This window comes from Barbatula barbatula, assembly GCF_947034865.1.
Source record: "Barbatula barbatula genome assembly, chromosome: 19".
Classification (NCBI taxonomy): Eukaryota; Metazoa; Chordata; class Actinopteri; order Cypriniformes; family Nemacheilidae; genus Barbatula; species Barbatula barbatula.
This window is the reverse complement of record NC_136782.1, coordinates 18,709,655-18,973,701: the sequence shown is the minus strand read 5'-3', so window position 1 is coordinate 18,973,701 and position 264,047 is coordinate 18,709,655. Positions and strand designations below refer to the sequence as shown.

General features: G+C 39.6%; 16 protein-coding genes, 1 long non-coding RNA gene and 1 pseudogene across 38 annotated transcripts; 10 read left to right on the top strand and 8 right to left on the bottom strand.

The window, feature by feature from the left end:
- Nucleotides 1-1,252: 1,252 nt before the first annotated feature.
- Nucleotides 1,253-2,056, top strand: LOC306908092 (C3a anaphylatoxin chemotactic receptor-like; the record flags this gene model as incomplete). The annotated part of the gene is made up of 1 exon (XM_079480680.1): nt 1,253-2,056. The coding sequence occupies one exon, from the start codon at nt 1,253-1,255 to the stop codon at nt 2,054-2,056; it is 804 nt and encodes a 267-aa protein (XP_079336806.1).
- A 3,709-nt stretch (nt 2,057-5,765) lies between these two features.
- LOC306909014 (C3a anaphylatoxin chemotactic receptor-like) lies at nt 5,766-7,709 on the top strand. The gene is made up of 3 exons (XM_079482351.1): nt 5,766-5,814; nt 6,197-6,265; nt 6,405-7,709. Exons 1-3 carry the CDS (start codon nt 5,805-5,807, stop codon nt 7,349-7,351), a joined length of 1,026 nt encoding a protein of 341 aa, XP_079338477.1. The 5' UTR covers nt 5,766-5,804; the 3' UTR covers nt 7,352-7,709.
- Nucleotides 7,710-13,128: 5,419 nt separating this feature from the next.
- On the top strand, nt 13,129-14,001 carry LOC306908091 (C3a anaphylatoxin chemotactic receptor-like; the record flags this gene model as incomplete). The annotated part of the gene is made up of 1 exon (XM_079480679.1): nt 13,129-14,001. The coding sequence occupies one exon, from the start codon at nt 13,129-13,131 to the stop codon at nt 13,999-14,001; it is 873 nt and encodes a 290-aa protein (XP_079336805.1).
- Nucleotides 14,002-26,541: 12,540 nt separating this feature from the next.
- Nucleotides 26,542-27,525, top strand: LOC306908090 (C3a anaphylatoxin chemotactic receptor-like; the record flags this gene model as incomplete). Its single annotated transcript, XM_079480678.1, has 1 exon — nt 26,542-27,525. The coding sequence occupies one exon, from the start codon at nt 26,542-26,544 to the stop codon at nt 27,523-27,525; it is 984 nt and encodes a 327-aa protein (XP_079336804.1).
- Nucleotides 27,526-42,277: 14,752 nt separating this feature from the next.
- LOC306909012 (C3a anaphylatoxin chemotactic receptor-like) lies at nt 42,278-46,384 on the top strand. Its single transcript, XM_079482349.1, has 2 exons — nt 42,278-42,338; nt 44,985-46,384. The coding sequence occupies exons 1-2, from the start codon at nt 42,335-42,337 to the stop codon at nt 46,049-46,051; spliced, it is 1,071 nt and encodes a 356-aa protein (XP_079338475.1). The 5' UTR covers nt 42,278-42,334; the 3' UTR covers nt 46,052-46,384.
- LOC306908089 (chemerin-like receptor 1) lies at nt 46,052-48,151 on the top strand (annotated as a pseudogene). The gene is made up of 2 exons: nt 46,052-46,097; nt 47,485-48,151. The product of its transcript is annotated as a chemerin-like receptor 1 (transcript).
- A 4,175-nt stretch (nt 48,152-52,326) lies between these two features.
- Nucleotides 52,327-56,581, bottom strand: lin37 (lin-37 DREAM MuvB core complex component). The gene is made up of 10 exons (XM_079482185.1): nt 56,489-56,581; nt 55,899-55,984; nt 55,713-55,779; nt 55,388-55,438; nt 55,258-55,287; nt 55,002-55,087; nt 54,039-54,196; nt 53,738-53,860; nt 53,127-53,200; nt 52,327-53,033 (listed from the first exon to the last, which is right to left on the bottom strand). The coding sequence occupies exons 2-10, from the start codon at nt 55,930-55,932 to the stop codon at nt 52,955-52,957; spliced, it is 702 nt and encodes a 233-aa protein (XP_079338311.1). The 5' UTR covers nt 55,933-55,984; nt 56,489-56,581; the 3' UTR covers nt 52,327-52,954.
- Nucleotides 56,582-56,673: 92 nt separating this feature from the next.
- Nucleotides 56,674-63,447, top strand: proser3 (proline and serine rich 3; the record flags this gene model as incomplete). 6 transcript variants are annotated; one of them, XM_079481154.1, is made up of 15 exons in its annotated part: nt 56,703-56,744; nt 57,206-57,292; nt 57,366-57,477; nt 58,316-58,417; nt 58,501-58,596; nt 59,017-59,168; nt 59,369-59,454; nt 60,057-60,142; nt 60,590-60,723; nt 61,028-61,236; nt 61,493-61,956; nt 62,169-62,349; nt 62,455-62,629; nt 63,095-63,176; nt 63,285-63,447. In XM_079481154.1, exons 4-15 carry the CDS (start codon nt 58,401-58,403, stop codon nt 63,340-63,342), a joined length of 1,740 nt encoding a protein of 579 aa, XP_079337280.1. In that variant the 5' UTR covers nt 56,703-56,744; nt 57,206-57,292; nt 57,366-57,477; nt 58,316-58,400. The 6 variants fall into 6 exon arrangements, with proteins under 6 accessions (XP_079337278.1, XP_079337277.1, XP_079337281.1 ...); XM_079481152.1 differs by having other exon boundaries at nt 56,674-56,744; nt 58,316-58,596; XM_079481155.1 differs by lacking the exon at nt 58,316-58,417 and having other exon boundaries at nt 56,694-56,744; nt 58,437-58,596.
- On the bottom strand, nt 63,179-65,695 carry hspb6 (heat shock protein, alpha-crystallin-related, b6). Of its 2 annotated transcripts, none has more exons than XM_079481157.1 (3): nt 65,154-65,695; nt 64,222-64,344; nt 63,179-64,135 (listed from the first exon to the last, which is right to left on the bottom strand). In XM_079481157.1, exons 1-3 carry the CDS (start codon nt 65,295-65,297, stop codon nt 63,968-63,970), a joined length of 435 nt encoding a protein of 144 aa, XP_079337283.1. In that variant the 5' UTR covers nt 65,298-65,695; the 3' UTR covers nt 63,179-63,967. The 2 variants fall into 2 exon arrangements, with proteins under 2 accessions (XP_079337283.1, XP_079337284.1); XM_079481158.1 differs by having other exon boundaries at nt 63,428-64,135; nt 64,222-64,311; nt 65,154-65,346.
- Nucleotides 65,696-66,845: 1,150 nt separating this feature from the next.
- On the bottom strand, nt 66,846-69,378 carry psenen (presenilin enhancer, gamma-secretase subunit). Its single transcript, XM_079482284.1, has 4 exons — nt 69,270-69,378; nt 68,792-68,886; nt 68,115-68,219; nt 66,846-67,580 (listed from the first exon to the last, which is right to left on the bottom strand). The coding sequence occupies exons 2-4, from the start codon at nt 68,850-68,852 to the stop codon at nt 67,441-67,443; spliced, it is 306 nt and encodes a 101-aa protein (XP_079338410.1). The 5' UTR covers nt 68,853-68,886; nt 69,270-69,378; the 3' UTR covers nt 66,846-67,440.
- A 793-nt stretch (nt 69,379-70,171) lies between these two features.
- kmt2bb (lysine (K)-specific methyltransferase 2Bb) lies at nt 70,172-103,964 on the top strand. Its single transcript, XM_079482282.1, has 37 exons — nt 70,172-70,582; nt 72,454-72,532; nt 72,779-75,895; nt 76,000-76,199; nt 76,839-76,943; nt 77,101-77,257; nt 77,544-77,754; nt 78,040-78,104; nt 78,175-78,429; nt 79,002-79,108; nt 79,209-79,319; nt 79,875-79,988; nt 82,602-82,748; nt 82,882-82,974; nt 83,302-83,419; nt 84,099-84,212; nt 85,201-85,403; nt 85,633-85,722; nt 86,347-86,457; nt 86,661-86,737; nt 86,865-87,076; nt 87,177-87,280; nt 87,458-87,595; nt 88,539-88,697; nt 88,786-88,903; nt 88,992-89,070; nt 89,628-89,788; nt 89,883-90,038; nt 90,121-93,043; nt 93,119-93,211; nt 93,448-93,557; nt 93,957-94,094; nt 94,825-95,077; nt 99,350-99,457; nt 99,823-99,906; nt 101,137-101,266; nt 101,357-103,964. Exons 1-37 carry the CDS (start codon nt 70,274-70,276, stop codon nt 101,630-101,632), a joined length of 11,025 nt encoding a protein of 3,674 aa, XP_079338408.1. The 5' UTR covers nt 70,172-70,273; the 3' UTR covers nt 101,633-103,964.
- A 232-nt stretch (nt 103,965-104,196) lies between these two features.
- igflr1 (IGF-like family receptor 1) lies at nt 104,197-107,251 on the bottom strand. The gene is made up of 7 exons (XM_079482283.1): nt 107,029-107,251; nt 106,764-106,950; nt 106,306-106,375; nt 105,936-106,035; nt 105,701-105,790; nt 105,090-105,218; nt 104,197-104,957 (listed from the first exon to the last, which is right to left on the bottom strand). The coding sequence occupies exons 1-7, from the start codon at nt 107,117-107,119 to the stop codon at nt 104,635-104,637; spliced, it is 990 nt and encodes a 329-aa protein (XP_079338409.1). The 5' UTR covers nt 107,120-107,251; the 3' UTR covers nt 104,197-104,634.
- A 2,654-nt stretch (nt 107,252-109,905) lies between these two features.
- On the bottom strand, nt 109,906-122,670 carry zbtb32 (zinc finger and BTB domain containing 32). Of its 6 annotated transcripts, none has more exons than XM_079481693.1 (5): nt 122,559-122,670; nt 117,622-118,597; nt 114,394-114,494; nt 111,181-111,354; nt 109,906-110,420 (listed from the first exon to the last, which is right to left on the bottom strand). In XM_079481693.1, the coding sequence occupies exons 2-5, from the start codon at nt 118,506-118,508 to the stop codon at nt 110,191-110,193; spliced, it is 1,392 nt and encodes a 463-aa protein (XP_079337819.1). In that variant the 5' UTR covers nt 118,509-118,597; nt 122,559-122,670; the 3' UTR covers nt 109,906-110,190. The 6 variants fall into 6 exon arrangements, with proteins under 6 accessions (XP_079337819.1, XP_079337821.1, XP_079337823.1 ...); XM_079481695.1 differs by having other exon boundaries at nt 122,539-122,666; XM_079481697.1 differs by having other exon boundaries at nt 111,181-111,351; nt 122,559-122,653.
- A 13,837-nt stretch (nt 122,671-136,507) lies between these two features.
- On the bottom strand, nt 136,508-148,224 carry LOC306908475 (uncharacterized protein). Of its 4 annotated transcripts, none has more exons than XM_079481367.1 (15): nt 148,114-148,224; nt 144,546-144,617; nt 144,318-144,407; nt 143,673-143,813; nt 143,442-143,570; nt 143,274-143,321; nt 141,257-141,337; nt 141,112-141,179; nt 140,958-140,987; nt 139,353-139,368; nt 137,824-137,871; nt 137,215-137,247; nt 137,095-137,130; nt 136,966-137,007; nt 136,720-136,893 (listed from the first exon to the last, which is right to left on the bottom strand). In XM_079481367.1, exons 2-15 carry the CDS (start codon nt 144,604-144,606, stop codon nt 136,856-136,858), a joined length of 861 nt encoding a protein of 286 aa, XP_079337493.1. In that variant the 5' UTR covers nt 144,607-144,617; nt 148,114-148,224; the 3' UTR covers nt 136,720-136,855. The 4 variants fall into 4 exon arrangements, with proteins under 4 accessions (XP_079337494.1, XP_079337493.1, XP_079337492.1 ...); XM_079481366.1 differs by lacking the exon at nt 148,114-148,224 and adding an exon at nt 147,674-147,714; XM_079481368.1 differs by lacking the exons at nt 137,824-137,871; nt 139,353-139,368; nt 148,114-148,224 and adding an exon at nt 147,674-147,749 and having other exon boundaries at nt 136,508-136,893; nt 137,215-137,266.
- On the top strand, nt 145,772-148,510 carry LOC306908476. 2 transcript variants are annotated; one of them, XR_013788010.1, is made up of 3 exons: nt 145,772-145,863; nt 146,098-146,448; nt 146,547-148,510. It is a non-coding gene; the product is annotated as an uncharacterized lncRNA (long non-coding RNA). The 2 variants fall into 2 exon arrangements; XR_013788011.1 differs by having other exon boundaries at nt 145,792-145,863; nt 146,081-146,448; nt 146,547-147,956.
- A 619-nt stretch (nt 148,511-149,129) lies between these two features.
- aplp1 (amyloid beta (A4) precursor-like protein 1) lies at nt 149,130-189,483 on the bottom strand. Of its 6 annotated transcripts, XR_013788033.1 has the most exons (18): nt 189,260-189,450; nt 161,479-161,664; nt 158,649-158,778; nt 157,389-157,501; nt 156,818-157,011; nt 156,424-156,731; nt 156,123-156,253; nt 155,932-156,006; nt 154,776-154,934; nt 154,346-154,474; nt 154,039-154,138; nt 153,791-153,958; nt 153,659-153,682; nt 153,479-153,546; nt 153,214-153,279; nt 152,913-153,056; nt 149,784-151,990; nt 149,131-149,703 (listed from the first exon to the last, which is right to left on the bottom strand). XR_013788033.1 is itself a non-coding variant. In XM_079481750.1 (17 exons), exons 1-17 carry the CDS (start codon nt 189,320-189,322, stop codon nt 151,892-151,894), a joined length of 2,157 nt encoding a protein of 718 aa, XP_079337876.1. In that variant the 5' UTR covers nt 189,323-189,483; the 3' UTR covers nt 149,130-151,891. The 6 variants fall into 6 exon arrangements, 5 of the variants coding, with proteins under 5 accessions (XP_079337876.1, XP_079337879.1, XP_079337875.1 ...); XM_079481750.1 differs by having other exon boundaries at nt 149,130-151,993; nt 156,123-156,250; nt 189,260-189,483; XM_079481753.1 differs by having other exon boundaries at nt 149,130-151,993; nt 156,123-156,250; nt 158,649-159,479; nt 189,260-189,467.
- Nucleotides 189,484-190,061: 578 nt separating this feature from the next.
- st14 (ST14 transmembrane serine protease matriptase) lies at nt 190,062-220,019 on the top strand. The gene is made up of 19 exons (XM_079481350.1): nt 190,062-190,464; nt 203,401-203,566; nt 203,650-203,813; nt 204,755-204,825; nt 205,008-205,186; nt 205,586-205,621; nt 205,934-206,162; nt 207,939-208,075; nt 208,239-208,342; nt 208,901-209,010; nt 209,217-209,347; nt 209,440-209,544; nt 210,315-210,422; nt 210,681-210,794; nt 212,088-212,207; nt 214,371-214,554; nt 215,206-215,480; nt 215,738-215,874; nt 218,472-220,019. The coding sequence occupies exons 1-19, from the start codon at nt 190,438-190,440 to the stop codon at nt 218,631-218,633; spliced, it is 2,559 nt and encodes an 852-aa protein (XP_079337476.1). The 5' UTR covers nt 190,062-190,437; the 3' UTR covers nt 218,634-220,019.
- A 3,828-nt stretch (nt 220,020-223,847) lies between these two features.
- On the bottom strand, nt 223,848-261,165 carry kirrel3l (kirre like nephrin family adhesion molecule 3, like). The gene is made up of 15 exons (XM_079480865.1): nt 260,620-261,165; nt 237,710-237,862; nt 236,863-237,012; nt 234,960-235,117; nt 233,234-233,384; nt 232,642-232,747; nt 232,287-232,435; nt 231,680-231,807; nt 230,439-230,565; nt 229,833-229,933; nt 228,433-228,631; nt 226,697-226,804; nt 226,393-226,502; nt 226,154-226,243; nt 223,848-225,989 (listed from the first exon to the last, which is right to left on the bottom strand). The coding sequence occupies exons 1-15, from the start codon at nt 260,657-260,659 to the stop codon at nt 225,498-225,500; spliced, it is 2,262 nt and encodes a 753-aa protein (XP_079336991.1). The 5' UTR covers nt 260,660-261,165; the 3' UTR covers nt 223,848-225,497.
- Nucleotides 261,166-264,047: the final 2,882 nt, after the last annotated feature.

Sequence of the window (264,047 nt, the reverse complement as noted above, 5' to 3'; positions counted from 1 at the left end):
GTGAATTTGGTGAACAGAAATAGTTTGATAACATTTTAGACAATATGGGATGGCATCTGGGCAATGGATCTGTAGTTCACAAAATGCATTTTTATGTAAAGAAAAAAAAACATGCGTTAGTGTTTCATATTGATCTAGATGTATGTCAGAGTGGAGATTAAGAGATGTTTGTTTTATATTACCTTGGGCTTTTATGGCTACTATGAAAACTGGTGCTTGTGGTTAGGTTGTGAGCTGATGTCAATGAGTAATATCCGAGGTGATGAGATGAGTTTCTTGCTCTTTGTGTGTGTGTGTGTGTGTGTGTGCGTGCGTGCGTGCGTGTGTGTGTGTGCGTGCATGCGTGTGTGCGCGCTTGTTGTACAGACCTATCCAACGGGTGGAAATGTTCTCCTTCATTTTATTTAATCCATTCACTCTTAAAAAGGAAGTTAAACAATGACAATTTTTGGCTGAAACATTTTTTAACAAATATTTCTTATAAGAACCTTTAAGTAAATTGTTATTTGGGGTACTAACGAGGGGTTTAATATATGAACACTTCTGCGATGATATGGGATATTTTTACTTCAGACACCGTGTGGTTTGTGGAAGGAAATGCTATGTTAAAACAACATAAATATACATTTCTTATGCATCGATGACTCATTGGTGATTTCAATGACCACAACATATTGCATATATAGGACAGATATAACCTGAGTGATTACCCCACCCATTCGCCTCTCATATAAGTAAAGGAAAAACCAGCTATTGTAAACAGTAAAAATGGTGAAGATTTGGTGGCTTTGACAACACAAACCTAAAGAAATGCAGAAAATGGGTAAGAGATGAATATGAACAATGTGGTTATGACTTAATACGCTGCTTTTACACACCTCTAGAAATATCCCAAAGGAAAAACTGTATAATAATCAGAAATATAGTAATCCAAAGTAAAAATAAATTTCTAATGTTTAAAGAATCTTGTCATTGTTATTGAGATAACAAATATGAGTTAATTCTTTGCTAATATAAAATGAAACAACTGACCAGTTAAATATGATGTTTTTTTGTGGTTGTTGTTGTTGTTTTCAGAATGCATTGTAATTTTTATACTAAACTAAACAGCTAAGCTGGAAGAGAAAAGTACCAACTTTCACGGCCATTTTCTCTTTTCTTTGTGTAGTGGATTCCAGATTGGGACCACAAAATCTGACAGACAGAAAGCCTGTCGAGTGGTCAGATCATCATTATTTGTGTTTACCTAGCCATGTTTTTGGTGGGTGTCATTGGAAATGGTCTTGTCATATTTGTGACCGGCTTCAAAATGAAGTCAACAGTCAACTCCATTTGGTTTCTCAACCTGGCGATCGCAGACGTCTTTTTCTCCTTGGCTCCAATTATGCGGATTCTCCTTATTTTTGGAAAGTTGTTTGATCACGTTTTGTTTCAGCTTCTCTCATTCATAACAGAGCTAAATATGTTCGCGAGTGTTTTTTTCCTGACAGTTATCAGTCTGGATCGATGTCTGTGCACATGGGCGGTCGTGTTGGCTCAGAATAAACGGACTCTAGTCAAAGCCAGAATCATCTGTGTGTTGGTGTGGCTTTCATCCATCTGCTGCAGCATCTCGTTTGTCATCAACTTCTCTAACAAGAATCGAGACTTGAAGTCTCTGTTCACATACAGGTTCTCGATAGGCTTTCTCCTCCCCTTCCTGATCATTGCGTCTTCATATATGGCTATCGCATTGCGAGTCAAACGTCTCAAAAAGGGGAAGCTATTCAGATCTTTCCGTCTCATTGTAGCTCTTGTTCTAGTGTTTTTCATATGCTGGTTGCCTTACCATATTCACAAATTATTAAATGCAATGAAGAACAAGCAGAATGCAAGTGTCCAAGAGATCATATCTAAAACAAGACATTTTTTCATCTGCATGACTTATGTACACAGCTGTGTGAACCCCATTCTCTATGTGTTCATGTGTGAGAAGTACAAACAAAAGCTTAAACAGTCCCTGCTCCTGGTGATAGAGACGGCTTTCGCCGAGGAACATCTTGAGGCTAAGAGATAAGACAAAAGGCACAATTCTCCTCTCCTCCAGCTGACAAGACAAGAAAACAACCATGTGCAAAATCCCTCTCAAAGTGATCTATTTTTAGGTCACTGTGTGGTGTCTGACACCTTCAAACATCCCTTATAAGAGAATCTGCAAATGTCAAAGCTATCTTTGCCTAAAGGCGTGTGTTTTAAATGTGCCTCATCTGAAGGATGTCAAGGGTTGAGTCCATTAGTCATGACAAACCAAGATCAGGGTAAAGGAGAGTGAACTTTCAGATATGCTACAAATCACAAATGCTTCTTTTTATTGATGTTAAAATACATTTTCAAAAATAAATTTGCAACACGTGTTTGTGAGACAATGTAGGAACAAAAACATCAATAACATTTCGTCTTAGTATTTTTCTAATATTTTTTTTCATAGCATACCATTATATTATATGTTGCAATGTAAAGACAAATTCTCTTCTTGCATGACCCCTTAAACCAATTAAATGCTTTTTCAGATGTGAAGGGGAACATGTGGCAAATGTTGGATGACTTTCTGTTGGCTAAATAAAAAACATGTTTAGAAAAGCTTTGTAAATTGGCCAAACAAATAATTTGCTGCATTTCATTTTTATCTTTTTTACACTTTTTACATCTTTTTTTACAATTTCTATTTGCTCAGAAATTAATAAAGTTATCTTTATTTATCTAACTGCTTGTTTTGCAACAACTACATGTACATTAAATCAACTTAACACGTGTAGTCAAATATCAATATGTCTTAACTTAGTCAACAAATATTTTTTACTGCATGATGATGAGGACTATTGAAGGCCAAAATAACATTCATTTGTCTGACATTTAGTATACAGTATATGGTTTTGCACATCACCCTGCCTATTTCCTTTTTTATATTAATTGAAACAGACATTAGTTGCTAATGCAGAGACATTTTTGAGCCACAACAACAAATATCATCAAACACAGTTATTGGTGTGCGGGTGAAACGATTGAAAGGAGGAATCGCTTCTGTCTTTTCTGGTCACTATATCTGTGATTCTGGCCTTATTTATATATATATATATATATATATATTTATTATTATTTATATAGCACAATAAATGCCCATGGTGCTTGTCACGGAACAGGTGGTGAGAAGAACCCAAGTGCAGGCAGCAATACGGGGTAAAACAGGATTTAATAAATAAAAACCGCAAATTACAAATAATACACCCACAATGGGGGGAAAACTGAACTGAGGCACAATACAAAAACAGAACGTAAAGACTTCAAAAAATACAAGGGAACACGAGCCAAGGTACAGGTAAGGAACCATGTACAGAGCGGGAAACATATACAACCAACGAGCAACAAGACAATAAACAAATGGGTATATATATAGGGAAACTAACAAAGGAGATAACGATGGGCAGGTATGGGTAATAAGACACAGGAGGAAAGCTATACTAGAAACGAGAGGGGCGGGGCCAAATGACGAGACAGGAGAGAACGTATATTATGTTCTGATTGACAATAATATGTTTCTCTCCACATAAAACACGTGGGTCTGTCATGACTCTGCCCCTAGACCAGAAAATCAAGACAAGAGAAGGCAGAATCATGACAGTGCTTCACAGACAGTAGGATAAAACACAAAAAAATGTACATACAAACAAACAAACAATGCAATGTCAGCAAACATAAGACAGGAGACAGCTACATACTTTATCACTTTAAGTGGCCAAGACCACTTCAGACTGACCCCCATGCTACATCTAATAAGTGGGTTTTTAACATCGACTTAAACACAGCCAACGACTTTCCTGATCTGACGGAGTGCTGGTTTCTATACCAGTTGTGTTACCTAAATGCGTTGTCGTTGCAATTTGCTCTCGGAGTCAAGAGGTACCAAGCAGGCAGACAGATGACATCACCATCTCCTGCTTCTTTTGGCCAGGAGAACGGAACAAGATTGTCTCTGGATAGATGGAGACATGAACTTTTGATTTAAGTAGAAAAGGTTCTCCATCCAATCGATTAGACAAACTTGTAAATGTTTTCTTATTGTTTTGTTATACACCACATTTGTATTGTAATGACATGTGCAAATGTTATATCTTTGTTGATGGTATAATATTAAGAAAACATTTTTGTGTGCATATACCACTAGCGGTTAAAAATGTATATTTGTAGTTGTTTTATACAATACTGAGATCATTAAATAGGATAACTGTATTTAGAACAAAGCGTACACAACGTATAAGAAGCATAATTATAAATGAAAAAGCGCTTTAAAAAAGGAATCACATTTGTGTATTTTCTGAGGACACCTCTGTCTCTTTCCTCAAAGTATTGTTCACAGACAGTTTGAAACGCTCTCCTGGCATCTGTAAGAACCCCGATCACACCCCCAGATCATCGTCCCCTGCATGCTGTTTTCAAACGATCTTCATCTCCAGACTTTTAAAGGACTTCAACTCCCAACATGCAGTGCACACTCACCCGCCAGCTTGGATTGTTCATGCTTGTCTGTTTGATACACACTAGTTTTGTTGAGCGTTGTTGTCATCAGTTTCGTTTTGTACTGGACTATGGATTATATGGATGTAAAAGCCTTGGATTATTATACTTGAAATCTTGTTTTTGGATTACCTACCTGTTAGATGGGACATCTTAATGCTGAGATACCCTTTAACGAAAAACTTCATCGACATCACAGACTTCTTTTAATTGTGGTGAATCATTTTCTTAAAATGCCTTAAATTTGATAATCTTATAGAGCTGCAGATCCCCTTAGAACAGTTGCTAGTCACACCTGTCTTGGCCTAAAGTCCCTATTTTCACCTGATGCTAACATGTGTTTTATCCTGTCTCATCCTCTGGATTTTAAAAAAGGCCAAGTAGAAAAATTGCAGACTGTTCTCTACTTATACAAAGGATGAATGCATTATTATGTTGCTATGAATGGCATAACAGGGTATATTTTCCATATGAAAATTTGATTGACCAGACAAGGAAATACTGCAATACATACAGTACTATATGTATTATGTTCACCGTCTTTCCATTGTATTTGTATTTTGGTAATGAATTCAAACAATTATAGGAAAACGCATCCATTATTTGTAATTTTTGAATAATGCACCATTTTATAAAGTACATGTGTTTTAAGTGATGCTGAAATCTCAGTTTAATTGAAAATAAAACAAAGGCCCAAAATGAAGTAATGTTTTAAAAATAATATGATTATGCTTTGATAAACAATTTCTATTTATAAATATGCAAAATATATTTTCTAAAGGCATATTTGCCTTCTTACGTTAACATCAACACACCTAATTTCCCTTTCAAATGGGAAACCAATGTTTATGCTGAGACCTATTTGCGAGTGATAGTTTTGATGTGTTTTCATGGCTTATGTAATCATGAGATACAGAAAGGTTGTGTTTGATTTCTTCGCTCATGATCGCAAAAAAGAGCGCTTCACAAAAAACACAGACATAAAAACAGGCTTGATGTTTCAAGTCATAATTTGGTTTATAAAAACGGAGTATTATAATATATTTATATATTTTCCCAAATGGTTTGGTGAAATGAAACGTTTCTGTTCTATTTTAGAAATGCAAAATCATTTTCTATCATAGAATATTTTCCTTCTTACAGCGCATCATCACCACACCCCTAACCATAGACAGGGAAACTTCTTTAAAACAAAGATCTGTTGTGCCATTCGAAAACATCTACCTGAAAAGAGAAGAGAGGAAGAACACAGGATGGAAACGGGTAAGAATCTAAGCAACAGACTTTGCTTTTTATGTAGCAGATTCATTGCTGTGAAAAAAGCTTTTTTTCAAAACAAGATTTATTTATGTTCTCATTTCTTTTTTAAAGACAGTCAGTGTGATTCTTGCTTCGATTCAGATTATTGAACATTCTCCTAATCCTTTATTATATATTGTATTTCCTTTAAAAAAATCTACAAGGCACTCGATACCCCTTCATATTTATCAGACCATCTCTTACACCCCTACACACATCCAAACGATGTTCAAACTCTAGTACTGTGCCACGTTTGATATACTTCTTGGTATTGGTGGCACAGGGCACTAGACAAGAGCTTGGAAATCTTGTCGATGTTTGCTAATCCAGTTTTCTTTTCTGACAGATGTTGGTGATTTCCCTTGGGCCCCTCCTGTGTGGACCCATTCAGAAAATTTGGAATTCGACCTTGAAGGTATAGTATTGCACTGTACAAAAATAAACACTTTTCTGCTTTCTTTTCTGAGTGCAAAGTACAGTACATCATCAAATAATTTGTATTTAAAATAATTGCTGAAGCAGCTATATTATATCAGAATTGTTTCTTTGTGCAGAGGACAGTCTTTTGGAAAGTCCACTTCTGAACAACAACGCAGGGCTTGACAAAATCTTTTCAATCATTGAAATCATTGGCTTGTGCGTATATTTCATCATCCTAGTCACGGGTGTGATCGGAAACGGTCTTGTCATCTTTGTGACCGGCTACAAAATGAAGACGACAGTCAACTCCATCTGGTTTCTCAACTTGGCGATAACAGGCTTTATTTCCATTTTGTTCATGATTTGCGACACCGCTGTTGTCTTTAAAAAGATGGTTTGGCGCTTAGACGACATCATGTATAAATGTGTGGTTTTTGTAACGGTGCTAAACATGTTTGCGAGTGTTTTCTTTCTGACAGTTATCAGTCTGGATCGATGTCTGTGCACATGGGCGGTCGCGTGGGCTCAGAATAAACGGACTCTAGTCAAAGCCAGAATCATCTGTGTGTTTGTGTGGCTCTTGTCCATCTGCTGCAGCATCCCTTATATCATTGTTCTCTACGTACAGAAACCCAAAGATGAATGTGAAGACTTTAAAAGCTATGTCAACAGCTGCATGTCTTTGTACGTGTACATGTTTACGGTGGGCTTTCTAATTCCCTTCTTGATCAGTGCATCTTCATACATAGCTATTGGTGTGCGGGTGAAACTCCTAAAAAGAAAAAAGCAGCGTCGGCCTTTCCTGGTCATTATAGCAGTGATTCTTGCCTTTTTCATATGCTGGTTTCCTTACCATGTTATACAGTTGTGTTACATTAGTGCAGTTAAGAATAACTGGAGTAAAAGCGTTGTCATGAACCTTTATGCCGCACAACGTTTTGTAATCTGCCTGGTTTATCTGAATAGCTGTCTGAACCCCATTCTCTATGTGTTCATGTGTGACGAGTATAAGACGAAACTTAAAATGTCTCTTCTGCTGGTGCTCGAGATGGCTTTTGCTGAGGAGAATCTGGATTTGTAGACAACTCCATCTGATCACACCTCTTAAAGTCACCAGGAACCAAACAGACATACAAATGACACAACCATGTCCTCCTTATTGCTATTAATTCGAGTTATGTCATGTTGGTTGGTTGAGTATCCAAACAAAATATAAATAAGAAGGAAGAGAAGAATCATTACTGTAACATATTCACTGTATGTTTTCCTTGTTGTTTTGTTGAACACAATCTTTTTATTAAAATCCTGTATCTTTGTTGTCTTCATCCTAATTGAGGAAATTGTTAATTTTGTGTTTAAAACATTTTGCATGTGACTTATATTACAGCAAAGGAGAATCAAGTCCTTACCTTACTGTATGGACAAATAAAACGCATGACAATAATCCTTTGTTTATAAATTGGGCTAAAGAATATGAAACTTTCTGAAACTAATAAAATTAGGGGAAAATAAATTTAACCGCTGTAAAAGTTACATGGGATACCTCACATTTCTTGGTATTTCATAAAGCCACATTTCTACAGAGAGATCATCTATTTTCCATAATGTGTTGCAGGTAATAAATTTGTAAAATGTTTCAAGTAAAAAGAAGTAATAAGAAAGGACGCAGCCTTACGAAACGAGGCACAGCAATGTCGCGGACAAATGTGGAAGTAGTGTCATAGCGTCTAGCAAGCCAACAGCTTATTTCGTGCAGTCCCTTATTTACATTTCTAAAATTGAATTACTTTACTTCATCCGCTAACATAATTTCTCGTTCCGGTCTGATTGATGGCCATCAGCGGAGTTGAAGAAAACAGATCCCATCATTCCATGCTCCTTCACGGCGTCATCAAGCTACGCCATTGTTGTATTTTTGATCTCGCTCCCTCTAGCGGCGGTTTTTACAAACTGTAGCTTTAATTTTAAGTAATAAACGATCAACTGAGTCAGATTCAGCCGGAAGCTTTGTACTAACTATGTTTGATATAGTCTCCAAGCAGTGTCAGTTTTTGTAAGTGATAATGAAACCATTATTGTGTCTCATGAAAATAATAGCAGTCCTATTTTGTGTCCGGTTTATTTAGTAGTGTCACATTCAGCTGTTGGGCTTTCAACAACCTGGAAAGATATCTGTAATCTCAGAAGGTTTCTGAGAAAGACTTGCTGATACAGCTCTTCTAAACCGGCATCTTCCTCAGAAGCAGGGATCTGATGACTGTTTGATGACATGCTGTGCTTTCTGTAATGTTTGTAAAAACCAAAGTGGCTTTATTCAAGTTAATATTCGTAAAAGCTTATTCAAATAACTTTTTGTGTCTGATATTTAATAAATTAAGTACACATGATAAATTCAAAAGGGATTTTTCCTGCTGGATCCTCATCCATTATATAAATCATCTGTATGTTTGTGTGGCTTTTATCCATCTGCTGCAGCATCCCTTATGTCATTGTTCACGCTGTACGGGAGTTAAAACGTGGATCTGAATTCTGTGTCTACATAACTTCTATAGTGTCCTGATGTCTCTGTACAGATACAGGTTTATTGATGTTTTTTTGCTTCCCTTCTTGATCTTTGCATCTTCAAACAGCTATCGCCAAACGCCTTCAAAGAACAAAGCATCTTAGGCCTTTACGGGGTCATTATTTGTGTACAACAGTTCAACAGTTGTGTTACATAAGTGCAGTTAAGAATCATTGGCGTGCCAGTGTCACGAGGAAACTGTGTGCGGCAGGACATTTTGTAACTGGCAAAGTAGTTCTACAGAAGCATATTTCCATATATACATCATCACACCCAGTTCTAATCTTCCATTCATATAGGGAAAGAAGCACATTGTGCAGAGACATTGTTGTTGGCTTTGTCAGTATCTACCTGAAGAGTCTTACCCATTTCCTTTGTCTTTACTCTTTCACATTCTTTCACGGTCCGGTCAAACACATCTCTCACAACCTTCAAAAAACGACTTAAAATTCATCTCTTCTGTGAATACTTGACAGACAGACAAATAAAAAAATAAAAGACATAAATAAATCAATAAATCAATAAAAAATAACCCTCTCTAGGTGGCGTCATTGTTCAGCTAACATCCGTCGTGGATGGTGTTCTGCTGCCTGGTGTTGAGGGCTGGTGCCTATTATATTGGCTGCATTGAAAACCGCTCGATTTCGCCGCAGTAAAACTCCTTTACCTCTTGTTACATTACCGCATGTGTGGCTGCTGTCTTCCTGGCTGCGTTGGGGTGCTGTTCTGACGATTGGACGAGGCGTCCTCTGCATAGGGTTTTCAGATGTAGAGCAAGGCGTTAGTACACTTTGTAGTGTGTTGTTGATGCATGTCGTGACGCTCCAACGCTGCTGTTTTGTCGTGCTTTGTTTTGTTTTGTTTTGTTTTGTTTTGTTTTGTTTTGTTTTGCTTTGCTTTGCTTTGCTTTGCTTTGCTTTGCTTTGCTTTGCTTTGCTTTGCTTTGCTTTGCTTTGCTTTGCTTTGCTTTGCTTTGCTTTGCTTTGCTTTGCTTTGCTTTGCTTTGCTTTGCTTTGCTTTGCTTTGCTTTGCTTTGCTTTGCTTTGCTTTGCTTTGCTTTGTTTTGCTTTCTTTGATTTATATTTTGGTTACGTTGCTAGAAGTCCAATCATTTTGTCTTAATTTGTTTTCGTTTGTTGCTAGACCACGGTGTCGCTTAGGTTGCAAGTTTGCTCTGCTTGGCTAGCTGCTTGCTCACTTCTGAGCGCATGTAAACCTGTGGTGTCGGGTTTCCCATTCTTATTTTCACGTTTGTTGGAAAGATTAATTATATTTCCTGTGTGCATACCCTTTTGGACTTGTTATTTTCTTTGTTTGTTTAGTATATTTGTTTATTTTGGATTATCTGTGTATATTTGTGTTGCCCACGCTTTGGGTAATCACAACTGGTTTTGTTGCTTTAGAAATAAGAATTGTATTATCCTTTTCTCTTGTCGATTTTGTTATAAGTAATTATTCTTTATGTTTTGTTTGTTTCTAGGAGTTTGGGAGGACCGGGGGGGGGTTTGCAGGCTGGTGCGGCCATATACCAGAGTTCCTTAATTGCTTGTGTGGTTTTCCTGTTCTTTTGTGGTTTAGGTTTTGTCCTTGCTGTGAATTTCACATTTGAATTTGATTTAATTGTAGCACGTGTAGCTCCTTTGGGAAGCTGGACACCTAGCCTGCCTCCCTGCTGGCGATCCCCAGACTCTGGTCGGCAGATCTAATCAAACTCTGCGATTTTAATGTTTTCTAACCCATGCTGTTATTTGCATTACCGATTTTAAAAGAGTGCATGGGGTTTTTCCCAAATCATTGATTAAAATAAATTATATTTTGATATTCCCGTCTCATTGTCTTCAGTCAATTAGAAATCTAACCTGTGTGTCTGAGTTTATATATTTCCCAGATGTGCTGGGTGGCTTAGTCGGTTATATCAATTCCCTTTCTTGGTTTATTGTACCTTCCTTCCCCTCCCCTGAGCTTTGGTCACAGTAGCAAATTCTTAATGTTTTAAAAATGAAAAGATTAAAACATGGATTACTTTCACTGAATTCACAGAAATATGTACAGTTAGTAAAAAAATTCAGCTGCATTCATTGTTTAGAAATCCTTTACTAACATTTCCATTGGCAGATTTTATTCCAACAGTTTAAATTAAAAATATGTAAATACGTCTGCCATTTTTTACTGAATTTACATAATGAAATAAATGACTAAATTAAACCGATTGAATAACAGTACAATAGAGTAAAGTGTTGTGCTCAGTTAAATAACCATTTAAGTGATAAACTATGCTAGACTCCAGCATGTCTAACAACATCTTAACACACTTTACAGAAACAATCATTGTAATCATAATTTGAACAGGTTTGGAGAGGTCTGTGTGTTTGTGTGGCTTTTATCCATCTGCTGCAGCATCCCTTATGTCATCGTTCACGCTGTACCGGAGTTTAAACATGGATCTGAATTCTGTGTCTACGCAAGATCTATCAGTGTCCTGATGTCTAAGTACAGATACAGGTTTATTGATGGCTTTTTAAATCCCTTCTTGATTTGTTTAATATAACCTCAATAATTGAAATGTACACAAAAGTCCAACATAATGTATCCCTTGTTTTTTGCTGTGAACACTCAGTATCTTCAATGTAGATAACACAAATAAAACACGGTTACACCAGGAAGATTTACACTGTGTCACACAAGTGCAAGTGCAGAATAACTGGATTGACAGTGTTCAAGAAAAAATGAAGAACCTCTTTAGTTTAAACTGGAAGCATCGGCATCAGCCACAACCGCCTCTCGCTCTCTCGCTGCCTTAAAGGGGCTGATGCACAAAATAACACAAACTAAACTCTGCACAAGGCACATGAAAAACATATGAAAGAAGAGAATTCAACATCCATTTCTTTTCTCTTTTTAAATAAACTAGTAAAGAAATAAAATATAATAGTGAATTAACAAAATGAAGGTTATAATACTATGGGTAGTAGTAATGCCAAGTTTTAACAGTAATATGTGCATTTTGCTGTCATAAACCAAACATCTTTTCTAATTATAATATTGCCACACTTGATATATATAGATACAGGAGATGACCGGTATTGATAAGTAATGTTGTTTCTGTTGTGACCAGCCATGGAAAACTTGTCCTTGCATTTAACATTCAAAGTAGTTTTACAGAAGCATATTTCCATGATCATCATCACCCCACCTCCATCTTCTATTCATATAGGGAAACAATCACACATTCTTCTTGCAGAGACATTGTTGTTGGCTTTGTCAAAATCCACTTGATAACAGGAGAGAAAGAAAATGAGTAAGTATTCACATTTATGCTTTAACATTATGTTTGCCTCTTGAAATTTTGTAATTTCTTTAATGTTTTCTAAATGAAAAGATTAGTAACATGGATTACTGTTGCTGCGGGTAAATTGTTTTATTCATTTTTAAATGCAAGATTCATTATTTGTCTGCATCTTTGCTTTGGTCAAGACTGTGTGCTCGACCACTTCAGTTGAAAGTTATCTGATCTCATAGAAGTCTGAAATGAACAGTTAGTACAAGAGTCAGCTACAAAGAACTCATAAACATATTTTTCAACAATTACTATTTTCGTCCTTATTTGATCTTCACATCTTCAATTTATTCTCAATGCAACATGCTTTATTAAAGTTTATTTATTTTTGAATACCATGAAATACTATTCGGATTGTGTTGTTCATCTTTTTTTATTTTTGAGATAAATGTTGTCATTTCATGTCATGTTAGTTCATAGAATGAGACAAAAATTATAATTTTACTAAAACATGTACCCATAAAATTGTAAATTGTTTTGGGTTGGCCTCAATGTTTTCTGTGCCAATGAATAGCTCCTACCCCTTATTACATCTTAACACGTATAATAAAAGACTAAGAAGCACATAATGTTGATTTATTGTCACAGTATTTAAATTGGCTTCAGAAGCTCTAAAGAGTGACATTCATGTTTATGCATTGGACACTTTGATCCAAAGAACTGATAATGACAGAAAATACACCTTTCATTGTTTACCAACATGTGCACTTTCTGATAATTGAACCCATAAACATGTTGCTAATGATTAAAATATTTAATCTATATATAAAATATAAATCAAGTCATAAACTGAGTGCATGTTCAGTGAATAATATGATGTTGATCAAAAAGTCAGGCTTGTGTTTCACTGTAATATTGAAGTGTTCTTGTCTCTCTGACAGATGGCACCACTTTGGAACCACAAAATCTTACTACAGTCCAAATAATGGCCCCCACAGAGCGGATGGGCTTATCAATCATGGAAATCGTCACAGTATGTGTATTGATTGTCATTTTTCTCACGGGTGTGATTGGAAACGGTCTTGTCATCTTTGTGACCGGCTACAAAATGAAGACGACGGTCAAATCCATTTGGTTTCTCAACTTGGCGATAACAGACTTCTTTTTTATTCCAATTTCGGTTTACTTTATTGTTGTTATCTGTGACATTAGAGTTAGTGAAAACATTATCCTCTATAAATGTGGTTATTTTATTTTTGTGCTAAACATGTTTGCGAGTGCTTTCTTTCTGACAGTTATCAGTCTGGATCGATGTCTGTGCACATGGGTGGTCGCGTGGGCTCAGAATAAACGGACTCTAGTCAAAGCCAGAATCATCTGTGTGTTTGTGTGGCTCTTGTCAATCTGCTGCAGCATCCCGTTTGCCATTTTTATCTCTAAACCTTACAGGCAATTTAAATCCTTTGAACACTATATCAATTCACGCATGTCTCTGTACATATACTTAACAGTGGTGGGCTTTCTAACTCCCTTCTTGATCATCACATCTTCATATATAGCTATTGGTGTACGAGTAAGACGCCTTCCAGGAGGAAATCAGATTCGGCTATCCCGGGTAATATTTGTGATTTTGGCCTTTTTTATCTGCTGGTGTCCTTACCATGTTCTATGGTTGTGTTTAATAAGTGCAAGTAAGAATCACTGGAGTGATATTGTTGTAGAGGATCTTTATAAAGCACAGCATTTTTTAATCTTCCTGGTTTTTCTGAACAGTTGTCTGAACCCCATTCTCTATGTGTTCATGTGTGACGAGTACAAGACAAAACTAAAAACATCTCTGCTGCTGGTGTTCGAGGGGGCTTTTACTGAGGAGAATCTGTATTTAAGTTAAATCTCAAACCTCTTAAAGTACAGTCAACATGTACCAAGCAGACAGACAGACAACAAAACTGTCTGCACTTCCTCATCAAGTCAATGCAGGTGAAGCTATTTATGAGGTGATAGATCAATCTACAAATATCTTACTTGGGTTCTAGTTAGATTTGTAATCGTGACCTACTCACAAATTGTTATTCTAATGTTCTTATACACAAGCTTTATATTGTAATGCTGTGAGTGCAAATGTTATTTTTGTTATTGTCTTTTTAATCGTCCTTATGTGTAATAGATTGTACTCTGTTAAACAGTTGTCTATAACTTCTAAATATAAAGACCATATTATACCAAATCATGTTGTTGATATTACAAATCTTTTATACATCTTAAATACATTTATTCATTTGTTTGGACTTAAAATTGAGGAAATGTGACTAGTCTACGAAGGCGATAATAATGAATTGTTCCAGTAATAGAAAGTTTCAGATACAGTGTTAATATGGTATATACCAGCATACAGAGAAAATCAGAATAGGATAGAAAGAGAGCTAATAGATATTTGCTAAAAGGGGTCATTCGACACGGCTAAAACATATTGTCATGAACGTGGATGAGGGGAACGTGGTGGAAGAACCCAAGTGCAGGCAGACACAGGGATGAAGGGATTAACAAAGACTTTAATATAAAACACGGCAAAAAAAACATCCACGATGGGAAAACACTAACTAAACTTAATACCAAAACTGAAAACAAATACTTCCCACAGGGGGGGCAAAAATAAACAACCAGGAATAAAAACAAGGAACTAGGAAACATACAAACAATCCAACAGGAACTAGGAAACATACAAACAATCCAACAGGAACCAGGGAACTAGGGAACTAGGGAACAGGCAAGACAAGACTTAGGTACAGGTACAGCATACAAGTATAACAAACGAGCACAAGACAATAGACAAGAGGGCATTTTATAGGGAGACTAACAAAGGAGATAACAATGGGCAGGTGTGGGTACTGAAACACTCAGGGAAGGTTAACGAGACAGAAGGGCGGGAAACACTGACGAGACACGAGAAAGCACATGGCAAGTCAGAATCAAAACAAAGCCATGTCTTTCTCACACAAAACCTAAGGCTATGCCATGACTCCGCTGCAAGACCAAGAATAAACATGACATGATGGCGTAATCATGACACATATATTTTGTTTGCTTTATATGTAATACAATGTGTATACACGATTGAAGGTAAAAAATCGCTGGATTGTCCACATATCGTGCATGTTTGTATCTCCTCTTTGCCAGCGTGACTCGAGCAGGGTGTAAAGGATTGGTTAAGAGTATTTGACTATAAACAAACAACCATATACATTTACATTTATGCATTTGGCAGACGCTTTTATCCAAAGCGACTTACATAGCATTATCTTATACATTTATACATGGGAATGTGCAATCCCCTGGGATCCAACCCACAACCTTGCGTTGTTAACACAATGCTCTTAGCACTCAGCTGGTAGCATCTTTGTGACCGGCTGCAAAATGAAGGCAACAGTCAACTCCATTTGGTTTCTCAACTTGGCGATTGCAGACCTAATTTTTATTTTGTTCTTGGTTCGTAGCATAGTTTTTTCCTTTGACAAGATAACATGGGCTTCAGGTGACTAAATGGTCCAAATATTTGTTCTTTCTGACAACGCAAAAAATGCTTGCGAGCATTTTCTTTCTCATCAGTCTGGATCGATGTCTGTGCATATGGGTGGTCGTGTGGGCTCAGAATAAACGGACTCTAGTCAAAGACAGAATCATCCTTTTTTTTTTGGTTTCTATCCATCTGCTGCAGCATCCCGTTTGTCATTGTTCTACATAACTTCTATCAGTGTCATGATGTCTCTGTACAGATATAGGTTAACTGCTGGCTTTTTGCTTTCCTTCTTGATCTTTGTATATGCAAACATAGCTATCGCCGTGCTGGCCAAGTTTTACGCCTTTAAAGAACAAAGCATCTTGGGCCTTTACGGGGTCATTATTTGTGTACAACAGTTCAACAGTTGTGTTACATAAGTGCAGTTAAGAATCATTGGCGTGCCAGTGTAACGAGGAAACTGTGTGCGGCAGGACATTTTGTAACTGGCAAAGTAGTTCTACAGAAGCATATTTCCATCTATACATCATCACACCCGCCTCTAATCTTCCATTCATATAGGGAAAGAAGCACATTGTGCAGAGACATTGTTCCTTTGTCTTTATTCTTTCACATTCTTTCACGGTCCGGTCAACCACATCTCTCACAACCTTCAAAAAACGACTTAAAATTAATCTCTTCTGTTAATACTTGACAGACAAATAAAAAAAAGACATAAATAAATCAATAAAAACTAACCCTCTCTCTTCTCTCAACAGGTAGTGGTCTAGTTTTTGTTGAGACTAGTAACTTTGTATTAGCATCTATTGTACGATTGCTCTTTTATGACATATCGCTTTTTGCTCCCTGAACTCTTTGTAAGTCGCTTTAGATAAAAGCATCTGCTAAATGACTAAATGTAAATGCTATAATATTATGTCGTCCTCATGTAATGTAGCAAATTCTTAATGTTTTAAAAATGAAAAGATTAAAACATGGATTACTTTCACTGAATTCACAGACATATGGACAGTTAGTACAAAAGTCAGCTGCATTCATTGTTTAGAAATCCTTTAGTAAAATTTCCATTGGCAGATTTTATTCCAACAGTTTAAATGAAAAATATGTAAAGACGTCTGCCATTTTTTACTGAATTTATATAATGAAATAAATGACTAAATTAAACCGATTGAATAACAGTACAATAGAGTAAAGTGTTGTGCTCAGTTAAATAACCATTTAAGTGATAAACTATGCTAGACTTCAGCATGTCTAACAACATCTTAACACACTTTACGGAAACAATCATTGTAATCATAATTGGAACAGGTTTGGAGAGGTCTGTGTGTTTGTGTGGCTTTTATCCATCTGCTGCAGCATCCCTTATGTCATCATTCACGCTGTACCGGAGTTTAAACATGGATCTGAATTCTGTGTCTACGCAAGATCTATCAGTGTCCTGATGTCTAAGTACAGATACAGGTTTATTGATGGCTTTTTAAATCCCTTCTTGATTTGTTTAATATAACCTCAATAATTGAAATGTACACAAAAGTCCAACATACTGTATCCCTTCTTTTCTGCTGTGAACACTCAGTATCTTCAATGTAGATAATACAAATAAAACACGGTTACACCAGGAAGATTTACACTTCTTTAGTTTAAACTGGAAGCATCGGCATCAGCCACAACCGCCTCTCGCTCTCTCGCTGCCTTAAAGGGGCTGATGCACAAAATAACACAAACTAAACTCTGCACAAGGCACATGAAAAACATATGAAAGAAGAGAATTCAACATCCCTTTATTTTCTCTTTTTAAATAAACTAGTAAAGAAATAAAATATAATAGTGAATTAACAAAATTAAGGTTATAATACTATGGGTAGTAGTAATACGTTTAACAGCAATATGTGCATTTTGCTATAATAAACCAAACATCTTTTCTTATTATAATAATGCCACACTTTAGATATATATAGATTCAGAATATGACGGGTATTGATAAATAATGTTGTTTACAGTTCTGTTGTGACAAGCCATGGAAAACTTGCATTTAACATTCAAAGTAGTTCTACAGAAGCATATTTCCATGATCCTCATCACCTCCACCTCCATCTTCTATTCATATAGGGAAACAATCACACATTCTTCTTGCAGAGACATTGTTGCTGGCTTTGTCAAAATCCAACTGATAACAGGAGAGAAAGAAAATGAGTAGGTATTCACATTTATGCTTTAATATTATGTTCGCCTCTTGTCATGCAGTCATTATTTAATGTTTTCAAAATATTTTTGCTGCGGGTAAATTGTTTTATTCATTTTTAAATGCAAGATTCATTATTTGTCTGCATCTTTGCTTTGGTCAAGACTGTGTGCTCGACCACTTCAGTTGAAAGTTATCTGATCTCATAGAAGTCTGAAATGAACAGTTAGTACAAGAGTCAGCTACAAAGAACTCATAAACATATTTTTCAACAATTACAATTTTCGTCCTTATTTTATCTTTACTTCTTCAATTTATTCTCAATGCAAAATGCTTTATTTAAGTTTATTTATTTTTAAGTACCATGAAATACCATCTTTTTTTTTTTGAGAGAGAAATGTTGTCATTTGTTCATAGAATGAAACAAAAATTATAATTTTACTAAAACATGTACCTATAAAATTGTAAATCGTTTTGGATTGGCCTCAATGTTTTCTGTGCCAATAGCTTTATAACTCCTACACCTTATTACATCTTAACACGTATAATAAAAGACTAAGAAGGACATAATGTTGATTTATTGTCACGGTATTTAAATTGGCTACAGAAGATCTAAAGAGTGACAATCAAATTTCATTGTTTACCAACATGTGCACTTTTTAATAATTGAACTCATAAACATGTTGCTAATGATTAAAATATTTAAAGTGTTTTGATGAGTTTTTAGAAAACTGTTACAGAAAATATAAATCAAGTCATAAACTGAGTGCATGTTTAGTGAATTTTAAACCTAATATGATTACAAAAAGTCTGGCTTGTGTTTCACTTTATTATTGAAGTGTTCTTGTCTCTCTGACAGATGGCACCACTTTGGAACCACACAATCGTACTGAAGTCCTAATAATGGACCACACAAGGACAGACAGGATCATTGGAATCGTCCGTGTATGTGTAATGATTGTCATTTCTCTCACGGGTTTGATTGGAAACGGTCTTGTCATCTTTGCGACCGGCTACAAAATGAAGACGACGGTCAAATCCATTTGGTTTCTCAACTTGGCGATAACAGACTTCTTTTTTATTTCAATTTTGGTTTACAATATTGTCGAAGTCTTTCTTAATCTTTCTTATTATCAAAGCAGTCAATATGCCTATATATGTAATGGTATATGTTATTTTATTTTTATGATAAACATGTTTGCAAGTGCTTTCTTTCTGACAGTCATCAGCGTGGATCGATGTCTGTGCACATGGGCGGTCGTGTGGGCTCAGAATAAACGGACTCTAGTCAAAGCCAGAATCATCTGTGTGTTTGTGTGGCTTTTAGCCATCTGCTGCTTTATAATCCCGTTTTTCATCGTTATGTGTAAACAATATCAATCCTTTGAACACCATATCAATTCAGTCATATATCTGTACATATACTTTACAGTGGTGGGCTTTCTAACTCCCTTCTTGATCATCACATCTTCATATATAGCTATTGGTGTACGAGTAAGACGCCTTCCAGGAGGAAATCAGATTCGGCTATTCCGGGTAATATTTGTGATTTTGGCCTTTTTTATCTGCTGGTGTCCTTACCATGTTATATTGTTGTGTTTCATAAGTGCAAGTAAGAATCACTGGAGTGATAATTTTGTAAAGGATCTTTATAAAGCACAGCAATTGTTATTCTGCCTGGTTTTTCTAAACAGTTGTCTGAACCCCTTTCTCTATGTGTTCATGTGTGACGAGTACAAGACAAAACTAAAAACATCTCTGCTGCTGGTGTTCGAGGGGGCTTTTACTGAGGAGAATCTGTATTTAAGTTAAATCTCAAACCTCTTAAAGTACAGTCAACATGTACCAAGCAGACAGACAGACAACAAAACTGTCTGCACTTCCTCATCAAGTCAATGTCAGGTGAAGCTATTTATGAGGTGATAGATCAATCTACAAATATCTTACTTGGGTTCTAGTTAGATTTGTCATCGTTACCTACTCACAAATTGTTATTCTAATGTTCTTATACACAAGCTTTATATTGTAATGCTGTGAGTGCAAATGTTATTTTTGTTATTGTCTTTTTAATCGTCCTCATGTGTAATAGATTGTACTCTGTTAAACAGTTGTCTATGGCTTCTAAATATAAAGACCATATTATACCAAATATTTTTGTTGATATTACAATTCTTTTATACATCTTAAATTACATTTATTCATTTGGTTGGACTTAAAATTGAGGAAAAGTGACTCGCATGGGAAGGCGATAATAATGAGTTGTTCCAGTAATACAAAGTTTCAGATACAGTGTTAATATGGTATAAACCAGCATACAGAGAAAATCAGAATAGGATAGAAATAGAGCTAATAGATATTTGCTTAAAGGGGTCATTCGACACGGCTAAAACATATATTTTGTTTGCTTTAGATGTAATACAATGTGTTTACACGATTGAAGGTTAAAAATCGCTGTTCCCTTTCTGTCGGTCTCTCGACGTTGTGTCGAACCGACAGATGGGGTTCGCCCTTGAGAACCAATCATCTTCTGACTATTTTGAAAAGGCCAATGAAATTGGCGAAAGAAATATGCATGCCGGGCTCCGCCCCCGGATATCCGGGTATAAAAGGGGAGCCGGCATGCTCATTCATTCACCTTTTGTTCTTCGGAGCCTTCGCATCGAATGACTAATGAAGCTGATATCTTGACGTGGTGCAGCGGTTTGTCCCTTGCAGTGATCATCCCCCCCGGCGTTTCAGCAGTTCCAGAGGTGTTCGAGAAAGAGATAATTTCTAAAAGAGCAAATTTCTTCAGCGTGGCATGTCCCGCTGCTCTCGTGGTTGCGACTCCCTCATCAAGGAGGAGGACGGACACGATGTCGTGTCATAAATGAGCAATCGTACATTCATTCATTCATTTTCGGCATCAGCCACAACCGCCTCTCGCTGCCTTAAAGGGGCTGATGCACAAAATAACACAAACTAAACTCTGCACAAGGCACATGAAAAACATATGAAAGAAGAGAATTCAACATCCCTTTATTTTCTCTTTTTAAATAAAGTAGTAAAGAAATAAAATATAATAGTGAATTAACAAAATTAAGGTTATAATACTATGGGTAGTAGTTATGCCTAATAAGTTTAACAGTAATATGTGCATTTTGCTATAATAAACCAAACATCTTTTCTTATTATAATAATGCCACACTTTAGATATATGTGACCGTGCGAATGGGCCTATATGATGAAGAGTGTCAAACGCAACAGCCAGCTTCTTAAAAGATTCTTTATTTGTGACCACGCCACACAAAAGTAACGCAGCATTAAAGTCTGTGGAGTTTCCCTTTTCGTGAAAGAGGATGAACAATATTTAAAGAAAACAATGAAAACCCAAAAGTAGTTCACAAAAATATCACTTCACAAATAAAATAACATTAAATTTCTCTTGGAAAATAAAGTAAAGAAATAACCCCAAATAAACAACGGTAGTGACTTGTATACCTTTAAATAAAACAAAACACAAAAATGTTCAAATAAAAGAATAAGCCACTCACATTTCTTATATCAACCATAAACAGTTACGTTATGTTCATCTTTTTGAACAGACTTAAAACAACATCACTGCTCAAACACACTTTACACAGAGTAAATGTTTCTTAATTTAATAATTTCTAAAAGAGCAAATTTCTTCAGCGTGGCATGTCCCGCTGCTCTCGTGGTTGCGACTCCCTCATCAAGGAGGGGGACGGACACGATGTCTGCGTCAGGTGTTTGGGCATCCAACACGCTGAGGCAGATTTCGTGGAGGCATCCTGCCCGCACTGCGGGCGGATGACTATACAGACGTTGCGGTCACGGGTGGCTGCGCTCTCTCGAGAGCCAGCCACCACCTCGTCTGCTTCCCGCTTTGCGACCGCAGTGGCCACGGCCCTGCCGTCAGTGGTGGCGAGCAGCTTGGGTGGCATGGGGATTACCGTGAGCGTCAATCCGTCAGCCGATGGCTCAAGGACCATTCACGCCACGTCTTGCTCGTCTGTCCGTTCCCGGGAAGGCGGTACCACACCGTCTTACTCCTCCGTCACGCAATCGGACACGATGCGTGCCGACGATGAGATGTCCCTCGCAGCATCGGTGGGCTACCTATTGGCGATTCCTTCAAGCCGTCTCCTCCGCGAGATAGAGTTCAGGAAAAGGCAGACGTCGAGATGTCAGCCATGCTCTCTCGGGCCGCCGCGGCTGGATAATTGGTACATCGGGTCTGAGCGCAACTCCAAGCCGTGCACGGCCCCTGTTCCATTTTTTCCCGAGGTCCATGAGGAGATCAGCAAGACCTGGGGCGCCCCCTTTTCGGCTCGCTCCCGTCAAGCTGACTCTGTCGCCCTGTCTTCCCTCGATGGCGGGGCAGCTAGAGGCGATGTCGATGTCCCTCAGGTGGAATGTGCAGTCGCGGTGCACCTGTGCCCGCAGACGGCGGCCACCTGGAGGTCTCGACCTAGACTCCCGTCTAAGCCGTGTAGGGTTTCGGCATCACTGGTGTCGAAATCCTACAACGCCGCTGGACAAGCTGCCTCAGCTCTTCATGCCATGGCCATCCTGCAGGTCCATCAGGCCAAGGCACTGAAAGAGCTCCACGAGGGTAAGACTGACCCAAAGATTATGCAGGTGCTACGCACTACCACTGACCTCGCCCTCCGGGCGACTAAGGTGATGGCGCGGGCTTTGGGTCGGACAATGTCCACACTAGTGGTCCACGAGAGGCACCTCTGGCTGAACCTTGCGCAGATGCGGGAAGCCGAGAAGGTTCGCTTTCTTGATGCTCCCATCTCGCAAGGAGGGCTGTTCGGTGACGCTGTCGAGGACTTCTCTCTGCAGTTTTCGGCAGTGCAGAAGCAGACGGAGGCCATCAAGCACATCCTGCCCCGCCGTGACCCGGCCGCCAGAGGGTGAGGCACCTGCAAGCATTCCGTGTCCACCGATTGCCAAAATTCAGGCCCGGTGACTCTCACGTGATCCTAAGACCCCGGCCGACTTACGTTCCCAAAGTTCCGCCACGCCTTGGGGAACTAGGTGGTGAACTTGCAGGCGCTCCCACACCGGGAGAAAGACCCAACCTGTACGTGGGGTGTCCAGTAAGCGCATTGCGCCTCTACTCGAACCACACGGAGGGTTTCAAGGCCCTGAGCAGCTCTTGTCTGTTATGGAGGTCAGCAACGGGAGTGCTGTCTCCGAGGAGAGTTGTCGCGCTGGATCGCACACGCCGTCACTACGTGCCCATTTGAGTGACGGTACACTCCGCTCGGGGTGTGGCCTCCTCGTGGGCATCGGCTCAGTGCGCCTCTCTGGCAGACATCTGTAGAGTTGCGGGTTGTGCTACGGTATACCTCGCAGAGGCTTGCAACCTCCGTGGGGAGTCGGCAGCTTGGGGAGTCGGTGAGACCAGCAGTCGTGGGGCGTACGCCTGCGCATAGCGCCATTCCCCTTCTTAGGTGGATCAGTGCGGTATGGGCTGCCTCCCTTCTTTCCCCAAGGGTGAAGAATAGGCAGTCCGTCCATCCATCAATAAGCACTTAGGGCGGCGGGCTCGGCGGAGCAGCCCTGCCGCCTATGGCCGGGTATCAAGCTGAGTTATTACATATAGCTCTAACCGGACCTAGTGCCCCACACGTAGTAACCCCCCACTAGGGTGGTTCCGTCTGAGATGTCGTCATGAGATGGTTCCCCGCATGGCAACCCATGACCTCCCCCAGGTGGACATCCACCTTGCAGCATTCCGCACATACCTCCCATGAGTTCTCCCCTATTTGGTCAGACCATGTTGGTGTCTCCACTGTATTCCCCCTATGGTGGGAAGTGGTCTCCGTAGCGCACGTCTACATTGAGGGAACAGCGCTTACCCAATAGCCCTACGGTACCGGACGGCTTCTCGTTTAGAGAACAAGGCCTCCGTCTGTGGTGGCCGAGGGCAGGGGCTACTCATCTTTGCCAAAAGCTCTGGCAGCTCCTGCCTGCCCACTGGAAGGTTACAATTTCGCGAGAGCGCTTACGTCTGACTCGCCTAGGCCGGTCAACGTCGCTTCGCTGGAGATTGTGACGCGGCTAGTGCCGTGGAGTTTTCAATAGGAACCCCATCTGTCGGCTTCGACACAACATCGAGAGACCGACAGAAAGGGAACGTCTCGGTCATGTATGTAACCTCTGTTCCCTGATGGAGGGAACAAGACGTTGTGTCCTTCATGCCACGACAATAGCCGTCCGCTGCAGCAGTCACGAGATGTTCTCAGGCTCCTCAGCACAAAAGGTGAATGAACGAGCACGCCGGCTCCCCTTTTACACCCGGATATCCGGGGGCGGAGCCCGGCATGCAAATTTCATTCGCCAATTTCATTGGCCTTTTCAAAATAGTCAGAGATGATTGGTTCTCAAGGGCGAACCCCATCTGTCAGCTTCGACACAATGTCTTGTTCCCTCCATCAGGGAACAGAGGTTACATACGTAACCGAGACGATTTTCTTTGTATGGAACATTATTACTGATTATTTGGACTTATTTTCTCTATTTACATCTTCTGGAAGGTGACAAAGAGGCTTTCTTTTCGCAATGAAACACAGCGTCTCCATGACATGGATGCGGCAGCGACGATACTTGCGTAAAGATTTGGGCGGTCTAAGTCAAATTATACCACGAAATGACATACATTCGTGGGGGTGTGGTTACACAAGACATTTCAGTTAGGTCTGGTGGGCATTAGCTTTTAGATAGAATGCATCATTTGTTCCAACACTTTCATTTTTGCAATTTTCTGTGTCAGTGTTCACTTCTTTATTGACCTGTTACCTCATGAACATCACATATTTAGATGTGTGTGACGAGCATGGTGGGATAATCGGCGAGAGGGAACGGGAACGGCCGATTAAGATTTTAACAACGTGATTGTTTGATCGTGCTCATCACGTCCCAGAAACGTTATTTACATCGCTGCGACGAATATGGTCAATCCAGGTATGTCTTCAGGAGGGTATCACCATGTCCCAACAACGTCGAATATTTATGCCTTCTGGACGAATATGTCTCAGAACTTCACTTTAATGTGTTGTTTAAATGTACTGTAAGAACGTAAATTTAAAAAAATCATTTAGTCTGGTAACACATGCAACGCAAAAGGTTTTACTTTTACATGACGTGGCTCCCTCTCATGTTTTGATAAACAATGTTGATTATGGGTTTGCTGTTCAATTGTTTCACTAGTCGTGATACATTTTTTCATTGGAAGTTTTCATTCAAAATGTTTGAATAGTTTTTACAGGAGCATATTACCTTGCTTACATCATCACCCCACCCATAATCTCTCAGATATACCAGACTGCCAATAATTGTTCGTGCAAAGACGTTGTTGTGGGCTGTGACAACATCTACCTGAAGACAGAGGCGAGACCTAGAAAATGGGTAAGAATTATCGTTACATATGTGGCATAGTCTGATGTTTGCCTCTTATAATGTACATTCATTTTTGTCATTAAGATATTAAGTGTGAGAAGAGATGTTGTTTCAATATTGGGACGAGTAAATATCAGCATAGCGAGGCTTTTATTATGAGAGGTGAAGACGTCTTGCCTCATCATCCCCTATATATTACCTGTTAAAAGTGTTCTGGTATACATTACTCAAGAATTGAATAGTTTATCTATTGTTTATAGTTTAAAGGATTTATTTGCTAAACAAATAAACCAAACTGTTTCGGGGCAGCTTTGTTTACATGTCAGCTGGGTAAAGTTGTCAGACGATTTTTATAGGCAGGTTTATTTTCTTCCTCTACTCTTCTTTTTCATTATCTTGGCCCTTTGCATCTTTGCATTGATCAAGATTACGCAGCATGACCATGACCACTTCAATTCAAAGTATGCACACTCATAGAAATCACAAAATGATCCCATCCGTCTGTGCTGCTGTCACTCGTAAAGACTTTGGACTCTTGTTGACACATTTATGACCAGTTTTACTAGTGATCTTGATCCCACATGAAATGTGTACGGCACCAAGATACATTAATGTAAGAAGAATGTAAAATAACCAACTGTACTATCTTATAATACTGCATTGTTAAGATGTGTATTTGTTGTTCTGCCTGAATGCTAAATCAGCTGTAAACAGTTCTGCACGTTCAGATCAGATAAACAGGAAGAGTCTTCATGACTCACACTGATGTCTGTCTAAGGCAGGGCATCGTGTGGCTTGTGGTTTAAGGTTTATGTGGACATTTTATGTAAAACGTTTCATGTTCTAATGTCTTTACTCTCATTCTGTTTTTGTTTTAAACCAGCTCACTTGTGTATGGGTTTTATAAAGCTCACAGCTAAAATGAATCATTGCTATGAAACCGTTTTTCGTTTGGCATAACTGATTTAATTTTCTCAATGACCCCAAAACTGTTTGGTTTATTTGTGTTCTTAATAGCAAATAAATCCTTTAAACTACAATAGATAAACTATTAAATTCTTGATTAAAGTATACCAGAACATTTTTAACAGGTGATATATAGGGGATGATGAGGCAAGATGCCCCCTGATGTTCACTTCTACACTTCTTCACCTCTCATAATAAAAGCTTCGCTATGCTGATATTTACTCGTCCCAATATTGAAACGAAATCATTTTTATTCATGTAATTGCTTCATGACAATACAATAATACTTTTCATTGTGCATGAATTTATAATCACAAAGCATTTCCCTTTTTTTTGGTCCAGCGAACACCACTATGGGACCTCAAAATCTGACCAATGTCGAAGGAAATCACTCCACAGAGCTGAAGAGCTTATCAAACACAGAAATCTTCAGCATATGCATATATTTTTTCATCTTAGTCACAGGGTTGATCGGAAATGGGCTTGTCATCTTTGTGATAGGCTACAAAATGAAGACGACGGTCAAATCCATTTGGTTTCTCAACTTGGCGTTTGCAGATTTTATTTTAATTTTGTTCTTGATTATTTACATCATTGTTACTTTTTACAAGGGGGTCTGGCCCTTTGGCGACGTCATGTGCAAAATCACATCCTTGGTCTCGGTCCTAAATATGTTCGCGAGCATTTTTTTGCTGACAGCCATCAGTCTGGATCGATGTCTGTGCACATGGGTGATCGTGTGGGCTCAGAATGAACGGACTCTCTTCAAAGCCAGAATCATCTGTGTGTTTGTGTGGCTTTTTTCCATCTGCTGCAGCATCCCTTTCGTCATCAATCGTTCTGTACCGAAACGTGATGGATCTATTGAAACATACTGCGTTTATTCAAGCCCCATCGATGTCATTATGTCTCTGTTCATATACAGGTTTACAGTGGGCTTTGTAGTTCCCTTCTTTATCATTGCATCTTCATACATAGCTATTGGTGTGCGGGCCAAACGCCTCAATGGAGTTAAGCTTCGGCCTTTGCGGGTCATTATACCTGTGATTTTGGCCTTTTTCATATGCTGGCTTCCTTTTCATGTTCAACAGTTGTGTCACATAAGTGCATATAAGAATAATTGGAGTGACAGTGTTCGAGAAGGAATTGAGGCTGCAGGACCTTTCGCAACCTGTCTGGCTTATCTGAACAGCTGTCTGAACCCCGTTCTCTATGTGTTCATGTGTGACGAGTTCAAGAAGAAAATGAAAAAGTCTCTGCTGGAGGTGCTCCAGGGGGCTTTTGCTGAGGAACACGCTTTTCACGCCTCTCAGAGTCACAACAAGGAAGTATTGTGAAACTTGTCTCACATAGTGGAATGACTTGTCGCACCTTGTGGAATAACTTGTCTCACGTTGTGGAATAACTTGTCTCACGTTGTGGAATAACTTGTCTCACATTGTGGAATGACTTGTCGGACCTTGTGGAATGACTTGTCTCACGTTGTGGAATAACTTGTCTCACGTTGTGGAATAACTTGTCTCACCTTGTGGAATGACTTGTCGGACCTTGTGGAATGACTTGTCTCACCATGTGGAATAACTTGTCTCACCATGTAGAATAACTTGTCGCATCTTGTGGAATGACTTGCGCACTTTGTGGAATGACTTGTCGCACCTTGTGGAATAACTTGTCTCACATTGTGGAATAACTTGTCTCACATTGTGGAATAACTTGTCTCACATTGTGGAATAACTTAGCGCATCTTGTGGAATGACTTGTCGCACCTTGTGGAATGACTTGTGGAATGACTTGTCGCATCTTGTGGAAAAACTTGTCTCACCATTTTCATTGGTCCAGTTTGTATTTTGGACTTTTATTATTTTATTCTCGTACCCTGTTTGTTTTGTCCCCCTTGTGGGAAGTTTTTGTTTGTGTTGTTTCAGTTCTTGTGCTTCCCCATTGTGGGTTTTTTATTGTCTTTTATTATTTAACCCTTCATTTGCCAGCTACTGGGTTCTACCTGACAACTCTTGATAGAGGAGCTTTTACAAAAACATCCTGTGTATCAAGTATTACTGTAATGTCTCCTCCACTGAATACATTGAATTGTTTCATAAAAGAGATCGCTTGCTAAGAGATTAATTTCACAAAACAGTTGATTTCTCTTTCCTCTTGCTTCAAATTATTCCTTTGTAGCTGTTTTGTATTTTTTTCCATTTTGCCTAATTTTTTTGTCTTGGAAACCCGTTTAAGCTTTAATTAGTTTTAATATTTAAATAAAACTAATCAAATTTGTCCTTTTTAGCTGTCAAATTTAGACTGATTCCTTAAAGGTATGTAAAAAATATTTAAACATTTTAAATACTGGACATATTTTTCAAACATAGAATGTTTTTTTTATTTCACTTAGAGATTTTGTTTTCTAAGATCGTGATTAATCTTTTGTTGATCTTAATTTTTGGTGTTTAAACAAATAGAATGAGTAAGAAAATGGACAGCGATTTTGAAACGGCCTGTAACAATGCCTCCATATTGCTTCATCCAATACATCACCTTCAACCACCAATGCACCTGTCCAATTGAATCTCCTACTGAACATCACAATATTCCTTCACCTCGTGTGCTTGGTGTTGTTGGAAACGCAGTGGTCATTAACGTAACGGGCCTGAGAATGAAGAAAACCATCAACACCATTTGGTATCTAAACCTGGCTGTAGCAGATTTTCTCTTTACGTTCTTTTTAATCTTCAACATAATCCCAGAATACCGTCATTTCGACTGCCTTTCTTGATTTCATGTGTATATTGGACAGCTGATGACGGTACTTAATATGTTCGCCAGCACCTTCCTTTAAGCAGTTATTAGTGTGAACCAGTGTCTTCAACATGGGTTGTGGTTTGGGCCCGGATCAAACAAACACTTTTCAAAACTGATCTGCTTGCTTATATGGTTGGCATCCATCGCTTGCAGCCTTCCTTTGGTAATCTTCCGAAAAACAAAATGTATTGCTTCCAAACATTTTAAATACTGGACAACTAAGTATATGCATTGTTGATGTTCCAAATGGTCTAGCAACATACACTCACCTAAAGGATTATTAGGAACACCATACTAATACTGTGTTTGACCCCCTTTTGCCTTCAGAACTGCCTTAATTCTACGTGGCATTGATTCAACAAGGTGCTGAAAGCATTCTTTAGAAATCTTGGCCCGTATTGATAGGATAGCATCTTGCAGTTGATGGAGATTTGTGGGATGCACATCCAGGGCACGAAACTCCCGTTCCACCAAATCCCAAAGATGCTCTATTAAGTTGAGATCTGGTGACTGTGGGGGTCATTTTAGTACAGTGAACTCATTGCCATGTTCTATAAACCAATTTGAAATGATTCAAGCTTTGTGACATGGTGCGTTATCCTGCTGGAAGTAGCCATCAGAGGTTGGGTACATGGTGGTCATAAAGGGATGGACATGGTCAGAAACAATGCTCAGGTAAACCGTGGCATTTAAACGATGCCCAATTGGCACTAAGTGATGCTGGACCCTGAGTCCGTCTGCCCAAGGGGGAGGAGCAGGGGCAGGAGAGCCGGGAGGGGCCACCACCTGCCAGAGGCTGGAGCCTGCGTCCATCTGCCCAAGGGGGAGGACCAAGAGACAGGGAGGCCAGCTGCAGTCTCCCCACATGAGGAGTTTGTTTCATTGTTTGTTTTTGTTATATTAAAAGTTTTTTATGTTCCCGCCTCCTTCCTTCCTTTTATTGAACGTTGTTACAATATAAAAGGCCAGTAGTGTATCGATTTGTGTTGGGGTTTCTCCTACCCTTCATCATCATCTTCGCATCTTACCTGGAAATTGGAGAGAGTTTGACAGCTTCGTAAAAACAATAAACTTAAGTATTATTCTGGCTGCAATTTTGGCCATTTTATTCAGCTGGATTCCCCTCTATACACATCAGCTAGTTGACGTTTGGATACATGAAATTAGTTCGTTTGGATACATGAAATTAATTAATTAATGAGGGTCAGTTGTGGCCTGGGGGTTAGAGCATTGGGCTTGTGATCAGAAGGTTGCTGGTTCAAATCTCAGTACCAGCAGGTCATGACTGAAGGGCCCTTGAGCAAGGCAACTTACCCCTGATTGCTCTGCAGTAATGTGCCACTGTATATAAACTACTTGTAAGTCGCTTTGGATAAAAGCGTCTGCCAAATGAATAAATGTAAATGTAAATGTAAATTCAACAAACCCATCAGCCAAGCTCAACAGTTTTAAGGATGTTTTAGATGTTATAGGGATCATGTTAGTCAATTTAGCCTATCTGAACAGATGCCTGAATCCGTTCTCGTACGTGTTCTTGTGTGATAAATTCAAGAAGAAACTAAAGCGGTCTTTGGTGATGGTTTGAGAGTGCATTTGCAGAGGAACACCTGGCTCTCCTGCAAAATTCCCAATCCCAACATTAGTCCCAATCCAAGGGTGGGACAGGAACATATGAGACCAGGTCTTTCGTATTTGAGCGTTAACTTTTTAGCATGCACTGAATAATTTATAATGAGATTAGGGTTTTTAGAAGACTTTTCGAATCATGCTGCATCCCATAGCAAAACAAATCACAGATCTCACTAAATGATTTATTGACATCAATGAGACTAAATAAAGACCAAATAGAATTAATTGCATCTCAGATGTTTTTCCAATGTTTCCATTAGAGTTTCAGAAGAGATTCTCAACAAATTTACCCAAATCGAGATTATTTTACCCCCACAGACTACATACATTTTGAGTTGATACTTAGATTAAACACAAATATATCAAATCTCCACAGGGCGTATTACAGAAGCTTTCTTATTTTAGGTCTTAACTTGATATGATACGTTAAATTAGGAATTTTCACAAATTGGAACTACAGAAGTAAATCTTAACCCTCCTACACCGATTTCTATCCTATCTAACACATTTTTTTATCTTTTCTCTAGTTAGGAAATCCTAAATTGCACCATCAAGCTCGGCAATCCTCTTTCAGGTCTGTTACCAAGCTACCAACAATGCGCGAGCTGCTGATGAGGTTAAACAAAATGAAAAACAAAACCGGCAAGCTTTTAATTTTAGTGCCGGTAGAAAAGGTGCTAACTGTAATATCATATTGCACATTCTGTTATTACTTAGTTATAAGTGTTTTGTCATCACACATGTAACACATCGTCAGGATCCTCCAAGAGTCTTTCTTCCATTAAACATTCTTCATTTTCAATTATTAAATCTTATGCCATTGTTGACATTTTTCTGTTAAGTTTTTTTAATTATTTTGAAGATAGGGGTGGTCCTAAAGTTAAGACCATTTATATGAATATTTGTCAAGTTAAGACACATCTGTAATACCCCTTTCCTATCTGTTTTACGGCTCCGGACAGCGCCTCGCTACTAGAGGCGAATGGCACTGTCCGTGATGACCGACAGTACAGGCTTCTAAGTATGACCACTCCTGATTCCACTGGAAGATTACTTCTCGCAGTAGCCCTCACTTGTGACTCGCAAGTTTAGTCAGTGTTGCTCCACTTGAGGTTGTGATACGGCTCAGCACCGTGGCGTGTAGAGATGGGACGTGACAACGTCGAGAGACCGACTAAAGGGGAATGTCCTCATGCCACAACGCTCATTTATATTTATAGAAAAAAGCGAAAGAAAAAATCATGTATTTCTCCTCTTCCTACAGACAAATTCTAAATACACACAAAAAAACGAAAAGAGCATCCATAAAAACACTGTATGGTAAAAAAAGGGGCGGGATATTAAGTTGAAAAAAACATCTGCATAAATTTTAACAACTTGACATTTTTTGTTGTCTATAAGCAATAGAGATTTATTTTAATTTTCTAATTCTCACAAAAATAAATTGCAGTTAAGAGCAGATTTGACATGGTGTTAATACGCCTGTCGCATTAGTAATAACTGAGTAATTCCAAATCTTCATAAGATATTAAGAAATAGATCAAAACACATTATTGCACTAAATGCACCAACCTCTCACTGTCACTCCTTTCAACCAGACCTTGCAACACTGCATCGAGGCGGTTTCGAGCCCCAGGCAGTGGCGGTTCTACACGGAGGCCTAGGGAGGCCCGTGCCTCTGTAAACATGTCCCTGGCCACCCCTGTGGCTCCCCCGTGCTGACCAAAAAAAATATATATATTAATTTTGATTTTACACGCGAGCGCCAAAAGCGGAACTAATACGACTCGTTCTACACAGGTGAATTAAAGCGCCGCACCCAAACACTGTAGCCGCCTGCGGTCGGTCAGAATAGTCATCAGAATCCAGAAGATGAGGCAGACAGAGCAATATTTTTTAGACAGCGTTTTAATAATATTAAAAGTAAAGTTCTTCAGGCTAAAATATAAATCCACAACGTCAAAAGTAAATCCAAGAGAAAAAAGGTAATCCTCCTAGTCAAAAAGTAAATCCCCAAGGTAGTAGGTACAACAGATAAAGCCTCAAAAGATAATCAAAAAAAATAAATAAACGAGAACAAAAACAGAGTACCGCAAGAGAGTCCAACTGGAGCAACAAACGTTTACAGCTTCACTGAGGCTGGGTGCCAACATTCAAATACAGAGCAAATAACTGAGGAAAACTAAGGGTTTAAATACATTCAAGGGAAACAAGGCACAGGTGCAACTAATAACTGGAAACAAGTGGAAACAAAAGGGTCAAAAGGCACAATGGGGGCCTCTAGTGGCCAAAAACCAGAACAACCCTGGCCAAATCCTGACACATAGTTTACATTTTTCTGTTACATTTTTTAAATTATTTTGAAGTTTAGGGTTGTCCTAAAGTTAAGACTATTTAAATGATTTTTTGTCAAGTTAAGACGCATTTGTAATACCCCTTTCCTATCTGTAATTCAAATAAGATTATGTACTTAGGAAGTGGTGTTCTTTAATAGCGTTTGTCCTAAATGAAATTACCATGGTTACCGTACAGATAGGATACGATTTTCAAGTTACAATTTTTCTACAAAGCATAACAACATCTGCTTTATAAATTGAAACAGTTCCCTTTCAGTCGGTCTCTCGACGTTGTGTTGAGAGACAGACTGGGGTTTGATCTTGAGAACCTTTCATCTCCAAGAGGAATTTAAAAACGGCAATGGGCTTGGCAAATGGTACACGCATGCCAGTCTCCGCCCCGTACGTACTGGTATAAAAGGAAGAGGCCGGTGGTCATTCATTCATCCTTTGTTCTTCAGAACCTGCGTGGCACATGTTGTCAAGCGTTATCGTTTAGGGACTTCTTTCCTGCTGGACTTACGATGCAGAGCAGCGGACTTCCCCCGTCTGAGGGGACTTTCCCTGAGCGTTTCGGCAGTGAGCTACAGACCTAAAAGAGCTCATTTCTTGCAGCTACGAGCATTTCTCGTAGCTGTGTCCGTGGGTCAGACGACCATTATACCTGCATCACTTGCTTGGGGCTCAAGCATGCTAAGGCGGGTTTCATTGATCCGGCATGGTTGTCTGCGAGAACATGGCAATCAAGGTGTTGCGGTCACAGCTGGCTTCGTTCTTTGTGAATGTAGGCGCCACCCCGTCTGCTTCCCAGGCGAGTTCGACTGACGCTTCGGCGAGGTCGATCGCCTCGGCGAGCGGCGGGGGTGGGTCCCCAGAGATGGGTCCCCAGTCTTTCTCTCAACACAATGTCGAGAGACCGACTGAAGGGGAACATCTTCATGCCACAACACATAGCCGGCCCACTGCAGCGACCAGGAGTTGCCTCTCAGCCCAAAGGGTGAATGAATGATCGCCGCCATCTTCCTTTTACATGTACGGAGCGGAGACTGGGGTGCGTGTGCCATTCGCCAAGCCCATTGCCGTTTTTAAATTCCTCTCGGAAATGATAGGTTCTCAAGATCAAACCCAGTCTGTCTCTCAACACAACGTTTTCCACTGGGCTTAGAATTTACCACTGGGATGTTAAAATATGTAAACAATTGATCCAGCAACAAATAGTTTTGACTAGCTGAATGTAAGATTTATTGTGTGCAATTTTATTTTGATGAAGCATTAACAAATATTATTCTAAACTATCATATTTTATTAGTGTATTAGTGCTTTTATGATTTCAATATGTCTGTACTGAAGGATCTTTCAGTTCTCGAAGAAACTTGCTCTTAGTTCATGTTTGAGAAGATTCCCGACTACATAAATCAAATATTTAAGATTCTTTGTAACAGTGTTTATTGGTTGTTTACATGGTTCCGCCACACAACTGAAGAATGATGCAATTATTTTATGACTATTGTATTATATACTTTAACCTCTTCATCGAAACGTTTGAATATTTTAAATAAATATAATTTTCACTCTAATGTAAGGAGCTTCTAGACCTTCCTCAATCAATGTGTCCATCTGAAATTAATATTAAATATTTGGAAAAACATTCCCTGATGGCACGGGCAAATTCCAATATGACAATGCCAGGATTCATCGGCCTCAAATTGTGAAAGAGTGGTTCAGGGAGCATGAGACATCATTTTCATACATTGGCCAATACAGAGTCCAGACCTTTACCCCATTGAGAATCTTTGGGTTGTGCTGGAGAAGACTTTGCGTAGCAGTCCGACTCTCCCATCATCGATACAAGATCTTGGCGAAAAATGATGGGAACCAATTGACATTCTGGACATTGCAGAAGAAAGGATGACAGGTCGAATGCTTGTCGTTATCAAACCTAAAGGAGGTCCAACTCAGGGATGTGCACAGGGGGGTTGCTCAGGTTGCCCGGGCAACTGCCCATATGCCCTTCTCGACTCAGGTTGCCATTGCGAGGTGGAAAATAAATAAATAAATCATACAATGGATGCAGAATTTCCAGTCTTGTATAAAGTACTTGAAAGCGATACTTGAGTAAAAGTACAAGTATCTTACCAGAAAATTACTTTGGTAGAAGTTAAAGTCACCCTTCAAAATTTTACTTGAGTAAAAGTCTTAAAGTATCCGACATTTATTGTACTTAAGTATTAAAAGTAAAAGTATTTAAAAAAAGTGAACGGTTGGAATCAACAATAACAGTCACATGAGCATTTTTTTTATATTATATTTTCCTAACTGCAAGACCAACACTATTAGCTTGGATTCATTGCCGTTGTTGGTGTTGTGTAGCCTGTACTGTATTGTGTTAACTGGTCGTTTGTCTCCTGTCTATAGCTGACCTATGTTATGTGGCAATAAAAGCACTTTGACTTTGATCAATATGTAAGCCTACATTCACAATATATAACATTAGCCGATAACAAGGGGCCATATGAAGTTGCCTAATGTGATCTTAAAAAAATCCCTCCACCGGTGTAACGCTAATTTACCCAGAAACCGCTATTAACCCTTTCAGTATTATGGGCATCTCTTCAAGAGTTTCGTGTAGAATTATTTCGCAGGAAAATCGTTTGTGTTGTTAAATATCTGCACATTGGCTAATCAGAAAAGTTAACTAGCACACATTAGCCTGGCCATCACGTTAGCCAGATATCAGAACAGGCTTATATGATAACTAATTCATGTAAAATAGCGTTGACATTACGGCTTCATTGAATGAAAATGTATTTAACCTACCTAATGTGACCAGGTGAAGTGTTGTCAGGATTTTGATGCCTATTTAGGCTACCTATACCTACTCCCTTCCTATAGAGGGAGTCGTTTGCAGACTAACCGCCTTTGCTTAGTTCCACTAGGAAGTGGATAAAAGCATGTGCACGTGTAGGGTGAATGAATTGTTTGTTTGGCCCGGGCAGCATGTGTTAAGGTCGAGTTGGTGGAAGTGATCTACAACAGAAGGTTTTGCAGTTTTTCATTCACATGGGAGACGTCCAACTGGTTGTAGTAGGAACGGTAAGCAGCTGTTACGTGCAACTTGGAAAGTAACCAAGGCCGTATTTTAATTAAGCTATTCTCCTGGCTCTCAGTTTTCTGGGATTAAATGGGGAGCCAAGTAGCCGAGCGGAGCACCGGAAATCGACACAACTAGGTGCTAGGATATAAGTGCAAGGTAGTGATTCATTGTTGCAAGCTGTAATGATTTTAAGCATTAATGTGGAATGTATGGTGCCATTTGTTTGTCCCTTCCCTGCTTAAAGGGGTTGCGTTATTGCTGTGATTAGAAACAGATTTTTATACATTTCTTCGGTATGATAGGTTGAAGGGGGATGTTATATTTGGTGAAACACTATTGTGGTAACCCACCCAGCTGACAATTCAACGTTGATTCACCGTTGAATCAACGTCAAGGACCAAGGTTGAATCAACGTTGAATTACGTTTCGGTTTTGCAAATTGAATCAACGTTGAAATAGCAACGTTGTTTCACCGTCTTACCTTTCAACGTAGTTGAATTGCGGTCAGAAATCGACGTTGTATAATAATTGCTTTATTGTTTTTATCCCCATAGTAAAGCATTGAAATTGCTACAGTTTCAATGGTTTTTCAATATTAAATGAATAATTAACGTGTAGTGTGATTTTCTGTGGAGATACTTCTTGTTGAAAGTAATTCTAACAATTTTACATTGGCCTAAAAAATTATGTTTTATCTCTCTGATAACTGTAGAATATTTTTAATTAATTACTTTGGATGCTCAGGTTTGAGAGTCCACTTGTATACATACAGATAAGACAGAATAAAAATAAACAGTAATATTTTTACACCCACTTTATTTTTTCTCATTCAACAAAATTAAAATCACACGCGCATGCGCACACACTCAGGCACACAAAACAAATTCATTTTCATCAAATTATTTTTAACTGGAGTGGGTCATCAGTGAAGTGTCTTTTTACAGCCACCACCGCCTATCCTCTCTGGAGCATATCTTAAGTCTGTAATATTTTTTGTCCGTCTTGTGTTGTGTGTGTAGATGACAGCATCTAAAGAGAAAAACAAAACATAGTTTCATGTATATTTCAGCATTAAAAAACCCTGTTGTTGACAAAAATGTACCGAAATCGATCAATTGGGATCACATATAGGTTGCCCTGTGTCTTAAGAAATATGTGCAAACATTTGACTTGTGAAGCCAAAACACTACTTTGTTGTTTTAACTTGAAACATTTCCTAAATTGTCATTTGGATAAGCACTCATTAGCATAAGCACACAGTATATTTTATGCATGCAATTTCATTTATTTTTACCTACCACTGGCATTTATCTGGCATAGCAGAGACTCTGAAAATGGCAGCTTCCCGCATTTTCCCCTTTAAATTCATCTGTGAAATCACAACATTGGAAAGAGTTCTGAAAAACAAACATGAATGTACAAAACTTTTAGAAAGTGTTAAACAATAAAGAAAGTTAAGACAGTTAATTAAAGCAGCACACAAAACATGCATATTGACATTGACATTTATTCATTAAGCAGATGCTTTTTTTTTGACACATAATACAATGTATGGCACAAAAAATTTCTTATCAAGATTTGTAAATTTAAATAAAGGCCTAGCATTGTTAAAATTAATCAGTGTGATTGATAATATAGTGAAATTGTGTATTTAATAATTAAGTCAAGTCAAGTCAGCTTTATTTATATAGCGCTTTTTACAATTTTCATTGTTACAAAGCAGCTGTACAAGAAAACAAAATGACTATAAGTAAAACATAAAAGGTTGTGGAATTCAAAACACAGGTCAAATATCAGACACACAATAAATTCCTATATGCTGAGTTAATTTAAATGAGACTATCAAATTCTAGCAGAATTAACATATGGACCAATAAACAACATTTCACCGCTTCACATTTACCGTAGGCTATTCACATTTTCACCCCAAATGGCGGTCGCACTTTACACTTATCAAAAAAGCATTTTTTGGAGTGGATTTACAAACATTCCTTTAGCTATTTTCCTATATCTTATGTTGCATTTTGTCGGGTTCCGTCTTATCTAGTTCACATTTTCACTTTAAAATGGCGGCCGCGCTGCTGTTAGTTAATGTGTTGGTCGAAATATTTCTGTGAGCTGTTTTAGGCTTGTGTACAACGCTACATCTCATGGAACAACCTCACTGGGTGTCAGAAATAAACGTTCATATAACGTATAATTGTTATAAGTTACATACTTTTCTCTCAAAACATCACCAGAACAAACGTAAAGCAAGTGGCAAAAGCCTCAGTGACGTAGATCCAAACATTTTCTAACCCGTCATGTTAACCTTAAACGGTGGCTTTAAAATTCTCCATAAATTGACATAATGGGTAGTCTTAAATTATTTTTGTTATAATATCGACTTACTTCAGTAAATTGTAGTCGTCGTCCTCGTCACGTCACTCCGCGCTTTCCCGCCTCACTGACTGACGTGACGTGAACCGTAACCTCGTGCAATCTCGCGACACTACTAAGGTAAAAGAAAAAACACACGAAACAGCTAAATAAGCTTTTATTGCTTATTTATATATATGTGTGTGTTGTGTGTATATATATTAAATACAATAAGACGAGACTTACCGAAAGTTGTGATTGTTGAAGATGCATGGAAGACATGATGTTGATATAAAGTTTAGATCTTGATCTAATTTCAACGTTGATTTATGAGCGTTTCTGTTCACGTTTTTCAACGTTAAGCATTTAATCTTGTTTCAACGTTGTTTCAACGTTGAAATAACAACTGACATTATTTCAACCATATTTCAACGTTGAAGGTCGGTCATATGCCGGCTGGGCAGGGAAGGATAATACAAATGGAAGGAAACTGGTGCAGTTTGTTTTATGCTATGTGTGCTTATGGTATGTTTGATTTATTGCAGAAACCGAGTGCTTCGGGGTGTAATTGCCGCTTTCCCCTTATTATATTTTAGATAATTGTACTGTACCTCCAAGTTGTATTGTAGTTTGTTTGTTTGATTTGTTTTCTTTTCTGTGGTTTTATGAATGGTTCGGCAAATGGTATCGTAACATTGTGCTCAATTACCCATAGCTTACCTTTAGCATAGAGTTGGAGTGGTTCCACATGTACTATTCAGTTTGAGCTTGCTGTGCACAGGGTTGTTATATTGGGAATGCTGTGTTAATTAATTGAGATTGCGGTATTTGATACACTGTGATTTGTGAGGTGCTGCTATTGGCCATGAGTGTGCCTATGTCCAGTATTGCTTGCCGAGCCGCAACATTTGAACCATACCATTTGTAATAATAAAATAAGGTTAATGTTTTGTATACCAGCCTCTTGCTTCTTCCTTTGAATCCTTCAAGATACCTGTTGGGGAAAAGTTATAATATTACACTAATTTAAACTGCGATGTGCTTCATGTTGAACGGGGAGTTTTTGAATGCCAATATTTCAGCTCTCGGTGCGAATAACAGGCACTGAATCCGGTAGAAAGAATTCTCTCTCGAATGTACGAAAATATTTCTTGCAAATACGGCCACAGGTGTGTCACGTTATCTTCGTCACCACCACCAAGTTCACAAAGTTCACGACTGTAGTCGAGATGCCCGTCAGTGGTAACATGACTTGACTTCGAACAGGCATTACGTCACGTCACCAACACAAATTTCTTCTAATTTGAAGTAACGAGTAACGAAGATGGTTAGGAGAAATGTATCGGAGTAAAAGTACACGATTTATTTCGGAACTGTAGTGGAGTAAAAGTGAAAGATGTCAGAAAAATAAATAACGAAGTAGGCCTACAGATATGTGAAAATTCTACTTAAGTACAGTAACGAAGTATTTGTACTTCGTTACATTATAACAGAGAATTTCACATAGGTCTAGATAAAAAAACGCAAAGCCTCATTCACTTCCATATTCGGACAACGAAAGTCAGAAGGGGAAGGGCAACTCTGTTTACATGGGTTCAGCGCTGCACGCGAGCGGCACCTGCGCTGAGTCTGCATGAGCGGCCCTAGGAGGAGATTGTCACGGTTGTCGGGAGAGACGGCTCAACGTTGTTGTCAGAAAAGGTGAGTTTGTGATGTATAGCGTATCTTTGTAAACTGAAACGTTTAACACATTTTAAAATGTTTATACTGGCACATTGAACACATTGAATTTTTTTTTATACTGGCACATTTCTAAATTTAGCAGCCACTTATTTGCACCTGGAACATCTTAGTGTTAACCAGTTAAAATAAAATAAAATAAAAAAGTGATGCTACTTGCATTAAATCTAAGCACATTAACGCTCTTTTACAAATATGCATGAAGCATATTTCATTTTACACGCAAACTCAAGTTTGTTCACGTTTCCCTCGTTTGCGAACACTATGCAATTTTCAGCTCCTTTATTAATATGTCCGCACTCTTTGCAAATGAAAGCAATACTGTGGTGATGGCTTAAATGGAAAAAACGATAGAAAATGTAAATATACCAAGACCATCCAATTATTCAGACAGCTGACAAATGATGGATGTGACACCGAGTATTAGTTAAATAGGAAACATGCACATGCCTTAATGGTTGATCTCTATCAAGCACATCAACAAGTGTCTATACAAACTGTTAAACTTTTGTAGACCTGCTGTTATGTTTGTGTACCTTCCGTAGTTTCATTGTAGAATTTATGCTGGGAACCTATGATGTGCTTTTTGTCCAACACATAACCTGTTACATTGATCACTAATGTCGACTAAATACTAACTGACCACAAAAACAGATGCCTAAATCATTTACATGAGACTATGAATTGGCATTAGTCAGAGGCGGATTAACCAAATGGGCAATTGGGCGAGTGACCATATAAATGAGCAATACAAAATAAAAAATATATAAATGTACATAGGCACCTTTTTTAAGACTTAGTCACGCATCTGCGCTAAATAGGCATGTGTGCGGGGATACCCCCCACTTTCAGATAAAAACTTTTGCGTCACACCTCCGCCAACATTTTTATTAATAGAAATCTTTGAAAATAACAATATTATACAGATCAGACAAAAGACCGTACAAAGAGGAAGAGAAAGAAGAAGAAAAAGCGAAAGGACAAAAACATGTATTTCTCCTCTTACTATAGACGAATTCTAAATACACCAAAAAACCTAAAAGAGCATCCATAAAAACACTGTATGGTAAAAAAAAGGGGATATTATGTTGAAAAAACCGTCTGCATACATTTGAACAACTTGACATTTTGTTGTTGTTTAAAAGCAATTGAGATTTATTTTAATTCTCTAATTCTCACAAAAATAAATTGCAGTTAAGTGCAAATTTGACATGGTCTTAATACGCCTGTGGCATTAGTAATAACTGGTGTGTGCATATAAAATAAGGTGTTGACTCTCACCTGTTTTCTCGGTCTTGATCTTGCAGGGAAGCATTGTAACGTATATGAAATTATTACAGAATTCATTGTGTGATTTAATGTAAAGTCTGTTATTTTATATCACTTTCTTTCATGGCCCACAAAAGGAAATCTTAGGAAGACTACCTTATTATTTATAAATCGTATTGTTGCTATAAATACAACGATCATGATATTTATAATAATTTATCTCTATTTTAATATTTTGTCATCTAACACCTCACCAGTGTTAAAATGACACATTTAAAAACAAGACATTCACCTTGTAAACATTTACACTGTAGTGGGCTAAATAAACGTGGTTTATCTCAGAACTTCACTTTGATGTGTTGCTTAAAGGAATGTAAGTGTAACAACATAATTTAGGAAATCTTTACATTTATTTCCCTTCACGTAAAACCATTAGACATGCAGAAACTGAAAAGGAGTGCGGAGGTCGTCTATCCTACTTAGTGCTCATCATATAACCACATTTAATAAAACACTTTTAATAAAATACAGTTTTTAAAAGACATTTCCATAGAGTGACAGACCTACAAGATGTGCACGCAAAAGGTTTTACTTTTATATTACCACTAGGAGGCGCCCACTCAGTGGCAATCAAACACTCATTGAGGGAAAATACACAACGGTAACGAAATGTGACGTTTTGATAAAAAATGTTGGTTATGGGTTTGCTGTTCAATTGTTTCACTAGTCATGATAAACTTTTTCAATGCAAGATTTCTTTTAAAATGTTTGCATAGTTTTTACAGTAGCGTATTCCCTTGCTTACATCATCACCCCACCCATAATCTCTCAGATATACCAGACTGCCAATAATTGTTCGTGCAAAGACGTTGTTGTGGGCTGTGACAACATCTACCTGAAGACAGAGGCGAGACCTAGAAAATGGGTAAGAATTATCGTTACATATGTGGCATAGTCTGATGTTTGCCTCTTATAATGTACATTCATTTTTGTCATTAAGATATTAAGTGTGAGAAGAGATGTTGTTTCAATATTGGGACGAGTAAATATCAGCATAGCGAGGCTTTTATAATGAGAGGTGAAGAAGTCTTGCCTCATCATCCCCTAAATATTACCTGTTAAAAGTGTTCTGGTATACATTACTCAAGATTTGAATAGTTTATCTATTGTTTATAGTTTAAAGGATTTATTTGCTAAACAAATAAACCAAACCGTTTCGGGGCAGCTTTGTTTGCATGTCAGCTGGGTAAAGTTGTCAGACGATTTTTATAGGCAGATTTATTTTCTTCCTCTACTCTTCTTTTTCATTATCTTGGCCCTTTGCATCTTTGCATTGATCAAGATTACGCAGCATGACCATGACCACTTCAATTCAAAGTATGCACACTCATAGAAATCACAAAATGATCCCATCCGTCTGTGCTGCTGTCACTCGTAAAGACTCTTGTCTTGTTGACACATTTATGACCAGTTTTACTAGTGATCTTGATCACACATGAAATGTGTACGGTACCAAGATAAATGAATAAACTGTGTTAATAAAGAATGTAAGAAGAATGTAAAATATCCAACTGTACTATCTTATAATACTTTGCATTGTTAAGATGTGTTATTGTTGTTCTGCCTGAATGCTAAATCAGCTGTAAACAGTTCTGCACGTTCAGATCAGATTAACAGGAAGAGTCTTCATGACTCACACTGATGTCTGTCTAAGGCAGGGCATCGTGTGGCTTGTGGTTTATGTGGACATGTTATGTAAAACGTTTCATGTTCTAATACATTTACTCTCATTCTGTTTTTGTTATAAATCAGCTCATTGTATATGGGTTTTTATAAAGCTGACATTGCTATGAAACAATTTAAACTAAAATACCTTTAAACTATAAACAATAGATTAACTATTCAATTCTTGAGTCACGTTTAACAGAACATTTTTAACAGGTAATATATAGGGGATGATGAGGCAAGATGCCCCCTGATGTTCACTTCTACACTTCTTCACCTCTCATAATAAAAGCTTCGCTATGCTGATATTTTCTCGTCCCAATTTTGAAACTAACACATTTTTATTCACGTAATTGCTTCTTGACAATACAATTGTCATGAACAGGGTTGGTGAAACACGGACAGAGGACCCAGGTGCAGACAGCATGTAAGGGGTTAACAGACTTTAAATAATAAATTACAAAACAAATACCCACAAGGGGGTAACATAACAAAACAAGGGTGTAAACATTACATAGAAAAATATTTACTAACTAAACTAGACAAGACTAAGACAACACTTAAATTAAATACAAATAACTGGACTAGACTACACTACACTGAACAGGAACTCACCACATGAACCAAAATGAACCAGCACAAGACAGAAGACACAAGGGCATTAAATAAGGGACTGTAACGAGATCCATAAAAGGGAAGGAAGGAGGCGGGAACCGGCGAACAATTAACAAACTTTAACAAAAAATAAACAAATAATAAACACGGAAGTAAAAACATAAACACAAACTTAACACATGTCCGGGCCCGGTCCTCTCGCATCAACAGTCCTGCCGCTCGTCCTTTTAAGCTCCCGATCTCCTCCGCAAGATATGCAGGACAGGTGCGCACACAGCTGATTGCTACTATCACTCACGCCACCGGCCCCGCCTCATGGCTCTCGTCCCGCCTTCCTCACCACAGGGACCAAATCAAAAGGGGAACAGGTGTAGGGCATGAATCAATAACGAGGAGACGAGAGGGCGGGAACACAGACGAGGGCCATAAATTCCTCTCTCCACACAAAATATGATTCTGTCATGATCCCGCCACTAAACCAAGAGTAACATGACATGATGCGGCAGAATCATGACAGAAGCCCCTCCTTAAGAAATGGCAACCTGATGATCCTCAAGGCACAAACAGGACAAGACAGATTGCGACCAAATGAGACAGGACACGGACTGGATTGCCATCAGGACACAGACTGGATAGTCGGGGCGGGAATGGCTGGCTGTACTGGGCGGGAATGGCCGGCTGTCCTGGCTGGGGATCTGTTGCGGAAACAGAATTCCGGTGGCTTCGACCCTGGAGGGGAGCCCGATGGTCTCGAACCTGGAACGGAGCCCGGTGGCATTGGCCATGGACGGGAAACCGGCGGCCTCGACACTGGAAGGGAACCCGGCGGCTTCGACCGCTGCCGCAACGATCCCTCTGTCTGGGTCCTAAAATGGCTGGTTAATTCTGATTGTGTGGTGAGTTCTTGTCTTAGTTAGTGTAGTCCAGTTATTTCTATTTACGTTCCTGCTATCTTTAGTCTTGTTTAGTTAATCCATCTTCCTGATTCTATGTTATGTTTTATACCGTTGTTTTGTTATGTTACACTCTAGTGGGTTTTTGTTTTGTCATTTATTATTTAATATCTGTTAACCCCTTCTACCGCTGTCTGCACCTGGATACTCTGTCCATGTCCCACCAAAGTGATCGTGACAAAATGACCCAGCCCGCGATCGTGACAACAATAATACAAGGATGCTTTTCATTGTGCATGAATTTATAATCACAAAGCATTGATCTTTTTTTTGTCCAGCGTACACCACTCTGGGACCTCAAAATCTGACCAACGTCGAAGGAAATAACTCCACAGAGCTGAAGAGCTTATCAAACACAGAAATCTTCAGCATATGCATATATTTTTTCATCTTAGTCACAGGGTTGATCGGAAATGGTCTTGTCATCTTTGTGACCGGCTACAAAATGAAGTCGACGGTCAACTCCATTTGGTTTCTCAACTTGGCGATTGCAGATTTTATTTTCATTTTGTTCTTGATTATCTACATCATTGTTACTTTTTACAAGGGGGTCTGGCACTTTGGCAAAGTCATGTGCAAAATCACATCCTTGGTCTCGGTCCTAAATATGTTCGCAAGCATTTTTTTGCTGACAGCCATCAGTCTGGATCGATGTCTGTGCACATGGGTGATCGTGTGGGCTCAGAATAAACGGACTCTAGTCAAAGCCATAATCATCTGTGTGTTTGTGTGGCTTTCATCCATCTGCTGCAGCATCCCTTTCGTCATCAATCGTTCTGTACCGAAACGTAATGGATCATACTGCGTTTATTCAAGCCCCATCGATGTCATTATGTCTCTGTTCATATACAGGTTTACGGTGGGCTTTGTGGTTCCCTTCTTTATCATTGCATCTTCATACATAGCTATTGGTGTGCGGGCCAAACGCCTCAAAAGAGGAAAGCAGCTTCGGCCTTTCCGGGTCATTATACCTGTGATTTTGGCCTTTTTCATATGCTGGCTTCCTTTTCATGTTCAACAGTTGTGTCTCATAAGTGCACATAAGAATAATTGGAGTGACAGTGTTCGAGAAGGAATTGAGGATGCAGGACCTTTCGTAACCTGTCTTGGTTATCTGAACAGCTGTCTGAACCCCATTCTCTATGTGTTCATGTGTGACGAGTTCAAGAAGAAACTTAAAAGGTCTCTGCTGCTGGTGTTCGAGGGGGCTTTTGCGGAGGAACACGTGAGTTTCAGATCAACACGCTTTTCACGCATCTCAGAGTCACAACAAGGTAGTAAGCAGACACACGACACAGCCATCTGCTCTTCTGGTAGTGGACAGGAGAACAACGCATGTGTCTAGATGACTGGAGATAAAAACTTTGGGATAAAAGTTTCCCAAACACTGGGTCAGACGAACAGATAGTCCCGCCCCAAACTTCTGTCATTGGTTGAAGTCAAGGAATCTAAACAAACAGAGCAAAAATCACCAAACTCTGAATGATTTTCTCATTGCTTTGATAAACACAACATTTATATTACAATGCTGTTCGTGCAAATGTTTTCTTTCTTTCTGTCTTTAAAGTCACAGTTCTATTTTCTGTTTAAAAATGTTTTGTTAATTTTATATTTTTTGTTATATTTGTTTTGTTACATGTTTCTGTTACTTTTCTGAATACAAAAGCCTTTTATACTGAATGATCTCTTTTTCTCATTGTAGATGAAGCAAAGGCACTGCCTCAGCCTTCACTATGGCAAAAATAGATGATGCATATAAATCAGGTTATAAGCATGCAAGCATGCAGGTTGCATGAATGAAGTTTATTTACTTTTGTGGCTAGCAATACTTGTTAATTTATTTAATGCAGAAGTTTAATGAAAATCTCCCTTAAAGGTATAAAGACAAATACACATGAAAATATTACAACAGATGTAAATAGTAATATATGAAACATGCTGAGTAATACAACACAAAAGGACTAATAAATAAGTACCATATATTTTATTATACAGTCTTATATCAAGAGGAATAAGAAATCAAGCTGTTTTCCATTCTGTGTATCAAGTATTACTGTGTAATGTGTCCTCCACTGAATACATTGAATTGTTTCATAACAGAGATCGAGTGTTAAGAGATCACATTCATTTCACAAAACAGTTGATTTCTCTTTCCTCTTGCTTCAAATTATTCCTCATCTCTCTTATCTTCTATAAAAGAGGGTGTGCTGCATTTGACAGTAAAATAACATCAGCATTTATTTGTGAACTCTGAGATAGAAGAACATCCTAAAACTGGTAAGGTTATTGACCATTTAATATTGAAGACTCTTCAAAGTTTATGTAGCTGTTTTGTATTTTTTTGCCATTTTACCAGATTTGTTCTGTCTTGAAAACCCGTTTAAGCTTTAATTAGTTGTAATATTTTAATAAAACTGATTAAAATTGTCCTTTTAGCTTTCAGCTGTCGGATTCGGACTGATTCCTTAAAGGTAAAAATATTTAAACGTTTTAAATGCTGTTACATACTGGACATATTTTTCAAACATTGAATGTTTTTTATATTCCACATAGAGATTTTGTCTTTATGATTAATCTTTTGTGTTTTTCATGTTTGGTTAATACATTTTTCCAGTGTTTTAAACCAATAGAATAAGTAAGTATGACGTAAAAACAGGCAGCAATTTTGAAACAGCCTGTAAAAATGCTTTATTGCTCCGTATGGCTGAATCTACATAAACAATGAGCACGCAAACTGTAATTTCTGAACATATATTAACTTTCTTTTTTGTACTTTAGACCAAACCGAAGCTTCATCCAATACATCACCTTCAACCACCAATGCACCTGTCCAATTGAATCTCCTACTGAACATCACAATATTCCTTCACCTCGTGACTTGTGTGCTTGGTGTTGTTGGAAACGGAGTGGTCATTAACGTAACGGGCCTGAGAATGAAGAAAACCATCAACACCATTTGGTATCTTAACCTGGCTGTAGCAGATTTTCTCTTTACGTTCTTTAAAATCTTCACCATAATCTACGAATCCCGTCATTTCGACTGCCTTTCTGTGATTTCATGTGTATATTGGACAGCTGGTGACGGTACTAAATATGTTCACCTGCACCTTTCTGTAAGCAGTCATTAGCATGGACAGAGCCAAACTGAGCTGCTTGCTTATCTTGTTGGCATTCATTGCTTGAAGCCTTCCTTTGGTAATCTTCCAAACAACAAACTATATGTGCAGCTGATTTTCCAAATGGTGTAGCAACATATAAAAGGCTAGTAGTGTATCGGTTTGTGTTGGGGTTTCTCCTACCCTTCATCATCATCTTCACATCGCACCTGGCAATTGGAGAAAGTGTTTGACGGCTTCGTAAAAACAATAAACTAAAGCCCTATCGTATTATTCTGGCTGCAATTCTGGCCTTTGTCTTCAGCTGGATTCCCTTCTATACACATTAGTTAGTTGACGTATGGACACGTGAAATCAATTTAACAAACCCATATTTATTGACATCAGTGAGACTAAATAAAGACCAAATAGAATTGTTTGCATCTCAGATATTTTTCCAATGTTTCCATTAGAGTTTCAGAAGAGATTCTCAACAAATGTACCCAATTCCAGATTATTTTACCCCCACAGACTACATACATTTTGCACCTTCATACTCTTGATTTATTTTATCAATTGTCTCATCTGTTCATTTTTATTTCTCCTAATGAATTCATATTGAGTTGATGCTTAGGTGATGAAACACAAATATATAAGGGTGCGTATTACAGAAAGTTTCTTATTTTAGCTCTTAATTTAAGATATGACACATTAGATTAGGAATTTTCCCAAATTGGAACTACAGAAGCAAATCTTAACTTTCCTGCACCGATTTCTATCCTATTTTACAAAAAATGTGTCTTTTCTCTAGTTAGGAAATCCTAAATTGCACCATCAAGCTCTACAATCCTCTTTCAGGTCTGTTACCAAGCAACCAATACTGAGCAAGCTGCTGATGAGGTTAAACTAAATTAAAAACAAAACCGGCGAGCTTTTAATTTTAGTGCCGTGGAAATAGAAACTTTAATAAGTTTGGTAGAAAAGGTGCTATCTGTAATATCATATTGCACATTCTGTTATTACTTAGTTATAAGTGTTTTGTCATCACACATGTTACACATCTCCAGGGTCCTCCAAGAGTCTTTCTTCCATTAAACATTCTTCATTTTCAATTATTAATAAATCTTATGCCATTGTTGACATTTTTCTGTGAAGTGTTTTTTATAATTTTGAAGTTGGGGTGGTCCTAAAGTTAAGACCATTTATTTGATTATTGTCAAGTTAAGACGCATCTGTAATACTCCTTTCCGATCTGTAGGTGTCACGAAATGGTTTTGGACAGAACCCAGATGCAGGCAGACGAAGGTATAACAAAAAATGTTTATTAAATAAAACACCCGCAAGGGGGTAAACATGAACAAAAACACTAGAAAAAACAAACACCTCCAACGAGGGGGACAAAAGGAAACAAAGTCCTTAATAATAAAATAATAAGTCCACAAACTATTTGCCTGGAGTCGTGTAATCCCCAGTCACAGCTCAACATAGACATCCACATTAGACAACCAATATAAGACAAAGACATATGATAAAGACAAAGACAATGCACCAACACTGAACAGAGAGAAACTGAGACCATATAAAGGGAAACACTAACGAGGAGTGATTACATGGGGAGAGTGGTGACAGCTGATGGGAATGAAACCCTAACGAGGTGAATTACAAAACAGACGATGGGAATGAAACTACAGGAGATAGGAGGGTGGGGCTGAGACATAACAGGAAGACACGTGGCATTAAGTAACAACATAAAGCCACCTGTCTCCACACATAACACAACAGAAACCCGAAAGACGTGGCAATGTCATGACTCTGCCCAGGGAGCTAGAAAGCTCGAGACAGGAAGGACAGAGTCCTAACATTACCCCCGCCCCCAGAAACGCCCCATGGCGTCTCAAGGGAGAAACCTCAGCGGGCCAAAACACCAAAGCACAAAGACAAACACCACAAGCACAACACAGAACAAACTAAGGGGAACATAAGGGAGGCTATGAAGGGGTTCGGGTGGGTCAACAAAAACAACAAACATGGGAGGGGGGGTGGGGGAATGGGAGGCCAAACCTTGGGGACACCAGAAAAGGGTGGGACAGGTTGAGGAGACTTGAAACAACCGGACGAGACCGGCGGGGACTTGAAACAACCGGACGAGACCGGCGGGGACTTGAAACAACCGGACGAGACCGGCGGGGACTTGAAACAACCGGACGAGACCGGCGGGGACTTGAAACAACCGGACGAGACCGGCGGGGACTTGAAACAACCGGACGAGACCGGCGGGGACTTGAAACAACCGGACGAGACCGGCGGGGACTTGAAACAACCGGACGAGACCGGCGGGGACTTGAAACAACCGGACGAGACCGGCGGGGACTTGAAACAACCGGACAAGACCGGCGGGGACTTGAAACAACCGGACAAGACCGGCGGGGACTTGAAAAGGCTAGGGAGAGGTGTGTGTCCAAGGGGGAAAAAAGTTTGAGGTGATGCCGGCCGGGGAACTGGCTGAGGCACCGGCTGGAAGTCCGGCTGAGGCACCGGCTGGAAGTCCGCCTGCGGAAGGACAGGCCTGGACGCCTGCGGATGGGCAGGTCTGGACGCCTGCTGATGGGCAGGTCTGGACGCCTGCTGATGGGCAGGTCCTGAAGCCTGCGGAAGGGCAGGTCCTGATGCCTGCGGAAAGGCAGGTCCTGATGCCTGCGGAAAGGCAGGTCCTGATGCCTGCGGAAAGGCAGGTCCTGATGCCTGCGGAAAGGCAGGTCCTGATGCCTGCGGAAAGGCAGGTCCTGATGCCTGCGGAAAGGCAGGTCCTGATGCCTGCGGAAGGGCAGGTCTGGCCGCCTGCGGAGAGGCAGGTCCTGACGCCTGCGGAGAGGCAGGTCTGGACGCCTGCTGGATCGCTGGCTGTGAACCCGGCTGGAGAACCGACAGGAGCGCCGGCTGGGCTGGGTTACGTGCCCCCCTCCGTTGCCTCTTCCTCTTCTGCCGAGCCAATCTCCTGGTAGTCGGCTGGAGGAAGGAGGTGAAGGACGGGGCTGGCTCCGCATTGGAGGCCTCCGAAGAGGACCCCCAGGACTCTCTCCTTCCACGCTTGCCCTGAAGACTGGTAGGTGGTGAAGAGGTTGCAGGGTCCGAGGCTGATGGTGCGGTGGTGGTCACCACCCCAAGCTCCAGGGTGTGATCCTCGGGGATGGGGCCCAACGGAGAAGACAACCTCGGACAGACGGAGACACTGGGCTCCGGTCGGCTCATGGCGAACTGGAGCACACCCTCGAAGCCAAGCGGTCTCAGCCTCATCATCTCCGCAGGCGATAGGGGGACCCTCAGTCCGCTGTTGAATGCCGCCGTAACCTCTTCCTCCCCGAAGAGCTCCTCCACTGCGGCTTCCAGGAACCTGTCCAGGTACTCGTCCCGGTCCAAGTTCCCCTGGCGAATGCTGGAGAGGGGACCAGGCTGGCGAGGCCTTGCAGGGAAAATCGCCGCCTGCTGGGTTCTTATGGGTTGGTGCATTCTGTCACGAAATGGTTTTGGACAGAACCCAGATGCAGGCAGACGAAGGTATAACAAAAAATGTTTATTAAATAAAACACCCGCAAGGGGGTAAACATGAACAAAAACACTAGAAAAAACAAACACCTCCAACGAGGGGGACAAAAGGAAACAAAGTCCTTAATAATAAAATAATAAGTCCACAAACTATTTGCCTGGAGTCGTGTAATCCCCAGTCACAGCTCAACATAGACATCCACATTAGACAACCAATATAAGACAAAGACATATGATAAAGACAAAGACAATGCACCAACACTGAACAGAGAGAAACTGAGACCATATAAAGGGAGACACTAACGAGGAGTGATTACATGGGGAGAGTGGTGACAGCTGATGGGAATGAAACCCTAACGAGGTGAATTACAAAACAGACGATGGGAATGAAACTACAGGAGATAGGAGGGTGGGGCTGAGACATAACAGGAAGACACGTGGCATTAAGTAACAACATAAAGCCACCTGTCTCCACACATAACACAACAGAAACCCGAAAGACGTGGCAATGTCATGACTCTGCCCAGGGAGCTAGAAAGCTCGAGACAGGAAGGACAGAGTCCTAACAGTAGGGAAGTGGTGTTCTGTAATAGCCTTTGTCCTAAATGAAATTACCATGGTTACTGTACAGATAGGATACAATTTTCTGTAAGAAGCCCCCAGAAACATAACAACATCTTCTTTATAAATTAAAACAGTTTTCCACTGGGCTTAGAATATTCCACTGGGATGTAAAAATATGTAAACAACTTTCTTCAGCGACAAATAGTTTTGACTAGCTGAATGTAAGATTTCTTGTGTGCAATTTTATCTTGATGAAGCATAAAAAAAATTATATTATTGTAAACTATCATATTATATTAGTGTTTATATGATTTCATTATGTCTTTACTGGAGGATCTTTCAGTTCTCGAAGAAACTTGCTCTTAGTTCCTGTCTGAGAAGATTCCCGACTACATAAATAAAATATTTAAGATTCTTTGTAAGTGTTTATTGGTTGTTTACATGATTCTGCCACACAACTGAAGAATGATGCAATTATTTTATGACTATTGTATTATATACTTTAACCTCTTCATCGAAACGTTTGAATATTTTAAATAAAATATAATTTTCACTCTAATGTAAGCTTATAGACCTTTCTCAATCAATATGTGTCCATCTGAAATTAATCATAAGGAAATATATTTTCATTCCCTGATGGCATGGGCATATTCCAAGATGACAATGCCAGGATACATGTTAGTCCACACCTTAACCCCATTGAGAATCTTTGGGGTCTGCTGGAGAAGACTTTGCGCAGCGGTCCGACTCTCCCATCCTCAATACAAGATAAACAAAAAGATCTTTGCGAAAAATTCTTAAGGAGGTCCAATGTAATATTATTCCATGTGTGACTTCTTTGGACGGGGAGTGAATGTAATACATGCAAAACCTGTTTTTCAGTTCAGTAAAGTATTTATTTCAAGAGAAAAACAAAGAGTACAAAAGCTGAGTTGTTTACATGTATTTAGTTTGTTCTCAATTTACAAGCCTAGTATTAATATCCAACTGTCATTTAAGGCTTTTGTCTCACTACCAAATATTCTTCAGATGCCGTTTTGCATGATCTAGCGCTCATACATTTCCTTTAGAATTTTTATGCTTTCACTGTATCTTAGTTGGTTCTTATTGGAGGCTTCCTTCCACCTAAAACACATAAGAATCAAAGGATAAATATATAACAACAAATACACCAACATATATAAACAATGTTAATATTACATAATGAACATTTTATACTTCTGTCTAATTTTCTTCCATCGTTTGATGTGACTGAAGATTAGAGGCGAGGCACCAGCTTCAGTATCTATGGACTGACAAAAAAAAGAATACATTAGAAAATAAAAAGGCATTGATATGCAAATACATGTGCAATGGAAGACCAATCATAATTCAATATGCAAACTGTTTATTACATTCTGAATGTTATCATTCTATCGGTTCAAGTTAGGGATTGCTGAAACCAAGTTTCTAAAAAAAGTATTCTGTTTATGTGTGTTCTCCCCTTGACATTTTACTCCTGGTTTTTAGTTAGACCTGTTTCTAGTCAAAGTCAGACTGAGAACTGAAACGCAATTCTGATTATTTGATTTACACCAATTTTAATCTATCATCACTTAGTCGCCTGCCTCCATCTTTATGTGCTGTTTGCTTGACTCACAACAGATATGAATATCTTTTGAGGATCAGACAAAGTTATTTTTCTGACAGAGAAAGATCTAGCGAGACAAAGTGCAAGAATCACAGTGCTTTATATAAATCTGGGTTCATTCCCTCTTGATCTAACAAGTCGAACTATTCTTTGAAATTTCCTGCAAAGTAAGAGGTTTACGCTAAAAACTGAAGCTTACCTGGCTCTCTGCAGCCTTTTCAACAGGTGGAATTCTGAGATTTACAGGTTCACCAGATTTTGGACATACAGGTGGAGGAAGCCTGTAAACGTTCTGACTTTTGCCGTTTAGCATGTCATTCATCTTATAAAATGGGAATAAAAAGACACATGAGAATTGTTTGCTTGGTTTTGGTTCTGAAAATCAAAGAAAGCCATTAGGGGCTTGAAAGACATGATAAAAAGTACAGTACAGTACAGATGCGCACAGCGGTGTGCAGATGAACATTGTTTTATATTTCCAGGTCAATGCTAGTGATTACCTCTTCTTCCCCAGAGCTGTGAGGGGGGCTGGGGGCAGTTCTCTCTCGCATGGCGGGGTTGTTTCTCATCCATGCACGACAGATGGGGTAGAGTGGTGTGGAATTACTAAACTGTGCCAGGTCCACACTGCGGTCAAATAACTTGATAATATAAGCATCTGACGGTAAAAAACAGACACGCAAAAATGTGTTAAAAAATATTGAGCATCTATGATCGACACCTTTCCATGTGCACTAGGGTTGGGAATCACAGGGTGCCTCACGATACGATACAGATCTCGATACTAGGATAATCAATGCATTGTTTGGCATTCAATAACGATACATCACGAAATCTGCTATGAAAACAAAATGCCCATGAAATGGTTAAGTGCAACATTATTAAATCTTTATTAAAGTCCACAAAAAATTTCAGTAGGTAAATATATTAAGTAACATCTCAAGTAAATTAAACATTTTATAGTTAAATTAAAAGCGTATCTTTGTAAACTGACACATTTAAAACATTTAACACATTTTAAAATGTTTATACTGGCACATTTTCACATTTAACAGCCACTTATTTAAACCTGGGAAAATCTTAAGTGTTAACCAGCTAAAATAAAATAAACCTAAAAAAACATTTGAGCAACTTGCATTAAATCTGAGCACATTAACGCTCATTTACAAATATGCATGAAACATATTTGATTTCAAACTCAAGTTTGTTCACGTTTCCTCGTTTGCGTATTAAGCGCCACCAGTGGAGCCATGGTGTAATAACGGTTGGAAATATATTTAGAAGCGTCTTATTTTATTAATGATTAAAAAGATCGATATTTGGCACAGCGTATCGATTCTCGTATCGCACGGAGAAGGACGAAGAAACATCGCCGTATCGACATAATGTCACACCCCTTTTGTGCACTGATGAATTCAACCAGCATTTGCATGTTCCACCAAACAGATGTTTTATTATCTTACTCTGTTTATGCTGGTTGGTTTCAGCCAGACCATCGTCCATTTCCTTACGCTTTTTCCTTCTGTGTTGTGGGAATCTTGATGATGGCCTGCGAAAAGCAAAAGTGCTTTTAAAGCTTCTGACACATCGTGTAACAATTCAACGACTTTTCTTGACTGAAAAAGAATGTACCTATCATATACACTAAATACCAAACTTATGTTAAGTGCAACTCAAGCGTTTAAATGTATGACAAAGGTCAGTAAAGACTTTGTATACCTTTTCCCAGTGGAGGTAGGTGATAAATCCCTGTCAAAAAGAAAACATAGCATTACACATGATTGTTTAATTCAAGTTATGTTACATTTGTAATACATTTAATTTCTTTAAAAACTTAACAAACGCATACTTGCTCAAAGGGTCTGCCACCATTTTCCCAGAATCCTCCTCATTCTGCTCTCTGTGGAACAACCAGATAAAAAGGCTGGGGGTTTTACACATGTCATGTTCTCTAAAACAACAGCTTCCTAATTCGAGAAAGCCGTCATTTACCAATAGTTACTTCAACATCATGCAATTTTAATTTCCTTAATCAATATTTCCGCACACTTTGTGTGAACAGATGCCCAAATCATTTACATGAGACTATGTATTGGCATTAGTAATAACTGAGTAATTCCAAATTTTCATAAGATATTGAGATCAAAACACATTATTGCACTAAATGCACCGACCTCTCACTGTCACTCCTTTCAACCAGACCTTGCAACACTACATCGAGACGGTTTCGAGCCCCAGGATCTGCAGAAGAACACGCTTTAACATGTATACTCACATATACAGACACACATTGACATCGATAATACAATCACATCTCAAAAACACTGTGTGTGCATATAAAATAAGGTGTTGACTCTCACCTGTTTTCTCTGTCTTGATCTTACAGGGAAGCATTGTAACGTCAAACGAATCTTCTGGATTCTTCTAAAGGATTTTCTTCATTCACCTGAGGATTTAGTCATATGAAGTTATTACAGAATTCATTGTGTGATTTAATGTAAAGTCTGTTATCTTATATCACTTTCTTTCATGGCAAACAAATCTTTGGAAGACTATCTTATATTATATATAAATTGTATTGTTGTTATAAATACAACGAGTCTGATATTTATAATAATGTATCTCTATTTTACTGTTGCCGTTTTAACACCTCACCAGTGTTAAAATGACACATTTAAAAACAAGACATACACCTTGTAAACATTTACACTGTCATTCAGCTGAAACAACACAATAAACACACAATTTTAAATATGATAAACAAATGCTCAAAACGACTATTATTTTGCTAATCAGCTTCAACGGCAAAAACAGCTGACGTTAGCTAGCTAGAAAACCACTAAACCCCTAATTAAACGACATTACAACGCGGCTCGACCTCACTCAATAAACTTATAATAAAATAGTAAAATGTTGGTAGTTTATATTATTAAAATGACACTAGCTTTACCCTAAAGACTTTGCCTCATAAACTGACGAGCCGATTCTGTCTTTCTCTTCGACATTCCTCTTCCGCGCGCAAGGACGTTCCTGGCTCGTCATTGGACACGACCGATACGAGCGTATCGCTTTCATTGGTTCAAAGCGCCGTCGATCACAAAATTACCGACGCCTATTGGTTGTTGAACGGGGTTCGAATGCATCGTAAACAAAATGGGGTTCGGACTACATTTCCAAGAGTTCAACGCGGGCGCACGATTTGAAAAGTAAGCAGACTTTCCTTATCTATATGAACAATATACATCAAATGTGTGTCGCAATTGTATATGTTTTCGGATATGTTTGCATTCATTTGTTTAAGTAGCACGTGGTACATTAAACGGTGCTTTAATATGAGTCCAACGACTGTTTAAAACCTTAGTAACGTAAACACGCGATAGTTCAGATGCAGTTTAAGTTAACATTTCTGTAACATTCAAATGTGATATGTCATCATCATTATACATGTGCCTCACACAGGCTTGGTTTAAAGATGTAGCTCTCTAAATCACGGAACAAGTTATGCCATTATTATTATTATCATTATATGAGCTCTTCGAAACAAACAGAATTGTCATGATTTACTGTTATCCCTTTACATTAGAAAGTAATATAATGTAATTTATGACAACAATACTGTCCTTCAGATCATATTATAGTTTTCTTTATATTTTGTGCTTTTTTGAAGGACTCGTTGATCGTGCGTTATGGTCAAGCTGCACTGACATTCTGTGGTTTGAACAGAACAGCTTTGTATGGTCAGCATGAGATCAAGGTGGGTCGCACTGCAAATCCTGTCTCAAATCGATCTGTTTGATGTAAAGTTAATCGCTTTTTTCTTTTTAAAGTGGTGCATCTGTTTTCACAAGACAGAATCCTTTTCCTCGTGACCCCCCTTTGCCCAAGAGCCACTACAGCCCAACCAGATCCAGAAAAATCCCAAAGCAGCATAAAAGGCTGGTAAGAGACTTTGCATTAAACTTGATGTATTTCTTCAATACGACTTACGTATACACTGCCCCCCCCAAAAAAAAAGTCACCACCTGGATTTAACTAAGCAAATAGGTAAGAGACTCCCATTGGATTGGAGGTCTAGGTTCGGCAACGTTATGTGCCCAAAGAATGAGGTCAGCTGGCTACCTGAATCTGAATGAGCAGGTTATTCCGTCATCTTCCCTGATGGCACGGGCATATTCCAAGATGACAATGCCAGGATTCATCGGGGTCAAATTGTGTGGTACAGGGAGCACGAGACATCCTTTTCACACATGGATTGGCCACTACAGAGTCCACACCTTAACCCCATTGAGAATCTTTGGGATGTTCTGGAGAAGACTGAGCAGCGGACACTTTCCCATCATCAAGATCTTGGCGAAAAAGGAATGCAACTCTGGATGGAAAAAATGGACATTCTGGACATTGCAGAAACCTATTGAAACGATGCCACGTGTCGTAATCAAAGCTAAAGGCGGTCCAACGAAATATTAGAGTGTGTGACTTTTTTTGGGTCGGGCGGTGTATGTAAGTGAATTATTTAGTAGGTATGCTACATAAGTTCAAGATATGCAAATAAAACTGGATGAGCTGCTTCAATTGATTAGTAATATTTACATGTCACATGATAATCCCTGTCCAGTATGTGTTATACAGTATACAGTGATGTGTTCATTTTGTAAGTGGTGTTCAACAAGGGATCTGTATCTCAAATGATCAGCTAGAATGTGAGACTAACATAGTGCTTAAGCCCAAAAATGTAAATTGTGAAATCAGATGTTAGTTTGTTATCTGCACTTTACAGGCATTGAGTCCTGTCCGGTTTACTCAGAAACCCATTTCTCCAGAACGTCATACGTTTCCTCTGAAAAAAGAGGATCCGGCCTTCCATGAAGGATCACACAGTGTACTCCTTTATCCTCCAGCATCTAGTGAATGCTTCTCAGAGTCTTGGCCTTCTACTGACCTGAGTCATTCTACATCCAACAGTACATCTTCTCCCTGCTCAGAGGCACAGATGTATACCTCGAAAAGCATGGTAGCTAGAGAAGCAACTGTGGCGAAAGAGCCCTCTGTGCTTGCAAAGTAAGAACATTTCATGATTTTAGTGGTACAATTAACTTTTGGATCTTCTGTGACCGTTTATAAACTGCTTGAAACTATTCTGCAACTTTTGATACACATCAAATAGCACACCATACAATCTATTTACTCTCTTATAGATAGAAAATTGTAAATGAGATAAGACTTTTAACAGTATTGCAAATAATGTAATATAATCGGACGAAATGAAACATTTATTTCGGTTTAAAATACTTTACATACAAAACAAGATTTTTGATTTTACAGTCTATTAAAGTTGTTTAATAGCAGTAAGTCATCCTTATAAACTAGAATTTTAAGTGTTATGTTGCCACAGAGTATAATTCTTAAAACAGTGAGTCAGGATTTTCTCATTTTTTGTTACGTGGCATTCTTCATGAACAAAAGTCTTTCTCTGTGTAGGTACATTGAGCGTTTCCGTTACGGAAAGCCACAGAGTCGAGAGGATCGTCTGCGTGAGGCTGCAGAGGAAGAAGATGGCGGATTTCGGTGGATCTCCTCATCCCCTCCGTCCAGTTCAACACCGACCCAAGCACCCGATAAACATGGCCGAGGTTTTCTAACCTGGTTATTAAATACAAGCTCTGTCTGTCTGTCACATTTAAAAGGCACCGGAAACGCCAAATTTAAGCACTACATCCTAATAATATATGTTTCGCACGTGCGCTCGTGTCATTATTCTTTCAAATAAAAGCCAGCTGTTTCTATATGATGTTTTCGAAAGCAATGTATATTTTTTGTGTTTGTGTTGCAGAGTCCACTGGCCTCACAGGTGCTCTGAGCACCCACAGACCCATCTCAAAATGTCATGTCAGAGACATGGATGACCTCAGCATGCTGGTGAGTTACGTGTAACGTGAAAGATTTTGATTCAAAGGTTGTACAGGTCATTTAATGTTAAGGTCTCCTTTAGGTGTCACAGAATATGTTCTGTTACTAAAGGTCTTCAAGAAAACAAGACTTTTATTGCTGATACAGAATGTTCCAGACGACTGTTGCCGTTTACCGGCGTCTCATCATTTTTTACAGTGTTGCCATGTTACACACATTATGCAAATGTTTGGTTCAACATCCTGTTTTCCATGTTCGGCTCTGTTATCGAATGCCACCGCAGCACGGCTCGCGAATTCCTTAACGTGAAAGGAAGAAGAACTCATGCCCACATAAGACTGAGAGGTCTGCTAAGTGTCAAACTTCATGTATTTATAAATTCGGGGGTTATGCAACCCTTGGCCCAGTTTCTCAATTTTGACGTGCTGGACGTTATGATTGAACGCACATGAGAGAGAGTCCGGTGGAAACTATCCTCAGACGAGAGGACGTCCTTAAATGTCATTACTAGGTCGTAAAGCTCTGCGGTATTTGACATTTATGGTAACAGGTATTACCAGTGACAGGGTTGTTGTAGTTGATAATCTTGTGGATCACAAAATGTTTTTCAGACGTTGTCAGAGTTGTCCCAATGTGACCCAGAAGAACCTGAGATCTTGCAGCTACAGGAGCGGGCCAAGCGTTTGCTTCAGAAGAGGTGAGACCAAACGCTTTATTTCGGACCGGTGGGGAGGAAATGTCATTTCACAATGATAAACGACGGTGTCAGTACTGAATGTTCGGGGTGGGCGCCAAGCTTGCGCTGGAGCTCCAGAGTTACGCCACAGTACAGAGTGTTTTTAGTAACAGGGTGGTCTTTCTTGTTGCATGTAGGTGTAGCTTAACATTTGATTAGTAATGTATGAGCTTAAAGGAATACAGTAGTTCTCCGAAAAATTATTTTCCCACTTTGGTTTCAATGCATAGATGACTTTTGTTTTCTGGAAAACAGATTATACGTTTTTGTTTTAAGAATGTTTGTAACTAAACAACATTGACCCCATTGACATCCATTGTATGGACACAAAACATTTCTCAAAATATAACACTTATCTTTTTAAGATACTGATCGCTGTTTTAAGTAGTTATATTTTTGTGTTTTCAGTGAACATTCCCTCGGCAGTGGTTCAGTGCCTATAAGCTCTGAAGGTTTGGGTTGCTCTGATTTCTCTTCCCCTGTCAGTATAGATGAGCCAATCCGAAAACCAGCTGCGCCCACTTTAATGGCCTCAACAAACTGTGAGTAACAGTGTAAGACCTCGACACATGTAGCATACCATTTTATACTTGCTGCAAAATTGATATCAGTGCATCTTTTTGTTGCAAATTGCAAAAGCGCTTGCCTCTTAAATCTCTAACCACAGTTCTTGATAAAATTCTGAATAAGCTATTTTGAAATAGACGCTTCCTTTTGAACTTAGATTAAACATAAACATGATCAAAAGAACCTTCTTAATTTGCAAAGCATTTGGCATGCTATATATTCATATTAATACAATAAAATCATATTAGGGCCTCACACTGTTTCTGTTTTGTTTGTAAGTGATTTTAGACCCCAGTTTTTCCGAAGGACCGTCTTTTCACACACTTGCTGTTGGTTCTGTGGGGTCTGGGGTCCGACGTGAAGATGACATTCTGTTTCAGTGGCGTCTGAGGAGGAAGATGGAACAGGCCAGGCAATCATGTCACGAGGCCTCTTCCCACAGTTCTCTTCTCTGTGTTCATATGGCAAAAACTGTGGGAGCAAACCAGGTGAGTAAAAACAGATATGCAAATCAGGGTTGGACTGTAAACAAAGGTTAATGTGTACTATTGTGATGGTTTGCTGGACCTGTTTTCTATAAAGCATACACCAAAAACGATGTCACTGTATACTATGTGTCATCTGTAAAATATTTTTTGTTTCAACGTGAGTTACATCGTATCAAATTATAAGACAAATATGATTGCCCGAACCACTTTATTCACATCAAAGTTGAACATATTCAAATTAATGATCTATTTCTAGGCACATCACAGCCATTTGAGCAACATGCCTCTTCAGAAATCACATCTTGCATTTACGCCAGTTACCCTCGCCAGCCTCGATCCTCCAACCCCGGAGCCAGAGCTACCTATTTCAAGCCCAAGTGTCTCCAGAATCCAACCCGATACCACCATCCAGGAGCAACCTAACCCCAAAATCAAACCTGATACCCTTCACCATAGCTTAAGGGAGAAAAATAAGAGAGCAGCCACTTCTGTCCCACCAAGACATCACAGACAAATCGGAATACAGCTCAACATCGCAGAGACTAAAGAGGAGCACTACAGAGGGCAAAAATCCTCATCCCCATCTCCACAGACTTCTGAGAGCACAGAGGGGCCGGGGCCAGATATTCAAGGGAAGAAAGCCTCGACAGTCAAGGGGAAGACTGACAGTGCGAGGCGTGAGAAGACTGCACCGCCAAGTCGGAAGAAAAAATCTGAACGGTATTTTCTGATGTGACTTTCTGATGTGAATTCAGGCGCGAGTAAATTGTCACATTTATTTAAAAAAATGTCTCGCTTTTATTGCATCACACTTGGTTGTGTGCATTTCTGTTGTGATATCTTTTTTACTAAAAGTATTTATATTATAGGTAATATTTTTTGTGGTATTATTGTATCTGTTCAAACTTGTCTGAATGTCTTTGTATACATAGTGTTGAGCGGAGCGGCAATCCAGTTAGGGCCTGTCGGGCTAAAGGTCATGAAGGGGCTAGTCGCGACGCTATGGTGTTGAGCGGAAAAAGCAGCTGTCAGGAAGAGGGTCAAAGGTTGAGACAAAGAGGACGATCTGGAGATCTGGAGCCATCCTCACCAATACACAATGCTCTGGGACAGGTTTGTGCCACTTTAAAGTACGTAGACGTTTCTATTTAGAATACATTTTTTGTATAAAATCGCTGATTCCAACTTTTTTCTACACTGCATTCTTGACATTGACAGGTTGTCTCTGAGGTGCTTTTTTTTGGCGTTGATTCCCCGACCCAGTGCAAGAGTCCAAGTTCATCAGTTTCCTCAGCATTTACCCCGCCTCAACCCCAACAATCCCCTGTCACCCCTCCAACTGACGTGCTGCGACCATTTGAGGTCATAGATCAACTTATGCAGGATGCAGAAGGTAGGAAAGGTCTCAGCAGTGGCGTTTCTGCACGTGTTTGTAACTAGCTATAAAACTGTTTGATGACATAGATTTAACGTGACATTGATTTCACGTTAGGCTTTGTTCAGATTCGACATCTTTTTTGAAGCTGCTAGCATCTGGTTAACATAATGATCCTATGGAGTAGGTGTTCACAAAAAAGTCCTAAGCGCTTTTTTTCTGTAACTCAGAGCATCTCTGATAAAAAACAGCCCTTTTGTCAAGTACCTTTTTCACAGCTTACCAATAAAAAGCGAGTAGCGAGACCTGTCATTCCATAACAACATGCAAGGAAGTTGATTGGTCGAGCAGGTTCAAGCTACAAAAAAGGGCGTTTTTATATTTCTTTATTAACCTAAAACAATCATATTTGCTTGTCAATCATTACATTTTAATTACTGATTTAGGAACGTTTCACATTGATATCACATTTTTTGTACACAGACTCGGATGGAACGGAGTTTGAAGATGATCCCTTACTGCAAGTCCTCAGACAGCAAAGGAAATGGGTGAAGGAACAACTCTGGTGGGAATATCAACATTTTATTAACTCTGCATATTCTACACTACACAAGCCATTTTACCCAAAACTGATGTACAGTTGTACTAAATGTATTCTTTATCCTGTTTTCAGTGAGGTTGACATGATGCTTGAGCGGTTTCGTCCACTGACTTCTCCAACAGGCACATGATTTATATATGAAAGCAGTGTTTCAAATATGTTATCATGTTACTATTTATTTGTGTTTTTAATTGGATTCAAATGTATTTATAAATAAAGACCTTTTTAAATAAGCAAGAGTATCACATATTTATTTGTATTCAAGCTGTACATCACATAAAGATTAAAACAAAATGAACACTTGCTTATCATTTTCATAATTTAAGAATATTTACAATCCCAACGTAGCTTTGGAAGAATTGCTTAGTTGAAGAGTCTGTGCCATTTTTAGAAACAGCTAAATATATTGAAGCTGTCTCTGGTCATGGGTTTACATGCGAATAAAATGTACACTTTGAACGCCAAATGCATAAATGTGCAATGCAAATTCAATCTAGGGACTCATGTGTTTATTTGCCCGTGTATAAGCGTTTTGAATCAGAAGAACTGGTTGACATGAGAACGAATTTGTCTTGCTCATGGGATGTGAGCTAAGCCATTATAAGTGCAAAGAAACTGGTGTTTGGCTTGGAATTGAGTTTGTTCAGAATTGGTTGTCGGGAAGAGGGAGGAAACGGACATTGCTTTGGGTCTCTTGTATTTTGTGTGTATAAGAGAGAAGATATGAGCTTTAGGGCCGTGGATAAATGTGCGCATTATGGTCCACAGTGATTCAACAGTCTGGAGTTTTCTTCCCGTTGGAGAGGTGCTGAGATGATAAGCATTCCTTCAGGTGACATTGCTGATTCCAGTGCCATGATGTCCACACCAGTCGGGATCCGATATCGCCGGTTAAACTGACGCGTCACCAGTCCCGAACCATCCTAGAAACAATTCGAAACAAATCTAGGTAATATAATTACTACAAACATGATCTGAGTTAACATTATTAAAAGTAAGAAGACAACACCTTTCTTTGTTCATGTTTTCCCTCAACCACAACATAATCTCCAACAACTTTGACTAAGAGCTCCTCGGGAGTGAAGTGTTTCACATCAACCTGTACAGTAAATCCATTATGATCACAGGAAACCTGAAAAGAAGGCGAATTGAATAATGTATAATAACTAATTTTCCCCCAAAATGTTGTATTACTAAGTAACTTCAATATAAACATTTTCAGTTAAGGAACTGACATGCCTTAAGCGATAGTTCACCCAAAAATGGAAAGTCTGTCTTTATATACTCATGATGAACACAGATACAGATATTTTGATATGCTTATAATCAAACAGTTCTTGGACCCCATTGACTACCATTTTCTTTTTAATTTCTTTGTTCTGTTAAACACAAAAGAAGATATTTCTAAGAATGTAGGACAGTTCTGGGGTCCTTTCTACTATTGTCATTTTTCCTACTATGGTAGTCAATGGGGTTCAAGAAGTGTTTGGTTACAAGCATACCTTTTTCTGTAATTCGTCACAGAATTTTCACTTTCAATTTCTTTAAGTGGCAAGTCTCATAAACTTATATTACAGGCAGTAGTATTCATATTATTCCCCGCTAATATTAAATATTAAATCACATAAATTGGAATAAATCTAAGAAGGATTTGTTGATTTTAATATACATTGTATTGGTTATGAAGTGGTTTCTATTGGTGGGATGTTTTTTACCAAAAAAAGAAGTTGTATAAACTATGGTTATACACCCATACTTAACCATCTGTTTAAAACTATATACTTATACAAATTTCAATGAATCTACCCCATAATAAAACTGATTTTGCCCAATTGTTTGAATGAAATCACGTATTTTGTGTTGGCTTATACCTGATCTACAAGGGTTATTCCTTTAACTATAGCTACTGTGGTTATTTTTGTTAGAGAAACATTATTTCACCTGTGCTGCTCCGGTGTGCTCTGAAACGGGAATTAAAAGTTCGGTCGGGGTCCAGGCGTACGGTCCAATCGTCCCGTTCATCCGGGGAAACAAAACTCTGTCCCACGGGATCCCGCTCACCGAAGGAGGCGAATCAAAATCCATGGTTATCCTGGGGTGGTCCGGCCCGTTGCGCAACTACGGGATAAATAACGCAGGGAATGTGTTGCTCTCTAGTTTAAATAGCTTGTGGAAACACCGCCCATCAAACCCTTCCTCAAAACAAACGCAATATAACTCAGTGGCTGGCAGAGACAGAGATCTTTCTAGCACAGTCTTGGATCATGGTGCCAGACGCGCTATTAAAGCTGCATTTGTTGTTATGGAATGTCAATTACGGGTGGATTTGCTCGTCTCCTTATCCATGATGAAAGCCGTGTTTATTCATGATATTATATCATAACAGGAACACTGGGAATTTGGGTTAGGAACTTTTGCTGTTTTGTGCTAGAGAGACCACTTGGATGCGCGTCTATCCAATGTCGAAGGGTCGTGTTTATGATGTTACGGTGAGGTCGTCCAGCTATAAATAAGTTTGAATGACTGCTAACCGCCATGGACCTGTTTTCACATGACACAGCACGTCGTACATCGTCATTCGACCTTTTACACTTTCAGAATGTTTAAAATGTGTTTTTATTACATTGGTGGCTAACACGCATTGAGCGCCTCTGCCCGCTGCTGTGATAGTCCGCCATATTGGGCCGGGAAAGACTGCAACGTAAACGTATGCAATTCAGTGAAGTATTATTAGTAAGCAAGAAAAATTAGCCAAATATATACTTGCGAGTGTTCACCATCCCTACTAACAAAAAGAGTCAAAATCTGACTTTTGAGCTTCTATTTAAAATGTAGATCGTAGACCATTGAAATCAGTAGAGAAAAGTAAACATTATTGCGGCTTTTATCGTTAGGATACAACAATGGTTCTATTTGTATTATATATTAATCTTACATAATTCGAAACCTAAAATGTAAAGTGTTTTCCAGTATGAATGGTCACACCCTTTGCCAGTCACTGGCATTTTCTGTCTTGGTGCTAATGAAAAATGTAGTTGGCAGGCATTGGTATAAATTGCGTAATGCCATATTGTAATTGATCTGTTTGTCAAGTACACCGCTTAATGTTGTTGTGTATTAGAGATGCAATTCCTAAACATGTCTCATAAAAAACTAAAGCTAATTTAAAGGGATTTACAGTAAAAACATAGAAAAGTTAAATTCCATCAAGGCTGTAAACTCATCTACATGTATATGAAATAAGGAATGGATGGAATTAGAATGACTATATTATGTTCAATTAAACACATTGTCCTATCGCTGATATCCAACAACAGGACAAAGCTTCATCATCTGTCAAATTTGACCTATGATTCCAGAAGATAAAGCCTTTCTGGATGCCCTTTGGATGTAAACAGACCAATGGCCAATGTGTTGGCAAGCTATTGAAGCTGGGGATAACATATCCTTCTGCTGTCAGCATGGGCTGGAAACAGAAACAGAACTGTCTGTCCATGGCGTTGACTACAGGTGACTAAAAACAGCAACCAAGATCAACGACTCGCTTAGTGTTTGCCCCAAAGGGGGGTCGAGTTTCATAATAGGCGCCTATATGGGGGTACAAACAAAACAGAGGCTTCATGCGTTCATATTACAGAGTCTGCTATGCAAATCGGTTTAATATTTTTGTAAGCCGTGTTGATTAATAGGCAACAGTACAGAGAAGCTCGTCCCTCACATGGATTAGGTGGCGATCTCAAGGAATTTGCTTAGCTTATGTGATGCTTTTCCATGATCTAAAAAGAGCAAATCGGTAGTTGACAGATTGGCATGGACAAATGGTGCACAAACTGTATTTCTTGAAAATCTTTGCTTTTTATACAATACAGTTTAAAGACTTTATTTTGTACAGACCTGCCTGGTCTTAAAGTTTTATTATACATTATAATGCTTTCACAGAAATCTTAAAGTACTTGCTGCGTTACTTAAATGTAATGTGATAAACATAGCGGTTAAAACTTGACAACATATGGAATAGAGTATTAAGCAGCATAATGCGTTTGTGTCCATATTATCTAACCCAACCAACAGATGATTCCATCCGTTCACAAAATACCACAGCTCCCAGACAGATCCAGTATATCTTGCATGTGACGACAGTGGTAAAATTAGCCAGGGTGCATCTTGTCAATGGGAGTAGAAAAATTTTAAGTATTAAAAAGAGGTATGGTGAAGCAAAGCCTTTATATCAGGCTGTGCCGAGCGGAATGGTAAAAGAGAGGTAATCTCCAACCTCCCCCCACCGAGCTCTGAAATGTTGGAATATTGTGATCCACGTTGTCAACACCGCCACCCACACTAAAAGCCCCAGCGCTGATTTCTTCAAATCTGTTGAGGGTTGAAGAAAAAGTTTAGATTACATTCAAAACATCATACACTGCACCAAATATATCAAACATGCTAAAGTACGATCTATAATGTGAAACAACGGTTTACTTCGCTACTGTGTATAACACCCCTTGGACTCAAAGCATTCTCTTAATGCATCATGTGTCTTGCATATAAACAGCACAGTTTATACAAACGCGACTCAGGAATTCCAGCCTGCATCACCCACTTTGTCTCTGCAATGTGAATATCCCATAAGGACTTGTGCACATTATGTGCAACTGTACACTGCCTACTATTTTTTAATAATAATGGCTATTAATATAGTAAGTGGCAGCAGAAAGTGAAGTAAACATCATAAACAGTAGTATTCCTTTAAATAACTTGCATTTTGTGATATCCATTTTTAAACCTTTTTTCCCCTCAATAAAATACAAACTATTTGTTGTCAAGGTAAAGTGACACAAGACCGAACTTATCAGGTTCCTTGCAATATTCTTAAATATGATAATGCTTGCGCTGTCATAAACTCACAGGATTTGATCTGTGGTTGTTCTGTGTAGGCAGGTTTTAAAAATGCCTCTTTGAAAAACCACACCACATTAACCAGCCAGAGGAAAGGAAGGAATGCAAAACCACCTGTGGAAAATATTTAAACAGACAGCATTGTTAAAACATGTAGGCTATATGAAAATGTATAAATAGAGTAATGTGCAAATTAGGCACGTCTGATGCGTCACTAAAATTTTATATATATATATATATATATATATACGCATGAATATTAATAAAAACAGAAATCCAATTTTGCTATTGGGATTACATAAAGATGTCATTTCAAACCTGTACGACTCTTCTGTGGTGTACAAAAGAAGATATTTTGAGAAATGTGATTTTGTGTCGATGCAAGGGAAGCTAATGGGGACTGCTATTGTTTGGTTAGAAAAAACATCTTAAAAATATCTTCTATTGTGTTCTGCAGAAGAAAGAAAGTCATACAGGTTTGGAATGACAAAAGAGTGAGTAAATGATGACATAATTTTCATTTTTGGTGTAAAATCCCTTTAAATCCATAAAAACATCCTGCCAAAATGATTGTAACAGTATGCAGATTTTGGAAATCTATACATAAAGACATTACAAATGCTCTTGGGGATGCATCTAACATGGCTTTGGTTTAGTGACTTACAAATCTTTTTAAAAATACATACCTAGATAGTATCTTCTGCAAAGGCTTACTTTCTCTTCATTGGGAATTCGTTCAAGATTCATAGTGGATTTAGTTTATGTCGTTGTGATGGTCTTCCTGTGAACAAAAGAGAACTTGATAAAAATACAGACACTTATATCATTCATCTGAAACGATCAATTTGTTGAAGCATTGCTGCCATCTGGCTACACAAAACCGTATTGCCAAAATATCGTGCTTTACATGAACGTTACAGGGAAATTGGGATGCTTGTACAAAATCGTACATTATAAAGCTTCGCAAATATATCAAATCAGTAAATCAAGAACAACACCGAGATAATGTTTGGAAAATTCACAGCGAAGAACAACAACATCCGCCTAATCTGTAGCACAGTCATGACAACACTACGACGAAGATCGAGGGGTTATTAATCGCATACCTCGCGCATCATTTTAAACCTTTAACTAATGCATCGTTTAATATAAAGAGATGGATACCTTAAATAGCGAGCACAGATCAGAAAACGGGTGGTTTAACACAACAAAGGCGAGGGTGAAACAACTTTTATGGTTCCGCTTCCTGATGAAACCTGTGATGTTACGTCGCTTTGGCGCATTGGATGATGGGTAGTGTGGTTTTTGAGGATCGGGAGTGGGAAAGTATTATTAAATACATCGCATTTTGTTGCATATTTTTTGCATTTAAGTTATGGGTGAAAATGCTAATTGTATTAGTCCTAAAACAGGCTATTATTAAATTATTTTATATTATTATTTTTAATACATATATACATATATTTAATTGAAAATAAGTTCAACATTAGATTGACATATGAGCAGACCAGGTTACTATAAATAAAAATAAATGAATGGTTAATGCGAATAATAAAAAGGCTTTATAAAATGTTGTGCTATTGTTTTGTACATTTATATGCGTTACATTATTAAAATATTAACAGCCATATTTAAAATAGTGACGTTTTAAATGTTACACCAAAGTAAAATATATAATATTTTACATTATTTATTGTAAAATTGCATAAATATTTTACAATGCTTATAATCGGCATTACTTTCTATTGTCTTTTACTATATATCATACAATAATAATATAAATATATATCACATATATTTAATTGAAAAGAAAACGAGTGCAAAGAAATACACAAATCTGCCCGGAACAGCAAAACAAGAAACCATTAAGACCATGTTTAACTAAATGAACAAAAGGTTACCCTTTGTATTTAGTAATACAAATTAAAAAATGTAACAAACCTTAAAAAAATAAACACACAAAAATAAACCCTGACCTATGACCTGAAATGAATGCTTAAGTGTTAGAATTATAATGAAAGCTTTCGCAGTCTTATTACCGAGGTGCATTGTCATTCTTAGCCTACATCTCCCACAATGCACCGTACGTCGGCCCCCCCCCTCCCTATCTGGCGCTTTCCCTCTTCTCTCACCCTGAGTTTCTATCTATCGGTGTTGTTGTTGAAGCTATGATGGCGGCAGCGGGATGCGGATCAGCAACCGCGGCTGCCGTTGTGGGCGCAGGCGGCGTGGGCGCGGCGCGGGGTCGCTTTCCCGGTCGCCCGTGGTCGTCGCGGAGCCGTTTGCGTTCGGAGAAGCGGTGGCAGCTCGGCCGCACCGGGACAGACCAAGACGAGATCTCCTCCAGCGGAGGCCCGAGGCCCACTTGCATGGTGTTTGCGCTGAACGAGGACCAGTCCCACTTGCGCCTGCTCGGGATCGAGGCGAGCTACGAGGTCCTGGGAGAGGCTGGATACAGCTCCAGTGGAAGCGACGAGGTGGGTGCATGCGTCGAGTTGCGGTTGTCGTAACGTTGCACGGCACGATCGTGGCCTTGTTTTGCGGGGCCGTGTTGCATAGGAAGAAACAGTCATGTAAGTTTAGTGCATCTGCAGTCGCCAGCTGCGTTCAACAAAATGGACATGCGAGCACAGCGCACCGGCCCGTGTTCAATGGGTATCGGGGGTATTTAAAGGGGTGCACGGGAGGCGCCGTGACCGCGGTGGTGCTGTTTAATATCCCGGTTGTGTTCATTCATACGTGCCGTTTTAAACGCATTATTTCCGCATTATATGTATGCATTAAAGCGTTGCATTATAATGCGGAGGGGGAGGGGGTAATTACTGTAGCATTGTAGCTTACGGTGGCATCAGGGTCATGGAGTTTGCATTACGCTTTCTTAAGTCACCCGACTGTAGGTGGTACATTATTTAGGTCATTGGTGCGGGTTTTGTTTTGAATATGGATGTTTTCCTCATTTTTGAACATGCATGCTATTTGCTGGATTTGATTCTCGTGACAGATTGCTTTTGAGACCATGCAGTGTGCTTGGGTCACCTGCAGTATGATGTTAGTTAGCTATGAATGAAAATCAGGGGTCATGGCAAGACTCAAACACGGTTTTATGTGGTCTCGTCCTGAGGGGTTGGTGTTTTTAAAAGGTTGCATGCGTTTTTCTCAGTGTGCATGCCGGTGAACCTGTTGTGGATCAAACGAAGTTGTGCTTTAAGTCTTGACGAGTCAAGGCAATGGACATTTTCTAAAAAGTTAAGGAAATTGGGCACAAAATATTCACTTTGGATAGAAATCGCTTTTTGTCGGTCCGCTCTATATGCAATGTTTTGCAATAAATGTATTTTATGAGAAGCACACGGGAATTCATTGGACACATTTGTGGGAACGCTTTTATTTTGCATGTATGCTGCCAAGCGTCAGATATCACTGAGGTGGAAATGCGCTATGGCAACTTTGTGTGGCTTTCTGTGTGCAGAAGCATGCGACTTAAATGGAAAAAAATGAATACTTCGAACATCAAGGTCAAAGCTTTGTGGACTTTGAAAGCTTGAGGACAAAGTCAGACGTTTTTCTTGTTCTTTTGAATAAAATTGGGGTCATCAGCTGTTTGAAGTTTACTGGTTTCCTCTACATGTCTATAAAGTGTTTGCAGTTTTACATTTGTAAGGTTTAACGGTTTCGGCGTTGATACAGTGTGATATTTATTGTGTTCGTATTTTAATGCGTGAACTTTGTTTTTAACATGTATTTTCTTAGTGGTGAACTCTTTACATTTAGTCATTTAGCAGACGCTTTTATCCAAAGCGACTTACACAGAGTTCGGGGAGCCATAGTACACAACTCTTACACCATTAATGTTGGAACAAGAATGACGGCGTCTTGATCTCCCTTCAAATCTCTGTCATTACTGCATTCTGTTTACATGTGTTATGTTGTTAACAAGAGATTTCTCAAAAGATGCTTACCTGACGTCACCTTCAGCGATGTGTCTTTATGCTGAATTCTTCTAGGCATAAACTTAAAATGCATTCTTGTGTAATGTTTCATTGCGTGGTCCTCTTTCTAAAGAATCAGCCTTAAAGAGAGCACATTTTTATCTCTAATATTCTGTCGCTCCCTTTTTTTTAAAAACTTAAAACAGAACAAGAAAATCCATTTAAGATAACAAAAAAAACTATATTTACGGTAATTCTATATTTTTGTCTGCGTAATGCTATTTAAATTCTGTAAAAGAGCGTGCCACATTGTTTATGCCTACATTCATTTATGTTTACTCATTGTGCTTCATCTAAAGAATAACACTAGATAAACATTTACTTAAAATGTGTTTAAGCTCACTTCTTTTGATTTACAGGGAGCTGAATTCAAAGGCTTTAAAGTTGAAAAGGAAGACTTCAGCGCCCCAGTTTGCCCTGGACGAAATCCATGGAAACGTAAGTGTGGCTTTAGATGCACTTAAGATACTCTTCATTAGTTTCATTTAATTGCGTTTGCTTAGTATATTTTGATCCTACATGTGATTTAAGCTATGTGTTTTAGAACTTTTTTAGTATTTCTGTATTTCATGTATAGAATTTATGTATACCCTAATTTAGTTTAGACTAGTTGATAATTCACGTGCATTGTCTTAAATGATCATTTAAATCTAATGTAAGTCATTTATTTTTATTTGCATCCAGGTGATTGTGCTCCAGGGAAGTCAAAGAGGATACGTCAAAGGCCACCTCCTGCAACGGCTGCATTAAAAAACACAGGTCCACACGATTCTCCAAATGATTCTGCTGAGCAACTACACAGTCAAGAGCCTCTAAAGGACCCTGTGGTAGATGATGGTGTCGGAGGTGCTGAAGGATCCAAAAAATCCTCCAAAACCAGAAGAAAAAGAGGGTCGGCGAAACAAGAACCTCAGTCAACTCCGAGGATCACCATCAAGCTGGTGACTAAAAAGACTACAGTCCCCTCCTCACAACAGAAATCTGGTAAAAAACGGAAGGGAATCAAATTCAAATCTGAAGTCACAGAGGATCAATGTGCGCAAATCTCAAGTGCTCATGTGAAATTAAAGGCCGCCGTACCAGCCATTGAAAACAGTGCAGGTGAGCCAAAAAAGGAGACTTGTACGAGAAGACGAGGAAGATCCGCAGACAAGAAACCAGAATGTGCTCCACAAACAGATCCCGAGGCAGAAGACCAAAGACCGAAGTTGAGAAAATCAACGAGAAAGCCTCAGAACTTACTGGGAGATGAAAGTACAGAGCCAATCACTGAGGAACAACCAGCACAAGACAGCGCTGAAGTAAATAAGCTTGTGATTCGGAGACAACACAAAAGGTCATCCACTTCTGTACAGGAGTCTATGAACCCGAGTTTGGCCGAATCATTGTTGGAAGTCTCAACTGTTGAAGAATCCAGGTCACCCTCGAAAAAGAAAAAGAAGAAGAAGAAGAAAAAAAAGAAGAACCACAAGGAGTCTGAAAGTAATCAGGAATCAGCCGTGGTTCCTGCTGATGAGAAGCTCTTTTTCAACAGTGAATTCGTCGGAATTCCAGGTTTGAAGCTGACCAGGATACGACATCCTAGATCTCGCAAGAAACGCTGCAAGATTGTTTGGACTCTAACACTGGTTAAAAGCAAAAGCAAAGACACTCAAGACAATCCATGTAAAACGCAAGAAAGCCCCATCAAAGAAGCAGAACCTCCTGCTGAACCTGTTGAGGGCGAAAACATTTCTACAGAAGCAGAATCCACACTTTCCAAGACGTCGGAGACGGACACACAGGTGCAGCAAATCTCGGAGGAAACTCCGAACACCACAATTTCTGAAAACCCAGAGAGTTTAACAACATTTGAGGAAGTTGAGAAAACATCAAATGAGGAAAACGTGGTGGTCCTTGAAAGGTCTGAAACAACTACACAAGCACATCCAGAAGAATCCACTCAGACAGACCCCGACGATATGACGAGTAGGGACATTGTTCCTCCGCTTCAAATAAAGGTTGTGTCCTCGCCCGGCAAAAACAACAGTTTGAAGCAATCCTTCTTGATTCAACAAGTCACAACGTCACCTGAAATAATGGAACTCCCTGCAAAAGTTGAAGAGAATCCAGAGATGGTGGAGAACGTGTTGAAAATCAGAGCCGCCCCTGCCCACAAAAGAAGGAACAGGCTACGCCAAAACACTGGCCGGAAGAAGCGTGGAAAACACAAACACTGGACCATTTACAGACGGAGGTGTAAAACAAATCTGTCGAATGACAACAACGCTTCTGAAATCGCAGCTGAAGTTGAGACTCAGGTGGACGAAACGCTAGTATTGCCCACGGAAGTGCCAGGGCCTGTAGAACCAAAAATCCAGTCGCGTGAAGTTGAGCATAAAAGAGGAGGAAGACGTTCGACTCCATTAAGAACAGAATCACAGATACCCGAAGCAGCTGAGCCACAGACAACTGAACAAACTGTTGAAGCAACACCAACCAATCTTTCACTCGAAGTGACTGAAAGCCAGCGCGAGATTAAAGTGGAGGAGACATCAGCCCCAACTGAGATGGTTTTAGGGCCTTCGGAAAGAGATCAGCCGCAGGTTCCTCGTCCTTTGAGACGGCGGATTAAACATGTCAGACGTAAACGGAGGGCTTTGATCGGCCGTAGGTTAAAAAATCCTAGAATGAGACTTGAGAAGGAGTCAGTTAGTGCAGTAACTGAAGATTGTCCTCCGACGGTTGGCACAGATGTCGGTGAGCCCAAACTACTATTTTCAACAAAGTTCAAGAGGAAACGAATTCGTTCCATCGGAGTTAAAAGAAAAAGAGTCAAGCTCATTTCAAAGCAACTGGAGAACGCCAGCGAAGAGCAGATTTCCGAGCAGGCAGACAAGGTGGATTCTGTGAATGAAAAAGCAGAAGACCAAGACGTTCAGCCTAGCAAAATGAAGTTTGTGAAAAACATCAGACATTTCATCATGCCAGTTGTGAGTGCCCGATCTTCGCGGGTCATCAAGACGCCGAAGAGGTTCATGGATGATGTTGGTATGTCGGAACTGCCCCGCAGGAACTCTCAAAAGAAGCTGGGACTACAACCGAGAACAAAGCGGCATGATTCTAGTGAAAGAGGTGACCCTGAATCCCTTCTGTCTCAGGATGAAGAGGATGATCTGGGTGAAAGTCCCAGCGATCTCGATTTGTCTTCAACTGTGGAATCGGATCCTAAACTGGCCGACGCTGAGAATTTCAGTCTGGAAACGGCATCTGGTAAAAGGCGCTCGCTTCTCAGAGATCCTGGTTTCAAATGGGGCGTTTTGGAGCCTGCCGTCGAGGATGTGTTCAATTTCAATGAAGACCTCGACAAAGAGCTGGAGACCTTGTTATCTGCCAAAGATTTTCCAATGGACGCATTTCTCGATCCGCTCCAAAAGAAGAAAAAATCCACAAAGTTTAAAGCGCAATCATCAAAATTAAAGTTATACAAGAAGCTAAAACTCAAACAGAGTCTTACGAATCGTAAAAAGACACCGGCAACAGAAACGAAGAAGGTTGTTTCATCGCCTGCCAAGGCACAGAAGATCGCGTTGGAAGAGGGTGCCAGTTTAATTCAATCTCTCAAAAATATGAAGAAAGAAAAAGCTAAACTTAAAATCGAGGATCTCAACACCCCTGGGGTTGTTCGCAAAGTCTCCATCTGTGTCCGAGCTCTTAGTTCCAAGTTGCTAGCGCAACACAGGGCAAGTCACATCCAAGAGGATGAACTGCCGGATGAATTCTCCATTCATACAGACATCTCGCTTCCCAATAAATGTAAAGGTAGGTTAACATCATATTTATACATTAGAGGACAAAATTAAATTGATTGACGTTGTCGTCAATGGTGTTATGCCCTTAACCCTACTTTCTTTTTTGTATCTCAGATTTTGATAAAATGCATCTCACAGAATCAAAGAGTCTGCGGGAAGAGGAAGGTTCTGAAAATGTTGTTGATGCTGAAGAGAAAGTCGCCTCTCATCGGCCTCGCCTTACAGGAGCTAACAAGAGGATGTTCAACCTTCTTAAGAAAGCAAAGGTCCAGCTCATCAAAATAGATCAACAGAAACAGCTGAAATCATCTGGGGTAAATCCATTTAACTACAGATCATACAAATGCAATTTTTTAAGACAGGTATTTTTCCTTTATGATGTTGGTTTTTTTATTGGATAAAAGCACATTTATGTAAATTAGAAATCATGACTATCTTTTTTGATATCGCATAAATTTTTATTATATATCAAATATGAATTTTTGAGGCGAATATTAACTGAATTATATGAATTATTGGTTTGTTTTATCAGCCTCTTTCTTGCTATAGCTGAAATGCTGATGATTTAAAATCATTATAGTTGTGTATTAAATGCCAATAGCCCAAGGTTTTATTTTTACAAAAACCATACGCGGAGACATTCGCTTCAACCAATTTTGCTCAGTCTAGCAAATTTTTGGTCAGATTTAATAAGTGCCATTAAAAGGGAGGTTAAAAAAATATAAATCACATTTACACACTGCCTCCGATATTTTCGTCCGTCATAAAAAAAGTTGGACCGGGTTCGATTGACTGCGCTTTTCGCATCCTTAGCAAGCATTTTGAGAGGCGTTTTGACGATTCAGAGACAGCGTTCAAACGAGAGCCAAATAATAAAAAGCGCAGACGAAAATTTCAGATTGTATGTGCAAAGACCTCTACTGTTATGTGTAATCACACCTTGTTTTGTTTAGCTCCTTCCGGAAGGTAGAATCACAGCAACAAAGAGGCAGAGACGAAAACCAAAGGAGCGTCGTGAGAATGCCTGTCCCAATAAGACCGACGTGTCTCCGGAGCAGGTGCGTCACGTCCTTTTAAAACAGAACAAACTGTTGTTTTTTCACAATAGATGTTTCAGCTATTTCATTGTAATGCGTACAGCATTACCTCATATGTTTGCATCATGAATGAGCCATTCTCACGAGTTTTTGTTTCAAACTGAATTCTTTCGCGAAGGAGCCTGCCAGAGGAGGACCCCGCATCAAACATGTTTGCAGGGCAGCGGCTGTGGTTTTAGGGCAGCCTCGTGCCATGGTCCCTGATGACATCCCGCGACTGAGCGCTCTACCCCTGCACGAGAGATCAGACATATCTCCTTCACCTGCAGAGAAAGGTACAGACACATACTCTGCAAAAGTGCTAAAAGGGATACTATTCAAAGGTATCCCTTTAAACAGAAGTTAAACAGATAATACAAACCCTTGAGTACTAGTATAATACGTTACTGTGACTTGCATACCTTTGAGATTACACAAACGCTTATTGTCGTTGTTACAGGAAAGACCTATGTTGTTCAATGTTCAGTTCCTTTGGTCAGGAATTGGAAGAGAGCTAATGTGGCGACGTTATCTAGATCTTTTTAAGTCGCGCATTGAGGTTGCGATGTTTTTTTATGGCAGGTGTGGAGTCTCACTCTGATCCAGAAAGCCCCGTCATACAAGAGCACAGAACACCAAAGTCCCGCAAAAGTAGAGCTCATTTGTTAGCCAACCGAAACCGAAGGTGTGGCGACTGTAAGGGATGCCTCCACGAGGAGGACTGCGGCAAGTGCATGAACTGCCTTGACAAACCCAAGTTTGGCGGCCCCAACACGAAGCGCCAGTGTTGCGTGTAAGTATTTGTTGTTTATTACGTGGCTCTGAAATGCTTGATTCTGATTGGTCAGATCTTGCAAAGCAGAGGTGTGTTATTCTTCCAAAAGAACCACTAAAACTGATAACACACCACTCATCCGTGTACTATGAATCATTGAGTGCTAATACTTGTATGTTTAAAGTATCACTATGCTGTTTCTTCTCATGCCAGGTTTGAATTTCTTACAGATAAGCTCTGTAATGTACATTGATCAATGCTCCTAAAAGCCTTCTGAAAATGTAATAACTCTTTTTATTGAAGATACAAGCGATGCGATGCAGTTGAAGAACGGAAGGCCAAGAGACTCAGTGGGAAGCTTCAAAAAGGTAAGAGAATTAAAATTTCTGGACATTGTTATGACGAGCGAGTTGTTGATGAGCGCCTCACTGTTCATAGGGAATGTGAAGAGGCGGCGTTCATCAATCAGTGCGGGTCACTCAAGTAATGAAGACGGCGAGGGCGCAGATGGAATCGGACGAATGTTCCCTACTCCACCGGGTGACAGTCCATCTGTGCGGAAGCAGCCACGGCGGCACGTTAAACCACGTTTCTACTGTGACCTGCTGGATTATGACTCCGACTTGGAATGGATTGGTGGTTCGAACTCCACCTCTCCCGGACGCAGGAGAACTCCTGGTCTTCGCAACGCAGGTTAAACATTAACTGTCAATGAAGAATGGGTGTACTGTTGGAGCAGGGTTTGGTTGGCCTCTATTTCTAGTAAATTCTAATAAAAATACAAACTCTTAAACCTTTGATTTGTTTGTTCACAATCTTTTTTCCACTAAAGAGTGTTTTTCCTTGGTTTTTCCCCATTTACCACCAGGGGGCGCTACACGTTTAGATTTTAAGATGATGGTTTTATTTAAAGTACATTTTAACTTTAAATAATAGTAAAGTTGTATCATTATTTATATTATTCATTATTCAAATTGTTTTGCTATATCAAATTGTATATGCAAAAGTAGATCATAAATGTATGTTAAGTAATATAAAAATGATTATTTATAATAATATTATTTTCGTAGAAACATTAATGCTATCATATAGGTTGATGGGGGGCTTCTTCAAACATCACCTTAAAAGTAAACAACTTGTAATGGGGGTCTTCATTTTGTTATTTAACTTTCCATGTTTTCTATATACCTTTTCTCCATTTATTTAATCTATCCATTTATGTTTCTATCCAAGCTTTAACTCTATTTGTTTGTAATGCACCACAGACTTTGTGTCATTGGACGACTTTATCGGCGATGCCTTTGGCGAAGGAGTGCGACATCGCAGACCTGGCTTCAACAAGGTTCCCCCCATCAGACGTAAAGCTGAGAAGGTATTCAGATTGTACAAGCCTCAGGTGGAATCAAAGCCATCCTCATTCAACCAACATCTCACAGAAATAGTGAAAACAACTGTTGTTTCTACTTTCATAGAGTCCTCTGGAACAGACACCGCCCAGCGTTTTGGCAGCCCTCGCAAACGGATTTGCAGAAAGAGAGACGGAGCCAGAGGAACCCACGCACAAGATCTGTGTAGATTTCAAGGTAATGTTCTCGACGCTATCGCACACATCTTCAAGGTGTTTTTTTAGTTTGGATTAGTGAGACGTGTTTGAGGAAAGCAAATCAAGGGCTTTTTTGCCACATGATGGCAACACAAACTTCGAATGGACAAATCACTGTAAAGGTTTAAATCGACCAATAATAAAACTACTGCACTGATGTCCTTTCTTTTTAATGACCGGGAAAACACTTCAGTCTTGCATGTGCAAAATACAACCATATCGAAGACATCCAAAAACAGCCCACAATGCATCAGACAAAGATTTAGCTTTCTTTTTATTTGACATCTGGTTACAAGTCATGTGTTGCTATCAAGATGTTGCTATCCTCCCTGTCTGTCCATAAAAGAAGTCATTGTTTTTCACTTGTTTTGTGGGAGTCTTGTTGCTCTCTTCAGTGTGCAACAGTTCTGATGTGAAGTACTTTCTAATACTATGAAGCCATTGATGTTTATATCATCAAACTCGATCTTCTTTTGAAAGCACATCGGCTGGACAGATGCAGTCATGTTCCTCATTTCTCTTTCGTTCTTAATAGGAGGACTGTAGTCTTCAAAGCGTTTGGGTGACAGGAGGTCTAAGCGTCCTCACCTCTGTTCCTCTCGTGCCCCAGTACGTCTGCCTGCTGTGTGCCAGTAAAGGCCAACATGAGGTTTGTCATCTGCCTTTCATTACACCAACAACTTCTCTTTCAACACATCAAAAATGAATCACGATTAGTCTACTAAAAAAGTTTGGGTGTGTATATTATGTGTGATGTGTATGTTTATACATTTATGTGTGTGCATTCATATATGAGCCATTCTACAGAATTGGTGCAAAATCTTAAAAAAAATTAGTTTTTTCGCAGAATTTCTTGTATGTAAGCAAATAGTATAATATCAAAGGTACACATTTCTAGTTATTGTGCAGTTAATTTTCGTATTGTAATTTAAGAAAGATTGCAATCTTCCTCTCCCCCAATGTTTTCACTACCGACACGCAATAATATATAAATGAATAAGAAGGATTATATTTACTTATTAAGATTTAGTTTGAATCTACTTTTTAAATATGTTTTTGCAAAAAAAAAAAATCCACATGTAAATCAATATCGGTTACATTTTTAACAATATTTCAAGTGCAATTCGTTTCTTTGTAAAAGGCATAAGATTGATCATACCAGTTTTAAAGGAATGGATTCATTCGTTTTTATATACAGTGAACCAAACACTATCATAACATCATAATTGAATATATGTAATGTTTGACCAAACATCCCAGGTTTCGGTTTTAACACACTCACATTTTTAGAAGTGATGGTAATGTTTTGGTGATCCCAGTATTTAATTTGCACAGCTGAATCAGACTTTCAACCTTTTGATAAAAATGACTAACTATGTTGCAACATTTACAAAGTAAATATTTAATACAGTGGTTACCAACCTTTTCATGGTCGCACCCCACTGTAAACCCATTTAAAGAACTGTAGTGCCACCATACTGTACATTGACGATAGATTAGATAATGTGTAAAATATGTTAGATATAGTTTATATATATATATATATATATATATATATATATATATATATATATATATATATAAACTATTTATAAAGAAGCAAAATAACACCTGTATATGACAGATTGAAAACAAGAGATCAGATTATAAATGCAACAACCCCAAAAGAAACCATCACAGAAATAATGGTTTCCATTAAAATGCCATTGTGAACCATTCGATTTTTGCAGTTAGACCATTACAAATGTTGTAGTAGTGTATTGGGCATTTATCCAAAAGGATTAATCTGCCAGATCACTTGAACGGTGCGCGTTTCATCGATTTTAACAGGATTTTATTTGCAGTTTATTATACAGATCCGCTGTGGCGTCGTTTGCTTGTCAAAAATATAACTTTACTTTATTTACACGCCACTCCCTTTACGCGCACTAAACTCATCGGGAGAAAGAGACTTGCGCTTATTCTTAAACTACAGTGGGATACTTTATATGATCTACCTGTTTCTTAAGATGATGTAGTGGAAATTGCTGCAGCTTCCTGAGCGGGCGTTTTCCTACTAGATATTTACATTTTCATTTATTCATTTGGCAGACAATTTTATCCAAAGCGACTTACAAGTAGGATGAAAGATAGAAAACTTTTGTACGCAGGACGCTCACACGCGCAGCTTCAGGCAGAAGCCTCTCCTCTCCGTCAATTTGCAATCGCATTCCTCCCTGCATTCGTTATCGAGTTCAAAAGTTTGGGGTTTCCGGCAACCGTCACACCCTGTGATCTAATAGAAAACCTACAGCGCACATATTTTATCACTACTAAAATACTTTTGATTTGCATAACTGGACTGACTTTTGTTGATTTTCCCAAATAAAAGATTAAATGTCCCCTTTTTCTCACTACCGAAACACATTTTGTCACTACCGAAACTATGAGACCAAGTGAAATGCATCGGTCGTGACTGTTTTGGTAGTGACAATTTTTTTTATACTTTGAAGCCTAGCTCAAATAAACGCATAAACCATCACAGAAACAAATAAATACCCATACAAACTAAATTTGATGGAATAGCGCCCAAAACAGTTTGCTTAATTGCAGAAAAAATATGTTTGGTAGTGATGTTTCTTAGTTACACACAGATTTTCAGACTTTTGACCGATCTTATATATTAGAGAGAAGGACACAGTAATGATTCTTGATCAAAAATGTAGGGGTGTGGCTAAAATCAGTCTCGGCCAATAGTTTGTTTCGGTAGAGACATGAAAATCCAGAACACATTCTTTACATAAAACCTTTGCAAATAAAATATATATTATATTATCAAATATTAAAACTAAATGGTTTACTTAACTTTTTTTTAAAACATCAAAACGATTTGAACATTTAGAAAGTAACTTTTGTATACATCAAGCTTACTGATCTTATAATTATTATTGTGGGTTTCGAAAGATGAAAGAAGGATCTTATAAAACAAATTAGATTTGAATACTCGAATGCCTTATAAATGTGTTTTTTGATGTGGGACAGCAGTTTGCTTGAATGGCCCATACACACTTTTTTAATCTCAACACAGAATTTTATTTTCGAACCGATTAATTGCGATTATTCGATTAACTGCTATTAACCGATTAACTGCTATTAATTGATGTGCCATACCTAAATCCAGGAAAAACTGTCAAATGCAATTCGAAAAAAGGGCCAAATCTGTTTCTGTGACGTTCTACTGGTTCAAATTGATACTAAGTGAATTTGCGTTGCTGTTGTGCAGATGCTGCACTGTCAAGTATGCTGTGAACCATTTCACCGGTTCTGCTTGGAACCTTCTGAGCGTCCCTTGGAGGAGAACAAGGAGAACTGGTGTTGCCGTCGCTGCAAGTTCTGCAGGGTCTGCGGACGCAAGAACAAAGAGTCCAAGGTAGTTTGCAAGTGTCTCAGTAATCTTGCATTTTGATCTATAGAGTAGTTTTGGTATGGAAATACGTTTTCAGAATTGTTCTGCCTCAGCATTGATGTCAGTAATCAGTTTTCTATTCTTAATTTCAATACAGCCTCTACTGGAGTGTGAAAAGTGTCAGAATTGTTACCACCCCGCATGTCTCGGCCCTAACTACCCCAAACCCAACAAACGTAAGAAGCCGTGGGTAAGTTGAGCCGCATGGGTACTTTCCTTGGCACACAGGAAGCTGACTACATTTATGGCATGTCAAGGGTAGCTGACATTTGAACCCTCTGCAACTTGTGGAGGAAATGCCATGTCATTTATAGCCAGTTGGAAAATAATAATATTCCCAAAAACATTACGAATATAAAATGATGCCCACAAACTTTCCAAACGTCTTTGCGTCTACATGTTTTGGAAGTTATGAAAAGACGTCCGGAGATTTGTTTTTGAACACTTTCTTAGCTAAAATAAGTATCATAAGTCACATTTTTAATACTAATTTAAAGGTACCGTTTGTTGTTTTCAGGTGTGTATGACCTGTATCAGGTGTAAAAGTTGTGGAGTGACTCCAGGGAAAAGCTGGGACACGGAGTGGAATCACGACAAGGGTCTGTGTCCCGACTGCACGCGGTTATTCGATCAAGGTGATGCTTCTTACTGATCTAATGGCAAAATTCTTGTATAAAGCTGTTATTGATTTAATTCTTTCACAAGCCGCATCAGGACCTTATGATGTCCTATACAGTCAGAGTAGCTCAGGACTTCTAGCACATATCCAAGTTATGATGCAACGATTCCAAACAAAGGTTATGCTATGGCTGGTTAATTAAAGCCTTCACCTTTGACTTTTATCTTGAAGTTGTTGGTCTATGTTGGTGAAAAGATAAGCTTGATAGAAGTAATGACAGATGGCACAAACTAAACTCGAAATATAGGAGACGACAAAGGATGCATGCTTCATTGAGTCAGCATAATGAAACTTGGTCTTCTGAGTGCTTGTAGGATATAAATATACTTTTTGCAAATAAATATACCTTCAAAGGAGGCATTATAATAAAAGCACCAACTATTAGACATATTTAGTTTTTTTTGTTTAGCTTGCCGATTGCCAAAAGCAAGACAGAAGTTAACTTTGGCTCATTAAATTGTACCACAAAAACCATTTTGTCACACAATGAAATTGAGCCGTAGCACATTATTTTGTAGTGGTTTCAAAATGTCCCCAAACCTAGACAGAAGTGTCGTCGTCTCATTTCTGCCTGTCGCTGACCTTTAGGTGTTAAAAACGTCAAAACATGTCTTTGATCGATGTATGTTTTATAGGAAACTACTGCACCATGTGCTTCAAGTGTTATGAAGATAATGACTATGACAGTCAGATGATGCAGTGTTCCACATGTAACCACTGGGTCCACGCTAAATGTGAATGTCTGACAGGTGAGTGAACAAACCAGGAAACATCCGTCTTTATACAGATGGAGAGATGGTGTGATCAGTTTGGCCACCCGAATCTTGTCACTTTTGTTCACCAACATATGTATGCAGTATATTTAGGGGTAGCGCTTTACAAAAAGATTGTATTTGTTAATGATTGTTAATGCATTGGATAACATGAACTAAGAATGAACAAGCCTTCTGTTTTTATTATCTGAGAATGAGCTATTTCTATCTACATACACCGCGGGTGCCCCAATAGATTTAGTACTAAAGTATGTACTTTTACTCCTATTCATAGATACATGTTTTGAAAAACAAAATCAAAAGTTTAAGATTACTTGAAAAAAATTCTCATGATCTTAAAAAATGTATTAATCTGAATGTGTGCGTTTCAATGTTTTAAATAAATATTGTTGACGAAAATATAATTGTGGCAACATATTTATCAGAATATATTTCATATCTAGATTATAAATATAGATTTTACTAGAAATAAATAATCTTAATCATATATTTACAATGGATTATTTGGACCACTTAATCAATAAAAAGCAATCAATAAGTACTGAAATTCCTTCAGTTTTGCACAAAAAGCGTCCCAGGTCGAGACCTCAAGAAGCTGGATGATAAAATGAAAGTGAACGATTCTAGTCAAAGTATGGCCACTTTAAAAATGCTCAAATTGAAGACTTCATTTATGTTGGATGCCTTTTATTCGCAAAAATTCCCACAGCTACATTTGTGTTATTTCATGGTTTCGATGGGTTTAAAACTATTCTATCCAAACCGTGGAAAATATGAACAAAGAGTGATTCTAAACGTTTTGCCGGTAGCGTATTTCTTACACGCCTCATGTTTTTTTTATTTAGGGAGTTCATGTGCGGTCACATAGATCTGATGAAGAAGTTGTGAAATGTGATTTTTAGTCACCATTAGGAAACATTTCTTATATCTGCTGACTAATGTCTAATGCTGAATTTTCACACAGATGACTTGTATGAAATCTTGTCCAGTCTGCCCGAGAGTGTGGTGTACTGCTGTCAGCCGTGCTTACAAGCCCAGCCCGACGGAGAGGTCGGCGAAGCCGGCTGGAAGGAGGTGCTCCACCAGGAGCTCAGGGCCGGTTTGGAGAAATTGCTGTCTTGCCTAATGAGCTCCAGCCTCACCAAACACCTGGTCACCTGCAAGGGGGTCCGTGTCTTTTGTAGAAAACTCTTATTTAGTTTTTAGTCTGAAAATATCACTTCAAATCATGTTTATATATACTAGTGACTACTTAGTGTTAACCGAAAGTGCACAGCAAATCTGTTGTGCTTTTTGAATTATTGACACACTTAATGAATTGATGTGAAGCATGAAACTGTATACAGAACCTTATATATACAGAACCTTATTAACCTTTGATTATTTTGTCTCGTAGTGTGCTGCAATGGGTTCTCCAGACACTGAGGCTGTGTGTGACTTTAATGCCGTTGGAATGAAGTTTGAGGAAGGCTTGTACACATCCCTGGTTAGCATCTTAAGTAGACAATTCAGTAAATTTGGACGACATTTTGGAAAATGTGGGACAACAAACAGTTCTGATGCACGTTTGAATACCAGTGTGTGTTTTTTCCTACGATGTTGGTCAATGGTTATCAGGAACTGTTTGGTCATAAGCATTCTTCCAATTATCTTTGTGAATAAATTATGACGGCAAGTATTCCTTTAAGTGAATATAGAGGAAACACAATTGTGAGTCACTTTTGGATCGAATGCTGTAATTTGGGCTATAATTCATCTCACAGATAGTCTGTCCGCATTTCGCGGTTCAGTTTTGGCTTTTCAAACAGCTTATTTTAGAGAAGTTAACCATGGCTTGGAAAGGAACTGTAATAGGTCATTTAGATTTGTGATATGAGAGACTTAAAAACAAAGTCAGTAACAGAAATGCACGTTCTTCACGCTCACTTGATGCCAATAGCGGCACATGTGCCGAGGTCGCCAGCTCCTTACATTAGCAGTTTTACTTCTTAATTTTAGGTTGAGAGATGCATACGTTGATTTAGGATTTAATATTTAACTGACTCATTTTGTGATCCAGAAGAGTATACGTTTTTTAATGGAATTTTGTTTTTATGGTTTTGCTGAGCAGAAGTCTTTCCATGAAGATGTGGTAAAAGTAATCTGCCGTAACCTCGAGGAAGAGAAAGGCCTGCCAGAGGACCAAAGACCCACTGCCCTGGCCCGCTCCTACTATCTGACGGTCAGAATCTTGCATATATTATTGCGTATTGTTATTGAGTCATTGTTAGGAAATGATTATGGATTAAGTTGGTATTTGACAATGGGGTGCAGATGTTGCAACAGCTGTCTCCTGTTCCTCACTGTTTGGGGGTAGATATGATCTGAGCTTTACTTATTTTTATGACGCAGTGGTTTTAAAATGTACTTTTCAATCCTTTTTAGCTGTTAGAGGAAGTTTATAGTTGGTTCAACAGTCAAGACCCTAAAGTGTGGGATCCACGCTATACACATCTGCCAGCGTAAGCGTGCCTCCTTTTATGTGATTTTCGTGTTTGTGCTCCTTGGAAAATAAAAATGTATGCTCCTGTAAATGAACCATCGTCTTTGATCATCACTTAAGCTCCGTTGTCGTCGCCTTTGTTTTAGTGGTATGCTTTCACACGCCGTGATGCCTCCAAACTACGAACACGTTTATGCACAATGGCGTGAGAAAGACACTGAGGATGACGCACCGCAGCTGACCGAAAGCCACGTTGAGATGAAAATGGGAGAAGAAGCTGATCTTTCCACACCTTTGGCCCACAACACCAGCAGGAGTTGCTATATGGACATGAGGGAGATACGACTGAGGCTGAAAGGTAATTCAACATTAGAAGTGTATATATAGATTGTCAATAGTCATAGGTATGAGCCGGACACATGTCACATTAAATCGCCATTGTGGTGTTTTTTTCCCAGGGAAGAAAGGTCGACCCATGAAAGCAGACCCGGACACTGGCTGGTCGAAAGACGACGAAAGGCAGTGCGCTCTGTGCCAAAAATATGGTGATGCAAAGGCCAGTGTAAGAACATTAAGAGCTCATTCATTTGAACGTCACATTAATAAGACATTCTCTTCATTGGGGTGTTTTTTAAGAATGTATTACCTAATGGTTACATACTAGGATCATGTATTGCATTGCACTGAAATGACAGCATGCGTGACTCATGTCTGATGGGATGTGTTTTTCTCTTCCCAGGATGCAGGGAGATTGCTTTATCTGGGGCAGAACGAGTGGGCTCATGTGAACTGTGCCATGTGGTCTGCGGAGGTGTTTGAGGAAGATAACGGCTCGCTTCTGCATGCCCACAGTGCTGTAGCGCGAGGTCGTCTAATGGTTTGTTTTCAGTCTCGTGATTACTCTGATTTCATTTCTAATTAGGAAAGAGTGGAACTACACACTCTGCACACGCTTTGATACACGCGATACTTCGTTCACGATTATAATTGTTTATAAAGTATGATATTCAGAAACAAGTGATTTATTTCCGAAACATGAAAAAATGTGGGTAGAATTTGAGGTTGAAGTGAATCTTCTGGATGTGAATTTATAAAAAATGTATCGGTTTGAAAAGAATACTGAACTTTAACATAATTGACAAAATAATAAGGGTTAGACAACAATAACCCCTAAGAAATGACTCTTTGAAGCAGTAAAAACACAAATAAGCCAAAGACATGTTGACACGAATGGGCGTCTTCAACAAATCAGAGTTGACAGTAGCTCTGTGATACGTATTTTAAAGGTTTGGTATCGATATGTTATTCCTCGAAATATCATTGCCACCCCTATTAATAATATCTACAAACTTTACATATTTAGTTTAAAGAACATGGGTTAATGGACTTTCAAAAAACGTATGACATTATGATATAGAAGTATTTTAATGTGTGTAAACTAGAGATGCACTGATTCCAAATGTCGTAACTTATACCGATATCCGATTGTTCTGCGTAATATCTGCCGATACCAATTCTGTAGATTCGATGTATATTTCTTAACGTTATTAATTCATATATTGACTATTAATATTGAACATCAAACTGGTGATCTTAACATTTTCCATATACAGAGATCAAATTCATTGCATTTTCCTGTCCTCATTTGATTGAAAGGATATAATGGCCATTTTTATTGTCTGTTTTTAAACTAACGAAATTGCTTTTACCGACCGATGCCGAATAGTTGCCAATAAATATTTCTTTGTATCTGTAGTATAAACCTCTGATTCCGTGACTTATGTTTGATTTAGCGAAATTTCCATCTTTTCCTGTTGTAGCGTTGTGAGCGGTGTAACCGAACTGGGGCGACGGTGGGTTGTTGTCTAGGTTCATGCCAGAGCAACTACCACTTCATGTGTGCCCGCTACCGCAACTGCGTCTTCCAGGATGATAAGAGAGTGTTCTGTCACAAGCACCGTGAACTCATAAGTGGAAAAGTATGTGCTATTTTGTCAAGAAACACTCTGTTTATCTGCACATTGTATGATTGTTTTAAAGAACACTTTGTGTTTCTTCTTACCCAAGATCATCAGTGGTCAAGGGTTTGAAGTGCCCCGGAGAGTTTATGTGGATTTTGAAGGGATAAGTCTTCGCAGGAAGTTTTTGACTGGATTAGAACCGGAATCGATCAATTTAATGATAGGTTGGTTTTTTAAGTTATATAGAAAGAATCTTGCCTAATAATTGCATACAATTATATTTACAATTAAAATTATTCTGTTTTTTTGCAGGTTCTTTGTTAGTCGAAAAGCTGGGAAAGCTTAGCGAATTATCGGCTTGTCATGGCAAACTTTTCCCTGTGGGTTACCAGTAAGTAACTTTTGATATCATGAGACGTTTGTAAACTGTTTAAAAACATCTCCGGGTTCGTGATAAAATGCCAAGGGAACATCCCTACATTCAGCACGACTAAGATGTAAATGACCCTAAACTTTCGAACACATGAATGCTGTGGTTCACTGAAGTTTAATGCGTGACTGTTTTACCTCATCGTCATGGCAAAAGTTTATTATCAGGGCAGATTATATCAGAACTGGTTACAAAAGCGTTGAATGAGTTCACTCTGTGAAACCAAACAAGTTTGTTGGGAGTACTGTGTGGCAGAAATGAACTGTAGCATTTATCTTTGTTTTGTTTTTCTTATTCACACAGCCTGGTCAGCATTAAAATACCTCCTTTTGATTTCTGATTTGAGTCAGAAATACATGATTTAAAAGTAAAAGTCTCTGGATGCTCTGTACCATATTTAATATCCCTTGTTTAAAGAAATAATAGCATGATAATATGCCCTGTCATATGTAATGGATGTAATGCACTTTCAGTTTTGGCTACTTCACATTACTAAAGACTTAGGTTTTTTTTCTTAGATGCTCTCGCTGGTATTGGAGTACTGTAAACCCCCTTCGCCGCTGCAAATATACATTTCGTGTTAGGGATGTCCAACCACCAGTTCAGGAAAAGCCAGTGGAAGATCTGCCCGATCAGGGAGAAAATTGTACAATTGCCCACAGTCCATGTCCCCAGTCAGGTGCGTACATTATAATAATATTGTTATAGAGTGAAGGATTGAAAATATCTGGAAATTATATTCAAATTATTTTTCCATTTTATATTTCCATTAGACTCTGAAGCACGGGTTATGGAATTGACCCTGACAAATTCCACTGAAACAAATGCCATCTTTGCCAAACCGGACCTTGGCGCTCGCCCCAAAATCCCTTCGTACGCTCAGAACAGGAGACCCGCTGGAGGACTTTCCAGACCACTGCCTTCTCCAGGTAATACAGATAAACAACAGTGATAGACCATGACAGCGTCATTTATAATTTGAAGCATCAAATAATATTTTTCTTTTACCAGGAGCTGCCCCATCCAAGCCTCACCACATCTTGACAATTAGTGATCTGGATGACACTCGAAGGCCACGACGGCACAGCCCACACTCCCAGAACAGCGGTACCCGCAGTCACATGACCTCCCCTACTCTCGGATCCCCAGCAGGCCCAATGACATCTAGAGCAGGTGGATCCCACCACCCAAAAACCTCCCAACCTACCTCCCCAATTTTCCCTCTTGGTGCTACTGAAAACCTGCTGACCTCTTCATCAGCTCGTCCTGTTGGTCGAAGTGCTTCCTCAGTCTGGGGTTCTGGAATAATGATGCCTCATTCTACCTCAGGACTGTTTTCTCAGTCCACACGGCAAGGTGGCATTGGAGGCACCCCTTGCACCAACCGAGTACTCAGTTCTCCCACACATCTCAACACAAGACCACGGCCTTTTGAGTTTAATCCTTTGGACTCTGTAGAACTTCCACACAATTTCATAGCCTCACCACAAGAGCATCCAGCAGAAAATGGTGCCTTACCTTTAGGAGACTCTTTGGGTACACCAAAAGCTAATCATCTTATAAGAGATGAGGATTTCCCTTATTCTTCGTTCCACTTAGAGGCAGATCTGACCGTGGCACCTGAGCTAAAAACAGAGCTTGAAATTGAAGAAACAGTGCTGAGTGATGGAGTAGCTATGAACTGCAGTGCTCAAATTGTAGTTGGTGAAGAAAGCCAAGAGGACTTTTGGGACCCGGGGGAGAAGAAATCCATAATGTCCACTCCAAGATTGTCTTGTAGTGTTGACCCTTGTAGGCAAGACTGGGATAATAGTTCTTCCGATGAGGATATGGAGAACTACTTTGATTTCTCTCGCACTGTAGTCACATGCAAGCCGCCAAGAGATGCCTCCCAAACGCCTACATCTCCATCTTTGAGGCAGATTTCCCAACTTGATGGTATAGACGATGGGACAGAGAGTGATACAAGCATAGCTAATAGTGATAGCCAGAGCTTGAAGAAATCGAATCAGGCCCAAAAGCCACACAAATCATTCAATTCTCAACCACATGAACAGGCAGCTAGCAAGGGTTTCTTTACAAGTACGGTCTCTAACATTTCTTCAAACTCTGTTGACTCTCCCTGCTTAGAGGCGGTTGTTGATTTAAACTATTTTGGTGTACCACAAGCATTGCAGTCAAATTCTTTGCTAGTTTTTCCTCCACAAGACACTTTGAATAATTTTCTCGACCCAAAATCTACAAATGCAGCATTTTCTGAATACAGTAAAGATTACCAAGAATCTAGTTTAGTTTTTGAGCCAGAGACACCCTTGATCCTTGAGAGATGCGATCCACCCTCACCCAGTGCATGTTTCACAGAACTGGTCCCAGTTCAGGAAGATTCTTCAATTGACACACAAGGGGCAAAGGAAATAATCTTGGATCCTAGTAGTGGGCACTTTGTGTCTTCTATGGATGTGTCTACAGTTTATCCAAACCACTTGCAAGAAGGTACTCCTGGTATTCTTACTTTCTGCCCAGTTAATGGAATTCAGCAACAAACTACAGTGTTAGCCAAATCTACCACATCTGTTGAACCTCTGTCCTCCTTGTACCCTGTCCAAGCTCCTGGGGGTAAGATGCTCTTACCTCCCATGGAGACTTTTAGAACCAAACTACATCCATCTACAGTCTCAAGGCAACCAGCCCCTTCAGTTCCTGGAGGGGCAATGCCTTGTGTTCCCACAGATTCGCCACAGAATCCAGAGTCAATGCTCTCTGTGCCATCAGCCACTGGTGTGCCCCTAGGGACCCAAGGGCCAGTGTCAGGTACAGTGTCTGTCCCATTTTACCCCACTTACTCTGAGCCCATCGGCTCTACAACAGTTGGCGTAGTTTCCTCGTGCCCTTCTCTAACCTCCCAACCATCAGATCAGTGTAAACCCATGCCTTCTGCCACTCAACCAGCCTCTGCTCCAGGCGTCATTAATGGGTACAACACTATGCCTACGCAAGGAGAAACTGGCTTGGGAAGGACCATTTCCATAAATTTTTCCACCCCCAGATCAGCAATTGAACCCCAACAACAGTTAGTGACCCAAGCGTTACCAGGCCACGCTATTCTCACTGTAAAGGAAGTGGGTGGACCCAACGTTGATCCCACCCCACATGTGTTACTTGTTAACCGACTTGGTCAGATTTTTGTTAAGAACCCTCAAAGCAACACCTTCCAGCTGCCAACACCAAATTCGTCTTCTTTCAATTGTGTCACCCAGATTGCCAGTCTCTTGCAAAGCAATGCTTTGTCAGCAACGCTTGCTGCGGCTGGCAACTTGCAGGCGTCTGCAGGGAGCGCCATTCAAAACCAACTCCCCCAAATTGTGACCCCGTTGGCACAGACCTCTAACACCATTACCCAGCTACTCACTACTAATAGCAACGAAACTGCATCATTACCAGCAGATGCGAAGAAGCCACGAAGGAATGCCAAAGCTCCTGCAGATGGATCCACAGCAGGGCCGAAGAAACCAAGGAATAAGAAGGAGTCTTCCACACCTAGGAGGACCAAATCTGGCCCCTCAAGCAAGCAGTCTGCAGGTCAGGTGACAAAGTCCTCGGATGCATATCAGGCAGAGAGTGCCCAAGCTATCATCAATCAAGCTATGGCTGGTTATTACGACCCCAACAAGACCGTTTCCCATGTACTCAGCCCTGTGTTACCCGAACCCATCAGTTCAGTCGTTTTACCTCAAGATCTACTTGTTGAACCAGAAACCGTGGCTGCTCCACTATCTCCACCAGAAGCAACACCTCGACTAAAGCAGGTTCGAATGAAAAGAGTGTCCTCACTTTGCGACCGCTTTGCCGTCAAGAAATCAAAAGCAGACTTTTTAGAATCTGATCTCCCTAGTGGATTGGAAGAAGTTCGCAAGGCAGGCTCGGTATTGGCAAGGTAAAAATATAGCAATTTCTATCTTTTGTTACTCGTTAAGTGTGTATGTCTTATGTTATGTCTTAATGGATGCAGATATGGAGTTCGCATCAAAACGCCAACCGTTAAGGGAATTCTTGACCTGGACAAGATAAATGAAGAGCCAAATAGTGACTATGAGAGTGCAAGGTGAGTCTACAAATGGACAGGGAAATTTTTGGGAAATCTTTTGTATTGGTATTAGTTTTGCCTTCAGACAGTTTTGGAATTTAGAAATGTATCCCACTACTGCTAAAATCATCGTAATGTTATAATTTTTTTATCTTGTTGATTTTATACAATTATTCATGCTTAAGAGTTTTCAAATGAATAATTTTCTATTTTAAAGTTTTTGTATATCTTTAAAATGTTACATTTCTCTTTAGACCTGGTCCATGGGATCGTCTTTCATTGCCACGAGTTGGAGACAGCAACAAGCCAGCAACTTACGATTCTGCTAACCGCAGCTCACTAACCGACTGGAACAAATACTCAGGCATGCTCTTTTATCCCCCCTTTGAGAATTTTTATTCAGTTGACAGTCTTTTGATGGATCAAACACAGAAATGTTATATTAAGATTGTAATAAAGTTTGTTATAAGGGAAGGAAGGAGGCGGGAACCGGCGAACATTCAAACTTTAAAACTTTAATTAAATAAACAATAAACACGGAAGTAACGGACCGACAGCCACCTCACGGTCGACTGCCGGCCATAAAACATACTTAAACTAAACATATATCCGGGCCCGGTCCTCTCTCGTCAACAGTCCTGCCGAACATCCTTTTAAGCTCCCAATCTCCTCCGTGATAAGATGCGGGACCGGTGCGCGCACAGCTGCGTCACGGTTCTCGTCCCGCCTTCCTCACCACAAAGATATTCATCTTTTCTTTTAGGGATGCTGTCTTGCTCGGACGATGAGATGCCTCCCTCAGACTGTGAAGAAGAGAGTCCTCACAGCCGAGACCACCCTCACTTACGCTTTGAGATCACAAGCGATGATGGCTTCAGTGTGGAGGCAGAAAGCATTGAAGGTATGAGCTCAAGACAGTGTTATACATCCCAGAAAAGTTGTGGCTGTAAAAAAACTAAAATAGTTTTCTTTTCATCCTGAATGAGTCAAACTGTAAAAGGAACAACAGACCAAACCCAACTTTTTCTGGCAATGAAGAGAGAATGATTCAAACTGTTTTTCGAGATAACAATTGAAATGGAGTCACGTCTGAGCCGATAACTCAGTGGACAGTGTTTAATCATGTGTAATGCAGAAGCGCATCTGCCAAGACGCATACTTTTTTGTTATCGTTTATTTAACGCAGTTTGTTTTTAAATATAATCGTTGAAATAAATGTGATAACTTTGGTCTTCCGAATCAGCTTAATGCTGCAATCCGAAACACTTTTTGGTTAAAAATTGACCAAAGATCATGTATTGATTAGGTACTTAATTTTTAACAAAAAAATGTTGTCTACTTACCCCAATTAACGAGATTATAATAGGGATTTATAATTTAAGTGTTTTTTTTGCGCCAGTCAGATTTTGTGGGACATTTTGTGATTTTGTCAGGTTGATTCACCTTTGTGTGGTTGCCAAGTCTACGGCCATTGAACTGCTGCTGTTGCGCAGATTTGGCAACCCAGATTCATCCACACATGTTGAGCAGTGCCAAATCACAACCAATGTGAAGAAAGCTCTGCAAATAATATGCAGGGATGGTGGCAACAGTTAAATTGTAGTTAACTAACTGAACTTTTTTTGTCACAGTGGCTTGGACGGCTGTTCTCGACAGGGTCCAGGAGACCCGTGCCATTGCAGGTCTGAGGCAGCTTTCTTTCTCTGGGATAACCGGAGCTCGTATGATGGGTGTGCTGCATGATGCTGTAGTCTATCTGGTGGAACAGCTCGAAGGAGCAAAACACTGTCAGGGCCACGCCTTCCGCTTTCATAAACAAGCCAGTCAGGAGGACGATCTGCCTGTTAACCCAAGCGGCTGTGCTCGCTCCGAAATCCACCTGAGGTCAGTTCACTTGCTTATTGTTTTTTGGACTGTTCGTAATTAGACGTCTATTTATAATACTTTAAACGAATAACAGTTTTGTTAAATGAAATGGCGAAGTAAAAATGTACACTTTAGCGTAAAAAAGATCGATTCAAATGCAAACTGCTTGGTATGCTTTCCAATCGCTCTTGAATACTTGAATGTGATATTTGAATATGATAAGCCCGCATTAAGTCTAGCGTGTCTATTCCTGAAGCCTTGGAATAGCTTGGTCTCGTGTGTTTTATCGGGGAAAAATGGCATCGAATGGAACATAACTTGCGCTCCTTGTGAACTGGAATCACGGCAGAATAACCAGTGATGTCCACTTCGCAGGGCATTTACAAACTTATTAAGCAAACTTCTTAAGGTGGATAAGAGAAATGTAGAAAATGTGTAGATCCGGAGGTCGTGAGGACCATGAGTAAGAACCGCTGCTATCGGTGTGTACCCTATAAAACAAGATGTGCAGCTCAAGAAAGCGTAGAAGCATGCTTGCGTTCTTTCACACAAGTGAAATCGTGTTGCTCATGCACAGGGAATCAAAATTCCTCTGTGATAAAGGTCGGTTGATGAGATGCAACATGATCTGGAAATGAAACGCCGCAGTCATAATAATTCCTAATAAAATGTAGAGATAAACTGCTTTGTTATTAACCAAACCAAACCATATCTAAGGGACAAGGTGTAATTGTTATAAGCGCGAGCAGTGCATCAAATGACCATAGAAACCATTAATAACAAGGTGTGTGTTGAATCGCACCGCATCCAGGGACAGAATTTCGGTTTATAATCCCAACCCGAAATTCATCCTCGTCATTACTTCACCTCTGATTCAAGGCCACGTTTATTAGTTTTAGGGATGCTCCGATCCACCTTTTTTGCTTCCGATACCGATTCCGATACCTGAGATTCAGTATTGGCCGATACCGAGTACCGATCCGATACTAAGGTAAACATTTTAAAGTGCAAAATTACTTGATAAACTGTGTGCATTGCTGTGCAAGACATCAGGCTCGACTTAACATAAATTTCCTGACCCGTAAAACAAAATAACAAACTAATGATTCACAAATTTAGTAAATAGTTTACTAAACCAGCACCGGTGCAAAACAAATGAAAAATAGAATAAAAATGTTCACTATCTTTGGACAAAAGACATTCAAAATTATAGTGCAAATTAAGCAGCTGAATAAAACAACAGCTTCACTAGCTTGATAAACGGGTATAAATAAATGGAAACAAAATATCTTAATAATTTTTAAGAAAGTGCAAAAATAATTTAAAAATCAATTTGCAATAAAGCAGCTGAAATTGAGCAAAAAAGTTCTAGCTTTACTGCTTTAGATATTCAAAATAACATGAATCAGATCTTTTTAATGCTTTAGTCACTAAAGCAAAGTCCACTTAACTAAACTAAAGTTTAGTGAAAATAAAATTTAACATCCAACACAGAAACAGATGAATAAAACACTAGCTTCCCTAGCTTAGTAAAACTGCACATGTTTGTTGCATTTAACGTGGCATTTTGTGGCACAAAATTCTCATCCAACCAGTGTGCGGTTAAACTTAAAAGCGACACAGGGGACACGTCGCAGCTCCAGATATCTGTTGTAAAACTCACCGCATTGACATCTTTAATTTTTTCGGATATGTGTTTGCTGACTTTTCGGTACAGTTCAAGGTAGAGATAAATATCAGATAAATATTTACGCTTCGGCATGTCTTACTGCGGCTCCAGGTGGTTTATAAGGAGTCTGAAGCCATTATTCGCAACGACGGACAGCGGTTGCCCATCCATAACAATGAAAGCGGTGGAACGTAGTGGCTTAGCTGTTGTAAAATAACAGATATTTTGTCTCGCTCCATGCTGTTCGCTGCTATATGTTCACGTGCACTACGTACAGAGCACGTTGCTAGCGTATGATGTCGCACGTTGCTAGCGTATGATGTCGCACGTTGCTAGCGTATGATGTCGCACGTTGCTAGCGTATGATGTCGCACGTTGCTAGCGTATGATGTCGCACGTTGCTAGCGTATGATGTCGCACGTTGCTAGCGTATGATGTCGCACGTTGCGCAAAGCACAGCCACGAGAGAGTATAAGCGCCGTTGTCTCCATGAACTTTTACATCGTCTAGCACAAATTTTATGTCAGATCGGGTATCGGTGACAAATTGCACCGATACCCGATCTAGAATTGTATTCCATATCGACGCCGATACCCGATACAATTATCGGATCATCCCTAATTAGTTTTGACGTCCATAAAAACAGATTACAACATATAGGGCTGTGACGGTAACCGCATTGGTAAGGAGATGACGACCGCAATGTCATCACCTTCATCATTGCATGCTTTCTGTATTGCGCGCACAGAAATGGTTACGTAATGTTGATTTTGTGCACTGGGTGTTTTTTTCCTGCGACTCGAAGTAGAAGTTTGGATCATGGGAAAAGGATGAGCAGTTTTAGTTCAGACGGGTGCGATTTACATTGCTCTGGGTTCCCAGTAACCTAAAGGGAGTCAAAAAATACTTTTGTCTGATGTATTGCATTTTATTGATTTATTTGCTGGTTAAAGTAACCGGAGTGCATACGGTGTGTGATATAAACTGTCTTCATAAATTACTGTCTTCCGTTCAAGGGCTTCTGGGGAAAAAACTCCTTCCTGTGCAAGCAAGAGGGGCAAACCATTAAACATATATTTTGATTTTATTTAAACGAAATGCTAGGTTCCAGTACTTGTGATGTCTACAGATAATGTTCAATAAAACACACAAACATGGGCATAAAAGACTAATGTAAACAGTTGGAGTTCGATTTTAATTGCAAGTGCTTATAGCGATGCTTCTCTTTTGTGGTTTAGGCTATTATTTACAGTTTTACAGTTGAAAAATTAGCAACTTTGGACAAAAGAAAATATTGAATAATAGAAATAAAATGTATGCTTTGGGTATGGAAAGATTTACCAGTCTTATGCTAAGGCCAAATTTATTAACATTAGTTGCAGTGTGTGCTGGAGTTTGTGTGTGAGATTGATGATGGAAGAATCATTTAGATTTTTGACTACATGATTGTTCACATATGCAGTATCCAAATGAACTTCTGCCAGGTTATGTTTTGAATGAAATTGAATTGAAATGTAGTCGTGGCGTAGTTAAGGTACAATTTTACTTTTTTAAAGGCGGTAGGTCTTTCTTGCTGGCCAATTCAATTCTGCCTTACATTTACCATGTACATGTTGGAGAAGGGATGTATCCTAAAACTGAGCCAAATGCTGATTGGTGGCCCCCACGTGTGTACTGTCCAATGGCATCTTTTAACTCGATTGACAAATGGATAAAGAGAAGCAATTGGCAAACGTTTTTTAAAAAGCTATTTAAAATTTGCATTTTAAATGATTTATTATTGAATGTTTTATTGCTTCATTTTTAATGTTTTAAAGCATCAATTTTAGTAAACTATTTTAAATGTATCTATTTAATTAACGTTGTATTGTTTAATTAAGCGCCATTTTAAAACGCAAATTAAACAAACCATTTTAAATAAGTCTATTCATTTCTCGATTTAAAACGTGTTTTAATGATTGAATTGATCAATTGATTCTCTATTTTATTTCCATAAAAACAGCCGATGATCAGGGCCAATGTATCTTGTGCTCTGTACATTGAAAAAGTTTAGAAACATCACCGGTTTGATGTTCAATATTAATAGTCATAGGAATTTAACATTCAGAAAGTTACGAAATATTAATGTAATATTCAGAATCGGTATCAGTATCGGCAGATATCACTCTGAATTATCGGTATAAGTGGAGAAATATTAAGGTTTCTAGACATGAGGGTGAATTTCTGTTTTGTGTGTAGTCAAGTCAACTTTATTTAAATAGCGCTTTTTCAATTTTCATTGTTACAAAGCAGCTGTACAAGAAAACATATTTACTATAAGCAAAACATATAAGGTTATTCAAGTCAAAACAAAAAAAAACAGAAGACAGACACAGAGCAGGTTGCTTTGAGGAAGGGCCCTACATTAAATAAAGGAGAAAACCATCTGCTAGATGTCTATCCAACTATTTATTGGCAGCAAAATAAGTTGTTATTGCAAAACTGTACTTTAATACAGCACGCAACACACAGGGAGGTTTGGGTGTGCTTTATTTTAGATGAGCCACAGATGTTATCTAGCAGCAGAAATTCTGACTATAGGAGAACCGCCTCACCCCTCTCCCCTACTCTTTGTTTCACAGGAAGTCAACCTTTGATATATTCAACTTCCTGGCGTCACAACACAGGCAGCTTCCAGAGACTGACCTGTACGATGAAGAGGAAGACGAGGTTCTTCTTAAATCTACCAGGTCGAAAAACTTTGGATTTTCTTAAGCAGATCAAATAGTTTTTCTCTGTGCCTCAGCATCAGGTTGCTAGCAACTCAAAGGTCGTCCGTAGTCATTAAATGCATTTGCAAAATGCACACATCCCCATTTTAACAATGTATTCATCATTTTAAAATGCGAACTGATGTTTTTTGTGTATGTGTAAGCGTGACGTATGCAACACTTCATATTATTAGTGTCTTTTTGTGAATGTCCTCTTCCTTTTTTTTAAAGGATGCTTTGGACAGCCTTGTTCCTTTTTCACAGCATCTCCTGTTCTGTCAATTGATAGATCAGAGACCTCTGAAACGAATCACATGATAAAGAAAGTCATTTGTGTTTTACAGACGCGCTACGAGTTTGGAGCTGCCAATGGCGATGCGTTTCAGACATCTCGAAAGAACTTCCAAGGAAGCCGTCGGTGTTTACAGGTGGGTTAATCTGAACCATCAAATGAGGAACTGAGTCACCATTTTATTTTTAACCTTTAACTCCCACATTTTATGTCGGTGGAAATCAGCTCATCAGTTGTCTGGTGAACAATTTCTATTAGCAGACATGAGGTTGACATCACCGAAAAGAAACATTCAACCTTAAAAGTCCATCCCAACAAACCCATCCATGCTTCCTCAGCAATGTTTCGCTTCTGTTTTTCTAAATAAATGTTGAGATCGGAAGAACAAGTATGTTTGGTTTAAGGTCTGAAAATCTCTCATTTAGATCCGACTCTTAATTTAGCAAAACCAGCAATGGCTAGGCCTTCAAAATGTTTTGCTTTTTATATTCGTGTATTATCTCCAAGTTAAGAAGACAGTTCACCCAAAAATAAGGAATTCTGGAGTTGTTCCGAATCTGTATACATTTCTTGACACCCAGAAAGATATTTTTAAGAGCGCTTGTTGCCAAACAGTTCTTGGACACAATTTACTCCCATAATATGATAAACTTACAATGGTGGTCAAAAGTGCACCCGAACTGTTTGCTTTCCTACATTCTGCCAAATATCTTGCTCCGTGTTCATCAGAACAATGACATTTCTATAGATTGGGTTAGTAAATGAAGACAGAATTTCCATTTTTAGGCATAATTGTTCCTTTAAGGTTATATTCTCACGCCCCATTGAGTTCAGTGAGACACGTGATAAACATTTGCTTGGAACCAAGACGTGTGCACTTGAACTCAGCCGGCTCTGGGAAAACTGAGCACATTTAGTCCTTGAATATCATGAATGATATGTGACTCAAATAAGACATTCTTTTTCTGCTTTCCATCTTTAAAATATAAAGTCATGCCTTCACATGTGTGGAAACGTTGCCCTGTATCTTTTTTATTCCTGTTAATGAAAAAGTGGCCACCCAGCACAGATTATTTGTAATCCTTTTAGATGCAATAAATAATGTCACAAGAACATCCTTTTCCCAGAACAAAATATTAATCTTTTAAATCTTTCTAATAAATCTCGTTTAAGAACTGTGTCTGAGTCTTGTGGTCTTAGACATCCAGTCCAGTGTTGGGAATGTTGGCTTTAGATAATTTTTTCTGATACCTTTGGGAGAAATCAGATGTGAATGGCTTTTGTGTACTCGAGTTGAATTTACATTTTGTACAGGAAATAGCTTTTCAAGTCACACTTATTCTTGGAATCGTTTCTGAATTCTTAGGTCGGCGATTCACGGAAGAGGGCTCTTCTGTAAGCGGAATATCGAGGCGGGAGAGATGGTCATTGAGTACTCTGGAATCGTCATTCGCTCCGCTCTTACGGACAAGCGAGAGAAATATTACGACGGAAAAGTAAGCAGAAGAGTACAGCCGCTCCTCTTTCACCAAGCATCTTATAAATGTTTTTGCCTGTCTTGATTGTTTGCTTATTCGTCTTGCCAGGGCATTGGGTGTTATATGTTCCGCATTGACGACTTTGAGGTGGTGGATGCCACGATGCACGGGAACGCAGCTCGTTTCATCAACCACTCCTGCGAGCCCAACTGCTACTCTCGTGTCATCAACGTCGAGGGTCAGAAGCACATAGTCATTTTCGCCCTGCGGAAGATCTACCGCGGCGAGGAGCTAACCTACGACTACAAGTTCCCTATAGAAGACGCCAGCAACAAACTTAACTGCAATTGTGGTGCCAAGCGATGCCGGCGCTTCTTAAACTGAGGAGCTCGGGATACGACAACAGAGCAGACAGGTTACAGAAACGAACAGAGCCTTAATGGGTGTTAAGAGGTCGAGGCAGAAGGTTTTTATGGGAGGAAAAAAAAGTTTTGAAGGTTTTGTTGGGAAGACGTTTTTTAAGCAGAAGCGGGACGTCGCTATTCTTACAGAAGTAAATGATGCACAGGATGGTGCAAACGTAGTCGGGCCTTCTAAGATCTTGCATTGAGCTGCATCCTTTGTGGTTATTTAAAGTTTTATCGGAAGAGCCACAGCCACGTGAAGTCATGGTGTTTCCTTAACAGAACTTGATCAAGGACCAGATAACTAAACCTAACATACTTTTGCAAGGTGGGCCTGGAAACCATTACTTGAGAACCCTTTTTGCAGATGTTTGTTTAGGGGCTTAGGGGGAAAATAAATAGTCGTCTGTTGTCAAGGGTTCCGCTGTGCTTCTGTTTTCCCCAACAAAGACTTATGAATGGTAAACAACACGACACCCTCCCAACCCTAAAAAACCGCGGTTGTGGAATATTTTCATGTGAGGACCACATAGCCTGCAGACGCCTAGATATGGTGACGATACTCTGTAAAAACATGCATATTACTAATGACTGATGTAAACGTATAATTGGCATCTGTAGTTTTCGCGCTAGATCACACAAAACGTTTGTGTTTAGCTGAGAAAGACGACTCAGGACGACACTGTAAACCCCTCAGTACCCCCTTTGGTTCACTCTTTGCGCATGGCAGTCATTGCATTACATTAACATGTCCGTGATAGTTTTTGCTCGGAAAAACTCTTCGTTTAACCTTTTTAAATATTTATGTTTACTAGTTTTACAGGAAGTTGACGTCTAGCAGCGAAACCTTCGTTCTTTATTTTCGTTTTGTTTTTATTGGCTTGTGATGTGGTGTAATACTGTATGGACGGGTTTTGAACTCCTAGTCCACTTGAAGGCATTTAATGGTGCTATGATTCACATGAGCTCTGAAACGAGGGAAAGCCCTATAGTTCCTTTTTGTGTTCGAGAAACATGTTGCAGTTCCTTTCGCATAATCATAGCAAGCAGCACTAACATGCTTTCAGATTGCGCTCGTGTGCGTTCGTAGCGTCGCCAAACAAAGGCGCCATTCCAGGCGTACAAAACGCATGTCTACCGTACTTCTGAAGATTTCAAAGAGCCTTGTGTCAATAAAATCATGCCTGAAGAGTATATATATATATAATTTTGTTTTGTCGTGTAGTAGAGGACACTACTTAAGCTCATCGTGACATCTAAACGCATCCGCATGGTGTCGCAGAGTTTGCGGCAACGTTGCGGATCGTCCTGCAATAAAATCATTTTTGCCACAATTGCACATTCAATTGGAGCTGTACGTTTAGCTTGTGATTCACAAACTGCTTGGCGTCCTACAGCTTATAGGACCTCAAATGTCATGATTGCAATTATACTGTGCAGGAGAAATATATCTATATATATTTATAGAAGAGTTATTGAAACAGTTTTTCAGCAGATGGTGACCTCAGCACCTAAGAGTTGGTTGTCGACATGCTGATGCCATCGTTTATCCTATAGAGTATAAAAGATCTTTCATAGGCGTGTTCTATTTATTCCTGTTTGTCTGTGCTTTTGTACGTGACCAAGGTCTTATCGGAAGTTTCTTCAGGGGTTTTTTGGGTTCTTTTTAACCTTTTCCTTTCTTTAACTTGAACGTTGAGGGCGAGTTCTTGCAATGTGGCCTTTTAAAGAAGTGATGTTTCGTGCCAGCTGTATTTTTAAACATGATCTTAGTTGTGGGTTTTATTTGAAAACACATTGCGGTTATCGAAGTGCATCACCACCCCCCCAATCACAATGTCGTCTCCTGCTTTGTTCCCCAAACCCCCCCCTACCAGGGGTAGTGATCTGCAAAAACAAGCTGAAATTGATCTCGTATTTTAATGGAACCAACCCAGACTTGCAAGGATTCTACCTCAAGCTGTTCAGATAACGTCAAGTAATACTAATGCAACATTAGATGAGAATAGATGAGTCTGTGCTGTCATGCAGTGATGACTGTGTGCAATGGAGGAAGCCAAGCACTCGGCAGGGCTTCCTGTGATTATGCGTCTCCCAGAGCTTCATGGGAAACATCGGTTCCTGTGTAGGTCGTTTTAAAAAAAACGTTGTGTTCAAAGACTTAAAAATGAATAAATGTGCGTCTTTGCTACCTTGTACAAATGAACCCTAAGTTTGTAAATAGTTGTATACATATTTCTAAACCTGTTTAATTTTTCTATGCACTTTTTTATTTATAATGTTTTTTGCTTAATAAAGATGTACAATGTTTGAACAAAGGTCAAGATCTTTATTTTTGTGCGCAACACACACAAGTCATTGTTTGGATATGTTTCTTATATGCAGTTAATAGAAATAAAGGTTTAGAAAAAAGCAGACCATTTCTGAATCTCACGTTAATATGTATGTGTTTAGGCAATATTATGATTTTTAATCGAAATTTAAAATAAAAATATAGTTTCTACCTGCATTTATTTGCAGAAAATGAAACAGGATTCAGGTATGTGTAGTGTAAAGCAATATTTATAGCACACAAAACATTTCCTAGATACAAATAAAAATTAAGTGTAATAGACAATGATCGCAAAACCAGTGGTGCTATATGTGGCTCTAGACAATCTGACTGCCAATGTGCTTCTCATTAACTTGGATTTTGGAAAGTGTGCATTTTTGGAATCAACTTCCAGTCCTTCATATCCTGTTTTGGAACAACTGTAATACTGGTGTACATTATAGAAAAAAGACTTACCCTTGAATGGGTAGTTTGCCTTAATATTCTTTCATTTTATTCACTTAAGCAAAAAACAAAAGATAATTGGACCAGACAACGTTTTGCTCAAAACGTCATCTTTGGTGTTCCACAGAAAAAGAGTGTCGCAAACAGGTTTCACATCCCTGAATGAATGACTAAAAGTTGTCTGTCCCTTTAAAGAACAGCCTCCGTTATTCTTTTTCACTAGCGTGAAGCTTTGCCAGAATCTCAACCGCATCATTGCGACCGATACCACTTAACAGTCCAGCAAGGTGGCCAACAGTCCAGTCCGGGTTCTTGGCGACGACTCCCTCCAGGACAGCGACGAGTGGGCTCTTGTGCTCCTTCTTGGAGTAAGCGTAATTGATCCATGCGAAAGAAAGCGAACACTGGGCCGCAAGGTGACGTGTGTTCTTAGCACTAGAGATGTCTGGGTCTAACAACAGAATGAGTTCCTCGAGAACGTCAAGGTTGTTTAGCACTGTATTGAGAGGGGCAGCCTGGACCTCAGGAGCTAGACCAATTGAATAATAAGGAATCGTATTATCGTCGAGGATACATCAATGAAACGCATGAATAAAGCTGCTCTGGAAAATGATAGACAAGAGTTTTATTGGCTTGATTTAATTTGCTTGTGTTGACCCACCTAACAGTTTATAGGAAGTGTCAGTCACACCATGATGTTTTCCGTTGTCGTTGTTTATGCTGAATACAGCGGTTGAATAAATGCTTTTACTCTCCAGGATCTCTTTCATTTCCCCATTGCAGCCCTTTTCTGGTGAAGACAGAAACATCCTGTTATTTTACTGGAGTACATGCCATACAAAAGTAAGAACATTTAAATTCCATTTTAGTATGCAAGTATACAGGTGCTGGTCATATTAGTATTGAGAGCTGTACATGCTCATACGTTTCCGTTGGCCAAGATTTCTAAAAATCCTTTCTTTGTATTGGTCTTAAGTAATTTGGTAAGTTATCAGTTATAATCATCAAAACTAAAAGAAATAAACATTTGAAATATATCAGTCTGTGTGTAATAGATGAATATAATATACAAGTTTCACTTTTTGAATCGACTTAGTGAAACAAACCAACTTTTTGATGATATTCTAATAATACGTCCAGCACCTGCAAGAAAAGTTCAAATATACTGTAATATATTGTACTTTTTGTAAGAGTCGTATACTTATAAGTGTGCTATAAAGTACACTTTCTTGTTTTTTGTTAAAAAGAAGTCTAATGGCACACTTGACCAACCTTGTTTGCTGTGTTTTTTCCGCCGCTTCAGGATACACAAAACACAAAGCATAGTAAGGAGAGAGAAAATCCCTACACTTAAAAAGATGGCTGCAAACATACAAGAAAACAAACATCACATCAAACGTCCTTATTCAAAATATTCCTTCTCCCTGTGTGATCCAATATGCTTGATGTTCATACGGAAATGAATTGAAATAGGTCAAATTGAATAACACTTCACGCAAAACAATACCCGTGGCATGTGCAGGCACGTGTCTTATGGCGGGACTTGTGTTGATGGAAGTGGTGGAATCAGTGGTCTGGACAGACGAGGAATCAATTCTGCTCTCAGTCTATGAAAACAGACGTTAAAGCAATTTACATCTACATTTACATTTATTCATTTGGCAGACGCTTTTATGCAAAGCGACTTACAAGTAGTTTTTATACAGTGGCACATTACTGCAGAGCAATCAGGGATAAGTGTCTATGACTCATGAGATCATTTGTTTTTTATTTCTGGCTAAAAGAATGAACACTGGTCGGTGAAAGGAAGAGCACTAACCAAAACGCGGAGTCAGTATTTAACATTCAAAAAGTTTATCTTTAAAAGGTTGTTTTACTGTTGTGAGGGTGGTCTTCACTGTGGTCTTCACTGGACGGTCAATGCAACGTCCATCTCTAACGTGCTCCCTTTAAAGAAATAGATATGTTTTTTATATAAATAGATATATTATTGGACAACAATGATAATAAAGTATCTGCCTTAATCACACAAAATGGTTTGTAGATTGCAAAACTAAACAGTTGTATTGCCACTTTAAACCATCAGCTGTTCATAATCGAAAACGTCACAAAACTGCGTTTCTATGCAAGATCTGTTGTTCTGATGGTTCCTGCCCCAAGTAACCTCATACGACGCACAGAGACCATTGCATTAAATAAACAAAACAAATACAACTGCCATTGTAACCATTCTTTTTTATAGATATTGCATGACCTGCTCACACTTTTTTCACTCAAGATTACTCAAGATCATTTTGCGGTGTTAGAATGATGCTCAAATAAAACGAAAACTCACACTTTCGTGCAGCAGACGACATCGGATGCGGCACTGCACGGAGATGCTGTCCCCGATGGGCAAGAGCCACATTTTTTGCATTTAACGAGCGATCCGTCGTTAAACGTTCCGTCTGCGCATCTTCGGTAAGCTGCGTAAAGTTGGTTTCCGTTGTCGTCCCTCCCGCAATTCGGGTTAAACTCGAAACCTACAGTACAGCAGAACTTAAAACACAACCGATTTCTACTTTATATTATACAAACGGCAATATAAAGAAGAAAAGTACCCTTCTTGATAGGAAATGTCGTCTCGCATCTTTCACAGGTATACTGCCTGGGAATCCTAAATTCTTCGTCTATGCATATTTCTGATGGCATTATACCGCTTGACTCGCACTTGTCCTGGGATGAACTGATCTGAACTCGGTTCGTGTCGGACGGTTTTCATTAGGGGAGGATCGAGCCGCCGATTATATACTTCACAGCTGAAGATAAAGAGAGGAGGACATTGTTTTTCCTTTATGCTTTAAGCTTTGCTTCTTTAAAAAAATAGACCAGGGACTGTTTTACTGTGCTTTTCTCATGGGGTTTATTTTAGGGAGGTTTAGTGTTTTATCGATAAACGTTACACTTGGCTTTGTAAAAAGTTTTCAGTAAACTGTCGTAACTGTAGCAAAACCATTGATAATATTTGGTTGCTATAGTTTTATGTATGTATAGGCCTATATATATATATATATATATATATATATATATATATATATATATATATAATAGCCTATATATATATAGTTATACATAGTTATAGAGTTTTATATATATATATATATATATATATATATATATATATATATATATATATATATATATATATAGTAGCCTATATATAGTTATACATATATATATATATATATGTATATAGTGGTATTGTTATTTTTGTAATTGGTAGTAATACCAGCAGCGCCAGGGCAAGCTTGTTGGGGGTTAAGTGGAGCGTGGCGCCAGCTTGTGGTCATAAAAGCAATAGGCTACATATAATAACATTATCAGCTTTAATGTAATGCATTCTAGGATCATCTGATGACTTTTTTTTTGGTAAGGAATTGTGTGCCAGGCAAAAACAACAATAACACGCAGACCGATCGGCGTTCAACATGGATAAGATAAACCTGAGGTAAGGCCTATAGGCTGTGCAGAGTTGCGTGAGGTCGAGCCATTGAACTACATAATTCACTGGATTGCGCATTGAAGTCTTAACCAAGGTCAGGAGGTGAAGCCAATGGCAGCGATCGCACCGCCATCTTGGTATGCCCGACTGACAGTATGCACCATTGACTTACAGTAAAATAACCAGTTTTTCAGTTTATTAGGCGCACACATTTACATGTAGTCATTTAGCAGACGCTTTTATCCAAAGCAACTTACGAAGAGTTCAGGGAGCAATAAGCGATATGTCATACAAGAGCAATAGTACGGACACAAAGTTGCTAGTTTCAACTAAAGCTAGAACACTACCTGTTGAGAGAAGAGAGAGGGTTTATTTTATTTGTCTGTCTAGAGTTATAAGAAGATTTGGTTTTTAAGTAGCGTGATACGTTTTTTCACATGTGTGTTTAAATGAATTGTTACTTCTGATGTTTCTTTCTAATGTTTATGTTTATTTTGGACAGAACAGCGACGTATAGACATCTGTGTGTGTGTGTGTTGCATGCTGTTGTATGTTTAGAAATTGTAAAATTTCAGGTTCCTTTCGAACACTAAATTTCAACACTTTTTGCGTTTTGGATCACAATTAACATCTCAAATCATAAATAGGTTGGATGTTGTGAGAGAATTCTCCTGCAGATCTGGGAGTACAAAAACAAGACACAGAGAGGCATCAAGCCTTTGAACTCATTTATTTTAGAAGCTACACGTCTTTATATACGGTACCAAAAAGACATCTGGAAGGTTTCATAGGTCCAGAGATTCACATGATGACCAAATGTACAGCATTGCAAGACAAAGAATGTTTAGCTTAGAGGGAATCCCCTCCTCCCCAAAAATAGCCAAAAGGGAATCCATTCATCCAACTATTTAGCCATATTCATGTCGTATTTATCTGTATTTAGATTCCAGAAATGCCCAACTTTAAATAATTATCCATTTACATGATAAAGACATTTGCGTTTTGAGAATGTACTGTGAGTTACTGTGTTATCATTAATATGTGATAAATCCCTGTTCATTTAATAGACAGATTGGGTATACCAACATGGCGGCGCGGTAGCTTCAGAATAATGACGTCATGAGCAGTGCGTCGAACACGCCTATTTGAGGGCGGTCTTTGCAGATAGAGACCTATCAGATAGTCTCCCAATCGTATGACCCAATCAGAAGGCATAAGCAGGCAAAAAGGCTTGTACTTTTTATTTTAAGTAAAAACTATGTGCTTTTAAAATTGTATAACTTAATAGTTCTGGAATTGATTGAGATGTCATTATTTGTAAGTGTCTGCAAAAGTGTCTGCTAAATAACTTAATGTAAATGTTGTAAATTATATCAATACCAATGCTTATTTTATTGCATTTAATATCCTATGCTATATTATGTAATGCTATATTATGTAAAGCAAACGGGACGGATGAGAGCAAAACAGTCTATATTGGATTAAACAATAATATAAAAAAATGAAGTCAGTTCATAAGCTTTGTAAATATTTTGTTACTTTGATATAGGACAGAGAATTGTGAAAAGGTCGCCACCTGCTGACTTTTTTTGACCAGCTTTAAAAAAATGTACATCCTGATTTTTAAGTATATTAAGATAAAGTTACTGTAGTAAAAAATAATGTTTACGATTGTCAAGTTAGATTTTCAAGCAATGGCAAATGTTTATCTGTACATTTAGTATCAGCTTTCTTGAAATAATCGTTTTACGGTATTCTGTGATTTCAAAGGAATGTGCTTTACGTGTCATTGATCTTTATAAAGACTTTGTTGAAAGTGCTTGTCATTCTTGCACCCCTTTAAACATTTGTATGTCTGCTTGACTTCACCTGTACTCACTAAGTGCACAGAACATTGCTTCTGCCATAAGAGAAACTTTCTCCTGAGACCCGATCTCCCCATGTGCAGACCTTCAAAGAAACCTGCTTCACTTAAATCACTAAGAAACCTGTTGTTTCCATAATAGTATAATGCTTTTATTAAAACATTGTGTACACTATCAAAATTATAGACAGGGTGAGTGCTCAGATAAATGGCACACATTTCATCAGCTCAATAAATTAACATCAATTTGTTTTTGCTATTGGAACATTAAAACAAGCAGGTAACCCATCACTGGTGTCCACAGGCATGTAATATATACGATATATTTAAATATTTGTCTAATGGCTCTGTTTGTTTTACCAACAAATATATGCATAATCTCAAAGTTGCAATCACTATTTAACATTATAAAGATGCTCAGATGTGACAGTTATATAGATATGTGCTGTTCAGATTCCAGTCTGGAGGGAAATCCTGGGTGGCATGGTTCTTCAGATGTTTCTGCATGGCTGCTAAGCTGCTACAGTACTCCAGACACATGGTGCACTGGTATGGCGTGGCACCGCCGTGCGTTCGCAGGTGTTTTATCATAGCAGAGTAGTCGCGTGAACGCTGGCCACATAGCCGACACTCGAATGGCTTCTCGCCTGTAAGACACGTGCAAAAAAATGACCTGGGTGTATAGGTCTACTATAAGTCACAGGAGATGCAAACTAGACAGTATGTAATATGTTTCATGGGAAAACAGTGATTTGTACACTTCAGATGTGATTTTCGCCTGCAAAATGACCATCGAGCAGCACTTATTCTGAAAAATAAAGGCTACCAAGAGGTTCTTTGTTAGCCTGTGTGGTTTCATAATGGACTGAAAAAATCTCTAAAAGTTAAAGTGAATCAAAAGGTTCTGTTGCACAAAAAGTTGATTGTAGTAGATACATTTCTTTGGACTATATTTAAATTTAAGAAAAAATTGTCTTTTAAAGTTGTTTTGGGGAACAAACATTTTTGTTTTGTGGAATCGCTCCTAATAACCCTTCAGGCATCAAAAAACGTGCACTTTCTATAAAACGGATCTTGAATTTGCATAGGTCTTTTTTAATAACTTGACTGGTTTCATGATTTTTGGGCCGATATTCCTGCTAAAATAAACATAGAAACCACCATGAAACGGTTTCCATTAGAATACACGTACAACCCAATAGCTTCTTTCAATTAAACCATTCCAAAATCCCTTTTGTAGTGTGTTTTGGGAATCTTTCCAGTAGGATTTTACATCCCACCAATATAATCCATCGCATATCAGTCGACACCATTACAGTTTCCATTAAAACGAAGACAAATCCCATTAAAAACATTGGATCCTTCATGGTTTGTTTGGCTGATATGGCTTACAACTGTGAGCTGTACCTGTATGTACCCTGTGATGTGTGTCCAGCTGGTGCTTCAGACTGAACCGTTTGCTACAATGTTTACATGGGTATGGCTTCTCTCCTCCGAGACCCTTGTGTGGCCGCAGAGATCGCTTATCCCGTCCTCCTCGACCGCAAAACTTACACCGGAAAGTCAGCTCACCCGAACCTGCTGCAACACAGGAAGAGAGAGTACCTCTTTACCTCTTTACCGCTGTACTCAAGGTAAGGTAAAACAGAAGCTTAACTATATTTAAAGGTGTTAAATATAAGGTGAAACACACACAGAATTGTATTTTGGTCTCAACACCAAGGTCTTATAGGTTTAGGTAGCAACACTTCTTATAAACGTGTGACAAAAATAATGATCAAAGAGCTCCATGTCATAGGTATCTAATGTGGATTTATCATCTATGCAGTGGTCACATCTCTGGCCCCTCATGGCTGAAATGTGTGTTGTTAAATGCGTTGATGGAGGTGATAATGACTGTTCCACCCTGCGTAAATGCCACATAACCACAACTCTTCTTTTTCACTTGGGGCCAGTTTAAGTGCAAATGAGAACATGCATTTAGAGAAATAAAATAAAAATGCACTTAATGTAAATACACACAATTCAAATTTGAAGTGCGAAGTCGTGCGCTTTTAAAAGAAAAATGACCAGTCAGCATCCAGTTCCAATATTTCGGACTGGAGGTTGAGGGATGTTAAAAGGTCTGATATCATGTCAATAGGAACAGAAAAGAAGATATTCTGAGAAATGTCAGAGTGGTTTTGTGTCCATACAATGGAAGTCAGTCGGGGGGGTTGAAATGACACGAGGATGAATAGATGACGGGGTGAACTACCCCATTAAAGACTTTGCAGGGGGCATAGTTTGGCAGTGGGAAGCCGGGGGGCCCCAATTTTAGATAAACACATCCTGTGGCAACTCTCTCTTGGTGTGTGGCCTAGTTTAAACCTCTCCCTGTCCATATACATACGCACCACATCCTCCTACAGCTCAAAATGTGAAAAACGCTTGGTTAACAAATTTTTGTGCCTGTATATGCAAAAACAAATTATTTGTGACAATCGCTTGGACACGTGAAAGCTTGTATAACCTTACACTTGTGAGCACGCTGTAGAAAAGACGCAAACCTGACCACATACAAGCATGACAGACAGTGAGCGAACCTATTTCTATAAATGTACACCCACACATTCCCACATGCCACACACACACACACAAACACACAGACAGACAAACACACACACACACACAGACAGACACACACACATTAAGCCAGGATGCAGCACAGTTATGTTTTTCTGCAGAAACTTGCGCTTGACTTTAACATTGAACAATGCGATGCCAAATGCATTTGTTTTATATATTTGAAAAGAGGCTTAAAGATTTTATTGCAACTGGTATGAAATGTTAAGCAGTGTTCTTGCATCATTTATAAACTCTTTTAACAACATTTGTTTAACTCAAAAGCGAGACACTACGTGAAACATTGGTGCATTTCACTATCGAACTGCTGAAGGTGATTCACCACTCTTGAAATGGTTAATACTTAAAGCACAAACACGTTCCTTCACATTATCTTTCAACTTCTCAAAAATATATAATAAATCAAATATGTTACTTATTCACACAGAGATAACAACTATCACTCTCGACCCAAAAAGTCACGCACGCAACACACAGATAAAAGCGACTCTAACCCCAATCTAGACGAAAAAGTCAACACTTCTCTTCGGGTACTGTATTCAAACGCCCATGAAGCACAGAGGCGCTCGACCACAGGACTGTTCTCTGAAGCCACAGTTTTCTCTTCTTAACTTTTTAAGTTTAACAGTTTAAGGGTTGAATTATTTCTGCTGTCGTTCATTTTACACCTCTATGGGTTCACTGCATTTAAAAAATATATTTTCTAAAAGGACACAAGCTAAATATCACATCAAAAATACAAGCTAAACCTGTGGTTCCTCTGCTATGACATCTCTGTGAAACGGGGAACCACTGACATCATAGGTGGTAAATCATATCATCTTGAGACGTTAAAGTCAATTGTAAAACTGTCTGAATTGAATTCTTAATAAAGGTTTGTTTGCAGATGCCACTTGATATTTTGTATGTTATGCAATGAAACACAAAAAGTATTTTAAAGTGAGATTGGTCTATATAAATACACATAAAGCCACTGTAGATAATGTGGTACACGATGAGCTAACTATTAAACAAAAATGTCTTGAGTAAAAAATGTAATCTTTAGTTTTCCTGTAGCTCAGTGAGCATTGCGTTAACAATGCAAGGTTGTGGGTTGGATCCCAGGGGATTGCAGATACCCATGTAAAATGTGTATGATAATGCAATGTAAGTCGCTTTGGATAAAAGCGTCTGCCAAATGCCTAAATGTAAATGGGAAGGTCTGATGTACATTCGCATTCATTCATCAGCAGATGCTGTCCAGACGAGGGAGCATTCAACGTTTGCCTTTAAGGGATAGTTCACACCAAAATGGAAATTCTGTTATCGTGTCATTTCAGACCTGTATGATTTTCTTTCTTTCTCAACACAAAAGAAGATATCTTGAAGAATGTTGTTAACCGAACAACGGCAGTACCCATTGACTTACATTGGTTCTGTGTCCATACAATAGAAGTGAATGGGTTAATCTTATCTTGAGTTTTGCAGAAGAAAGAAAGTCATACATGTTTGAAATGGGTGAGGAGCGGGTGAATGGACGAGACAAGACGGTGAGTTAATGATAACAGATTGTTCATTTTGGGGATGAATGTTCCCTTGAAAAGCCAACAATAAACATTTAGTGACTTTCATATATCTGTCAATCTATAAATCTTTAGCCTATATTATGCGCCGGGTTGCTTATGATGTGCTTTTGAAAGATTCATAAATCTGCCTTTAAAAAGAAATTCTCTTGACAATCCTTTCTTTTCAGCTGCAGCGGACAACATCTATCGTAACTTGCTGCAGCAATACCATACATACAGTACACCACATTTACATCCTGTTGTGGGCATCCATACCTCTGATCATGAGGATAGGCCCATATGTTACGACTGTATGCTAAAAACATAAGATGCATCCAAATCAACGTCAAAGTCGTGCGTTCTTGTTGCATGTATGTTCGTGTCAAAGGACTGCACACATGTATGATTGCGATTAACGATTGCACACGTGTGCATGCAGTCGTGATGTTACCTGAGGCTGTCGAACCACTCATCGACCTCCAGGGGTTTTCCAGGGCCGTCTTACCGCAGTATCTGCAGCATATCTCCCTCTCCTCTTGTACCTTCGGCTTCCTGTGGAAAATGTTGTCATGTTTATTCTTATTAGAAGATGTCCATATTTTCCACGCATCACTGATATAAGCTATTACGTGTAACTTGAAACGAGTCATCGAGCATTTGACAGGTGTTTTTAAATCCAGCTGTTTGATCTGGTCACACAAATCACACCTTCAGTTTGGTCGCACCTCAAGTGCTGCATTTATACACATTCTGGTGATCGCTTAAAACCACAGATCATTTTGAACAACAGTTTATGGGCAGTCAGAATCACACTTTGTAAGACACACATGAAAAAATAAAACGTATTTAAAAATAAACAGCGTTAAGTTTCTTCTAGGTGCTGCTTTTTAATGATATTTTCCTTAAAGGGTAAGTTCATCCCCAAATCTGATTTGGGTGAAAGGCCTCCTCGCACTTTTTTGCCCAACCGAATGCGCATTTGTCGTAGTGCTCAAGTGAACGCGCACCATAGACTGACAAGACACAGAAGAATATATCGAATAAAAACGTTTTTTGGTTTGTTTTCGCATATGAGGTATTGTCTTCGCTTAAAAAAAATTTTTATCGAGCCACTATGAGCGAATGGACCAATTAAATGATGTCTTTAGTACTTTCTGGACCTTGACAGCAACTGTAACCATGATGTCTATGAGGAGACCCGGAAATCTCTCGGATGTCACCGAAATATGTTTATTTGTGCTGCGAAGTCGCCATTCGACAAAAGAGCACAATGCGCATTCTAAAAACACGTTTCACGTCATCGCACAAATTAGATTTTGGGATGAACTTATTTCTTCACCCCTATTTAGTCATTGCAAACCTGCATGACTTTCTTTTTTCTGCAGAACAAAAAAGAAGATGAAAAACAAAAAACTTATTTTGTGTTACATCGCATGAAGACTCATTTACATGAGGGTAACCAAATTCCTTTAAGGCATCATGCAACAAGTCCAAAATGTTGAATATCATATGTGGTTACTTTGCTAAATGGATTTGCATTGAAAATCCCCTCGGGTCTAGTTGATGAAGTAAAAATGTCTTTTAAGAAAGCGCTTATAAACCCATGAACACATACACATACACTTTATACACACATTCTGTATTCACACAGGCAAACTGCACCATTGCATTTCGGCTGACATCACCTCCTTCTCACTAAAACTGCAGGAGCAAATGTTTTGTGCTCAAACAGCAGGAAACTAAGCTCGCAGACACTGGTTTCCTCTGCCAGAGGAGAGCAATCTGCAATGCAGTGCGAAGGAAAAAAGATCTGATCGTGTGCTATTCAAAGGTTTATCTCCGAGAAGATAAATCAACAGCAACCCGCACAATGCACGTACCCACAGGGCATTCATAGATCTCACATCAATTCAAATATTACGTGTACATTACTGTATTATCCGTGAAACGTGTTATCGAATCTTATCTCTGTGTGGGTGTTTGGTACTGTTTTTCTGTGCGTGCCTGCCAAACAGTGTAATGGATACGTCGGTTGTTTCATTTCGCCACTTATTGAGCAAAAGCAGAAAACAGATTTCTGTTTGAACAGAGCACCTGTTTGTGTGTGAGGTTTGGAGTGGAACAGCTTTGCCTAAGAATGAACCAGAAATAGAATATCCTGCTATGAGGGTGGATGACTGACTTTCAGATTTGCTGTTCGTGAAGTCGGGGACAATTCGGGGGCTTCCCTTCGTTTCGGTCCAGATAGTAAAATGCTGTTTTCCAAAACACTCCTGTATGCGCTGCACACCGTGCGATGTCTTCTATGGAGGCTCAAATGCCTTTTAGAGACATTCGAGTGGTTTTAATGCTACAATTCATTATTGTATTTGTTATCTGTGCACGAATGACGAATCACAATGTTTGATGGTGTTGCATCTCAAACAGAGGAGATTTTGAGGTACCCTCATTTTAATAGGAACCCGAAAGACTATTCATGTACTGTAGGTGGACCAAGGGGGCTGCCTGGAGAAAATGTGTCTGTTGGAAAGTACAGAAAGACAAGAAAAATCACCTCACACACACCAACAAACACATATGCGTAAGGACACACAAGTCCTAATGTGCGCAGTTACACGAATGCTATACTTTAGATAAAAGCATTTTACCTACAGTATAGCATTAGAGTTTATATCTCCTAAACTAAAAATGCTTTTTTTACCTGTTTTACTTTCTCCCTTTTCATTTTTACTTTTAGTGAATATATATATATAAAATGTAATTCTCTTTTAATACATTAAAAATATTGTTTGATATAATAGTTGCAACTTCTGTATGAACGTCAAAGGAGAGCCTATTTATCTATAAAAATGTAAATCATAAAGTTAAATATGAACTCATTTACATAGTGGTCACTTTTCTGTTGCACTTGCTTTAGAAATATTTGTGATCTGCCCAAATTTTTAAACGGATGCAAAAATACAGTTACAAAATAACAGTAAAGAAATCTAGCGTGTCTAGTTTTCAGGTTGTGCGCTTTTGGTTATGACTGTAAATGAATAAGTAGTTTACCGGGTTAATGGGGTTTGCTGACTACAATGTGGCTTCCTGTTAAAATAATGTTAATATCATAAGATTAGTTTAACGGATGGCCCGGTTAGCTTAGTTGAGTTTTTGGGACAGCTAACGTTAAATGTTACCGATGCTGGAATATTAGTACAGTTACATTTGTTGGTCATGTACATGTGTTTTTATACCATGTTTTTCAGAGAGAACCACAGAACCGAGAACAGCTGTATAGTGCTGTGTTTATAGAAATTCTGTCAACATTTATTCATGTCTTTCCAAATCTGTATGACTTTCTTCTGTCGAACACAACATATATTTTGAGAAACGTTGGTAACCAAACGACTCCTTTGACTTCCAATGTATGGACACAAAACCACTAAGACATTTCTCAAAATATCTTATTTTGTGTTCCAGAAGATTCCATATCAAGTTTTTGAACAACACGAGGGTGAATAAATGATAACAGAATTTTCATTTTTGGATAAACTGTCCCTTTAACTATATGGTTCCACATTTGTCATAATTTTCTTATAACACAGTTCCATCTATCATATCGCATACGGCAAATAAAAATTGTATCTCCGAATAAAAATAAATCATATTTAATTTCAACTAAATGCAAAAATCCTACCTCTCCTGATCCTCAGGCATGGATCCTGTTAAAACGGCATTAATAGAGGCGTTCTTTCCCCGCAGGCCTTGAATAAATTGGCTGTCTTGAGAGGAAGGAGAGTGTATGAGATTATGATAGGGGTGAAGCAGCCCTGTGAAACCCATGACTGAAGAAGGGACCTGGGAATGAAGCGAGTGATGGAGAAAGGGGTAGACTGGGGTGGGGTACGGATACGTGAACATGTGCTGGGAGGTGTGGAGAGAGTGAAAGGTCATTAATTCTCTGTAGTTGAACACCATGCCTCGAGATGGGTTAACCGAAGGCCAACACAGACGCGGGGAGGGAGACGGAGCTGGGGTGGCAACGGCGGTCTCTCTGGAGGATGTGAGAAGCTGAGGAGAACAACTCTCATGTTCTTTATTTGAACTTTCTTCTTCAAGGTGGTCTTCATCCAACGAATACCTTTTTTTTGACAAGTGACCGCCTTCGTACAGTTTGTCATCTCGGTGTGAACTTTTTTTCTGTTTGATAGGAGACTCTGGTCTCCTAAGCTGTGCTTGACACTGCTCAACCAAAGATTCGACCTCCAGGTACTGAGCGCCCTTCAGAAGCTCCTCTAGATCATCTTTGGGGACCTCCACCGATTCGCTGTACACGTAGTCCAGGATCTGCTTGAAGGTGCGGGGAGAGACGTTTTCTATAGCGTAGCGGTACCCCGGCGTTGAGTTGTGCTGCTTTGTTAACAGACGCTGAAGTCTTTTGCTGGCCAAAGCCAGAATCAGAGCGTGAGCTTTGAACGAACGGCCGTCCACGGTGAGAAGCGTGTCGCAGAGGGTCCCCGCCTCACGGAGCTGGTCTGTCTGATGGAGAAAAGGCACGTGGTGAGGGTTACGAATGCGGATCATCTTCGCTCAGATGGGAAAAGATAAAGAGAATGGTCGGGATGGAGTGGCGTGATCGGGTTTGCCGTCGAGCTGAGAAATCTCATTTCAACCTATGGATGAATAGAAAATAAAGGTTAAGTATGTTAGGAGAACAGTGAATGAATCTGAAAAGTAATTTATCACTTGAACTCAGGCATAAAGACATGAAAGATTGGGAAGTAGGCCTGATGTCTTAAGAAGTCTTGTTGAAGGAAAATGCTTTGTAATTAAATAAAATTACAAACGAGAAAACACAAATGAACACTGTATATATGGCCAAATTGAATGAAAATGCTAACTCTATTACATCAACACCACAAATTTCATAACCATTATGTTTCCGTATTTTCATCATATTTCCATATTTCATATTTTAATCATTGGAAATATATCATGCATATTTGCAAAATGTTATTTAAAATAACATATCAAGAGTTCATTTGCAGATAACTATTTTTCTATTGTGAATTCCAAGTTTTATCAATCAAACTGCTGTTTTGAAAGTGATAAATAACTTAGAATAAGAAAGAATTAATAACTAAAAAGAAATAGAGTCATATAACAAAATAATACACAATAAAACATGATTTATTTAAAACATTTTTAAAACGACGTTTAAACTTTTATCACAAATAAATGTAACTAATGTATATTTTATATTATATTTCAATTGCCCATGTCCGTAAACATCAACTACATTCTTATTTTTATCATTTACCATGATCAACTTTTATCCGTTAGTTTTATGTGAAGTGCTACTTGGATTTTTAACATAAACTGACCTTTAGCATTTTAAAATGAACAGCTTTCTCAAAGCCATTCTTACATCACATTAGGAGAACAATAAAGCAAACAGAAGATGCTGAGCTGTAGATTATCTAAAATAAGCGGATCCTACACTTTAGTCTTAACCTCTATCATAGTTTAAGAATCTTCAAATGTGAAAAAGGCACGAGTATCTTTCAAATGACCTTGAAAAAAAGCTAAACACGCAATGTGTACACACTATGAAATATAGGTCATTCCACTAAAATTCAGACACATATTCGCATGAACAGAGAGGGTATTTCTGAACTCATCGATGTCTCAACACCTCTAACCTACTTTCAGCCATCAGACATGTAATTCACAAAATGAAAGTCTGGCAACCTTTAATCATTTCTATCTAAGAACACATCCAACCATAAACTAGAATGTCATTGTCTGAGAAGAGCAGAGAGCGGAGGTGCAGCCGCGTCTGGCCACGTCAAGAGCCGAGGGCCTTTCGCATTTTGCGTCAGCTCTGAAATTCTGCTGTGGAACCTTGAGATGAAGCCACAGACCTCCTTAGAATGTGAAACTGTGACTAATGCCGGTACGCTGAGGCTCGTAAGAGTTCAAGTTTGTTTGATCAACAACAACAGTATCAAAGCCATACAGTAGGTTGGTTTAGATATGCATCTACTGTAGTAGCATTGTGTTGTGGTGTCTAGTGAAATGCTTTGTTACGATGCAGAAGATCGCAGGATTAATAGGATTAATTCCACACAATTGCACAGAAGTAAAACTTCTTTAAACGTTGACGGTCTTGACAAAGAAACCACCCGTCGCAATATTTCATGAGAATGGTCAAACGAAACGCAGAACAACTCGAATGCAAATACCTCAAATGACTGTAAGCGATTGACATCTTAACGTATTCAACACCAACCTGTTGTTTGCTTTCCCTATCGATAAACAAAAAAAAACGTACCGTATCGAACGCAGACAAAAACAAATTGCTGATACAATCACTCCTCCTCAGCTCAGACGCAATGGTGACGGTTTGTGTGGAAAATACTGTACAGAGATGACGATGTTCGATCTTCTTATTACTAGAATTGATGCTTAACCGACTTAAAGTGAGAGACAAACATGCATCACACACACACACACACACATAATGCAAATTATTCCAATACAACAAAAAAATGTGCATATCACATCCTTTGCATAACCGTCCTAGTTTTAACTATTAGGAGTTGTCACAAACATAAGGTGTACAGTAGTTCACAATAAACGTTTAACAGAATTAACGTAAACAAGTAACAGAATTGGCTCCAAACCAAAATACAGACTTCTTGGTACGTTCGTTCATTAGCATTAGCTTGCATGTTAACACAAACAATGAGTAATGTTTCAATAAAAAAAGTCTAATAAGTCATAATACTGTGTTGGTTGTTAGTCATATGCTTTGAACAGTCATTGTCCCTTTTAAGCATAAGTAAGGTTACCCCTACCATGCATGTACATAAGTTAATCGTAGGAAAGAAATAAGATGCATGCGGTTTGACTGAATGGTTCTTTGTGGAACCAAAATTGGTTCATTGATGGCATCGCTGTGAAGACCCTCTGAAGCACCTCGGCAATTCCATGAAAATGTCAAGTTTACCGTTCTATAAAGAGGCACCCCCTTCTCCATTCATTGGGTATTATTGCTTCAGGATTGTGCATTTTATTTCACATCAATCCCACATAGTTTGTCGTATCCCAACAAATGCCTCCTTTTTTGTCACATCCATAACGCTTGTTTATTTCCCTTTTTAAGGGTCACAGACTGACAATTTTTTATGTTTAGACTCTACCAACAAGGGTCAAGAAAAATATAAACATATGGTTCAATATTCGTAACAAATCTCTGAGCATTGTTATGTCACGTCCATAACGCAAAATGTCACGTCTATAACGTTGGAATTGCCCACCTTTATTTTGAAGAGTGTATATATATGGAAAGAAAAATACATGAGCAAAAATACAGAGAATAAATCGATTTATAGAATAAAAAGAAACAGAAACGGGTATAGAGCATGTTAATGTCAATTCAGTCATTTCTGCATGAAAAGACCATTTAATGTGAGCGAGCAAAAAAACAAGTTTCCAAACTGAGGCGATGCCGAAAGCCTCCAACATATACGCACTTGCTTTAAGTGATTGCACAGTGAAAGCTTCGAAATTGAATGTACGTGAAGATTTATCAACTACAAAAAGAAGGACATTTAAAAACTAAATACATTTAAAAAACTTTCCAAATGATCAAATAAAATATGAATATGCATAGTATGTGCAGAATGAGAAACAGGAACAACTTGAACGCAGTTACTCTGGCAACTAGAAAAATAGATATAGCGAATAGTTAATATTTGAACGGTTCTTTATTTGAACAGACTTGATAGACTTAAAAGCCGAGATGGCTTTTTCGAGACTCTTTGGATATAACCTTGAGTGACTTGGTTGAAAACCTTACTTTCTAAAACAATTTCTGAGAAGTATTCTTATGTGACGTTTTGCATCGGATAGGAAGACGCATCGTCAGTTCGTATACTTTCATCGCCCACTTCTTTTAAACGCCAAGTGCAGCTGAATTCTCAGTTTACCATAAGATTCAGTAAAATGAAACTGACAAATCTGACTAATATATACAATAACAATTTTGAGTTTGTTGAATGCGGTCACAGAAAACAAACGGCTTACCTGTCCTGCAGGCCCTGGAATGTTTATGGTGACCGCGTTCAATTTGACGCACAAGTCACATACCGTCCCAACGCCGAATCGATCATTTCTTCCATCCTACCTCATTTCTACAATGCAACGTTAATAAAATGTCAAAATGGCTTTCCTAACAGGCATGAGCTCTGGTCACAACGGTCTACGCTCTATCGGCCAACCTGTAAAGCAGGCACGTATATAGTTCAAAAGCAGGTGAAAAACTGCAAAAGTGCATCGGTCAGGCCCACGAAACAGAGACAAAGGCTCAGCAAGACAAATACGCCCATGAGTAACAGGGGAAAACCTGTCTGCCGTGACACATCCTCTCCAGGCCTGCGAAGTGAAGACCTCAACACTCTGAAGCTTGCACGAATGCTCTTGTAACCAAAAGATGTCTTTCCTGATACACAGTAGAACAAAATGCACTTCTTGATGGAGGAAGAGAACAGAGACACAGAGAGAATGAGAGAGCGACAAGATGAGGAAAAGAAAGATCGACATGACTCACAGAAAGTTTCAAAGACGTACCCATGCGCTCAAGGTGAAGGCTGCGATCTAGATTGAGCGAGTGCACGGAGAAGCACTTACGCGCACTGCAACCTCAACCAGTGATGCCATCGACCAACAGAAACCTACATGTGGGTGAGATACATCAAGTCCACCTCTATACTTTAGCCAGCCCCTCCCCTTACACCTCTGTCATTTGTCATTGGTCTTTTTTTCCTTTGTTGTCTTTCTTTCACTATGTTTTTCTGCTTTAGAAATCAAGTGCATCTGTTGACTGATCAGCCCATCTAACACTTCACTCAAAGCTGCAGATGAGTCTGGGATCAGTCTACAATGCTTTAAAAATGTTGGGTGGTTTCAGTCGGATATGGACAAAACCCAACTGTTGGGTTTAAATGAACATTCGATGCGTTTTAACTCAATGCTGGGTCAAAAGTAGAATTTAAAACCAACAGGCTTGCCTATAATTTACCCAACCATGGGTTGAAAGAACCCACCAGGTTATTTATCGTGGGGTAAAAGCATCTGCTCAATGACAAAATGTAAATGTTTTAGACTGTAGCCATACAAGATTAGGAAATGTTAGACACAAACTATACGTAATTCCTCTTATTTCAGTATTCCTGTCAAAATATGGTTTATATTGGAGTATGATGGTGTACAGCTATCTGTTTGAGTTTGGGGACTGAAAAAGGATAGTTCACCCCGAAATAAAAAATAAATTTATCAACACCATAATAATGTTGTAATGTTGTTCATATCTTCTTTTGTGTCTCACAGAAAAAGCCATACAGCCTTGGAAAGAGAGGACGGTGAATAAACAGCATGATGAAAGATTTATTTATATTCGGCAGAACTATCCCTTTAAGATTATTGGTATTAGCTCAACATAATAACATTTCGGGAAAATCAACTGGAACAGGATTGAAATGATCAAAATAGGATTAACAATTATGTTTATGTTTATCAGACATGATTTAAAAATAACAGGGTTTTAAAATGAGACAGATACAGTTAAAAAAGACATTATACATAAATATTGACAGTTTGGGCATGACCTGCTTTAAGCTCAAACTCTGCAGGACAAGATCGTACATATTTTGTACATCTTCTAAAAACTATAGAAAATACGTAAGGGAAGTGAATGATTTATTATTGTATTATTTATTGTAATATTATTATTCTTTCTATTTCAATCTTCGACAAAGTAATTCAATATAATTCCTCGGTCTATAACAGTCCTCGGTCAGCACATCTGTTAACTCCTCCCCTACTAGTGTCAGCTCTATCTAAATGAAATGCCTGCTTTTTTGAGATCAAATCAAGTTTGCAGTGGTAAGGCCACAGCCGAATTTATTTCTCATTCGATATTCTCTTTCATTCGGAAATATGTAAAATCACATCGAGAATCAAAATCACTACGGAAATTCAATTTTGGCCAGAGTTTCCCAATTCTTAAAACAATTAATCATGTATGTAAAACAATACTATTCATAATAAAAACAATTACGTTTAACATAATTTTTTGTTAAAATAAGCATTTATTTTAGTCTTAGGGTCACAGTCTTAATTTAGCATCTATTTTAAATACATTAAAGTCATATACTGTATATATAAAAACGCGAACAAGCGATAACTAATAATATTAACAGAAGATAAAAATGGAAAACTTTAACAAACAAATTCAAGCCCAAATGTGGAGGTTATCACACTCTTTACACCCAAATGCCCGGCAATTTTCCAGTGCTGATGTGACTCTCTACTTCACGTTTGTCATCTGCCCACTCTCGCCCATGTTCCATGGTCACGAAATATCAAGTTGTGGAAAACAGCCAGTTAAGGACTAAATGTGATGAAGAGATATCTGTTTCTCTGGCCACAAGTGAAACTGTTGAAGAATCACCTTTCATGTCATCACCTTACCTCTCCGAAACATCCTTCCTCTAAACACGTACACATTCACACATGGCTCTTCTGGCAGACACCTCTGTGGGACCACAGCCATGATATAATCACATTTTGCAAAAGTGAATGCATCAAAGCCTCATGGGCAACTCCATATGTCAGATAAGAAGCATTCTGTGAAAATGAAAGTAAGGTGTGGAAACTGCTATCTTATCATTCATCCGTGCGAAGGCTGGAAATCTTTATCAGCTAATGGTGTTCAATCATGGAAACACAGGTTGAGAAGATTTACACTTACCTCATTGTGAAGAAATGCTTGTTTTTGTATGCACACGTTATTTAGATGGTGTTAGGGTACCATCATAAACTATCAGTTGTTTCAATGCGGACTAAATGTGAAAAGAATACAAATTAAATCGCATTTATTGCTACTTTCTTCAGTTGTTTTCATTGCACACCTTTGGTTACTTTGATATGAACCGCTTGTAATAATGGCAAAGTTCACTGTAAAAATGGTTTGTTGCATTCACTTAAAGAATGAAGTTACCCAGAAAAATTTCAACTTAAACATTTCGTACAATTTTGCATCAAATTTAAAACGAATATTTTTAGGTTGAACTGAAAATTCTATGGCTTCACTAACTTGATCTGTCAACAAATCAATTTAGCAAAAAAGGTAAAAGGTCATTTCCTCAGAGATGCTTTTTTATTTCCCGTTATTTAATGCAACACAAGCATAAGTACCTGAACATTTCTTTTCTGAGAATAAATCACAAAATGTATTTTGTTATATACGATTTGTTCATGGAATTAAGAAACTTTGAGAAACTGTTCAAACTTCATCATCATTTTTAGTCTGTAACTGTATATCAACTGGAAACTTAGAGAAACCACAACTACGAAAATCCAGAGACACGCGTATAACTGTTTGTCTCCTCAAGCATAAGATCCTTTCAGGGCACGTTCAGGTTGAGTTTTCTGTAGTGAGACTAACATTGCTGGTTGCTGGTTTGTAGTTGCTTCTTTAATGGTCCAGTAATTTCCAGACTCACCCCACTGTGTGAAAGAAATGTCAAGTTTTGCATACTGTACCCAACGGTTCTTACAGCCACATGAATCTGGTGATGCACAGTGAAACTGTACTACAACAAGTGAAACCCCTCAAAAAAGCTAAATCACCTTGAAGAGACACTCCAATCCTCACATCTCCCCCTCTGATGTGTTTTTATAAGAGGCTTTCCCCACCACTAAACCTATTCACTGTAGATGTGCTCACTCTGAAATGAAATTCTTTATTTTCATCTACAGTATGCCTTCATACAGGTATGTCCTTTATTCCTTTTTATTCAAAGTGGTCACTACCAAGGTCAGCTATACAAAAAGCGCTTTATGCATGGGGTTTGATGGCATAGTCAACACGGGACACTAGTGTATCATCGTATACTCAAGTGGACATCTGAAAATACGTTTTAAAAACATTAAAAAAAATTCAAATCTTGTTTTTCATGCACTGTAGAGCTATGAAACGTAGGAAACTTATCCTAAACAACTTTGTCAGGCATTAAAGGGTTAGTGAATTTCTTTCATAGGCCTACTACATGTCATTCTAAATACACATTAAAACATTTCAAGCTTAAAGGGATAGTTGAAGGGAAACTCAAATCTGCTGTTTATTCGGATTTATTCGGGCTCCGGATTTACCAAACAATCTTCTTTGTGTTTTTACTCAAGAAAAAAATGTCACCTACATCTCGGATGGCCTGGGGGTGAGTAAATATACAGCAAATTTGAGTTTTTGGATGAACTATCCCTTTAAATCAGTATCTTGTCTCATGGAATTGAATCCGTATGAACAAAAACGACCACAGTTATCCGCTAAAGGATATTTTATTGACATTAGGAGTGCCTTAGCATCCAGTATATAAGCTAACACAAAACTAAGATTTTCATTTCATGGTTTCTTTAAATGTGTCGGGTTAAAGTGTATTTATAAAATAATTTCATGGAAGATTTGGTGAATGAGGTCAGTAATGTCATTCACCAAATCTAAAACACCCACCAAGATGATGCAATTGAAAGTTTAACCAATACATATGCTACTTTGCGAAAATTTGATACATACAGTATATGTTAACAAGAAACATGTGCATCAACGTGAATACATTAAAAAATAAGTTAAGATACATGACAGATAAAGCGTTTGGAATTGTATCTGTAATCTGTAGCTTTGGTCTCTCTATCACCATCTCTGTTTGAAACATACAATTGCAGATTGTACGTGATGCATTTATGTTTACGTCGGTTGAACACAAATGAAATCAAACCGACAATTCCAGAGAAATCAGATCCGACTCATCACTATGAGATCACAATTGCTGGGTAAAACTGGGTAAGAAGACTGTTTACAGTTTTTCATAAACTTACTTTATAACAGAGTTTTGTTTATTTTATAAAAAAGTGACAGATTAAAAAAAATCAGAGGTTGTTGCTCACTGTTTCAAGCCCAAAATCTGATTCCGGTCTCTACACCTCCATCCTCAAAAAGCCACAGAACTAATCATTCATATTCATATCATAAATAGTACAAGATTTCCAATGAAATCTATCAATTGTTTAAATCCTTAACACATTGACGGTTTCAACCCAGTATGTTCACTTAAAAACAAACTGAATTAAAAAGTGAAAATATAAAAAGTATTTATAAAGTAGCAAAAAATATTTTGCATCCCTTAATCAGTATATACATTATATTACAATGTATTCATCTTGAACCCTGCATACTGATGCTATTAGTTAGAAAAGGTAGAAATATAGACATCATATCGTGATCCCGCCTTCCTAGCAGCTCTATCTCTTGTTATGGCCGATGGGATCATGACAGCCCCATTTCTTGTTTTTGTTTTGGAGGCACATGGCCATTACTTGGGCCTCCATCTTAGCCCCGCCCCCTTGTTTCCTTACTCACTATTATGGACGTGTCGTCACTTTACTATGTGAACACCACTTGAGCACGCCAGAGCAAAATATTCAGCAAAATGACATACAATATCAGGAAACGCAATTCCGTGCCAAATTTCAATGTCCAGAAACACCCAATTCCTTTGTAACATTTAGGTATTTGGCAGACGCTTTTATCCAAAGCGACTTACATAGCATTATACAATACATTTTACATAGGTATCTGCAATACCCTGGGATCCAACCCACAACATTGCGTTAACGCAATGCTCTTGACATTACCAAAGTGCAAAATGGTTTTACTATTACTCCGATAATTATTAGTATTATTCATAATTATGAGTATCCTGCAATGCAAAGAGAAAATAATGCATTTCAGGCACCAAATCCAGGGGCATCTAATCAAAGTCCTATATGCACACATATCCCCTTGAAATAACAGGCTTTCAAATGAATGAAATATGACAAGCAAAGAAAATTATAGCACAATCACAAATGCATTTCTTCATATTCCATTTTAAAACTGTTGAGCTCCACAATAGTGTAAAATTCTTAAAATGAAGACAATTGGAAGATCCACTAGACACATTGACATAAACCAGGATAGAAGATGTAAGGTATATAACAAATCAAAACACAAATTAAGTAATGTAAGTAAAATAAGAATGTCCAAACGATATTAAAAAACCCCAAACAAACCATAATAGTTTAAAAGCAGCAACAAATAATTCCAGAAGATGGGCTTTGTGTCCTTGTTAAAACTGGTCTTTATTTTACACCACTAACCCAAAATTTAGTTGGAAGGAATGGCGAATAGCACACACACAAACCAAATTTTCAGGCCAAGAAAACCCGAACACTCCAAACAACATTGAACCGAAACCAAAAAATAGGAATTCCCAGCCAGTAAATGGGCAAAAACAATGCAAAGCAAAAAATGATGTTACATCACAAGGTTCAGGCAAACACCACCTTAATGAACAAAAACTGAAAAGAAACAAATATAGAATATTACAAAAAACATCATCTGCCCCAAATTAGTTAAACACCTCCACAACAGTCAAACAAGGCAAAGCTACCAGCGTTAAAGGCAGCCGAAGGATATTCACATTCGTATAAGAGGACTAGAATTATAGTTGGTCATTCATAAGAGCGTACGGCGACCATCCAGTACCTCTACAGTGAACCCTATAACATAACAGTGAATAACCAATAACATTTCAAACAACAGCAAAGCAGCAGCTGGCAACTTCTGCAAAACAAGTCACGCTTGACTTCTTACTCGTTGAACTTGAAGTCTACTTCTGTAAGTCAAGGACAAAATATACATGCTGGCATTCACATACCCATGACAGATTTGGAGGCCAATCACTACTAACAACATAATTAATTAATTTATATTAATCATCTTAATACACATTCAATCACAAAAGAAATCTATGCAAATAAAATTAATTTAAATAAGGAAAATCTCAAACCCTAAACCTACCTGGGGAGCAAGGAGATACCTACACTACACCACATCACACCACACCAACCCAAATCACATCCGAATGATGCCAAGAGGAAGCTTAGCATCTCACCTGCGCTCAAATAGATACCCAATCACTAGCCACCACCCACACCCTTAAAGGGACATACTACCACATATATAGTCTTGCACTTAGAAAACATAGCGAAACTATGGCTATTAGGTGAGTGTACAGATGCAAATAGCGAATTAACATTAGCCCAAATGATGCAAAGAAACTACTTGAGCACTAGTTAAAACCCACATTATGCAAAATAACTAACTGAGATTAAATCATTTGCTGACAAGTGCCCCCCCCCCCAGTAATAAAATCCCATCTGCGCCCCTGAATGTAAATATGTACTTTATGCATTGAGCTTGAAGCATGAAATCATTTCAAAAATAGCAACACATATTCAGGAAGAACAGACTGTTTTCAGACTAGCCTTACACAAACCACAGGCACACGTATAGCTCAGATAATGGCTGTAGCGTGCACAATGCATTTAAATGTCATTGTACATGCAGCCTGAGAGCAGAGGCCACCGGTAAAGTGAGTAAAGGGTCTTGACATTAATATCAAAGGCCATAGTTTGGATATTAGTCAAGGACGGCACTTGCACAGTCGCGATTTTGACCGACACCCCGCATAGCTGAGTCACTCTGAAATAACCTGCATCATTTGCAAACACATACGTGTGATATGCATGGTGCGGTATGTGTGCAAGTAAAATTGAGGAGAGAACGTAACACTCTGCTTCTGAGAAAAGCATTTGGCAGAGTTCTGCAATGTAACTATTTGTTTTGTTGCATTTGTATGCTGAAGTTGGATCCAGCTGTGCAACTGCTAGTCTACTGACCATGGAAAGATAACACACAAGATAAACAAGATTACCCACGTAAACAGGGGGTTGTCGTGGTCTAGGTTGTGATATACACAATGTTTTCATTATTAATGTACTATGAAACAGAGGTGGACAGAAAATATTTTTACTCAAACATTTTACCGCAGTAAAAGTAAGAACCTCTACTAGATTTCTTGCGTGCTTAAGTATTAGATGTCAACAAAGTGTAAAAGAACCTATTTATTAAATGTTGTTGAGTTAAAAGTACGGTATATGCTTTAAAATGTAGTAAAAAGAAGTAAATACACTGATAAGGAACAAAACTGTACTCGAGAGTAAATACTCAAGTATAAGACACCTCTGATAAGAATTTGGGATAAAAATCGGTCGATTATTGCAGATGCGTAAGACAAGCTGACAGGAAGAAAAGGTTGTCCTGACGTCATACAGGGTTTGGCAGGGTTTATCAGTTGCTATGCGACTCACACATGTAAACATTTGTATTAACAGCACACTTCTTTTTCGATATTAGAGGCTTTGACCCATAGTGCATTTGAGGTATACCATTGAATCCATGACTATGATGTTGGTAGGGCCATGCTTTAACTATGGAACACAGCTAAATGCAACCTTTTTTTGCAGGACCTTGTGTTTCCTGTCTGCCACATTCTTGTACATGTGAATGAATCTAATTAAAAGTTTAGTGTGACCGCAGAATAACTGGAAAAGCAACATAGTGTTGGACCAGACCAGATGTGGGCCGGATCTGGGCCAACACTATGTTGGTTTCTGGGATGGTAAGCAATCCATATAGCAACATGCACACCTTTAGAAACCAACACCCTGCCAGTTACCCACAATACTCCTGCATCATGAAACTATGCACAGTAACGTTTTCTTCAGAAAATGTAGCTAGTTTTACATTCAAACCATGTTTAAGCAAAAGTAAAGTCGCTTTGAAGTGTTATTAAGGAAAGTTTCCGCGCTAAGTCTTGCTCTTTCACTTGGGACCAAGTCTCATCTACCGGGGAATGACAGATATCTCTACCATACATCAAATTAATATCCGTAAAATTTGGTACAGTACATAGGTACATGGAAAGTACATCCAATAAAACATCCTGAATCGTTGGGCAAAAATATAAAGCGCTCAGGTACGGCCTCTGTACGTTTTCATTTTTGTGAGGAGCTGAAGGACACAGTTATACAGCAAATATTTATTGAACCTGCACAAATCCGCTATATTTACAGCTACCACATTAGCAGGTCAACTGTGAACTGGTTACAAAAACCTCAAAGCTTTAATGAAATGGGCCACTGTTTAAAATTCTAGGAAGCCGTAGCGTGTGAGTCAACACCATCAACATGTCTCAAAGTTGGGTGTACTCATAATGCAGAACGGAGCCTGAGGAGACCCCAGATGAAAAACATGCTAACCGTGCTAACCACCCCAAAGGAGCCAAAATATATTTGTTTTGCAAAACTGTCTCCAAGGCCCTATTAGATTAGATGCTTTCAGATTTTAAGTATTATGTGCGTAACACGTATATTATGCCATTGTATCCTTATCGAGAAAATCAACGTGTCTGGGACCAAACTCTACAATAGTTAAGTTTCAAAAGCAACGCCTTTCCAAATGACTAACACTTACACAAAATGCATGAATGACAAGCAGTTCCTGGCTGCCACAGCATTCACCAGAGACCAGAGCAATAAACACAAGCCAGTCAAAAAAGCAACGAATGTCGAGAGTTGTGGTTAAGAGAAACGTAGAGTGAGAACGAGAGAAGCTGAAGAAGGAGAAAACACGAAACACATAGTGAGCACTGAATGTGTCATGAATGAATGGTGTACGGGGAAGTCTCCTGCCACGGTTCATCATAAAATTCGCTGTAATTTTGGGTTTTTGATGCAGCGAGATGAAGAGAACAATGGAGACCAGCTTGGTTACTTGTTAGCAATACCATTGTACGGGAAGTGTGACGATGAATGCGATTTTCCATTGCATGCAGCAATAAATGCTTTTTGATACGTAATGTATTCTGAGGTTACCTGCGTGTGGCCTCATCTCCAGGTCAAAGGATGTCATGAGAAGTGCATGTATTTCCTGTTGAGTTAAGTTAAATGTCATGCAAATTAAATCCATACAGTACATCAGCTTGTTGTGGGTTTGATACCCAGTTAACACATTCTGAAAAAACTATAGATCGAATGCATGTACAGTATGTTGCTTTGGATAAATGTTTTTTTTTATAGTTTTTTATTGCTGACTTTATAGTTTATACATTGGGTTGGGGGTTAAATGTAAGAATCGGAAGGAAAGCAGGAAAAGCTGTCAAATTATTATTCTTGGTAAGGGAAACCGAAGCAGCCCTGATCCACCCAGTGCACCACATGTTTCATACAGTAATGTTTACGCCAAAATCAAAAGCAAAAAAGAAACTTGAAGGGAGAGTCATTCTTTACTCATCCCCATGTTAATCCAGACCCGAATAACTTTCTTTCTTTTGCAAAACACAAAATACATTTTGAAGAACATTGGTGAGAGCATTGGCCCACATTGACATCCATAGACACAAAGTCACTGAGACATTTCTCAAAATATGTGTTGCAGTTTTTCAATGTCATGAGTGTGAAAACACATCCATGCTTTTTAAGATTTTTTTCACGCACAACTGAAGCATAAGTGTTTTCAGATGTTACAGTCTGGATTCACATCTTTTGGAAATCCCCTAAAATCCAGCAGGAATGGAGTGATTCCAAAAGGAAATGTTGTTTTCAAATAATGTCCCAATATAACCAAAAATGCCAGAAAATACTGTATATTCATTATAAAAATACAATATAAATAAAAATGTATAAAAAGAAAATATCATAAAGTTAGTAAGTTGTCTAGCCAGTAATATTTTGGGATACCAGGAGAACAACTATTGCATTTAATCTTAAACCCATTCAACAAACTGTTTCTGTAATAAAATATACATAAAACAAAATATTAATATAAAATAGTATTATTATAAATAATGACATTATTAGCCACTAGCCAGACCACACATGCATCATATCTGTGTCTAACCTTCAGGGGAAAAGAAGCAACATGTAAGTCCATGAAGTTAAATTAAGGGTTGAGGTTGTGGAGTTTTCTAGAGTAAATAGTTCCTTCTCTTTTTGCGTGAAACACCTCCAGCCCACCCACTCCAAGAAATAGTTAGGTTTCTTGTTCCTAAGAAACGCCAGCGCTCACCACACCCTGACCTGCATCAGAAGAGAAGCTTACTGAAGAACATACAGTAGGGTCTCCCAGAGTTGCGGTCTGACTGGAGGTATTTCCCTGCACGTTCACCCATGTCCATCATGCATTCTCACAGAGTTAAAACACCACAGTTGTTTTATATATATATGTATATACAGTAAAATCCTGAAATCTAATAAAATTAACACCCAAAGTGTTGTATACTCCAGCTTCTCAAAGTGTGGATTAAATATACACTGTGAGAGTTAATTTGACGTTTTTAACACTGCAGTGTATGGAAATATGAACACGTGTGGACAGGAACACACAACTAAAGTCTGCTCTTACATACTGTACTAGCTTATAAAACTAATCACTTTTCTTGTATCTTATTATCTTATTAGCTTAACATAAATACATGAAATATGAATGTGTTTAACTACCAAACTTTACCTATTTGATGTAATGTGTGAATGTCTTCGGCAGGTTAACTAGCTAGTTTTATAAGATCTTGTTTTCCGCCTGAAACACACTACAAGTAAATGCTCCAGCGTTGTTGTGGACTGCAGCTACTACTTTCACCCGCATCCATCTTTAAAAATGAACTCTTCACCAAATGATTGCCTTAAAATAAAAGTATCAATAAATATCAGCTTTTCAGTGAATATATACTCACGATTGTCATTACACAATAACACCAAAAAGTGCACACATATACATTTATAGATAGTGGCCGGTGTTGGATTGTTCTACATTATCAGAGTTTCCTACAGCAGCGCAAAATTTAATGAAATCTAAATTAAACCATCTGTTTATATTGTACTAAACCCTTGTCTAAACATAAAAAATGTCAGTCTATGACCCTTAAAAAGGGAAATAAACAAGCGTTATGGATGTGACAAAAAGGAAGCATTTTTGGGAGACAACAAACTTTGTGGGATTAATGTGAAATAAAATGCACAAACCTGAAGCAATTATACCCAATGAATGAAGAAGGGGATTCCTCTTTATAGAACATAAATAATAAGAAATGTTTATGTGTCCATTTAATGTGTGGCGTTATGGATGTGACAATCCTGAAAATGGCACTTGCCCGACTATGAAAAATCACGCACTAAAAATAAATCAAATCTTTTACAAATTTGAAGAGAGATCTCACATGGGTATTTGAACCACCAAATCTTAATATCTGTGATGTTATCATAGTAAAAAGCGTAATTTTTTCATGGTAAGGTTGACATTTTCACGGAATTGCCCCGCAGATTATTGTCAGCGTATCGCAGGCATTTGACGCAGAGCGAGAACGGTTTTAATATTCATTATCATCTTAACTTTCACTTTCTATAACTGTGAATGCGCAGCTAAGGGAAAGAACGTAAAAATAGTGGAGGGGGGCCCTTGTAGGTAACTGGCCCCGGGGCCCTTTGAAGTCATAATCCGTCCCTTCCTGAAACACAGAATGGGCAAGACATGTTAAAGGGGTGATGAACGCAATTTCATATTTTGGTTTTTGAATTAGGTAACACTTCAGTATAGGGGCCGCCATGTCACAGTGGAAATGCATACATACGACCAAATAAAACATACTCTGTAAATTGTCCTTCTGGTCGATCCGTTGGCTTCATTTGGCCGATGCTGGTTTTACTCTTTATGCACTTATACACTGTATTTATGCTATGTATAATAACTGGTCCGACGCGAATCCATTCCAAGGGGGTGGCGAGGCGAACTGACGAACATTTCCGCCACACGCTTGAGGTATTCAGCCAATCACAAGGCTTTGCTGAACTGGCCAATCTGAGCACACTGTGCTTTCCAGAGCGATGTGTTTTGTAAAAATGTTTATTGTAGAGGAGCTACAATAATGTACGGTATGTGAAAAATTATGAGTTTTTCCTCCTTAAAACCTATTTAAACATTATAGTGCACCAAAAACACAAGTTAATGATGTTTTTAATCATGTCATACTCCTTTAACACACACTCGAAGCAGACCAATCACAAAAGACTAACGCAAGCGACCATTCACAGCGTTTCAGAAGGAGGGATTTTATAAAACCAGGAATTCAACAGCCTCTTTTCGGAAAATCAAGTGCTGTGTCAGAAATCTCATACTGTGACAGTACGTACTGAATTTGAAGAGGCCGTTAAAACAGCATGTTCTATAGTATGAGTGAGAGTCATATTAATACATTTCGGAGAGACTGCATCCTCCATGTTTTATGGTCATGTGACCCGTATGCTCTTTGACCTATTAACAACAACCTACACATGCGCGTTGATAAAAACATAATTTAGGCACGAGATATTCATTTATCAGGACTAACTTAAAAACTGACGTCCGCTATATTTATTTGATTTACTTTCTAAATCGACCGTTGCTCAGCTCCCGTGGCATCATGGGATGGAGACTCACGCATCTCGGCGGAAGCTGTAGACCTCCCGGGATTTTCTCGCCTACTGTTTTTAGGCAATTTCAGACACAGCGAAGGTGATCGTTTAAAACACAGGTGAAATAAGTAATACCGGTATATAAAGGCCAATTGTTTAGCACATCACAAATATAATATAGACTTTAAAAAATAGGCAAAATAGGACCCCTTTAAAACTAGTTTTGCTTTGTGTAGTTTTAATAAAAAAACATTGTGTAAAAAAATTTATGAATATCAACTTTTCCTCATGGAATACTTTGTGAGCCTAAGGTGAAACCAACTTATTTTTTCGCACACACAGGTTCATTCAACTCAAGATATTCTCTGAAAAGAATATTACTGACCTCTAGTGGTTAAAATCACGTATTTCAGTGTACAATACGCCCAGTAATGCTAAAATGTTATTGTTTGAAGATTTATAGAATAGTTTATTATAGACATAAACAAAAGATTATGAGAATTCTCAATATTTTTAAATGTTTTTCAAATTTTTTAACTTCTTAATGCGCGCACCACTCTAGGAACCCATATTACGTCACCATAAGCACTACATGGATAGCCAAGATGTGACAATTAATTTAATCACACTCTTGTTTACAATATTGTTAAGCAAAGAAACGTGATTTATCTTAAGATTTAACACCTAAACTTACGCAATTAAATAAATTAACAAAATGAGAGAAGAAACTGTTGTTTTGGGCTCAGAGTGGCTAGAACAGCAGTACAATAAATTAGTCAAGATATAGAAAATAGCCTTGTTATAGAAAAACATTATAGATCAGTATTAACCGATATGTTCTTTATAAAACACGGTAAAACTTTGCTGTAGTTTTGCAACAGGTTTGCAAGTAACTTGCTGTAGATGAATTTACAATTTTTCTTTAAGCATAAACTTGTATTACAAGACAAAAATGTTTAGGAAGAATGTACTTTACTGCTAGTAATGCCAGTAATGAGACCAGTCTCTTCTTACATTGCATTGTACTGTACATGTGTTTTTTTTCTTGTATATGCAAAGATCGAACCCATGACCTTGGTGTTGCTAACACCATGCTCTAATCACTGAGACATTTATTGCACATGACAGTTCCCGTTGTATGTTTTATTTTTTTGCAGGAGAGTTGATTGACAGCACAATGCAATTTTTTCCTCACACCTACACAGTACCGGCATATTTGGTCTTTGTTGTTTGATGAGAAAAATATGTCTTCAAGATCAATTTAGGCTCCATTGCTGCTTAAACGGACCCCACGATTGCATAGTGCTTGAAAAAATGTAGTTTTATACACATTCACATTTTTAAATGTTGATATGTGCTGAGTGTTGACATTGATGATTTATCTCATCCCACCACGACCCACCCACAATTATCACTCATAGTTACACTAAATATTGACACTGCAATTGTATTGACCTTTATTTTAATTGATGTCTTTCTTAATGTTCGTTTTGTTCACTGTTCTCCTCTTCAGCACCTAAAATGAAACATCAGTTACATATTGTTTTTAATAGTATAAATGACACACTTGAACTTAAGTTATTCTTACGTAGTGCATGTTCTTGTTGTCCAGGGTTGGCCTCTTCATCACCTGAAATGAAACATCAGTTACATTTTCTATTCTTGTTGTTAGAATTTATGGTAATAATATAAATTAAAACCCTTTGGTATTTCTTACATTGTGGATCTTCTTGTTGTCCAGGGTTGAGATGATCTGAAATTATCCAACATTTACACTTCTCATTGTTTTGATAGTTTGCGTTTACTTGGGATAATAAATACAATAAGTCTTTCTTACCGAGTTCATGTTGTTCAGGGTTTTCCAGTGGACCTGAAATTAAACATTTATACTAGACAGTTAAACAATTACACTAGCTTGTTGTTGCTTGATGTAAGTGAAATTCAAGTAATTTACGGACATCCTCAATTGCTTGAAGTTCAGTTGGTTAAAATAGGTTGGGGGATAAAAAAAGAGCGTAAAATTACTAACTTGAATTAATGTTATTCATTGTGATTTTGACATTTGGCATGTAATTGTCCATGAGACATTTTATTACTGGCACTTCTTATAAAACCTGTGTAAACATTTTAGTCTTTTTTTGTTGAGCCTCAATTTGGGACACAATCTGTGTTATTTTCCAAATGTTCCCCAGCGGAAGAAGCCAGTTTTTCCACAAAGCAAACCCTTTTCATCACTAAGTTTCTCAATTCTCAACTGTAAATATATGAATATGACAGAATGTTGTCTGTAAATATTACAGTTCTCAGCTGCCACACTGACATAACATTATGAAGAACCCAAGTACCCGTTACATTTTTAACAGTTAAAAAGTTAAATAAAATGAAAAATGAAACAAAATCACACTTCCTTTTCTTGTTGTTATATGGGTAGTATTGTCAATTATACTTTTACGTTGTGGAGGGTGTTGTTGTTCAGGGTTGGGCCTTCCAGTACCTGAAATTAAACAACATTTACATCTCTAATTTTTGTTATAACTAGTGTTAATGTTGTGCTAAATGCAATGCTTAATTTAAACTAAAGAGGCCGCCATTTTCTTTTTCGATGACGTAAAATGGTTGCGCAAAGGCAAACTAAAAATTGCAGACACACTACTCAGTTCTTCTGTTAATATAAGTTGCTGTAAGATAATAAAAAATGTAAAAAATTATAAAGAAAGAAGAGAAAGAGAGATGCTTTTTGTAAAATTTTCATAAATGTACGGAAACAATACAAACATAGCCCTACATATTAATAACCATAATAATAATCATTATACATGAATATACAAGAAACGTTTTGCCACCATAAAATGCATTTAATCCAAATTTTTACGTTGATACTGTCTCTCTCTCTCTGTCATTAGCTGACAGCAGCAGTTTAATTTTTAATATGTGACATCCGTTTGTTCTAATACAGAACCACAAGCATCTTACTGTGTTTATCAGTATATTCTCATAATGTACAGTACAATCGCCATGGATGGAAATCTCTAAGTCTTAACTGTCTTAAAGATGGCAGTTTAATTCTATGACTTGAGGCATATGTCTACCTTGAACAGAGGCTCACTAATCACGTTCTTTAAAATGGAGGTAACATTTCATGCATTCTGAATCCTGTATGTGCAAACGTAACATGGTAACATGGTTCAAATGAGTAGAACGTATGACATAGATTTTCTGTCTTCGATTCACTCTGCCAGAGTTCGTTCATTTTTTCGAACATGGTTTCCTCTTTGAGTAAAAAGGGTTCTTAGTCCCTTATTGGACAATTCTCCCGGAAAAGCACACCCACGCGTCACTTAGTGAGCAAAATAAAGATCTTGATCCCAGCACTAAGAGATGCCAGACATGAACTGCATGCGGTAAGTCAAACTAAGTCATTTGTCTGTGTTTTGTTGGCAATTGGCGTGTACGTGCAAGTGTAAGTGAATCAGCAGTTATGCAGTGAGAATGTGAGGATGTATTGTTTGCTCATGGTGTAGTTCTACCCCCCCTGCACACCTCCAGGGGCTCAAGTTTTTCCGGAAATAATCGTACAACTGTATCTGTCTTTTATAAATTTGATCAAACTAAATTCTAAGTTCTCGATGTCATGACAGTCCCACGTGTTTCGTGTGGAAACGCATGGTCATTGTTTGTTTATGATGGCCATGCGCTCTCCTGTCTCGTCTCTTGATCCTGTGTTACCTTATCTTTAATGGCAGGCAGGCTTGTGCCAAGAGGAAATACCGCCACCAAGTATCCCTGTGTATTTATAAATCTGTTATGATGTGTTTGTAAAACGTGTGTGCCTTGCTGTAGTGTTAAGAAAATGGGTTTGGATTACATTTACAAACTTTTGACATCAAGCATTTGCAAGCAGTTACATTAATTCATCAGATATTAATGACACAGGATTCATTTTAATGCATCAGATTTAAAATAAAATGTTCTTACCTTTTTTACAGATATTCTAAAATGTAAGAAAACAAAGAATGAAATTTAGTGTCAGTGGCATTTTAATGTAGTTAAATTAATAAATCCAAATTGTCTTGCTTTTCTTGATTTATTGGCAGAATCTGTGTTAATTATCCTTTGTTAGTTTCCCCTACCCGTTTCAGATTGCTCCCTACCCTGTTCAGATTGCTCCCTACCCTGTTCAGATTGCTCCCTACCCTGTTCAGATTGCTCCCTACCCGGTTCAGATTGCTCCCTACCCGGTTCAGATTGCTCCCTACCCGGTTCAGATTGCTCCCTACCCGGTTCAGATTGCTCCCTACCCGGTTCAGATTGCTCCCTACCCGGTTCAGATTGCTCCCTACCCGGTTCAGATTGCTTCCTACCCGGTTCAGATTGCTCCCTACCCGGTTCAGATTGCTCCCTACCCGGTTCAGATTGCTCCCTACCCGGTTCAGATTGCTCCCTACCCGGTTCAGATTGCTCCCTACCCGGTTCAGATTGCTCCCTACCCGGTTCAGATTGCTCCCTACCCGGTTCAGATTGCTCCCTACCCTGTTCAGATTGCTCCCTACCCTGTTCAGATTGCTCCCTACCCTGTTCAGATTGCTCCCTACCCGGTTCAGATTGCTCCCTACCCTGTTCAGATTGCTCCCTACCCTGTTCAGATTGCTCCCTACCCGGTTCAGATTGCTCCCTACCCTGTTCAGATTGCTCCCTACCCTGTTCAGATTGCTCCCTACCCTGTTCAGATTGCTCCCTACCCGGTTCAGATTGCTCCCTACCCTGTTCAGATTGCTCCCTACCCTGTTCAGATTGCTCCCTACCCTGTTCAGATTGCTCCCTACCCTGTTCAGATTGCTCCCTACCCTGTTCAGATTGCTCCCTACCCGGTTCAGATTGCTCCCTACCCTGTTCAGATTGCTCCCTACCCTGTTCAGATTGCTCCCTACCCTGTTCAGATTGCTCCCTACCCTGTTCAGATTGCTCCCTACCCGGTTCAGATTGCTCCCTACCCTGTTCAGATTGCTCCCTACCCGGTTCAGATTGCTCCCTACCCTGTTCAGATTGCTCCCTACCCGGTTCAGATTGCTCCCTACCCTGCATGTCTTGAGATCCCTGCCTGGTTTTAGTTATCTTCAAGTGTTTATGATGTTGTGCCATGTTTGTTGTTTTGGTTCTTGTTATATCGTAAGTCTTATCTATTTAGTACCCATGTTTGATCCCCCTCGTGGGAAGTGTTTATTTTGCAGCTTTGTATTTTAGTCTTGTCAGTGTTTATCCCCTACATGGGTGTTTATTTTATCCCACTGTAATAAAGTCTTGTCTTCCATATCACCACTGCCTTGCAATTGGGTTCTTCCTCTCTCTGTCCCCCCCCGGTCATGACAGACCCTGACACACGGCATGAGAACTGAACACATGCCTGTAGCAGTTTATAGTTAATAGACATACAGAAAGCAATCATATTAATTTATCTTATATAAAGGGTCTTTTTGTTTTTTGTTGTCTTTTTTTGTTAAAAAAAATCCCAATAAAGTGATATTTAAAATATATATATTTATGAGTAATTTGATCTATTCACATTAAATATTTTTAACCTACCAGTATCTTCCATCCATTTTGTTTACCAATCTGTAAAACAAAAAAATTAAACTTTTAAAATGAACATGCCTACATGACAGATTTTTTTGTGTAATTTAAAATTGACGGTTCCAATTTTTTTGTGTACTTAAAATTTACTAAATGAACAGCTTACACATATTATATAGAAAATGAATGATAAACAAAGACATCCCAAGACTCCTGTCGCTATAAAAAAGGAATCTGTGAAAGAAAATGTAGTTTTAAAAACAATTCTAACAACTTATTGGAAATGTGATATGATTATTATTAAAACTTGCGGCAAGGAAGATTTTCATCAGGCTGTGGCGTGCATTCTGTTGGTGGGCTGTCAGCTCTTCTTTTATTAATGCCTGTTGTCACTTAAAATAAAAAACCAGACAATCTACATAAAACACACAATTTAATGCATATAAACACCTGAAGCTTACTTTTTCATATATTTTAAAAATGATAAAAAAAGTCAATGAATAAGGTACAACAACCCAATATATACTTTGTATGCACTTTATATAAACTATAAAAATAATAATGTATTTATGGTGTAAACACCTTACAAGGAAGTTGTATTTGTTAACATAGATGTCATGATTCATATGAAACAGAACCTAAGCACAGGCAGTGTGTGCAAAAATCTCTAATACAAAGAAAAACCGATAGAAAAGTCCCTCGAGGGGGAAAAACAGAAGCAAAACGTAACAGAAGCAAAACATACAAACCATAAAAATAATTTTTGCAGCTGAACCTTACAAAAGCAGAACTGCTTGTAATTCAGGCGGACCCAAAGATTCATCAGAACCTCTCAATTCAACTGGGCTCATCAACCATCACACTTTCCAGAACGGCCAGAAACCTGAGTGGTGATCGACGACCAGCTAAACTTCACTGATCATGTTGCCAGCACCACGTTACGCAAGTCCTTGTCCAGGCTCTTGTCCTGCAGAGTGGACTATTGCAATGCGCTACTGGCTGAACTCCCCGCACAAACAAACCTCTACAGATGATCCAGAATGCAGTGTCAAGAGTGGTCACTCCCTTCTTCATTGAATTAGATGGACTCCCTAAAGTCCCTCGCATCAAATACAAAGCTCTGCTCTTGGCCTACAAGACCACCACTGGTTCGGCTTCCCCATATCTTCACTAACTAATATAGATTTATGTGCCTGCCAGATCCCTTCGCTCTGCAAACAAACTACGACGTTGGATGTAGTGCCATTCCAAAAAGGGAAAAATCTCTCTCATGTTCCCCAGATTCTGTTGCCATCTTTAAAGAAACGGCTGAAAACTCTCTTCTGTCATCACCTGACCGACTAGTACTGACTACTATTTCTCTTCTGCTTTTTCTATCCTTTTAAAAACTCAGCTTAGTATACTGTGTATATGAGACAGGTTCTATTGCACTTATGCTTTTTGTTGTCCTTATGTTGTTCCAATTGCTTCTCTTGTTTACCCGCTGAACAAACAACTAACTACAGCGCCCCTAAGGGGAAATTACTATTATTTTCTACCATAGATCACGATGATCCATCTAAAATCATAAGATCATCTAAATCAATAACATGCAAGCTAGACCCTATACCTACAAATCTACTGAAAGAGATGCTCCCATAAATTATAGATCCTCTTCTTAGCATTATTAACTCATCTCTGACATTAGGACATGTGCCTAAAGGTGGCTGTTATAAGGCCCCTTGTCAGACAACAACAATTCGACCCTAGAGAACTAGTTAACTAGAGACCTATATCGAATCTACCTTTCTTATTTAAGTTATGGAAAAAGTGATTTCAACTCAATCATGTTCCTTACACAGAGTACAGAGACCACTTTGATCAGGGTGACAAATGATCTGCTTTTGGTGTCTGACCGAGGTTGTATCTCGCTATTGGTGCTATTAGACAATTGACACCATTGACCACAGCACAATCCCACAGACAGAAATAGGTTAGAAATGGTATAATCTTCTTTAACCAACCGTTTTCAATAGGTAGCAATAAACAATGAGGTGTCACGCAAACCAACATAAACTAACAATGAAATATACTTGCATATATTCATCTTCATGTTCGTTTCAGCATTTGCTAAAACATTTTTACAAATATAAAAAGTTGTATCTGGTAGATAAATAGCATTAACTAATAAATAAATGAATAATGAAACATGCTGAGTATAATATATCGTTCAATGGTAGTTCATATTTACTATGTTAACAAATACAACCTTTTTGTAAGATACAGACACCATGAATACACAGTTAGGTATCTCTTTATGTATATGATTCTGTGGTGAAACACACATACTTGGACTTTTACAGTTCACGCCTCCCCTTGTTTGGATACATCTGCCAACTGAATAAAAATGGCATTGCTGTTAGTAAGCTAATAAATATAAAATATTGATGGCAATAAACAAATCATTATAAAATATATAATCTTAACAACAAATAAAATGTTCTGTTTAATTCTCACCATTGTGTTTGAATCGGCATCGCTGCGTGTTGTCTCCAGTGTTCAGTATGTGGTCCATTTCACATTCTTCATTTTTACAAAGGTATATTGTTTGATTGCATAATATAGAAAGTTCACATTTCGTCGATTCTAAAATAAAGTTGAAAGATCATTTTGATGAGTTTAAACTAAATTTGAACATTCTACAAAACCAATAAACATAAACAGCATGTTTAAACATATTTGACTTACTTTCTTCATGCTCGCATGAGATGTTACCAATTAGGTTTTCTAAAAACTTGAGTGGTTTTGTCAGATTACACTGCTCAAATGAGTTACAAATCTTCCTTGGTTTATTTTTTCCAATTTTTTCCCGACATTGTATTTCTAGAGCTGCAAAATGTTATCAAAAAACTAAGTTACAATAAAGTATCTGAAAGGGTTTCATGAAGAACATTACAACAAATTTCTTCACTAAATCACTACACCAACAAGACTATATACACAAACACACAAACAGGTCGCTAATGTGTCAAGTACATCTGGAACATTTATCAACAAGCTAGAAGTGTTCAGATGTAGTAGTCCAACCCTGAATGAAAAGTGTGTAATAAATGGGACGTCCATTTTTAAGCAAAATATATATATTTGAAAGCACACAACAGCATTGAAATAAGATTTTAGGTATGTGTGATTTATGTCGTAGCATAAAACCCTATTCTAAAAATATTTGTCATAGAAGGATGCTACTACTTTGTGAGTCTTTGGGCAGAAAGCGCTCCAGTTAAACGTTTAATAGCTATAAATAATAGCTATAAATAGGAAATCTCACGATGAGATAATCTTTACATGTTTCTATTAGATTTACAAGCTAAAAACTGAAGCTACAACACCTACTTGGACAATCTGATAGGCTGCTATTCCACACGCATGAATCGTTGCATTGTGTTTCTTCATGCTGACATGTGAAGATAAACTTGTCAGTTCCTTAAAAAAGTGAATTGATAGTTTATATTAATGTCCAGTAAATGTTTTGTTGATTACGTACATTAATGTAATGTGTTTAAGCATATATATAGGAAAGGAAAATGTAGTCACATTATAACAGTAGTTCACCATACTTACCTGAAAGGCAGACAGACAATAGGCAAAGGGAGGCGAGTAGATACAGAACTTTCATTTTCATACCTATGAAAACTAACGAAATACAAATGTAAATATTAAAACTCAAAAAGAGTATATAGTTTATGAATAAATCGTACATGTGCCATATAGTGTGACATAGCAACATTTAGAAAACAAACTGCTAGTATTACATTGTTTTTATATTATTTACATTTTTATTTATCATATAAAATCACATTGCCAGCACATCGCTGAAATATGTTTTTCTGAAACGATTTTACAATAAAGTCTGCAGTGTAAGTTCTATCTGTAAAGTCAGTACCTTTTATTGACCTTGCACTTATATATTTAACCACTAGATGGCTAGTAGTCTTACAGAACTTATTTTATGTGCTCTAATGAAACGGATAGTTCACCCAAAATTGAAAATGAATCAGACTACACTGGCTCCCATTGACTCCCCACTGTTATCAGTTTTCTTTCGGTTTCAAGCAGGCATAGCTTGTTAAAATAAGGTAAAGTCAAATTTTCTTAAAACAACTTTGTACAAATAATTAAGTAAATCTTACGAGTTGTTTTTTTTCCAATTATATTATCATTGTCAGTGTAGTGAGAGTTGGAACATGCATAATATTTTATAAAATAAATTTTTAACAAAAATGAGACATTAAATATTACGACTCATTTGTGTGATTCAGAGTCGACTTCCTTTTCTCAAGCCAATAACTTTGTTATTCATACACATTCGGCTTTCAAACTTGGCAGACTCTTTACATCCACACACAACAACATTACAAACTGCATGAAATCTCATTTACATGATCTTGTAATGTACTCTTTAAAAGTATAAGGCTCTACACCACTTTCTGATCCAAATTCCCCATTTCACTGCTTTGTATTGTTGTGATTTTCTGTATTCCAATTTCTTTACATACATCCACCCGGATATTTTGTGCTTGCATTCTGGGGTTTAATTCCAAGAAACGCCTTTATAGTTAAATTTTCCCGTGCTTACAGGCACACAAATAATAAAATGGCATTTCACTGATTCAATGTTTTTAAAAGCTCCATCATTTTGTGGTTTAACCACAAAAAGCTACAGAGACATTTCTGAATGTCAATGATTTAGTAGCAGTTCGTTTTACAGGCCGCTTCGTTTTTAAGGGTGAAGATCACATGCTTTGTAAGGGAAGTAGGCTACTGCGGTTTTGTGTTTATTGTGTTGTGCTCTTTTGAAGATGTTCAAGAGGACTAAGCGACGTGATGATGGAGAAACAAACAACGCCTTTAAGAGCACGGCTAGTTGTGTGTTTTTCTGGTAAGAGCACTTGTTTGTTTTTAAATGTAGTCCTTTATCGAAGTATATCTGGTAAAGTTAAAGTATTGTATTGATGTAGGAGCAATGATGTTTGGTTTACCTTTATTCAAACGTAAAACAATTCTGTTAGTGTTATGTAGAAAGCAAATAACCAGCCGGCTTTGTTTAATAATATGGCTTTGGTCTTTGTGAAATATGTTACATTTCTTATGTGTAGTCCTGCTTGACTTTAAGCTCTTGGATTGACGGAAGTAATCGTAAAGCAATACTGTTTGCAAGAGAAACATGAAGAAGGTGCTTCAGCAATGCTCTACTGCAACATCACTAGCGATACTGAAGTCTTGAAAAGCTGCGAAATGGAGTAGGAGATTTGGAATGAACTGACAGACCGTAGCAAGGAGATCTCAAAAATAGCAAAATATCACAACAGAGTCAGTGTCGTGCCCCATGGTACCCTCAGCAGCTCATTGACCATACAAGATCTGAAGGTCACTGACACAGAGGAGATACTTTGCACAGCAACATGTTTTGTTAATGGGAACCTCGATATCATCAGCAGTGATGGGATGTTTCTAAAGATAACCGGTTTGTGCAACCATATTCAAATTAAATTATTATTATTAGTATTGAATGAGTTTCCACACATCGATGTCGGTCATTTGATGATATTTCATTTTTTTCAGAAAAAAGCGACAAGGAACAAGTTCAAAAGACAGAAACAGAATTACTGTGGCTGAAGTATCTCATTTTCTCCATTAATTGTCTTATTTTTACAGTTTCACTGGTAATCTTCATCTTGTTTATTCGTAAAAAGAGAAGACAAAAATGTAGCCAAAGTCCGTGAAGCTTTGAAAAAATGCTCTCGAGGGTTAAAACTTGCATGCTTCCTGGTTTACTGTATATTTTGCATAAAATAATTAAAGCAAACATAAGGGTGATTTAGCTTCAAAGAATTAACAACTATAGCTTAATTCTTAAATCAACTGTACAGCACAGCATAATGTAAAAGAATACCAAACAATAAAAGTCTCTTTGACATTAAACCCTGATGTACTATAACAAACATGTGCATTATAACTAGGGATCCACCGATACCAAACTCATGTACTCGTAAAAATTCCCGATACCCAAGACCGATACCTCACGTGACGTAACTGACAGAACGTTCCAGTGCACACAGAGACACCAGCCGCAGCAGACACAATGTCAGTGTGTTTACACCAAGCGCGAATGAAGCGTTAAGCGCGAGTGATTTACATGTTAAGTCAATGCAAAGACGCGATAGACCTACTTGCGGTTTGAGCTTGAACATTTTGAACACGAATTGAGCGTTCGTGTTATTCGCACGAGTTGAAAAATCTGAACTTTGGCGAAAATTACAACCAGGAGCTTGCTTTAGTAGGGACGTGATTATGACATAGCGAGCGGAGGCAGAAATCTGAAACAACAATGAAGGACTGCGCCTCCGAAGGATCTGATGGACCCAGACAAGGCGCCGAACGAGTCTATGTCTATCTTCAGCCTTCCACAGCACATAAAAAATTTGTGATAAGCACATAAGAATGATTCATTTTTTCATAATATGAGTTGAAGTTGTTAAAAATAAAGATGCTGATATGTTCATTAGTCTCATTGTGTTGTTCTTAGAAAATTGCTGTAAGAAAAAAAACTGTACAACAATCATCGGTATCGGCGAGTACCAGGGAAAAAATATCGGTACTTGTACTCAATCCTTAAAAAGTGCTATCGGTGCATCCCTAATTATATCTATAAAACTTTCAACAAAATATCTTGTATAAGAGAAACTTACCAATGTCTTGTTTCGAGAGTTTCAAAGTTCACGACAGAAATGAAAGTGAAATAGTTGTAGCTTGCTTACGTAAAGCAAAGGAAGGAATGATCAGGTTACATATTTGGGTAGTAGACACAATCAGAGTGAATAACCAGTTTTGGTTCCACAAAGAACCATCTCTTTCTTACCTTTTGATAATCCGAAGAACCTTTTTTAGTCACAAAGAACCTTTTTTTTGGGAACAGAGGCCCCTTTATTTTTTACGAATGTAATAAATTAAAAATAAATTCTATAAAACATCTAAACCAGGTCTTTATTTAACATAGCACTTATTGTCAATCACCAATCAACCACCAATTTAGTAAACAAAGTCTATTTTTGCACTTCATTAGGCCGGGTATGCAACAATCATTTGTATATGTTGACTCATGTTTTACCGTAGGAACAGTTAAACTTACCACTTCTTGTTCTCACGTGGCTCAAAATACAATAACATTCTCTCAGTTGGTTAGATCAACATCATGACATCTCTTGTTGTTTTATGATGAATGCTTGTTCTTGAGAAAATATATACAGCACGAACACAGTGATTCATGTGAAAGATTTTCTACCAACATCCTGTGCTTACTGATGCGAATGGCATGGGTGTCAGTCAACCACAGCACGCCGTGCTTTTATCCGATTTTTTTTAAAGCATCTATACAAAACAAGTGCAGCAGACTCAGAAGTTACGCCTGCTATCATTTAAATTCTGGCAGATGTATTTGTGCTTTCTCCATCCCTAAAGGGCACGGTAGTCTACAGCCAATGTCATGTACCGTAGCAGATGTTTCTGAATAAATCGCCCAAGTGACCAGACAAAAGTACGGTTTTCTTTTCAGTGCAAACACAGGCAAAGACCTTCGAAATGACCTCAAAGCATTTTGTCATTTTATGTCTTTACATAAGATAAACCATTCCTGTCACAAACACATCTCTGATTCTTGCGTTTAACCATGTGTACCCACAGTGAAAAAGTCATCCCATGAATTTATAGTTGTATCACACTTGCCTTTTTCTCATTTGATGGTAAAGATACACCTTAGGGTCTCTCCGTCATATGGGATTTCTTGTTATTCACTGAAAGTGTTCTTGTGTCTACTGGATCTGCTGTTCCTTGGCTTTGATGTTTGGATTATGGTTTCAATCCCGCCTGCTTGCTTGAACGCTTTACTGGATTATTCTATTATTGTAGATTATTGTTATTTTATCATAGTTCACGTTACATTCATTTGAAGCAAACGGTTTAGGGATTAGTCACCCCAAAATGATCTTTTTTTCATTATTTATTCACCCTTGCGTCGTTCCAAACCTGTATAATTTCTTCGGCAGATCACAAAAGAAGTTATTTTGATTAATGTTTGCTTTCAAAGAGTTCAAAGACAAACAACTTGAAATACATTGTAATTAAAAAGGTAAAAGTCCATAATCATATTCTGTGGGTCATTTATCGTTTTATTATCATTTTAATGCAAGTACAACAAGCCAGATCAGATCACACGTTACTTGCTCCTACAATAGGTAAATTATTTCATTAAAAACAGGACACGTTATTCCTCCTTCCAATCACATCCAGAACATTTCTTTGGTGATGGTCAGCTTATGAAATCAGCTTATTTCTCTGTGATGGTTGCAGTAGCTTGATATCTGAAGTCCTGACAAATTCTGGGAAATGCCAGTTTAACAAATGACGTGATCAACATCTAACCGCTTATTTTACATTGTTAAGCTGTATCATCAAGATTTTACCATGTCCGTCATTTGAGAGATAAAACTGGGATCAGATCTTGGCTAAATGTGTTTCCATATTAGACTTCATTGACTATTCAGTAATGGATTCAGCAAGACAGAAAAACCTTAAAGTCAATAAACAAGAATGAGTCAGCCTGGATGCAGTTGTGCTTGGCTATACACATCAATTATTTAGTCTGTTGAGTTGATCAGACCCATTCAATGTTTACAGTCCAATGTGGCGTTTTTCAAATGACCCAAATTCCAATGAATGTTGACTAAAATAAAATATACATATAATTACATCCAAAACACAGCATTGAAAAAGGCAATAATGCAGCAGTTAAAACATCCATACCTTTTGTTAACATCTCTATTGGTTCAGGACAGGAGAGGGAGGGGTCATTCCTCGGGGTCAGAGGGTCTTCTCATTCAACAGAATATACATACAAACATAAATTCAATACCTACAGAATACACTGTCCTATATCTGCCTGATGCTGGTAAGAAATCATGGTAACACTTTACATAAAGAGTCATAAATTTTAGCGTGAATAGTTGATAGAATGATCGGCACAGCAGGTCATATAAAATCGTACCACTGTAGCTTAGCTAGCATGAACAACTATTGATCCAGTCTAATCTGGAGACGAAATACAGATTTAGGAATCATTATGTTTCTAAAGATCTCATGTACCTAGTGAACGCGTAGCATTGAGTTTCTGCCTATAAATGTTACATAATGTGATGAAATTGGGGATATATGAAGTGTATTCTGTGGTACGACATTACTTTTAGTCATATTGTACATTATGTACCGCGGGCAGTCCAATGGTCCAGTGTGATCCAATGGTCCAAAACAAATACAGAAGACAAAAAATAATAGCGTAACGTTTCTGAAATAAATATTTGCTAAGATTTCATAACAGAGTGGCAAGCTATTGTTTTGTTAATACAAATCATTAAGAATGTACAGGGCCCACATTTTGGTTTTGCTAATACGTCATGTTTCTTAACAGAAGACCGTTCACTCTTCCAAAAAACACATTCGTCGTAAAATAAAAATGATTGAAAGACGTGTCCTCTCTACAACAGGCCAACAGTAAATTGTTGTGTTTTTTATCGAAACATCTGTTTCACAGCGACACACCGAACATGTTTGTTTAAGATTTCTATCCTGTACTAATACTGGAAATTCATTAGACGGACGGCTTTCTATCCCTTTAAAAACAAACTGACATATGATTCCAGACGTTTAAGTACAGCAATTTTCCAACCCCAACTTTTCATTCGAATTTGTGCCTAGTCCAGATAGAACGTAACACAAACAGGTAAATCAACTAACGTGTGAACTAACCTACACGCTAACCTTATTCTAGGAAACGCCGTGATGTGTTAAGAGAGGGTGAATGGAGCCTATATCTACCAAATATACATTCAGTCAAGAGTTACTGTGTCGATTTCTTGTGCTGGTTTATACAACAGTCCGTTTTCATTCAGCCATGTTAAGAAATGTTTCTCTTTCCGAGCAGCACATCTTGATGTCCACACATTGCATCGAGACAAATTAATGATAGAAACGTCTATTTTACGCACGCCTTTAGTTATGTACACGTCGTGATATTTTCATTTGATCAAAAAGCAAGAAACAGGACCAACACAATTACGTTATAGCATCATACACCAAATTTCGCATGCTTTATCGTTACGTTTATGGACTTTAGATTACTTAGAATTTACTTTTAAAGAAGCAATATCAGAAAAATATTTTCAACTTTGGGTAGTATTGTTGGATGGACGTTTGTGGTCATTGCAAACACCGAAATTTTTACACTTTATCGTGTGATCGAGACTAATAAGCTACCAGTATGTCAGATGGGCGATGAATACAAACCTTGCTCCTTAAATCACCATTGTGAACAATTATTAAAAGAAGAGATTATCCTAAAATGACTTTCATGAATATGTTGGTTGTCTAAGAGGGTCTAAACTCATTGGCCGTCACAGGTTTCGTGGTGAACTCAAAAATATATCATTCGATTCATATGACAGTTTCACCATGAATTAAAACTCGCTTTGAAAATAAAATCGACAAAACAAACCCCATTATCATCTGTGAAACACGATTTATCTGCAAAAGCATGTGTGACGAATATTCCAAGATTTTAAACTCGCATACGAGGCCGCCGAAGTTGATCGGCGTGGCCACGCCCTCACGAACAAAAGCAAAAACCGGTGATGAAAGGGCTTTCATGTTCTGCCAAATTTCTTATTGGTTCTCTCTCCCTGGTGAAAGAGCGGTATGCAGACGGTTTCACTACGAACTCCTTATTTACGTGCCAGGTACGGTTTTAACATCGGCCATATACATACATACAGTACAAGGGAGAGGGGGGTCGCCATGGAAACCCCAATCGGAAACAGGAGGCAGGGGGGAGGGCATGGCCTTGAGACTGAAGGCTCTCTTCAGTTCATCTGCTCGAAGAATTTGTAAGTGGGGTTTTCATAGCCGTGATTCTGCATCTTATTGAGCTGCCTCTCCTCGGGGGTCAGCATGGGGTCGACCTGCTGGGAGAGAGATGGGGAAAGAATGGTTCAAAATGGGAAAAATGTGTACATTTTATTGTCACGTAAAACAGAAGCATTTTTACATGTTAGTCTCAAACGAATTGAGCAGAAGATTAATGAATCATGATGTATAAATGTATATGAATAATTTTACTTTCAATTAAATGCCTTATAGAAATCTGTATTTTTACATTTCATTATGAAAATATGCCGAGAAATATGCCAATTTCAAAGTATGAAGACGATATGTATGAGATAAGGGCCCACAATTTTATTCGGCAATCACTATTTGCCATTTTTTGCAATTTAACGAACAGGTTGTACTGCAAATGATATTATTCTCATAACGATTTAAGTGAAACATTGAAAGATGATTAAAGTTTCAGATTTTCTCCGAATTTGTTGTGTACTTCGCATGCTCTTGAGCTGACTTGACCTTAACATGCAAAACCGGGTGATCTTGCTATTCCAGCATGCTTTAATGCAAAAAGGAAATCTGATGCAAACAATATATCGTCGATGCCTTACATTTGCCTAGATTTGCTTATTTAAGATCTGTAAATCATTTCTTTGGACCACATTGCATGACAAATGATTTAGAAATCAACCTCTGGCATCGTTTTCTTGGCCTTAAATACAAATATCAGAATGCAAAACAGCTGCTGAAAGTTGCCTCTGGTGGTTGAGTGTCATTTCCTCTTGTGCATTTTGAAGCAACAACAGCCCAAAGTCAAAAGTGAAAATGTCCCTCTTTTTTCTTCAAAAGATTGGGTTTGATGACCAGTGAACACAGAAGTTCTTTATACACACTGAAGAAATGAATAGCTTTGGATCAAAACGTCTGCCAAAATTAATAAAAGTAAATGAAATAGGGCTAACAAACACATTTCAGTACTCCACCTTTCAAGGGAATTCTTACCTCTACTATGCCGTGGCTGATGGTTCCATACGGCTTACGGCGGACGAGCAACAAGCTGATGACCATCACCATAGCGATGGCCACGGCAACCACCAGCAGGCCCACCATCGCCCCACGGTTGAACGTCTCCAAAACATCCGGCTGCTGTCGTACACAGAAACGAGAAAACGTTTGTAAGATAAAAATAGTACCGCTGGCAATTGAGCTAATTCTGATTAAAATGGAAATAAACAAGAAAGCAAGTGCTGCAAAACAACCCTAAGAACATAACAATAATACTAAAAAAACTTTAGATACAAACCAGCTCATCTCTCTGAATTCCTGGAGATTTGTAGACCACCTGCTTCAGTTCTACAGATGTGTTAATCTGAGAAACAAACAACAACAAAGAATCATCTAAACATGACTGTGTTTCCAAAGTGAAGCAGTAGGTCGTTTGAGAAGTATGAATACAGAAATAAAGTCTGTCAAGCTGGTTCCCTCTAGTGGCGAAACGGCTATAGCGCAAGATTTAATAGCTTACTGACAAAATTATGTATAGTAGTAAGAGCTGATTCGTTTCTTACTTTTTCTTCATATTCATAAGTTGGTCCTCTTTCAGATGTGGTGTAATCATATTCATCCACCGAGGATGCTGTGGAAAAGCCACAGAGCGATGCTGCAGTTATTCAGACTTATGCTTAAGAACATGAAACAAATACCATTAAATGATCAATAATATGGCAGGAAATGTCAACCGGACTAACCTTTCTTTTCACTCGGCTGGGGATCTTCATTGACAAAACAAATAAAAGGAAAAAATAGTATTAGTACATTATGTGTAAGGTTTCATGAATCTAAAGGATAATCTAAATGTCCCAGATAAATGTGTGTTGTACCGATGCGTGGTGGGTAGGGTCTGTTCTTGAAAGCTCTTTCCTCCTCCTCTTCATCATCTCTCTCTTCCTCACTCTCAGCGGGAAGAAGTTCCTCAGTGGTCCGTGTCTCGGAGAAGGAAGTGGTCATAAGTTCACTGATGTCACCCCTCTCTGTTCTAACTAACTCCTCTACAGAGAAAGATAAAAACAACACTTTAGATTATATCTATTTGATACATACGATCTTTAAATGAAATAAATCATCTTACGGATTTCATCGTGAAGTTTCTCGGCCAGGCCGGGGACCTTATAGAGCAGAGCCAGACTCTGGTTCATCCTCTCCTCGATCACATGCAGGTGCGTGTACACCTTCAAAGAAACAAATTCAATTTGTATTGATTTTCCTCGTCGTGATCTCATTTATATTGCAGCAGCCTTTGCCGGCTGGATGGCAGCACATACATTTAATCTTACTCGTCTGATAAACAAAAACTAGAAACACGTAACGTCCGGAGTAATGAATAATGCAATCTGATAAAAACTGGATAACTAGATACAAGTGTGAATGTGTCAAACCTGGAATTTCATCTGTTCAGCTTTTTGGGGGTCGGCAGACTCAATGTGCTGGTAATGACGCAGCGTGTGTCTCCGGTCCTTCTGCTCTGCTGCCATGTAACGCTTCAAGGCCTGAAGCACTCGCTCTGGCTAAAGAAACCGAAATATAATATAAAGATATTATAATTTGGATCAACACACTTAAACGTACTATCAGCTATGAGAGGATTAACATTATTAGCATTGCAAGGACAGTATTTAGTAATAAAGCAGACTTTTTAAATCCACGCCCTTATAAAATACACATTAATCTCGTCTCCTTCTAATATATGTGTGACAGTTCTCCAAAGATGTCACTTTTTCTCTTTGCTAATATTTCCAAGCCAATATTTTCTTTCTCTGCTAATGTGAACCTGACACTGTGCTAATATTTTATGAGCAGATATCAGACCTGAGGTGGGTCGCTCTGCACGGCGCTCAGATAGCTTTCCAGAGCAAGTCTTCGGTTGTTATTCAGAGTGGCCACCACACGGGCCAAATGTGTCTCAACCAACCTCTGTCTCTCACCGGCTACCTGCTCCTCAAGAGTCTGAAGAACAGACTGGAAATGCTGAGAGAGAGAGAGAGAGAGAGAGAGAGAGAGAGAGAGAGAGAGAGAGAGAGAGAGAGAGAGGGAAAGAGAGTTAATGTGTCATAATTTGGTGTCACAAATTATAACAAATGTGATATTAAAAATCATAATTATCAATATCGTTAATACTTTGAGATAATATTGTAAATATTATAGCAACAATCGGTTGTAAGCTCTCTCTCCGCATCCTTACACTTGAATTCCACATGTTTCTTCTTCAAATCTATTTGTATTTACTTTTTATTCTAAAAAAATGATTACAATCAGATTACTGACAAAAGATTTAAGAAACTGACAACTAGTAACTAGCTGCAGGCCATAACTTTTAAATATCCGTTTAAAACACAATTGATGATTATTTTACAATTTATCTTTACATTGATTTAAAGGGACACTTCACCCAAAAATGAAGTATCCCTCATGATTTACTCACTTTCGAGTTGTTCCAAATCTGTATAAATGTCTTTGTTTTAATAAACACAGAAAGATATTTGGACGAATGCTTCTAACTAGACAGATTTTGCCCCCATTGACTGCCATAGTAGGACAAAAAAACTTTTTGCTGTCCTACATTCTTCAAAACGTCTTCTTTTGTGTTCAACAAAATGATAAAATAATTCTTCCTACTATGGCAGTCAATGGGGACAAGATCTGTTTGGAGATAAACATTCTTCCAAATATCTCTCTCCGTGTTCATCATAGCAAAGAAATATATACAGATTTGGACTCGGTAGTGAGTAAATGATGACAGAAGTTTCATTTTTGGGTGAAGTGTCCCTTTAATTCTTAAAAAACAAATGTTAGATAAGTTTGGAACACTGATTTTTTATGTACTTAATAACCCCAAAATTGAAGGGCAGATTAAAATAAATATTTGTATTTGTGAATGTTTACTTCTCAGTTGACCACAGACAGAAAAAATGTATTAGGGAGGCGAAGCCAGACATTCCATTTTTTTTCCAAGTGATTGGATTACCTCATTCAGTGCCTGGCGGTCTGACTTCGGCAGGTTTTTTGATTGGTTGTCGGCCTCTGCCCACTCCTTCATGATCTGTACACACAAAGTCACAATTTCCTCCTAAATTCACGCTTCTCACCATTACAAACCTTTGCATTACATGCGCATATTTTGAAAGCTTCTCACGTGTCAAGTCCCGCCTCTCTCACCTCATTGATGCGTTTCATGCGTCGTTCCTCCAGGTCCATCTTAGCACGCAGGAAGTTGGCATGCTCGCTGTCGTCGCCCGGCACCTCGAAATACACATCAACACCATCTGTAGGACGAGGAGTGGGCACTGCTGACAGAAGAGAGAGAGAGTAAATTAAACGCAGATTCGCAAATCAATTAATCTATCAGAGAAAGAAAAGTGAGCGACACAGATCACTACAGTGCTAAAGCAAAATCAATACAGACAGTCTTTAAATCTGTTCTCGGATTACAATAGAGATCAAACTTGTGTAAACTCACCGTTGTCCACCCGTGTTTGTGGTTGAGTGGACGCTTTGGCAGTCTTATCGTAATAGAAGTTATCCATGTAGTCTTGACCCTGGAAATGAGAATCGATTGGATACTCGTATTCCTCCTGATCTTTCGCAGTTGTGGCAGCTTCCTCCTCTTCTGGTTCCTCTTCTACCTCAGCCGCTTCATCATCGTTTCCTTCTTCATCGTCTTCATCTGCCTCATCCTCCACTACTTCCTCCTCTTCCTCCTCCATGTCATCTTCCTCGATGTCAGTCTCGGGAGAGGGACTTGGTGTGGGTGGAATCGCTTTTACACTGATTTCAAACACACACGTCGACACATTAATATGAAAATCATTTAAGAAACATTTTGAACAATTTATTGTTATAATATTTTGTACCTGGTGGCAACTTTTTGTCCAGCTATGGACACGACAGGTGTTGCTTCTTGAACTGCGTCCGTAGTCTCAGTCTCTCCACGGCCACTCGCTCCCACCCTGCCGGGACAACACACGTACTCCACCCCACGGAAACGGTCGGCGCATGGCAACAGCATCCCGTAACTATGCAACTCCAGACTGTCAGCTGTGCAGGCCTAGAGAGAGAGAGTTCAAAAAACACAATGGGTTTTAGTTTTGCCAAGAGAGATGAATTATCCTGCAGTAATGCTTTAAAGAGTTTTCAGTACATTATTTATTTTTCCCTTTTATAATTGAATGCAGGTGCCAGGGACAAAATGACCTACAAAATTCAGATGGAAAAACCTCGAGTTTTTAATGACAGATGTAGGATGATGGATGAGATTGGATGTGAGAGTAAGAGGATCATAGATCACAGCCGAGGACTTCTGCAATCTACTGTTACTCCCACTAACCATTAAAGATGTAAAGCTATTAAACGTGTATTGCGGTTCTCATTTTTCTCCAGCTTTTATATTTGCCCGCATTGATTTGCAAACTTTCATTTATTCACCTCTTTGGCAATGTTGTGCCAGAACACGTAACTCTCACAGGAGTCCATCTGCTCCTGGTGCAAGAAACGGCAGCGGTCTGGAACCAGCAGAGCTTCACTTACATATTCACCAACTGAGACAGAGAGAGATGAAGACAAGACACGATAAGACACCATTTAAGCTCTTTAATAAACAAGGTCTAATTCAATTGAATATTTAAATGAATCCAGAGGAAAAAAGTGATGATGATGTAGATAACCGCGAACGAAAGGGAAGATAAAACTAAAAACAGGTGTGTTGGCGTTTTTAAAAATGCCCACTTGGGCTGATGTGGCAAATTTCATTCGGGGGATTTCATTCATCTTTGCAGTATGTGAGCAGAAACCAAGGACAGAGCCGATCCATATTCATCTACATCAGTACTGAGCCAACAGATTTACAGCTGCTTTTTATGTATGTCGCAGCACATTTGTGAGGAATTGCAGAGTATAGTTATGTACTATAAAATGCAGATTTGAAGTTAAATAACATAATGAACATGGGTATATTTCATTCTTGGGGAAATCAACCAAACACGGCCCTTATGAAAACACAAAAGAATGAATGGATAAAATGGGAATTGCATCAGTTTTAATGAAAACTTTATTGGTTTCATCTGGTATGTGATGGATTCTATTGGTAGGATACTATAGGAATAATATACTACTCCAGTCCAAAAATGATTTTTTTTTGTGGTTTTAATGGAAAAGCCAATGGTTCATAATTGTATTTTAATTGAAACCATTTGAATTCCAGTGATGATTTCTATTGGGTTTTGTACGGATTCATGTTTCAAACTTTCTATTATTCTTGAAACATAACAGGAACATTTTGATCATGTTTAAGACACACAAAATAAACAATAAAGTAATTGTAATAAACAAGCTCCAAAAAGAATAATAAAACACTTGTTTTGTATTAATGTAATTGCTAGCAGCGCGTTAACAGTGTAAATGTTATTAAACATACGAATTTGCTGTTAATATTCTCATCTGTCATACATTAGCACTTTGCTTCCCATGTGGGGTTTCAACATAAAAAAAACATAAAATAACAATGTTTTGAAGCAACACGAGGGTTAGTAAATGATGACAACATTTTCTTAACTGTTTCTTTCAATATCCACCAAATATCCACCGGCTACAGAAAAGAAACAAACATATGACTGTTCGCAGTACAATGCACTTCACTTAATAACGCTGGACATCAAAATACATGAAACATCTAAAACTATAACTTACCCAGACATCTGTAGGGCACAACAATGAAGGAGCGGGTTTGACAGTGACCCCAGCCCTTCTTACACCAGCCCTGGATGGTCGCTGGAGATGAAGACTCTTCCACGTGAGAGATCTGTAGTCCCGGATACATCTGATACACATACACAGAGAACGACAGACGACCAGACGCGACACACACGAGGAGAGAGCGAGGGACATGAATCAGGATCACGACAATTGGATGAAGGCAAGCAGATATTTCAGTCATTTAACATGCGGAAAAGAAAGTATAGAAATCAGGGGATGAGAAGGAACAGGAAACACAGGGGCACTCGAGACAAGGATTTCAGGATTTCGACGCCACATTGTTAAATATTGTTTTCCTTTCTTCCAACAGCTACAATGTGACATAAGATTGATGGTTAAGAAGTATAAAGCACACATGCAACTGATGACGAACTATAAAAACAGATAAGTGTTTGTTTTTATTAAGTCTTCTTGGCTCATATCACCAGCAGAGGGAGTTCCTGAATCACGTGCACTAGATAAGACTGCAGCCCTATTCCTGGTTTGGCCGATAGGTTGTGTTAAAGCGTTCATTGCGTATGCAATGCATAATGACAACATTTACAAAGCAACTAAACGTTAACCTTGAGAAGATGTTTAGGGGTTACTGTCTCGTTCAGCCATCTGTGCATATTCAGGGTTGTATTTATGATTCATAATAAAATCATAAATGACTGCGTGTCATTGTTCAGGGTGGGAGAGAGTTGCTATGGGAAATTGCATTGAAGGATACACGTATTTTGAGGAATAAACATGAACGTATCGCACATGAGGTTAGTTATTTTACTATATATATAACATTTCACATATATAGATCGGATTTGACAAGACAAGGCCCATGCACATATTGTAGATGTTATGTATGAATAATCATTTGCTTGGAGGTTTTCTGTAAATATAGACGGTTTCAGGGTCAACATCATGTGGTCCAAACTTTACTTCTGGTAGACCTCCGCAAAGAAGTAATAATTGCTAGTTTTAATGTAATTTAATACAATTCATATACAATAAAAAAGTCATATACATTCATATCAATATCACTTCAATATTCAATTAATTGATTTATAATAACAAAATTGTTATAAAAAAACTTCAGGCCAGCATCTGAGGAAACCGTCTATAAACTTATTCCTGCATTCCAACTGCGCTAAAATACACAGTTTAGCTACGGCTAACATGTAGGTATTGTCAATATGCATCAGCTATAAAGAACAAGTGCCATATTAACAATAGTTTATGTCAGAAGTAGAAGAATAAAATCTAATACATTTAATAAAATTGTAACAAAAGGGATTCATTTTTTTCATTCAAGTAACTATTTAAAAAAAAGACAAAAACAAACACTATTACAAAAAAAACATGAATGTTCTGGGCACAGGGATGCATGAAATCCATTGACACTGGTCTGATGGTGAGGGTGAATGCTTAAGAGGCATATGGTCAGGGATTATTATGTTCTAAACAAGCCCCGGGAATGAGGCTGCGAGCCACTGGAAGACCGCCTGCCAGCGTAAACCTCATTCACGCCAGGAGAATGACATATTCTTTGGACTCATCATTTCATTGAGTGTTTCGATGTCACTCGTGCCAGCCAGCGTACTTACATGCCACCTCGTGCCAGGCTAGAATGTGGGCACAATAATGCTTTTAAAAGCAATTACGCAGAGTGACCGGTTGACTGGTTTTGTACAGATTAGCACACAAAGGGGTGATTTTATATTGCGGTGCTATGGGCATCGCTCTGATTCAGACCAGGTTTGGTCAATTCTGCCTGCATTTTTATCGTAGAGAAACAACAATGTGATTTTTAGAAAGACATATCAATTTTCAGAAATGCATTCACAGCATTGAATAAAGGCTTTGAGTGTTATGCAATGATTTTAAACCACAAGCGATTGGGGAGATGTACGGTATTGTCATGTTTGGCAATAGAGATATCATTAATCCAGAAGGATTTCTCGATCTTGTTATCCAACAGGGATGCAATGTAAACTGGTATTTTACAATTATATTACAAATCTAAAGGGATGCAGGGGGACACCGTTTTGTAATGTCACTATTGCACAGGGAAAACCGAGAGCGTCGTATTTCGAAAGCAGTCTGATGAACTATTGAAAAATTGGAGAAAGCAACCGGATAACATTCCTCATCTCTAATTCCTCTAGATGAGACAACGGGGAACACAAAAAACGTGCAATCCTCTTAGCAGAGAAAACCCTCACATTAGCAGCACAATATGCTTCAGCCCACGGCTCTCGGAGCTCATAAATCTTCACCACTGATTGATAGTGAAGAATATTCCCATTATCCTGCACATTTAATAAACAGAGTTTTAATACACGAGTGATGTGATGTACATGGACTGCGCAGTTTAACAATGCTAATATTAGATGAAACTGCCCTCTGTCTTCACCTTGAGAATGTGCACGAGTGGAGATTGGCCCGAGGATGCTTGTCCACATAGTAATTAAACCGGTCAGCATGCATGCAAAACCAGCTGCAATGATGTTCACGGTTTGGGTTTCGCTGAGATTAATTACATGAAAGTCCAATAACAAAAGACACCATAAAAATTGAAGAACATAATGCCAACCTGAACAGAACACGGAAAGATCATAACGTATCAGAATGTACGATACTAATAATAATCCCAAACAAAACAAGACAAAAAACTAATAAAAAAGAAAGAAAAAGAACGACAAAACAATATAGTAGAATACAAAAACATCTATAGAATACAAGTGATAAATAAAACAACAACAATAAAATGGTATAGAATAAGCACCTCTTGGCAGTATGACAGGATCTTGCTGGGTTGGGTGAAACATCCCTGTCGTCCCCGAGGATCTGGTTCCCACTGTCCGGTCTCGGTGTTCATGTGTAGAAGCTGACGACCACAAAACATCGCAATCTGAGGTTCTGCCACATGCTGACCACCTACTGGTCCATTCACCTCAGTCATGGCCAGAGCCTAAAAAGACAGAAAGAGATTTTGTTATTTGTACAGATAAGCCAAACAAACTTGCATTCCCAGACCCGTATGCTAAAAATAATTTCATACACATATATTATAAAACAATATAACACATTCTTGGCAGGTGCCTTTACTCAGGAAGCGTTCAAACGTCAGGCTTACAATCTTTACACACGAGGAACTACATTCATATCAGGGTTAGAGAGAAAGACAACACATATTGTCCGGCACCACCTTTGCTTCAAAGTAATAAAAGTGACGCCTGCATGGCTGCCTGTTATTACCGCAAGACACGGTGATAAGAACACCGAGGCCAAAGAAATTCAGAGCGATAGAGAAATGCAACGTACAGGGCGAGCGGGGACACAAAGACGAGCGAGAAAGGAGAGATCAGCTGTTCTCACTGCTCTGACAGCATGAAAGAAATATAACATGGAGAGTCATAATTGAATTTTAAATTGAGGCAGAAAGCCAGACTTACTGATAACCCTAAATGTACCTTATATATCTTCCATCAAACTACTGTGTGAGAGAGAGAGAGAGAGAGAGAGAGATTGAATTTCTAAATGATATTTAGAAAAACACAACGCTGGACGCCATTGACTTCCATTGTATGGACACAAAACCATACATTCCTGAAAATATAGTACGGCATGACCGTGCGCCATTTCGAACACACCCACCATCCCAAAATCCTTCGTGTCTGTTTCTCTTCCACGTTTCATTCATTTCCTCCATTCCCTTCCCCCTCTCCTTTCTTTCTCCTCCCACCCTTTCTCTCCCTGCCAAAGGATGCTGGTATCGATCTGAAATCCTGCAGAAAGGCCCGGGGGACGATCACGCTAGCGGAGCAAACAGCAACCCAGCGCTAAAGTCAGGTGTTAATACAAGCTCATTGACCATCAGGTCATTTGAGTACGTCAACACAGAAGAGACAACAAGAGATCGGGCCAGAAGACAAAAGTCTAATCAGGGGAGGAGCTTCATTTCATCTGGTTATCGCTCTATTTAAAGCTCAATAGCTCCAGGCAGCACACTTACATCGTCTCTGCACTGGGTTACATGCACTTTCCGTGTTGTGTATTACGTGCATGTCATTTGTTCTGGTCTACGGAGAGCATTTATACTCATTTAGCGCGTGCTTTATTCACACAGAAAATGAAATGAGAGACAAATACGTAACTATTTTACAATGTGGCTCGTTTTTGCTAAAATGTATGAATTCGTACGATATCCTTTGTACATTTTCGTACGATTTGCTTTCGAGCCAGTGACGTTTCAGAATAGCTTTTTTTTGTAATCGCACGTTTTTGTAGTTCATAAATCACCTCATAAAATCTTTACGAATTGATCACGGACATACAACTGAGGTCATTTTAATTTCGAAAGGTCACAGTTGCATGAAAACAAAGATCATTTCCTGTCAAATCAATAGCATTTAATAGAGAAGATTGGAAAATTGTATCATATATTTATAATTTTGCACATTTCAAAGCTGCGATAAACTTTTTTTTTTACTGAGCAATAACTGAATTTTCTGTATATTAAATCAAAACCAGTGTTCAAAACTGCCATCTTTGGTCATAATTTATGATTTTAGTTTTTGTTCGAATAGTGACGTACAAGTTGACGTTTTAAACAGAGATAACAACAAAGAGGCATATGATAAGCATTGGCACTTTAAAGATGAAAATTCTGCCATGAATAACTCTAGTTGTTCCAAACCTGTATACATTTATTTGTTCGGTTAAACACAAGAAAGATATTTTTCCAAATATCATTATATAATTCATGACAGAATTTCCATTTTTGTGTGGAGTGTCCCTCCTAAAGTGAAATATTTGAAAGGCAATTGCATTAAATCAATAGAGCAATAAATATACACAACATTCACCACTGACAGATGACGCAGAGCTGCTTTCAAAATAGAAAATGCCTGCGTCTTATAGACATTTAGGATGAAATATTTTAATGCAGACAAACCCTAAGTGGAGTACATATCCAGGGGTGCATAGTCTGCCTTAGGCAGAATGAGCACTATACATGGAGAATGCTTAATAGACACCGACTATCTGCTGTCATATTTTAATGCAAGAAAAAACGCAAGAATTGTGATTTCATATGAACCTGTACAATGTGAATTGTACAAAAAGATACAAATACTAGAAACAGAAAGCGTATCTACTTCTAACTGAGGCGAAAGCAAATTGATTGTTGATTCCTTGTGTGTTGTTAGAAATGTTTACATGTACATTATACATTTACATGAATCACTTCTGCACAGTTCACAGTAATTCCCGTTTTCTATTCTATCCTCAAGCAACAAGAACGTCATATTCACTGTATTTATAATTCTGTTCTGCTTGTTTCTGTGGCCGGGTGAATTATTATGACTAATAAAAACAATGTTATGTGATTATAACACCAGATACTCTGTGCGTCAATTTCGAGTATGATTTAGTATGCGTGGATTTTGAGTGGGAGTGCGGTGAGGTCGTACAGCTCCTCGCTTGTGGGTGGAAAGACGCAATCAAAGCAAAAAAACAGCTCTTGGAAGCACTGCACTGGTGTTTCAAACACCAAAGTTTACCGCCTTTCAATGTCATCCCGGTGCGGCCACCAATCTGGCAACCCAAAAACACTAACTTTAATCTTTAATGACAGATGGAGTGATTGACAGGAGAGACACAGCGCTCAGGCAACCAATTAGAACAGAGATGCCCAGGGGGAAGATGAGAAAAAGAAGGGGTGCGATCAAAGGGAAACCTTGCCTATGCTGGCCAATGCGAAAACGTTTGAAGTCCTAATTAAAATTTATGAGGAAATAAATATATAAATCTGAGCCGTAAATATACAATAAATATAGCGGGCCTGGAGGAGAGAGCTGGTTTAGTGTGGAGATGAGAATATAAGGCAATGCCATTAGGAGGCTGTTGGATTAAAAATGTTGGAAAAAATCTCATCAGCCCATGACGAATGAGTTATTATAGCTTCTGCAGTGCTTATGTACAGAAGTTTCGAAGAACCGGGTTCATGACCTTGTGCTTAGTCAATATATATAAATTATTTGTACTATTGGTCACTAAATGCATAGAAAACTAATTTGAGTATCGGATATAACTTATTGATACATACATAATTTCACTATAGCAAAATTGGTTGTATTGCGCTGTAAAAAACAAGATCAATAAATTGCTTAATTATTATTTCTTTAATAATTAAAAAATATTTTCCTGATTTATTCATTTAAGTCTGCGTAACACTAATTTAATAAGTAATCATACATTAATAATTCAATAAATGATTAGGGCTCTCAAACGATTAATCACACACACACACACACACACACACATTTAGAAAATAATTACATGTATTTAAATAATTACATGTATTTATTTAAAGTGACCATTTCTTTATAAATGTTTATTTATTTTTGTATTATATATTTTTCTTAAATATACGCATGTATGTCTATGTTTTTATAAATTCTAAAGTAGTATGTACAGTGCACAGAAATGTTATTTAGACACAAACTTCAATTCTGGATGCGATTAATCGTTTGAGAGCCCTACACATTAAAGTAAATAAATTAATGTAAACAATTCAAATGAATTATATCTAATCATTTAAATTCAAGCCAGTTGAAATGACTCTTTGCTGAAATTTTCTAAAGTTTGGTAGCTGAAAGCCATTATAATTCAGAAAACCAAATAAACATGCACATGAATCAGTTGAAGTTCATAACTTGATAGTCAAATCCACAAAGCATCTTGTAAATCTGTGGGCGCAGGTTGTCTGTGCGAGCCTGTTTGTAACAAATCCACGTTCATTGACACTTTCCACTTTGAAATACAACACAGGTAATGCGCTGTATTCCTCCCACGCCGAATTACAGCGATGCCTTGAAGTTTTCATGGAGGCATTAGACCGATTAGGATCAGACAGTTTTCAGACCTCTGATGTGGTTTTAGACAGCATGATCCAGGGGCTCTATGGGCTTTTCTGCTCTGATAATGTAATGAGATAATTTTTTTTACTCGAGGAAGGTCATAGCCACACGGGAGGCTTCCGGACATTCGAGACGATAACCTGCGCGTTCTTCACCGCCCCCATCTAGAGCTCTTAGTTCCATATGCACACATGGCGCAAACACACACTTGGAAACACACGCCGGAGATCAATATCCTGAACTGCTCCACGGTCCTTGGATCGATATCAGTGCATCAGGAGCCCTGAGGTCTGATCTAAAACACAGGAGGCTTGATATATACAGTATTTGGGCTTAGCATGACTTCATTCTGTGCATTGTGTGATTCATTCTTGAAGTGTGGTTACAAAATGACCACAGATCCAACAAAAATAAATAATAATAAAATTACATAAAAACAAAAGGCATATATAGGGTATGAAAGAAATGACTGTTCGCCCTGATTTACAGCAAACTATCTGAGTCTGTTAGATCTCATGCTGATGGCAGATGTCATCTTACACAAAAAGGCAGCGGCAAGCTGAAACTAAAGAATATTCGATTCTTTTGCTTAAGAAGTCCGTGCTGGAGGTGATACTGAAATAAACTGCAGAAAGCTGAAAGGTGCATGTAAACAACCAACAGCAAGTTCTCCTGCAGGTAACAACAACATCACTGCTTTATTGGATACGAAAAGAAAGCTGGGATCTGATTAAATTTTTCCTCTGTGGCACGAGGTGAAGTTAGCACGACACCCATGGGAAAGCATTGATTTTCACTTGTTTCTCCTTGACAGCACAGAGACTAAGCTGAGATCAAATGGAGACTTCTTCCAAGGTTTCTCCTGATGTGATTCTCTTCAAGAATCTTTACCAAAAAAAGAGATGCATTAGGAATTCAAAACCTTAATAGCTCTGCTATGCTAATTCTTTTATACTCGTACACATTCAAAAAAGGTCCTTCGAGAAAAACCTTTTGGTTCCATCATGAACCTTTAACATCAGAAGAAGTTAAAAAAAATATATTTTTCTTTAAAGAACCTTTGACTGAAAACCTTTAAGAGTGTACTGCATGTCAATTATTGTCTCATTTCTTTAGTTTTTCTAATACGAAAAGAAGACCACTGAGCGATGAAAGATTCCCCTGTGAAGGAAATAATAGAAAAATGCATTATTTTATTCAAGCTGAAAAAGAACGCTAATGACCCGCATTTGCGCACAGCTCTCAATGAAACGTATTCCATTTTATACCACGAAAATCCCATCAATGGATATTAAATCAATGTTTTATTTTAACAGACCGCACCATCTAGCAAATGTAATAAGGTTACGTTCTGATTCATTCCATTACGTTTCCTTCAAATCAGTCCAAAGGATTTATCATCCATTAGCTTTAAAAACAGACGATTATACTGTATATTTGACTCATAATGCGAGTCACAAGCTTTGCATGCTTTTGAACAAACATTTAACATCCACAGATTAAATGCTGTTAAACGACCCCTGCATTCACAAATAAAACCAGATTTGATTGTTCTGTTTTTAATGAGCATGCCGACACAGAAAAACTAAACGTGCAGTTCAGAAACAGAATGCTGAGTGTCGGGATGCTGTGATTGATTTTCTCATTTTCAATGGCTCATCAGAGCGAGCGTTTGTCTGCAGCCCGAGACCGACTCCTTCATTTGAGAGTCAGGACAGGGGACCAGACGCGATACAAGCTGCTACCAAGACATAGCTAAACCTAAATATTATGATCGACATTACTATTATTATTATTAAAGTATGGGAGCCGATATATGTTCATCAAAAAAATGAAAGAATTTGCAAGCAAAACTTGGGGTCTCTCACTTCTATCAATACAGATCAACAATTTTGATGACATCATTCTGCACTTCACCTTCTCATCAGATTCCAGCCTATGAATCAAAACTAAACGCTACTGGCCGTTTTAAAAGTAGGAGGAGTTACTCAATATGTCCCACTTTCCATTTCAGTAGAAATGACGTAACCACATCAAACAAAGCTGTGCATTTCAAGGCGCTTCAATGGATCTTTAAATGTTGATAGACTAGCCATCTCCAGCGACCCCACAGAGGACAAAAACGGATTTGGAGACAAAAAGAGTTGGCAGCACTCATTTCATCTTTATAACAAAATGCACCGCATAAACATTCATAAACTGCATAAAGATAAAAAAAGAGTATGTGCATGTATTAGGAATATAAATAGGGTATTTTGATATACATTTCATGAAGTGGGTGCTCGACCAAATCATCACGATAAAATATATAGTGGGCACACTGAAGCTCCAAAAATACAGAAAAATTATAATAGACTTCCATAGTGTGATGTTTCAAGCATGCAGGCTCTTCATCAAACCTTAGTCTATTACATTTTTTGGGAGCTTTGGTGTGCTGACTTTGTTTTAAAAATAAAATGTAAATGAAATGTACATACCCACAGATATGCTTATACGTTCAGACAAAGCTTATTTTTAGACCAAATGTTAGATTTCTCATTTGTAAGTCGCTTTGGAGTAAACCCTCTGCTATGAAAATGTACATAACTAAACCATTGTTCCTTGAGCTCATGTGCTCGTGTCTGTATAACACACAGGACAGTTGTTTAGTGTTTCACTCTCTGATTATATTCTACACCCGTCACAGTCCCTGGTTGTGGATGCAGAATGACATCATACCCATGATGCAATGGGGAAGAGCTGCTCGGTAGGACGCCAGTCTATCATGTGTCACCTTTTAACAAGTCAACCTTCTTTTCCATCCATCAGACCTCCCTGCAGTAAATACAAGTGGACTGTGTGTGTGTGTGTGCTCGCCTGAATCCTCTATTCATTAGAAATGCAGTCATCTCTGTCCGTGCACGTACACCATGCTTCATTTTAGATACGAGACTGTCAGTCGAGATTAGATTGTCAGAAAATATGGACTGTGGTTGTGCCTTTACAGTCTGTAGGTTATATGGCCCCAACAAACAGGAAAATTCAGAGATAGGTATTGGACTTAGAATGAGGAAACATTTTAGTGTTTGTTGGGAGAATCTGAATTAACCTTAAAGGGATAGTTCATGCAAAAAAATGACATCATTTCAAACATGCATTGCTTTATTTCGTCTGCAGAACACAATTTTCTTTAAAGAACTGAACAACAGCGGTACCCCATTGACTTGAATTTGTTTTTGTGTCCGTACGATAGAATTGAATGGGGACCACCGGTTTTTGGTTACCGACAACAGGGTTAGTAAATGATGACATGATTTTCAATTTTTGAACTATCAATTTAAATATTTAGATTTGGATCAAAATACGATTCACTGCCACACCACAATGATGTCACGCTGTAAATGATGGTATTATATAAATACACACAAAAATCAAACTGCCGATGCTCTCAGGAGCTCTTCGTCCCAGGACATCCGCCAACTCTCGTCAGTATAACACGACAAGTTCTGGCAAGCCAGGAAGTGTCCCTGGAACCCTTCTTCCTTTGGCCCAGCGGTACCGGGTGCTTTTGCCGCAGTTTTGGGGCAAAAATAGCAACAACCCTGCGCAAAGCGCACACACGCTCGCACTCAAGTTCTCGTGATTTGAAGGACAGATGGCCCTGTTAGCGGGTGGTTGCCCGGCTCTCCAGCTCCAGCTCCACTCTGCCCATGCGCTCACTCGCTCACACGCTTTCGGCTGATGTCAACCCTCCACAATCTGTCCGCCACACCCTCGCTCTCCATGTCTTTCTTCCCCTACCCATCACCCCCCTTCCCAACTTAATGCGGCTCTTACATGATTCTGGTGCATTCATCATTGTAATCATGCAGATAAATTATTCAGCACTCGGCCTCATTTGCCTGCCAGCTCTTGATTATAAGAGCTAGGAGTCAGATGGGTCCATCCGCTCTTGGAGGTGCTGAAGGAGCCCGAACGGTTTTGGTTCAGTCTGAGCAACAAGCGCTGATGCTAATTGTACGCCCCATGATAATTGCATGTGTAATTAATGTTAGTGAAAGGCAACGAGCTGTGCAGCCATCAATTCTCACAATTGGCTGGTGTTAGGGGTGGACAACGCAGCGGAAAATTTGATGTCAAGGGGGCGAGGAGTTGAATATCCTCTGCATGATTTTCCCGGAGCATTTATGCTGGTTTGGGGCTGAAAACATACAGTGAAGCTGTACAGCCGTAATGGTTTTTCTGGGGAAGCTGGTTGACCAAATAAATCTCGCTGGTAAATGCTCTTACGAAAAAACATGGTTGCTGTATTGGTTCCCACAATTTAATCATGGTTATAAAAACTGTGGTTTTTAAAATCCATAGTTAAACGATGGTTAATGTATTAAGAAATTATCAAATATGACCGCTTCAGCTAAGTCCCGCCTACCAGTAAAAAGATCCAATCATCAATCAATAAAGACTGACGATTCTCTGGGGGGGGGGGCTCTTGTGTGGCGCTTGGCTGCCTGAATGTGCGCATGCGCAGTAGCTAAAGTGACCTCGGAAAAGGTTTTATGGTAAAGGTTTAATCATTGATCTAAAATATGTTATTTATTTTGTGATTTTTGCCGGCGATTGTAGAAATATTTGCCTTCTATTTTTTAAAGAGATAGGACTGTTGACTTGCTATGACGTAAATAACAGCCCAGAGTTATTGCCCATAACTACAACTACTTCTGAACTTGATCAACTTCACTCTCAGCAGATAAAGTAAATGCATTTGAAACAAAACTCTTTAAAATACAGACCAAAAGTAATAAATAATATGGCTAAATAAGGCAATGCTAACAGTGGATCTCCTTTTGACCTTCCAACAATATCCAAAGGTCACAATTTCAACACAATATACCTAAATATTATACAGCTTTGCATAAATACAAATATGTATATATTTGCAAAAAACAAAGAAATGTACTAATCTATGATGTTTATTTTAAGGCATCTTTCGTCATATATTTTACTTTTTTATAAGACTTAAAATACTACATTAAATATTATTTTAAATAATTTCGTATTTATATTAAAATAATAATTCATATGTTAAAATAATATTTAAATTATGTGTGACCCAATAAGTGAAGACATTTTTTGTGATGTGTCATGATCCTGCCTCTCCTTGTCTTGGTTTTAGAGTCTTGTGGCAGGATCATGTCAGTCCCATGTGTTTTGTGTGGAGAAAGAGCATTGTTTTGGTTTGAGAAGCCATGCTCTCTCTCCGGTGTCACGTCCTTTAGCCCCGCCCCCTTGTTTCCCTGTTAGCAGTCCGTTAGTGTTAGTCTTGTCTCCAGCCCTGATCCATCCTTCCCTTAGTGTTTCAGTCCCCTCACCTGCCTCGTGCAATCCTCCTGTTAGCTTTCCCTTAGTGTTTCATCCTTGTCACCTGTGGCCACTCTCCCTGTGTCATCAGTCCTTGTTAGTGTTTTCCCTTTATCAAGCCCCAGTTTTCCCTCTGTCCCTTGTCGGTTCATTGTCATTTTGTCATCATCGTACCTCCTCACGTCACCTTGTTGGATTATTCCTGTCTATGGATTATCGTGTTTGTTCCTGTTCCTAGTTTGTGGACTTCTAGTTTATTTCTTATTCTTATTACCCTGTTGTTTTGTTCCCCTTGTGGAAAGTTTTAGTTTACATTTTTGTCTTGTTTTAGATCTTGTTCTCCCCATCGAGGGTCTTTTGTTTAAATAAAGTTTTTGTTATTTAACTCTGCTGCCTGCGTTTGGGTTCTGTCCACACACCGTGACAGAATGAACCGACCAACTTCGAACCCAGCAGGCAAGATGGAGGCAAGACGAGCGACCCAGGCTCGTCGCCTCCTCCGTTTACGCCAGGGGCACTGTGATGTATTGGAGTTCGCGGACCACTTCTTTGAGGTGGCAGGGGAGATGGTCCACAGTGAGCAGGAACAGATGGTCCTGTTCAATGGCGGCCTCAACCAACCACTAGCGGGGTGGGAGATGCAGATGCTGAGACCGCTGGGCTTCACAGACCTGATCAGGTATGCCATGAATCGGCCGGAGCCCAGTGTCTCAGTCCAGCCCAGTTTTTCCACCCCGCTGGCCGCCATCCCCGAGGGCCATACCCTGCAAATCGGGGCCGTGGGCCTCTCATCACCCTCTGCTCCACCACCAGCTAGCCTCCGTGGTAGGCGTGGACGGCGGGAGTCGTGGGACTCCCCGTCCGACTCATCCAGCACAGAGATAGTGGGGTCCCCCACCGCTACTCTGCAGCCGGCCACACGTCCTGTGAGCCGGTCAAAGAGGAAGAAGCAGAGGAGAGCTGCACCATCCTGTCCAGCCCAGCAGCCGGTATCCAGCCCTGCCCAGGCGTCCAGTCCGGTGGTCCCGTCCAGTCCGGTGGTCCCGTCCAGTCCGGTGGTCCCGTCCAGTCCGGTGGTCCCGTCCAGTCCGGTGGTCCCGTCCAGTCCGGTGGTCCCGTCCAGTCCGGTGGTCCCGTCCAGTCCGGTGGTCCCGTCCAGTCCGGTGGTCCCGTCCAGTCCGGTGGTCCCGTCCAGTCCGGTGGTCCCGTCCAGTCCGGTGGTCCCGTCCAGTCCGGTGGTCCCGTCCAGTCCGGTGGTCCCAAGTCCGGTGGTCCCAAGTCCGGTGGTCCCAAGTCCGGTGGTCCCAAGTCCGGTGGTCCCAAGTCCGGTGGTCCCAAGTCCGGTGGTCCCAAGTCCGGTGGTCCCAAGTCCGGTGGTCCCAAGTCCGGTGGTCCCAAGTCCGGTGGTCCCAAGTCCGGTGGTCCCAAGTCCGGTGGTCCCAAGTCCGGTGGTCCCAAGTCCGGTGGTCCTTCCTGCACCCAGTCCGTCTCAGCCGGCCCTCCAACCTACAACCCAGTCAGCCTTGCCCCAGCCGTTCCCTACTACGGCCGTCCTGTCATGCCCTACCCCTTCTAGTTCCTCCCACTCCGTGAAAGGTATCCCTACCATGCCCAGGCCTTCCTATCCCATCCCTCCGCCCAGCTCTAGGAAGCAGTGTCCTGTCCCTCCTAAGTCCCCACCCAGTTATGTTCCCAAGTTTTTCCCACCAATTCCGCCTCCCCCCTTCCCATTGATGTTTATTTTATTGTCCAACCCCAATCCCTTTCTAGTCATGTCAGCCCTGCCCCTAGTGTGTTCTGTTCTGTGTTTATGGTGTCTGTCCTCCTGTCTGTCAGTCTTGTCATGTTTAGTGTGATCTTGAAGAACTCCTGGAGGAGTTCTTTAAGGCGGGCGCTCTGTCATGATCCTGCCTCTCCTTGTCTTGGTTTTAGAGTCTTGTGGCAGGATCATGTCAGTCCCATGTGTTTTGTGTGGAGAAAGAGCATTGTTTTGGTTTGAGAAGCCATGCTCTCTCTCCGGTGTCACGTCCTTTAGCCCCGCCCCCTTGTTTCCCTGTTAGCAGTCCGTTAGTGTTAGTCTTGTCTCCAGCCCTGATCCATCCTTCCCTTAGTGTTTCAGTCCCCTCACCTGCCTCGTGCAATCCTCCTGTTAGCTTTCCCTTAGTGTTTCATCCTTGTCACCTGTGGCCACTCTCCCTGTGTCATCAGTCCTTGTTAGTGTTTTCCCTTTATCAAGCCCCAGTTTTCCCTCTGTCCCTTGTCGGTTCATTGTCATTTTGTCATCATCGTACCTCCTCACGTCACCTTGTTGGATTATTCCTGTCTATGGATTATCGTGTTTGTTCCTGTTCCTAGTTTGTGGACTTCTAGTTTATTTCTTATTCTTATTACCCTGTTGTTTTGTTCCCCTTGTGGAAAGTTTTAGTTTACATTTTTGTCTTGTTTTAGATCTTGTTCTCCCCATCGAGGGTCTTTTGTTTAAATAAAGTTTTTGTTATTTAACTCTGCTGCCTGCGTTTGGGTTCTGTCCACACACCGTGACAGTGATGAACTGTTTTATACGTGAAATAATTCTACAAAATGTAAAGAACATTCTGTGAAAATATACAGTAACATATCTTTCATATTAACGGAGTAAGGTCATGCCAGAAATAGAAATCGTAGTGAAATGAATTGTCGAAATCAAACTTTGATGGTTGATAAAAAAAATTCGGGGTTGCATATTTAAAAACAAATTGAGTCAACTTGAGCTCCCGGTTAGGAATAAGCTGAATTGCTAAGAAGAATTTCTCTAGAACATGTCCCCCTTCAAACCACCTGCCTTTGACCAGCAAAAGCAAGTAGCAAATCACGTAAATGGCCAACGTGACAAAAGGTTATTTGCTTTTTAGAGAAAAGTATCCTTCAAAATGTTCTGCCCCTCAACCAGTAAGTGCATTAATACATTAATGAAAACTGCACTCTTAAAAACCAGCCTAATGGGGCCCAGCATCTTAAACACAAAAACATATTCACTGACCACTTTTACGTTCGGGGTAAACTTATTTTTCTAATTCCAAATTCGATTGTTTTCAGGCCTGTTTGTTTTGCCCTTGACAGTGGGCTACAAGGCAGCAGGGTCTGCAAGGACAGGGCAGCTGGCCGCTCATCACTCACGGTCTCATCAGTCCAGATTAGCTGAGCTGAAGCTCCAGCTGCCTGGATGGAGAGCAGATGGCAGATAATGTGTGACCCCTGCAGGGTCTCTTCTGGGCCGGGGTTTACACACTAGAGATGATGAACCTTTGCTCTTCTGGGCGTGGAACGGTGCACTCTCATTTAATCGTTCATTAAGAATTCATCAAGATATCCAGTTTTAAAGCAATAGTTCACATGAACATGATGGTTCTAACATTGTTTACACCACTGGCCTTACCGCGGCATCTTCACGAATGAGATTTGAAAGCAGAGAGGTACATTTTCTAGGAATAATAAATGTAACCCTTTATAAAAATTAACAATAGAATAACTATATTAAACATAGTTTTTGTTTCATCTGTAATAAACTTACTATGGTCAACCAGTTTTAAAATGACTGATTACCGATTGTACAGTATGAATATGTATTTACTATAAATACCACGGTTACATTATGATTATTGTAAGAAAATGTTAAATTTGGATCTCCGTGGTTTACATAAAGTAACAATGCTTTTTCATTTTTATTCTTATTGTGTGTTCACACCAAATGTGAATGAAGCGTGAAGCGCGAGTGATTTACATGTTAAGTCAATGCAAAGACGCGATGACCTAGTTGAAAAATCTGAACTTTACCGCGTAAACCAATCAGGAGCTTGCGCTAGTAGTGCCGTGAGCGAGCGGCATAAGCCCCTCCCATGACGCAAATTTGCGTCTGTAATGTAGCGAATTGCAGTTTCTGCGTGTAATGACAAAATGTTTATTTTCGAGTGACCTATCCGTTTAAGACAGGTGGTATAGTTATGGTAATTTCAAACAACCATTTGAAAATTAAAACGACGAATAAATGATGAACATAAATTAGTTGCACAGTCCAGATTCTACACTGAATTACTGTGTGTTTGTGGGCCACAAAGTCGTGACTGAAGTCCTTTACTGCATGAGAGTTTTACTGCAAACAGTGTGAAGAAAAACCCACGGTGTGTAGTCGGCGATCTCCCACATAGCTAAACCACGAGAATAGTCCTACAGGACTGAGAGGCTTCTACACCTACGTTTGTCCAGATGGGTACCAGCAGTGAGAGCTGAGTCACAGTCCAACCACACGGCAGACCTTGAAAAACAGACCCTGGTTATAATATACAAACAGTCTACAGGACCAGAAGGAACATGTTATTTTGCATTCGGCTGATCCACTGCCGCATATTCACGACTTGATAAATCAATCTCTGTGATGTATGACTCACTATTTCTCTCCTGTCAAACTCGATTCTTTCCCCAGTTGTCACCCATCTTTCAGTTGCTTACAGGCATTAAAGCTTTTGTCTATTCCACTCGAAAGTGGGCTGCTTCTTTTTATAGCTTAATTGCAAGAACATCAAGCACAGCATCCGCGGCCTTTTTTTGACAGACAAAGAGGCTTTTTCATTTTCTAAATTCAATTACTTCTACTCAGATAGAGGCACGGTTCACAGACAAGTGCTCTTGATGAGACTCGTCGTCTGTTTTTGGAGTCTTTTGGATGAACACACAACGTCCGGCTGGCTTTTTTGGCCACTTAGAACATATCACTATTGTCAGTACAGTGGTTAATGCGTTGGTTAGTTACCATTTGGAAGTTGCGTTTGATGGTCTCACACGGTCATAAACAGATACATAAACATTTTGTTCCCTCCCACTCGCCTGTAATTCAGAGCAATGAATCACCGGACTTCGCCACATGAAGGTGGGAGAAAAAACCCTGCTGTTATTTACTTAAACATAGAAAGCAGTCTCTGACGTTTATATTTCATCACGGGGTGGCAAAAAGCACGTCACTGATACTGAAGAGAAACAATTACCAGCTCATTAATATAACACATTCGCGGCGAAGACTATTATCAACACCACAGACGTCAATCAGAGCATGTAGCTGTGCTTTTAAGATATTTTTATAGCTTTTAAAAAACATGACATTTAGCAGCATCTATTGGTGAGTTTGCGAATTGCGACCAACGGTTCACTCCACCCCTCCCTTTCGAAAGCACTTCGGTGGCTGAGACAGGACAAAGATGTTGTGTTTCTTTGCCGAAAGAGTATGATTTATGAAACACATTCTGTACAGCAGATTGTCTGTTTAGGGCTACTGTAGAAACAACACGGCGAATTCCATGCAATGTGACCCGCGGTGTATAGACGCAGTAAAAATAGCTCACTCTTCATAACGCTTTATTTTGTAAAGTCTTTATATACCTCTGAAAAATGACTCATTGGACCTTTACACTCATTTGGTTTAAAATCAAAGACATTAAACCTGTAGCCTAGTGGTTAAAGCTTATACTTTCACACCGAGCAGCTGTTTGAATTGTAGTTTCTTTATTTCTTCTACTCCTTCCCCTAAAGTAATAATAATAAAAAATAAAAAATACATTAACATTTAGAAATCTGAGACTGGCACACGGCCATGCAAAACCCACCAACGCAATGCTAAAGCTGTTCTGGGTGAACGCCAAGGGGTCGCTATGTGGTTGATAAAAGAATACATGTGGTTCTGCATGGTTGCTAAGGTGTTGCTAAATCGCCGCTCAATTGCCCACGTCTAAAAGAGCACACCAGCGTGGATGTGACATGGGGTCCTCCCTCGATATAAGTCAGTGGGGTGTTTTCCATCTGTTCAAAAAAGAAAATAGCAAACCTATACGCAAATGCCGCAAACACTAATCGTACTGTAAGAAGAACAATAACAGCGTCAATGCTTACACATAATATTTAAGATAAAAGGACTATAATCAGCATTCATGATGTTCTGATGCCACCTGCACTAGAGAGAAATACACCTGCTGACTTGAATAATCTGCCAGCCATTCAAACTCGGAAACAACCCCGCTGTGAACACAATGCTTATCTGTAAGTCTTCGGTTTTTCAAGCCAATCTATGACATATCTCCCCAGACAATGTTTGAAAAGGATTTGCAGAACTTTGAGGTCACAGAAACCTTTTCCAAGCATAGTAACCCTTGCTTGGAAGTCAAAAATAACCATTTGCGTAAATAAATATATTACATTGATGTCAGAGGCAACAGCTGCACATGCATGTTTCAATTTAGTCCTTTTATACATTTCAATTGTTCGGTTTCTGCCAAAGCAAATCAGTGTATCTGCCATCTGGAATCTTGCCACTGAGATGTGACTCTATATCCAGTGTGAAGTCACTAATCCTGCTTTGGAATCAGTTTCTTGTCCGGGTTATTGCAAGATAAGATTGATTTACAAAGAAAATGTGAGATTTTCCATGCATTTAAGAAAAGATGCGCGTGTCAAGGGTATGTGTGCATTTCAAACAATTTCATCAAACCGTATGTGGTTTAGTCTCGTTTGAACTAACTTCCTTTCTTTGGGGAACACAACAGCGCATTAGTAAACCCAGTGGGTGTTCAGTGAAGGTTTTTAGTGCCAATAATTCATAGTTAGGTAAACATTATGATTACATCGATCAACAAACCTTCCAACTAAAGTTTCACTGGTAAACCTCACAACTATGCTTATCCTCCAGCTTCACCACAACTAAACCAACACTTTCCAACTTCCAATGTGTAATCTGTTTGAGGTTCTATTAACAGAAATGCAATATAATACATAACTTTATCTTCGGAGGTGTATTCAGACCTTACATAATGAAGCGTTATATTTTTATTACCATAGAATGAGTGATTTCAATACACCGCGGGTCCCCTTGCATGGAATTCGCCATGTTGTTTCTACGGTAGCCCTAAACGAAAAACTGCTCAGAGCGCTTCGTAAATAAGTTATTTCCCTCAGCAAAGAAGAAAAAAAGTGACGATATCTTAGTTTTGTGTCAGCCACAGTAGTGCTTCGATAGGGAGGTGTGGAGTGAGCCATTGGTTGCAATTCGCAACCTCACTGGTAGATGCCGCTATATACACTAGACCGTTAAAGTCACAGAATAAACATTGAGTAACAAACAGGTCCTCCCGAACCCTTCACGTTCACATAGAAGAGATGTAAAAGTGCTCTATGGACTTTAAACAGAATCACCTGTAAAGAGGGTGCAAATATCCACACATCAACAAAAGCGGACATGACTTCGGTTTTTCCGCCCCGAGCCAACGTGCATTCCACATGGGAGCTTGTCACGATTCAAGTTATTTTTCCACAAACGCCGTTTCTATGTAGCACGAGTGTAAAATCAATACGTCCCTGCAACAATTTAACCCGTCCTCACTGTTCCATCAACAGCGGTCGCCTCTGATGTTTCCGTCTCATCAGCTAATATGAAAGTCATCTTTTATCCTTGAGAGCTTTTGCTTCCTCTTAAAGCACATTTGCATGTCACAGTCTTCTGTTTTACCCTCTCGTCTTTCCCCTACGCTCTCGCCCTCTGTTCTCCACACGTCTCCACATCTGTTCTTTGTATGAGGCAGGTTGCTGGCTGTCCCCGTGGATCGACTTTGCATAAGTACGTGTGCGTGTTATAGATCAGATGTTGACAAGGCTGCAGTGGGTCTAGGCTTGTGTTTAGCTTCAGGCCAGTGACGGTGTACGGAGAGAAATCCACAGAGAGAATTTTTCATTCTTTTTAAAGATATAACCTGGCTCTTCACCTTCCACCTCGGCTCACAGAGGTGTATACAGCTCAAGGGAAGATTAAGCAGCTAACTACAGCCAGGTGATTTTGAAATGTAGGCATCCAACATAATATTATCATAATAGTATAACATCCAACCAATAGAACCCTTAACGTACTAGTAGGCACCATTATAGTTGGCAAATGTTCACGGTGACCTGCATGCATACATTTAAATAAAAACCACGTAACAATTTTAACAGCAATTCCCTATTTGATTTTGATAATGAACAGGCTGTCAAGTTTGAGAAGCTGGAATATTGTGTGTGCGCGTAAGGTGCCGGCGCAATCGCGTGAGCTGTTAAAAACTCTGTGGTGAAATATGGTCAAACAGATAAGGCTACGAGTACGTCATCAGATATGGCAAAGTTAGCTACTTTTAGTCGTGTACACACTTGTACTAAAAACAGAACATTGTGCTTTTGCAAAATAGAGAAAACCAACTTAAACTCTTATATTGTCACCGTTTTCCCTTACGTTTTGTTAATATACCGCATATGTAGTATTTATTCACGTCGCATGTTTTGCATTATATATTGAAGGGAACTTGTCGTGATGGACACTTCGGAGATAAATATTTGTGTTGTTGGACAAATGCTGCGAAGAGACGCAGATGAGGAACTTCTGATTTCTGCACAAATGTTGAGGGCGGTGTTGTATTTGTTTACATGCACAAATTCACAACATCATAATTATGACAATAAACTGTTTCCAGTTTTTATGCGCATTTTCAAAATAACTAAATAGTTAGATAGAAATCCCCTCACAGATTGCATATTCCGTTACCTCTTCACACCCCACTACCTTGCCGGTTCTGTCACGTCCCTTATTCCGGTGTCGTATCAAAAGCGGACTCCCCGTAAGATTATGATTTTCACCTATGAAGATTAGGGTAAGGTGTGGGGGTGGCCTTTGGAGATAGGATGTTGCTTTGTGATTGGTCCCTAAGTAAATCAACCAATCAGAGGTAGGGGAGTCCAAATTCGGTACAACACCGGCGCCTCAGAATTTTCGAATTTTGCATTATGTCCTATCATTTATGAGGGTACAGACGTCAATTTGTTCACCATTTCACCTACAGTAACTGTCTAGTTTGCTAAAGATCTCACATTTTCTTTCGTATATAACTGGATGAAAAAATCCCAAAGAGATTCTAAAATTGTTCTGCGGAAATCTGATCTGCAGGTATCACGATGACAGATTTAGCTGACTAACACACTGCTGTGAAATAAAAATACTACAGTATACGAATTAATTTACAAATCCACTGGCGATCCATCAAATCCACCATCCTCTCGATGCCGTGGTGTTGATGTCTGAAGGTTCAAAGCTGGCGACAGAACGTTGAGATTATAAGAATTTCTCAAAGTGGGATGCTCTGATGATTCTGTTTTCTCCCCGAGGGGAACCCAATGATGGGTTTTCCCTTCCTCGATCTACACCTTCACCTTTGTTTGCCTGAAGTGGAAAATTCTGCGAGGCCCAATTAAGCGCATGCATTATGGCATGTGCGCTAACACATTTAATCTTTTTATATCAACGCTTTCATCTGATCTGGTAACTAGCCCATCTCTCCCCCCAATGTAAGCTATCTTGATTAAATCAAACACTTCTGCGTATATTTTTTGCCACTCCTTCCCCCATTTCTTTACCTCTTGCTCTCTCTTTCAGGCAGCATCACTTGGCCGCTGAGGCTGGTTGCTGTGGCAACATCTCCCAACGGAGCTGGCTACCTTCCCTGTTACCGTAGCAACTGGTTCCCTGTAGGATTCCAAATGAGCCTCCCTCTCTCTCTCTCTCTCTCTCTCTCTCTCTCGCTCTCTCTCTCTCTGTCCCCTTACTATAATTGAACAGAAATACGTTTCCCTGGCTGCTTTATATTCAGTAGGTCAAACACATCGCCCAAAGAAAAGCTAATTTAGCACAGCGGATTAGAACCATTGACATTGTTTGTGTGAATGACATTTCTTCTGTATGATGGTTAGACACACATTTACACATGACTGACGTCACGCCAACGCAACAGCTCGTGACAATTACGTACACACAGGCCCAGTCAGATAACGTCAAACAATCTCAATTTCCTAAATTGATTTAATGGCTTTTACACTAAAGCTCTGCATCTGTAAATGTTACGAACTGTCGGATGCTTTCGACAAAACGCATGTTTCACTTTAGGTGCTTGGTAAATGCTTTCAAAGTTAATTTACTAAATTACACAGATTGCTCCAATCGGCATCTCTATTTATCTGCTATCCTCTCTGATGTGCTAAAGAGAATGTCTTTATATGTGAAATATATCCAGCCGGACTCATTAATATTCATACATATATTCATCACAGACCATTAGCGAGTCATATTACCCATGTCTTTAAACTCATGTCCTAAAGATCCTCTAAATTGAAAAGTGTAATTGAGGAGTGCTTTTAGTATTTGCATCTAAGGCAGGCGATATATCGAAAGCTCACGTCACAAACTACAAACCATATTACATCACAAAGTACATTTCAATGATGATTTAGCTGCTGATGACAAAATATAAATGGACATCAAATTATAGCTTAGTTTTATTGTCATTGTGCAAATAACAGAACTTATAATGTGATATAATATAATACACATTGAAATATTGACCTTACCTTTTAAACATTTGACTTGTTTGGTTTCATGAGATGTGGAATAAAGAGGTTTTTTTTTCTAAACCTTATTAATGTACAGTACTGGCCAAAAGTGATGTCAAAATTGACGTTTTTTATTCAAATCATATTAAGAACGTTTAAAAATGTATCCTAGTATTTATTAATTTAGTACACTTTCATAAGTATACTTGAAGTATGCCTACTATTTATATGTAACATTGTATTGAACGAAAAAAATATAACTTGAAAAATGAATAAATAAAGATAAATTATTAATTGGATGAGGTACTGCTTGATACCCTTTTTTCCCCAGTGTATTTTCATACATTAAGTTTGTACTTATTACACAAAAATATAGTTTTTAATACTTCTAAACATAGGGTCTAAAAATACTACAGTTACACATCATCCCATCTTAAATGTACTTAAAATGTGCTCTTTCTTTGCATCCTAATTTGTACTTGATACAAAAAACTGTCTTTAGTACATTTTAAGTGTATTTTAATGCACTTTTTTGGGATGTTAAAAAGTAGTAAGCTCAGCTTTAAATAAAGCTTGGCAAAAAAGTACACACATTGGATTTACAAAGCTAATGGCTCATGAGAAAGATTATTAAATATTACTAAATAAGGATCAACAAAATATTAATAGTAGACACTATAAAACTGTTGTCAATTTTTGCAATGTTTCCTGAAAACTTAAAAAAAATGTTTATTTGAATAACAGGCCTAATATGCTGTAGTTTATTTTAAAGGTTTAATGTTTTTTCATTTGGTACCATACAGCACATATTTTGATGGTTTAACCTGACACGAGGGTGCATTAAAAGCAAATATATTGTAAAAATATTACCTCTGGACATCACTTTTGGACACTACTGTATGTTGTCACCTAATATATTTATTTAATCAATTCATTTGGAAAAAGACTTACCAATACCACATAAATCTGACACTATTCAATTTCCAAATTACACAAAGGTAATTTCAAATGGATGGTCCCAAAGTAAATCATGTCAAATTGCCAGGACAAACTGACAGTACAATGTACTACATCTATTTTTCAGACCCAGAGCTTTAATAGGTTCCTATTTTTGAAATGGAAGAAACTATTTTATAAACTGTGTTGAATGGTGAACGAAGGTTCAACAATTCATTCAATTATCTGTGCTTGAGAAAGGCTCTGATTGCTACAGAACTCATCTCGTCTCACAGTGGTAAGTGTTTACAAATGGCATTTTCTTGCTGTGTCCTTGAGATTCCCCGCTGGTGTGAAATATGCTGCCGGCGAAAGATTCGTGGAAAAAAACACAATGTATGAAAGATCACGCTGCACGCATAAAGCACGGCGAAAAAATGAACGGCTGCTGCGAAAAGCAAACATTTTAGAAACGATGAACTAGACAAAATGCTCCATACTGCCGCTGTGCAACGGTTCGAGGAGAGAGGCTGTGAAGAACATCGTGTTCTATTGGGTAGAGGAGACCGCTTAGATTGACACAACTAGAGGGAGAGACAGACAGAAAATAAGTGAAGTGGGCACAGACTATAAATATTTTATAGGAAAACAAACGGAGAGAACGGAAATAAGTGGGGAAAAGCTGCGACGGGCCATCTGGGGATGAACGAGAGAGGAGGAGGAGGGAGGATGATGGAGAAACGGAGAGCGTGACAGAAGTACCCAAGCAGATCCGACAAGCAAGAGTCTGGACCTTTTCAAGACCCTACATAATTGATGGAACTGCAGCAGGCAGCCATCTTTCTTTTTTAAGGTGTAACACATTATGCACAACCACGAATGAAACCGGTCATCTGAGTTTTGGGGGTTTCAGTCTATAATGGTCACATGAATGTACTGTAACGATTCCACCGTTGCGGATGGAAAGAGTTGTTCTAGGTGAGATCTGAATAACAAGTCTTCTGTAGTAATGTCAATCTGTAGTGAAGACAGGACTCCTGTGTGACTTAAAGGGACAGTACACGCAAAAACAAAAAATTGTCTACGGATGAAAGTCAACGGAGGTCAATTGTTACCAACATTCTTCAAAATCGTGTTTCCTGTTCTGCAGAAAAAAAATAAGGCAAACAGGTCTGGAATGACCTTTTCTTACCATCACTGTTTTTACTGTACGTTGATGGTGGGAAAAAGGTGTGGCAATCATTACATTCCTCTCATGAGGTCTGACACGTTTTGTCTAGGCGATACTCAAACAATAGGCAAAACACTTTCCTGACATCATTATTTTGCATGACACGTTTTGCATTTTCATCTTCTCAGCCAATGTGAGGAAATATGCTTTCCATAAATTACATAAATCGAGCTGTCATCTCGACAAGATATGTTTGATGACGCCGCTGAATGAATCTACATGATTCCGGGGGATTTATATCATGTGGAATCGCTGGGTGGAAACCAACATTTCTCATAAGGCACTAGATTTTTTCCTCCAAGGTTGCCCTAAATCTGTCTTCGGTCTTTAAAATCCATCTCATCGTGCCTGCAGCTATTTGCCTGCACTGTTTGCTATAAATCTGTTATCGCTTCTCACGTAGCCCAGTTTGTACTTAACCGCATCTCTAACCACTGGTCTATACTTGCCCATGCACAAATCACTGACATTTACAATAGAAATACTGTGACGGTTGCTGTAACATCTAGTTTAAAACATAAGACTTGATTTTCAAGTTCTGAACGCAGTCATAATTCAACGTCTGCCAAAGCAATTCATTATCTCAAGCACTGAAATCGGTTCTCGTGGTCTGACATAGTTTTATTTAATATGTTCTCAGAAGATTGCAGCCCGTCCACAGCTCTCGTGACATCTCTCCGCTGACCGACGTCTCCCTCAGGCCGCATGCGAGTGCAGATCACTGACATAGATGAACAGGATTAGGCGAGCAAACCAATGCGAGCAGGGTTAGGATTCCTCCCAAAGCTATCTCTCACTTTCTCACAGCCTCTTCTCCAGTATCATTACCCTTCTATGTAAACTTCTTTTTTGCTGCCTCTCTTTCTCCGTTTCCCTCAAGTATACAAGAGAAGAACAGCGTTATCAATTTATAACAGAATCCTCACAGGCTGTCTGACTGAAGTCTCCCGCTGGGAAGTCAAACCTTCGGCAGGAATTCCTTTTCAGCCCTGCAATGTTTCAAACATCAAACAGAAGAAAGTGTCAATTAGGGTTTACACCGAGACGAAGACCTGCCCTGGGTTCTGACTTCATCAAAAAGATGCGCAACAGCTTCTTCTGTCTTTACAGGTGCTCGATATAGTGTTTCCATTCACAAAATCCTGAAATGCAGAATTGCATTAAAAACGGTCTTGGATTTTATAATAAAAACTTAAGAGTGACACTGGTTGCCAAATTAGCCACGCTGCTAAAATGGGTATAATCACATTGGTGAGAGTTATTGGATTTCAGTGTCGTAAATCTAGTAAATGAGGCTTCTTTCATATTTATGCAATGAGTCTCGTTTCCAGACTGACAGTGAACACAAAAACTGCGGGAAGGAAGAAAAATGATGCGTTCAAATGGTGCATATCATGCCCTATAGCAAAGGGCACATTGGAAAACATTAGTGAAACCAGATTATCTCCCATCATGTAAATTAATTAGACGGGAGAGGGGCGATCTGGTGGGGCTTGTAGTATGTTCCTATCTGTTTCAACAAATCCCCTGCCCTGCAGCAGAGCGGCTGTTCTTCTGTACTGACAGGGCCATGCAGGGCAACTGAACCAAATTATACAATTTTCCCATGCCACCCATCCCCTTCCTTGCAACCTGGCAACATGTGGAGTCTTGACAGTTAAAGTATATATCCAGATCCAAAACCAACAGACCAATAAAACATTAAAAACTAATACACCACAGTGATAAATGAACCATCCAGGAAGGCCTGAGGCAAAACTACGATCATCGACATGTAATGTACATTGTTCCTGAGAAACTCAGGCCAGATGTTCTGCTTAATTGCGCATGATTTTCCAATCTTTTGGAAACATTTCATGCTATTTTCCCTTGGGGGCAACGCAGCACAGCTTCATTTGGTCTCGGGTTCCATAATGTGAGTCTTTCCTCCGCTTCCAGAAATCTAATATCAAAATGTTCTCCGAGGGATATCGCACCCCCAACAAGCTACACAACAGGCCACAGATCAGCTGTTTTCTGTGTGCACAAACACACTGTGCAGTACGACAGAAAAACCTCAAGAGAGCAAATAATAATCTCTCTTTTCTTACATCAACACACAAACCCCCCACAACAATCCAAGCATTGCTTTCATGGGGGAACACTCACCCAAAAACAATGCGCGAGGTACATCTAAAGATACGGTGAAGAAAACAATAATTTTTTTAAAACCACACGTACACAGGGACATTTTAAGAAGTGGTTTAAAATACGAGAAAACGGGGAATCCAACATGCTGTATCGTGACTGCAAAACCCATGCGAAGCCAGTGTAACGGGTGCAAGCTAGTGAAGAGCTGTGCAGTGTGTAAGCCTCACTCCCCGACCAACAGAGACGCTCTAGCGACAGACGCTAGAGCAGTGGTTCTTAACCTGGGTTCGATCGAACCCTAGGGGTTCGGTGAGTCAGTCTCAGGGGTTCGGTGGAGGTCAAGACACACACCTGACTCATATGATTCGTGATGACACACCCCGATTGGCCATCATTGGCTGCAGGTGATCACGTAACATCGCTTGGCCTATCTGTGCTGCAGGGAATTTGGTGCGCCCAGTAGTCGACTTGTGACTGTCGTGATGGTATGTCGTGTGATTTATTTCTTAATATTTTAATCCTTTCATACTAACTATGTCGAGCAAAAAAAGAATTTGGTCGGACGAATATGTACAATATGGATTCACGTGTATAACGGAACGTGATGGGAGTCAGCGTCCTAACTGCATGATTTGCAATGCCAAATTGAGCAATTGTAGTCAAGCACCGGCAAAACTAAGAGAACACTTCCTTAAGCTGCATGGAGATGGACATTTTTTTAATGGTTTTGTTCTTTAAAACACAGTGATGTTGATGCACGGTTCATTGTGTGCACCAGTAAAATATATACCTATGTTTTGAATTTGAAAAAAATCATATTTTATTTTTCCAATTAAGAAGGGTTCGGTGAATGCGCATATGAAACTTGTGGGGTTCAGTACCTCCAACAAGGTTAAGAACCACTGCGCTAGAGACTGCGGTCTTTAGCCTCCTCTTTAGAGCGCCCGTCTCCCATTCGGACCGACGTCGGTTCAAAGCCCGTGGAGAGCGGGGCGAATGGGACCGGCTACACCAAGACTACCTTCACACCAGAACAGAGTTAATCCCAGTAATGCTCTTACCAGTCAAGAATAATTGAACAATGAAAGATGGGTTTACGGCTAATAAATGTAAGCAATCTGCACCGGTGGTTAATAAATAAAGAAACATAATAATCCTCTTTAAATCTGACTGTCAACTTGCACGCTCCTACTTTCAACTGACAAAAACGGGATTTGAACCTCAGCCAGATTATTGCTAAAAGGAATTATGCTCACTGTTTCCCACAGCAAGGTGACCTTATAGACATTCATCCCTTCAGCTTTGATCTGTCGTACAGGTTGATTTGGATGGCGTACATTTGTAATCTTGTCGTGAGTGTAAACAGATATAAAGCGCTACTGATGCCTTGGAAATGTAATATAGTATTTTATTCCTGCCACTGATTCTCAACCTGAAACCCAAGCAGAATGAAATTTCTCTGCCAGTTATGACAACAACGGTGTTTGCACGTCAACCTATTTCCTGTCTGTCCGATATTTTATTATAAGTCTACAGACAGTGCTAAAGGCAGGAGTAAAACCAACAAAAACAACACATGGGCATCCTTTAGACAGTTATATAAACATTCATCTCCTCCCATTTCATCAACCTGCTGAACCCGTTGCTGTTACTCACGCACAGGGTCACTGCACAATTCGGGTGACGGTGGGTTTCCTAGACTCCACCCTATAATGATTTTGCTGTTCATTTTCCTCGGGGCCGATGCCAGCATCTGTGGATCGGAAGCTAGAGGTGAATGCTGACGCACTCAGACAGCAGGAGAGGGGACGGTGGAAATCAGCCAGGTCTCTGTCGCTCCTTACGGTCTCTTTTGGGACAGAATGCTTTCTATGTATGACCTATAATATAGGTTTTCCAGTGGAGAAATCCACCCAATTATCTGTTTTTAATACACTCTGGTTGTAATTGTTATTTAGTCGTCATTTATTCGCCCTCGAGTTGCCCAAATCTGTATAAATGTCTGGCGTACTGATTCACACAGAAAAAGATATTTGAAAGCATTTTATCCTAATTTTGGTATCAAAGAAAGTAAAACATTTGTAACAACTTGAGGGTAAGTAAATGAAGACTGCCACTTTAAAGAGATGCATGCAACAATGGAATTTGGGGTTAAGATACACTACTTTTCAACAAAATAACCTTTTGAATGACACAATCTAGTTTTCAATGTGTTAACCTTCGGAAGAATAATGATTTAATAAATTCGGGATAAATTATGTGTGTAAAGATTAAGTAGCTATAGGCTACGTCGAGATTCCATTACCTCCATCAAACTGATTGACAATTTGCATTAAAGGATGGAACTGAATAAAGGATGGAACTTAATAAAGGTTGGGTATCATTAGCACTTTCGTACCGATTGATTGTCGATCCTTGACTATACAGCGAGAATGACTGAACGAAAAAACAAAATTATGGAAATGAAACGTACTTTCTTTTTTCAAAAACCTCAATCTAAATCACGCAGGCCAAAAAAAAATGTTCTCCTCAAACTGTGACAATAAAATCCCTTCGGATACAGCCGGGGATTGACAGATATGGGTTCTCTGTTTTGTACTCTGCTTCGTTCACGAGAATCACAAGGGATTAACAACATTTAGATCCTTTCAAACTGACACCATTCTCTGCCTGCGCAGCTGTTTTCCAACAGCTGAATGCGTGCAAATCTAACGTCTCATTTAAATGCTGTTTTGCTCCAAATACCTTCTCGCCTTTGTCAATTCTAACATGCTTCATAATATGAAAAATAACGTCTAAAACACCTGTAAAATCTCAGTCATTTGTATTTGGCCTTTAGGTGCAGCAGGCTGCAGTCTTCACTGCAGGCCTCAGAGGCTGCAGCATATCCAACAGCACCGAATCGACATCCTCAGACATCATTCAAGCATCCAACGTCTGCTGTAGCATTCTGTACGCATCAATTTACGTCTGCTTTTCAAAACCAGTAAAATCTCACATTTCATTTCACCTCAAAAGTGCAGCTCCAAATTAGAAATTGAAATTGTACCGAAATACTATTTTTGCACTTCTAATACAGGGACAATTCCCCCCATCATAGTATATTATACATTTCCACCAGTGTTTAGCTTCAGATACATTAAATATACTAAATCAGCCAAGGGTCAATCTATTTTTGTAAAAGAAGAAACATCCATTGTGTAATGAAAAGCCATGCCCCACCCTTAGAAATAAATACGTTTGGTTAATTTATCTTTCCATTTATCAGGCCATGGTCTCTCTCTCTCTAGCTCTCTCTCTCTCTCTCTCTCTCTCTCTCTCTCTCTCTCTCTCTCTCACACACACACACACACACGCAGGCACATAAATAACAAATGGTTGCAAAAACCACACAAGCCCCCAGGACAGCATGTCATTTATATAATTACCGTTTTACATTTACATTTTCCCGCATCATAAAAAATATACACGTACGCCTACTAATATTTATTGTTTAAAAAACAAATGAATAAATGCCAACAGAAATAACCCTCCATAATAATTACAAAACGGTGTCAAGCATTAAATGATGCGTATTCAGATCTCACCTCATCTCTCCAGACGCAGTAAGACAATAAAATCATCAATATAAATGGCGTTTTCTGCCCCATTCTTCCGTCTTCTTTACTTTCTTTGAATGTCTATCTTAAATTACTATTATCTCCGAAAAGAAAAGCAATGTGCACGAGCTGGTTTGCTGCGTGATAGGAGCAGGTCTGTGATATCTCCCGTGTGCGCAGATGTGAGCGTGCGCTCGGCTGCGGATCCGTTCGGTCAAACCAAGCCCTCCTCCGCACGCGTCGCGCTCGGAATGCGCTAAGGTGCGCGCCCATTTGCTGAAGTACAACGTCCCCTGCTGGACATTAAAAGAAACACAAGTGGGAGACGTTTACGAAGAGATCCTGTACACTGTGGTTGAATGAGTTGTGACCGCTAGGGGACAGTAAAGAAAACTGTTTACAATATGCGCATTTTAATTTTAATGAATGAAACGACTGTCATATGTCTGTAGCCTATATTGTAGAGTCTTTTGTGCTGTAATGCTTAATAGCTGTGCATTCATACCACGCAACAAGTTAGTTTTAAATGATTGTGTAGACCTATATCTGCAACGATGCAGTTTAGAAGACTTGTCAGAATTAAGATGAATCGCTGATTGGTTTTACGCAAATAAGCTAAGCTTAGCATTAGCAGGATTTAATAGTGTGCTGTCTGCGATCAGGCCTACGTCGACTAATTTACCAATTAAAGTAAACATTTAGTCACAGGTTATAGTGGGACGCGATTTAAAAAATAAAAGAACAAAAACAGGCCTAGTGCACCTGAAGTGGCGGAACGCCGGAAGTCCTTCCTGATTCGTTCTGCCCAATATGCGGAGAACGTTCAAATTCACGCGACGCTGCGCAGACTGATCGGCGTATGACACGAAGTACCGCGAGAGCAATCATCGGAACTTACCGCTTTAGAATCGCTCTCGCGGTATCCTATTTCACACCACGAATGTTCTGCGCAGGCGAACACACCTACGGGCTCTTATTGAGGGCAGCAGAAGGTGGGAGCGAAAGTAAAGACCGGGACGCTGAATGAAACTCTGAGGAGTGTTTGAGACCTTCGTTTATTACTTTTGCTGGAATATTCTACCTAAACACGACATAATTGTTTAGGAACGCAGTAAAGAGCGCATTCTTCAGGGTTTGTTTGGTGGTGACGCGGAACTGGAGTTAGCATGAGTTCTGCCGCGGTGTACGAACATGTAAGTGTTTTATATTAACTACTTGTATTTTCTAATAATGCGTCAATGTCGCTTAGGTTTTTCCTGTCCAGACATCTTAAATAGCTTATCCGAGTGAGAAACGAGAATTTAAAACGTATATAAATTCGACTATTTGTAATTTAAAGATTAAACCGACGACACCGAAACTGTTTCAAGTCTTTTGAGTCTTGCGTAAGTGCCATCCATCACTTTTCGAACCGGCTTTTTCGTCTCAAGTCAAGTTACTTAAGTCATTATTATTCTCACAGTTTGCTCCGTGGTTAGTGGACCTCAATATATTTAACGTGAAGCTCAACGTTGGCTATTTAAGTAAAACAACATGGGCACAGATTGAACCACGCAGACAGGTACAGTGTAAGTTCAGTAATACAAATCTATATGGAAATATTAAGAATAATATCCATATAATGAACATATGGTAGGTAGGCTTAACAGGAGCAGTATGGTTTAATGGGTAGAATGTATAGTAATTATAAGACATTGGCCTGCAGTAAGGTGAAGTGGTGTTTGGATTCAGATAGAGTAAAAAATAAAGGAATAATCGTGAGAAGTGATGACAATGACATTAGAAAAAATGCTAAAATGAGAGAAAAGCTCAATAGATGCGTTATGTCTTCGGATATATCATCATATTCTGTGCATCGCAGGCCTTTGATGACTTATTTTCAGAAACGTGGTCGTGTTTGTATGCTGTCATTTTACATTTACATTTATTCATTTGGCAGACGCTTTTATCCAAAGCGACTTAGAAGTAGTGTCATAAAATCGAATTCCAGGAAAGTGAGAGAAAGTCAACTGAATGGGATTAGTGATCCCAATAATTTCCATTTCGTTTGGCAGGTTTAATTGCAAAGCGTTCGAGGTTTGCTTTTTTGTGTTACATGGAAATGAAGCCCTCGACTTCTCTTTTGTTCGCTTCGTGTTCTGCCTGTCGAGCTACACAAACATAGGAAAATCCTAACAGAAATGTTGCCTTGGAGGTAAATGACAATGTAGTATATGAACGTGATGGGTTTATGGGCCGTTTGTATTTCAGGCATTTTAAAGTTGCATTTGTATGTGCCGATATGTCTTGTGATATATTGTTTGTCAGCTATCGGTGGCAGGTGGCCACAGGCAGCACATGGCAGGTGTCTGGCTACTTTCCATAAACTTTATCTTCTGTGATGCTGTGGTTGTCTGTATCACATCCGTTTTAACGGTGAAGCACAGCAATACGCATTCGTCGGGATTTATGCTGGTCAAATTCCAACATCAGTGGTTGCATCATTCAGTCATGAACTTAAAAAGATATTTTTGACAAAATAACTATGTTAAGAAGTACTCCGTCTGTGAAATGTTTTGCGTTTCAGTCTGACATCATCAGGCCCTCTGAGTTTCAGCCCCTCCCCTCACCTGAAGCTTCTCAGAAATGTATTGAGGATGTAAATGTTGCGTCATGCAAACTTTTTTTTTGTCAACTTTCATGTGAGATCATTGGGTTAAAAGGTAGAGGTGTATTCATTTATTATGTAGTAGAAATGTATTTTCTTGTTTTAGCAATACATACTGTTCAAAACAGAGCGCGTGTCCTATAAATAGATTGCTGCATTGGAGTATGCAATATTTGGTCTGGGATAATAAGACCTTCTTTTGGGGAGACCGTGGGAACACAGTGGGTGTTTTCTATGAAATGCACTTGAGATATTTTCATCTCTGGGCCCGCTGAAACTTGAAGTTATTCCAATGCAGTTTTTGCATTGTTTTGCTTTTGGTATCATGCATATCAGCAAAGGTATGTATTCTAAAAAAAACAAATGCAAGATCATGTCAGGTTTTCAGACCTGGCACATCTCTAAAACCCCCTAGCTATCTTTAGACAAACTATGTATAGGTTTTTTTGTTAATAATTTCCTTGGTTCCTGTAGTCCAGTACCCAGTTAAGAACCATGCTTTTACTAGAAGCATGGGCGTAGGTTTGGGGGGGGGATGCTAGATACTAGTCCCAATCAATATTTTGAGGTGACAAATTTGTCCCCACCAATATTTAGCGAGCTCCTTTGTGCTGCTATTTGGATCTTTGCGCTGCTATTCGCATCGATTCCAACGTCCAGGACGACGACATTACAAGCAACGCCGTAATTTGATTGGCGGCGGGGTATCTGACAGGCTACGTGCCCAGGCCGGAACTACTTTTGTGCTAGGTAAAATAACTAGCCACACAAATAAACTAGCAGTAGTGACTGACCAGGCTTTCAAATGCAGATTCTATTGTGGAAAATAGTATTAACTGGTGATAGTGTGTGTTACGAGCATGATAGAATGCTACGTTAGCAAATCACTGAATGTTAGTTAACCTACCTTAACTTAGAATCTTGCAGTCAACATAAACTGTGGATCTGAGACATTTTTCGTTTCTACATTCTGTTTATGTATTTGTGAGTGTAGCCTACCCTACATGCAGAGAAATTAAAGGGAAACAACCCACAGTTTAATGAAGGACTGTCATGCCATCGCTAGACACATGTGCTGGAAAAACGTGTATCCGGGTCAGGATACAATATAATGAGATGAAGTAGATTCACTTCTGTATTGTGGTATTCTGTATTGCCAACAGTCTGAAATAAAAAAGGAAATCGCCATTTAAGCACTGGTATCTTACAACAAATGAATTCCAGGGGGAGAGGGGGGGATTCCCCAGCAAAGCTGAGACCAAACCTACGTGACTAGAAGTGTCCAACCATCTTTGAGACGTGCTTGTTTCTCTCTTTTATGTCTTGAGATGGCTTTTTATAATTTGTTCTTCTGAAAGATTTGATTTAATCTCTTCTGGGCCAAAGCCAATACATTAGGTCGGATATATTTAGGTCCTGTTGGGATGTGATACAGAGGTAGATGGTATTTGTTCTCAGTTTCGTTCTAGACTTGCTGTTATTTTGTTGTTTGGAAGCCAAAACATAAATGTCCAAAATTGCTGGTTTTATCCATATACAGCGAGTTATGGTCTAGATCAGGGATTGGCAACCGGTGGCTCTCGAGTCGCATGTGGCTCTTCTGCCCCCCTGCTGCGGCTCCCTGCAGTCTTTAGGGCCCTGTTTATGCCTGTTATTAAGATGCTTATTGGTCGATCTGATGACGAGTTGACAGATTTTGCCCCCCATTGACTACTATAGTAGGAAAAATTACAATGGTAGTCAAAATGCCCTGTTTTGTTATAAACTTTCTTCCAAATAACTTTCTCTTGTGTACAGATTTGGGCTGTGATGTGCAGTACAAAGGGGCATTTAGCAGACACTTTAAATCAAAGTGACTTGTTAAACTTCACTTTTATGTCTGCTTACAATTTCAGTCATCACAAGGGAATCAGAAAATTTGATCTTGATAAAAGTGTTTTATTGAAACTGGGTTTGTGATGGTACACCTGAGAGGACCTGAAATATAAACCTCAGAACTTATTTTATGTCTATTTTGATAAACCGTTTTGTTACTTTTTTTTAACCTTTTACAAGTACAAAGTACATCTCCTTAGAAAAGAATTACAAGATGTAACACGATGAGGAAATGCAAGAGGAGTTGGGAGTTGCCAAAAGTCATAATTCATATCCACCTCTTTTGCAATGCATGAAATTACCCATTATGCCTTGCGTATTTGCGTAGGGCTGATGCTTAAGACTTCCGGTTCGCCGCTTGATCCCATTAGTTAGTCATTATCAAGTTAGCTTGAAAGCTTTTAAACAGACGTTATAATACTTTTTTTCATTTAAAACAACACAGGCATGAGTATTTAACTAGATGGATTGGACGTATTCTTTGCCATAACCATCAACAGTTCACATTTCTAATGCAGATTTCCAGTGTTCTTAACAGGGAAGTCATAATCTAACGGGAAGATCTTGATACCCACCACACCAGATATAAATAAACCTGATCACATTGCGTTGGATCTTTTATAAAATAACGCAGTTAACGCTGGATGCTTCAGTGTGACTGGTTCTGGTATGTGATGTAGTGAGACAGCTGTGTGTTGTTAAACGTGCCTTTATTTATAGAGCTACAATGGTGAGTTGGCCAAACATGCACTTAAAAACATACATTACTTACAAAATACTTTAAAATAGTGTGTATGTCCTGCGTCATCCCATTTTGAGAGGTGCAGAATGCACTGGTCAGAGCTAAGACTGAGCTTTCTTTAAAATGTTATATACTCTACGCTCTTATTGTGTCACGTGATAACACAGGTTTTCTGATATTTCTGTGGCTATTGTGACTAGGGTTGTGCATGAATGTTTGAATAGCTATTCGAATATTCAAAATGCTTTTCGAATATTTAGTTTTTTCATAAGAATAAAACTTCCTCACCACAAGGTTAAGTTACCGCTACAGAAGACCTTAGAGTTGTCACGTCTCTAAGTTGTCAGTTGTCAGCATTAAGTTGTCACGTTAATGCTGATCAGCAGGATCTCGATACCCACAACGGCTTGTTGATTAGACTTTAACCAGTGTAAAATAGACCTATATGCTTGTTTTTCTTATCAAGAACATTTCAAACTAAATAAATAAAGAACCATATATCACAGACTGTCAATATACGTTGCATTTTGTTTGTTTTGTTTGTTTTCTATTTGTATTTTACTATTTTGTGCAGTTTTTTTGTATTTTTCTTTTTGTCAAACATGAAAAACCCTATATACAGGATATAATATTTATGCATTATGAATATTGAAGGATAATTACAATCTTGATTTGAAATTGTTACTAAATAAAAACGTAACAAATTACGTCAACTTGCTACGTATTAACTTAATTTTAAAAAACAAATATTTGAATATGTAATTATTGAAAAATGCCCATCATTAATTGTGACAGCCTTTTACCGCAAAAAATATTAGAGAAACTTTATTTTAAGCATTAACGGAAATGTCCTGAGTAGAAACGTATACAAAACGGAAGTGCGGAGCATCAAACAGGAAGTCACCTGCAGTAATGCCGCCCTCCATGGAGACGTCAAAAAAATGGTGGATACAGTAAATATTCATGTTGGAGTACAGTAACATAACTGCAGATGTCATCAATACTTACAAATGTGGCCTAAGATCAACATAAGTTCAGTCATATTGCTCCCTGAACTCTCTGTAAGTCTCTTCGGATGAACGCGTCTGCTAAATGGACCGCTTGGTGGAACGTTTCATAAATGATTGGCATCTTCTGAGTCGCTTGTTTATAAATGGAAAAACCAGATGACTTGATAAATCATTACATTCGAATTCTGGGATTTTATTACACAGCCTTAGTTTTAGTCTTAACATTTGATGTCATTTCAGTGGTGTTACTATTTTAATAATTTTACAAATCCCAGAGTTTACAACTTACAACAAGAGTTTTAAAACCCTTCTCAGCCTTCCCGGGAAAGTCTATGCCAGGGTACTGGAAATGAGAATACGGCCGATAGTAGAACCTCGGATTCAGGAGGAACAGTGTGGTTTTCGTCCGGGCCGTGGAACGCTGGACCAGCTCTATACCCTCTACAGAGTGCTGGAGGGTTCATGGGAGTTTGCCCAACCAATCCACATGTGTTTTGTGGATTTGGAGAAGGCATTCGACTGTGTCCCTCGCAGCATCCTGTGGAGGGTGCTTCGGGAGTATGGGGTCTGTGGTCCTTTGCTAAGGGCTGTCAGGTCCCTGTACGACTGAAGCAGGAGCTTGGTTCGCATTGCCGGCAGTAAGTCGGGCTTTGTCCCAGTGCATGTCGGACTCCGGCAGGGCTGCCCTTTGTCACCGGTTCTGTTCGTAATTTTTATTGACAGAATTTCTAGGCGCGGCCAGGGGCCGGAGGGTGTCAAGTTTGGGGACCACACGATCTCGTCTCTGCTATTTGCGGATGATGTTGTCGTGTTGGCCCCTTCAAACCAGGACCTTCAGCATGCACTGGGACGGTTTACAGCCGAGTGTGAAGCGGCTGGAATGAAAATCAGTACCTCCAAATCCGAGGCCATGGTCCTCAGTCGGAAAAGGGTGGCTTGCCCACTTCAGGTTGGTGGAGAGTTCCTGCCTCAAGTGGAGGAGTTTAGGTATCTTGGGGTCTTGTTCACGAGTGAGGGAAGGATGGAACGGGTGATTGACAGACGGATCGGTGCAGCTTCTGCAGTATTGCAGTCGATGTACCGGTCTGTCGTGGTGAAGAAAGAGCTGAGCTGCAGGGCGAAGCTCTCAATTTACTGGTCAATCTACGTTCCTACTCTCACCTATGGCCATGAGCTTTGGGTCATGACCAAAAGGACAAGATCCCGGATACAGGCGGCCGAAATGAGCTTCCTCCGCAGGGTGGCTGGGCGATACCTTAGAGATAGGGTGAGAAGCTCGGTCACCCGGGAGGAGCTCGGAGTAGAGCCGCTGCTCCTCCACATCGAGAGGGGTCAGCTGAGGTGGCTTGGGCATCTGTTCCGGATGCCTACCGGACGCCTTCCCCGGAAGGTATTCCAGGCCCGTCCGACCGGGAGGAGACCCCGGGGAAGACCTAGGACACGCTGGTGGGACTATGTCTCCCGGCTGGCCTGGGAATGCCTCGGTGTCCCCGCGGAAGAGCTAGAGGAAGTGTCTAGTGTGAGACCATTATACTGCTGCCCCCGTGACCCGGCCCCGGATAAGCGGAAGAAAATGGATGGATGGACAAATCCCAGATGCTTGCAAAGAAAGTTGGGTTCATTTTTTTTATCACTTGCAAACATTGCCATAAAAAACCCCAAAATGTACTTCTTTAAAACCTATGCAATGTAGGCTTCACAAACGCTGCTGCACAGTGTTTAAACACATTAACAACATACCTTTCTAAACCATCTTTTAATTGCCCTCTTTATCTTGAAATGTTTCAGAATGCCTCAGGAGGATTCGGTCATTTCAGTTAAGTTGTTTACAGTGTTGTTTAGAAGGTTCCTCAGTCTGGTTTCCAGTTGACTACTCACCGGTTTCTGTCCTCTGTGTCAGCAATTACAGACAAGATTGAAGAAATGTGGTTTGCTTGGTTTTGCATATTGTAGACGATGTACTGTTTCTCAATATGGCTCGTTCAGCGATCTTGTTTTTCTGATGTTCTCGCTCTACGTCGTCATCAACCGCCAAAGTCTGGTTTGGGTCAGCTGTGGCCTGGTGGTTAGAGAGTTGGGCTTGTGATCAGAAGGTTGCCGGTTCAAATCTCAGTGCCAGCAGGTCATGACTGAAGTGCCCTTGAGCAAGGCACCTTACCCCTGATTGCTCACTGTAAAAAAAAAACTACTTGTAAGTCGCTTTGGATAAAAGCTTCTGCTAAATGAATAAATGTAAATGTTTCAGTAATCTAGACCACAAGTATAGAGCACACATGAAAGTACCCTGATGTGTTCTTGATATCATCGAATGCAGCCTGTCGTGTACCGCGTGTCCATCCGAGTTTGTTATTCCTAGGCTGCCTCGCGTTCTTTTAATTCAGAAACGGCCTATGTCTGCGTGATGCCAACAGACAGAGTGTAGTACTGCTATGGCAATGGACTATGATAATTTGAAATGACTCTTTCCTTTGTTTCTTTTTTGTTATGTCACTTGACTCCCATGCGTTTTTGGATATCTGAGATACAGCCTCGTGGATAATGCAATATAATTAGCAACTAAACCTAAATGTTTTTCCTTATAGCAAGTTACTGTAAATACTGAAGCAAATAACAAAGTATGAGTCAAGTGTTTAACCTAGACTTCTGTGACGGAAAGCATGCAAATGCAAAAACAGGTTCATCGCAACTAACTCAGACAGTGCCAATGAGTTGCAGTGCAGGATTAAAGCCAAATATACATAAGAATTGAGTCAACATTTGCTTATCTACTGTGAGAGAGTACAATTATACATTTTACATGGTGATAACCACAACTAATTTTCTCTTTCAGACCTTTTTTTTTCTCAGAATTTGTAAACCCGTTGAACAGGTTCTGTTCAATCGCTTACTATATGCCAAGTAATGACAGTCAACTCAATCATATAGTTCCTGGATAACTGTCCGGGAGCACCACACCTCCAAATGGATTGTCAAGTTCACAGACCGACCCAGAAGACACTTCACGATACCAGTGACCTGCTGTTTTGGGGTTTGTTTTGGGATTCAGTCATATTTGATGTTGTATCACAAATGGCATGTGATCTCACAATTAACTATTTGGGGGGGAGACGAGATCTCGAGAGATCCGTCTGGTCTCGTTTCCTTCATGCCCTTGCTCAATTGACATGATGTGCAACCTCAAAATATATTTGGGTGCATTTTTGTGAGTGCGCATTTTGTTGTGGTGCGACTTGTTTTCATTACTGTACAGAACAAGCTTATAACTCCACACAGTGTCTGGCCCGTCCATTCACGGACAACGTGATTTTCCATCCGGTGGTGCTACTCTCCAACTGTTTTTCCTTGTAAAAACGCACTAGACTGATGGGTTTCAACATTCAGCATCTCTTGCGTCTTATGCCTTGCGCATAAACACTAGTGTTTACGGCGGTTCATGCTACCACAAGTACAGCACAGCTATTGTAAGTTCATTAATTTAAATGCATTCACAAGCAAAACTCTTCGAAACTGATCATCTGTCTCCTACATATGTGCAATGTAAGCATACAATAGGGTGTGTTTATGTAGTTTTAACTGTTTCTCTGAAGGCCATGAGGGTTCAGACAGTGGAGGAAGGAGGATTGACAGTGTGATATGATCGCCACCTCTGCAAGCACTATGCAAAAGCATATAGTGAAAACAACCACATCTCTTTACTAAACACTGCGCCTTTTAAGAAAACAAAGCATACATTTTGTGCAATTACTTCTTGTCATTTGACTTTGTGACAAAACATTTAGCAGTTTTTACATGTTGTTTATTACTGCTAACTATAAGTCAGTAAAATAGAAGTTTAATGTTTCATTACGTACAAGTTGATTTTATAATGCCTACATTTTTTGCATTTTGTGAATAAAAGGAAAAAAAATGTTCGTATGTATTTCATCATTGAGTATTTATAAAAAAATATAAAAATCTCGTCCCGTTTTTGTTAACCCACTATCCTGTCTGGTCTCGTGAGGGCTGTCAAAGTTAACGCATTAACGCATGCGTTTAATTTCTTTCAGATAAACTCGTTACAATTTTTACGCATTTACATTTATGCATTTTGGCAGACACCATTATCCAAAGCGACTTGCATTTTATTATACTATGTGTTTGTTTCTTAAGTATGTGCAATCCCCTGGAATTGAACCCAGAACATTGGCTTTGCTAGTGCCATGCTCCATCCACTGAGCTACAGCTAAGCTGTTTTTAAATATTACATTATATAATCACGCTCTTATTCGTGTAAAGGCCTTTAAACGGTGGCTTTTACACGTTCAGTGAACAGCTTCTAACGTTAGCTGTGGGACGCGACACCGGTGCCGTCTGGTGTATACAGGGAGGGGCGCAAGGCTGCGCCAGTGAATATCTATCAAACAGCGCATCAGTATTAAGCTCTCTATCGTGCTTGAATGAACAAAACCACACAAGATTATGCCAGAAAGCAGTTTTGTCCTGCATTTTCATAAGCACAGACTTCAATGTGTTAAATTAAATCTTAAATTAATGTAGTGTTGTGAAAATGGCTTCAGATCTGTGTAAAGAGACGGCTCTTTAAGGGGCCGCATTCTTGAACCTGCTATTAAAGCCTGTAAAGTGTTAGAGATCTTCATTGAACTTCTGTAAATGTCCTACCTGTTAGAATGTAAATACTATCATGATAGCTCTCCATTATACTGTTGAATGGCTATAATTAATGTTGAAATAAATAAGAAAAACAATCAATTTAATAGATGCATCATTTGCAGTACTAATATCAGAATGTTGGCTTTCATTCATAAATGCTTTTAAAGAAATATGTTGTTTCTACATTAATTTGGGGATCAAATGTGAAATGATTAGAATGTAAACGTATTAAAAAACATTTATGTAATGTACGATTAATTACAGAATTTTTTTTGAATAATCAGATGAATTTGATTCTTGCTGTCTTATGATCTTCTTATTCCTCTTCTCCTTGGACACAGGAACTCTGAATTATAATCACTTTTAATTGTAATTCTTTCCTTACAGTATACACTTCTGGTTAAAAAACATGCAATGCGCGGTACCTAAAGATTTATATTATAGCTCCACTGTGTTGGTGATTTATGCACAATTACAACTTTGTGTCTGTGGGTGGAAGGGATGTAGATTTGTGGGGCTGTTGGTACCTAGCAGCTTCACATCCTCCAGGGATTCTACTGTGAAATCCATCAACGTATCTCACGACAGGTCGCTAACAACACCTAGGAAAATGATAGCATAAACTAAAGTAAAACCAAGCCAGTGCTCATAAAGTGATAGTTTATATCACAACTCTTTGGGTTGAGGGTTTTCTTGCAGCTTGGCGAGTATCAGTGTGCAGAATATCGTAGAGATATGAGGCTCTAGACTAGTTGATACATTGTCTTACACTTTAGGATATAAGCTACCTGCAATTTTAAGTCATGTCAGCCATCTGTTTGTATTTAGGTCACAAAAACGGGCCTAACCTGTTGTTATGCTGCAGTTTGCAGGCTAATAAAACCAGTCATGACTTGCTGCGAGGCAGAGAAACAGAGCAGGACCTCAAATGCAGATCTTTTGGTTTAAGCATTATGTATTTGTGAGATATATATATATATATGAACGAATGTAATGTCTATTAAAAAGTTCATAAAATAATGCTGTTTTTTATCTCCATTACCCGAGGTCTGTTCTGTGCTCATTCATGCAGCTGTAGTGGGTTTTACTGTGCCTTAATAAAGAGTTAGTTCACACAAAAATGGCAATTGTCGTTATTTAATTCTAAGTGTTTTACACAGTGATTATTATAAAGTATTTATCAGTGCGCACTAGGGGTGTAACAGTACTTATTCGTACCGTACTGTCACAAGCTATCACGGGGGAAATTGCAAATGAAGTCATCATTCCTATGGCCTACTCCCTTGTTTGCCACTCAGTCGTAGCTGGCTGTTAGAGTTTAGACTTTGGAGTGAGTGTGGCATTTACTTGCCATTATGTACATGTTTGGAATACATTTGGCAAAGGAAGCACCGTAATTTCCTCATCTTCAGCTGGCATGGTCCTGTGAAAACAAGGCATTGTGTCCTGAAGATGTTAACAGTGACATCTTCTGACGGCAGCATACATTCTGACTGTAGCGCTATTTGACAGATGAGAAACTGTGTCATGACAACCTGCGTTGTTTCAATGGCAACAGCCGACATGCCACCAGCGTTGAGTCCTGCCTATTTTTCCAAGGTTTTGTTAACTTATTTTATTTGCTTGGATGTTTTTTTTCTCCGTTCAAATTTGGCTGGGTGGTTAATAACACACTTTTCTGTTAGTTTGTCACTTTACTAGCACTTTAAGGTCGAAAAACTACAAAGTATTGCATTAAAGGAGTGGTTCAGCCAATTGTGAAAATTCTTGGCCATAATTTACTCAACATCATATATATGACTTCCTTCAGAACACGAACATTAAATTTATATTAAAATGCACTTTATGTGAAATAAAAAATATTGATGCTCCAAAAAGCACTTAACTTCATCCCATTATAATTACTTAAGTGATGAATTTAAGTAAATGGTTAGATCATTTTCATAAATGGTGAACCTTTCCTAATGGGATTTAAGAGAGAAAACTTTCCCTTTGGAAGAAGTCAGTTACCAACATTTCATAATAAACTTAAGTTGGAGCATTCTGTGAATTTGATTAGACATGTAACAGGCTTATTTCCCGGATGTGATGGCAAGGCTTTGCGTATAGTTTGTAGAGCCAATAGTTGTATGGTGTTTAATGATATATGACTGTACCTATAAGCATCTGAGACCCGTGATTGCGAACTGGACAGAAGATCACGTGTTTCAAATGTTACGAGAGTTCCCATCATAAATAAACAAACGTGAGACTCAAATGTTAGTACATGCATGGTACAAATGTTTTCCTCGCATTAGACTGCTGCGCCATTCCTATCTGATCCAATATTGACTACACGGCACTGCTTTTTTATTTTAGTCTATCCGCCGATCCAGCGTTGATCTGGAATCAGAGGTGAAATTAAGCAAACAAAGGTCAATGTTTTACCCGCGTGAGCTGGAAAGTCCTTAAAAATAAGCTTCACTATGCGACCACGACTTTGTTCTTTCTGTGCTCTTGTATAACAAAAGCTCAGGTTTATATTGAGGTTTTTATTCATGACACCTTTAAGAAATGGCTAAAGGAAAGTATTCTGGGTAGTTGTCCAATAAATGTGACTGCAACATTTTTTTTAGATATGCTTGGTTTGTTTGTAATTTTGTGGTTGGTAAAATGACAGTTGTCATGCTTCAGGAAGGAAATATTTGTTGAGATAAACCAGTGGTTCTCTAACTTTTTCATTGTAAGGTCCCCCTATTGTAGGTCTCATTGCTTTGAGGCCCCTCAAATAGACTTATCTTAAACATTAAATTATTATAAAACATATTCTATAAAACAATGCTTGACTACCAATTCTTTGGGTTGGAGGTCTTTTCTAATGTTTTTTTTGCACAAAACCTATGACAAATGTCTATATTCCATAAAGTGCTACAAAAACAAAAAATTTTTGGGACCCCCAGTTTGGGAACCACTGAGATAAACTGTCGCTGTTTATGGTCAGTAAAATGACAGTTCTCATGCTTCAGGAAGGAAATATTAGTTGAGATAATCTGTTGCTGTATATGCAGAAAGAAAGAAAAGCTAGTTGACAGCATGTCTCCTTTTCTTTTTATAAAACTGCGTATTGTGATCGCGTTCAATTAAATGAGAATAATATTTCTTTTTGTTTACATTATAATAATTTTTTGTCTAAACATTTGTCTAAATAAATGTTCTTTGTTTTTAGGGTGGCAAAGATAGCCATGAGCGAGTTTCCTTTATGACGAATGAAGCGAAGACGGCGCCAAAGCAGAAGACGGCATCAAAGCGGAAGACTGGCATCATCGTGGGGGTTATTGTTGCCCTGCTGGTGGTGTCTGCTGTGGTCGGATTTCTCGTGTGGCTCTTTCTTGGTAAATGCTTTGAAAAAGTTTAAAAGTCATGTTGTCGGGGAGACTCTAGGACAGAACATTAATGTTTTTTTCTTTTGTGTTAGTCAGGACCAAAGAACTAGAAAAACAGGCGGACATGGGGAAACTGAGCCCATCCCAGCGGGTTTACAGCGGACAAATACGACTTCTTAAACCGGAGTTCAGTCCAGCGTTTGACAATCCCGGTAGCCCTGAATACCAACAGGTGGCGAAGGATTTGGAGGGAATTGTGAGTATTACCCAAGTGCACAAAAAGGTCCCTCGCTTGTTGCAAAGTGTTTAAAATGAAATGGAATTGAAATGAATAATAAGGATCAGTGAGTATTTAGGAATGCTGACTGTCAAGGCAGCTGTCAATGTAGGCAGGTTTCTGAAGTACCACAGGCCTGATTGTTGATATTCATATCAGAATGACAGAATACAAGACTTGCGCAGATCGATATGACAACAGCAATGCTTTGAGCATCTCTGATGCTATGTGGAGCTGATGCGAGTGCTCTAGATGCCTGCAGGCTGATGTTTTTACCAGCTGTCATGTTGTTTTATTAATATTCAAAAGATCACGAGAACGTTCCCGGCTATTCTTAGGCGAGGCAACCAGGACTTTGTGTTTTAAGAACGGGGCTTAAGTCATGTTATAGGCTGATTTATGGGTTAATTTAACCCAACTTGTAGTTCGCATTGTAACACTGGTATGTCGTGTAAGCACATTTGCCTTGAAAAATCATTCCTGTTATTATAATACAAATGTAAAAGTTCTTATGAACATCTGGTTTATTATTAAATTGAAATATCTCATTTTTTGTATTACTTTTATGAGAATTAGATTTTCTTTGTGTAACAAAAGCCTACTTAGGTGTACTTGCGTGCGTGTGATATTGTATAAAAAGGTTCATTTTTTTTGTCATTATATCTGTGTTTCTCATATAAAATGTTGTACATTACATTGATTAAAATTCATGCAGAATCCAACGCTATAAAGAAAGATTTCTGTAAAAGGTTCAGACAACTCGCTAATTTAGGTTTGGATCATTACGCATCTTCAGAACATGATCAGTATTGGCACATTGACTGATGCTAGGCCAGTATTTCTCTGTATTATAAATGCATGTTTTTGATCGTCTATATCCATACACTGAGATCACAAATCATGTGTCATTTGTTTTTCAGATGAATGACACATTCAAGAGAGACCCGTTCCTTTCCAAGTATTTTACAAAGTCGGTCATCACTGCTTTTAGGTACAGTGCATCTTAAGACCCTTATCCATCTAGACAAAGTTTGTTAAAGAATAGATCATTCTTAAACATGCCTTGACTTTAATGCGTACAGGTTGCAGACCTCACATTTTTTGGTGGTGTTTGACCGCTTTTATTTAGAAATTGTTTGTTTGTTTTAACTTTTTTCAATGTGGCAAATGCAGTGACGGATTGATGGCGTATCACTGGAGCCAGTTTGACATTCCTGAGACGGAACAGGAGGTAGTACCGGAGTTGACAGAGGAGCGGGTGGTCGAGGCCCTGCGGAGGTCCATCCGGCTAGAGGGCAGAAACACAGGGCCACGCAACATCGTGGTGTCAGAAAAAGACATCACTGCTTCGCGTAAGATATGTGCTTGTTTTAAAGAGAAAGTGAAGGAAGATGATAGTGGTTTCTCATTTCCGATAGTTCTCAACACACGTTTCTGCGCGAATTGCATTTTTTTTACGTCTCTCACTGTAATTCAGTTTTTGTAAAGAGCCTGGTTACTAGGGCCGAACTAGTCGTATTAAACCCGACCGCTAACCTGCAGACCGTGTATCCGATCAGCAACACGCGGTTTATATTTTACATGCAAAGAGAGCATTTACATTGAAGTTTAACTAAGCATGTAATTTGAAGCATGAGAAAAAAAGGCTGAAAATAGATTCTAAGTGAACCGTAGCGGAAACAAAATGGAAGGAAAGAAGACTGGAAAAGTACAGCATGCGTCATTTTCTCTCTCTCTCTCTCTCTCTGCAGAAACGGACCCACGCATGGCCAGGGACCCCAGCTCCAGTGAGTAAAGTGTGTCCCATTTCAGTCACCGATGTGCTGTAGTTTTCCACCCGGGTTGCCGAGCACTTTCCTGTCACTCACCGCCTCAATCTCACGCATTCCCTCTCTCTTTCTCCTCACTCACCTGTGCACAACAACACACCTCTTTTCAAAGGCTCAAAGTATGTGCACAAAGATTTCATATGGTTTTAGCGAGCAAAAATGACATTATTACCAGTCATACCACATCATTTGAGGTTAAAATAATTTTTAATATAACTCAAATAAGAAACATGTCATGTGACTTCAGTTTTACCTTTTTTTTTCTTTCAGAGACATGTTTCTACAGTCTTGAGGCAGACGCCACTGAAAAGGACTTCGCGTCTCCTAACCACCCTAATAAATACCCGGCCTTCTCCCGATGCCAGTGGCAGATCCGGGCCCCTAAGAACCACGCCATCATCGTCAAATTCAAATACTTCCACGTGGAGGATGACTGCGCCAATGACTACGTAGCCATCTACAATTCCCTCAGTCCTGACAACAGTCAGGCCATCACAAAGTGAGTCAATGCATCTGTGGCCAAAAATAATCATTAATTAGATATTATCTGTTATTATTATTTTATTTGAATATTCAAATATGTATTAGGCATATTGTAATGTCCTAAATAATTCCGTGCCCGTTTAAAGATTTGCCTTAAGAGTTGCGAGGATAACAAACTTTATGCCTCCCTACACTTATACTGTTTATTGTGTTTTTTGATTTGATTTGATTTGATTCAATTTATTGTCATTACACACATACAAGTACAGTGCAACGAAATGTATTTTTAGAAGAAGATAAAGCATAACATGGGGAAGGTGAGGAGAAAAACATGTACACAATACACCAAAGACAAGACTTGCAACAGGGATAGGTAATCCATTTCCGACAAGCAGCATCTGATTCTGCTGCCATGATGGTGCCGCATGCAGACCCACTTGTCAGGCTGGCGGGTCAAAGCGACGAAGGCATTGGATCTAGGGAGGGACAAGAGCGTTGCATTTTGACAAAAAGCGTTGACAAAAAATGTTGCATTTACCAAATAAGAGAACGCAAAATAAACTAATGTTTTAAACAATTTTTTCAAAAGATATTGTTATAATATGTAAACATGAATTGTTTTGGGCACGATGATCATGATAAGTTGATACTGTGACAACCCTTCGCATTAAGCCCATTGCACATTGAGTCGGAAATTTCCGCACATTCGGACTTGTATGTGCAAAGACCTTTACATTTGTGACCTATAGATAAACATCCATAGAACTTGATGGATCATCAAGATTTGGCGCCCAGGTGGCATTACTGTATTTCCACCTACAAGATTTGATTTAATTTGTTCGAAATCAACAGATGAAATCATTTGTAAAAGTTAATTTGTGATTTAGCAGTACTGTTAAGCAGTAAGTCAAGGACTTCCATTGGTTTGCTTTGGAAAACTTGTCAAACAGGTCTGCCCTATGTTCTTTTACCAACTTTTCTCATAGTTAACCTAAGAGTTCTTGCCAAGGATTGTGTCTGGTAAAGACCGCCCGACCTCCTGCGCCCCTCTGTTTCATGCAAATGTTATGTTTCTTGATTGATGTATTTATTTTCTTTACTGTACCAAACAAATCACCCAAAGCTTACAGATCACAAACTGTACTGTGAAGCCAGTGGGTTCTGAACATAATTTTCACTCCACCACTCGGCCGTTGCACCGTTTCCAAGGTGACACTAAATTTCAGTGAGCCGTGGCAATATGGTTCTTAATAACATTGTCACGCCCCAGGTATCTCTCGCAAACTCTGTCTCTCGCTCTCTTTCGGTTGTAAGACTTGCAAACTTGATCTACCTGTTTGACTTTGCTGCTTGTCGTGTACTTTCACACAAGATTGCATCTCCCATAATGCAGTTAACACACTTTATTTAATTTAGGGAAGTATGTAGTTTTGGCTCTGTGAGGAAGTGGAAGTCTACGTGGAAGTCAGATCGCATGAAAGAAATGTCATTTGTGTTTTAATTGTGTTTTGTTCCATATAATCATCTCGCATGTAAAGGTGACATTTTCAGTCTGGGCTGACCTGGACATGAGATTTGTGACCTTCACACAATGAGTAAATACTGCAATGATTTTAACAAGACATTGCAGTATAAGAAATAAAAATGAAAACCGGTTTTGGTTTGTCAGCTAATTTGATTTATAAAAAAGACAATGCACAAAAGCATAAATGCAACGGTCCCATATGAGTCTGTAATGAAATGTTATTTTATTCAGTCACAGTTTTAACTCCGGTACATGTTTCCATTACAGACAGTGTGGACTTCGACCCCCTACAAATCCTCTCGAGGTGATTTCTTCTGGAAATATCATGATCATCAACCTGGTGACAGATGTTGTTCGGAGACCAGGATTCAGAGCAGTTTACCAAGCCATTCCTGCTATTATTGGTAAAGAACACTTTTCTTTTTTGCTTTTTACACCTTGTTCATTGTATAAGAATAAAATCCAGTTTCGATCGATCTTTATAAGCACTTCTAGGGAACTTTGAAATACGTTTTAATATTGATGTCCATAATGACTTCTTTCTTTTTCCTGTTTTGACGTCTCTAGCTGGAAGCTGTGACATATCTCTGAGTAATCTCAAAGGAGACCTCTCCTCTCCTTATTTTCCTAGTTTCTATCCTCCCTTAGTGGATTGCGTCTGGAACATCAATGTAAGGATCTCGCATTTTGGAACTCTTATTTTGCATTTAAAGGCATAGTATACCCTAACATATCTGTATTATACTGTATTATTATGAATAAAGCAGACGTTTTTGTTGAATTATCACATATCAGGGAGAGCTGGGCATTTAAAATATAGTGAAACTACGTTTTCTGGATTCTAAACTGGGGTTGACAAATGATTCATTGTGAATATTCGCACCCAGAAGAAAAGTTAGTGTTTACATAATAAATGTCTGTGTGTTTATAAACATATACACAGACACATGCATAAATATTTAGATATAATTTCAATTATTTGTAAATATAACTAAAACATTTAGACGGTTATTTTTTTATTTATATTTGTATTTACTAATTGCATGTATGTGTATGTGTTTACGAATAAACAATAAGATGCACAGTAGACAGACATGTATTATGTAAGCACAGACTTTTATTCTGCATGTGATTAATCGCTTGACTGCCTATTGTAAACATTTATTGGGCTTTTTGTATTTTTGATTTTGTGATCGTTGAACATTTTGCCAATTTGTGTTTGTATCCAGGTTCCTGTGGGCAAGAAGATAAAGATCGAGCTCAACATGTTTCGGGTGAAAGAACCAATGGTTGACGTTAACATTTGTCACAAAGATTACGTGGAGGTGGAGGGTAAAAGGTGTGCTCTCTTTACTCTCGCCTTATTGTTGCATGCTTTGCTTTCGAACTAAAACTTCGTTTGTCTCACTGTAACAGAGGTCAAGAATTTCTTTTCATGTTGAATAACCAATCTGATGAAAATGTAAATTTTTATTCCTCCACATAATTAACATTTGCCTCACATTAAAACCATGAAATAAATCAGCCGTCTTTTCTTTCCTCAAGGTATTGTGGGGAGAAGGCTCAACTCGTGCTGTCTAGCTCCAGCAACACATTAGTAGTGAAGTTCCATTCAGATGAGTCTTACACAGATAAAGGATTCAGGGCCACTTATACTGCCTTTGACCCTGTCAACCGTATGTAACCCTGCTGTTTATACTGTATGATATTATCTGAATGTTCAGGAATTCATCCCTTCGTGTCGTGTTCTCTTGTCTTCCATCTGCAGCTTGCCCCGGTCAGTTCGCCTGTTCCTCGGGCCTTTGCATCAGGAACGAGCTTAAGTGTGACGGCTGGAGTGACTGTCTGGACATGAGTGATGAGAAAAACTGCAGTAAGTCGTAATACAAAAATATGACCTGAAAGGTTTAGAGAAATCAGAATTTTGGCTCACTTTCAGCGCTGTTGGAATTTGAATTTCAGTGAATTTGTCACGACCCGCAGGGTGTTTCATCAGAATAATAAGAAAAGGAATTGCAATTTAAGACGTATTGCACAGTCATGCAACAAAGGTGTTTTTAGCCCAACACAAGTTTGTATGTTATTTATTTGGGTCGATTATTTTCCGGTTTAGACTGCATGTTTTTTTCTCAAGTCAATATCTTATTGTAATATTTTTAAAACGGTGATCTCAGTATTTTACATTACATACTACATTGAATTTAATAACATTACCTTTTGAGTAAATATATTTTATTTATTATTTAATTATAAATTATATTATATTATATATTATTTGTTCCAAATCTGTATAAATGTCTTTGTTCTGATGATCACGGAGACAGATATTTGGCAGAATGCTTATAACCATCACTTCTTGGCCACCACTGACTACCGTAAAGAATTTGAATTTAAAAAGCATTCTCCATTCAGTCCTAAATGACACCGTACAGGAGATAATGGGCCAATAACTGTAGATATAATTGGTTTACTAACAACAAGGCGACCGGTGAGCTGTAAAATACTTACGATCTGTTTATTTACAGTGAATTGACCTTTTAATGAAGTCCAGATTGAACTGATGTCTTACAATGGCAGGCAATATTGTTGCATGGAAATTGCATTAGCACAATTTTCAAAGGTCTGTGTATGTGTGTGTTCCAGAATGTGACGAAGACCAGTTTTCCTGTGGTAATGGCCTGTGCAGACCTCAATACTTTGTTTGTGACCGAGTAAATGATTGCGGTGATAACAGCGATGAGCTGCATTGTGGTGAGTGTCTCATCTCCAGCGGAGAGAAATGTGCTGCTTGTGGAATTTTGTTTCTTAAAGAAGACACCAAAGCTTAGTCTCCAAGGCGCTTGTAAGTTAAAAAGCGATCCTGAATGATTAGAGTAATACACACCGTTATGGTCAACTGTTAAGATCACATCGTCTAGTAAGGACTTGCCAAACATCAACATACGGGTTACCCGTTTTTTTCCATTTCCATTGAAGAATCTAAAAAACCCTCTATGTTCCTCCATATAGATTGCGGCAGGGCTGAGATGCGGTGCGGCGACGGCACATGTGTCCCGCAGGAAGTGATATGTGATGGGAAGAGTGATTGTGCTGATAGCAGCGATGAGGACTCCTGCAAAGGATGTAAGTGCATTGTGTTCTCGCACACGACAGTTTTCCTGTTCCTTAGCGCACATCAGTAGGTTGATCACAATTTTGCAATGGATGTTTTGTAAAGGGGAATTCCAGCATTAAGGATGTGACGATGACAGTTAGTCAACACTTAAAATGTATAAGTTTCTATTTTAGAAACTCCAACAAATGGAGAAGAGATGGCTCTTTATTGAACACGACGTGTAATTATTATCTTAATTTCATATGCCCATTTCTGAGAATTGAGAAATATCGATCATTATGGATGTGATATCTTATACTTGACAATGGAAAACTGTGCTTCAAAAATACAAAATATGTGTTTTACGAGAGACTTTACATGGGTATTTAAACCACCAAATATTGATATCTGACTTATCAGTATGGTGAAAACCTTTGGTAAAGACGTTTGCATGGAAAACAATTCTTGTTTTTTTTAGAACCGTTAAACATTTAGGGGCAGTTTCCCTGACAGGTCTTAAGGCTAGTCCCAGACTAACTGAAATGTTAGAGGTGTCTTTAACGAAAATAATTTACAATGGCATATCTTAAAATATATCAGTGCGATTGTTTTGTCTCAAGATGCACACCAGTAATGTTTTTTGTAAAGTATGTTTTTAAACGGAACTTAAATATCCTAATTTAACTAAGGCCTAGTCCTGGTTTAAACTAATCCTTGTTCGGGAAACCAGCCCAATATGACTCTCCTCCTACTTAGAAAAACAAGTCGATTAAACTAAAAGCCAAAAAGCGTCTTTTTAATGACCTAAAAATGTATGTTCTGGTCAACGTCGGAGGAAATCGATTAATGGGCACTGAATATGTGAACATGTTTGAAGGTGCGTAATGTCTGACACGCAGGTCGCATTTTCTGTTTCTCCATCTCTGCAGACGTTCAACTGACACGTACATACCCATCATCCGCTGAAATCTCACAGCATTAATGAATGCGATAATTATTCCTGTTTTATTATGCAAATCAGACAGTTGTGAGCCATAGCTTTAAAGATTGACTGAAACAGCGGTGAAATTACATGCTTGAGCCATTTATCTTGCGTGCAGTCTTTCTTTACCTCCCACTCACACCCTCCCAAAAGTTGTTCATTGTTTTATATCCTTCAGCAGATATATGTGACCTTTCCCACAATCAATAGGGCTGATCGATAAGCTGCCTTTCCAAGAACAAGGCGTAGCTCTTTGCTGTTGAGATGGAGAAACTTGATGTTTAATTCCCTTGTTTATCTAGTTGTTCATTCTTTTAACTTTTTCTTTCTTTCTTCTTAGCTACAAACGTCTGCACGGATGTTTCCTTCAAGTGTAAAAACAAAGAGTGTATAAACAAAGTGAATGCGGAGTGTGACCGTGAAAGCGACTGCGCCGACGGGTCAGATGAGCAGGGATGCGGTAAGTTGGATGCATTTCTTGCGGTAAAAGATTTTGTGAAACTATTTATATAGATACATTTGCACAGCAGTTATTTTTTTGAGTTACACGAGTCTTTTTTTTAAATAAAATGACTATACATTGATATTACGCTAAATTGAATCAACTATAAATAGTTATATTATTACCGATCAACTAACACAGACTGGAAATTAACTTAAAGTGATAATTCTCTCATCATGTACTCACCCTCGAGTTGTTCCAAATCTGTATACATTTGTTGTGATGAACACGGAGAGAGATATTTGGAAGAATGCTTATACCCAAACAGATTTTCCCCCCCCGTTGACTCTCATAGTTTGAAAAATCACTTTTGTTGTTCTGTTAAACACAAAATAAGACATTTTGAAGAATGTAGGACAGCAAACAGTTCTGCGGCACTTTTGACTACGAATGTTTTTTTCCTACAATCGGAGGAGATATCTGTATGGTTATCAGCATGCTTCCAAATTAAGAGTTAGATTCCAAAATGAAATGAAAAACGTGTTTTTTATTAAGTTTTTTATTCATGTTAGTTAGCTGTAGCTTGGAACCAAAGTCAATATCTTTGTTTTCATCAGAACACAGAAATTAACACAGATGTGTAACTCGAAGGTGAGTAAATGATGAACATTTTTTAATGTTTGGGTCAAAAATCCCTTTAAAGAAACTTTCTGTTCAATATATTTAAAGCCGCAATCCATAACTTTTTCTGTATTTATGTATTTGACATAAAAAAGAATAAAAAAACACTTTTTGGGCAACAAAATATGATGTATTTTATTCATACAAAGTATTTAAAGACACAATCCGTATTACTTTCCTCTATTGCTATCTCAAGTCCAATGATGTCAGACTGACATTACTTCAATAACTGATTATTGTTTATTTTTTATATTGATTATTCATTTTTCATGTTAATTTTAGGTTTTTGAATATAAACTGAAACGGAATGTACAGAAATATATTGTCGTTTTATGCAACCTGGCGAAAAAGGATTCAAGCCGAAAACGGGAACTGAGCAAATTGAAAAGTCTTTTTTTATTTCTGTACATTCAAATTGTAACATATCGTCGCTGTTCTTCCGAAACATCATGTCCATGCCCGGATTCACGAAACGTAAAACCAAATATACGGTATCTGTCCCAATCTGTATAACTTTCCTCTCTATCGCTCGATCTCGAGTCAAATGAAGTCAGACTGACATTACTTCAATCAACTGATTATTGTTATTTTTTTAGATAGATTATTGTGATATTTTATTTTTATTTAAGGTTTTTTAATATACGCTGAAACCTTTTTCGCCGTTTGTTTTTGTATTTTCAACAAACATAACTATATCATTATGGTAACACTTTACAATGAGGTGCTATTGGTACAAATTAGTAAATGCATTAGCTAACATTAGAAAACTTCATTTTTCAGCATTTATTAATCCTTGTCAATACAGTTATTCATGTTACATGATGCATTTACTAATGTTAACGGTGACCATGTTTGATGTATTAGTAAAATACTGAAATGAACATGAATTAATGTTAATAAATGCTATAGAAGTATTGTTCATTGTATAGTTCATTTTAGCAATCGCATTAACTACTGTTAACAAATAGCACCTTATTGTAAAGTGTTACCATCATTATTATCCTGATGCGTGTTCCTCACAACACAACACCCTATTGGATTATAGCTTAAAGCTTGTTGGCTTCCTTCTATTTTTCATGGGCTTTTGTAAAAGTTTATAAACAATTCTGCTCTCAACAAACTCGCAATGTGGTAATTAGTCTCAAAGATTTAGATTCTGAGCCTGAAGCCATTATACTTTTTATGAAACCTCGGTTGACATTTCTTCATGGTTTTAAACTTTTAAAGGCCTCAGGGTTGCCACACTTGTTTTTTTTCTTCCTCGTGTTTTCTTCTCAGCCAGCGTGGCTCTTCCTCTATATATCTGGCCTCGTTGCGATTCTGCTGAGCCCTGCTAAAGGCCGTTGGTCCTGTGAGTCAGAGAACAACTCGCTGTTTTCCAGTCCAAACCGTCCTCTGATCTTATTCCTACTGGACTACTGGTTCAGGACCTCTCATCTCAGCATACCGATGCCATGCCTTCTGATGTGTTATTTAATGATTCCAATAATCCTGTTTTAGATTGCGGAGTCCGGCCATTCAAGCACAACCGTATTGTGGGTGGGCAGAACTCTGACGTGGGTGAGTGGCCGTGGCAGGTTAGTTTGCACTTTAAGAAGGAAGGACACGTTTGCGGCGCCTCCATCATCTCCAAAAAATGGCTGCTGTCCGCTTCCCACTGTTTCATCCAACCTACTTCTCCGGAGTGAGTCTTTTTACTATGCTCTGTCTCTGTAAGGCCATGAGTGTTTACATGTCATGTGTCGTTTGTTTGATTGGTTGTTTATGTTTGTTGTCTGTGGTAGTTGATTTTAATCAGACACATTTTCAGTGTAAATAGGAGCATGAGCTTGTTGTTATTTCTTTTGGTCAGCAGGTGGAGCACTAGGCATGTAGTAAAATCTCTCCAAGTTGCATTCAAAGGAAAATATAAAAATAATACACGCTTTGGAACTGTGCTTTAAAAAAACACTAAATAGATTTTAGGTCCCAGTCGGTTTCGTTTCTTGCCTTAGATACACACACACAAACATTTGAAGGGATGGCTCTTCCAAAAATAAAAATGTCGTCATTTATTCACCCTCATATACTTCCAAACAGTTTTTCTTTTTCAGAACACAAAAGAAGATATTTTGAAGAATGTTGATAACCAAACAGCGTTAGTCCCCGTTGACTTAAACCACAGAGACATTTCACAAAATATCTTCTTTTGTGTTCCACAGAAGAGTCACATGCAGATCCGGAACGACACGAGAGAGAATACATTATTACAAAATCTTTTATTTTGGGGTGAACTAAATAATCCCTTTGTGGACATGGTTTCACGTTTATTTGAAATCTCATTATGTCTCGACAGCTACACAGACAAGTCTAACTGGCGGACGTTCAGCGGTATGCGAGACCAGGCCAACCCTGACCGCTCCGCTGTCCAGGAGCGTACTCTAAAGACCATCATCACCCATCCAAACTACAACCACATGAACTTCGATTATGACATCTCCCTGTTGGAACTGAGTCAGCCGTTGAACTTCACAAACACCGTGCATCCCATCTGCCTGCCGGCACCTTCTCACGTTTTCTCGGCTGGCAGCTCCTGCTTCGTTACGGGCTGGGGAACGCTCCGAGAGGGAGGTGAGACAGCTTGCGCGCCTGAGGGCTGCCCTCTGCCATTCCTCTTTCCTTGAGCTATCTTTTGAATTATTGTCTCATTTTCGCTGTGAAGTTTGACATTCATCAATCCTTTGTCTCAATGTCACCTGTAGCAAATTAAGGCAAATTTTGTTTTGGATGTGGAAGCACATAACTTGTCAGAGCACAGTGATACATGAAAGATTAACTTTACTCATTTTGTTTCAGGATTCATTTCTTTGTTTGTGGTTGTGTTATAGGGAGTGTTGCACAAATACTGCAGAAGGCAGATGTAAAGGTTATTAACGATACAATATGCAACATGGTGACCGAAGGTCAGGTGACCTCGAGGATGATGTGCAGTGGTTACCTCGGTGGAGGTGTGGACGCTTGTCAGGTAAAATCTAACAAAACGCAACAGTTCTTTAGATGACGTTGGGAAAAAAGATCAAATTTTCAGTTCTTATTAGGGACATTTTTGTATGTGGAATTTAATGTGAATGTGATTTTTACGTCAATCTGCCTGAACGTTTGTAATTGACATTCTTGATTTAATCCTGCTGTGAATCTTTAAAGAATTTGAATATGATTTGAATGTACAGAAATATTTTGTAGTTTAATGCAACCTGCGAAAAATGATTCAAGCTGAAAACGGGAACTGTGAAAACGGGACTCTGTAAATTCAAATTGTAAGATATCATCGCTGTCCTTCCGAAACCTCAAGTCCAGTGCCCGGATTCACGAAACGTAAGACCAAATATACGAGTGTCCTTCGTAAGTTCGTAAGAAGCTTCGTTCTTAAATGTTTTCGTAAGATCATCTTAATTTTTTCCATATGAATCAAAGGACATATGCTTTGTAAATTAATCTTGAGAAAAAAAATTTAATGGTCTCATCGGATGAAAACCCACATTTTTCTGCGTTTAAGTGCTATATTCGTGTCCCCGGTACATCTAGCAACACAGAAAATGTGAAAAATAAGGACCCAGTAAGTTTGTTTTGGGGGCAAGCATTTGAGAAAGCGCGCCGTTTCGATTTCAATCTGGTTGTGACATCATAAACTGATATTAATATAATGTTACCGCCCCATAATCTAGACTATTCCACCCACCGCGCTGCTGCCATTGTTGTTTTCACAAGCGGCAGCGGTGAACGTTACGCCTTGGACAACATGCAACGTAGTCATTGCACAGAGGCGCAACCTCAGAAGAGACAGGATTGGATTTATGACATGTTTAGTGGATATCCAACAGTAAGCAGAAGTAAAACAGTTGTGCTTGTTTGCGCGAATCGCTTGAAGCGGGAGTGCTTTATCAACCTGGGACAGTACAAGCAGGATTAGCTTCAAAGTTGTTCTTATCAAGACCAACTGAACGTCTTGTTCAGCCGAAGTAAGTCCTATTTATCAACAGTCTGAATTGACGTAAATGTACCGTGTATATATAGGAGGATAACGTTAGCATATGATAGCGAAGGGAGCTTAGTCAGTCACGGGCTGATATTTGGCAAATGGCCACTTGGAGTTTAGCTTTATGAATCTTAATACATTATGTGCGTTAATATGTTTATGCTAATGAACGGGGCAAACACTGCGGTTAGTTTTGTTTTAAACCCTCTCAAATCATTTGTCCTTAGGCTGAAAAATCTGTCTCAACATAACTAGTTCACTAGAATGATTTGAGACGTTTAAAACTAAACTGACCGCAGAGGAGATCAGGATCACAGCTTAACCATTGCCATGACATTACTGTCTACGTGTGTGTTGTGTTGACACGCTGGATGCAAGAGGGGGTGGGGTGCGCTGTAACTCATTAACTGATTACCAAAAATAGTACACTCATTCAATCCCATGATGCACCGCAATATCAAGTGTACAACTGATCCAATGTGGTAAGGCCCGTGCCGAATGAGTTTGGCAGAAAATGGCGTCCACAGCCATTCACACTGACTGTCCTGTTTTTGCGAACTAGATGTTATAACATGAATAAGGGCATGGGGTGATTTTAAAGCCCAGAATAAAGAAATGAATATCCATATTCTCTGGAATAATTGGCTTCAATCAATTATCCGTTATGACGGTTATGAACTGAAAGCTTTACAATTAACTGTAAATGATGGACATGATGCGTTTATGTTCCAAAATGAGCATTTCTAAACATTAAATGAGAGAGGAGATCTGGCTTTGTTTAAACACTTTATATCGCCAGTACATCAAAACTTTTATTCAACGTTAATGAATTCAAGGTGGTTTAATAGCCATTTCGATGCATTGTCAAGCCTAGAAATGTCTTTCATCCTGTTCCATTCATTCAGAAACCGCTAGAGTACAAATATGACATGAGGATAATGCTGTCAGGGCTCTCTAGTATTGTTGTTGTCTTCCTGCAGCGTGCGTACAGCCTCGTAGTGGAGAAGATTAATTATTCTACCTTGTTTCCTGATATTTAAATGAGCGGATTTCCATAATTTCTACTTCTATCTTACTTGTTATTCATCTAGTTTTTCTCCTCTGAACGCTTTGTGCATCTTGCTTATTCTGCATGAAATCTTTTCGGCGTGTTTTTCTCTCACACAGGGTTCAGGTCTTTTGGATCCTTTCTGCTGTGTTATGGACAGAGAGCTCTTCTTTGCCCTTTTTCTTCACCCTGGCTAATATTCTTCCATTCACTCGGTTGTTTTGTCTCCCTCCTCCTTTTCACACCTCGCAATTCAAATACGCTTCATTGCCATGTCTGTTTACATTGCAATATTGGCAAAGTAATTAAGAGGCGAATTGTATTACACCCAAAACAAATCATTCAGGAATAATGGTAATGAAATGACACAGTAAATAAGCAGCTTAAATTAGAGGTACAAACAAATAAATGATGAGTGATTTCGATCATAATTATAACTTCTTCAGTTGCTTCACACAAGCTCCTCTTCCTGTTGCATCATTTCTTACAGATGTTCTTCTAAACATCATCTCTTCATTTCTCTATTTTGTCTCTGTAGGGAGACTCGGGCGGTCCTCTTTCATGTCGATCCGATGTTGGTAAATGGTTCCAGGCCGGGATCGTGAGCTGGGGAGAGGGCTGTGCTCAGAGAAACAAGCCTGGGGTCTACACGCGGGTCACCAAACTGCGAGACTGGATCCGTGAAATCACGTCAGTATAGCGGACGGTGACAACCAACGTAGAAAATCTGAAACGTTCCAACAGCTTGAGTGCACCGGCAATGAGTGAATACAGCTTTGGCCAAGCTACATGACACTAACTGACTTAAATCACTGTGTGGATGTATGCATCTAAGGTTGAACACGGTCAAAATGGTTTGGATTTTAAAACACTCATTTTTATACCGGTGCATGTATCATTCTTGTATATATACACTCTACAAAGTGGATGATAAATTGTGATGCCATTCTATAAGGTCACCGACATGTGGGTTCTGTTTTGATGCAGTGGTGTCCATTTGTTGTCGGTCTTTAACAGTAAATTCGTGCCACCACTTTTGGAGATCATGCTGTTATTTTTTTAGTTATATTGTTTTAAAGTCTGTTTTAAATGTGCCAAATCTATATTTTTTTCTTAAAAACTATGACTTGAAAACTATGACTTTCTTTTCTTAAAAACTATGATTTGTCTCGCTCGCTGATGTTGGAACCAGCTCTTTCTTCTGAGGTGAAAAGCTTCTTTGCAATCTAGAAATCTCTGTAAGCATCCCACCTGTGTTGACCTTTTTTTCTTACATCTTTGTGATCTTGGGACCTCAGTGCAGAAACTCTGAAATGGAGGATTAGGTAAAAATGGGATATTTCCATCATCCATTTGCCGATACAACCAGGGCCAACACAGGTCAGTCACTCCGGCTGCATGTTAACGTTCCAGCCAATCAAAGTCAAAGCTGTTGCCTAAAGCGACCTAGCAGGATGTCTCTCCATCAAAGAAGGCCTAATGTATTGAGGAATCTATACTGCCACTTCCTCTTAGATTTGCCAAAATCCCTTTCAATGGAAAGTCCACTTGCTCCGTGAGATTGGTTTGCAGTGTGTTGACTAAATGTAGCAGGTGGTATGAAAGGCGTACGCTGTATTTTAAGAGATGTCAAGGTATAGATGTTGTTTACGCACTTGAGATGATGTTTTATGATTTGACCCATAATGGCCTTGTCAGATTTGTCTATTTTAATTTGTGAAAATCTTCACTTTAAGCAGTAATGATTGTGCCTTTGAGTGAAAATGTTTTGGGTGACTTGTGTTTGTTAATACTTTTCTGTTCATTTAGAAGACTAAATATGTGTTGGTCTTTTTGTAACGCTGTGCGAACGTTTATGTATTCGGTTAAGAGTTGACGATGTTACAGTGTTTTCTTTGCAATAAAATACATGCAGGTTTTACATTTGTCATCTTTTTCCTTATTGAGTTTTTTACCCTTGTGCCAGAGGACAACGCTTGTGCTAATTTCCATGTAATGTCATTTTCCAGAGAGCGATTACACCGTTGCTGTATATCGAATCAGCCTGGATGTGATACAAACCAAAATAAAAAAATTCTTCAATTATTATTTGCACGATTAGTGGTGTTCTATGTGAGCATTAATGGAAAATGAATCCAGGGCAGAAGTTGCATGAATCTGCTTCGTTCAGATGATGTGACTGAGAATCCCACGCATGGATTTGTTATAGATGTGAATGAAGGTGTTTTAACCTTACGCGGTACACCAATTAAAGAGATATAGATACATCGCAGTGTAAACATTGTTTAGAATAGTTATTTAAAATTATATTGAGAGAGTATTGCATGTAGGATTAATTACCAGTTAAACTTAACCTTTTATAAACTTTTTGGTGTTTAACTTTTTATTCTAATGATTCTTATGGTATTAAGGCTAATTTGTTATTCTGGCAACCAAAGGTCAGCATTACTTACTACTAAATGGAGCAACTAGCATGACCAGTGGTGTGTTAATATAGAAATTGTACAAACATAATCCTTCACTCTTTTACAGTTTTGTTTAATACACATTTCAGGGCGGTTTTGTTTGACTTCCCTGTCCATGTATTTTTACGCATTTAAATGTTTGCAAAACCATTGGTTTCATTCTTCGAGCTCAGTCAGGTGAGAGTAGAAACGTAAGCTTATAAATGTCAAAGCGCCGTAGTGTTGTTGTTAATATTTGTAACATCGTTGTTTAGTCAAATTGCTTTTGTGTTTAACTAATGTAACTGTAGAGAGGTAAAGTATGTTAAGTCGTATTGCTTTTACTATTAAATAGTTTAAATTAAAGTCACGTGTTTCTCTTCACGTTCATGGCTTGTTTTCTTTTATCATATTGAAGATGAGCAACCCACGGCAAAAACATAAATCGGCACTTATGCCCGTGTTAACGTTACCCATGGCTGCCAACTCTCACACATTCGCTGTGAGACTCACACAATAGGTTGTGTGTAGTCACATGGTTTTAATGACGCTCGATGTGCGGCTGGAGGGCAGCAAGTGATTTTCCTCCATAGGAAATGTCTCCCCCCTATTAATTGAGGGATCGCAAGCTCTAAATTCAAGGGAGCTTTCGGAAAAGTTGCAGTGGAAGAGCCATTAACTGCTGTTTGCATGTGTCTTAGAGATCCGAGGTTCAAGGCCTGTTTTTCAGAGACACGGGAAAGCTTCAAGTACTAAATCAACAACATGCATGCTAGACCCTACACCTACAAATCCACTGCTCCCAGAAGTGATAGATCCTCTTCTTAGCCATATGAACTCATCTCTGATACTAAGATATGTGCCTAAAGCATATAAGGTGGCTGTTATAAGGCCCCTTGTCCAAAAAAAACACCTTGACCCCAAAGAACTAATTAACTGCAGACCTACTGTAAATCGAATCTACTTTTTATTTCTAAAATAATTGAAAAAGTAGTTTTAACTCGATCATGTTCCTTCCTCAAAAGAAATGACATCAATGAAGAATTCCAGTCTGCATTTAGAGCACATCACAGTACAGAGACTTCTTTGATCAAATGCTTTTGGCGTCTAGGAAAACATTTTTAGTAATTATTTGGTTCTTTTAAACGCAAAAGAAGATATTTTGAGGAATGACTTAAATAGATAAATGTACCAATAAGAAATACATTCATCGGTAAATGAATGAATAAATGAATGAAACGACAGAAATAATAAATACAATCTTACGTTCTCGCTCCCCGTTCGTGTGTGTAGGACACTTGTTCTTAAAGCACATATGACATTTTAAGCCACTGAGATGACCTCTGTGTGATCAAAATGTGTGCCATGAATGAATGAATGAATGACTGTCTGAATGAATGAATGACTGTATGAATGAATGAATGACTGTACGAATGAATGAATGACTGTATGACTGTATAAATGAATGAATGACTGTATGACTGTATGAATGAATGACTGTACGAATGAATGAATGACTGTATGAATGAATGAATGACTGTATGAATGAATGACTGTACGAATGAATGAATGACTGTATGAATGAATGGATGACTGTACGAATGAATGAATGAATGAATGACTGTATGACTGTATGAATGAATGACTGTACGAATGAATGAATGACTGTATGAATGAATGACTGACTGTATGAATGAATGAATGACTGTACGAATAAATGAATGACTGTACGAATGAATGACTGTATGAATGAATGAATGACTGTACGAATGAATGGATGACTTTACGAATGAATGAATGAATGAATGAATGAATGAATGACTGTATGAATGAATGGATGACTGTACGAATGAATGAATGAATGAATGAATGAATGACTGTATGAATGAATGACTGTACGAATGAATGAATGACTGTACGAATGAATGACTGTACGAATGAATGACTGTATGAATGAATGACTGTACGAATGAATGAATGACTGTACGAATGAATGACTGTACGAATGAATGAATGACTGTACGAATGAATGGATGACTGTACGAATGAATGAATGAATGAATGAATGAATGACTGTACGAATGAATGACTGTACGAATGAATGAATGACTGTACGAATGAATGAATGACTGTACGAATGAATGACTGTACGAATGAATGACTGTATGAATGAATGAATGACTGTACGAATGAATGGATGACTGTACGAATGAATGAATGAATGAATGACTGTACGAATGAATGACTGTACGAATGAATGACTGTATGAATGAATGAATGACTGTACGAATGAATGGATGACTGTACGAATGAATGAATGACTGTACGAATGAATGACTGTACGAATGAATGAATGACTGTACGAATGAATGGATGACTGTACGAATGAATGAATGACTGTACGAATGAATGACTGTACGAATGAATGACTGTACGAATGAATGAATGACTGTACGAATGAATGAATGACTGTACGAATGAATGACTGTACGAATGAATGACTGTATGAATGAATGAATGACTGTACGAATGAATGGATGACTGTACGAATGAATGAATGAATGAATGACTGTACGAATGAATGACTGTACGAATGAATGACTGTATGAATGAATGAATGAATGACTGTATGAATGAATGGATGACTGTACGAATGAATGAATGACTGTACGAATGAATGAATGAATGAATGACTGTACGAATGAATGACTGTATGAATGAATGAATGAGTGTACGAATGAATGACTGTATGAATGAATGACTCTATGAATGAATGAATGAATAAATGAATGAATGACTGTATGTATGAATGAATGACTGTATGAATGAATGAATGAATGAATGAATGACTGTATAACTGGATGGAGGGAATGGAGGAAGGAATGGAGGAAGGAATGGAATGAGATACTCCACTTGCGCTATATAAGGGGGGATTAACTGCTCCCGACCAGGTTAGGTTACCATGGTTACTGACTCCGAGTATAAGTTATCTCTCTTTTGAAACGGGCTTGAGTCACCCCGCTTTCTCTGGTTTGACATACTTGCATTCTGAAACGGAAAACCCTGAGTTTCCCTCATTTCAGGGTTAATATACTCAAGAGTTTTCACCAATCCTCCTTTCTCGTCCCCTGCTCGTCTCCTGACGTGATGAAATTTGAGAGACCAGATGACATGTCATGATAATGTTGTCATACAGCACCCGCTCCGTCAGCGCAATAGATTCCAGTGCTTTGAGAGAGACGCGCCGTGCTTGATGCGCAGACAGCGGGGCCTTTGGGAATCACATCCGTCTTTATAAAAAAACTCGCTGTCGCCGCGGGACAAGGAGAATCAACATAGGCATCACTGCTAATTTATGTATTCATCAACTCATAAAGCCCCGGTATTGTGCGTCCTCATTCCCTCATGCCATTTGCCATTTCCCCATTTGATGCGTGTCAAACCCACTCCAGTCAAAGCAGATATTATTTGAAATGGTTTTATTTAAATATAAATATGTGTACAAAGTTACAAGCAACAATAGCTCATTTTTAGCAAATAAAATGATTTAAAAAAGAAACGGAAGAAAAAAATGTCAATTAGTTGTGAAACACCTCACTTCTGGCTCTCCGAAACTGATAAGTAACATATGTGGTCGAAATCACGGTGAACCAAATAAAGTCAACTCAAAGATATAGATATAAGCGTTTATAATATAAAGGTACTTTACAATAGAGCAGCTTACAAGCTGTACATTAAGGCTTATATAAAATATAAAAATAAAGACAAGCAGTGTTTTGTTTCACCTATCATACAGTTCGTTTAGACTATTTTCATTTTTCCGAAACGGAGCCGACCATTCAGGCTCAAAGGAAAATGGCAGTATGGAAACCTGCATGTCCAGGTATCCAAAATCGAATTGAATCAGGGTGCAGTAAGCGGTTTTCTTACACAAGGAACAAACAGATGAGAAGAGATGCTGAATACGTTCACATACACACATCTGCATGCAACAGACAGGAGTGAAATTCCCAACAATTTTTACAGTCGTCGGAGTGGCTCTAAGTGGATATGGATAGTACTGCATTTCACTCGCTAGTAGGTTTATCTTTTTTATATCAATGTAAACATGTTCGTGCAACCTGACGGTGACACCGATGTCATCAAAACAATCACCTTGGCACACTCTGTCTTAAATAACATACAGTGGTCACGTGAGGAACATTACAAGAGTATTACTGCACACCGCAAGGCCATGTGGTAATTTAGGTTTGCATGGCTTCATTTAAGAAACCAAAAGTCCCAAAACGGGCTGTACTCTGAAACAAATCCTTGAGAGTATAGCTTAAAAAAGACCACACCTCTAAATTGCTAAATATCATCTTTGGGGGTCGGCCAATCATTTCCATCAAACGGACAGAAAAGCATCTTATGGTTTGGTCCATAAGAAAAGTATTCCAATTCCAGTTTCCTGCACTGGTCTGTTGAGGCATTACATAGATACTCACTTGAGAGCCCGAAAGAAGTTGCGGACCGCAGATGGAGCTTCTGGAAAAATAGCGAGAGCGCACGTGCTCGACTTCCTTTAGCTCCCCTGCTTCGTGGATTGAACCCACGTTATGTAGGCAAGACCTGTTGTCATTGATACACAAATGTGCTTACAATTCCATCAGCATGCCAACAAACACATGTATTTTTTACATTTTGTACTTCATGTATATTTTGATTGTTTTAGCGTAGTGTCATGAAGGTTAGCTCAGGAGAGCCGTTCCTTTCTCTCACAGCACGGCCCTTTCCAGGGTCTGGAATTGTCAGTGCTAGAACATATGTACGGAAAAACAGTGTCGCACAGAAGAATCAAAGGACAGTGTTCATTTCTCCTGAAGTTCACCATTTGGATGGAGGAATTCACATTAGTAGCTTGAACTATCAGGTAACCCTTCAAGTTTGAGTGGCACATCATCAAGTTGCCCTTCGACAGCAAGAAAAGCAAAGACCGCATTTCTCAAATCCCAGTGCATTCGTGACTCTCAATCTGATATTTGCTTAATCCCTCCTGAATCCAATTCAGAAGAATGTCTGATCTCAGTCCTTGTGTCGTTGATCATGCCAGTCCCGCGGCGGGTCTTTTAGAGAGCCAATCACACGTGAGTCTGCATGCGTTGCTGCGAAGGCCGCCCGTAATCAGACTGCTGCGACACCTGCGAAGATGCGTACGAAAAGCGTGAAGAGCTGGAAACTTTGCTAGCCTCGTCTGAATGCTCAAACGTGTCGACCTTCTCGAAGGAGGCGGGCTTGACGTAGCTGGTGAAGGCGCGGCCGTAGGTGGCAGGCAGGTAGGCAGAGCCAGCGTATACTGCCTCCTGGGGGTAGACTCCGGGAGTTTGCTGCTGTTGGGGTTGTTGCGGCTGCTGTTGTTCATAGGTGGTGCGTGCGGCTGGGGTCGTGTTATAACGCTGGGAGAAGTCATACATCCGAGGCTGAGTGGAGTGCTGGCCATACAAGGGGCTCGGCGAGGGGAGCTGAGAAGGAGTGTAGACCGGCCGAGAATTTGGTGCGTATTCAGAGAAACCGGTTCTGGTGATGTTGCGGTCGTCGTGGGCCCGCACGTTGTAATAGCCATTGGTGGGGTCCTGAGAAATGAGGAAAAGAACTTGGTCAGATTTGTGCTAGCAATTTCTGGTTTTCTTAAACATGATCCAAGCTTGTGGTGTAATACAAATGGAATGTCAGTTTCGTCAAATCTTTGAAAACAACATAAAACCTTTTAGATTTCTTGCTTTGTGAAATGTAATACCTTGAGATCTGATCTCTCATCGTCTTCTTCCTCCAGCAGGTCACTGTGCTCCGTGCGAGATGTTCCTGGAGACTCGCTGCTATTTGGCGCCTGAGACGGGTACAGAGATTTGACCTTAGTGATTCATTTCAAACCATATTTTACATTTCAAGTTGACCGGTGTCATGTAAAAAAGTCCAACACTGCCTTCTGTCTCAACAGTGAACCGTAAATTGTACAGTCTTGAAAGAGCAGCTCACCATAGGCTCCTTTACGTCCTCTTCGTCATCATTTCCACGAGCTGCGTTGTGATCGCTGTGCACGATTTGTACACGGATGTCACTCTTAGACAGACGTGTGCCCTTTTTGCCTGGGTGGAGAAAAAGAGCAGGCAGCGGATAGAGATTAATGAGGTGAGAAGATTTCCAGAGAGGTGAAAAGGTCATGGCTGATCTAGGCAAAGAGGTTCCCTCACAATTACCCTCTGTCTAGTTAGTCTGAAATTTCTACTGTTTCGTGTTTTCGAGGAAAGGATAAAAGTTGACATCTGACCTATAACCTCACCTTTAGCAGTGTGGCGGCAACAGATGGAAACCAGGGTAATGACACAAACGATGAAGACGCAGCCTCCTCCCACTGACGCTCCAATGATGATAAGCAGGGGAAGAGCCTCTGCGGAAGAAGAAGAGAGTGTGAGTGAACTGAAATTACTTCTAGAAAGCTCAGACCGGCCATATTTCTAGATGAACATGTATTTGAGCCAAAAACAAGGAGGTTTGCTTTGTATACTAATAGCACATACTGGCGTGATCATCTTTAGCGGTGGATTTGTTTAGCTTTATGAAACAAAAGAAATCCAAGCAGGGACTACTGAGAATCGGGAGAAATGGGCTTAATTGTCATGAACATGTCACGAGGCATGAAATCTTAATGGTTCAAAAAAATAGGGCTCATTCCGAATTTCGTTTTCCTTTTGATTTTAGAGTAAAAAAATATGACTTGGACATGTTCTTGACAGTTTTAAGTCAAATTTACCCGTAGAGATTATTTCCTTTTCATTTCATCATAGGCACGTCGGTTCTCCGGACCATTTGGGAAAAGCTCTCCGCCTGTCAATGCGTTCTACAGCCGTATTCCCCTGCCCTGCTATACTGCATTCAAACTGAAGCGGCACATATAGAAATTAATCTAGCGTGATCTTCAGTGGCATCATTGGACCCGGCTATTGTCTCTAATCTCTGGTGGAAGAGGGGTAACCAGGCCTGACATGCAGCGAGGCAGCCGAAAGTAATCTAATTAGAGATTCCAGGAGATAGCACTGTCTGCCTCTCCAGAGACTTGGCTCTGCTGCCTTGATGCAAATTGCTGGCGAAGACCTTATTTTTGGTGTCTCCCAGTACAAAGGCTCGAGCCGTCGACTGCGCTCTTAGTCTTATTTAAGCAAATTTAAGACGGTGCACCGTGCATACGAAATGAAACGGCCAGCGAAGCGTCACAAACGTCGGATGTTGATTGAATTCATTCGGGCTCAAAATCTATACCGTTGTTATGGAACGAATGTATTCATTAAGTGGACCATCTCTTGATTAAATGATATCGATTCGCTGGTGGATAATTAAGATAAGCACGGGTAGCAGGGTGTTTTGAGATGGGATTCATGCACGGAGCTGACTCAAACTGGATTATAGCGAACCATCGCTAATCTTAGATAAAAGCCACTGACTCCAAAGGTGGACAGACCCGACAACTTACTGTCAGTGTTTTGAAATCATCCATCCTTCTGTGATTAAAGTGAGGGTGCCAAACAGAGCTTTGGCACGTAGTCAAATCTAAACTTTGCCACTTTCCTCACTTTACGTTATTATGCGCTCCTTCCTACAGTTTGACTCTCAAAACTGAACTTCAAAGTTCCCAAACACACGCTGAACTTCATAACCTGTCAAAAGTTTGCACGTTTCTCAAAGCCTTAAAAACTTTTAAACATTTTTTGATTGAAAGGCTTATGCTTAAATGCTCAAACTTTGTTTTGTAGACAAATATAAATAGTGCCTATATATGCATTTCTTACAAAAATTAATTTGTCATTGTTAATTGGACTGAATAGTGAAGGGAAATCAACCACTTCCAACTACCCAGGACCACCTCCAATATTGTTTAAAAACCATGTTGGGTCGATAAATATGTTGAATACTATGTTATTTTAGTATTGCGTTTTTATAACTTTATAATTTTACTATGTGGAATAAAAGAAAAAGAAAGGAATGAAGTAAAAGAAAGAATAGGTGTGTCAGAACCCATACCTTCCTCTTCCAGAGTGACCAGTGCAGTGGCTGTACCAAATCGGTTCCATGCGGTGCAGTTGTATTTAAGTTGGAAATCTTGGGCCAAAGTCTCAGAGAGGACAAGCGAGGAGATGACTCCACGGTCACTGTTTACCGTCTGCACTGAGAAACGGCCAGAAGAACCAGATGACAACATCATGTCCCCAAAGGTCCAGACCTATGAGAAGAGACGGATATAAAGGCGTTAGGTAACAGTGTTAACTCTCTCTCTAAACATTCGGCATCCTTCACGTGGGACCATGAAAAATGTTTCATACCATGTGGAGTAGGGTAGTCAAAGAGGGGAAAGACAGACGTTTCAGAAGCTAGTGCGTTTATTTTCTTAAGAAAGAATGCGCATGAATGAACCGTGCACAATAAGACCTGGATCGTGTATTAACATTGTCAATAAGGACAGTTTTGATTTTAAGCGGATTTTTGTATATTCAAGCCTAGCCCAGCCAACGCAGCAGAACATCTAAAGTGGCTTTTTGAACATAACAGACTTCAGGGCGCAAATGCAAATAAAAGATTCATCGCCCTGGTAGTAGATGTTCAGTGTCTTAAGCTCAGTTTCAGGGATTAGAATTTTCCTCTCGCTCCTTTCCGCTGTTATGTCAAATTGGTTATCCACCAGCGCTGTGCCTCGACTCGTGAAAGAGCCTCGTGAAAATATGTGTGAAGAAGACAAGCCGCTCCGGTCTGGGATCTCACAGCTACTCGGTGAGAAAGAACAAGCGATTGTTTCTTTTCTTCACCTTCCCTGACGAAGAGGTGAAATAGCGTGTCTGAGACGACCTCCCACGACTGGTCTAAGGTGAAGGAACAACAGCCAATAACACCCTCAATCCCCTCCTATCAGTGTGTTGCAGTTTTTTCCCTTGCTTCCTTTTCTCTTTCTTTCTCCATCACTGCTTGTTCTAGGCTTTTAACGTTATCCTCCTTCCATCTGTCTCTATTCATTTCTGTTCTTCACTATCTTTGGTTTGTCCGAGTTAGATCCTAATTATCCACTGAAAGGTCTTCCCACGTACAAGGGGTCACGGGAGGTCGGCGCTGCTATGCGCTAATTGCTTGGCGTTGGGAAGGAGCCTTAGGGGTCCGAGCTTCACACTGCAGACCCTGGCGTTAGCACAGTTCGCCTCTGCTTGCTTGAGGGTGAAAGAGGTGAGATACAGGATACGCCTTCTCGTGGAGAATTCTCTATTAGGGCAGCGGGGCTGTGCAACCGTACATGTATGTGTATATGTGGGTGTCAGAAGAGAAACACGAACAAACAGGGAAGAATGAAGAGACCGCGGCGGTTGAGGCTACGCTTAGCCTCAGACAGCTAGCAAACACACACAACCATATAGACAGAAACGAGAGGGTGTACTTACAATCTTGTCAGGGGGTGGGCTGCTTCCCACCAGGCACTCCAGCTTGCCCTTAGAATGCTTGACAGCCTGCTGCGTGGCATCAGCCGTGATGATGGGAGGGCCTGAAGGGTTTGTGTGTGAGAGAGAAGACGAGATGAAGAGGGATTGTACTGAAGTTCACAACTCTTTGAATCACACACAAAGCTTCCAAGGCAGTATCCTAACTTAAAGAACTTCATAGGGGACTGAACTGGAGTGCACTACATATCGATTTTGTGCACCACACAAATAGCATATTTCACGAGCGGCGCCCGGGAGACAAAGCTAATGACACATACAAAATCTATTGGAATAGATTCAAAAAATCTATTAGATTGAACTGCTATTATTGATATTTTTAGTATCGAATGATATGTTTTTTTATAGCTGACATTTCTCTTGCCGTCTTTTATAAATGTTTTGAGTTTCTTGCGATACATTGTGGTCTTGATACATGCCTATGATGCTTTAAACGCTGTCTAGGCAGGCAGATCACTTGATTTTAGAACGGGGCTTGTCCGGATAAATCAAGGGAGAGAAAGAAGAGAGAGAAAAGGCGACTGAAATATAAAGACAGGGTTTGTTTACCGTTGACAGTTAGAGTTACATCCCTCTCTGCCACACCGATCCGAGGTACGATGGCTTTGCATGTGTACGTCCCAGTATCCTCCTGTGTCACTGCTTTCAGCTGCAAGGTGTTACTGTTGCTGAGCACCTGTTATGTGAAATAAAAGTGGGATGGTCAGATTTTTATCGGGTGACCACAATCCAAACGTAACGCTACACTTTGAAATACAGACTGCAGTACTGTCTATACAAGTGTGATGAAATTTCTCATATTGACGTCGCTTCAAATCTTTCTACCAACTCGAAATTAAAATCATTACCGCACGTCAATATTTCCACGGGATGGAAGGATTGCGTAGACACGCAGCGCATTGTTTGTTCCAGACGGATCGAGCTGTGGCCCTCCGAGACCGCCATTACCATTAGTGGCAGTCATCCATTTTGTTGCTTGTGGCTCACACAAGAGAAAGACCAATGCCACCAATACCAAAGGGAAAGCATTGACTCGGCGTGTAATTTTGTCTGCAGCAATCTTAATTACTGTCTAAAGCACTCCAGCCTGGGTCCTCTGAGTCAACCTACTGCTCTAATTAAACCTACCACAACGGCTGTGCGCAATTGTTCCATAGCGCGAGCAGATACTAGTGCAATTTCGCCTCCGGTGCACTGGCACATGCGCCGTGGTCACTTGTTAGGAGGCATTGATCATTAGAGCGCCCTATCATCCCGTCCTCCCATCTCAACGCAGGCAAACTGTGATTAATCCGTTTAACACTCCCCTCGATTTTTCATTTCGCCGGCACTCATCGCATTATCCAATTAATCCATATCTTGTGGCGATGGAGTGAACGCGCTACTTGTGGAGTCAGATCGGCCCATTCTGAGGAAGGGCAGGGGTGGAGTTAACTGATTGCCTCATCAGAACCTTCTGGCTCTTCATCGCTCTCTCTCTCGCTCGCTCGCTCTTTGTTTGCTTTCTCTGGCTCTTTATGAAATCCGATTAAGCGGCTGGAGAGAGACACTTACAGGAGAGCAGGCTGATACATTTCAAATGTCTACCGAAGCGTAACTTTCATTTTAGGCTGGCAATCGCTTTAGCCATTCGCCATAAAAAGGATAGTTACGGTTTTGCGAGTGCTCGCGAAAAATAGCACCCATTGACTGGCCAACTCAGAAAATCAAGTGTAGGTCTAATATTGAAAATGAATCTAAATATGATTTTAAAAGGGTGGTTTCATGAAAAAAGAAGGGGGTCACCATACCACACTGGAGCCTTGTTTGGTCCAGGCCAGGGTGAGGGGAGGGTTGCCCGTCCACGAGCAAGTGAAGGCAGCGTCCATCCCAATGTCCACCGTCAGGGGTTTGGGTTCCGTCAGCAACCTGGGGCCAACTGCAAAATCAGAGAATGGAGAATTCACGCTGCGGTCTAGTACATTTCATTACAGTATATCGGTGTGCACAAAAGGAACATGAATCCCATTACAATGTTCCCATCTGCAATCTTATTAAGAAAAATATGCAGGAACGCATGAAGGAAATGAAGGTCATCAGAAGGAGTGCCTGTGGGGGGTTCGTATGGTTTTATATTTAAAAAGGAAAAGATGTGACCATTTATTGTTACATCTTATTTATTCTTATATGAAAATGTATCATGCAGGGCCACGTTTACAATATGTTATAGCGAAAAAAATGCTGTTAGACTGGCCTAAATAATAACATTTCTTGTTTAGAGGCGCTGCAAAATGCATTTTCATAACCAACCATTGCTTCATTTCTTCATCTCTCCTTCGATCAATGGAAGAAAAGCTTTGATTGCATCATTAGTTTTGAACAATAAAGCCTTAGTTAGACTAACAGAAGGTTACTTACATTGTACGTCCACCAAGGTGCTGACGTTTGTACTCCCTACTGAGTTGGACACTTCGCAAGAGACTGGGTCTGTAAAGTAGGTGTGGTCCACCGTAACCTCCAGGCTGTCGCCGTTGGCCTCCGATATGGGAATCCCACCCTTAGACCATCTGTTTGAAACAAACAAACAAATTCTTCTCATTTCTTTGCTATTCAAATATAAGTTATGATTATTTACATCCATTGGAGCACCAAAGCACAAAGGGTTTAATCCGTGATTCATATCAAATTTGCGATTTGCCCTCAAATTCTGATCTGTTGAAGTGGATAATCGGGGATTATGCATTGAGTCTGTTGTGATCTGAAATGTGTTTACCTGTAACCTGTGATCTCAGGGTTGGCAGAAGCAGAGCAGATAAACAACACTTTCGCTCCCTCCATCACTGTTTGAGGCTGAACAGACAGAGTCACAGCCGGGGGATCTGGAAGGAAACATGCGGGATTAGATTCACTGCAGCAATAGAGGCATTACAAACCCTTCCCAATGACTTTACTGCCAAGCTCCAGGTGTGTAAATCTTGGTCACAAAATATTTTTTAAACCTGTTTCCTTGTCCAAGTGCGTTAAGCCATAAAAACACTGCAGATATATAAACACGTATTCATTCCTTAAACCAAGACCTGTCGCTTGAAATTTCGCTCTCTATGCTATTTTATTTATTTTAAACGGACAAACCAAACACATATTTTAACATTGCCATAGTTTCATGTTGGAAAGAATTCTTAATAATTTATTTAAAACACAAGATATTGCTTTCATAAATATTGCAATCATTGCTGTAGAAGCTCTTTGTTTATAAGGTTAAAAACAGCTGCCTTGCTCCTGGCCGGTACCTACATAATTAAAACACTACATGTTCTGATTCACAGAGGAGTAATGTGCACGTGTAAAAATAAACGTGGACTCACGCTGAACGTTGATGGTAACTGAAGTTTGGCGGCCTGCAGGGGTGGCAGGGTTTAGGACCCTGCAGGTGTAAGTACGTCCAGAATCGCTATCCTCTGGCACCATGGGTAACAGGCTAACCGCAGTTTCTCTCTTGCCGTCTTCCATCAGACTCTAAAAGAGACGGTGTATGGCGGTTAAAAATACAACACAATATAAATCCTGGTGGAACATTGCATTAGCTGCTTGAATAAATAAAACCTTTGAAAATAATGTCAATAGGCGTTTTTTGGCAAAACTATCCACATCATTTCTCCTATGTGTTGTACATTTGTATTCAAATACAAGACGGTTGACAGACATCATGGCTTTTAATGTGAATGTAACTTTCAGTGAAAATCTATTTCGCCCTAATAGTTTGGTGTATACTTTCTCCTAAAAAACACTCCGAAAAAACATCATGTTATCGCCGCTCAAATCGCACAGACATAATAATCTTAATCTAATTGTCCTATATTTCCTGACGTACAACCTAATTCAATAAGAAATTCCCATGATGCCCCTAATCCCATTAAATGTTAAGCCTGTGCCAGCACTGTAGGCTGAGCATTGCGGAGAAGCCGGCATCAGTTTAGCCATGCAGCCGTGTTTTACGATGCTGCCGGGGCCGTTCTGCCGCTAGCACGTTTTCCCAAAGATCTGTCTATCAGCTCTTCCCGCTGCACATCATCTTCAAAATCTATTTATTGTGTGCAGGAAATCAATACGGCTAAGTGGAGAGAGGTGTAAAGTCTAGGCAGATTGCTGCTTGCTGCATCTAGAAGAGCCTAATGGAGGATGAGGTGCATTTTTTGGTTTGGGCTAAACTAGAAAATCAGAGGGAAGACAGACACAGGTGTAGGGGCATTACGGGAAGACAGTTCCCTGGAGTGCCGGGGGGGGGAGCGAATCGATGACAGGTCACACGCTTAACCTGAGACACGCTGAAAGCCTTTTGATGCCAGATCGAGTCGCCGCCTGTCATCAGCTTTCCACTTTCTTTCCTTCTCTAATATCTCAGCCAGCCTCTCGCTCTCTCTCTCTCGCCGTGACTCCCTTTATCACATTCCTTTACTTTCCATCCCTTCTTTGAGATTTTATCCAGTTTATATCAAAACAGCTTTGTGTTTTCCTTCTCTTTTTCTTAAACAAGCTCCTCCTGTGTTCATTTTTCCCTAATCTGCTTCCTACGCTTCGTCCATGTCTCTCCCTCTCTATTCTGTTCTCTCGATTCACTGCTAGCTCTTGCCCCCTTAAACGTGTCATTTAGCGTCGTTTAGCGTGGTCAGAGAGCATGACAAATGTGACACTTTCGCAGTTGCGGCCGGTTCACGCTCCACCGCACTTTCCATTGTGTTTGGGCATTGTTGTGGCTGATTTCCCCCCTCTCTTTCTCTTTGCCTCTCTCTTAGCTCTTTCTCTCAGCGGAAACTGTATCAAACGCTTATGCCTGTCTGAGCTTTGACATGCTCCAGTTATGCTCGAGTATTAGAGCGAGAGAAAATATAAGCACAAAAGAAGGAAGCTCGCGGTGGGGTGATGAGGATGTGCGGAGATTGAATTTGGGAAGGAGCGAGAGTTTCAAGCTTAGGGTGGAAACTGTGAAATAGACCTAATGTGAAAAGCAGGTACAAGAGAGGAATCGTCTGGAATCAGACATTGTGACTTCAGAGTGTTATTGCTCACAGACTGATATGCTCACAGTCTTACCTTTGAGTAGGTGGCGTCGTGCATTATCTCTCCATCTCGGTACCAGGTGATTTCAGCAGCGGGTTTGGCTCCAGATGCCCGGCAGGTCAAGTTATGAGGGGTGTGAGCTTTCAGTTTGACCACCGGTCCTCCCTCCACTATGGGATCTGAAGGTGGTACTGTAAACCAGAAGAATCGTGTTTTCAAACTTCTTTTCAACAGCCACTTACAGGCATTAAGTTCAAGTTATTTCCAAAAACAAAATGTATACTATATTATACTAATAATATTTTGTATGCAACTGTGAAAGCAACTACAACTGTGAGTTTGTACAGTCTTTCCACACACACACACGAATGATACACTCAACGGTGACGGCACCGCCGAAGCATTTATTTTTGCTGGTTAATATTTGACTTATACAGAACAGACTGGAAAATGGACAGAAAGATTGAAAGCGACTGGCTCTATCTGAAAACAGGTTAAGACACTACTTGGGCCCTCTTTACATGGGTGAGATTTGTCATTATGAGTCTATTTACAGGCACTCCGCCGCAGGCCCGTTTCATCTGAATTACTGATTCGTTCATTTGTTTGCATGACTGTGTGCAAGCTTTGGGCAAATAGTGTCTGCCACCTTTGATGAAAGTGTCCATCTCGTGAAACACACGGGCGCACACAAACACAGTTCTCTCCATCCTTCTCATGGACACACTTCTGCGTCTTTCCCGTTTCTTTTCTCCGAGCCAATTTCTGTTTTTGTATCAGAATTGTCAGAGGTCTTTTCGTCTGTCCTGCCCAGGCGTTAATGGAATCCGTGCACGAGGTGATTCTAATTTCCATGCGGATTCCCTCGACTGCACTCCTGTCGTTGACTTCTTTGACTCTGCTGGATTGCTTCGGTCTCATCCAGCTGCATTGATTTCCCCACATGCCCCGGCATGCACGCACACATGTGAACGCTCACACATGCACACACACACAACTCGGGAGCCGTTGATTTGCTATGCACTGGTTTTGGAAATTGGTGCACCAAACATCAGCAGCGTGCACAAAGCCTGTTGTTGTAGCCTTGCTTTTCATCAGCGTGTGATGGTGGGGGTGCCAACTTTGCTTTGTTCAATTAGAGGTAGACTTCTTGTTACTGCACAGCTTGCAGGATGTAACTCACTCTCACAGTGGCAAGTCTTTAACAATGTCCCGTATTCTTAGACCCGAGGCATTTTTGCAGCACAGAAAATCTTTTTTTTTCAGCAATGCATCCTAGCCATGTCCTAGTCGGGCCACCAGGTGTCAGCAACGCAGCACTGAGCTAAAACCCCCGGTGCTCGTCTCCCCCCCACACCATCTTCATCCTCCCCCCACCACCCCCAGTTGCTAAATGGCGGAGAATATGTAGATCAATCACATAGCGTTAATGTAAAAGCAGCCCTGCGGTAGATGACTTCAGCGAGTCACTGTGAAATGTGCTAACTGTGCAGACTTTGACTTTTAACCATTCACACAAGTCATTTGTGACTGCTGCAATCACATTTCCCTGGCCCTTCACCGTGTTAAGTGTCAGGAGGCTACTGAGAGAGAGAGAGAGGTGGTATATTTTCCTCAGCGCTTCTGTCGATTTAGTTTCGCCTGCTTTCAAAAAACAGTCCTGTTGTAGCGTGATTTAAAATAGCGAATAAATAATGAAAGCATGACTTATGATTGCATTGGGGGTGGGATCTTGCAAATGTTTTATGCAGAGAAGAGAAATTTGCAGCGTTCCACAATACAGGCAGTATTTTAAATGCTGCTAATGAAATTGGGGACCGTGAGGAACGTTCTAATCCCCCCGCTTTGAATAATCAGTTACGGGAGAGTTATATCCCAAAGGTTTTCAATCACACTCACTCACTCCTATCAAACACACACGCTATGCGGTTCTTACCCAGCACTGTGAGTTTGGCTCGGTGTGATCGTAGGCCTGCCTGCGTGGCTTGACACTCGTAGACTGCATCATCGGCCAGCTCAGCCGAATCGATCACCAGGTTGTGCTCGCCTGATAGCGGGTCTCCCATCAGAGAATAACGACCCCAGCCTGGTAATGGCAAAACACAAAAAACACACTGAAAATACAAACACTAGATTGGAGAAAGTATTAGAGCTCGGAGCGACGACCCGCGAGGTGGCTCGCTCAGGCAGCCAGATGATTATTTCAAAAGAGACAACGTTAACCGTCCAGGTCGGCACTTTTCAAAGCTGCTGGGGAAATCATTTTAAATGTCAAAGCGTGACATCGACTGTGATTGATTCTCCACATCAGCCCCACCAGACGGCTGAGATGATTAGACAAATTAAACGCTAGTTTGCATTAGCCGCAGTGTTTGTTTGCCACCTTGTTTCGTCGCCTAATAGAGCCGCCTCAGAAGTAAGGCAGTGACATTACTCAAACACACATCTGCTGCGGAGAAGAACGGCTGCCCTTTGCGGTACCTGCCAATCTATGATTGGTTTTATCTCCCGGATGCTAATTGGAAAGGGAAAGATGGAGATAAGAGAGGACTAAGCCTCAGTAAATGGACTTCAATAAGGATTGTGTACCTCCTCGGGGGAACGGCATCGTTTCCGTCTCGCTGCTTGCTCTAAATTTGGTTGACATATAGAAAACTGGGTTTCTAGCTAATTACGAAGCAGTGTGCAATTTAGAAGCACCTTGAAAATTAATTATGTTGACATCATTTTTTTTGCGTTTAATGACCCAATGGTAAAAAACTGAAACGGAGAACTTCTCCTACCAGGTAAATCTCGTTCTCCGCCCAGTGCTAGGCCATCTTTGGTCCATTGCACCATGCCTCGATATCCCACGATCACACAGGGCAGGGTCACTGATTGGCCGGCGACCACCACTTGGTCCTGGGGCTGCTGGGAAAAGTAGGCTGCTTCAGACACTGCAGAAAGAACAAAACATAGCAGCAGCAGATTAATACCTGGGTTGCTATTTGATATTATGATGTAATTATGTATCAGGATGCACGGTTAAGCAATACATTAGGAGCAACGTATGGCTGCAATAACCTTGTTCAATACATCATCGTGCTTCATGATAATAGACAGCAGGTTGACTCCGTGCCACGGGCTGTGGAGAGTATATATCAGGGTTTTTTCTTATCAAACTGGTTACATGCATCGTTTAAATAGACTAGTAGGGTTATCACGGCAAACTACAGAAAGGCTCCTATTCCTAAAACGGACGTCTATGTGTCTTATGCCTCTAACCAGTCCAGCTTTCAGGTCAGTGATTTGGTACAAGGAGAGAGATGGGAAAGCACAGAGCACATTAGCGTGATAGTATTTTAGCGCTGATTCAGCAAGAACCATTGCAGCTCACATTCACCGTCACTCTGCCACCAGAAATACAATTCCGGTTGCAGAATGAATCACAGATTTCCCTACGCACCAGGAGCGTTTTACCTTTTTACTAAACCAAATTCATTCACTTGTTCAAATGAAGTTTTAAAAGGCTGTGCAGGTTGTTTTTCTCCAGCATTAGTGCAGACCAGCAAGTGGCATTTTACAGCCTGCAAACTGATTGATGCAGAAAGGGCTAGTGTTGCATCATCTTCAGGGCCGGCCAGAAAAAAGCAGTCCACAACACATTTCACAAGACTTTGGTTTTCAGCACTTGGCAAGGAATCTGGGCGTCAGCTGGTCATGACTTATTTAACTCTTTCCTGTGCCCATATGGCAACTAGCACAGAATGACACGGAAAAACGACGTCCCGTCGAGGCCGGGATTCGTCCACCACTTCCTGGGAATGGGGGGTGTTGTGTTTTTGTAAAACTGTATGTTAAACAATCAAAGCAGCCTTTAACGTCCCATGAGGGCCATCCGTCGAAGGCTGAGAGAGACAGAAAAACACGAGAGATGGCACCTGCCGCTTCACCGGCGTATTATTTATTTTTTTATTTACCCGCTCTGCATTTGCATAAAAGCTGCGTTCCTCCACTATACACACGATACACGCGGAAAGACAAAAACAACAAACGGTCTGAGCCAACTCGTCTCTTTCTCAACAGCACTTTCATGTACACACACAGACTTCTTACACACATTACTAGTGCAAGAGCTTTATGATTGGATCTGGTGCATCATGAGCCCCCTTGAAAGTAGAAAGATGGCAACCGGCCAGAAGTAACTAATCCATTCACATGGGATTTCACAGCGAGTGAGAGCACAATTTGATGGAGGTTTAAGAAGGGGTGGGCTTTACCGGTTTTTAGAATAGAAAAGGATTGCCCCCCATTTTTTTTCTTTTCCTCCCTTTTCTTTGGCCTTTTATTTTGGTGTGGTTAAATAGGAGAATGGGGTGCCGGTGGTGGATAAAGAGGCGTCTATTCAGCTTGGGCTGAAACTTCTCTTTTTGGACTAGGGATGTTTAAACAGACAGGGTAGGGGGCCCCACCCCGGGGGGGCCGGGCAATACGGTGAAAGGAGGGCAACATACGGTGGCCAGAAACACGCCATTGTCCTCTTGTCCCTTGCTTTTAATAGGCCTCTTCATTTCCAATCAATCCTGCTAAATGCAGGTTTAATAGCTTTTCAATAGCGGCTTTTCCCCCCTGAGGGAGCCCGGGATTTTCTTTCTCCTCTGTACTCAGCCGCTCTCTGTTGTTCTCGCTCACTCGCTCGCTCTCACTCTCTCTCTCTCTCTCTCTCTCTCTCACTCACTTCATCACTCTCGTTGCATTTCTTTGAGCTGAAAAGGGGCTTCCGAGCTTGGCTGACAGAATTTGGTCGAGACTCAATTATCCACTCCATCAAGGGGTGCAGCACAGTCCATCCATCCCTTCTAACCTCCTACACAACCCTCCCCACCCCATCCCATGGTCTGTCTCAGAAACATACGCTTTGTCTCCCTTCGAGGCAAAGGCCAGTGCAGATTTCAGCTCTTTCAAACTTCCCCTTTTCTCCCACTTGTGTCAGCGCTCTTCTTCTTTTGGATGGAGACAGACTGGCAGTAGAAGAAAAATAGAGCAATGTGAAGAAAGGAGGAGAGGAAGGTAATGATATTATGCTATCTCTACTAAAACTCGCTCTGAGTACTTTAAAAAAATAAAATAAAGGGGCAAATCAATACAATGAACAAATATTGAGTACAATTGTATTGCTGTTTCAAAATGTAAATGAGAATAAATAAACATGATGTGTTCTGCCACCTACTACCTCCTTCCCTTAGTTTACCCTGTAATCCACAAGTGCCCACCATTCCCATGAGAACTGTGAGAACACAAAGCCAGATTTTCCCGGAAAAAGTCTCAATGTGACTACAGAACTATATATTTCACCACAATTTTAGCAAGATTGTAGCATTAAAATCATAGTGATATCTTTAATTTAGTTTGTGCCTAGTTTGTCTTTAAGCACTGGAATTTCATTTTACATAATTTCTTTAATGGAACATAATAAATAGTTCTTGGTCAGTCCATTATAAGAGTTGTTTTTGCCATTGGGCCATACTCCAGGGCCTGCCACAGGAGATCAAAAGAGCTCAATAATATGACTTTTCTGTCAAAAACGAAGTCCTTCTTGACAATTTTACTAGCGGTAGTATTTCAGAGCCGGGCCTTTAACCGTATGTTTATATAGAATCTTTCTTTCTGTACACTTCTGCCATCCCTGGAGCTCCACTTCTATGAGATATTGAGTCTTTTTACAGATTCTGTAATTGTGTTGTGCTTCTGGGATTCTCCCTTTTGCATCAGGTACTGGATGAACATCGATTGCAATTAAAGAATCTTGCCCCAGCATCTAAATGTTTACGAGCGGTGATAATTCATCAGCATGAGTCGATGTTTAAGGGGCTTTGTACATTCAATAGTTCCTCTTTAGACCCCTCGCTGAGATGTTCCAGCGCTCGTGTCTTTAATCGCTCTCTCACAAACACGGCGAGCCGTTCACGGCCTGGGATCGTGGCCGTTACGCACGTGAACGATTGGCCGTATTAGCAAAATCAAACGCATTTTTCATAGGCCTCGCAATACACGTAGACGTCAGCGTGCGAAATCCCACATATACACTAAAATGAGTTCACACCAAGGGAGGGATCCAACGCTCTCCAAATCTGACTCGGAGAGAAGCTCAACAAAATATTGCGTGTGGTTAATGAGTCATTTAAAATTGGAATAATTCCTGCTTGGTGAATTAGCCAATTCTTTAACGGCATGTTAGTGGCTTAATTACATGAGTTCATTCCTGACAGAGAAGGGAAGGATGAAAGACGAATAAAAAAGGAGGAGGTGTTGAGATGTAGAGGAGCAACGGTGGGAGAAAATTTAACAGTTTTTGAAAGGAACTTTTTGAAGTTTATAAAGCAGACCCTGCTCAGCGTGCCCGCAAAGAAACGACAAATCTGAACAAAAGTTCATAAACGAAAACGGAACACGAGATAAAACTCAGATCAAACAAAGGGCTTGGCATCAACGGGACTTTGCAATGTCACTCATGAGGTACCAAAACAAACAAACAAACGTCTATGGGATAAGACGAAAAAAGCCATCTCTAAACCCACGGCGTGATTTGCTCCACAGTGTGTGGCATCGTGCGCCCATGTGTTTATACGCTCCCCCTTCCCCAGTAACAAGGTCACAACACACTTGGCCTGATACACTTTAATCCGGATTTTTTAAAATGGAATATCATTTCACGGCACTGGATGGAAGCGGAGAGGAGCGAGTGTTCGTGTGGTGGCGTAAATAGGGCAGGCGTGCTGTGGGGATTGCGGCTGGCATTCGGTTGCCGATTTGACTTGTTTTGTCACACATTAAGTGCAGATGCAGCCGGGCCTGACTCGAGCATGACATATTAAACAGCTTTGCTTTTCTCTCTCACTTTACCCCACTTTCTCCAGGCTGTTTTTAGAGACCAGGATGGATCTGAAGGGAGAGTCGTTCACTGGGACGAACAGATGTTAACAACCGTTTCTCTCTGGTCTACACTCGCTAACATTGAACATTGGAAATCTATTCACCCTCATGCCATTCCAAATGTGTATGACTTTATTTTGAATGACAACATTTGGCCCCCATTGACTACCATTGTACAGACACTAAACCAGAGACTTTTCTCAAAGTATCTTCTTTTGTGTTTTACAGACCAAAGAGTGATGAAATGATGACAGAACTTTTATTTTTGGCTAAACTATCTCTGTAATGCTGAAACATTAAATTCTGCTCTCCTCTTAAGTATAGAAAACACCTCAAGCATTGTCCTCAAGGCTGTCTAGAAGAGAGAAAGAGAACGAAAGAAAAAAGAACAGATAAAGGGGTGAACGAGTGCAGCGCAGAACAGAAAAAAGAGAAGACTAGTGCGAAAAAGTAACTTGCCGGATATAAACAGGGCTGGCTAAAAGCGATCCATTGTGCCTGCTTCAGATAAGGCAACTAAACCCAAGCTGGAAAGAGCTGAGCTCAATTCTGTGCCATGGAATTATCCTTTTGTTTGGTGTGGTGGGAAGATTCTATTGTTTCGCTCTCACTGAGGAGGGCGAGTGTGTGGTGGCGTGTACAGTAGTTTAAGCACATGACAGCAAAGTCTTTGCACCGTTCTCTTGGCTCCGTTTTGAAAGGTCTCTCACGACGCTGGTAAACAAAGCCGTCTCTTCTTCCCAATGTCCAAACAAACGGAGCCATGGGCCACCAGTATTTGTTTCTGCAGCTTCAGATCCTGCCACAGTTCATCCTTTTCTTCCCTCTACCCTCCCTTCCCAGTTCTCATCTTCTGCACCTTATCTCCTGCCTCGCATTCCGGTCGGCCCTCTCTCACTTTCAGTGTTGTTTTGTGTCTAAATTGCAGGCTAACAGCTTTTTAAGAGCTGTTTCGCAGGGGTTTAATCCTTCTAGCCTCTTATTCAGCCTGCCGTCTATTGTGAGAATGCTGGTGCGGTGCGAGACCCTTTTCAGGACGACTATAGTGCTCATCTGTCCATCACACCTCTTCTTCTGTCACTCCCTCTCTTCTCGGAGCCCCTGCGATTCTTTCGGCTAAACCCCCATTTCGCTTTCTCCCCTCCGCCAGGCCTGATCCCTGGCATCAATGCTGAGCAGGCCCCTTTTCACAGTTACATAAGGTGTGACAAATTGTTGATTTGCCTTCTCTACGCCTGTTTCTTCTTCTCTCTTCTGGCCCTCGCTTACTCCTCTCTGAGCTATCTCTCTCGCTCCCTTTCTCTATTTTTCTGCATGAAAATTTTGGGGGGGTTCGAATCAGCCTGTCAACTGGGACTGTGAAACGGATGATTGGAGTCCGTAACAGCGGATCGAGGGAAATAGTACACGAGAGCTTGTAACGGCACCTATTCAGGTGGGAATGAAGGAAGACATTTGCCAAACTATATGCAGGAACTAAAATGTTAAAGACATTTTTCGACATTGGCCAGTACCCAAACAACCCAGGCAACAACATAGCAATGCACTCCTATCTACAATCCTTCCTATTGTGACACAAACCAGTCATGATTTCTTAAGAAAATCTACTTTGAAACATGACGAAACCAGTCACAATAAAAGCATTATCAGATGTTTCGACACAGCCTTGTAAAGGTCACATGAACAGTCTGATGATAAAATCAGAGTGTGTGAGTATGTATCTGTAAATGTGTGTATTTGTGTGTATTCATGAGTGTGTATGTATGCATGTGCATGTATGTCAGAGATAAGAATTTAAGTGATATGTGTGTGAGTAAAGATGTCTATGTCAGAGATTAAAAAAACAGGTGGTGATGTGTTTGTATGTGCAGCATGTGTGTGTATGTTTATGCATTTGTGTGCAGCCTATACATATATATATATATATATATATATATATATATATATATATATATATATATATATATATATATATATATATATATATATATATATATATATATGTGGCTGTGTGTATATATATGTGTGTATATGAATGCAAGTATGCATGTGCCAGGAAATAAGAAGGGTAGTGGGGTGTGTGTAGCATGCATGTGTATTTTAGGGTATTGATGTGTGTGTGTGCAACGTGTGTACATGTTTGTGTGTGTGCAGTTGTGTCTGAACGTGTACTTCTGGTCCTCAGTGTGCGACATAGGTGTTTGTCACGCACTCTTCACTGCCGCACTGCATCTCTGGTGAGCATCAGAACTTTCTGAGTGTCATTATTCCAGCGCTCACTTTCTCACTTTTCCACTTCGGTGTCTGAGAACTCTGCTCGCTGATGGAAAGCTTTCCGCTAGGAACACAAAGATGCTGGGAAAAACCAGAGAGGGATGGAAGAGGGGGAGGGAGAGATTGTCTCTACACATCAGCCAACTGTCTTGACACGATGTTGATTGAGCCAGTCTTGTCATTTCATTCCTGCTGGTCTCCTGGTATTTTCTGTAGACGGTTATTGCTGCTGTTCTCCCTTCTCTCTCTCTCTCTCTCTCTCTCTCTCTCTCTCTCTCTCTTCCTCTCTCTCACATACTATTTTATCTACTTTCTGTGCCACACTTGTCTTATTCTCTCCCTTTCCTACAGCACGCTCCCATCTTTCTTTATATCTTACTAGCTCTCTTTCGCTTGGTCTTCCACTATGATGGAAGATCCAGCTTGCTTTAAAATGATTAGCGCCTTGCGCTCTTTGCATAAACGCGTGGACCGTTGTATGCACAAGCAGCCCGCCTCGGACGCATTCACCGTGAGCTGCCGCACAGATAAATAAATAAAATAGGGACAATTTAATTAATAAATAAACAAGGCTTTTATATGCACGCTCACTTCAAGTTAAAAAAAGCAACACTGTTAATACGGCAGAATTATTAAAAATCCATAAAGACAATGAAAAGATCACATTTAAACATGCCTTTCCTCCTTTGCCTTTGTTGATCTCTTTGCCCCGCACTCAGTTTCAGAAAGCAAAGCAAATGAAATGAAAACAAAGAAATTCAGCACTTACGGTCAGCCACTGGGATGCTAAGCTCCATGCCCTGGGGTGTCAATTAATTGAGTCTGGGGATTTGTGGCCTACACTTTCTAATTGAGCCCAGTGGAGGCCCCTGTGGCTCGCTGTGATAGAAGGAACTGCATTTCATAATTAATACTTTTTTTCTCATTCCGTCTTTATTATTATTATTTTATAATGAGGATGCGATGCTGTAAATGTATGCATCTCATTAGAACTGAGAGTGCTCTGGCTTGCACCAGAGAAGAAAGGCAAAATAGCTGTAACCTCACTTGAAAGTGGCATATTCAAGTCTATGCGCACGGCAGTGTGTTCGAAAATAAAGAGAGACGTTTCAATGACTACCTTGTTAAGGTTGTTCAATGCGTGTGCTTCTTTAAAGCTCGGAGGTTAATGTGGCACTGGCAATTCTGTCGAAGCTTTCCCTAATTTAATGTTTTTCTATTTCCTCCAACCTCAATGGAAAGGAAGAGAGTGAGGGCAAGAAACAGGCCCGGCACGAGTGTTGTTTCTGAAGAGTTTCATCAGGATTCCCCGTGATGCTCTCTTCATTTCGCCCATTTCTGATTTTTGTCCCATTCACATAACACTCTAGGCCTACGATTAAACAAACAGCTTCTTTATTTTGCCTTAGGTGGTTGAACCAATGACCCACTTCTACATCGGTTAAAGAGCTGACGCAAGTTCACGGACATTCTTTAAAAATCACTGTGATTAATCGATATCTGTGGTTTTCGCGGTTTCCTCTTTGTACCTCCTCAATTGAAGGTGGCGAGGGGTTGTGTTGTGTTATTAAGAACCAACTTTCATCAGATTAGACGTCAAATGTTCTTTTAACATGACGGATGATGACCACAAGAAAGTGGCATAAAAACCTTACCTGCCCAACTCAATAAATCCTGCCTTGCTTGGCGCGAAAGAGGAGGGAGGCGTAGAACGGGAGAAAAAAGTAATTTCCTGAAACTCCATTTCTTTGGTGGTGATTAGCAAAGAAGCGTAATTAGGCTGAAATGTGAAGTCAGGATTTTTTCGTCTTTACGGATTGAACCACTTCCTCTGGAAAAATCTGGCCCTGATGAATGGATGAATGATTAATGAGAGAACTAATAAATCAATTAATTATTAAAGCATGCACTCTGAATGGGAGAAAGAGAGATAATGCAGAAAAGGGAGCGAGTGTTGTTATAGGAGCCACACATCGTCTGATTCTGTACGAGTTTCACGACCATGGATCGGTGCCATCGCACAACCCTAAAGCAAAGAGGTAGCGAATGTTGCCCGCTTTATTCCAACTTTTCCAAACTCGCCCTCCCCATTAAACTAGGACACTCTATCAATCTTTGATTATACTTAGCGTGGGCTTTGACTGCAAGACCAACGGTGGGAAAGCCGAGGCTGTGCAGCATGGCGTGATGTAGGAAATGTGGGCCGCGCCGGTAACAATGATATACCGTAGCGTTTTCCAGTCAAGTTTGACCTTTTTCCTCCACCGATATTAATCGCTGCAGAGCCCCAATGCATACCTGATCTACAGTATTTCTCCCCTAGGAGCCCTGTGCACTTTACAGTGCTGCTCCTTACTCTACACATCTTTGCTTAGTGTTCTCTATCATTCCTTCTTTTCTTTTTCGTTCTTTTACTGAGACTACCCCCACCGGAGAGCACCTTCACACAGGGATGCGCCATGCTGACTGCTATTTTACGATTGGATGCGATTGTTGTGGCCTTTTAAAAATGAGACGTGCCCCTGTAAACCCAGAAGCCCCCGGTGAACTAAATGCAGCTTAACGTAAGAAGACCTGCCTCGCCATATCCAGAGATACAGATCTTTATGGCCGTGGCATTATTAGCCGAGCATCTGAGCTTAAGAAATGGACACCAAGCTTTGAAGAAAGTCTCCTGGGGGCTTTGAAACCGGGCAACCTACAGAAGAAGTCTGGGAAGAAAGAGAGGGAGCCTCAAGGCCGTTTGGCAGGATTGTTCCTAGTTAATGTGATGGAAAATGCCAAGTCCCTCTCTTGCTCCCCTCTGCTTCCTCTTTTCCTTTCCTTCTCCTTTGCTCTATCTTCCTGACTGGTGCTATGCAGCCGGTGTGGAATTGCAGATTTTCCCGGTCTAAACCAAGTGAAAGGGGCTTTGTCTCTCTATCATTGAGCAAGGTTTTGGGACATATGGTCTCAGTGTGCCGGTTCCTGCCCAGTGCTGCTGAAGAATGCAGTGGGAGGGACACTTGACCCCCCCAAGCTCTGCTTTAACACCTAGTGTGCATGAACTCAGCTTGTGGCGCGATGAACTTAAACACTTCATTCATTCGCTGGAGATATTTTTCCATCCTGTCATCAGCTTTGAATGTTAACTAACCATGGGAGTGTGGGATTGGGGGCGGGGTATGCGTGGATGCACAGATGTGAATGTTTTCGCAAATTCATTTGCTAACAACCCACCCACGCTTGTTTCATCAAACATGTTGTGTTTTAAAAAAATCGTACCCAAAACAACTAACACCCCATTCTGTGCATAACCACTCCTCACAGCTCTCTTTCGCACTACACATGCCGTTCGACCAGACAGTTCAGCGGACAGAAGTAATAGATGGACGCTGTCTAGTGGTGGCGTAATCTCGGATGCCCAGACCCATATTGGAACGTCTCGGCGTGTTTTCCTGTGATAAGGCTTTTAATTAAGTGTCTAACAAGGACGTCTCGGGGTGTCCATCGAAGAGACACGGCCACCTGCGTACAATCCCATTATCAAGAGAGACGGGTGTGAGAGAGAGGACGAGAGATAGGCAAGAACACCGAAAAGCAGAAAGAGATGAACAAAGCTACGCACACACTGACTTTCACTCTGTAGGATTCAGACTCCCTTTATGGTCATGAAAGGGACACGGACGAATCTAAATCACGATCAATGGCCGCTTTACAGATCACACAAACAAAGCTCTATTATCAGGTAAGACTCTGTTTCTAGGCTACTTCAGAGTCAAAACAAGAGAGCTATGAGATTATAATCCATTACCCACAGACACGGTGCTCAACCAGCGACCAATCTGAAAACTTTCGGTATAAAATTGGATTTAAGCAGGGCTCGGGGTAGTCTAACATCCTCAAAAGTAGTTTTCACAAATAGTCAAAATGCAAAGCAAGAATATATGGTACAAAATTAGATTAATAGTATTATATTCATCAAACCTGTATACACCTTACTACCACACAATGTGGTATGACACCGTCTGACATGACGTAATCTTATTTAGAAATATCATATGCATGAATTGTTTTAATTTAATCCATTTTCTATTTATTTTGAGCCATTTTCTATTTAAAAGCGTCTCCAGTGCACAATGGTGTACAGACGCTGAATGAAATTACTTTAGATAATAAATGTACGAAGCACATTCATTAACAATGAAACTGCCAAAAAAAGAATCCTTTTGTGACATCTAACACCAGCGGCATTCCGGTGGATAAAGGGAACATAAGGTGTCAGTATTGATCTTTGGGTAAAACGTCTAGATAATCTGGTGATTGCTTGTCTACACTATTGATGTTTTCATAGAAAATGGGTTTGATTCTTTGAAAGCAAAGATCAATCTCTATGGATTCTGATTTTTGATTACAACACAACAGAACCATTTGGCTTGTTCAGTGCGAGTGAGTGAGAGAGAGAGAGAGAGAGGACGCCACCACAACACACAGAAGGATAAAGATGAAAAACATAAATCTGCCTGTATGTATGAATAAAACGACTGATCGTCTGCTCAATATATAATCTGACAGACATAACATCATATTTTATGAAAAATCTTTCTCTTCATCTTTTTTATAAATAGATTCCTTCTCACGTTTTCGTTGGGCAATCTGTTCCACTTCCCCTCGTCCACTCTCCACTCACATCCCTCCATCCAGAGAAGGGTCTTAAAACCACTCAATCTCTCTTCTTCAGGGAGGCTTGCTTTAAATCTTAATTAAAACCAACTCCAAAAGCCCATCTCCTCCCAGGGGCAGCCTTGGAAATCAGTTTAGAACAATCAAGCTTACGGATTAGGTGTGAGGGAAATGAGGAAAGAAAAGAAAAGATAAAAAGAACCCCCCAAACACACTCGCTCAGGGCAGAGGGTCCAGTCTTAACCTTTTGACCCATGCTTTCTTGCAAGATTAAGTTGCTAGTGACACGTCTGGAGAAGGTAAACAAGAGTTGGAAACAATGGCCGCCAGGAGGAAAACTTATTGGGTTTTAATTAGTTGCCAGGAGAGCATATTAACACAGTTTTTAAGAGAACTGTGGGACGGACTACAAAAAAATAAATAGTCCTGTTTTCCAGAAATCATTTTTTTAAACATTATTAAAATAAGACATATTTTTGAAATGCAAAATAGCATATGATAAAAAACAGAAGGGCATATTTTTTTCTGCCCTGCTTTTAGAATATACCTCACAACATGTTTTATGTTTTCTTTGAGAGTTCATCTTTTTCTTTTTACTGGAAAACAAGCCAAGAAAAATAAAGGTTTGAGGTTTACAAACCTCTGCACCTTTACAATTCATTATTTTTGTACCCAGCCCGTCTTTTGTGCCTAATCCTTTTCCTAACCCTTTTCTTCCGACGAAAAACCCTCATTCTTGCTCGCTCGTTCACATGAAGCCAGCGAGAACAACAAACAAAGTCTTTCCTCTCTGTTGCTCCGAGAACTATTCGTCACCTGCCTTGTTCCACCCCGATCCGAGGTTATCGCTCTTGGGCTCCCTCTCTCTCTTAACAAGGTGAAACGAGACTCGGTCCCCTGAGGAAGCAGTGCCAGTGATAAGGTTAAAATGGGCCGAAAAAATGGAGGCGATTATTTGATATTGGACAGATTGAATTATCTAGATTGAGAGCGCAAGCGAGGAGGGGATGCAGGTTTGGCTTGGAGAGTTAAAAGAAAGATAGCGCGAACGAGAAAGGGAAAGAAAGGAAGAGGGCCGGAAAGAATCATTTTTCTCCGGCATTGCCATTTGTGCCAATGAGTAGAAGGAAGCAGAGCACCGGCCTGATATTAATGACCACTCAACTCCCAGCCAAAGGAGTTTTTACCTCTAAAGGGCTAGAAAGTGAACTGCACAGAGCGAGTTGTTAATTTGCCTGAGATCGAGCCAGCCATCGCTAGATGTGCGAACATCAAGGGGACCGATCCCTGTACGTTCACCGGACCTGTTATCTTTTCCTTTGTCAGAGCTACAAGCACTAATTATATCGCAAAATAATGAACGTCTACGGAAGGTTGCGCTCTCTCATGATCATGGCCAGCACAGGCCATCATCACCTCAGTAGGCACCAAGAGAGAGCTGTTAATTGGTGTGAAAACACACACACACCGACAGGCATTATGGGTATTTGATGGAGCTGGCACTTGTTAACAAGATACACCGAATCACAGGGAGAAAAAGAGCGAAAATGATATATCTATGTTACATCGCAACAAAACAATCGTAGCAATAAAGCGCTGTCAAATTGAAAATTTGAAAAAGAGAGCTCGAATAAAACTGGATTTTCTTTAAGAGAGCGGAGATCTTGCTACGCAATAATATTTCTGAGGAACAGCGCTAATTAATCCGTCCCACTTCAAACTCTACAGTACAAAAGTGATTTATAAAACTCCGTGAGGGTGACACGTTCCCAGTCCACAAAAACAGCGCTGGCGTTTTTTACACCTCCACATGAAGATACACCAATACACCTAGATAAAAGAAAACAACACACAAATTTTCCTTCCTCAGTGCTTTGTTTTTACACTTAAGTAAGCCCATTGATAGAATTAGCAAAACAAAGGCTAGCACCAAGCTGCCACCTGATGTGGGGACAAAAGGCTCGACATACCAGAGCCTTTCAAAGCTCACGCTCACGATTCACAAGACTTTCACGGTGAGTTTGGACCACAGATTTCTCAGACGCTGGATAAATGAGAAAAAGACGGTTACAGGGTTAAATCGCTACCATGGATGATCGCTGAACCGCCCTGTGGCTCTGCTGAAAGGGGGTTCGGGTTGGCCCATTTTCAATCCATTACCGATCAGCCCCCTTAAGTAGCTTGTGATTGAGGGGGTCATTAGAAGGCTATCCATCACCTCTTTTAAACCAGCTCAGTAAAAAAGTGAAGACGTCTGACACACCCCTTCACTAGCATCCACACACTTTGTAAACTCCCACGCATTCCTCTGCTTGCCTCGTATCTAAACATGCTCTCAACGGCGTGGTTCCGGCAAAACCGACCAAAACATTGAATTTGGAAGCACGATGTCAGTATCACATGACAAACTTTCACATCCGTGACCTGTTTTTCAAAGGGCTTGGTAATTCATCACTGACGTTCCTCGCGGCGAGAAGCGTTTCTCAGTGAAAGCTGAACCCTCTGTGTCTCTCTTTGCCTGCTGTTTTTAGTGTGAAGCGGGAGAACCGCAGGTCCAGCAGAAACATTTTTCTCAATCTTTCACCTGCTCTGAGGTGGCCATGTTTGCGAGAAACCAAGCTGCCCTGCTGGGTACAAAGCCAGCCTGAAATCCGGGGATGAAACCCGCTGGGTCCCCTTATACTGAAGCATATTTTTCTCAGCATACTGGTGAGACATTTGTTGTCACACCTCGGGAACAAGCTCGATCCTCTCGAGAAGAAAGCAGAAACAAGTGGCTTGGGGTAAAGTACTTAGCAGTTTGTATTAGTATCAAAGCTTCCGCATTTTTTCTCTCTTTCCCTACCTACACATGAAGCAATGTAGAAACTTTGAGAGAATGAAGATGAGCTGGTTTAAAAGGTTTAAAAGTCTCATTGCCATTGTACTTTAGAGGGAAAGTTCGCCCAAAATGTAAATTCTGTCATCATTGACTCGCCATTTTGTGTCAAGTGGTATCCATCGACTTCTATTGTATGGACAAAAAAAGCTGTAAATGGGCACCACCTTTGTCTGGTTACCAACATTTTTCTAAATATCTTCTTTTGTGTTCTGCAGAAGAAAGAAAGTCATACAGGTTTGAAATGACAATAGGGTGAGTGAATGAAGACAGACATATCTCTTTAAGTACTACACATAGTGTTAAGCAAAAGATGCTTTCCCTTTTGATCTTTCTTTTGCTTTGTGACTTACTCCAGCGTTTACTGCAAGCCAAAATGGCCAGAGAATATCTGAAGTACAAGGCTGAGGTAGCGCTTTTTAGTGTATATTGTGTATGTGTGAAATTCTTTCTAAACTCCGCAGGGATCTGGAGAGCTCAGCCTTACCCAGACCTTAGGTAGTCACAGACCATTAGAGGTTTCGCTGTCTTTCTGCGGACAGGGTTCAGCCCTCTCATAGCAGACAGTCGAGCGGCTGGAATGCATCATTCAGAAAGGTCCAGGGGCAGTGGCTGACATTACCTCATCGTCTGAAAGAGCCTGTGTATCAAATTCAACCCATCAACACCCCCCTCCTCTCTCTGCCTTTCATCCACCCGACTCTTACCAACCAGAGCACCCAAAGCCTCTGCTCTGCTACAGCTTCATCATTGCCCCCAGGTGTCCAAACGTCCTATCTGGTGTCACATGTCAGAAAGTAACTTTTTCAACGGCAACGTCTTTGTTAGGCTTTTTCCTTCTTTTAAGCCGGGAGGACAGATGAAGAGGTTCCTTCATAAGGCTATCTATTACCTTCCGAGCCTAAGAAGTTGGAAGCTAATCTGTTTGACCCCCCCACTAATTCCTCTCTGCATTGGCACATCACTTTCAAGCTCATAAGATTTCCACACCCTGGCTAAATGCTTCACCTTTCCCTCTCTCGCTGTCTTCTACCCTTCAGGTTATTTGATCCCTCTTTCTATTTTCCAAAGGATTCTGCTCGTTTCTGATATTTCTAGATCACTCGATAAAATTACCATCTTTGGACACATGAGTGATGGCGAAAATCTCGCTCGACGCGCCCTGACTGACACCCCTCACTTGATAGCAAATTGACCAGCTTCTTCCTCGACCTCCCACTGTGGCATTCAATGCCAAGCTGTACTTTCCCAGCAATCACGAAAGTTCAGAAAAGACAAAGATATGTATGCTTTTCTCCATTTCTTGCCCAGCTGTATGAAAGCTTAACAGAGGTGCCTTTCTCTCTGATGTGGTTGAGAGCTTGTGCGAGGTCTTGTCTCCGGTGTGGAGTATTATGGTTAACGGTCCAGCTCACAATCATAATATTTGCGCTCACATTCCACTGGGGTTTCCAGAGAGGATGAACTATTTGTTTCAGGGATGTGAGACAGACAGACAGTGAGAAAGAGAGAGAGAGAGAGAGAGAGAGAGAGAGAGAGAAAGCTAACAAATAGCTGTTAATGAGGATCTTCTTGGCTTGATGGCAAAAGCTCAAGTAGATCTGTGCTCAACTGAGATCTGTGGTTTAATATGATGCTATCTCTTAATGGAATTAGGTCTAAGATCTGATTCTGGCACAGAAACCCAAGATCTGCTCACTAATGCAGGGAAGTCAATGACTCAATCCAGAAGTCTAAAATGGCTTGAAAAAATGAAACCAGCTAAAATACTCAATGCTACACAATGTAAAGATATTGCATATGTGCATTATATGACAGTATTAATTTCGGCTACAGTAAGTACAAATGCATATTTTACCTATCAGAGCATAATAAAAAAACATTCATTGAAGGGATAGTTCACACAAAAAACATTTGATCATTGTTTTCTTGTCATGTTAAGCCTGTATGAGTTTGTTTCTTCCGCAGAACACAAAAGAAGAAAGTAAGTTTCAAGAAAATTGACTTCTATTGTATGCACACGAAATGCAAGTGAGTGAATGGGTGCCAGTTAATAAAATTCTTCAAACAGGAAATGACAGGAAATGACAAGAGGGTGAGTAAATGATGACAGAATTTTCATTGTTGTCTGATTGGCATAAATAACAAAGATTCTGGACATCATTAGCTCTGCGTGACTATACAAGTTCACAAGTATACTATACACGTTTTTTAATAAAAATAAATGTTTTGGATCACACAATGTAATGTTTTATCCCTTGACCTAAAATGAGTTTGACACACCTGCACTAATGTCTGTGAAACACGTTTAACCGAACCTCAGGGGCAAGGTTCCTTGGGCGCGTACTGAAGCATCACACGTAACACTCAGACTGTGGCTTCCTCGAGAGCTTTTCTCCGTCTCTCCGCACACGATGTCTTCAGAGATTGAGCAATCGTTAATTAAGCAGTCAGACTTTGACTAATCACCCTACATAGGGCACGCAGCTTTAACCACGAGACTCTCATCTCAGCTGCCCTTCTGGTACACCCATGAACCGTGTGTGCGCGAGAGGGTTACAATCCATTATTGTTAGGCGTGCGTCCATCTGCATGTCCATGAATCCGTAACTGTAATAAACACATATCCCGAACAAATACGTAATACAGAAAATAATGACAAATCTCAGCCGTTAATTGGCTGTACAACATTTCCCCCCCTGACGGACTTGCAAAAATCTAATATTCAATAAATAAACAGACAGATAAAATGAATGAACGGTTTTCATAGCAGAATTGGATTTTCCCTGAGCACAAAACATCCTCTCGTACCAGGGCCATCTTTAAGACTGTGCTAAGGGATCTCAGCCCGAGAGGATAATACGAGGCCAGATATTGCTGCCACATGGAAGATAAATTTCAATTTACTGTTGCTTTCTGTGTCACAGCAGGAGATATGAAATTTTGTCTTGGAGGACCGGAGGTGATAGTAAAATAGAAACCGACGCGCAGTCGACCAAATCCCAGCTCGCTGTGCGCACGCCTCTGCGAGAACACTTCCCTGCTCGTGATTGTGCCAAATTGTGACACATTTTTCCAGTAACAAAGTGACACTTTTTCGCATTTCGGGAGCAAATGCAAGTAAAGTGCTTCTAAAAATAGGAAATTAGTGTTTGAAATTGTCTCTCTTTCCTTAGGCGCTATTTTAATGATTTTCTCCAAATGAACTTGGGCTGCGAACCTCACCCCTCTGCGATCAGGCACTAACATTAGCAGTAAACACCCGTTTCCACTCCATCCAAATAAAACACAGACAACGTGGACACATACTGTATCTCATCATCAGAATAAACACACGTCCCAACCCAACAACCAGGAACTGAAAAAAACCTCTTGACAGCGATACGCAGGGACACGGACGCAGAAGATAACATTCCGCTCTAGGAGTCGCTCTCGAACACTGTCCGTTTCAATGTAACTGAAGACCCCACATGACATCACTGGCCTCTTTTTCATTTCTTCCATCGCAGGAGGAAGTCAGGACAATTCTCCTTTTGTCCACTCGCTCGTCTTTCCGCCCAAGGAAAAGGAGGTGAGGATGTGGGTGGACGGCGAGAGGAGACAGGAAGGGGGTGATGGCAAAACAATGGAGATGGAGGAGATGGCCTGCTCCCAGAGCAAGGAAGAAGCGGCCACGTCTCCTCTGGGCTGTGCCATTAGCACTGTCAGCAGATAACAAAAGCCCACCCCGAAAGGGATGCCAAGTTCTTTATCAGGTTGCTTCTGCACGGTCAAGCTGATTACAGCCTTTCTCTCGAAAACCTCCTCATTTGCTCTCTCTGTTCCTCTCATTCTCCTCAATAGTGGACGGTGTGTGCCTGTATACAATAACGGGACAGTTCACTCGACAGTGACAATTCTGACACTGGTCAAAAAACCAATGCAAGTCGATGGGTTTATCTTCTTATATTCTGCAGATATCACACAGGTTTGAAATCACAAGAGGGTGAGTAAATGATAAGAGAATGATCATTTTTGGGTGAACTATCGCTCTAATAAGGGGGGTATGTGTTGTGGGGGGTTTCAGTAGAAGTGGGTGAGACCCCAGGGTCACTGTCTTGTGTCTGGGAAAGATAATTAGACAATACGGCTGTGTGCATGATTCTGAAAACAGAGAACGCTATTGTTTCAAGACCCCCCCACCACTTACCCCAACAGCTGTATGTGTCATTAGGAGCACGCTTCAAACGTTATGGCGGGGAAATGAGGGCACGGGAAAGAACGGCAAACTGAGAATTGCTGCCGCATGAGGTATAAAAAAATCTTTAACTTGCAGTTTATGTTTTAACCCTTTAAATTAAGAAATGGTGTCGAATAATCCGTTACTGGACTCCCTGTGTTTACGCCCAGATGTCATTCTTAGTCCCGGCAATGCCGCACGATTAAATGTTGTCTGGGGACAGAATTTCATGATTCGCTCTCTGCTGTAAACAAAACTGACCTTTATGTTGAATTTGTCTCTGACAAAACCTTTCCCTGTTACAAAAAAAGCCCAGAGCACTAAAACGCTTGCAGCCAGTCCATCTCGCCCCGGTCTGCAGAGTGCAAGCGAATCAAAGCAGGCCAAAACTCATCCATATCTATGCCATACGAGCATCTCCTAAATAATGCAGCAGTCTTCCCACACCAGACATATTCTGCTGCATCGGCGCTATTGTGAGTCGAGTGTGTCACACGCTCTTTCTCACTCACGCACACATCACAGAACCTGCTCGCCTTCCAACTTTTCCTCCCCTTTACTTATTTTCAATAAGGAAAGCTAAGAAAAGAGGAGAGGTGAGAGCACAAGGGAAGGAACAAGACAGATGTTGGTAATTCTCTGTATTATTACGCCTACTTTTTTATTCTATGCTTTTCTGCTGGATCATTACAGTAGTAGCTGCTAATCTTGCGTCATGTCTTCACAAAGCTTTATGTTACACAATTCTACATGCAGTACAAATATTAAGCCTCTTAACGACACGCACATGAACACAGTGTTGTATATGAGTCCCCATGAAGCATTTGAGTCCTCAGCTCATGCATAATACAGAAAGCTCCCAAAACAAACTCAAAGAACCACATGGCCAGAAATACCAGCACATAACCCCACTCAATCTCAGCGCCCAGCAGTCCTCACAACTAATGGGAGGCCTTGGGTACAGGTCGAGCTATCTGTCCCTCTAATGGAGCCGGATAAGACATCAAGATGCGATTGCAGATCCAAAAAGGCTTGTTCTTGTGTGTGTGTGGAGCTAACTTGCTGCCGAATCAGACATGGATTTAAAGGAAGAGTTCACCCTAAAATGTTGTCATCATTTGCGCACCCTCCAGTTGTAACCAACCTGTTTACATTTCTTTGTTGTGCTGGACACAATTTAAGACATTTGAATGAAAGTCATTTTGGGTCACCATTGACTCCCACAGTAGGACAAAAGACCAGCATGGTAGTCAATGGTGACCCAAAACAGATTAATTACAAACATCTATTAAAATATTTGTATTAGTGTTCAATAAAACAAAGAAATGTAAATAGGTCTGCCACAAGGTGATCAAACGATGAGAACATTTTCATTTTTAGGTGAACTATTCCACACAGAGCAGCTTTTACTAGGCAGGCACCATAACATGTCATTCAACTTTATTCCTAACCAAGCAAGTTATGAATGACTAGCCTTATTTTTCAGCAGCGATGGAAGCCATTCTTTATTTGTCAAGCAGCATTGAGACTGTAATTAAAACAAAAGAAAAACTGACATATATAAATTAATTCACTCCTTTCAACCACTCCATCAAAAGCCACTTTTATTTAGTCCACCATCTGCCAAACCGCACACAGACTTGTTGGATATCGCAGACAGCATATGTATCCAGATGAAGGCATCTTGGTAACACCTTTCATGTTTTAGACACATTACGTCTACTGAAGAAAAGTAGAGAAATTGAGAGCCTTATAAAATGGAAATACATAATAAAAGTCAAAAAATAAAAAATTAAAGAGCGATGGCAGTATTTATTTTACTCTTTACAAGGCGACAAGACCTCAGAGGAAGGAAGAAAGTCTTATGATCTTAACATATTTCCTTTGAACGCTGTCTTAAGGGACCCCCCAGGCCAAAGTTATGAAAAAAAGCCGGAGATGACAAGGAATACCGATGGCCCAGTGCAGCAGAATTCCGCAGGGAAACCGAGGGACATTCCGAGAAAGCAAATTACGCCCGGAAAACAAGCTGTGGTGCTTTAACACGGGCACGCACATAAATATCTGACACTAGGGTCTCTTCTCTTCAAGCCTGTCATGTCCTTCTCTTCAATCTCTGCTCTACTAGTTCCAAGCCTCCCTCCGATACTCCGAGTGTGTGTGCAAGTTAGAGAGCAAGACAGACAGACAGAGATGACAAACCAGAGGGAGACCAAGAGATAAAGGGAATGTGTGTTACATTCGGTGGTGTGTAAGCGAGCTTGTGTGTTTAAGTGAAGCAGGACAAGCTTTCTCTCTCTTTCACGACATCCACGGATGTGTGCTGCATGGATCTATCCTCGAGCTGTTATTCGGAGGGGAGCCGGTGAGTCAGATGTGAGCTGCTGGTGGTTGTACAGAGTGCGGTGTGCCGCTTGTATAGATGTCAGGTGAGACGAGTGGCTCAGGCTGTCCAGGAGCCTCGCTGCTCCTCCCAAAACAGCTGCCACCAGTCTGTCAGAGAAATGCTCTGCTACATCCTATTCTTCCCACCACTCCACCTCCTTCTGTCTTACACACCCACTTAATGATGAGAAAAACATCATGAGTTCAGCCAGGGTCAGACCGTCCCCGTAAATGAGTTAAGATCTCTATACACAAAGGTCAGTACACTCTTTTAAAAAGGGTGCCAAAGGGGGTTCTTGGCAACGATGACAGCAGTTCTCTTTTGGGTTTCCCTATTTTACACTTTGTGGAATCTACAGGTTCAGACAAAGAAAGATTTGAAGCACTTTGTTTTTAAGAGTGTACTTATTATGAAAGACAATCAAAGATTAAACAAAATTGTTAACAGTCTCTAAATCAAATTTTGAAATCAAAAGTTTCGAAAAATGCGTCTGCTTTTATGCAAAATATCATTATTCCAATATAAGAGCTAATTTGCGATGCGAACAAGCATTTCGTTAACATTTCCCTCTAATAAATACATTTTGTGACGTGCCAGGCATTTGGATAGAACATTTTAATGTAATTACCGCCTTCATCCGTGTCAATACGCCGGCCTCGTTTATCAAAGAGACAGACAGAGAGCGCAGCCTAACCGTCAATAAACATTTGTTTTTCATTCGTTTACCGGAGCGCCGACCGAAAGCGCTTTGCCTCGCTCGCGGTTACGCGGCGTTAATTGAGAGAAGAAACGCTTTCGGATCTGATGCGCCGGGGGAATTTGAAGCCTTTATCTCGAGCCGAATCAAAGCCTGCGTTAATAATACACCCGATGAATAAAATATTTGTTAAAATGCGTGGAAACAACAGATGCGTGGTAAAAAATAGGCCAGGCTCGAGGATGTTGTGCCGCTCCGCAAATGAATCAACCTGCGTAGTCCCTCGCAGCGCGTGGAATATGCAGAATACAGCGCCGCCTTCGGCGCTTAACGGACAGATCAGAAGTGATCGCAAGACAATTAGGAGTTTATAGAAAGAGTACCGAGACGGTGAACACAAAACACACGGCGGATCGTTGAAAGATATACGTTGCGCGTACGCAAATCAGCATTTGGCACGCTGCGGTGACATTCTTACAAGCGGGGTCCGTTTAAAGGGCTGCGCGGTGTCACTCTGCAGTGTTGACGGTCCCTATCTGAAACAAAGAGGCAGCGATAGCCAGCTTTTCACACTCATCTCGCGCGTAAGATGCCCGGGGGGCAACGCAAAAAAAGTGTAACATAATGAATAAATCAACACTGCGACGAGCATAATCTTTAAGATCGCGGGCTCCCCGAAGACTGCACCGAGAAGCGTCGCACCTCTGCCCGCGCGTAACGGCACCATTTATATTTATTTAAGGCTGTTCAATTATTCTGTTTGAGAGGGGAAGATGGTCTCTCTCTTCCTGGTGGCGTTGGCTCTGAAATGACTAAGAGGCAAGAGACTGTGATCCTCGCATCTCTTATGCAGCGGACCCCTGGCTTTTAACACACTTAATACACAAACCCAGACTGCGCGCACGTCGCTCATCGGAACCTCGGAAGAGTGTTAGAAGGAAAAACATTATCGTGGTCACACCTGGTTCTTTCTTCAACTTTTCGTGCCCTAAGTGACTCCCGTGAGCTCCAGGGGAGCTCTCCAGCTCACTAAAAGATGCAGCGTGTCTCGCAGACTCGCACCTTATGTGTTAGTCTAAAGTACAGTAATGCGTATCGCGAAGCATAAGAAACGCGCCCACTTGTTCTGTTTTATTTATGCTCTGTGATCGCTGTTGGTACCAAAAGTTTAACACATGCATCGCTCTCGTACACACGCATATGCAAAACACCCTGCATTTGGATGAGCAAGTTATCATCACGTGTAGCTATCAGTTACTGAGTTTTGGACAACCACACACAACAGCTATATAATGAGACTGAACAGAAATGCAGATATGGTTCAGTGCACACTATAAACTAAGCTTCGTTATGGCTGCGTAAAACCTTGTAAGTTTAATTCACAAAGGAGCCTTTTGGCATTTGGTGCAGTGCCACTCGTCCTTTTAAACACATCACAAAATAGTCTCTCTCGAACCTTACGTCTCACCAAATGCGATTTGGCACACTAAATAGAACTGCATTCGTTTCAACTTCTTTACCGAACAAGAGGTATCCGCTTCGGTTATCACATCTCTCCGCGTTATGATAGGTCGACGCAGCAACCGACCACTACACCGGCGGTGGATCTTATCATCACAATAGTTTTGGAAGCCACAAAACACTATATAAATACTCAAGACTTACGTGTTCCTAAAAGGCACAAAGCGATGTAAAACGCCAGCATCTTTTCTCGAGTCTTCAACACTTGTCACTATCAGCAGTCCAGGATAAAAGTGTGCACCCGAAAGCTTCCCAGCGCTCCGACTCGACTGGACGTGGGAGCTTCCGCCGGTCCTCGCCCACCTCTTGAATGAGTAAAAATGACACAAAAAACTCAGCTTTGAGAGCTGAAAGTCTGAATTGCCATCCGAATCAAATCAGAGCATAAACGCCGACCGTGCGCCTGTAGAGTTTGCAACTTTGTAGCGTTCACTGATCGCTTTTTATTCCCGTACGAGATTTGGCTCACGATAAACGGGACGCTTTGATGTCCAGGACTTGCATCAATCCGGAGTACATCCTCCACTGTGGTTGTCAGTAATATAAAACAGAGATAAACGTTCGCGCACGGTTCCCTCCTCAATGGCTTGTTGTGCAGCGGCGATGCGATGATGTGATCCGCACAGACTGTAGTAGCCAACTCACTGGATGTAGTCTCGCAGAATAAAACAGGAGGCGCTTTTTCGCCTTGGCCGGGAGGCACGAGTTTGAGAATGAAGTAATTCACAGTCCGTAGGGACATCTTTTGGCCTACGCCCCCGGGTCCTGCGATTGGTTAAGGGAATTAAACTATAGGGGGGTGACTAGCAGCTGGGTTGTTTGCCTTTAAACAACAGGGGTGCTTGGTTATGCGCGCCTTTGAATGATTAAACTGCTGGGGAAAGTAAACAGGTGTGTCCCGGAACAAATAGGATCCCTAAAATGGGCATGCAGGAATTTATAAAATGACTTTATTTTTGTTTGTAATTATTGTTTTCTATACATTTATCATTCATGTAAGATAATGGTTAAAATGAAACGAGAAAAACAATGCAGGCTATAAATAAAGTGCGATTCTGAGCTTCAACTCACCTAGGCTATAGTCGAACGCACAGCTCCCCAAAGTAACTAAACTTTGTAAACTTCTCTCAATTCATCTACAAGATGATTTGAAGTTAGCTCAGGACCGAATGAGTATTTTCTTTTTAAACGCTTAGAAAATGAAGGCAGCGCACAGGTTGCACGACGTCGTGTCGGTGGTTTCCAAACATACTACAAACATCTCACCTTTGTTTTTCGCACAAAAAGAAAACACGCTGGAGACGTCAAAGACAATTAGGCGAGAACCTTAACGAAGCGGATGGTTTTGGTTTGCACTGGTTTATGGCAGGTGAGGGGATCAAATGGGAGACTGGCGCTCGCAAACACATGCTGATGAGAGAAACAGCTTGCTGAAGGCGCATATGATGGGGTTGAAAGAGACGAGGCTGTGTGAGGGGGCAATAGATGATCTCCGAACAACAGGGGCTCACACCTGCTGCGAGCGCAGAGTAAACATCAACAACTACTGCGTGAAATCTTGACAGGGTGTGAGCGAGACGTGCAAATTAACAGCTAACTTTCCTTTCTTTTGTTGAACGCCGTCGTTGATGACGTTGCGTTAACTGCGATGTGAAATTGATCCGGCTTGACGTTGCGTTACATCGAGAGTGCTACAGGTAACCAAAGATGATTCATGGTACGTTGGCGGCAACTTTCGCGAGGTATTTCAGTCATTATAGACAGCATACTGCGTCCTAATGAACCCTTTACAATACACTGCTCAAAAAAATGAAGGGAACACCCAAATACACTGTATTAGAGCTCGATGAACGAAATATCCAGGTTAAAAGCTCTTCACTTGTATAGTGTTGTGAGAACAAAATGATGCGACAATGGTCAATGACAGCCACAATCATAAACTCAGTTAGTGCAGGAATTACAGTAAAATCACTGTAGAAAATGGAAATACTGGCAGATTTAACTCGTTTTAATTTCATCACAGTGACTCGTAATGTTAGACGGTAGTGTGCATGGCCCTATTTTACTATGAGGATGACGTTATAATGTCAGTGAAGTATCACTTTGCTGTATTAATAGATTAAATGTAGAACGTCACATGACCAAACCGGAAACAGGTCTCTTTCCAGCTGCATGTTGTAGAAAGTGTTAGGAGCATTATCAAATGACAGCGGAATCTATTGATGTTTGAGATCAGCTAAATGTAACTGTTTTCATTTACTGGCGATTTATTCTATTTTTATATTCAAATGTCACCAAAAAGAAGAAAAAAAACATATTTCTTTAAGGCTTTTTTAGTAAAAAGTAATGAGTTGTGGGTACATCTTATATTTGGTTACTATTACGCAATCGCAAAAGTTGGTAAGCACTTGACAACACACCACACAAAGCCCCTCCCCAGGCAGTTGTTGGTCTTTAAGAATGAACCATTGGCTCTTTTTGTTGCAAGGTTGGAACTCCATCGCTAGAGCGGCCACCCTGACCATAGCACTTTAATTCATAGTAATACTGCTTCACTGTCACCATTTATACTCTTTGCTAAAACCCACCCTAGGCCTGTGAACACGTAAATTATTCATCTGCATAAAGAGAGGATTTTCCTTCTGTAGATGTATTAATAATGAATATCGTTTGATATTTACTAAACTGTTCTGTGTTTGGTAAAAACCGAAGTGCGACAGTTAAGACGTCGTTTGCATGGTAATTGTAAAGAAACTCATAAATAAAGCATGAGGTGAAGTTATATGGAAATGCGACTCCCCAGGAAATGAGAATATTTTAACAAAATATTATCTCAGTCCCATTTGACCCGGGGTCAATTAGAAAAGAGACGTCAGCTTCGACGAGGAGGAAAGGCTGAAATTAACATCGAAGCCTTTCCCACCCTCCCTTCTCATTTGCAAGGCTGATGCAAAGTTGAATTGAAAAGAGTATATTGTCTTGAGATTGCGGTTTAAATTGACGAGGGGCTGAAAAATCGATTCTGATCTCGCTCTGACAGACAACAAACACGACCTCGTGGACATTTGTCTTTAAGACAAACTAAAATTGTGTTTCCTCCGTGGAGAACATTTTCGCTGACTTGGACAAAATGTTATTGTGTTGTTTCACAAAGGTTAACATGTCTTTTTGTCAGTCTTAAGATTGCATTCTCTACATCGTTTAAGTAAATATTGTATCACTTATAGGTCAGCTTTCCTTCTGAATGTATAAACCGGAGCTGGTTTATGTCCACCCGAATGCCTTTTTCATCTAAATGTCACAGCATATATGGTATTATTATGGTCCCTGATGTGTAGTTATGTAACTATTTAGTTTCAGAGATCTCATTTTATCAACTGATATGAATCCTCAGCGTTAAAATGAGGCAATAACAGTAATAATATTACAGTTTAAGATTAAGGTCATCTTCTATGACATTGACCTTCACTTTAATACAGGCTCATGGTCATGTCTAAGCGCGAAATGTTTGGGTTCATAACCTTTTATCAAATTGAAAAACGTGTTCCACCTTTTCCCACCTCATATCATTT

Bases quoted from the DNA above. Each gene is read 5' to 3' on its own strand.
- zbtb32 (XM_079481693.1), bottom strand. From the start codon at position 118,508: ATGATCCGCATTCGTAACCCTCACCACGTGCCTTTTCTCCATCAGACA. The intron at 114,495-117,621 runs GTAGGATTTTTG...CATTTTCCACAG, and splicing joins ATGCCTGAGGATCAGGAGAG to GAAGCCGAAGGTACAAGAGG. The intron at 111,355-114,393 runs GTAACATCACGA...CCTGTGTTGCAG, and splicing joins GAGTGGTTCGACAGCCTCAG to CAGGTTCGGGTGAGCTGACT.
- LOC306908475 (XM_079481367.1), bottom strand. From the start codon at position 144,606: ATGAAAATGAAAGTTCTGTATCTACTCGCCTCCCTTTGCCTATTGTCT. The intron at 143,571-143,672 runs GTAAGTCAAATA...ACTTTATTTTAG, and splicing joins CTCATGCGAGCATGAAGAAA to AATCGACGAAATGTGAACTT. The intron at 141,338-143,273 runs GTATGTGTGTTT...TTTTATTTTAAG, and splicing joins CGTGAACTGTAAAAGTCCAA to TGACAACAGGCATTAATAAA.
- kirrel3l (XM_079480865.1), bottom strand. From the start codon at position 260,659: ATGCTGGCGTTTTACATCGCTTTGTGCCTTTTAGGAACAC. The intron at 231,808-232,286 runs GTAAGTAACCTT...CTGATTTTGCAG, and splicing joins CACCTTGGTGGACGTACAAT to TTGGCCCCAGGTTGCTGACG. The intron at 226,503-226,696 runs GTGAGGTTATAG...TTCTCCACCCAG, and splicing joins TTGCCGCCACACTGCTAAAG to GCAAAAAGGGCACACGTCTG.
- lin37 (XM_079482185.1), bottom strand. From the start codon at position 55,932: ATGCTTCCCTGTAAGATCAAGACAGAGAAAACAG. The intron at 55,780-55,898 runs GTGAGAGTCAAC...GTTCTTCTGCAG, and splicing joins GATCAAGACAGAGAAAACAG to ATCCTGGGGCTCGAAACCGT. The intron at 53,861-54,038 runs GTAATCACTAGC...CCATTTTATAAG, and splicing joins ACAGCTCTGGGGAAGAAGAG to ATGAATGACATGCTAAACGG.
- st14 (XM_079481350.1), top strand. From the start codon at position 190,438: ATGAGTTCTGCCGCGGTGTACGAACAT. The intron at 205,187-205,585 runs GTAAGATATGTG...CTCTCTCTGCAG, and splicing joins AAAAGACATCACTGCTTCGC to AAACGGACCCACGCATGGCC. The intron at 215,875-218,471 runs GTAAAATCTAAC...TTGTCTCTGTAG, and splicing joins GAGGTGTGGACGCTTGTCAG to GGAGACTCGGGCGGTCCTCT.
- psenen (XM_079482284.1), bottom strand. From the start codon at position 68,852: ATGAATCTTGAACGAATTCCCAATGAAGAGAAAGTAAGCCTTTGCAGA. The intron at 68,220-68,791 runs GTATGTATTTTT...TATTTTCCACAG, and splicing joins TTGCAGAAGATACTATCTAG to GTGGTTTTGCATTCCTTCCT. The intron at 67,581-68,114 runs GTGAGTTTATGA...AACCCTCAACAG, and splicing joins ACAACCACAGATCAAATCCT to ATTTGAAGAAATCAGCGCTG.
- hspb6 (XM_079481157.1), bottom strand. From the start codon at position 65,297: ATGGATTTTGATTCGCCTCCTTCGGTGAGCGGGATCCCGTGGGACAGA. The intron at 64,345-65,153 runs GTGAAATAATGT...CCTTCTTTTCAG, and splicing joins AGCACACCGGAGCAGCACAG to GTTTCCTGTGATCATAATGG. The intron at 64,136-64,221 runs GTGTTGTCTTCT...AATTGTTTCTAG, and splicing joins GAAAACATGAACAAAGAAAG to GATGGTTCGGGACTGGTGAC.
- aplp1 (XM_079481749.1), bottom strand. From the start codon at position 189,322: ATGGGGCAGAAAACGCCATTTATATTGATGATTTTATTGTCTTACTGC. The intron at 157,502-158,648 runs GTAAGTTATAGT...TCTCTGTCTCAG, and splicing joins TGTGCCCTACAGATGTCTGG to TTGGTGAATATGTAAGTGAA. The intron at 153,959-154,038 runs GTAAGATGATTT...CTTTCTCTGTAG, and splicing joins GAAACTTCACGATGAAATCC to AGGAGTTAGTTAGAACAGAG.
- igflr1 (XM_079482283.1), bottom strand. From the start codon at position 107,119: ATGCCATCAGAAATATGCATAGACGAAGAATTTAGGATTCCCAGGCAG. The intron at 106,951-107,028 runs GTACTTTTCTTC...GCTGTACTGTAG, and splicing joins GACATTTCCTATCAAGAAGG to GTTTCGAGTTTAACCCGAAT. The intron at 105,219-105,700 runs GTTGGTCAAGTG...TGTCTTCACCAG, and splicing joins GAAAAAACACAGCAAACAAG to AAAAGGGCTGCAATGGGGAA.
- kmt2bb (XM_079482282.1), top strand. From the start codon at position 70,274: ATGATGGCGGCAGCGGGATGCGGATCAGCAACCGCGGCTGCCGTTGTG. The intron at 86,458-86,660 runs GTCAGAATCTTG...AATCCTTTTTAG, and splicing joins CCCGCTCCTACTATCTGACG to CTGTTAGAGGAAGTTTATAG. The intron at 88,698-88,785 runs GTATGTGCTATT...TTCTTACCCAAG, and splicing joins GTGAACTCATAAGTGGAAAA to ATCATCAGTGGTCAAGGGTT.
- LOC306909014 (XM_079482351.1), top strand. The intron at 6,266-6,404 runs GTATAGTATTGC...TTCTTTGTGCAG, and splicing joins TTTGGAATTCGACCTTGAAG to AGGACAGTCTTTTGGAAAGT.